The sequence below is a fragment of the Leptosomus discolor genome, chromosome 9, assembly GCF_034619465.1.
Source record: "Leptosomus discolor isolate bLepDis1 chromosome 9, bLepDis1.hap2, whole genome shotgun sequence".
Lineage (NCBI taxonomy): Eukaryota > Metazoa > Chordata > Aves > Leptosomiformes > Leptosomidae > Leptosomus > Leptosomus discolor.
Genome location: NC_141399.1, coordinates 4,388,418 through 4,661,425, shown reverse-complemented (window position 1 = coordinate 4,661,425; position 273,008 = coordinate 4,388,418). Strand labels below are relative to the sequence as shown.

Genomic DNA, 273,008 nt, shown 5'->3' with positions numbered 1-273,008 from the left:
AAACTGCAGAGCTGTGTTCCTGTGTTCTGATTGAACAACAGCTGAACTATGTGAAAGCTCATCATACCTTATTTTGGATCCTGAGATCTGTGTGTACCGTGGGAAAGGCTGTGTCAGTGAAGGGCGACTCTTACTGGCATTCAGGTAGACTTTCTTGGTATTTCCAATTTTGTGGCAACTGTCGTGTTTTTGATTATTAAATTTTCCAGCTTTGGCCATGTCTACCTCTGCTGGAGGGAAGAGGCACTGCGATGTGTTGTGTTCAAGCTAACGTTCCTGTACCTGCCCCACCTCCAGTCTGCACAAGAAGCAGAGTTGGGTGGGGCCAAGGAGGGTCCCCCAAGTCTTTGCTGGAGTTTGGACTCTCACGGGCCTTATCTAAGGGACAAAACAAGGAGTTTGATCTGGGTCTCTCATGCCCTGTAACAATGTCATCCTGACTGAGTTCCATATTTCTTGTATGTTTTTGCTTGACCAAAAGTTCACGTAAGAATCTAAGCAGGAATAGACTGTCTTCCTGTGATCCAGAAAGGGTTTTTTTTCAGCCAGCTGTGCACGCAGGTCTTGCTGGTTTTCATTTGGCCTGGGGGAAACACTGTTAGAAAGATGAAATTTGATACTATGGAGCTCATGAAATAGATTTTTTTTTTTGCTATTGCTGCTCCTGTTGCTCACTTAATTATAAAAACTGGATAAATATACCTTTTGGTATAAATATTACTAATGTTGGCAGTAATTGAAGGTGAAACTGGCAAATGTATCTATCAAGCTATTTCACAAAGTAATCATTTATGAACATAGCTCTATTAATTTGTTTAGTCAGATGCAGAGAAGCAATAAAAGTGATTGACTAAAAACAATTAAAACAGTAAAAGTAAATTGTTGTGTGCATTAAAACCTGCTGAGCCTGTCAGATGAAAATTGTAGGTTTAAATGTGAAAATTAAAGCTATTGATTTTAGCTAGTGTGTATGTGGCTACCAGAGTCCTAATTTGTTCTAGTTTTCTTAGCTAAAAGTTGCTGAGACAAGAATAAAGATAATCCTAAAACTCATTCCCAAAAAGCCTTCAGAAAGACATAGGTGATAAATATTTGTGTTGCCTTGAAAATGGGAACATTTTTTGGAAGACTTGTATTAACTGTCAATATCTTGACACTGAAGAACTGAATATAAATATTTACCAATAATGGTAACTTATTGTACTTCAAAGGTGGTGAGGAATGAGACATTGACATGAGAGAAAATACAGCATTGGTGCAGACTAGATTACAGGGCTTCTGGTGTAATTTACGTGTATGACTTTATTGTCATTTTATTTTTATGTGTTATAGTAAATCTTGTATTCAGTGAACTATTATTTTTTAGTATTCAATTAAAATGATAGTGCACAAAGAGTGCTATATCTGGACAGGTATTAAGGGATAGTGGTGGGGAATGAGACTCCAGTAGGTGTGTGAGAGCTTCAGCCACTCAATAAGGGCTACTGTCATGAAGTGAATGAGCCAGGGTTTTAAACAAGTATTATGTGTGACTTGCCAATGTTAAGCAATAGGTCATGGTATTATTTCCTCTTATAGTTTCTTTAGAGCTCTTTATAAATCACCCCTTTAGACTGTAAAATGTATCATTTGATGGTTAACTACTTGATCAATAGATAGAGGTTTTTTAAATCTTGCTTTGGGGAGTGTAAGGCACATCTTCCAATAGCCTTAGTTTTTTCTCTTTACGAAGAAGACTCTTAAGTTTCGTGACTTACAAATACTGGTTCATTCTAGACTAAAAACTTGACCCCAGCATCGTGACTGCAAGTGAGGGGTGCTGGGGAGCCCAGCTGCTGTGGCCTTAGTGGGACTGTGGTGGGGAGCATCAGCTGGCTTGCATGGAAGGGTCCGGAGCAGCAGTGATCTGGTGATAGGCTCTGACTGAGCCTGTCAGGGAGGGAAGCTCGTACAGAGGCGTGATGAACTCCTGGCGGAAAGGCAGAGTGGCTGATTTGGGGCATGTTGCTTGACATGCCTTCAGGACAACTGCAAATGCAGAGTTCTGGGGCCCTTGTGGAGCTGGGTGCCGAGGGGCAAAGCAGCCGGCAGCAGCTGTGCATACATTACTGACACACACATCGACTACGAAATTGACCCCTTCTGCCTTCCAGTCTGCTGGGCTGAGAGAGGGAGGGTGGCACACAGCTTGGAGCAAAGAACCACATCCTGCACACACAACGTGGCGTTGCGGGTGAGTTTGTCACACCAAACCGTTTCCCTTTGTGGAAGTAACCTGCTGGGAGGGAACTGACTGTTGAGATGACAGAAGTGAGACGGGAGAGATGGGGAAAAGATTGAATCTTTCTATATGTGTGAGCAGCGTGGGGTTCACGGGTGACGTTTGTCTCAATAGGGGATTTTGGAAATGGAAAGTTCAGATACGAGGGCTGATTTGTTTGAACACTGGCACAATCCCCAAACTCTTGGGAGTCTGTTCCACCAGATGAACTCTTTCAGCATATACTTGCAGTAGATAACACAATGGAGAATACAAATAACTTGCAGGCAATACACAGCTAGCTGAAGTTTCTCTTTATGCTTGTCAAAATAACCAGTTCTGTCAGCATGCGGTGGGGTAGGCACGTCAATAATGGTGTTGCTGAAATGCCATCAAGAAAGAATTAGACAGCTCTTGCTTCTCAGGCAGTTGTTTAGTGATTTGAAACAGTAGCTGCATAATCCTTGTTTTATCAGTAAGAGTCGTATTAGTTTTCAGCTGTTTGTGCTGGATCAGAAGGTGCTGTTTGAAATACAGGGGAAGAGCCGTCTGCATCTGCTGCCGTTTGCCACTTGCAAATAGATGCTGTCCTCCAGTAAGATGCAGGTCCCACAGCACTGCAGGGGTACGTCCTGCCATATGCCTGCGTGAGTGGCTGAGGGAGGGGAGAGGTCCCTGCGAGAGGGTTAACTCCTAACAGTTACAGGGAAGCTGTCAAAAGGGGCGTCACTTCTGGGCTCTGATTCAGCAAAGCTCACGAGCATATGCTGAAGTGCTTTGCTGAATCAAGTTCTAGCAGAGAAACTTGTCAAAAGCATTTTACCTCTATCCGTGCGACTGTCATGCTAACCTTAAGCCTTCCAGAAACTTCTGTGTGAAGTGTGTTTTTATAATAGCAGCTCACATCATAAAAACCTTCCTTCAAATTGAATTTCAGTTGTAGGCTGCAAGTTAAGCCATACTAATTTTTTCCACTTCTGCGTTTTGAATTGATGCTCTTTTCCTAGAAAATAACAAGAAACTAGAATCTTTATTAAAAATAACGTTAAGACCTTGTGTCACGTTGATGTGACAGCCTGTGTCATTAGCATGCTTATAAAAGCATTACCTTGTGTCTCCAAAGTAGATTGCCTCATAACATCTGTATCATCTCTAGCATGACCATGACCTCTGAGGAACTTTCAGTTGAAGCAGAGATTGTGAGGAAGAGGAGGGGTAACGACTTGCATTGGAGGCCACTCAGTGAAAACTAAGCTAAAGATGTGTTCAGAGCACCTCTCCTTTATTCTAAATTCTTGGTAACCGTGTGAGTGATGACTGGGGAATGTCGTCTTCAAACGCAAAGGGGAAACAAACAGCATTCCAGTGAGCTGAGCGGGTCTTCTGACTGCATGTACTACAAGTGACAGCTTCCTCCTGAGGTGCTGTAGGTCGTTTTCCATTAAATGATGACATACACTGCTCAGGCAGTCATCCTTGTAGGTGGTTAGGACAAATATGTGTGACCAGAAATGGACAATGGCTTTCACAAGTATGCTATAGCGATGAAATGGGATAGTTAAATTTTATGGTCTTGCATATGTAGTAGATGTCCTGACTGCGCATTTTTATATAAATAATCATTATTCACACAAATTTTATTTTCATCAGTCCTAAAACTCAATGTGGTTTATGTTTATTATTATCACAGGAGGAAATTCTTCCCTTGAGAGCAGAAACGTAGTGACTTTTCACCGAAGCACCACACTAGCATTTCCTTCCTTGTGGAGACTGTAGCATTCAGCAATTCCAATTCTGCTGGGAACTATAGTGTGGCACCATTATAGCAAATAATTTGAGCAGTTATGTTCCGAGGTGCTGTTACTGGCAATACCATGCTGAGCATTTGAGGCAAAGCAGGTGTGACTTTTATCTCTGGTTTAAGAATAAGTGTTTATTTTTCCTATTTATGAAGATGTGACTTGATCAGGACCTAGTACATAGATATAACTGAGTGGAAGGTTTGTTTCAAGAAATAAATAAAAATCACCTGCCTGTTTGTGAAAGGAAGAAAGGATGTGACATATGAAGCTCCCATCTCTTTTCCTGTGAGAAGCAGATCTGTGCATGCTCCCCAGGGTGTCAGTGAAGTAGGTGGTATGGCTAGTGACTACGAGGTAGTATACTGTTAATGTGTGTGAACTTTTAAGGCTTTTGGAAAAAAAAAAAGGGAATGTTCATGCTGAGAAATGTGAGCAGGTAAAAACAAGACTGATTTTTTTCCCTAAATGGCTTGCTGGAGATTAGAAAAGATGTTCATTGTGCTACAACTGGGATATCAGAACAACTGTATTGACTCCTCTACGTGAAGCTTGGACTGTTCCTTAGGAAGCTTGCAACAATTAAGATTAAATACTCATTTTTATACTTGATGTAGCTCAACATCTTCCATAACAAATTGATTCTGACATGTTTTCTCTTTTGTACTGTAAGCTTTGCTCACCTGCAGAGAGTTTTTTTGACGGATCAAATTTTATGGTTTTAAGCGCTGCAGAAATTCTTGTCTGGAACTGCAACCCCTTCTAGTATTGAAGCTGAGATGCAATCCAAGGCGCTCTTGGTCCTGAGCCACCTTCCTACCCAGAAAATGGCTTGGCTGGATGCTTAGTTCCAAGTGGTACCCCGCAGGTTTAGCCCTTATATTAGAGAAGAACACAGAAGCTTTTTGTAGAGGCTGATCTCGTAGCAGTTCTGTGCTGTGTGCTGTCTCCTGCGCGTGTGCCCCTCTCGCCAGCACCAAATGGACTCTGAGGATGTAACTGCATTGTTGTCTGTCCGTTTGGTGCTGAGGCGACTTCCCCAGCTTCTTGTGCTGAGTAATTGGTATCGTTGATCTGTGCTTGGGGGAGATAGGTGCCTTCTTGGTACGGTGCCCTGAGGTGTTTGGTAGTTATGTGTCTTGGGTCTGGTTATCCCTAATGGGAGTTAGTGCAGAGTACTCCTTGATGTACTGTCCATCTCACTCTGGAGTGACAGTGTGCTGTGGACAAACCTTACTTAAACTAATTCATTCCCAGTTACTGCAAAGACTCTTAATGCAATATAGTGCTTTAAAATGTGAAGCTGAAATATAGTAATAATGTCTTGTAACTGTATTTTATCTGCATTCAATATGTGTTTTCAGGCTTTGGTCAGGATGGAAGAACCCGTTTTAGGTATTGCAGAAACTCAGTTTTGGTTCTTTCCCCTAGGTATTGAAAATACAGAATCCAGCTTTGTTACAGGACATTCATACATAACTTCCTGCAGTTTTAAGAGCAAACTGTATTTAATATATATATGCAACTAATCTTTTTTTATAGAAGCAAAATTTCATATAAAGTAAATAGATAATTAGAAATTCAACTTCTCTATAACATGCGTTATGACATTAAAATGCTAAACAGATTTTGCTTTTTAAAAAACCCTACATGGACTATGACTTTTGGCAGTGTATTGTGGAGCAGTGCGATGAAGAAACAGTAAGTCTTAAACGTACAGTCCCATTCATACTGAAGAATTTTTTTATGAAGATTGGTGTAGGTTCTAAAAACTGAGTTAGTTATACTATACCCCTAAAGTTTGCTAGCTGGTCTTGGGATGTGTGCTAGAAGGCTTTTACAGGTGATTAGCTGTAGCTTGCATGCTAAAATCAAATGTGAAAGCAGGCTGACACTTCTGTTTCTGTCAATGTACGATGTGATATCTGGATTCATTAGGCTGAAGGTGGGGATAACAGATAAGGTGTTACAAAGCTGCTAAAGTAAAAGCTGCACAGGGGATGGTGATGCCTACCCTGTCTCTTTCAGCCTGGAGGGTCCCAGACTCTTTTCACTCCTCAGATGGTAACTACAATGTTCCCTTTCCTTAAGGTTTGATTTTTTTTTTTTACTGTGACACTGAGGGCTTGGGAGTTAAGATGCAAGACCACCTCTGTAGTTGGGATAAACCCCTGTGCAACAGCTGTCTACTGGTTTTGGTTAGTGTTTACTTCAGTGCTGTATTGACTTGTTCCATCTGAGCACCTGGTTTTCCGTGCGTTTCACCCTCAGTTATCAAAGCGGGGGGGATAGGAATGCTGCTGTGAAACTGCCTTCCCCATACCAGACCCCTCTCTCCCACTGTGCTTTGCTTAAATCTGAAGGATGGAGTGTCAGCTGCTCTTAAATTGGAATATTAACCAGGAGAAATGTACGCAAAGCTGTTTTATTGTGTCATTTCTTGACGCTTGGTCTGAATGCTGTGTTATACTTCATTGTCTTTGGATCCTCTTTTTTTGGTCATCTCAATATACTATGGAGCTCTCCTCATGCCTGCCTCCTTTTGTAGAGTGAATGTGTTGGGACTCATCTTGCTGGAAAAGTGAGACCACTCTATTGAGTTGAAGTGAGGGTTTTGGTGAAAGCCTTACTTAATCATAGTTTTGGGCATAATTTCAAACAAAATATAAATCAATCCAAAACTGTTTGAACTAAAGCCCAAATCTGCCTGGAAGATTTGCAAACTTCAGAAAACACAGTCCAAGTTTTGCCTATTACACTGAAATCCAAGCTTGCTAGGATTTGGTCACCATTACAAAAGCTTTGTACAGCTCCAGCGAGACACCTCTTTCAAACATTTCATTTAAACCCTATGCCATGAGAAGACTCAAACTCCCCCTTTCTTCAGCTCTGCAGGAAAAAAAAAACCCTGTGCATTTGGAATTGTGTGTGCACTTACAGGAGGGATTTGCGGAGGAACAAAGTTTGTTTTGCCACATGGCTGGGGGAAGAAAATACTTGTATTCCAGTCCTAATTTTACATGTGTTTCAGTGGGTAACTGTAGCTCTGCCAAGAGAGACAATATAATGGAAATTGGTGTAGAGCAAGATAGCGTTTCAAGAAATGAAGAACTTCACCAGGAGGAATGCTGGTGGTCTGGAGGTCTTCCACAGGAGTAAGAAGTAGTGAAACCCATTGTAGGTTTGCATGAAGTTCTGTGTTTGTGCAGTGCTTCTACAGAGAATCAAGATGATGTGGAGTGAGCCTGAAGTTTAATGCAAGTGTTCCCATGGACTTTACTGGCTTTGGGATTTCACCTAGCCTCTCTGAGGATCTTGTGGTGATAATGTGCTAAGAGTCCTGTTAGTCCTTTGAGGTCCTGACAGATGTCTTGTGGCAGAGGTGTGTGTCCTGTTTGTGGGGGTTTAAGGTCCTGACTTGATAGTTAACTTAGACATGTCTACATTTGCTTTCAGTTGGTCTTGCTGGCTGCAGTGGATTTAGTTATCCTTTAATGCAGGTACTTGACTCCCATCCTGGTTCTCCACCTTACTCTGCTAACTTGCTCAGTGCTGTAATTAGGCAGGATGACAACTGAGGCTCTGTTGCGGTAGGCTGAATTGGTGAGAGATTATGCTGATGAGGCTCCTAGAGGTTGTGTGTCCCAAAATAAAGCAACACACGGTATTGTAAGAGCACAGCAGAACTGTTCAAGAATGGTCACGTAAGAGGTGTTCTGCTCTGTGACTAATGGAGTTTTGTCTTTTGGGGGTAAAGAGACAGTAATGAAACGTGGCCCACATGTGTTTCACAGCAGGTTTTTGTTTGGTTTAGTGTTCCTTTACTTTGCTGTGTAAAGAAATTGCTTGACTTGGCTGAGTCATTGGGTTGCTAACCTTACATTCATTCAAGAGAATTACTGTTTAGCAAGTCCCTGGTAAAAGCAGTAGCATTTGGCAGCAGCTCCTGGTCGTTTGTCCAGTATTGTATTAATCTATCGGGAACAAATGATATGAAGAGTCTGAAAGGGTATGGAAGATTCTCCTCCTCTGGTAATATGTGGCCTTGAATTTGTAAAAAAGCAGCTTGCTTAACCATTTTACAGGAAGAGCACAAGTACAGAGACAGACGTTGTCAAACACTCTCTGAATCAGTTTTCAGCTAGCAAATTATTTTTCTTCTTCCTAGCTAATGTTGGAAAAAATAATTATTTTACAGGCTGTGGGTTTATTTTTTTCAAAATTCTAATAATGCTTTAGATCTGCCCAGTACTGGTTTGTTCTTCCAACTGTGCTACGTATTGTAACCGGGCTTTTGTTTTTAAATATATTTGCAGTTGTAAGTTTGGAGGAAAAAAGCCTTTGTTTGCTTAATGAAGTTAGCTTTATGGATCCATAGAACATCAGTGCCTTAATTACTACAAATGGATAATAAACGCTTCCCTATGTATGAGAATGGGAGACACACAGTGTGACTGTCATTAGGAACAATTGGATTTTCTCTTGATAAGTTGGTAAAAAATGTAAATACTACAAATAACTGCCTGAGGGCATGTTGGATAACTATGCCAGGAACGATGAAGCAAAACTCATTTTTACAGAAATTGCTTCCTCTGTTGGAGTTGAGTACAGAAGAAACTAAATGCATATTCATGCATAAGTTGCAATATTTTTTCATGTTCTTTGTAAACATTTTGCATTAAGGTGTCTGGTATATGGTTTCCTTGTATTACTGCAAAGAGCTGAATGTTGGCAAAGGAGTGGTTAGGATCCAGTTCTTCCTAGTAGGACACAATTCCTTGGCTTTAGGGCAATTAAACCAACCCTGTGTTCCATGGGATGTAGTCAAAAAGAAGTCATCTTGTTCTTCCTGTGTGAAGCAGCTCATAAGAAGTTTGTTGTGATCAACAGAGAAAAGGAAGGTTGGCCTTTGCCTGTCAGAAGCGCCGTAAGAGACAAACCGTACCCCTTGCTGGCTGGGCGGGTATGTCACCAGCCAAGATGCCAGCTCTTCAAACGAGTTGGCAAAAGCTGAAGGTCCCACTGCTGCTGATTTCAAGAAGTGCCAACAATTCTGTTTGGGGAACATCACTACAAGTTTCATTTAGCAACTATGACCCTTTAATTAGGCATTTACTTTTTTAAATGAATCAAGAGGAGGACTCCCTATTGGATCTAACAGAGTTCCTGTCATTCTAGACCTGTATGGGTGCTGTGAAGGTCTACTCTTGATCTCACATTGCTCTTTTTATACCTTCCAAAGGTGTAACTTCTCCAGCATGGCACGGAGAGGGCCCACACAGACCTTGGAGAACTTTGAAGCTGTAGAACAAGTGGACCAAACCAGCACAGGGCTGTCAAAATCACTGTACTACTTGTGGATTCTCCATCAATATATAGGAAAGTTCGACCTTGCTGGAGTCTCTGTTCACTGAAAGCAGGGTACTGTCAGAAATGCACAGGAGAAAAGGAGCGAGACAGCAGAGTGCTTGTGATTAGAGCTCGTGGCTCATGGTATAGTATGTCTTTTTTCATTTGTCAAGATGATGAGCAGATCCTCTGAGGACTATGGAAAATGCAAAAGCTGCTCTGGGAATGGTTGCACTTTGTTCTTGCATTGCATTGTGAATCTTCATTTTGTGGAAAGCTGCCATGCCATAAATTGAGGAGGCAGCAACACAAGATAAATTAGCTGTACCATTCTTTATATGGAAGATTTCATGATGTATTCTTCCCTGTACAAGATTCCCATCATACCTACCTCTTAAAATGAAAGCTGATGAATAATGGCTTAGGCGAGCAATAAATACATAATGCAATGCCACCTTTGAACCTTACAGCTTGTGTGTAGGTCAAAGATTATATGGGTTGTAATCATGATTTATGCTTTCAGTCTCTTGATATTTTTTAGACCATCTTTGCTTGTCTGTGGTATGACTTTAATTATTTAATGATTCTGTTTATTTTAGGAGGCCACTATGATCCTTCTAATATTACTACAAAGTACACTTCTTGTTTTTCTGGATGTGAAATAACTCGAACTTTGTGTTCAATATACAAACTCATTGTACTCAGCAAGGCAAGCATATTCAGAAAAATGCAAATAAACATGTCCATGTGAGTGTCTATATTCAGGATTAACAATTTGTTAAAGAGAGAACTTAATTTATTATTGTTAACAGGCTTAGCAATTGTCTGTCTCTTCGCAAATAATGTAAACTTAGTTCCTAATTGCTGTAGAACAATAATTACACAAAGACATCTTGACAGCTTCCATATTAATTAATCTCACACTGGTTGATTTGAAAATTTAAGTTTAACTGATGAATGATGACTGTATCTCAGGGCTTCCAAGCTTGATGTTAAAGGTGCATCAATCAACCCTTAAGCATAACTTGACAAAATAATTTGATAGCAGCAGATGCTTGTTTTCATGTCTCTGGCTTATGCTGATTCTTTGCTGTACCTGAGGTGTAAGCTTACCTAGCTTGTAGCGAAGAGCTTTCTGACTTGAAGGAAGCAAATATTGTCATTTAGTTCTGCTCTTTCCTGTTCTTGTTGTTTGGCTTGCAGGAACTTTGCTGCAGATAAAGAAGCTTGTACACAGTACTTCAGAGTAGTGGTTTTCATACAAAGCTCTATTCTTGTTCTGACGCTTTCAGACAAACTGCCAGACTTATTGATGAGTGAATGCGTTCTCTCTGCTGCTGCAAAGCAGCTCCACCACCTCCATCCAAATGTTGTGGATGGGCTGACTTCCCTTCTTGGTTGGTTGCTTTACTCTGCAATCTGAAGTTAACTGTTCTGTGGAGCAGGGGGTGCTCTTGCCTTGTTCCTTGTAGGACCACTCAGTGCGTAGCTTTCATGCTGGGGCTTGTGGTATTTGATGGACTAGTTTTGTGCTCCTTGTTCTTGAGTCCCCAGGACACCTCAAGCAAGTTTTCTCTTGGAAGAAGTTGGCTTTGTGGTATATATGCTCAAACAGTGGTACAAGAGCCAAGAAAGTCAAGGTATTCTTTCTTCACTGGTATGCTGTCACAGGTTGGTCACTTCAGAGGTGAAGGACACACATGATCCCTTCCCCCCCTTTTCAGTTTGTGCTTGCCAAGCGTGTGTGTTTCCACAAACGTGCATTCGTTGCATGTGATGGTGATGTGTTACTGGAAGCCTCAGGCTTTCTCTCATTAGGCTTTTCTCTGGTACTTGGTAACTTGGAGGATGAAGCATGGTGCTGACTGCGGGAGGGATAGTGTAGCACGTGCAGTGTGGATGCCCTGAGGGGCTGGATGGCACAGAGGGCAGCTAGCCTGCTAGCCTGGCACTGCCCTACTGGGCTGGGATTGGCACACCCTATCTTTGGTACCAATTCAAGACTTTAACCTGCTGCCTCTAAAACATGACCGGAAGATTTCAAAGCCATACTGCTGTCTGTTATCGCTGATATTTTAATCCATTATTAGCTGTATTAATGTAACTTTCACTTTGTGTTTCAGTTCTAATGATCTGTATAATCCCATTAACTGTCTGGGAGCTCAAGCATGGCCCATCAGAAGAAAACCTCAGAACAGCAACCGTCAAACGTAAGTGGTATTGAACATATACAGTTAACAATCGAGTGTAATTGCAAGGAGTAGTGCTTGGAATAGATGACTATACTCCAGCCCCAGGGCACTGTGGCAGATGCAACATAAGGTTTAATAAACTGGGTCCCTGTTGCCAGTATTACTATATAAGTGTAATAATAACACTGAGAGTGAAAACATCCATCAAAAGCTGACGAATCTGACACAGATTATACATATGCACATGCGTATACTGAAGATGCTACTTAAATCTGATGGAACTGCTAATAAAAATACTTTAGTGGTCTTAATGAAACATCATTTTGTGCTTATTACTCCTTTCATGTGAGGTTATTTTTGAGAAACAATCATTTGTTGCAAAAGGTGCTTGTAATTACAAAAGTAGATAGCAATATGTTGCCTGATAAATCATAGGTAAAATAGCTCTATTTAAAGAGGAGCTTATAGTTAAAGCTTGAAGTTAAAACTTTAAACGGGGAATATACACAGTTATTTTTAACACAGAGGCTGTGTCTGTCTTGTTGCATATTCCACCGAGAAACTCTGCTAGACAAATGACTTGTTTCAATTTGTGGGTGGCCCAGTTGCAGATGTGTGCGCTTTTTTTAAGAACCAGAAAAAAAAAACCCAAATGTGTGATTATAAAGAGCTTGTATGTGGGTAGTTTTAGGTTTTTTTTTTCCAAAAAAAGTCCCAAAGCAAATACCAGGGAGGGCATTAATTCGAACTGACCTGGCTATTTCTTCTGTTAGTCCTGTAAGTACCCTATCCAGGGGGCTGACCTCTATCAGAGCTGGCAATGATGCCTACAAGGTACAGCCCTGACTTACGATTTAGGCAGGTGTGGCAGCTTTGTGGTAGCCTGATGGCCCGTGTCGTCCTTCTTCTGCCTCTAGAATACCTGTTCAAATAAGGTGTTTTAAGATATATTGTGAAAACAAGTATGGGCATGAGTGGGTGGGGGGGAAGCTGTATGCACACCTTAATTTTTATGACAAGACCCAGTAAGTGCCAGTGTCCCAGTTAAGACCAGCAGCAAGCTGCATGTTGCATAGGAATTCAAAATGTTAGTGTCAACTACAAAGGAAGCCTGTGGTTCACCTGTGTATACGTAGCCATTTTCTGACTGTTTGTTCTTCACTCTCAGTGAATGCACAGCTTCAGAGTTCAGCTTCCAAATCAATGTTTTTGACTTGAATTTTGAAAACGAAGGTGGATGTAAACAGTGCGAACTGCTTGTGTGTGTGTGCGTACCCTCACCAAGGCTAGAAGCAGATTGCACGTAGTTGTAGATCCCAGCCTCCCAGGTGTCTGCTGTGCTGCCAACTTTTGATATGGGTATTTCCCCCCCCCCCCCCCGGTTGGGACCTGTGTGTCAGACATAGCTACTGGCCCAGTGAGCAGTGATACCTGGGATGCTCTGGGACTGCAGGAAGCGAGGGTCTGTATCCTGCCAGGCAGAAAGCATCAGACCCCACTGCAAATCATGTTATTCCTGTTTTGTGGTTTGGGTTAAGTAATTTCTTTCGTGTCATCGAACATGCTGGCCGTAGTCTGCATGCTCAAGGACTTCTCATGTGATCCATCAGTTCAGAGCAAAGCAAGCCCAGGCTTTTCCAGAGCAATTCTGAACACCTAACTTCCTGCTAATAGTAGAGGGAGTTCCAAGGAGATTGGGTACCAACATGCCTAGGCCTTATCAAAGCCACTGGAAGTCAAGAGATTGCCATGAGCTTACTATTACTGTAGAGACTGGGTTGATTCCTTTGCAAATGTATGCTAATGAGTAAGCTATGAATAAACTTCCACTTTTCTTCCGCAAAAGATGTGTGGGTATTGGAGCATTTAGTCTTTGACCTTCTAAACTAATACCTTGCAGATTATGAATGTTGTACTTCCCTTTGGGGAGATTTAGACAGGGAGAGAGACCCTCTGAAATTAGTCTCTGGATACAACTGTTCAGACTTCCAAGGCTCCTGCTCTGGGAGTGTTCAGAAGTCTGGGTCTGTCTCTGAGCCTTTCGCTGTGCTTACTGAGCGTTAGGAACTATGTGGAAACGCTTATTAATTGTTCGTACTGTCATAAAACTTACGACAGCACCTGAACTGTACAAAGGTACTTCCCAATTCAGGAAGGTGATATATAGGCCACAGTAGAGTTCATGTCTGTTGAAGTTAATATTCTTTAAGTGCGTTCTTTGTGTATCTTATTAGATGTATTTGTAGCCAATGATCAATAAAAACAGTGTCGGATTTTGCCTTTTTCCCAAAAGTGTGATATATTCCATTTCCAAAGGGGAAGGGTGTGTTTATATTGTGTTTCTCTGCTGCAAGAGCTAATATATTAAACATTTTCCCAAAGGATATCTGTGGTCTTCAATTAACTTTTTTCCCATAGGCCTATAATATAGGACTGTATACAATATCTGGTCAGTACCCTGCTCTTCTACTCTTGTGTAAGACTTATTGGCTCTCATTTCCTGGGGGAGCATTACAAGTGCAGACAGGAAGAATGCATCAAATGAGAAGTTAATTGTGTTTAAGCTGTGAGTGAGAGGGAAACAGTATTGAGACTTCCATTCTGTTGTGCCTCTATAATAAGGAAAGCTAAACATACAGTTACCTAGGCCACTAGTCCAGGAAAGCAGTGGACAAAATTACCTCAGTCACAGAAAGGACAAAATAAAACAGGTGAGCAGCCACAGGAAACTTCATACTTTAGTTTAAAAGCTGGTTATAGGACAATGGAAGAAAGAACATGGCAGTATTCATAGTGATTACTTCCTGAGGAAGGATAAAATCCTGTCTACTTTCCAAAGGCAGCTATGACTTGTCCTGTTATCCAAATTTCATTGTGCACAAAAGCAATTGTGAGGGTTGGAAGAGGAACTTAGTCCTTTACAGGTCCATCGTAAATCATTACGGTGTATCTGATGTCAGGCTGTGGGCAGCGTCATGCCAAAGCCTTGGCTGGCACAGGTTCTTTTAGGGGGGAAGCCAAATGGGGCACATATGAGCCTAGATTGTGAGCCACTATCAGCAGTTCTGAGAGCTCCAGACCCGGTTATGTGGCTTGCTCATGCAAAATCTGTTTTGTGCAAGGACATGAGTTCCCAAGGGGGTGATAACATGAGAAATAGCAGCTGTTTCAGAGCAGGATTTCCAATATCTTCTCATTTGAGATGTCCCCATTGCTTATAAGACATTTTCATTGGAAAAGCTCCAACTGTCAGCAGCAATTTACCCAGCAAGGGTCTGTTATTTTCTGCCCTAATATGGTTAATGGGGCTTTGTGGAAGCAGGTCTTCCGACATCTGCTTGATCTGTGGAAAGGTGTTTGCCCCTGGTTTCACCGAGATAGTTCAAGACTTTCATTTTTGGGGTTTAAGGTTTTACATGAACTAAAATTTGGTGAAAATTGCACAAAGTGCATGGCTTCTGATTTAGTTCTGTGCCTGTTACCCAAAACACTTGAAATCTTACCTAGCACTGGAGTTTCAGGACAGCTTTAATCCAGGTTTCTTTGATACTTGACCATAGTTTACTCAAAAATTCATAAACCAGAGAGATAATATCTTCAGTGTGGGGTTTGTAACTTTAGTGAAAATCCATTATGTTTGTCTAGAATTTCACGAACTTCTCTAGTCGTAGTTCAGGCTTGAATGGTAGAGGCCAGCTCCAGAGATAATGCTTTGTTAACTTCTAGTAAATGGGGAATGAAGTGTGGGAGAAGATGGGGTGTGGAAGATGAACCAAAGTGCTGCTTGGGCACTGTGGCAATTCACTTGAAATTTGATTTGAATTTTGCCACAGTCTACAGAGTACGCAGACTAGCATTCATTGAGGAAGTGCACCTCAAGACCCTTCCCAGTGGTGAGCATGTGTGTTCTTGTAAATCAAAATTATTAACTGGTGTGCTGGGATCTAATGTGCCAACTGCACATGGCAAGCTACATCACCATTATGGCTTTATTACTTGGATGGTTGCAACCTCTAGAGATCTTAATTGAGGTTTCACTGCGCTGTTCATACACTTAATTAAAAAAAATTAGCCCTTGTCCTGTGAGTTTAGTCTACTGTCCAGGTTTGGTAAATATCTGCATGTTCTTACCTTCATTAATGAGAACAATTTTGCTGGAAACTAGTAAGACTGTCATAAAACTTCAGGGTAGTCATGAACCAAGCAGTTTCCTTCTGTATGCCACAGTGATGTTGCTGTAAGGCCGATGCTGCTGCTGTTTACGCAAGGCAGATTATTAGTAAACGAGTTCAGTTGTTAGTGTGTGATGTACCTTGTCACAGCAGACTCTGAGAAGTTTTGCCCTGTATTCCCTTCGTATCTAGGCATGCTGATCACTTGGAATTTTACTGTCAATGTGATACGACAGGACGTGGCTGATGCTTGGTAACAGAGTGAAACAATCATTGCCCAGGAATGTTGATTGGCAATCAGCGAAATAAAAATAGTTTTTCTGAAAGCTTAGCCTGCTGGAAGGGGTCTTACAAACAAACAAAGCCCCCCAAATAACAATGGGGGGAGTATTTAGCTTTTTAATATACAGGAATGACCACATGCATCAGCCTGCTTTTTAAGAATGCGTAGGTGAAGTACTAAGATGTGTTAAAGCTGCTCTGTCCTCCAAGACAATGGTTTTATTAAGAATGCAGGCACACAGATGCTGCTGTGCCTGTCTAACTGCTGTGTCCATAATGCCAAAACAAGGCATCCAGGCTGTTTGTATGGAGCACATTTAAATTAATTTAAAAATGGGATTTTTCATTGAGATTGTAACTTTGAGATTACGAAGTTAGTAATTTCCCTGGATATTTGTTATGTGATAGGCTTCTCTCTGAAGTTGGGCACTATGCGAACTGCCACTTTTAACATTTTCTTTGCATGTTGTTTTTCCCTATAGCCTAAACAAGAATATAAAATTGCTGCTACACTTCTGGTCTTGGTGGCAGCACATTACAGAAAAAAAATCTCCTGATATCAGACATTAACTGTGATTAAAAAAAATCAATGGCAATGGTTTGATGAGGAGCTATAAAGGGGCGTCTTCAGCTACCTTCTCAACCTTTAGTTCTTTTTAACAGGACACTGTTAGACAAAACTCGTTATCTGTGTAACTTAAGTACGCAGTTTCAGATAGAATTAAATGAAGATGATCACGGCTTCTATTCATTCGTGGAGAGATCTTGGAAGACGTCCCAGTAATCTTTATTTAAACTTTGAGCAGGATTATCTTCTTGTGCAGATAAAGGAGGTGTGCACTTGAGATCAGTACACTTCTGCATGGATGATGAGGGAAGAATAATCCTACACATTGATTTGTGATGATCTGCAACTTATGACACGGATGATTCAATGTCTGATTTTACTCAGTCCTTATAGGGAAACTCAGGCTATCAGCGTAAGTACGTGGTGTGAATACTGGATATACAAGTTCAGCAGTAACTAAACTTGTACCTCTCTACCAGCTGGATGTCGTGTGCCATAGAAACGATCCCTGAAGGAGCTTGAGTTAGAATGTTGTGTTGCTTTGCACCAGCCTGTGTAGAAAACATTCAGCAGAATTGGAGACCAGAGCTACGTCATCATTTGGTTTAGCTGCATGTGATAGATGTATCTCTGAAGTGATGATTACAAGTGAGAAGGAAGGAAAAGCTGTGTATATGTGCTTAAAAGGGAGTGAAACAGTTTTTCATTGGTAGTGGTGGGGAGATAAAGGCACAACTGCATTATTTTTACCACTGCAGAACTCATCCAAGCCTGAAGCAAGTTTCTCTGAAGAATCTTATGCCAAGTTACCCAGGAATCTTTGCTTGAGCTATCACTAGGGCAAATCCACCTGTCAACAAAGCAGTGTGGTTGATCAATTTTTAACACTTTGCAGAGTTTGCTAGCGGCCAACGTTAGAATCCTGGTGGGGATTAATTATTAAATATGTTCCTTTCCTTACTGGAGATTTATAGTGCTTTGTGTGAGAGAACACCTAGGTCTTCGGAGAACGGTACGGTGCCAAGTGTCAGTTCAGTTAAGATCCATTACAAGATGAAGATTCATGCTCCGGTGCAAATGGTACTTGAAGTCTTCTGCTACATATGTGCCTGTCTGTAGCTAAATATCCCTCTGGAGACTGGCAGTTCAGTTGCTACTCTCTTGATGCAGCTCATTCCATCTGTCACTGATGCTTCAGCCCTTAAGTGATGCATCTGAAATAAGGGCCTGGATCTATTCTGACCAGTTTAGAACCAGTCAGAATTCTTCTGGCTTCTAAAGTTAGGACCTACCTGAAAACAATTGTAGTTGGGGAGAAAGGGTCTGTCCCCTCCTAGGAGCCTATTAAACTTGGTAAGACAGTGCTCTGGAGGTGGCAGCAGGGCTGTTATCGGTATGTAGAAGAGTTTATATGTGGGTCTATATATGGATTTCCCAAGATTTTGAATCTCAAGGAGAATTTAAAGTGTCTGAATCTTTCATTATCTCAGCTCTGGTAAAATATGAAGGCTTTTATGCTGTGACGCAGTGCTATTTTATTATAATTTGTTTTTCAGTAGACCTCAGGAAGCAGAGGAATTACTTTCAAACAGTCTAATTTATAGTCTAGTATTTATATAGGACTGATTCACAAGTAATTAGGTATCTGTGCTTGTATTGAATTTCCTTTTAAAGAGCAATAACTTAAGTCTAAAGAAAATGCTTTGGAATTTCACCCATTCCAAAGTCTAAAAGTGTGTGTTTTTCAAAGTAAACAATGGATGACACTTATTTCCCTGCATGTAAAATAATGAGCAGACCTATGTCTTTCTGGATACAGAAGAACATAGGTTCACTTTTTAATGTCCAGCAGCCACCGTGTCCCACTGCAATGCTGATGTTCTTAACACTAAGTTTAGCGCCTCTATGAGAAGCTGAACTCTCTAGAAGACCTGAATTTGGAGTGCCTTAAATCTTGCCCTGGGAATTTTTTTCCCCTCAGCATTACAAAATCCACACACCTTTCTTGTGATTGCTTTGTACTTGGCACACTTACCTTAAAAATAGTAAAATGAGAGCAACTAGGGCTTCTAAAGAAGCTGAAGAAGAACAAGAGAAATGAGATGAGTGGGGAATGAGGAGAGGGAAAATTTGTGCTGAAGAGAGATGTAGAAAATATTTTGGATGAGGCCTCGTACATCCAGAAATAATGGTTTTTGCCACTGTACACACTACATAGTAAAGAAGCAGAAAACCAGTAATGGGTCTGTCTTCCTTTGTCCTTCATGATTCCTTTGCCTTGGCTCCCCCGTCACTCTTTGTGTCAGAGGAATGGAATATAGCCAAATGAGGGCATTTTTCTGGATTTAGTATATTGTGCTATCGGTCAATACCACTTTCCTGTGTTATTGCTGTATGCCTTGAATAGATGAAAAGCAGCTAGATTATTCTGTTCTACTGTGTGCAAAAAAAGTACTTGGTAATGTTGTGTTTAATGAATGCAAGGAAAAAACTTCGTTTTTCTGAAAATGAAGGCAAAACCTCTTGTCTTAGTAGCCTGTTCTTAAGTGCTTCTTTTTGATCTTCTCTAATATTGTTGGGTTTTGTCTTTTAAAAGCTTTTTGGTTCACCTTTTGGCTACTTCTTTGCTGAAAGGTAGTCCCCAGGTACACAACTCTTTATTCAAAGTCTGGAGAACCTTCTGTAACTGTGTCAACTGCTCACACGTAACAGGAGGATTCAGGGCTTGTATAGAAATTCTAGAGCTCAAGTTGTATTCTTTATTTCAGCTTTGTTACCCAAAAGACAGAATATATTACTGCTATGTTCATTAGTGTTCATCTTGCTAGTTTCTGTTTGTGCTCTATAAGCTATCCCATTGGAAACTTTTAAGGTTTTTTTACAGTTAGAACATACATATTTGGTTTTTACTTCAGCTATAGGTTCATCCATAGGTTTTATCTTTCATTTTGTCTTTCCTATGAAAGCAAAGTGGCTCTTGCTTGGAATTTCTTATTGCTACTTCAAGTTGACAGGTTTTAAGTCCTTTTGGAAAGAGGATCTCCAGTCACTCATGTGATGGATGCTTCTCCAATGCCACCTGCAAACACTGAGGTTCCTCTTAACGGCTCTTCGAACACTTGATATGGGAAGTTGCAAGTGAACTGTAGCAGATCCAGCGGGGACGCATTTCACCCATTGCCCAGACCTTCCCTTCCCTTCCCCCATATTGCTGTGATGGAAACCAGTTCTGCCCCATAGCAACTGCTTTGGCAGTACACGAGCCTTTCTCTAGGCAGATGGGCAGGTGGCATCATGGTGTTCCCAACTGCACTGCTGCCAGGAGAAAATAAAGTCTGGATGCATCAGGATGGTCTGCCTGGGCTCCCCAGAGACCAAGAATGCCAATCTCGTGATGTCATGTCTGCAGGAAGATGCTACTCCAAAAGCATTTGTAGTGCTTGAGACCTGACTCTTTTCAGTTCATGCTATCAAAATTGATGATTAAATGCCACTTTTCCTTTTTTTTTTCTGAAGGATTCTTCTGTTTGGTATGAGATCATGCTCAGTTATGTTATAGTCTGCAGGGTGGATGAATTGCCCAAATGGCTTTTTTGTTAAAAGTAGGGTGACTTTCTTGGTTACAGTGTTAGGCAAGCACTATATTCTTTTATCAGCCTTAGCTGACGTTGAATTGCTGACTAAATGCAGTGTTTTGGAAGGGAGAAATGGGGACTTTCAGAAGGACAGGGATTTGAAGCCAAAATTGCAGTGGTCCTTTTCTCATGAAGTTCAAACTGTTTCTTTTCAAAGGCTTATAAATACTGTGTTTTGTGTTCTTGTATAGGGAGACTGTGCTGGGTTCATCTTCTCCTTGGTTATAAAAAGTATTCAATGAATGGAATTACTTGGCATTTGGGCAGGATTGTGTACCATATGGTATATGGGATCCCTTCATGGTGGTATGGTAGAGTAGGGATGACTTAGAAAATTAATTTGGACTTTGAAAAATTTAGCAGAATTGGGGCTGTTGTGAACGAGATTCCAGAATGTTAAGTATGTGTTGAGATAATTTGGATGAAGAGCAACATGAAGGTCTGCTGAATGTTTAAATATTTTGCCAAACAGGAATGAGTTGAAGCTTGTGTACAAGCGTGAACTTGCAAAAAAGCATCAGAATTTCAAAACTGAGGACAGCTCTTTCTGTTAAGATCTGCCTAACTGCGGGGAACTATTTGGGGACATTGAATAATTGCTGGTGTTATTTGACTAGTGTTAATATTTGTCTTTATGTGTATTTGGATACTTTCATATTGTTAACTTGTTGTAGGGCCCTTCTTTAAAGCGTGGGAGGTGGTGTGGGGAGGAGAAATTATTATAGTTTGTATGGCACTCTGTAATACAAGTCAGGCATAGATTCTATCCTAAAAATTTCAGCTCCACCTTGAGCGCTGATACTGTTTGAGTATAGTTAGATAAATAAACTAATAATCTATTTGCTTTTAAGAACTGTCTGAAGAAGTTGCAGATTTATGGAGACCTCCTGCCTATTAAAAACAAAAGAAAAAAACCCAACACCCTCCTTGCTGCAAGCTAGAGTGAACTGGTGAGCGAATAGTTGATTCTTCCTGTGCTGTTAATTTACACTTGGGTTGTGAATTACCAGAGCAAATAATATTCTGCATCCTTTTGGAGCTATAATAAAATAAAGTGTACCACAGAATACCCATTAGAAATAATCTAATGGTTTAGAAACCTGTGGGGAATTTCACGTGCCATTCTGGGCAATCATGTACCTGGCAAAACTGAGGATGGCAGTGCCTGAGGTTCTGGAGCGTCTGCTGCCGTTTGGCTGTGTCTGTGCCTTACGAGGCGCTGATGAGCCCAGCGTTTGGTCTTGTTATGAGGAAGCTGGAATGTGAAATTCCCAGCTCTCTGTGGAGCTGTCTGGATCTGAGCTGTCTCTAAGCGAAGAGAACTTAGTGCTTTCACTTCTCCTTTAAAGAGTGCAAGGAACAGTAAAATATTATTTTGCATATGTAAACTTTGAGATTTGAAAACCCAAATTGCTCTGGCATGATTTTGGGCTTCTAGCATTGGAATGGAATGCAAGAGCAATATCTAGAAGACAGGTCTTAAGTTACTTGCCTAGCCATTATAGGACTTGCATACTAAGTGAAAGACTCTGATTAAGTCCCCGTTCCAATTAATATTTAATAGAGTTTTTAGAAAACAGGGCTGAGGAGGGAGAAACCCTGAAGCGAAGTGTTTGAGTGGGACGTAAGAGAATAGTCATCTGGCTGGTGGTTAACAGCTGAAGTATTCTACATCTCAAGTTAGTCTCCCTGGACTAATGAAAATACTTCTCACATGTTTGTGTGCCTCTTGCATCAGAAGTTTTGTCTCCTTTCTGAGGAGACTTGTGCGATTAAAATCTCAGCCGCAGATAACTTCATGCAGGGAGAAGTCAGGCTGGGGAGGATGCTGGGGTGGTGGGTCACCATGCCTGTAAGTACTTCAATTTAAACAACATCATCCCCCTCCCCCCAAAAAAGGGGGTGGGTGGGTGTGTGTGTAGAAAAATGAAACAAAAAATGAAGCTCAACAAAATAGTGGGTTCTCCTGCCGGGCAGCACTCAGGCAGCTGGCATCCCCTCCGTGCCTGGAGCAGCTCCCCCTGCTGCTTCACCCCATCTCCCCTGCTGCTCTCCTCCTCCCTCTACCATAATCCATGCTGCAGGGATGAGCTTGCAGGTGTCCCCCCTTCGCCTCCTGTGAGACACCCCTTGCTGCCCGGCATCGGCGCTCCCTGCAGCGCTGTGCAGAGCCCCTGCCGATGTTCAAGGGCTTTGTGGAGCTCGCCGTGCGGTGGGGAGGAATCTGCTGACCTGTGGAGAGTTGTCCCTGTGGAGTGTCGGCTGCAGAGAGTTGTCCTCGACCCCCTTAATCAAACACTGAGATGGTTGAATTTGGTGTTGGGAATGTGGTTTAGAAATAGGGTTTGTTAAGGGTCTGTCAGGCATGATTGGGAGCCATAACACTAGTGGTGGGTAAAACCAACCAACCAAAAGAACAACAACAAAAAAGGAAATATGTGGAGTATAGGGGAAGACAGACAGTCATATGTGGCAGGTTTATGAAGACTGGTAATGTTTCATCTATACTTTGTGTGACACTTGCAGGCTTTGAGGGTCTGCTTTGTTACCTGTGGTGCTGATGAATGCGTAATTACACATAAAGGCGTCCTGTCGGCATCTGCGATAACAGTTCTTGCTGTTATTATTTAAAGCTGGGGAGAGCTTTGCTCTGCAAGAGACTTTTTATTAGCATGTTTTACTTGTTCTTTGTTACCAATTTACTGTCCTGCAATTACTCCTGCAAATTGGAATTTGCTGAAAGCATCTATTGCTATAAGCAATCTCTATACTCAGAGCTAGGATGACTAGCACAGAAGGAATACACGAGCTCATGTGAACACTGAAATTTTGTTTCAGGATGGTTAGTGTCTGTTGCCTTGTGCAATTTCCCTTCTGATCCCATTATCTAAATCCACGCCTCTTATTACTGAAATTAACAAAAATACACTGTATTGAATGAAGACCTATTCACTAAATATCTTCAGTCTTCAAGCATGAAGTCGAAGTTCATCGTATACCAAATCCAACCTTGGATGTTTCAGTCTACAGATGAAATATTCAATAGTGCTTAATTGTAGTGATTTATAGATTTAGGATTTTAACAGCCAAATAAATTCTGAAAAATGTTTTAAACTCCCAAGCCCAAGCCACTGAAATAACTTTGAAGACTTTTTTTTTAAGAATGTCAACTTGAACTCTTCTTTAAATGCTGTAGAACACTTGGAATCTGGACAGCCTCGCCAGTGGATACCTCTTCCTTTTTATGATCATATTAAGAATACAGGCATAATGAAGACTGATATTCTCAGAAGTGCTTGAGACAATCAAATCCCCAACTCCTATTGAATTTTAGGGGCACTCTAAGTATTGGAAAACCCATGATCTATAGCTAATGACTGTGCTGCTATTGATAACTCAGTTGCTATTTAACAAATCCAGACATGTTAGAATACACACCAGTGTTGAAGAGACTTTGTCTCGGTAGAGTCACACTGTACCTGTCTGTAGGAATGTTATTGACAATGAGGCAGAAAAAGGTCTGGGTTTCAGTCAGGGAGTGGTGGTTCTTTGTCTTAATAGTGGTTTTGTACCTTTTGGGTAGTTTACACCCCTTTTGGCAGAGTGGGCTGTAGGAATGAAGCCAAGGTAATGAAGTATTTCCAATGTTATCTTTCTTACATAATCATCTGACTGTGTAGTCACTTCAGAGCTCTTACAACCTACAAGCTTTATTTCATCATTGTGTCGTCTTTTGGAAATAAAGAACACTGCTGTGCTCTCTGCAAAAAGCTAATCAGTAAAGCTTGGGAAGTCTCACAACTGCATCAACTCTTTGCTTGCTATTTTGGGTGTGATTGCTGTAGCGGGATTGCCATGGATGGCTTTCTTGTTGGCAGTCCCTTAAAAGGTACAGAGGTCCAAGAAGCATGAATATCTCTGTACCTTCACATCGAGCTCACCAGAGCTCTGCTTGTGCACAGAAAGAAATGAATTGTGGAAGATGTTTGGGTGTCTTCATTGGGAATGATAGCATGAACTACATTATCCAGCCCTCCTCCAGGGCAGGGCATTCATTCAGACAGATTACTTGACAAGCCAGTTTTTCATCATTTGCCCCATTAGTCACACTGTACAACTGCAATGACGTTTGAAGCCATTTCTTCCATCAAAAAAGGCTTTTGGAAGTGTGAAATTCAAAGTGGAGGGGGAGATGCTGAGAGCTTCATGTACAGAATATTGTAGGTGTCTTCCTGAGAGGTGCCAAAATGAAGCATCATAAAAATTCACATTCTAGTTCTACTGATGGCCTTACCTTCATGAGCAAGCGATATCTAAAACCTGATCTGGCTGTAGGTGCAACATGGTCATAATTTCAGCCTTACTGGCTCATCCCTAGCAGATGCTCATTGCAAGGCTGTGATGAGGCCTTGTGTGTTACAGCACCAGGGAGATGACCATGTAGGTTGTGGTGCTAGGGGAGGATTCTTGCCTGATGGAGCACTTCAGGATCAAGACACCAGAACTGAAATAAAAAAAAAAATCCAAACCCAACCAAAAAACCCAACCCCAACCTGTGAACCTTTCTTGGGTGTTGGCAAGGAATAGTTTGTGTGGGGAAACAGATAATTTCATGGTAAGTTTTGTGTGCAGATGATCACATTTATGTAGGTTTGATATGTAAAAGCTATTAATTTTCTAACTGCAGTGTTTGCTCAGCTTCCCAGACTGTCAATATAATCTTGAGCAGGGTTCGTTCTCTGTGGTGGTAAAATGGTATGTTCTATCACTCATTTCATAGCGCTATATTTTGTAACTTACAGGATTTTAAAACTCTTCCAGGCCAACACAAACAGTAGATTAGTTTAGAAAGGCCATAATGGGGCAAAGCAGACTAAGAGCTGTGTAAGAGAATAGATTTGAATTTTCTCTTTATGAAAAATCATGATATTAAAGAGATTAACAAAAGAAATATGAATAATGAGTAAGAGAATGACCCACACTGTCTCAATAAAAGGAAACAATGTGATCTATCTATGGGAACTTTAATTAAAGGGAAGAGGAGAAAAACAGAAGAGCAAGCAAAGATTTTTTGCTTGCTTAAATTGGCCCTGGCAGACGTGCATCCTCTTCTGCTTCCAAGGACTGTGCGTTGACTGAAGAGTGCTGAAGAATGCTCCACATAATTTGGATTGAGTTACAGTGAGAACCCTTCCAGTTGTGTGTATTTGGCTTAGTGGGCTAAACTAAAGATGTTATTTATCAGGAGTTGGGTTGTTGCGGTACATGAGAGTCTGGAAAAGCTGGCCTCTCTCAACAGCTCCAGAACTGGGGTTTCATACTGGGTACCCGCGTACTGTTCCGTTTCTGGCACTGCTGAAAGCGCAAGGTGAACTGCTGGTCTGTGATCTCAACAGGAGGATGGAAGGTTTGTGTTCCTTGCAGAAGCATTTTGTCCTGTGAATCAAATTCTGTGGCATCATGGGTTGCACAATAAAACTACTTAATTTTGTGGCATCCAAAGATGTTCCGGAAAGGTGGAATTGTGTAAGAGTTCATATGGAGTCCTAGAGAAGGAGAGCAACTAGAAAAAAAAAAGGACGTTAGTTCCAAAATAAACAGAAACTACACCAGATACTTGGGCTCCTTGCAAAAGAACAGCTTTTCTCTGTCAGGGTTTTCCAGTAGGGAAATGGAAACATTTGTGTAAGCATGCAGAAAGTCACCATTGCAGTTGGGAGAATGAGTTGAATGGTTTTATAGCTCTTTCTTTCTGTTACGTTAACGCTTTTCCCCAGTTCTTTCCCACTTTTTGCTGGGCTGCTTGCCAGAGGTGCTGCCAACAGAGTTATTAAGACGAGATCGCCAGTACAGCATTTTGTAAAGAGAATGTGCAGAGTGAGATGTGTCTACCTGCCCATCAGCAGGTACTTAGCTGTAGTGTGCGTGTTACTGCTTACACAGCTCTGCTCAGGGTCTTGGATAGGAGTCAGATTTCTTGGAACACTCAGTGTCCTTTGAGACATAACATCACAGTACTTATCCTCCATTAGCTGTGGATTTCTCTTGTACTAAGGTACTTGGCTGACCTCTGATTTAATTTCCTTGATAGTTCAATTGAGTTTCTTTTTTTAAAGAACTGGTATAGACCCCTTTTTGTGTCTGTTCAGAGGTCTGTGAGTATTCACCTGTTTACATCTTTGCCACTGTCTTTGAATGTCTTGTTTCTTACCCTTTTGCTCTTTGGCAGCACTTACAGGACCTTCATTTTGTCAGACACAACCAATAGGTGTGACTTCTGCTGTTAATTTTTCTTCACTGACTGATACGGGAAAGCGTTGTTTTTTTTTTTTTTTTTTTAATCAGCTTTTAACTGCAGTATTCTTGGTACAGATTGCATGTGCTATCCACAGCCTCTCTGCTGCGTGGGGCATAACGATGGGATCTTAATGGTATACCTCAATCAGAGTTCTTATGAAGAACAACTGTTAATCACTTAATCTGACTTTCTGTGCAACTCAGCCCATGGACCCTTGCCCATCGATCTCTGCATTAAGCCAGTAACTTCTGTTTGGACTCTGATACACCATTGTAGGAAAATATCCAGCCTTAAATTCAAGACTGCCAGGGAATAGAGATTACTCCATTCTTAGGTACATTTTTTTTCACTATTATAATCCTCAGATTCGTACAGCTCAGCTAGATGGATGTAGTACAATGCCGTCTCTGAAGACAGAGATCAAAGGGACTTGGGTAGGCCCTGAAGTAAGAAGAGTAATGTCAGGACATTTGTAGAATTGGAATGTGTCCTTGTCCAAGGAGGAATGGTAAAGGTGAATGGCACAGCGCATTGGCTGAGCTAAAGCAAAGTATGAGTCATATTCTTCTTTTTTGTGCGTATGATCTAGTCGGTACTAGTTCTTACAACAGAAATACAAAGGTAGTTCACCTCATGTTGAAGTGTGAGCTGTTAAGATTCATGGTGGCACCTGATTTTGCAAATATCTGTTCCACAGAAAACTGCAGAGCAAATTACATCACGGTTGCTGGTCTGAGAAGGGCAGTCTCTTGGTGATGCCAAGTACAGAGCTGCAAACATGTATGCCAAGATTTACAGCCTTCTAAAAACATGAAAATATATTTGCATCTTATCCAAAGGAGTTTGGGAAAAAATGTGACTTCTCCAGTCTGTACTGGTATGCTTCTAAAATGGTCAGTCAGGTGGGGAAACACAGTTATAGTAGTGTAGATAATGAAACGCTGAAACAATGAGATGATGTAGTCATTTGAAGGTTTTAGATCAAGACTGAAGTTTTTCCAAAAAATATGCTGTAGGTTGGCTGGAAGTTCCTTGGGATGGACTAACATGTGACAACAGCAGTCCTGTCGGATTTTGGCTGCATGAATGTAATACCTCAGTATAGCTATAGAGGCATAAAAAGGCTATGTATAGTATCTTGTGTTTTAAATAAAAGCAATTCACAGTTGATTCCAGCACAGATATACCATATAAGCAGTGAAATATCTTTCATGCCTGGTACATTATCTTTGTGATTCTGCCATATGAGATGTACATGAATAATTTATCTAAAGACTACAGAAGATATAGCACTTCTTGATGGAGAATTACATAAGAATTTTCCTTTGTTTGTCTTGGATAATATATAACTTAACCATTCGGTTGATGGATGAACTTAGGGTGAGCAGGGGTTGTCGAGTAGGTTAAAAATCAAAGAGCAATGACTTCTACACACAGACACCCCCTCAGCTTCCAGACAACGATCCATGAGTATTAAATCTTTCAGTTTAATTACACTATGAGTTGCAGGGGGAAAATGCACACAAAGAAGTCAAATGAGTTCTGTGAGACGACATCTACCCTGTAGTAGTTGGTGAAGGAGGCTCTATGCTGTGTGTCAAAGATGCACAGAAGTATGTGTGCTTGCAGGTGAATGTCGGTGTTTTGCGGTTTGCCTGAAAGACAACTTCATGTTTCGTATGATGTGTGGAAAGCACAGAACAAAAATCCATGTGGGCTGTGAGGTACAGAGGGGTTGAGTCTGGTGTACCTGGGCTGTGGATAGCGGTAGACAGAAATATCACTACACACACATTGTACAGTTTTCATTTTTTTTTTCACATCTATTAATGGCAGCTGGTGGAGAGGGTATTGGTCTCAATGAATTCTTGCCTGACCCGCTGCAGTCATTCTTATGTAAAACTGACAATCTTCTGTTCTTTTGAACTCAAACTTCTGGAATGTCTTCAGTCCATCACAAGATTTGACCTTAAACAACATTAGGGGAAGGCTTAGATCCGGAGGTGGCTTCAGAACTTGGGTTACGTGAAGCTACGTGTTGCAGCAGACCTCTGATGAGCAGCCAACGGAGAATGTGACTGTGATGCTTACGAGCCATACCTCTATCAGGGTCTAAGCCAAAATCACTCCAGCTAGTAGCCAAGTGCCAGTTACACGGAAGACCACAAAAGCTGAGTGACTGTGATTTGGCTGACACTAGGTGGGACGGCTTTGATTTAAGCAATGAGCCTCTTGTGAAGAATTAGTATGACCGGACAGCGCACTCTGCGTGAATTTGGCTGAAGGACGCTGATTTTTGGCTGGGTATTTGGCAAAGATGGAAGTGCTATGAGCCAGGTATGCATAGCTGTCCATCTGCAGAACTTTGATGTGTGCCAGTTCCATGATTTAGACTGGCTTGTTGGAGGAGTGCTCATCGTAGCTAAGCCTGCATTTACTTCTCTTTCACCTGTTCCAAAGTGGGTTCTCTGTATGGCTTCAGAGCTTCTGGCTGCAAGATTTTGTTGGTGCTGCTTCAAATGTCGGTGACTGTTTGTTCACCAAATAATCACGTTTTTTGTGCTGAAAGGATTTGTAAAGTTAGAGTAATGAAGGTGTCTTATTTGCAAGTCCCTCCAGCAGATGAACTTCACACTTTAGCTATAACCAAATGTTGCAAAGCATGCCGAGGGTGAAAATGGAATGCACAAAACCCGGTGTTTTAAAAGTTCTGAATTAAATACAAGTTGAAAACTAAAGTACACCAGCAATACATGATGCAGAAGCAAGAACAGCCAAATTAAATGCTTTTTTATTTCTGCCCTTAGTGAAGTCTGTGGAACTGCTCCTCACACGTACGCAAGTTACATACACAACATGCAGGTCTGTGTGACCAGAGCTTTATGCAATGGGATGAGACTGCTTTGTGAGATAATGATGTATTCTTTGACTTTTCCACAGGAAAAAAAACCAACCAACCTGTGAAGGAATGGTACAACACAAGCTGGTAGAGCTTGTACCTTTATGCCCTTTGAAACTGATGAAAGTGAATGCTGTACAGGGCAATGTTTAATTCAACAAAAATTTTTGTATCAGTCTTTGTGAAATGCTTGAAAACATTTCTGTCAGGATTAGGTCTTGGAGTTTGTGACTTGTTTACTTTTCCAGCCCTTTATGTCAAGTCATAATCATACTTTCATCTAGTATTTTTATGTGGTTTTGTTCTCCTGACTAAAAAATGTTCTCCTGAATAAAAATCTAAAAAGTTATTCTTATAACTTAAAATATTTATTGTGGCTAACCAGACTAGTTAGTTTTCTTTTTTGTGGGAGCAGGGGAGGAATGATGATTTTTTTTTTTTTAAAAAGGCTTGCTAATTTTGAATAAATAATTTAAGTTTGAAAAATTATGATTCTAGAGAGATGCCTCTTGCTAAATGTACAGCAGCCAGTAGCGAATCAGCAAAATTCAGCAGCGCTGTTTAATGAGGGGTGAAGACAATACGAACGCAAATCTAGTGAACAGTTGCTTTTTCACAGTTGGTAGGCTGTGTTGCAGGTGCATTTTCTTAATGAGGGTTAATTTGTCTCGTATTTTAACCTGACAATACTTGGCATTGTTAGTACATAGGCTTATTAAAGAGGTAAAATGGAGGTTTTTATGTAAGATTGGGTATTTGATTTCAAGTAATCTGTTAGTGCTGAATATTAACTGAAGTTATTCAGCATGCTCCTACTAGATTTTTGTGAGAGAAAAGCTATTTTGATTGTTTTGACAAATCTGAGCAAGGCCAAATTCTGCTCTCTTCCTTGGATGTAAATCCTGAGAGACTGAGATAAAACTGAAAAGTTTGCCATTGACCAAATTTTACTGAAGCAGGCCCGAGTACCATATAAAGTAATAAAATCATCGTGTAACCATGTTCCTCTTTAGCTTGTGTTCTTTAACATTAAAACATGTTGTTCAGTTCAAGAAAACGTCAGTTTGGTGCAGAGGGACCCAACAACACTTCCCGTTGAGCAGCAAGTTGTCTGTTCTTTACATGGCCGTGTTTCAGATGAAGGATGTACCGCCTCTCCCAGAGGAAGAAGCTGTCAGACTAGCCCACGCTGTGTGCACGGGCAAAAGCGAGCTTTACACATTGTCACTGGGGTACTCCTTCGTTGGCTCTGATACCGGCTAATGAGATGCACTTGTAAGGAGAAATACACTGTCCTGCTGGGGAGCCTACTGTCACATTAAAACCAGAAGGGTTTGCTTAAGTGTGAGCTACTGGCCTGGCTTAGGTTTAGCAAGATCACCCTATAAAGTTTATTTTGTAACTGTAAAGCAAGAGAAAAATTACACTGGGTGTAGGCAAAAGAAAAAGCTAGCTTTTCTGCAGTTGCTTATTAAGCATCATGTGTAAATTATCCATTGTTATCCTACTGTACTTCATAGCCTTTTAAATCTCACATGCCTCTTGTATCGACTTGTTTTCATCCAATATGAGCTCTTGTGAATGCAGGATGCTGAAGTACTGGGTCAGAAATCAATTCCATCCTTCTGAAATATTACCTCTATGCCAGTGACTTCTGCTTCAGGGAATCTAGTTCAATATCCTATCTTACACTCATATAGATTACTTCTTTAGCTTTCTTATATCTGGAACATGCAAAGGGATATTCCTACTATTGTGAAGTAAATAACACCCAAAAATCAATGTGTGAAAAGGGTCTGTGATATCTCTGGCAGTCGGCAAAGGAATTTAGAGCTTTCTTCCTCACTTGAGATCTGATCCTGGTGAATAATAACCAAAATGCACCATTGCCATGTTATTTATACAATAAGCAATGACTTTATTTTGGTCCTTAATAGATACTCATGGAAGAAAAAGCTCCATAACCTCTGGCATCAGAGTTGAGAGTCTTGGTGAGGAGGCCACAGAAATCAATGAAGGTGTATTAAGCTGTTTCTCACGCTTTAGACGCGGCCCTTCTGGTCCAGCAAGTAGGTGGCACAGGATGGTGTGTGTCCACTGGCATTTTCCATGTTACTGCAATTTCACAGATACAGAATTGCTATAAGGATTTCCATTTTAAAAAGGTGCTTATCATTCCATCACTAAGTTCTCTCTAGAAGTAGGTTTTAATAAGAAAATGGCTATATAATAGGATAAAGCTAGATTAGAATAATGGGATACTATGAAGGGATAGTTTGCTACATGTTGCTTGTGGTGAGGTACGGTGTTATAGCAGGATAAAGTTGTTGAAAATAGCGGAATGGGGTGGATATTTGCCAAGGAGTGTACTTACATACTTACTATAGGGTTTTTTCCCCAACTTACTCAGAATTGTTATTGAAAATGATCTCTGTTATATCAAGAGACAGGTTTGAGCACTACATCTAGCATTTACGTCTGCATCTACGTGGGTGTTTCCCATCAGTCAGAATTACAGTTAGTCTTACTTGAGGAATTGTGCAGAGAAGATGGTGCTTGTGCTCCAGTCTAAATTAACAACCTAAGCCCTCAGTTACGCAGAAAGAACCAAGAAGGCTCCTTGGCAAAGTCAGAACTGGTATGAAAACTGAGGATAAAGGGAATTTTGATCAGTTGCAGCGATTAAGGCAGAGGAAGCAGTTTAATAAGGTGGGATTTTTAAAACATGTTTTTTTTCAGGGCCTCTGTTTTTCACAGAAAGACATGCTTCTAGAGTTAAAGCTCCTCTCCCTCCTCCCAGACTCAGTTCCCACAGTGCTCCTACAATCTGTAAGGCCACAGGTTGAAGATTTAAAATTACTTGAGGCAATGAGGTATGAAGATACTTACTTTTAAACAAGAATCATTGATCAATCCCAATTTAACTTAAAAACACAATAAAACAAAACAGCCACAGAGCAGCAATATTTATAAGGAGTTAAGAACAATGAATTCTTGTGGCTGTGACTGTAGCTTTGATGTGCAGGATACCAATGGAGAGAGGAATTTTGTCAGTGCCACGGGTTGGAGTGGGCTGCAAGGGCTGGCAGAGACAATCCAAGAAACTCAGAGCGGTGCAGGGTTGACAGCAACACGACTGCATTTTGTGTGCTCTCCTCTGGCTTCAGTGCCTTCTGATGCCATTGCGCTGCTTCTAGTTGCAGAGGTATTTCCATAACACACTCTCGTTGGGATAGACATACCCAATGTTTAATATGAGCAATCGGCAGTTTTACAGAAGCTAGTTTTGTCGACTCCCAAGTACTGCAATAGGTTAATTTATGTCTAGTCAGGGGAGTGATATACACAAGTCTCACTTCTGACTGAAACCAAATAAAAATCATTACTCCCCTACAGCATTTTGGATGCTGACAATAATTTCAAGAAGCATATCCCTCAAAACAGGGGTGTAACTCTAAAATCAGGTTATGATGATGTCCTGCTCAGAAGGGTACTGGACTTCCAAATAAAATACAAATGCTATGCTTCTGATTTTAAATAACTGGGTAATAAGTGGTACTCTCAGTTTTACCTGGGTTTATGAACAGAGGTTTGTTTCATAGCCTGTGAGATGGTTCTCTTACCTTTACTTTTGAGGTGTAAAATTTCACTTCAATGTATCATACCTGTGCTCTTGAAAGATGTGCTCTTAATGTATCCTATTTTATGTGCATATATAATAGTTGATGCTTCAGGTACTATACTTAACCTTACTGTTTCATGAAACACATTTTTAAGCTACATACTTGCTGTTTATTTTGATTAAATTTCTAATAACCTTGCTGGTGAATAGTGATTTATTTATTTTTTTTTTTAACAGCAAGTTCCCAGAGCTTAGCTGATGTATGATTAACAGCACATACTCCGCATTAGACTACCCTATTGCTCATAATCTATCTTATTTTGTTTAAATGTGGAGTCAAGATTTCTCATTAAGCAAAGTTCTGTCTTTCTGAATTACAACCTGCTTACCTGTTTTCTTTACCTCTTTGTAGGAAGCTCAGATGTGGCTCAGTAAACAAGGAGGATATTATCTGTAATCAGACACCTGCCCATCCCATTCCAACTGTCTGCTGTCACGTTTTTCATCCCTTATACAGAAAGTGTTGGCACTGCAATAAAAAAAAAAAAAAGCATGCTCTAATGCTTTCATTAACCCTTTTGGGGAAGGTGTGCTAGCTAGCTGATCAAAATACTGAGCTTTGGAAATTTTCATAAATAGAAGGCCACAGAGGAAATAATGCACTTGCACATGCAAGTTATCTTTGGAAATTAAGGTTAACGTGGTTTGTGCTTTAGTGTTTAATGAAGTTGTTATGGTCACTATATATGCAAATGGATCATCGTCTGTATTATCCTGTATTTTTACTTTTTTTAAAAAAGTATTTACTTAAGGAGATACAGTGTGTGATTTTTAACTCGACCATTTTTATTGTTGCTAATAGAGGTTTTTATATACGAATCTGAGGGGTTTGTTCCTGCAAGTAGAATGCTTCTGCAACATTTTATTTCCAGTGCTATCGTGGACCAAAACACATGAGGTACTTAGCAACTAATATGCCTGTTTGAGTTGAAGGGCTGAGTACTATGATTGGTTTCTATAAAAAAGATATTTAAATTCAAGATGACTGGTTTTTTTCTTACTGAAAGATGTTTTTTTTGAATTATGGCAGCTTGAAATACAAAGACCGTTTTTAATACAGTGGTTTGTTCCAAATGAGCACCATGACTAAAGCTGATATATCAAGGCTTCCTCAGATGCATCCTCTTTTCCTATCTAGGAGTTTTCTCTGGCTGGAATTAGAGAAGTGATAATTTTACATGGACTGGGATTTGTGAATATTTATAAGCCCTGTCAGTATTCCTGCAGATGTTCCCGGGTCCTGTGCAGTGGGTCTGAAACGCTCTGTGCGTGCTCTGTAGCTCACACGTCTGCATGTCTGGGTAGGTAAACCCAAACGGGAATGGGGGAGCTCTTTGGGATGATTCCGCAGTGGCCAAGCTGAGGGATCTGCACGGACAAAACCAGCTTCTGCAGGAGTGACTGCTAAAAAAGGGGTATGCCTCGGGGTTAAGGTGGCTGTCTGACCTAGGAGAGAGGTTCAAGTCTTTGTGTCAAACTATTAGCAATAGCTTTTGGTGTTGTGAGGTTTTTATTATTAAAAAAACCCAAACGAACAACAAAACCATCCCAAACAGAAAAACTAAGCCAAAACCCACCTCCCCCTTCATTCCTACCTAAGCTGCAGAAACTGTCCCATGGCAAGAAAACAATTTCTTTTTCTAGTTCTAGGCAATCCTACCTTGCAGTTTCCTTATCTCAGACCCACCTACATTTGTGCCGTCACTCAGACATAAGCGATAAGCTGTTGGGAAGCAGACTGTTCTCTGCTTGTCCAGCGTGGCACACAATGGGAGTTGATATTTTGGTGGGAAATTCCTGACCAGCCCTTCTTAGGATAGCAGTAGGGTCTGTCTGAGCCTTGCTGTTGTAATGTGCCTCTTGTTTGCCTTTCAAATTTATACCAACCTGAACCACGTTCTGGTTGGTGCTCTCCAGAAGTGTGATGCTCTACAGGTTCATGCACTGCGAGAGGACAACTATGACATAGCTCTGCCTCATTGAATGCAGTGGGTGCCGCTGGGGTTGTAAATCTCCTAGGCGACAAAACATAAAATCTACATGGAAGATCTAATCTATCCTGTTCTGGCTGATAAAAAGGAAGGGTCGCTTGTGGGTAGTAAATTAAGATGCAGTATAAAAGTTTTACCTGGAGGTGCTAAATCATATAACCGTATCAGGCTCCTAGGGCTGTCTTTGTTAATAACTACAGGGCGGATTATCTGCCGTTGGGCTGGGAAAGAACACAAGGGAAGGTCAGCATCTGCTGAGCCTTTCCTGTATAAATAATGGCTTTTGCAGATGCTCGTGGATTACTTGTGTCATTTTTGTGATTACACAGTTTTTCACCAGGATATTATCAAAGTGTTGGGTAGCACAGCAGTGTTGTGTGCCTTTACCAGTAAGGCAGTGTAGAGGATGAGCAGGCAGAGAAAGACTTGCTTCACTTTGAGGGAGGGGGTAGGGTGCTTTTTGTTTATATTCCGTAAATACACAAATCACTGAGCTGCATAAATGGATAGTTTACCCACATATCTGAGCCTTTGTGATAAAGGCTATTCTGAACTCTCTGCTGGGTGTCCTCTGATGAATACATGTATTTTTTTTAATCTTCCCTAACTTTGGTTGCAGAAATACATTGAAGTGTCGGTGTCTGGCAGGCTTGTTCCCCTCCATTATAACCAGTGTCACAAGGCAAGACCCTGAGCTCTTGCTATGTGTGCAAATGCACAGGTGTCTATACATGCAACACACTGTTAATGGTTGCAAGCATGAGACTCCGTAGATTTTTATTTATAATTCTCAATCTTCACTTCAAAATTGAGTTGTAGTGTTTGCCCTTGCAATTGTATTGAAATCCTCACTGCAACAGACTCTTTCCTGCTGAGCCCAGGCTGCATGTGTAAAAGTAAAGCAGGTGGTGAGCCTGCTGTGACTTGGAGGGTTTAGGCAGAGGATGGATTATGTATTTCACTGAAATTTTGAGCAATTCCTTCCTTCTCTTCTTTCAGAAGCTGGAAAGATCAGATGAATCCTAAAACCAAAATCTTAAAGTGTGGTTTTAAAAATCTCTACTTCCTCTCAGCAATATGCTTTTTTTTTTTATCCCCTCCCAAGCATCTTACAAAGGACTTGGTTAAAACCAAAACTTCAGCTTTAAGGTTGGTGATGAGGAAATCTGTTCTTTGTGAAACAAGGGCTGCTGTTACATAAAGATGTACTGTTTTGAGATGCAAATAGACTGTAACAATTGAGAAGGGGTAATCCAAGCATTTTCCAAAATCTGATGCAGAATGACCCGTGCAGAACAGAAGAGCTCTTCTGCGGGCTGTACCTTTGTGACTAAAAGCAGCTGTGCAGGTTATGGGAGTCAAGATCCCCCCGAGTTTGCCACTACTTGCTGAGTTAATTTAGGTCTCAATTATCAAAGTGGCTCAAAGCACTGACTTAACTCTGCTGCTGCTGAAATCGAAAGGGGTTGGGGTTAGGCCAAAGCTAAGTGCCTTTTGAAAACTGCCCTGCTGGACTCTTGGTGCCTCTATCCAACCTGTGAAAAGAGAAGCGTTGTGCTATATGAGAGGCAGGCTGCTGGGAAATGTAGGGCTGGACAGCGTGTTACAGAACAGCATTGCTGAGAAGAGATAGTAGGTTCTCTTCAGTCATCGGAGTGGACAAAATATTCCAATTTTGGTGTGCATTGAGCCTTTCAAGGTAATTTTTGCAAGTTTGATTGACTTTGGAAGCAGCAGAGCAAATATGTGATCAGGCCTTCTGACTAATTTACCTGCTGAAAGAAGGAAGGCCAGAAATTGTGGAAAAGCTGGGCCTCATCCCATGTTCTGACTCTTCCAAGCCACAAAATGACATGAATAAGCAATGCCATCTTGGGACTACAGACTGAAAACCCGGACCAGCAATATTGCAGCAGTGTACAGCCTCACAGTTTTCTGTGAAGAGTTGTTTGTGGTGAGGAGTCAGGCAGCCAAATGCTTTATGAGCTTTGTTGTTGCTGAAAACGGGGAGAAAAAGCGAGCGTCTTTCCCTGCTGATCAGTGAGGTGAGAGCTGTTGGAACTCTGCCTGGGAGGTGTCAAGGATGGAGCAGAAGGGTTATCCTCCTGGGCTTGCAGCTTGGGCCACATCCAGACAGGCTAAAGTGAGACATAGTTTGTCAAAAGTATGGCCAGTGTTCTTGTGCACAAATCTTAACTTAATTTGGGGTTGGCAACAGAGTGTACCAGCAGGAGGGTTTCACTTGGGATCAATATGAAGGGCTCAGATTGCTTTAGGGGCATTTTGCTGCAGAGGAAGCAAAAGCTGCGTCTGTAACTTCAACAAAGTTGTCTGCTTGAAATGTCTTGTGGGAAAAAAAAAAAATCACAGAAAGTAGATTGTTTTACATATATACAAAGCAGTGTGCTTGGAGTTTCAATTTTTTCAGGCATTTTTGCTATGCAATTTTAAAAAATGTTATAAAATTTTGAAATTAGAAAGAGTAAATATTTCCTTGCAAGTGTGCTTCTGTAGAAAGGGAAGGTGAGAGGTAGGAGAGTGAAATTGGTTCAGCATCCAATACCGTCTCACTCCATTCTTCTGTTTGTTTTGGGATGAGAAATGCCTTGTGTTAGCTGCTTTTGTGGAACGAAATCAAGGGGAAAGAAATGAACACCTACAAAATAATCAGTCAGTGCCAGGTCAGGATGATCATGTCACTTCATGTTGATATCTTTCCTGAAAAACACAAGAAGTCAAAGTGAGATTGTCCTTTGCAGGATTGATTCATTTGTGGCATCCAGCTGAATCCTGGCCTTCTACTGACCCTCCTTCCCCAGCAGCAGCAGCATTGGTGTTTCAGATCAGCACAGAGCAGCAATGCCGAGCCGTGGCAGGTATTTTTCAAGCACTGGCAGCTGGAGGGCTTTTTTGCCCTCCTTTGGCATTTGAGCTGATCCCCGTAGGGAGGTTTGCAGGGCTGTGAAGGGGATGGGCTGCTCTAGGCCTGGCTGGCTAATGTTAACGCCCGGAGCTGTATTTCGCTTTGCTTTCTGGTTTAAATAGACCGGTATTAGTGTTATAGCTGTGTTCTGTGCCTTGTAGCACTATTACAGTGAATGATCTGTCAGCGTTTTCAGGAAAAGGTGTTAATTTTAGGCAGTTACAACTCAGCAATAAAAACTTGCTTTAAGCAGGGATATGAAATACAACTGCTTAGTAGCGGCGTTAATATTTATACACAATCTTTCATAACAATGGCTTAGCAATTTAAAAGTGATTTCAGCTTAACTCTCTTCTCTGCCTGCGCTTCAGAAGGGTGCTTTTCTTACTGGCTCTATGAGCACCAGGTATGTTTTCCGCTAAGGATGACAATTTGTCTACAAGGGACAGTTGTTTCTGAGTCAGCGGAGAATCCAAAATTATGGAGACCATAGCCATAACTAACAATTTGGGGTTAAAACTTCTTACAGCTTTCACCACCACAGTATCTCCCCGTTGTGGCTGAATGAGGAGCCTTTGGGGGGAAAAAAAGGCAAAACCCACCAACACATGCTGCATGAAATAAATTCCTTGCTATTCCCTTTTTTACTCCAGTGAGAAGTTTGTTTGGCTGAGACTTCCAATACATTTGCTTTCTTTGGGAGTTTGCCAAAGGTTTCTGTACTTGTACTTTAGTTTGCATCACATTCTCCAAGTTGCAATGCTGATTTGGTGTCTTTTCATGTCAAAACTGTAGTATTTTTCCAGTATTTAAAAAAAAAAAAATTTTTTTTAATCTCTTGCCATTTTGAAGAAAATGGCAGCAGTCAATCTTTAAGAGAGTCTTACATTGTCAAGGACTATTAATTGCATAGAGATCTGTTGGGAAGAACCTCAGCTGTTCTCCAGTATGGTGCTCTCAGTTTATGCCAGCAAAGGAGCCCCACGGAAGATGATTTTTCCAGCCAACAGTGTCTTACGATCTTAAGGAATCTTTCCAACCATGACCATTGTTTCATATTATTAGTCATAGTACCTGAATTTTAAGTACAGGAAGATTTGGGTGAGATGATGGTTATTTCTTAAAGTAGCAATATGGTCAAAACTGAGACCTACAATGCAGGGAAAAATATATTTATAGAGAAAGAGCTTAGCTCGTAAGTAGTGTTACCCACCAATTGCAGTCAATGGATATTTTAAGATTTTCAAGCTGTGATGTGGCAGTGTATTTCCAGTCACTCAGAACCAAGGATGCTCTGGCTGGGTTTGAGCCATGGTCTCCCTTTGAGCTCTGTGGGCAGTAACACTGAGTAAGAACAGGCTGCTCATGATCTGCTTTGCCTGGACCATCTGGTAACGCTTCCAGTGGTGGCAACAGCACTGGACAAAACCTGTGGTTCATCTCCCAGAAATCTGGAGAATTTGCTGAGAAGTCAGGTGTCTCTTGGCAAAATTTCCCATCATAGCTTCCAATTTTGTAGATGACTATTTGGGATAACCTCAGAACTGCACAGGAATCTGGTTTTGTGCTCCCGTGTCTTCCATTAGAGAAGCAGCTTCTGGAGAACCGCACACCCCACAGGTAGCTGTTCTGGCGTTGATCACCTGTACAGATAAAGACCTGTGGGGTGTTTGGGGTTTTGGAGGCTACTCTACAGCTATGTGGCCTCTACCAAATTTGGGGTTGGCAAAATAGCTTGCAACCCTGTCTCTTTCAATTTTTTTTCTGAACTGCTTGGCACATTCCTTTCTCTCTACCCTTTCCAGGTAGTAAATCTTGCTCTTGCTGACAGCCTTGGTAATTGCCTTATGTAGAATGAGAATCTTCCGTTCTCTTTCTCTGTTTTTATAGTATGCAGCCTTCCACAGCTAAGTTTAAAAGGACAGAAAAATTCATGGTGTTTGCAGTAAGAGCATGTTTTATGCTTGCCTGCTGCTAAAGCAGAGAGAATACTGCCCTGCTACGGAAATGTCAGGGGCACACGGCTGTATCTGAGGCAGTAAATGTTTCTTTTATTTCTTACTTTATTTTATGCTGGTTGCTATTAATTTTAAAATTTTCTTGGCATTTGCAGCCATAAAGAGGGTAAAATCCTGAGGCTTTGTTCTTCTACTCGTGAAGCAAGCCTTCAAATTTCAAATGAGACTTAGGCACATCCTGCTTTCAGAGACGGCTGCGAACTCTTATAAATGTATGTCAGCATCGGGACACCGCTGCCTTCAGGCTGAAGGCGGTATCTGTTTCTGATGAACTCCATACAGAGCATGCCCAATGTGGATGAATAGAGGCAAATATCTAAAATCATTATATTAAAATAAATAAATAAATAAATAAATCTCTCTTCCAAACTCTTACGATACTGGCCAACTGTGGTCTTAATGCTGCTTTGCGGTTTTTAACTGTGATGCGCAGCAGCTAAAGAATGTGTCTTTGGCTACAGCCCCCAGTGCTTTTGTATAACCCAGTGCAGCCGATGTGCCTTCAGTGTGCAGCCTGAACTGGGAGAGGGCTGTGCTTTGTGCCTTGTGATGTACAGGGTCCCGATTTCCCCGCTGACACCGGAGCTGTAGGCTCTCCTTGTTGCCGGAGACGTGGCGGCGTAAGGTTCAGCTCCAGTCATTCTGTTTTGTGATGATTCATTTTAAACTTGGCCTGACTTTTACAGAGCAACCTCAGAGCACCCAGGGAAAACAATGACATGCTTACTTCTCTTGATCTTGTGGATTGATCTGTCTGTGTCAGGATTCCAAAGACTTTACAATTTGAGATCAAATTAAAGAGTACGTGGTGCTTGGCAGTGGTACATAGGGCTGGAAAGATAAATCCAATTGTGTTTAACTGCTAGACAAATTTCCACAGCCTTTGATTTAATCACTGGAGTATTGACAGGAAGGTTTGGCCCAGTGCTTCCCCATTTAGGTGTGCTGCTTGGTTACTAGACTGGAACAGCGAAGATCAGGTATTGTCATGTTAGTGAAAGGCATCCCACAGCAAGTTCTGCCCTGGCATGCAGTCTGAACAATGAAGAGAGAACAATTCCTTGCTTGACCAAAGGCTGTTCATGAAATTGGACTTGCTGGAATGGCTCTGTATTCATCTCTTGTGAATGTGATAGATTGTGTTCTTCTGACTGTGAGAATCCCCATATTGCCCAGGGCTCGGCACACGTGAGCCCACGCTAACCTGCAGTGTAGGCGCAGTTTTAAATGCTGACACTCTCTGGAGAATACTGCCTTCAGAAGCGATGAGTGAGACTCAGTTTTGAGTCGTTCATCCTGTACTATTGTATTAATTTCAACCCTGTAAATAAATATTTGCTATATGATTATGTAGCATTGATAAACATGATTTTACTGTCAAAGTTGTCAGAAGATCTTTGGCCAAGATGCTGCTGTATTATATCTTGTGGGGGGAAGAAGTCGAACATTCCTCTTTCTGAAGTGATATTTCCATTCCGTTCAGCCTAAATAAGCTAAAGAATATCTTTCTGATATTACAGCAAAGAGGGTTTATATGTGAAATAAATCTTCATAAATCTTTTCAAGATTTACTAAATTATTTATGGTTGGTTTAGTTTGGTTTGCGTGCCATATTGCTCTCTCTAGTTAAACAGTTTATACACCACACAGCTTTTCACGTTAATCCCTGCAGCATGTGCTCCGTTATCCCAGCTGAAGAGCCATCTATTACATTCCAGTAGCCACAGCCAAAAGATCTAATTTTTCTGTTTGTTGTTTTATCTACTGGTTCATAAACCCATGGCTGTTATTACACTAGCAAAGATAAGTTTCGTTATGTCACATCGATGCGTTTGTCATTTTCTTCTCTCCCTTCTTAGCAGAAATCATGATTAAAATGAGGGTTTGTTTGTGAATTTAAAATTTGTAAGTAACAGACTACAAAAGCTGGCTTGCTTTAAAGCAGATATGATGGCCCTTTGTTTTCAACCTCCATCACCCCTTCTAGTCTCCACTTTTTTCCCTGGCCTCCCACCCTCTTTTGTCCTCTACTTTTTCCCAGCCTCCCATTCCCTTTTGGCCTCCCTCCCCTGCTGGCAGAAACAGTTCTGTGAGCCTCCCGTGTCTCTGTCGCCCTCCACTCACCCCTGGGCCTCCCACCACTCTCGTCCTCAATTCTCTCCATGGCCTCCCAACCCACTTGTCGGCTTTAACTTGCCCCTGGGCCTCCCACCCCTCTCTCGACCTCACATCTTGGTCTGCCACCCCTCTCTTGACCTCAACTACCTCCTGGGCCTCCCACCCCCAAGTCAGCCTCAACCCTTCCCTTAGCTTTCCACCTCTATCTTAGTCTCCCACCCTTCTTTCAGTCTCAACTCTTTTCTTGGCCTCCCACCCCTTTCTCAGCCTCAGCTCTCTCCTATGCCTGCCATCCATCTTTCGGCCTCAAATCTCCCCTGAGCCTCCCATTCCTCTCTTGGCCTCCTACCTCTCTTTTGCCCTGAACTCTCCCCTAGGTCTCCCGCCTTATTTTTCAGCCTCAACTTCCCTCCTTGTTGTCTACTACCCTGTTTTGGTCTGAGCTCCTGCCCTCCTTCTGCCTCCTCATATTTTTGGCCTCACCTCAACCCTTTTCAGCTTCCTGCCCCACTTCAGTCTCCTACCCTTTCTCTGCCTTGCCTCACCCCTGGGCCTCCAACCCCTTTTTGGCCTCCCTTTACTGTGGATCTTGCACCCTTTCTTGGTCTCCCAGCCTATTTTGGCCTCAACTGCCCCCCGGGATTTGCAGCCTGTTTCAGTGTCAGCTCCCCACTTTGCCTCCCACCCCTTTTTTACCCTCAACTCTCTCTTTTTTAGTCTTCAATGAGCCCTTTTCAATCTCTTTCTCCTTTTTTGTCTGTGACCTTGTTCTGGCCTCAGCTTCTCCCTGGACCTCCTGCTTTTGGCCTCAACTGCCTCCTACGCTTCTCACACTTTTTTGGTCTCCTATCCCTTTTTGGCCTCAAGTCCCCCCATTTTGCCCTCCCAACACTTTCAGACCCGTTTTGACCTGAACTCTCCCATTTGTCTCACCAGTTTCCAGCCTCCCACCATCTTTTTGGCCTTGAACACTTTTTTTTGGTCTCCCACCCTTTTCCAGCCTTCTACCTATTTTAAGTCTCAACTCCCCACTTTAACTTCTGCCCCACTTTTTTGTGATCTCCTGCCCTCTTTTTGGCCTCCCAGCCCTTTTCATCGTCAGCTCCTTTCTTTACCTCCCACCCCTCTTCAGCCAATTGCCCATTTTTGGTCTCCCTCCTGCTTTTTTGGGTTTGTGTGCATTTTCAGCCTTTGGTCTGTCTTGGGTTCTCCTCCTGTGTTTCAGTCTTCTCGTCTTTTTGTTCTCTTACCCTTTTTCAGTCTCCTCTCTGTGCCTCCCACTCCTTTAGGTCCCTACTCATGTGTAGAATGATCCAAAATGAGCATTTGTGACACGAAAGCCTCTATCTGGCGTACGGACTGAAGTGAATTCATCCCTCAGCCTGCTTCACTCAGTGGATGTGGGCCTTGTCCTGAATTTATTTGTCTCTTCACGTGTAAATAGGTCCCTAGTATTGCAGTTTAGGCTGTTTTCCAAACCAGGTGATGACTGTTTTTTTGGGAGAGTGTCCAAAATCTTACCGACGTTGCAACCTTTTCTCATTTTGTTTGGAAAAAATATAACCTTGAAAGAGTCACGTCTTTTATGGTGTTGTTGGCACTCAAGTGTGGAGACTGGCAGAGGTGACCTCAGGTGGCTGGGATGAGCTGCACGGGGGTTTGTCGGTGTACCCAGCTCCACCACAGCTCAGCACTTTGTGTGGGACCTCCCGAGGAGATCAGTGCAGCTCCAGCAGAGCAGCTGACCGGCAGCCCTTTGCCGTGGGATGCCTTTTCTCATGGCTCTCTCTGGAAGTGGCGTGGCTTCCTCGCATCCAGGTGAAACTCCCTGTGTATGTGTTGGGAACACAGGCCCTAAGAGAAAGGATTTAATTTCTTTATTTCGATATTAGCTGTGGTCTTGCTGCTCGTCCCCACTGGATGTCAGCACTGCTGCCTCTGAATCTCCTGTTAGAATTGGCCCCAGTCCTTAAATCCGACCCTGTCTTACCCAGACCTCTTCACCATGGCATTGAAAACATACAGTAGCCTTGCAGCTCTGTCTCTGAGCCTGTTTTAATATCTTTAAATACTGTGTTGTACCTTTTCTAATATTTCGTTAAGTCATTCTGTGGGTCTCTAATGATATCTAGCCTTGCTTTATTATGGATGATAAATGGTGCACTAATCTGTATACACACACAAGATACACAAGGCATTATTGTGTGTGTATATGTATGTGAACTCCTAGAGATGATTAAATAGAGTAAAGGTACAATAGTCTCTTGGGAATTTGAGTTACTTGCCTCTGTGAAACCCAACTGTGGGACCTTAAGGACAGTGCAGCTGTGAGGGGCTCGTCCCTCTTCCCGCAGAAGACAGTCCTGGTGCTTCTCATCTGTGACATGCAGTTCAGTCCTGATGTAGTCAAGCTCCTGTCATGTTAGCTGCCCTCTCGGCAGTGAAAGGGTTGTCTGATAACGAGGTAATCTGGAAATACCAAATCAAATACAACTTTTGTGTGAATGAATAGCCAAAATGATTCATTAAAAATACATGAACACAGATGGCTGTAGAGTAAGAAAGTCACAGCTGTTTGTTCTCTTACTATTCTTAGGAACCCATTTTTAGCTAAGGTGGGTGAACCATCTTCTAAAAATACGGGAGGGGGAGGACAGGAAACCTCCTGCCTTTAAGAGAAAAGCACAACAGGAGACGTGGTTGTGCTGTGATTCACGTGGGGTGTTGCTCTAATCCCTAAAGCACAGACATGTGTTCACATCCCAAAAGGGCATAATTATTTCATGATAACAGCTCTCTGTAGAGTAGCCTTACTGGTATTTTAAAAAGCATTTATTGTGGAGAAAACTTGTATTTTTGGTGCTAGAAGTTTTAAGAATATTGAGCAGTAGTTGCAGCTGAGCTAGTGATTCACAGAGATTAATGCAGCTCTTCAGACTTCACTCTTTCTAAGTCAGAGGGGGAAAAAAAAAAAAAGAGAAGAAATTATTTACATAAATGCTAATAGAAGTATAGAACTTCTAGCAACTTTGTGGAAACACTTGTGATTGTCAGGTCCAAAGAGAAATTATTCATATTTTTCTTTTAGGAGGCCAAATTGTGGCAATTTCTTTGATCAAAATAGGCGCATCGGTGCTCTGAGAAGCCTGGGAGGGCAGTGAGCAGACAGTCAGTTGAGTGACATTTGCTTCTTGAGGGAGGGGTTGTGTCGAAAACTCGTCTGTTGTGGGTGGTGAGCTTGCCACTTTCGACATAGCGCACAGGTAATTGCAACATTGGATTTTGGGTTTGTACGCCATCTTCTGCTGATACGTATCCTCAGATGACTGCAGTAAGTTATACAAAACTAGTTCAGCTGTTGTTGTGATGCTGCAGGAGAGTTTTATTTTGACAGGCTTTTGAAAGCACATTTCAAAGCTCAGATTTCATTATTCTGTAACTATTCCAGTGAAAGAATTTATATGCACGTTTCCTGAAGTTGTTTTGTGTTCATTCTTCAGCAATCCAGTGATAGGCCATTCTCCAGTGTGAACAGTGTACATACAGACCTGCATAAGCGAGTGGGATTCTCTTTGCTGGGCAAGCTCCACGTTTCTTATAGCCCAAAGAGGTTGGGATATACAGGCGCATGGTGATCTTGGCTGGCCTGAGTCGCTGTAAAGGAGACTTGAATCCTGTGTGTCTTTCACCACTAGATTAAATTGCCTTTCCATTCTGAGAGAGGTGGAATACGGTATGGTGCAGCAATTGTTTTTGTTTGTTTTTAATAACAAGCTTTAAGGCAGTCACAGGCAGGCAGTGTCAGCCTGATGTATTCTAGTTTGATTTCAGGCATTACACAAGGGAACAGACTATTTCCACATCTCCCCCTAGAGCTCTTTAGCAACAACAGCAGCAATAATAATAACAATCCAGGTTATTAAAAAAAAAAAAGAAAAGAAAGAAGGAAACATCATGCCAGTCCCCTTAAGGAGTAGCACAAAGCCGAGGCGAAGGTCCGTAGGACTGAGCATCTTTGCTCCCGGTGTAGGAATAGCGCACATTTAACAGCACACAACAGTGTCGCACAACGAGCGTCCCTGATGTTCAGGAGAAATAGGTTTTCTTTCAGTGGAGGAAAAATATTAGGCTTTTCACCAAAAAAAGGTTGTCTTCTCAACCCTTGCCTATGTAGGAAAACTCATTTTTACCTGAGCTCGTTAGAACAAGCGTTGAGAAGAACTTGTGGACTTGCACTGAGTCGGGCTAATGCCCAGGGTGGCTACTTGGAAAAAACCAGTGGCTTAACGCCGTGGGGGCTTAGTCTGACCTGAAGGGATGGGCTCAGAGGCTTGAGAAAGAGGAATGGCAAATGTCAATAGAGGGAGGAGCTGATGCCTTTTTAACGGGAGAGAAGGGTCAGTGGGTTGGCAGGAGAATTGATGAACTGCCGGTGTCATATGCTGCGTGTAACACCTAGGCAATGCCACGTACTGTATTTTAAGAGCACAGTGTCTGTCCCCAGGAGATGGCACAGACTTGCCATTCTGCTGAGTGAGTCTCAGGCTTGCCTTCTGATATAGCTTTAGTTAGAGCTTTCCTTTCCTTTCTGTATTTCTTTTTTTTTAATCTAAAATGATTAAAAAGAGAACCTCTAGGCTCTTTTGCGCTGGAAATCTCAAGAGGACACAGTTTTGGATTTCCAGGGTGGTTATCAGATGTTGTGTCTGTATGGTGCCAAAGAGAGGAGGTTAAAAGAGGAATTCAGGAGAGGGGGAGCAGTGCTGGAGGGAAGAATTGTGCAAATCTCCTGTGGTCTCTCAGCATATGCTTGTATGAACATTTCATCAGAGCAGAAACAGCAGAAATGAAACTTCTCTCTTAGCAGGTTGGAAAAGGGTGGTAGCATTACAGAAATGTTAAGAGTGCGTGACCTTATTTTTTCCATTTGGAACCAGGTGTGGGGGTTAGGCTTGGACTGGAAAAACATAATCCTCTAAATATACAGCTAGGTCAGAAGAGAGGGAAAACATCTATTACAGTGGATAGAGCCATTATCTTCTAGGTTGTGCCAGACATGGAAGGTTCTTCTGACTAAGTTTTAAGCCATCACCTGCATCCTGGATGTCATCACAGGCCGAAAATATTTTTGCATCCGTCATTATCATGATGAATTGCATTAATTGCAAAGTTTTTGCGTTGATTTGACTTTCTCTCCTCAAAGTCTTTGAGGCAATAGGTACCGGAGAGTTAAAAGAAACCTTATTTGCAGTGAGTACGTGGTGGGTATGGCTGCACTGTCATCTGAGAATTATGCTAATGGAAAGGACAAGAACAAATGTGAAGTGTACACATTAGTGAGTGTGGTCGTTGGTTAATTAGTGTTTTAACGTGTGTGTTGTGGTATGGTTCAAAGGCCCTAAAACATCTCTCTGCCTGCATTGCCACTGCTAGGCTTTTCGCCTTATAGGAAAATGTTCCAGAAATGCAGGTTCCACCCAAAATAGCCCATGTAATTTTTCAGATTGAGAGAAGCAAAAAAAAAAATCTCTTTGTTTCTTTCTTGTTTTAACCTTCTCCTTGTTCTTCAAAACAAGGCATTAATCAATGACAATAGAAACTGCTACTGTTAGGGCTGTCAATGTTTATAGCTTTGGGTTTAATAGCAAGGACATAAATATATACTTTTCATTACATTTTTGCTGTTATTTGCTCATCATCCACAGTATCTGATATTATCATAACTCTTTGGTTGAAGCTATTAAAGTTATGGTTTGTAGCTCACGCTGGCATGAAGCAGAGAGAGCCATAAAAGCAAAAAAAGCCTCATAGATTGAGATTCAACTATTAGTCAGTATTGGTCGTTTTCTCACTGTTCAGCTAACAGCAGCTCTAATCTTGGTAGATAGTATTTTTAACCTTCCTTCCACATCCTGCCCCCTCCTCCGCAGTAAAATGTCTCCTTCTCACCTTAAGCTAAAGTCATATTTGCCATGGCAAGTGCAGGATGATGTTTGGCTTGTTATGGACAAACGCTACTAAGAAAGTCTGTTTATCTGTGGAACAGAAGGAGCCACTTGATCAGGGCTTAAAGAAGAGATGACTTGAAGCTATGCTCACAATTGGCCGTTGTGGTGCCCACCCCCGTTCTGGGCTGTGATAGTAAAGCTCCCCTGGGTCACTTATTTAGGAGGACATTCTCCAGTGGAAAATCTTTGCGGAGAAGCTTTCCATCTCTCTATATTCAGTTCTGCCTGGGAAATTCCTCCAGTGGGGCCCTACCCATGAGCTTTTTTATCTTCATTGGGAGGACTCCTTGCTGTCAATACTTTGGCCTGTTTACAGGTGAGTGGGTAGAAAGACAATGAACTAATAGAACTACTTTATCAATTAAAGATGGCCAATGAGAAAATAAAGCCTCGGTTGAGACTTGTCAGGATGGGAATGATGTGAGATGGTGACTTCATGGGTATAAATCATTCATCTTCTGGCAGAAGATGCCTGGCTTCCTTCAGCTGTGGCTTGAAATTACTAGCAAGAAATTCTAGATCAAATTCTGATCTGATTTTGACTACGCCGATTCTTGTGGTGTTGCTAGGCTCTGATGGGCTACGTCCTGATCTTTCTGCCATAGTGGGAAGAATCATTCGTATGGGCCTGATCAAAAATCCACTCCCTTTAGTGAGTTTTCAACTAAATTCTAAGGACTCCTAGCCATTTCATATTCTGTGTCAGTTTAAATTTCTGGTTACCCACTGTATTTCAGAATATAAATTTACAAAGAGTACTAATGCTCTTTCATCTATCCCCCTTGGAACTAGTCAGTCAGTTGTTGGCAGAGACTTCTTTTTGCTGGGTTTTCCCAGCTTCCTGCAAATAATCCAGGCTTATCCTTAAATAGCCTAATTCTGTGTCAGAGCATTTTAGGATTTATTTTAGTCTCTAATATTTCATGTGACTATCAAACAAAATAAAACATCCTTAAAAAAAAGTCTTTATGCAAATCTAATTATATTCCTCTCCGAAGAAGTAGCACATTTAGCAGCTTCAGAACAAGTTTGATTTGTATTTCGAGTAAGGTGTTACGCTCTGTAAGCTCGCAGTAATTCTGCCTCACGCAGAGGAACCAGCAGTGAGTGCATTTCCCATCTCCCTTTCTAGCAGTGCACTGGCTGCTTCGTCATCTGACCTGGTACCTTAAGACTCTCTGACTCTGGGTGCTTTTGGTGTGTGTCCTGTTTGCGTAGGTCGTCATGGTGCGATGACTCGATCCTGGGTCAGCCCCGAAGTCCATATAACCCAGTCTTTTCCCTCTAATCGTGCCCTTTAGCAGATGCTTCTGAAAAGCGTCTCCAAAGCGGTGCTGCTGCCCGGGTTAGCCCTCCCGGTTCTGGCAATTAGTAGTTTGGGAACTTCCCGAGCTGGCGGGTCTGTCTCCTTCTCACAGTCTGCTGCTCATTCAGACTTGCATTGCAAATCCTAAGTAATGGTTATCATCTGGGTGCGTCGACGCTTCTGCGTTATTTTTTTCTTTGTCAAAACTTTTCTCCTTATTTATTTATTTATTTATTTATTTTTTAAAAAGGACAATTTTCATCTCGCTGTCTTGGTAGCCCAACAACCCTCGTGCTGGTTTTTTATCATCTTGTTACTGAACTCTCGTGCTGCTGCTGCCTTTCCCTGGACTTTGCCAAGTGTTGTACTGTCAGCAAACAAAAATTGTTGTGGTATAGTAAATAATGGCTGTGACCTCAGGAAGACGGGAGGGTAGAGGCTGAACGCTTCACCTTCTTTTCTAATAACTGCCCTCAAACTTGTTAGGTTCCTGTGTCAGTGGTGAGCGAGGACGGACACTCTTAGGTCATACAGATCTGTGGAACTGTATATATGTGTATCTGTATTATATGTACTGAAATGAACAGCATTTTTCAGCAAAATACTCTTCTGTTGCAAAACGCTTGTTTTTCAAAACTTTAGGCAGGGGGTGGGGAGGTACAGCTGTCCTTAGCTTTCGCTCTGAATGTTTTAAGATTTGGGAAGGACTTCCTAGCTGAAGGGAGATGGTGAGAACTACCCGAATAGCCTGGGAAGGCTGGGGTTTGAAACCTGGGTTCTGAATGAAGCACCCCAGGCACATGCTACCCAGTCCTCTGTGCAACTGGGCTCCTTTTGAACAAGAAGTTAAATGTTACTTGGGCAGAGAGAGAGCGTACAGTAGTCCCGTGGGGAGTGGGCTTGCCTGGGATACAGACCTGGCTTAACTCATTGCTCAGCCAAGTTCTGTCCCCTGTGGTGTCGGGGCTTTGACATTGTCAAGAAAAGCGAGTTCTGCTCATCAGGGGTTTTGTGTATGAAACAGCAACTGTTCCTAGATTGCCCGAACGGCTGCAGCCACCCCCTGAGGCAGGAGAGGCGTTGTCTGTGGCTGCTGTCCTGCACGTGTGCGCGCTTGCCCTGAGGCACCCTTCCCACCTTCAGCGACAGTGGCTGCGTTGATCTTCCATCCCTCACCTTAACCTCAGCCTGTTTTTCATCCCATTTGAGATGAGAGCTTTACAGGGAGCAAGGCCCGAGCTGTAACGATTCACCCATTCTGAAGGGTCCTCAGGCCAGTGGTGTGAAGCACAGCGGCTGCACATAGGCTTTTCCTGCTGCTGCACTTTGCTGTCCCGTTCTCTTCCTGCTCTCACCAACGGTGCTGCTGCAGAATTTGTGTTTCAGTACCACACAGAGGGCATTTGCTTTGAAAGAGACTAGCAAGGTCTCAGAGGAGAGATGAAACACCTCATTGTGTGTCCTGGCACATGTGGTGATACGCGTGGGGGTCTGATGTGTCAGCAGGTCCCTTCTCCTTGCTCCTCTCAATTCCTAAGAAGTCAGTGAGAGGGTGGAACCTGTTGTGTTTCCATGTGCCTGGTGGTCTCTATGAGTAGGGACCTTTGTGTCAACATTTAAACAAGTGTACTTTTGTGGCCATGGGTGTGAAGAAGTTTGGTTGTGCAGGGAAGAGCAAACAGACAGCGACCAGAGCACTGCGATCGTTGGCTGAATGAGAAGACTACAGATGCTTTATTCAATGCCAGTGTTTTTTTAGCTGGTCACCTTCTGTCCTGGCTGAATTCCTCTTGACATCTGACCACTAGTTGACGGTCCTGAAGATTTGACCTTCTGCAGTGAGACCTCCCACTTCTGAGAGAGGACAAACTTCAGATTGGCCCAACACAAGGAAGAATCACAAGCTAAAATACAGAGAAAAGCTGGCCTTTGCTGCCTTTTTACTGTTGTCTTTTCACTGTGGGTGCTCGTTTCTAATCCCTTTTAGCCCTACTGCATGGTGTAGCTTCATCAGGCATAAATTGCTTTGGAGCAGTTCTGCCTCTGCAGAGGAGAAGAATAGAGTACCCCTGCCTGGGAACAGATCGTCCCCTTTTTCTTGCCACCATGTTTATGTACCTGAGGACCACAAACACATAAGGTCTATCAGTCTATCAAGAGTATTGACTTACCTCACATATGAAAGTGCTGGCTGCATTTCTGAGCATTGCTGGACTGAAGATTAATTCAGTCCAAATGGATTTAGAAACAATTTAGTATTTTTTCAGACGAGTGATATGCTTGGTCACTGACCTTGTCAATGTAAGTTGTGTTCTGGTGTGTTTTTAACACAAGATTGTTGTTACCTGATCAACCAGGAAAGTGAGAGAGGGGTGAGAGATGATGGAGAGGTTGCTGGCACAGTTGAAGTAAAAAGGAGAATATGATGAGGGACTTTGGAGTCCATCGCTACTGTTTGTGGGTTGGCACATGGGTAACCTGAGTCAGAAGCAGGTCTCCTCCTCCTCCAGTGGAGAGGATGAAAATCTGAACTGCATTTTTAAGGCAACTTTGTCGCCTCAGATGTTGGTGATGACTTGAGGTTTAAAGCTGTGCTGGGAATACAGGAGCCCTTTGGCAGGCACATGTTATTTAGCAGAATTACTGCATTTTGGGCTCGTGTGCCCCTGCTGACGGCTCTAATCTCCATGTTAGGAGACAGTACCAGCTGTGCCTGGTCTTATTTGTACTACTTTAGCCACATGGATGTTCATCCATTTAATTTGGAAATATTTCTCTGCACTCATCAACAGCCACAGGCAGGCAACTGAAATTGCCGCATTTATTCTGACTTAGTTTTGAAAACGACAGATGCTGCATTACTGTAAAACATGGTGAAAGGGTTTTCTAGCTTTGGTTTTGATTCTCATTTGTGTGTCACTGTTTGATATATAAGCTATTAATGCTGATGGGTGAAGCTACTGTTCTTCAGCAAGGTCTGCTGCTTCTCCCGTAAAGTCAAGCAAAGCTTCCACTGGGAGACTGGTGCCATTTATGCCCAGGCAAAGGACTTAGGAAGGAGCAGAGTTGGCACATGTGTGGCTCACAAATGCACGCAGATGTGTTATGTGGTGGTTATTACTTTTTCTTAATAATGTGACTTTTTCCGCGGCCTGAATAATTCAAAGGAACAGCGCTGTTGTGCGCACGCCTGACGGGCGTAACCTTCCCTGTCCTCTGGGCGTGTGGGGTGAGCGCTGCTTCCAGTGCAGATGTTTTAAGGGGATAAATACAAAACCATCCACCGAGCCTCTTGTGTCAGGTGCGAGCCTTGCAGAACTGCCTCTCTTCTCGTCACGCCTGCCCGCATTCAGGGCTGTGGTACAACAGTTTTGCAGCGCGATGCTAGAGCCTTGTTCCCCCTCCTTGACCTCATGAACCAGCTGGGTTTGGTGCTTGGGGTCACCGGTGGGGGACAGGGGCTGTGCCGCTGTGCTGCTTACCAGGGCCTCAGGACCCAAAGCACGTTGTTAATACGGGCACTGCCCTGTCCCACGCCCCAAGGGCCACTTGTGTCACCTTTCTAAAACCTGAGACCCTGCCTTTGTTTGCGTTAGGAAAGCTGGGTGCTTAATGAAAAGCCTCGCAGGACCAGGACACGAAGGACATGCTGTAGTGTCTGTCAGAAAAGGCTTGTGGAGAAGAAGGGCAGAGCTTGTGTGGAAACTATTAACCCCCCTTTTAGCATCTGCTTTATTGTGCCTTTGGGCTTTGCCCGAAATCTGCATTCTGTGGCACCTTGTTTGTTTGTTTGTATTGTGTTTAGCAATCCTTGATAATGTGTTTGAGCGGTGGATGGGGCTAGATGATCTCCAGAGGTTCCTTCCAGCTTCAGTTATTCTGTAGTACAGATGCACAGAGAGATGCCTACAAAGACTTCTGGAAAGAATAAATGAAGCAAAACCTTTTAGCCTCATTGAAAAACGCTGACACAGGAGAAAGCTGCGTGGTTGCACATATAGGAAGGGTCAGTCTTTCCTTACTAGGGAGAGGTTTTGATGACTTTGGAATGGAAATACTGAAAAAGGCTCATCAGTTCATTACCAAACAATCATGTAGTGCTTGCCTCTGCCTTGAGTTCAGTTTGTGGAGAGAAGTCTGTGGAGTTCCTCTGAATGCGAGGTCAAATGCCGTAGAGCAGAGAAGCGTTTTCTGGAATAGCTTTGTAAAAATTGGCTTTGTTTTTGTTACATTTGGCATGTGTGCTTGCTGGACCTTATGGCATAACTGAGTCATGTTTCTCGTGGAAATTATTTGGATGTGACCTTACTGCTTTTATTTGGGCTGCTACCTCGAGCTCTAAGGACTCGTAAATGTTGGATGCTTACATTTAACTGGAGCTAAGCAGAAATTTGACAAACCTTGGGTGCCTTCAATTTGCAGCCTTTTGATTTACTTTTATTAAACAATTATAGCTGGATTTGCCTTTTGGGGAGTCTTTGTTTATGGCATTCTAAGCTAACAAAGCCCAGCTAAGCCAAAGGATGGATTATCGAAAATCAAAGCTAGCTCTCCTAATAGGGACAATGGAATCTCGCCTGGTCCGAGCCTTGCCGTGACACCTGGGAGGCCCACGCTCCAATATGATAAAGTATTTTCTTTGAGAGAAGGTCACCAGAAGTTCACTTTTACAGAGAAGTTCTTATTTGCGGTTAATGGGGCTCCCTGTTGCATGGTCCTGCAGTTGCTTAACATAAAAAGGATGGATTGTCAAAGAAATTACCTTTAAAGTTCCTCCCTGGCAAACTTATCTGAAAGGACAGACCAAGTGTTCTCTCCTGGCCAGCCTGAGCGGTCCCTGACCCAGCCACCCAAGCTATCATGCCTGTTTGCACCTTTGCAGTTTAGGATTTGTCAGCATTTTGATTTCAAACCCTTTGTTTCTGGGCAAGTGCCGTTCTTGAGGGTTGTGTTTTATAATAGAAACTCCTACCTGGGTTTCAGAGCAAGCCATTTAATCTTTTTATGCGGTGGAAATGAAGACATTTTCAGTCCTTTGGGGATTTTTCTAGTCCCAACACAGCAGATTTATAATTTCACATGAAATATTATGTGCTTATCGTATCGTATGTGAGATGGACTAGGTCCTTTTTTGGTCCGTAAGAACTAAACACAAAATCAAAACTTACAAGCAGAGCCAGACTTGGCTTTTATTTTGTGTGCGCTACATAGGTAATTTCCTGCAGATGTAAGTGATCCCTAGTCATAGCTGGGCCCAGACCCAACTGAAAAACCATGGGGATTTATTGTTCCCGGTCCCTTTCTGACTTAGCTGACTCATTTTTCCCAGAAAGGGGAGAGATGGGGATAGGGTGGGAGAAGCGCGTGACCTCAGGCCAATGTCATCTGCTGCGAGAAATAGGTATGGGCTGTTTGGGCTTGCTCGAACTTGATTTTTCATAGAGGAGCTCGAAGAACATTTTGGAGAAATTTAGTTATTGTTTAAAAATTACTTTGATTTTGCACAGAAGGAAAAAAGTAAGAGTATCGGCCCAGATTTTTATTTGGGCTTTGACTCCAGTGAAGCTACACTGATTTTTATAATGTGAGCGTTATATTTTTGTAAATTAAAACACCAATTGGAGCATTGTTACCAAGTAATCATTTTCATTATTAATTCATTTGATTAAATCTCCTCTCTAAGAAACATTCCGTGTCTCAGAAGATGACACAGTTTTCCACAGGAAACTGGTAGAACTTTGTTCCCGTTTTGGACTTGGTCAGTAAAGAGCGTTGCAGTTATGCTCTTTACGAGGTACTAATCTAGGAGCCAGACCTCGGATGAAGCTTTAGTTCCCAATATTCAAAACTGGTAGGTTGAATCCAGTAAAGTGGACGTGTAGCTTTTAAATTAATTTTCGTTTTGTTTTCTACCTAGTTTTCAGAGAAGACAATTGCATCTTTCTGTGCTTCAGAAATGAGGATGTTTCTAGTGTTTTGGCCATTTTAGGACCCGACTGAGAAAAGGAGTTGGTACCAGAACAGAACACTTCTGAGCAGCGCATGCTAACTTGTGAACCTAGTTTGTGACCAGTCCCGCAACAGAAATAATTGCACAATTTCTTTTGCAATATCTGACAGATCTCCTGGAGCTTCTGGAGGGGCACGGCTCGGGGTGGCAGTCCATTAGTAGGGCTGCGGGATGATTAGTACTTCTTATTTTAAGCAGTGACCATTAGGAGGTGTGTGTGAGGTGGAGTTAGCAGCAGAAAATCAAGTTGTGCTCTGATACACAAAGCTGTGATGGCCCTACTTTTCATATCCTTCACTAGTACAGTTTAGGATAATTAACTCTGTAAGTTAATAGTCTGTTTTCAAATCCTCTGAGATTGCTTGGAGTCTTTCAGGTCGCTTAAGTGGGCTTTGTATTAGGCCTGTATATTAAAGCCCTCATGCTTGAGCGTGCAATCAGCCCAGCTAACCTTTATATGCGACCCCCCCCTTATTTTTTTCAATGTATACTATGTGCCACTGTCTCGACTGCCATCCGTCTCTCCAGTGGCCAGTCTTGTGTTTCCGATGACACGAACTGGGAGTGGGAAGATTTCCCCACAGAAGCCCCCGAGTCTAGTACTGCTTTGTGCCGTGACAGACACTGAGAGAAAAGGGACATTAATTCTGCGTGTTTGCATTTGAACAGGGAACACATCTTCATAAACCCTGTAGAGCTGAGGAGCTGTACTGCTCTTCCAGACTAACTCGGGCTGGAAGCCTACAGAAGCTGTTCTGATCAGGAAATGCAGCTGCCGGGATGAAACCCCAAGCAGAATTTTGGCTAATTTGTTACATTAAAGAATTTACATTTGTTAAAACCAGGGGCCTCTGGACGGAGGTACAGCATCTGCTGTGACAGTTTCTGTCTTACTTTTGTTTTTTGAGTTTTCTCTCTAATTAGTTTATGTTCCAATAAATCCTTAATACAACAACTGCTTTAAAAACAACTGAAAATAAAACAAAGCGAGGAGCTTATATTGCTTATGGCTTGCTTTGTGTGGCTTCCAGGCATTTGAGCAATTTTGCTAACAAGTATCCTGTAACCTATTTCCAAAGGCCACTAGCAGATAATTATATTTGGTTAATTTACATACTTTCAGTTTATAATCCTAATTAGTTCTCCAACCAGTAGTCCCTAGGCGATATGTAGTCTTACCTCATTTTATTTGCCATCCTTAATGTGCAAGTTCTCTTCTTTTAATTTACAAAAAAATGCTGTTAGGTTTGGTTCAGGGCTTTCCCATTTCAGTGCACATCTAAACTGGGTGATTCCACGCTGATTTAAACTCTATTTGCAAAGAAGTATTTTACATTTTTATCCATCTTACGTTTGGGAGGCGTTCTGCAATTTAGGGAAACTGCCCCCAGTTTGACACAGAGCCTATTTTCACTGTAAAAAATCAGGGCAAATCCTGCCCCAACCTGCGTCCAGGCCGTCCCGTTGACATCTCTGGGGTGCTGAAGGGGCATGTGTTGGCACAGGGCGGGGACCGAGGGGTTGGTCTGTAACCGTGTCGTACTGCTCCCGTGGCAAAAGCGGAGACGGGGCGTGGGGCAGCAGGAATGAGCATCAGCCGCGTGAGAGCCTCCGAGGAGCGCTGTAAGGGGCTCTGGTAAAACCTCTGGGGCTGCTTGGCAATTGCTCGTTCCCCCTTTGTGTATTTAATATCCCTCCCTACGTACGTACTGTTCGGGGATCGGTTCTCAGCCAGGCTTGAGGCTACACTCAGTCAAGTGGCTGAGGAGGAAGGGAAATGGAGGCGCATGGAAACGAAGATTTATGCTTTCAGGTGAGCAACACCCCCTGTAGCTCCTTCCAGGTTTAAAGGGAATTGGAATGAACGTCCCCCAGCAGAAGGAGCGCATCTCCCAGTGCTGCTCCCTGCAGGAATCGAAGTAACTGGGCTTGAAGTCAAGGGTCCAGCCAGGGCCAACCCCCGGCATCGCGCCGGCATCCCGCTGCGGGACAGGGCCTGGGCGGCTCTGCCGGGGCGCGCAGCAGTCGGTGCGGCCCGCGCCCGCGGGAAGGCTGGCGGGACGATCGCCGCTGTGGCACGGAGGTTTCTTGCGCAAGGTGTCCTGCAGGCAACTCGAACAGCGATTCCAGTCGTGATCTTTTAAGCACTGGGGTATGGGCCGTAATGCAGTTTTTATAGCCGCTGTTGGATGAAGTGTTTCCTCTCAGGCATCAAAGGCTGCTTTCTCCTCTGATTCAGCTCGCTGTAATGAGGTCAGGTTTGGACTGACATTATGGTAATTTCCAATGCTTCCTTGCAAGCAATAAAAAGACCCAAAAATCTCCCTTTTCAACACCGCGTTAAGTGCTTCAATACGACAATGAAAAAGGGTGTGTGACAAGATAACCGAGAAAGGAAAAGGAAAATCTGCCCTTTGCAAAGCTTTTGCCCGGCTTTCCAGGATAACTGATGGCTTCTGTGAACTGATGCTAGGGAATAGATCATAATACTAAAGGAGAGAGGTGATTTTTAACTGACCAAAATAATAACAAACGTTTAGTGAGGAAAAACTCAAAGGTGTGAGAATAATTCTTGGCCAATAATTTTATTTCAACATCTTAAAGAATGTAAACTTTATACTGTTGATGCTTTGGTGTGATTCCTACACATCACACTTGAATTCCCAAATACGTCTCTGCTGTTACACACATGCAAACAATGCTCAGCATTTATATAACTGACGCCTAAAGGAACTATTACCTGTGAACTTATTCCATTTTTATGTTATGAGGAACACCTTGATGATAACTCTTGCTCATTAGAGCATTTCAAATCTTACTCCAATATTTCCAGGTAGTCTAAGGACGGCCTCACTGTCTTTTCATGCCTGGTTTGAGGATTGTGATTCCACACTAACCGTAGCTCTGCCTGTGCATCGAGCTGCTGAACTTTAGGAGAGGCAGTATTTTGCTATGGCTCTAACACCTGCAGTTGGGATGAGCAGAACATGAACTGAGTAAAGCAGATCTGAGACAGATATCGTGCATCTTACGCTGAAGGCAGGGTGTTGTGAAAATCATGTATTTTTCCTGCTGTACCACTCGTGGTGATAACGGCTGGCAGTGTATTGGGTGAAACCCCGGCTCTAACAAAGTCAACAGAAAATCCTCCCTAGCCTTCAGTAGGGCTAGTACTTTATCCCGAAGGAAAACACTGTTCGAAGATAAATTTACAGAGGCTTATTGACGTGAGTGCCTTTGTTATTTCAAGGGGCAGCGACAGTTTCCATGGGCTGAAGATGGACTTTGTGGAATATGGTAGGCATACATTCAAGATTAATTCAGTGCTAGTCCACAAAGGGAGTGGAAAACCCCTCAAACAAAACTGTTGTTTGCTGCTTGATAACAGACAGAATAGACACTGAGAAGCTGTTAACCTCCCCCCTTCCAACGTTTCACTTCTATCATTAAGATCATAATTTTGCTCTGTATAGTTATGAAGGAGAGTCCAGAACACAAACTTAGAAGGGTTTGGCAGCAAGTTTTCTGTGGGGGCAAGGGAAAAGGGAGAGGGGACAGATAACCTGGGAGCTATTCATAGTGAGTCTATGCTACTTAATCCAGCAGAATATTCCAATTTATATCTGAATTCTTAATTAGAAATAGAAAACAAGAAACGGAGTGTAATACCTCTTTGACATTTAGTTTTTGTCTTTTTCACCATCTCTTTTACTTTATAAATTTATTTGCTTTAATTTAGATATGCTTTAATTTATGCACTGTCTGTTTTTCATGCAAACTCCCACTGAAGTTTGTAGGTGGGTTTTATATACCGCTAGGAAACCACAAAACCAGAGCAGAACAGGAGGGCACAAGTCCCATTTCTTTCTTACTTGCGGGTCATCTCACATGTCTCGTGAGCTGAAGATCTGCATTGCTTGGTTGTATTCTTGATACTCCTTGTAATTCTCTCTTGCCTTTTCCCTCCATCTCTCCTTCCCTCAAGAAAACCTCAATCTGCATTCCCCCCACAAAGTCAGGATACAGATTATTCTGGTAGGTTTGACTCCGTTAGGCTCTCCAGGCATTTCTGCAGCACGGGAGCGAGGCTGGAGGAAAGAATGCTCTACGTGGTGAAACCAGAAGGGAGTCAAAAGAATTTAAAGTAGTTTGAAATATAAAACAATAATTTATTTTACCTCATTTTACTTGTTAAAGTTTGTAGCTAATGATGATTTCATGAAACTGCTTTTATAATTCAATACATTCAAATCTATATAGCAAACAGTGACTACCATGGGCTTTTCAAATTCCACAAACTGTCTTATATAAACAAATTAGCTGTACATGCACATTTTTCAATAGGTTGCAACACTTGCAAACATGCTTTAAAATCCTTTAAAGCTGCAGTATAGTGTACTTTGCCTCAGGCTTTTCAGATGAAACCTATATACTTCCTTCAGAAACCTTAAAAATGTTTAAATGTTGAGCGTAACTAAAAACTGCTGTTTGATAAATGTTAAATATTACAAGAGAATGTCTCTAATTCTGAGTTTAAACCTTGAGCTAAATATGGATAAACAGCACTCTGTGTAGAAGTGAACAACAGCAAAATAATATCACAAAATATGGTTTCACAAAAAATACGTATGTGCGGCTGCTCTTGTGGGCTTTTTTGCATTTTTCTTAGGTTAGAAAAGCACGGGTACCTTTTAATATGAATATAGTTTAAGCAAATTACCTGTGTAAGTATGGTTAATACGTTTCTGATATTTAAACACTTCATGTAAAAGGTAGCAAGTAAAAAAGTACAATCAGTATTCCAAAAAAGCACTGCTAGTATTGCCTTAGAAGGAGATGGGCAAGCTTCCTCTCCACTTTATAATGGAGATCCTGGCACCCACACTTGTAGAGTTCAGTATTTGAACTATAAACTCGATGACTGCATCTTATATACAAAAATCTTGCCACATTGAACGAGGCATTGATTCCTACCCCAACGGTAGTGCTTTATGTACATAATTTAGCAATGGCAGTTATACAGTAGTCACTGACAGGAAGGAATTGTACACCCGCGTGCCGTCCGGCGACTTTGTTCCGTGGGTCAGCAGTTCTTGGATTGTCATCCAATTGTCAAATATTTTTTTATTTCTCTTCTTCATCATTTTTTTGTGGCTCAGTTCAATGATATTCATCTCTTTCTTTTCTTCTGCACCTTGCTGTTCCTTTAAGCAATCTAACCTGCTCTGCATCATAAATTCACGCCGCCTCCTCTGCTCCTTCGCTTTCACTAAATGCTGCTTCCTCTCCTCCTTGCTCCAGTAACGGCCCATCTTCATTTCACTGATGGCATCGTCATCGGTAGTCATCCCACTGCGCTCCTCCTTAATCTTTATGGCACGTTCTCTCAGCAGCCTGTCCCTGACGGGCCTCTTGGTGATGTAGCGGGTCCCGTCGCTCCTGACCTTGACTTTCCACTCCATCCTCGGCTCGCTCTGGCTTGAATTCAAGTCTTTGCACATGCTCACCAGGCTCATTTGGCTCTGGGCGTACTCCACCGCGGATTTCTGTTGGATCAGCTGCATGTAGCTCTGGTAGTGCTGTGCGTGAGCGGGAATATGAGCGTGCTTATACGGAGAGTGATGGTACGGGGCGACGTAGGAGCCAGAAGGTTTTTGACCATGAGTAGGGCTTTTGCTTCCATCGCTGCTTTTCCTCTCCTTGCTCTCCAGCTGCTTGCCAAGGTCGGGATCTTTAGCAGAGGCATGGCATTTACCAGCGCTGGATTCATGACTTTCCGAGCTAGCAAATAAATTCTTTTGGGAGACGTTATGTGCCACTGCCCCCTCGTTACCTTGACAGTTAACGCCTTCTGCAGTTCTGCGCAGCGAGTTGTCAGGGGAGATCTCCAGCGTGAGCGGTGTGCTCCGGCAGCTTTCGCCCGTGTTGTAGGCGCTCGAGCTGTCCTTGTCAGACTTCTCGGGGAGCTCCGTGATGTCCGACAGCTCGTGCCTGCGGACGTCGATGCTCGTGTTGTAGTTGCGGAACCCGCTGTTGTGGAGCATCCAGGGCTCCCGGTACTGATCCTTCAGCTGCTGCATCTTATGAGCTCTCACAATGTTCAGGCACTCTAGCTCGATGTTGCGCAGCTCCTCGTTCAGCATCTCCAGCTCCCTGTCGACGCTTTCTTGGTCGCTTTTGCTCATCTCCAGAGTGCTGTTATGATAATACAGGCTGTACGGGTTGGCAGACTTCACCTGGCACTTCAGTTCCAGCAGTTCCCGGAACCGCTCGCATTCGTCTACGGGGATGCCAAGGAAGTCGACATCTGTGCAGTCGGCCGAGATGAACGACTCGTTGCTGAACTGCATATCGCCGCTTCCTAGGGTGTCGTGGCTGTACGTCAGCTTCTTCTGGCTCCCCAAGGTGTTGGAGGAGGTGGTGTGATCATCCGCGTTGTTCTCCTGCTCGGAGCTCTCGTCGTTGCGGGTGCTGTCGTCGGTGCGCCCCACGCCGCTGTCCTTCTCGTGCTGGTTAGATAAAATAGTGGCCGTATCTGTGGTACCTCCGTCCTCCTCATGCTTCTTCTAACAGCAAGAACGAAAAGACAGAAAGAGAAATTATTGCAAGGACATAAAATATTTCAGGATGCTTATTTTTTAACAGTTTTCTTAGTCACTTGTTACACTTTTCTGCATCTTTGCCTTTTACATGTACGGAAAGAATATTATTAAGAGCTCATAGAAATGGTGACCAAAACCACAGCCTGCTGTGGATGTCCTTTTCAGAAGAACCCAAGGTCTGCTTTTCAGTTGTGTAGCAACAGCGGTAGAAATCACACTTTCAAGACGTTTCTTCTCCCACTTAGGCGCACAACAGTATCCAGTTCTACTGCGATGCCAAAGTAAGAACGTGTCTCTGCAAAAAACGTGGTTGCTGCAGAGGATGTAGGGTTTTGGAAAACTCTAGCCAAAATTTGAAGAACTATCAATGACCTTATATGATTGCACTAATCGTGGCAGAGCAATGGGGAATACAGGCCCAGATCTGTGGCCCTGCATAAACTTTGCTGCGTAAAAACTTTTTTCTTTGCCTTTCTCCTCGTATATAGGTGTTATTTCGGTCATTTGCCCGCGCTCTCCATTTGGATTTCGAGGCTTTGGGAGGCGGGCTGTTTTCAGTATGTGCATGCGTAGGGAATTTGGTAAGTTAGCTCCCTGCCTGCTGTATCTACCTACTCCTAGCTTGTACTTCTCTCAGTGCCCACAGCCAGAATGGGTGGATGTCTAAGAACTGTCATCATGTTGTCAGAAGGGGCAAAGTCAAAAAAGGCACCATTTTAGAACATTTTGGTCCCTGAGACGAAGTTTGTGGATAGTCATGTAATATCTTGATTTTACAGAAAGTCCTTTTGCCTTGATCGTCATTCCAGACACTAAGTGTATTCAGTCAAGCTCAATATTGGAATATTGAGTGCAGTGTGAAGTTCTGACACCATTGCACAACGGAATGGCAGTACCTGCTGAAGCATGCTGGCAGTAAATTGCATTGCCTGGTGGTGCTGTTCCTCTAACATGTCCATGTGCAAGTCATCCAGAAAATCATTTCTGTCATCATCCATCCATCCTTCATCCAGCTACATGAAAAGGGAGGGAAAAGCCAAACAAAATGTTGTCAAAAGAATGAAGATTGACGTAAATTATGTTCCTCCTTTGTGGAAAGTGATGGGAAATCTTGGGAGGTTCCTTCCTGCGACGGTGCTGCTGCGTCCTGGGAAGGAGCACACCTCTCCTTGTGCTAAGTCTGGGTATTGACTGTCCTACCTCCCCCCACAGCCACCTCCATCTCCAGCAGCATGGCTTTACCTTCAACAGCCCTGTCTATGTGAAACAAACCCAGCCTCTTCATCAAATTCTGAGAGTTTGGGCTGGTTTGGCTTGTGTGCAACTTGATTAGGGTGTATAAAAACGCTCCAGAGCCCAAAGCTTGAACACACCACTGGCAAGGCAGCACCAAGGGCCAGAGGGAAAACCACTGGCTAGGGGTCTGGAAGAGTTCTTTACTCCCAGCCCCAGTTACCCCCCAAGGGAAAGCTCAGAAGCATCCAGGCTAACAGGACGGTCATGAGCCTGACCCCGTGTCTGCGGGTGCACTGGTGAGGGGGGCTCTGGCAGCAGGAGGAGCAGAGGCAGATCAAACAATAGTGCTCCTGGCTGTTTGCTCAACATCTTTGTTGTGCTAATCCCAGCTCTACAAAGGGACCTGGTTCAACCTTTTATTACAGCTGAGGATGCTTCTTGACAGTATTTAACTACATTAAGAGATGGTGTATAAAGGGCTAAATAATAGGGGGTTTAATGAATGAATAATCAATAACTATAGGAATTCGAGTTCAGTATGTTCCTCAAAGCTATCACTTGAAACCATCCATAATACCTTGCACTGATGTTTGTAATAGCATTGCAGCATATATAAATCCCTGAACGTCTTATAAATTGAATTTCAATATAAAATATATATATATATAAGTACTGTGACTGCTGAATTCCATTATTTTAGACCACATATATGTCCAGTCAAACTGTATAATATAGTTTTAGGTAGATTTAGGTAGGTTAAAATTCTTCAAAAGATGCTAACTGCTTTCTACAAAAGAGCAATTCTTTTAATTAAGGCTCAAGAGAGGGTTGTCTTTGTTGCTACAGTACCTGAATTTCTGGTCTTGCAACAAGTAAGGAGATATTCTTGCTCTCTTCACTGGTGAGCAGTGCCACGGCTTCTTCTCGGTTCTGTACCTCTATGCCATTGATCTTTAAAGAAAAGAGCAACACAATGAAACCTTTTCATAGGGACATCAAATGCGGCTGAGATGAGCTCTGCAGAACTGCATGTCTGGATAGATCCACGGCTGGAGAAGCCAGCGCAGCACCGGCCAGGCACAGCCCATGTTCACGTCTGCAGCCGCGTTGCTCAGATAAGTGCCGGTCTGGACACGGGGAGCTGTGCCCCTCCTCCGCACGTGCTGTGCAGAGCTCGTCACGAGGCCAGAAGCTGGAGGAGGAGAGTGAGGCGGGAGCAGACTCGTAAGATCAGGGCTGGTGGGTGGCAAGGAACAGGAACACCCTGGTGGGGGACAGGCGAGGCTGTGGGTGCTGCTCCCGGAGACTGAAGGGGATGTGGACCTCTACTCCTGCTAGTGTCTGTGCGGGAGACAGACCACTTCTGACCAAGCCCCCGCGGCGCAGGGCTGTGGCGCGCGGAAGACGACTCATTCTGGCACACAGCAGTGGGTGGTCAGCGGGCTGAACCAGTACTAACAGCCCTGCGAAGAGAGAGAGCTGCCTGGAGAGATTCTGCAGGGAGGAATAACTCCTTGGGTCAAAACAGAGGGTTTCTGTGGTAGGAGGAAGACTGGAAAGTGGAATTGCCTCGGAATGTGTGTTGGAAAGAGGTGGCATCTGTGACAAAACGCTGAGCCTGCAGAGTAGGGCCAATACAGGGCTGTACCTGGCCAGGACTATCAAAATCTGACTGAGATATGGCAGAGGAAAGGGAAATATCCTCAGAAAGTGAAAAGGGTGCGTACGAATACCAGTGTGAAGGGAATGATCTGTAAAAATTATACGGAAATAAAGATGTTGCAGCAGAGGATGGTGTGTTCGCAGACCTTCAGCCATTTACACGCATACCTGAATAATGCGATCCCCTTCTCGGAGTCGACCGTCTTTTGCAGCGATACTGTTGGGATCGATCTATGAAATGAGAGAGCTGTGAGTGCTTCGGAGGTTTGAGAGCTCAGTATTTACTTCCCGCTGTAAACCCGGTGTCGGTAATACGGCTGAGACTGTAAGCCAGTGCGTCTGCATTGCTGCTGTATCCGTGGTCGTTACGTCTCGCCTGGTGATTACAGGACTTCTCCTTGCTTACGTCAGACACAGTGAAATGCGAATTAAAATGATCAAGTCAAAACCCAAACCATTTTTTCCTGAGATGAGTCTGAAGAGAGTGTGGGTTCATCATGTTTGCATGACAGCAAGTTACTTCATAATTTAACACTTTGCTTTACAACACAGTGCTCTAGAACCAGGTTTTGCATACAGCACAGGAAGGATTATGTCCCAAGTGATGCACTTGAATGCAAGATTTTAGATTTAGTTACAGTTTCTTTCCCCAAACTGAGGGGGGTTTGTTTTTTTTTGTTTTTTTTTTTTTCATTTATATTGTTTCTGCAATAACTGAGAACAAAAATTAAAGGGGGAATCTATTAAAAATACTTTGAAAACATCATCTGAAATTAAACGCTGAGACTGTGTTAGGGGAAGAATGAACAATAAATTTTAATACATTGAAGTTTGACTTCAATGGAGGCAGGATTTCACTCAGTTTGGAGAAAAGGAAAAATAATTAGATTTCTTCCAATTACTGCACTCCGGCTTTTTTTGGAACACGGTACGAACAGAAGACAAATGTCTTCAATGCCCAACACTGCAGTTTGAAAGACAAACTGTATCTTACGGAAATCGTCTCAATCTTACCTCGCTCACATAAATACCCATGTCATCTTCATCATCCGTCCTGTAACACACAGTAAGGCCAAGCTTGTCCTGGCTGTTCACTCTATGTAAATCTACTTCCTGAGGTTTAAAAAGAAAAAGGGGGGGTAAAGAAAATATATTGTCAGTGAGCCACTGGTGACTGATGGAAGCAATTTTTCAAATGCAATGAAAATATTTTGCTTAAGTGATATAGTGGATCTCTTTTCATTTCACTTGTAGACGAGGTTAACTTACTGAGCAAAACGTGATTATATGCAGACAATCAATACCTGGGGCATTTCTGACCCGTCAGTCAATATGAAGTCATTTTGAAAACAGACCTTTCATTGATCTTAAAGAAGAAAAATTACCTATATTTCATGTAGTGGTAAGACTTCAAATGCTAAAATACTTATGAAGTATGATTTCAATATTTGCCACAGCTGATATATATTTCCTTATAAGCAGGGGAATTTTCTGGCTTTTCAGAGCAAAATATAATACTCTATTACCTTAACTTGTGTGATTTTCATGAAATGATGTAATAAATTTCTCAAAAGTGTGACTGACGATCAATATATTGTCAGCAAAGCATTTGGTATTGGTAATAGAAATATAATAAGCACTTCCATATCTTGCAAGGGTTTGGTTTCAGCAGGTCATGTTTATCATTCCAGTGCTCTTTGGTGGCCTTGTTAGTCTTGGAGGCATTTAAGCCATCTTAAAAATCTGTTCTTCCTCGATGCTTTTTTGCCGCGAGGATTTCACGTGGGTTATTTTTTTCCCTACATTTGCTGCTGCTCTGTGCCAGTGCTTGGTATAACGGGTTGTAAAATCCACGGAGGTAGCCACAAGCCGTGGGATGCTCCTGGCTGGCGCGCAGTCAGCGTGACCGTCCGTGCGGCACCTTCAGCTCTGCCGCCGAGGGACGACCCCGGGAGCCGAAGGGCCCCGCGGAGCCTGACGGGCTTCACCACCTTATAGCGGCTGCAGGACGCTGCCACAGGGAGGGAGGGTGTTTCTTCACAGGCCCCTGCAGTCGTGGTTTGGGCTCGGCAGTAAGCGAGGCTTTGGGAGGTCCCGCTCCTCCCAGCCAACGCCGGGCAGGACGGAGGAGGCAGCTCGAGCCCCGCTGCTGCGAAGGGACAGAGTGGGCCCAGGCAGAGCGGGCAAGGGGCTGAGAAAGATGGGCCGGCCTGTGAGGGATCCGAGGGCCGGCCCAGCCCCAGGACAGACCCTGATCCATGCGCTTGTGCCTGTACTCATCCATTCCAGGGGAAAAGTCCTGATAACGTGACTCATTATTTCTGAACATCTCCCTGTTTTGACCTGCGCGGTGCCATTTGTAAGGGGCAAGACAATAAAACAAGCTGATATGAATAATTTATTGGCACGTCTCGATGACAGCTGCCAAGATCAGCAATCTCATGTTATTTACTTGTCAACATGTGTAATTTCTTTTTTTTTTTTTAAAAAAGGAACGTAGCTGTAAATGTCAGTGACATTTCAGATGGTATTCAAGTGGTTTCAATCAATAGTATCCATGGTGAACTGCTGCTCTTTTTCTCCCTCTTTTGTTACTTAAAGGATTGAACACGATGCTTTAATAGTGTTGTTTTTTCAGCTTTCTAAAGCTTTTAGGGCTTTCTAGAGAGGAGATGGAAATTCTTCAGAAGAAAAGATGAGGCAAAGCGGATTCAATTCTGATCTCAGTTGATCCTTGGGAACGCCGCTGCAGTCAATGCGTTTACTCTGCATTTAACCACGCTGCGAACTGGGGATGAGGTGGGAATTTGTGACTTGGGCCTAATTCAGGCCTAGAATGATTCCCCTATTTCCTGCATACTTTAACAAAAAGATTTCGTGTCTTCAGGGAAGTTTTTACGTAGTTTACTGATCTCAAAACACGGCAATGAAATAGTGGCAAGAAACTAGTGCTGTAGCTCATTCCCCTTTTTGTCATCCTGGGAGTGAAAATAGATATAATGTTAAAAAAAAAACAACACCAAACTGAACCAAAAAGCATGGTGACTTTGGCCATTATTTAAATCGATCTTGTGTAACCCTAAACACTTGCCAGCACCTTTTGGAGCGGAAGGAGAGAAGGGAGCAAGCGGTTCGTTTCATTCGTACCTGCCGTGTGTTTTGAATAACAATAGGTGTTTTTCCAGCAGTGTACGACTATAAAGGGTATCATAATTAAAAAATAAGTATGGGTTTGTATTTAAAATGCAGCATCCAAGACCTCCTGTGATATATTGGAAGGCAATAGATCATCTGGTAAATTAAATAATGTATATTTTGTAAAGGAAAACAGATAGATATTGTTTAAAACATACTCACAAATAAAGCAGCTAGAAGCTAAAGCAAACAAAGAATTTTTAGAGCAGGTGGTTAGAACCTGAATTTTTATGAGTAATTAGTTGATAGACTTACCCTTGGGTACAATCCCTCTAGTCCTTGGTAGGAATACAATAAGTGGGTTTGATGCTACCCAAATATGATAATTTTGTGAACTTAAAGATAGGAACAGCTGCGTCCTATGGGTCTTCGCGTCAGGGAAGTTTTAATATAACGATAAAGGTTTGAAATATTTGAGAGATAAAAGTGTGCAATTCCAGTTGGAGTTGAGGAATCAACACTGGAGTCTTCAAAGCAAAGGTTATTTTCCATATTTAGAGTTGAGTCGGTACGATGCACAGATACACGAAAGGGGAAACCAGAAAACTGGTACCGGCAAGTACAGGTATTGTGGTAGCTTCTGTAACTGTACCAGGGATTAAACAAACACTAGGAATTAATATGGGTCTGAGGGACTTTGAAGGTGTAAATTCATGTGTTTGCAGTGCCACGGGACTTGCCATTTCTTACTCCTCTGTCTTCAGCATCGCACTTCTGGACAGCCCAAGGGCCTGATCCGGCGAGGCTGCGGAGTTCTGCACTGCTGCTGCAGAGACCCAGCTAGGCCCCTGCTCTTTCAGATTCGTCTGGGGTACTGTACAGTCTCGAGATGAGAGTACATTTAGTGCTCAACTACCGTAATGAACTCTCTAAAATAACGTGAAACGCATCAGCCACCTACATTGCAGAAGGGAGACACTGGAGCTATTCAGCACCTGGTCTAGACCCGCAGAAATCAGCAGATTACCACTGGTGTGGTAATGTCGGGGCTGCATTCACGTGATAGAAGTACAAGTTTCATATCTGATACAACTTTTACATGCACAGATAATTAAAATCTGCTTTAGATCAGGTAGAAGTGACATTTTTGAGAGATGTTCACGAGAAGTTTTTGTATGCTATTTCAAAATGCAGTCTGCACGAGAGAACCGTCTGAAAGATTATTGGCTCCACATCAACCGCAGAGCCAAGGAGGGCTCACAGAGCTAGCTGCTGAAATCCATATGGCATTTGTAGCAAGACAAGAAGCGAACATGCACTATGACATTATACTTGCAACCGCTCCTAATAATGAATTAGGAGTAAGTGATAATAGTAAATTAACCTCTATCAGCTCAGAAGATCCTTCATTTGCAAGAGATTATTGAATCATTGTACTGCTGATTTAAAATTATGGCCTGCCTGCAAATTTATAAAAATCAAAGTCCTTTCTCTAACAAGACAGAAATGAGCAGTAGAAATCTGAAATAAGAGGACGATGATGGGTAAAAGAAGTTCAAACGTTCACAAAGCGTTATCCAAAGCTTGCATGAGAAGTACTCTGCCCTTTTGTCACTCACTGTAAAAAGCCGTGGGGTTGCTTTCTCTGCTGACTTCTGACAGACCTGGCCAGCAGGGCCCGTGTTTTTGCTATTCCATTAATAGGTTTCACCCAGAAGAGGATGTCAGGGAAATAAATATAAAGAACTCTTTCCTTTTATGCTGCGTGAGGCCTTCTCACTACCTTTTGGCAGCTGACCCTGGTACAGCAGGAGGGAAAATCTTGTTCTTGCTGTCTTGAAGCTAAAGAAAGCGATCTTTACACTCGTCTCTTTGCATAAATGTGGTCTCCAACACAGATAAAAAGCCAAAACCCCACCCCTCCACTTTTCAGAGAGGAAAATCTTATAAAACAGGTTTTCTTTGCAAAATTCTTTGCCCCGGAGAAGTAGTAAAAATCTACCTGGAGGTTTCTGTGCCGGCCCAGCTCCATGATGGTAATTCTCTGATGGACCATAGAGACTGGACTAGCTTAAGACACCAGTGGTGCTCGGGAAGGCTGAACAAAAGTGCTTCTTGCCCTGATGAAAAGAGGTTTTGGGTGCCTAAGTAAGGTAACTTGAAGGATGCCCAGGCTCTTTGCCAAGCAGATGGCCGATGCTCCACGATTAACACCTTCCTCATGCAGTAAGAGGCATGAAGGCCAGGTTGAAGATCTCCAGAGAGCTAAGGGAGGACAGCCTTCCAGTATGAGCTTGTCAGCAAGTTGGAAGGTTTTACCACTTTCGGATTTGTTCCAAGCAAAGAACATACAAATATTTGTCTTAGAAAGCGCAGTTGTGAAGCTGAGGAAGGTACTGCTTATTAAACCTTGCCGTATCAACTGCTGCCTGGGCAGGGCTGCCGGGGCTGAAGTCCTTTGTATTGAGAGACGGAGTAACGCCTGGCGGAGCTCCTGATCAGTGCAGCACTCTGCAGAGCAGGAGTTTTCATTGAGAAGAAATATATTCACATGAAAGATGCTTTCAACTGCTCCACAGCCAAGGTGGAATAAAAATTGCAGAGAGCCTGCGACTGGAGCCTACCGATTCCCACCTTCAGATGGTTACCTCTCGCCTCCTCCCTCCCTTGCAAACAGATTATTGGAGAAGTAAAAGAAAACTTCAGCCAAAGCAGCACAGCACAGTAAAGGGGAGAGCTTGAAAGCCTCGTACTCAGCTTTCATTTACGGTTTCCTGAAAGCAGCGAAGGATTAATTTCAAATTCTGAAGCGTGGATTTTGGTGCTCAGTGTGTTCAATCTTTTGCCGCTCAGATGTCGCGGTTTCATGCTGGGAGCACTGTGTGCTGGGAGGGCAAAAATCTGGCTGAACGAATCTGCTGGCCTCCTTCAGTCTTTCGACGAGAAGTCTTCGCTTCAGTCCAAGATGGAGTGAGAGTATCAGGGGGGGAGATTTCCTAGCAGTTAGCAAACACGTCATGTAGTTTTTCACCTCCAAGGGGTACTTAGTCTCGACTAGCCATGCGGCTGAGTTCGGGGCAGGTCTCTGCTCGGAAAGAAAACAAGAACCTGCCCACAAGCTGCATACAGGAGAGGGTAAAGACAGAAAGTCAAATGGGAGAGAACAAGCCCCCTTTTTGATGTAGAATGTTCTCCTTTGTACTGTGAGAAAATTAACACACTGAGAAAGCCCTCACTTGGGCTGTGTGTCTGACAGCTGGACAGACTTGTTTGAATAAACATAATAACGCAGAACGCTGCTGGGGAATCCTGGAGTGACATTATTCTTCCTTTATGAGCCCGAAATGACTTCTGGCTGGGCCTCTGTGAAGAATGAATGTACTTTTAATTTATAATAAAATAGTAGTTCAGGATTTAGTCCCTCTTTCCTTGCGGCATGTAAGCTTCAAAAGAAAAGAAATGGTATTTATTTATTTTTGTAGTAGGGAATATATGGTAGTTGAGCGATAAAACTGAGAACACAATTTTGGCATCTTGGCAATACTGCCAGCATAAATTCCTTCCTAGGGATATTTACATTAGAAGCTTGTTGTGAACTTGGGTATTTCACTGTTTTTGTCTTGTTTACTTGTTACAAATCACTGACCAGTCAGTTATAGACCATAAAAGTTTAGATGAGGAGCTTCTGATTTAAATTCAAAGCACATTTTATGGACGCAGAAACCCAGAAGGCTGACTTGATGGCTTTCTTACTTTAGAGATTCCTGCTGCAGTCAATGAAACGGTGCCTTTGTGGTCTTTTAAAACGTATCTATCAAAAGGCAAACAAAAAAGCAACTACCCAGTTCAGTCCCTGTTAGCACTTTGACCTTACCATTGATCACCGTCCCTACAATTTGAACAAGAATCTTTAGTGGTTTTTAAGAAATACTATTAGGCTACAGAGACTTTTCTAATGTTCATCTCCCTGTGTTACTGAGCTGATCACCTTCTGCCATCAAGTACTCCATCAATGACAAAATTATTAATGTTGTAGTTTAAGGCATATTAACATCTGGCTACTGAAGTGCATGTGGCTCAAACTGCTTTTGGCTCAACTGGTTGATTTTTCCAATGGAAGCAATAGAATTTATCCACAATATTAGATTTCCTAAAAGATAGATTTTTGAAAGACACTGGCAGAAAATACTAATTTGTTCAATATTTGCCCTTAAGACTAAAATCTATATCGTATTTGTTTTTATTTCTGAAAAAAAAAAAAAAAAAGGTGGTGTTTGAAAAGTAAGGCCTTGAAGTCTGCTAAACAGCATTTGTTTTACTGGCACTTTGCTTTTATCCTGCCTTTGATTTGCGTTTGTATACAGAGATGAATTGCTACCAGATCCGCGGAAGCTGAGGACAGCTTGCAAACTTTTTATGGGGTTTTAGTCCTTGATCCTGCAAAGGCTTTTATAGAAGGGAACAACCTTGTGCTCGTACAACGACTGAACTCTGCTCCCGTTGAAGCTGTTGATAAATCTACCACTGATTTAAAGAGAGCTACAGAGAGGTCAGCAGCGCTGGCTTTGACAAATAAGCGTTAGCAGCACCAGGACCTGAGGAACCAGAAGTGCAAGCTGAGGGTGAACTCCTCACTTACTGGTGATCTTGAATGGATTAGCTGGGTCAGACGTTGCTGGCAGCAGTGAGAAGCATTGAGATACTTTACTGCTCTTTATTATAAACAATTAAAAACACTCCAGTGGGTGAGTACTGCTTTGAGTATCCTGCAGAACTAAGGCCCCCCATTTACGTGCTGTCCTCTGAACGGCTGGGAGCAGGTTATTAAAACTGAGCAAATGGACGATAAGCTTGTGATGGGATATACCAGTACTGAAACTGCAAGTGGTTTTTAAAGACTTGGCAGGAAAATGGACTCGCATACCTTCATGGCTGCTTCAACTTTTATTATCTGTAATTTTAGAGATATACATGTGTAACTCTTCAGTAATGAAAAAGGGAGGAACTGCTTAGTATAGTGGCAAAGCTGTTCTGGTCTTGTCTTGTAAACTTAAAATACTGCTAAATTCTATGATCAAGAACATCTGTTTCTCAGCTGGGGAATATTTAAGGGAAACTCACACATTTTTACTGTGACGCTTGAACAGGTCCTGCCACTCGGCAAACCGGCAAAGCCTTTCTGATTTTCAGAAAGCCTAAATCAGCATAGTTACACAGAATTTGACTGACGGAATCAATGACTTAATTATTTATGCTAATTTGTTAGCTGAAGCTCTGGCTCATCAGTCCGTGGCACACAGTTAAATACACTGCTAAAGGTATGGGTAAGGTTTGCAACCTGCAAAGTAACTCATGAGCAATAAATGCGTTTTGAAATGTCTTTTCACTTTCCATCCGATGTAAAGCCCGTGATAGGCACGTGTGAAACCGTCAGCAAATGAAATGGTTACTAAAGACTAAGTACCTCTAATTCCAGCTCATCCCGGTCCATTTCTTGATGAATTCCTCCCATGTAGTCATTTGGGTCATAGTATTCGTGCACTGATGGATGGCTGGAAACAAAAGGGATGTTTTAGGACAGCACTCAGTACTCCAGGTAGCACATGAATCCATTCCAAGCTTACAGCAAGTCGTCAAGAACACGATGGGCTACCGACCACACCAAGAAGTTGCACGTGGTTAATTATATACACGGCAACATTTGCACCAATAACTGCATTAAACAAAAATTACATGTATTGTAAGAGGAGGCTAAAACATTTGGCACCTGACGATGCACGAGAGACTTGTGAAGAATCTGAGCATTTGTTAAGGATTTTTCCCCAAATGTAAAGCTGACTTGGGGAAAAATATACAGAGAACAGCGGCAAAGTAGGGTAAGGGGTACCGGGTGACAGCTAAGTGGGGAGATTTTTGCCAGGGTTCAAGGGGACAGGGAATGCTAGGTTATTTACTTGTGAGCTCAGGTTATTTCCAGACATGAAAATACAATCATTCTTGCCTAGCTGTCTGGCATTTTTACTTTGCCTTAAAACCGCAAATTTTTATCAAATTGCTAAGTAGTATAAAAAGCATCGATCCAACAGTTTGGATCAACAGCATTCTGTTGGTAGATTTGAACGCAACAGGCTGTGCATAATGATTTAAATACTATTTAAATACGCCCCGCTCTTCATATTGCCATTCGCCGTTGGCATGCTGCTTTTTACCGCTCGAGCCCGCCGACAGTGTCACTGTCTGCGCTTTGGAAGCGGTGTAACGCTCTTGCGATCATTTTGTTCTGTGCTGGAATTCTTTTTCTGCAATTAAATAAACTCCTTGTAATTCTCCGTTAACGAAATACATATTTCTTTGTACGGGTGAGGCTATTTACATAACAGCATCTGCTAATTGGCCGAGATACATGAGTTGTTCTAGGCAGGCTAGATGAATTTGAATGGGATTTGGAGAAGTGACAGGGAGCGTCAGGAAAAAAAAGGACTCTGCTTGCCCAGGCTGGGTGACGGCCCACTGGAATGGGTGCCTGCCCGCCCTCGGACCCCGGGAGAGCCGCGAGGCAGGCTGGGTGGTTCAGACCAACGTTACAGCTCCAAGGAAGCGCGCCGATGGTGCCAGCAGTTGGAATCTGTGTCTAACGACGAAGGGGCGATATGAAGTCACTCGACAGGACCGAGCTGGTGTTACACAGGCAGGTCGCGGCCTGAATGATTCGTCGTTGAGTCGATCTTTGCCGTTTTCCGAACATGTTTGGTAGTTGGGAATCTGCAGGTGTCGAAAGCCCCTCTTGCAAGTGCGTTTCGGGGGGAATATGCGGCGTGGGAAGCGCGTCCTCTCCGCAGTGGTCTCAGCCCCGCTGCTCGTTCACTGCAAACCAGCTCAGAGCTGCAGCCTTTTGTCCAACGTTGCCACCGAAACGCGCAGCTCCGCTGGAATTGGCGATGGGCTGGGAATAGGTGGCCAGGCAGTGATACCCGATGGAACCGTCTGTCAAGCCATGAGCACTCAGAGCCCTGACGGGAGCAGGCGCTGCACACAGAAGCCCGGTTCTGGCTGAGCGTGGGGATGTTAACGTGCCGTGGAAGTCCCTGAGGAGCAGCCCGGGATCAGGGCCTGTTTGTGGTCAAACCCTGTTTGGAGGGAGGGCTGACAGGGGGGCGTGTGTGTGCTGATCGATGCTCGCAGCTCAGGCTGCCCGTGGGTCCCCCCTCCGGCCAGCCAGGACACGAGCGGACTGGCACTGCCTCTCACGGTGTCCGGGGTCATCTCAAAACCAGGCATTGCCGGGGACTGACCAGATCACGGGCTCTCACAGGCAGCAGCTGAGATGTTCAGAATCCTTTCTGTTACCTTCTCCCTTGTGGAGGAGCGTGGCAAGATGACGGGCAATTTGCATGGGCTCCTTGGGGAGCTGTTTTCCTCTTGAACGGCGTGTGAGGGTGTGGGGGGTGTGTGCCAGGAGATAATTGTCATTTTTATTTGTAAGTACAAAAGCATCAAACTACCATTAACAATAATTAAAATTTGGTTCTAAAACATCCATGACAGCACTGGTAAGTAATTTTAGTCCTAGAAAATAATTTATTTGAGTAACATGGCTGCAGGGTTATAATAAAGTAATTAATACACTGGAACAGAATGTAGCAGCTCTTAGCATTACACAATTTATGGCAGCCATAAAAAATGAAGTTAAAGCATAAGCAACCCAAAGAGGCAGTGAGAGGAATTACAAGAAGCAATAACTTTATCCATCAAATGCCAGCAAAAAATGAGCTTTATGAGGCCACGTTGTGACTCGGTGGCATTACTCATGTAAGTAATGGCTTGCTGATGGGTAGGAAAAATCAAAATGTTTTGAGTTGTGGCTCGGTGGCCTATGAATCCTGGCTGCCTCCGGCAGTACGTGTTCACCAGCAGGTACAGGTGAGTTTGTGAACTACTCTGACACGCGCATCAAGGAACACAAGGATTTTCGAGGGCTTCACAAACCGTTACTTACTCTTCAGGTAGGAGGTACGGGTCTAGCACGGAGACGGGTGGAGTCGGGGAGCCCATCTTGCTGAGCGCCATGATGTGTTCAAAGGTGATGTCTGTCTGCGTGCCCACATCGACCAGCTGCGAGTCGTGAGGGGGAGTGAAGACCTTGGTGCGTGGAGTTCTTCTCAGGACCTGCACCACAATGGGCTCCTTGGCCGTTTTGAACGCTTCCACTGCCTGCTCGTGCGTTGCTTTAGATAAATCCTTCCCATTAACCTGCAGGAAGAAAGGAAGCAAAGCAGTGAGAGGAGGAGCCAGTGGAAGATGCCTTTGTTGGATTTGGCTGTTAGTTTAAAAGCCTCAGCTTCCATCTAAAGGTATACACAGCAAGTACTAGGAACTATTTATGCGATGTTACGCAGCTCTCGTTTTCCCCCTTCACCACAATAACTTTACAAATCCTGTGCTCTGCTTTTTATTTTGATAGATTTACTGGGCTCGCGCTCTTTGAGCTAAAGTACAAACCAGCATCCCATTTGTTTCTTGCAGATTAGAAATCCCTCAGCCCTTGTTGAAACAGAACAACTTATCGATTCTCCTATATTTTTTCTAGTTTTTGTTTGTTTGTTTTTCAATCTTTTAACCTTTTTGCTGAGCAGAACTACTGGGACGAGATCTGAAATTACCGAACTGTGTATTTGTGTCTGATAAAACAGTTTTTCACATGAAACATGATGGTGGTACTCAGTCACTGAAAAAAACCCCTGCATTTTAGGGATAGCCATGGACATCATACTGGGATAGCAAATAGAACTAATAACGAGAAAACAACCGTGGGCTTTTTTTGAAATAACTTTTTCTCTGTGTAGCTTGGTCATTTCCCATCCCCAGATCCCACCACTATTATCTCCCGGTTAAGTGCATATTTACACAGAACAACTTTACTAAACGTGACTGAGAGACCCTGCCAGGAACTGCCAATACTAGAGATGCCAGGCCATGGACGGTGGGGGCCTGCAAAGAGAATTTGAACACAGACCCCTCCTGTCTCAAAGGGGCAGTGAAGCTTCTGTCCACAGCAGCAAAACCGAAACGAGGCATTTGATTCTATACAGGGTTTCAAATCTTTGGCAAGCAGAGGTGTCCTTCCTGATCCCGAGAGAGGTCTTGAGCACTTCCAACCCACTGTGGCTTTGCATTTCACTCGTGCTTAGCTTCCTGCCTCACATGGTTTCTCTTGAATTCTTCCATAAGTATCTAAGTCTGCCCAGGGGCTGTGCAAGAGATGAGGTCACATTTGTCAGAATTTTTACAAAGCTGGAAAACCATAATTCTCCTTTCAAGTTTTGGCTCCCGAGAAATTTTGATGTTTCTGTGTGTTTCCAACTGCATGGATTGTAATTTTGAGGGAGCTAAAGACAATGAACAGCTTGGAACAAACCAAAAAAAGGCAAATACGGTGAAAAGGCTGAAGGCGTGCCCACTTCCTGCTGTTTCCAGCCTAACGTGGAGATTTCTCTTCAAGGTTGGCCTGTTTGTTGAGACATCTGCAAATCTGAAAGCTCTATGGGCCCCTATGCCAAAAACTGTTACGGACGTGGTGGGAACCACTGGCAACTCCGTTGTTTATCCTCTTTTAACCTGCAAATTGCTGGCATTTTAATACAGATGAAAAGAGATTTTAAAAAGAGGCTATCCAGAGCAATTGTTTGTGAAAGCTGCACAGTGAAGTTAGGACCCCAAAGCATCATGCTGTCATGTAAGTGTTACGCTGTTCTTTGGGCTGGGGCAAGTGTTGGCCGACACGTAGAGATAAACTGCGATTTGAGACTTGGAGATGGTCACAGCGCTGCCAGTGAGGGCCCCTGTCGCAGCAGTCCTCCTCATCAGGGACCACACGCTGTTTGGGGATTTTCTTTACGAATGATTCTTCCCCTGTACTCTTTCCAGTCCGAGAGCCGTTCACCTGACGAACCGCGTTCCTCTGCACTCTGAGGTACGCGCTGCACAGTGGAAACTCTTGCCTTCCGCATGGAAGCGCAGGGAAGAGTGGCAGATTTTTCCAAGGTATAAAACCAATGAATTGCCTTGATTGGACATGGTGTCTAAGCCTTAGGTGTCAGTGGTGGCTACTAATAATGTCATTCAGTCATTTTTGTACGTGTCTGAAATGTACACTAACGCGGTGACTCCGCCACATTAGCTTCTTAAATATGATTGACAGCTCTCAAATACATTTCTGGATTCTGCTACCGTTGCTTGCCTCAGATCACCCTTACTTCACGCTGTGCTGTGCCGTGTTTAGTCCCATTAAAGCAAGTGGAGCAACCGAATGAGTAACTGCTCAGCACAGTAACTGAATGTAGCCCATACTGAACGTATGGCCCACAGCAAAAGCTGGGTGATGACAAAGAGGGTTAACCTCGAGTGCAGAATAGATTGAAAAGGCAAAATTCCTGCTGAATTACCTTGTGCACATAACACTTTCTACGCTGTCATCTTTGGTTTATCTTAGAGAGGCGATGACACCAGGTTTTTTGTTAAGCCAGGTGAGAATGGAAGGTGTTAGACTTACGTTTACACTACACAGACACTTGTATGGACACAATTGCTCACAGTAATGCATAGCATGTAAAGTTTGGCCTGGTCGAATTAAAGATCATTAACTCGCCCAATTGAGCAGATTACTTTAAAACAATTTGTATAGTTGTAAAATTAAGTTCAGTGTAATGTTTTCTCTGGAAAAAGGAAATGCTGATTATGGTTCGAGTTTTATTATTTCCTGCAAATTAAATGTTGCACGTTTTACTGTGCGCATCCTAATTTTTTTTTTTCATACAAGCAATCAAAATAAAAGAATCTAAATTGCAGCAAGTGTAGTGTTTTTCAGAGATGTGCTCAGAATAACTCTTGAGCAGGAAACTTTTCATGTCAGCTGCTTTCTACATCTTTATGCTAGAAGCTGGTAAAATTATGCAAAGGCTAGCTTTCCCGTTTATTCCCCAATAGTGTAATGAGTGTGGACTACAGACGGTTTACTACAGGCCTGCAGTTTAGTTTAGGTTCCTTAGGACACTAATTCTGCAAATCTGCGGACTGGCATCCTCTTTGTACTGTCATATGTAATTGTTACATAAATAATCGTAACTTCAAAGTCAGGCTGATATCGTGCAGGGAGCAGGCAGTAGTTGGACTGTATCATAAATTGTTACTACAGGAATTATTTCCACGGAGCATCCTGGCTACGCCTTCCACAAGCTGATAGTGCAGTGAAAGAGAGAAGTGCTGCATGGCCAGGCAGAAGGACAGGTGACCAGATTTTAGACTTGGGAAGAAAAGCCAGCTAAATTTTAAACTAAAACCTCCCCTCCTGCCAAGGGGACCTTGTGGAGAAGAGGTTTGTGGCTTTTGGTCAAGACTTGGCGTTTTGTTGACCGGGCTGCTGCTGAGTTCCTGCTCTGGCAGCAGACGTGACACACGGGGGTTGTCACAGAGGCCCGTTCATCGGTGGCTCCGCTGCCGGTACTGGACGGTGAACCAGGCCGTTGAGGAGCACGTGCTCCTCTTGTTCGTCTCCACGGGCTGCAAGGCCAGCCTCAGCGGAGGGGCTGGAGAAAACCTGGGGGCAGGGCTGTCCCGAGGGCTGTAAGAAACGGCATCAGGGCGGCTCTGCTGGAACCTCCCAGCTCGTCCTGCTGGACTGCACTGTTACTGTTATGGGGTTTTTTAACCCACTGCTAAAATGTGGTTGGGGATTTTGTCGTTAGAAGTTAATAATCCCATAAAACACGTCAGCACCCACATCATATTAGGCAAACAATTCTCTGGACAATAGCTGTTCACACGATGAAGAGTTTCAGGGTCCATCTGTGGACCTCTTACAGGAGACTGATTCCTAAACTCACACTGAGCGGAACCCCTCTGGCTCTGCAGGTTTCGGTTCGGATCAGCAGTCTTGGCCAACGCGGGGCACTGCTGACCTGCTAGATGTGTTCAGGACTGCGCTAACAAAACAAGAGGTAATGGGTTGCACAGAGCTGCCACTACTAACCATTTAGAGTCTGAATGTGGAACGATGGCAAAATGTGCTTTAAAGTGATTTACAGCAGGGAAATGACACTGTCTGAACCTGGCCCCTTAAAAACCTGCAGTAACTGCCACATTAGGTGGTAAATCCCGAGCAGTGAATAGTTTGTATTTGCCTTTTTTTAGTATTTCCCCTCCCAGCACATCAGTATCATAATTTTCCATTGAAGGGACGTGAGGATGGGAATGCTAAAATATTTGGATAACGAAAACTAGTAATTCTCGAGTCTGCTTATGTATAACAGCTGAATTGCTTATTTGTCTGGGAAAGCAGCAGGTATTGGTATTTCATTTTAGTAGCACAAAAATGATGCAGAAAAAACCCAGACTGGGATGATCTCAATGGCCTGCTTTCTGGTGTCCGTGTAGAATTCGTACTTGTGGCTAATCTTGAGTCCTTCTGAAACTTCAGCAAATAGATGATATTAAGATGTTTAATTTCTATCTGGAAAATTTTCCTAGTTGACAAACAATTATTCCCGGTGCTTAAAAGCCAATAAATATATTTGTACAGCTAAAAAAAGAAGTGGGTCTATAATCAGACTTTACTCCTAATGCTGCTGAATTGTGTTCAGCAAAATTCTTCCTCATAAATAGTTACATCTGAAATAACACAGAAGGAAAAAAAAAAAAACCCATGCATATGAATGCTTCAGAAGACTGCCAAAAACTACAAATATGCATAATTTCTTAAGAACCTTACATGCCATGTGACAGAGACAATGGGATCTTTCATGGCACAAAAGATGGATAAATTAACTTGTCTGAAATGTTGAAATGCTTAGCTTTTGGGCCTTCTTTGCATTGGAAATGTATTGAATATGGAGAAAGCTGCCGTTAAACTGAAGTGTGTGTGGTTAAACTGAACTGAATGGACCTTGATGAAATTTGTGGTGGAGCCAGACAGCAGGCTTAGCAACTGCATGAGACTCAGAGATAAATACTCTGAATTAAGTCCACACAGTATAAATAAGGAAGGGATGCTTGATTTTTTTAAAATAGAAATTATGTAACGACTGTCAAATAGAATCGCTTTTATAGTATTTTAATTTATAGTACTTTATAGTCTATACTGTATGTTACGTTCTTTTGCCCAAAAGCAGGCCGCAGAGAGCACGCTACCTAAAATCTACATTGCAAAGGCAGCAAGAAATCTATAGATAAACATGGCGTAATCCTGCCTGGGAGGTCAGTTTTGTTTTAATACTTGGAATGAAAATGAAAGAGTCACTTGAGGTTGATCTGCTGCTCACTGAAGTCACTGGGAGTTTTGCCTTTGCAATGCCTTAGTCCAGGCTGTGAAGCAGAGACGAGGCCAGTAGCAAAGCAAGATGTTAGGAAGCCGAGCGTGCCATCAGCGTTCGGCTGGCGTGGCCAAACTGCGGTCAGGGCAAGGAAAACGCTGTCATGGTCAAGTAAGGTAAAGCGTAAAGGTAAAAAGTATTTGTAACTGAGAAAAAGAGAGATGGTGCAGCAAGGTGTAACGGGGAGGTCACGGCACAAATCCAAATGGAGGGTCCCACCAAACAAATAAATGGAAAGGATGTCTTAAACTCTCATTTCAATCATGGGGCTTTCATGAATTCCTATTTCCAAGAAGTAAATGGTGAGAAAAATCAACAGGAATTAATAACAAGAGGAAAAAACTAAAAAGACGACAATATGCTGTATCTAGCCAAAAAACGGAAGCAGCAGATGAACCTCACTGCTGAACCCTAAACATCAGGTGAAACTGCTGAAGAACAGCCCGGGACTGTTAGGAGATGTGAAAGCAACAAATACAACGTGACTCTACTTTAAGATCAAACTTCCGAGAGCCACGAAAAAGGCTGGAAAGGTTGGAGTGCTACCCTGGAGATCAAACAGCAAAAACGTGCAGTAGGATCTTGCTGGGGTAGTGTTGGTGAGACCCAAGAGCAGCCTTGAGTCTGTTTGCAAACCTTTCTTGTGTTGGTGGCTACTCATTAAGTAGCTTCCTGCATGGTATGAACCTGCATCATCTAATGTTGGACGCATCTATATTACAGAGTAGAGGATGCTACAGCACACGCGCTCACTAGAGAGGGAGAAAGAACAAATCAGGGATGGGTGAATCAACAAGGAGAAAAGGAAGAAAATCAGGAAAAACCCTCTTGTCTTTTTAGGCTTGTGAAGAATTGGCGCTGCTTAGCTAGGACATGGCCTTCCACGTAGCTTTACAGTGCTGCAAGTGTGTGAGGTATTGGATACAGAACGGCTTTTCTCTCTCTGTCAGAGCTGTGCAAGGCGTCTGGCATCCCCCCTGTGGAAATCTCCTCCTTCCTCTATTAATTCTGGATCTATGTCACAGGGAAACACCTTCTGTGAGGACAGAGTTTCTCATGTGGTTTTATACCACACCTACGTGCTTTTACTTTAACAATTGTTCTAGTGAGAGGTTTGGTATCCCCCAGCAATTCCTGAGCCAACTGCCACGGTTTGGATGCTAGTTTCAGGCCAAATCTTCCTGAGGTCAGAACTGGCCCGTGTCCGGAGGCGGGGAGCCCTCCAGCCTTCACCCTGCGAGGACGAGGCTGGACCTCCTGTGCAAGTCAGTGGGAGTTTGCAGCCACGACTGAGGTGACAGAATCGCGCTCTGTTACTACAAAACACGGTCTTATTTTTGTTTGATGTACGAGGAAGATATTTTGACAACATAGTTCACAGTTGTGCTATTACATAAATGTCATTTTAGCGATAGCTGCTGTTTATTTAGCAAGGGAAGCGATTGTCATGTTTTCTTTACCTGGGTGGGTAGAGAAGACTGACTAATTGCCACTTTGGTGATGGCAGACATAAATTGGGGGCTTTCAGGTATATCAAAATGTGCCACTTGTTTACAGAGACAAAATTTCCACCAATTCTTAATTTCTTCCCCTTCTGATACAGCGCTTATGGAAAACCCAGTATTTGTTCTGTCTCCTTTCCTGTGACAGCAGAATTTAGACCCCTGGCTTATTCACACAAGGAAGATGTTCCTGGGACTGATTCCCAGTTTGCCACTTGCAGGCAAACGGGGGGGCACGCACCGAGGACCCTGCAGCCCCGGCGAGGGGGTCAAGGGCAGCAGGAGGGGGCCGTGCTGGGAAGGGGTTTGCAGAAGAGAGCGAGGCAGGATGCTCAGCAGGTGTAGGTGAGGAGTTCTGCACTCAGGCACGGGCAAACACAGACTCACAGAGCGGTTTGGGGTGGAAGGGACCTCAAAGATCATCCAGCTCCAGCCCCCTGCCACGGGGGTTACTTCATCTAGACGTGCACTAGTACAGATGAAGCAACTTTGGACACTGGCGGGAGCAGTTAACTGAAAGGCTGAGAAAGCCACAAAATCCCCGTGTGTAAGAGGTTGCTGTGTGTAGTCATAATTATTTTGTACTTTATTTTTGCTTAAAAAGCGGGTAACGTTGTTTGCTGGACATCGGTAGAGCACAACAGGAACTAGAGAGGTTTCAGTAAAGAAAATTATTTTTCCATCCATCAAGTTAGACTGATTTATATGGGTTTAATGTCATGAATGGTAAACATTTGTATGCATTGTACGGCTTGTTGGTTCTTCTGTGCTTCACAAATGTCACAGAGAAAAAACTTTTTTGCTTAAGAATGAGTAAGCAGCTTTTCTTTGTAGAAATTCATGCAAATCCTTGGGAAGTGCACTATAAAAATGCTGGTTCTGTTAGGCTACAGACATCTGTGCTCCATTTAAAATGCTCTTTATGGTCTGATTCACTTCTTTAGCAAGTTCTTAAGAAGTCTGCATATTAAGAAAAAGCAGCAGAACTTTAAAGATTTTTATAGAAACTAGAGCAGCAAAAAGCCTATTTTCTAAACCCCCTTTTCCTCAGGAATTGGAGAAAGACGGTTCAAAATATAGGGTAATTCTTCTTGCAGCTCCATCTAATCCCTCTTTTATTTCCCTCATATGGACAGTCTCTCTCTTTTTCAAAAAACCAGAATTATATTGTTTAGTAATAGACTGTTTCCATGTGTGTGCATTTCCCTTCTGCCTTGTGAGCCATCCATGACAAAATAGTTAAGACCAAAGAAAAATTCTTTACTTAAGAGTACAGAATACATTTGTTCTCTAAACCATTAACTTCCAAATGGAAAATCTTGGGAGAAAGACCCTTGAAATAAAGGAATTTTTATTCTGCTAGTAATTAGCACATTCACGTATGAACAAGGCGGCGCTCGCACTGTACGCAGCATACTAAAACGTGCCGGCTTTTGGTTGGATTCTCGGGCTCCGCTCCTATGTGTCACAACTCAAAATACAACCACAGGGAATTTTATCATTTGCTTCAGCGAAAACAAATTCAGACAAATGCTGGGGCTTCTGAGACTCCTGCACTTCCTCTATAAGCAAAGTTTTCTTGGAGCCCTTTTCTCTTAAAGGTGCATCCATCACGTTAAGCGACGTTCTATCAGGGCAGAAATACTTTTCCATATTTTGTCAGCATCAAAAAAGCGATCTTTTGTGTTTCTTTTCATGGCTTAATCACCCATGTCCATATGAAACACAGAAAGAAGTTTACAGGCCCTCCCTTTTTAATGACTCTTTCTGCCATTTCAGCAGCATGACCCAGAGGGAGCTGATCAATTATGTTCCTGAATGAGGTACAAATGACAGCCATAAATAATCATGAATTAGTAACGAGCAGAATTCAGCAAGTGCAATTACCCACTTTCTCTCATTCTTTAGACTTGCCAGTGTATGGCACTGCGCCGCCAGGGTGGCACCTTGGGCTGCTTCTGCTGTGACGTTACATCAAAACGCTCTTGTCCTTCTCAGACGTGCTCTTCCCAAGAGGCAAAACCTCTACGTGTTGGTCTGGCACAGCGAATTACAGCTTTTTTTATGAATGAGGACTTTTTAAAAAGCTGTGTATTTCTATATTTAGGTTTAAAATAATACACAATGATAGTCAATAGCAGAAAAAGATCAATCCGTCTAGTTGAGGGTGTAATGTTACCTGGATTTAAGCTAAATTGGAGTAACATGAGAAAGCAATTCTTGTACTGAATCAGGCCAAAAGTCCCTGTAGACCAGTCACCTTTCTCCAACAGGGGCACGCAGAGGGTGCTTTGAGAACGGTGTGAGACGTATCTGGAGGGAGCTTTCCCCTGCTATGCCCTGCCAGCACCTACAGCTCAAATAGTTGTCAGTCTGGCCATATTCAACACCACACCACCATTAGAGTAGTTGGTGTACAGACCAGGCCTCCAAATAACACTAATATTACTTTAGTGGCGTATCAGACTATACAAGCACAGAACAAAAGACACGACCTCCTCTGGAGAGCCTGCCTCCAGCAAAAAGACCAACGGAGTATGGTACAGGAACACGGAACAAGTTAGCGATCGGCCCGAAGTCACAAGAGAGCACACCACCTCTGAAACCTGAACGCTGACCCCCAAGACACCGTGTTCAAGAGCCATTCTAATTCACGACGTTCCCATTTCTGCGTTGTTGCTCGTGGTTTGTCGTTCTTGAGTCCATCCTCCCGCTCCCTCCCTTCTTCCACAACTGTCTCAGCGATGTCAGACAGGGAAAGAGCAATTGCGGACCACTCTGGAGATAATCTGTGTGGAAGAGGGATATTGCCAAGAAAAGATGGAAAAAACACCTGGTGTTTCTCTCTGGGAACCCAGCAGCAGTGACAGATCCCAGCGGGCTCGTTAGTAAGAAGGCCTGCTGCTTCGGTAGCTACCTGGTATCGCAGAGTTGGCTTTGTCACCTTGGGCCATTTGCTTCCAGAAGTTGAGCGGTGTTTTTGGCTGGAGAAAACTGACCTCCAAAGGCGTCGTGTAGGTTGGAGTCCCACCAGCGCCTCACTCTACCCTTCCAGTCCGTGCTGCTTGGCCATGGCCTAGAATTCCTACAGCGTCCTACTGATAAACCACCTTTGGTTTCTTTTTTTGGCTAAAACCGATGGCAGTTACACAGGTAACTTGTCAGGTCAGGTACAAGATTGTTCCGTTGCACCCTGCAAGCAACTCTGCCGAATTTCAAAAGGCTTTCTCATCAGCTGTGGTCTTGCAACATCGAGCGATCGCTGTCTCTAAAATGATGCTGTAGGAGCTAATTCACTCAGTCTAAATGCACGTGATCCACCAAAACGCATAAACCAAATACGGTTTTAGTCCGATTGTACAATTACCCTTTCTGTGAAGCTCTTTATTTCTGACGAGTTCCCAAGGAGGCTGAGTGCCGGTAGCGTTTGAGAAATGGAGTGCTACTGAACGCAGCTACGGTGCTGTCTCACTGCAAAGCCAGAAGTTGTTTCAGCAATTAGAAACGCAATGAGTAAGTGCCCAGTTCCTGAGCCAGTGGACAACGTGTCCAATCACCTACAACACGTCCACAGCCAGAATTATCACTGGATTGACTCAAGTAAGGAAACTCTGCTGTGGTGCTTACCATTCTTCTTCTAGATGGTGGCCTCTGGCTTTTGGCCTAAAGACACACTGTTAATAGGAAGGCTTCCTTCAACAGTCACTGTTTCAAGTAGGGAATATTGTAGTCTTGTTTAAAGTTGATGCGTATTTTATGTTATTTATTCTGCCACCCTCCTGTCAAATCCCTAACTTGCCACTGAGTTCAGGAGGGCGAGCTGGATCTGCTTAGGTTCACCCACCGAGTCTCTGAAAGGAACCTCCCGACGTACCTATAAACGTAGAGTTGTCCTGTCCCGGTGAAAATGAAGCCTGACCTTTTGTTTCATGATTAACGAACACACCAAAACACATTTATTAAATCTGCACTTTTTCATTACTCCATATGTTTCCTTTTTCCCAGCCCATGTCTGACATGTGACAGTAAAGCGCAGAGTGATTGTCCCTAGTGCCTTCTCCCTTGGGACTTCTTGCCACCTGCTTCATAGCACTAAACAGATGTATAAGTGTAAAGCATTACAAAACTCATCTTTTCAATCATTTATCACTTAAAAAAATTCCAAATAAATCTGTGCTATGGTTAAGCATTTTATCTGCTCGCTGTAAAGAAGAAGGACACCGTAGATTTTAGGCCGGTTATGAAGCTGTAAGATCTTTCACGTGCACAGAAGGTCAAATCATCCATTTATATCACAGCTGACCAGTAGGCATTTTGTTTATTTTGTATCACATCTTGTTTATGTTCCTTTAATGACCAAAATATTCCTCTAACACGCAATAAGGAGTATCTTCCAGAGAAATCCTAACCGAGGCATTGCATTATTCATCGTCAAGTGAAGAGGAAAATTTCAATTGCCAGTTTCTGGTAAATGTCTAATTAAGAAAGGGGACTTCTGAGCCACAGACAGGCGCCACAATCATTAAAGGGCAGTTTTCTGAAGATTATGAGTCTCCAGTCTGTCAAGCAGAGTTTTCCTACAGCTGAACTAATTCAGCACTAGAAAACTCTCTCTAGAACAAAGCCCTTGGAATTAACATTTTGTTTAAGCAAACACATGCCTACTTTGAAGTAAGTGTGATAGGTTCACAACTGTTATTGAGGTCAAGTTTAATGGTAGTGAAGTGTCAGAATATAACTTCCACGCTATTCTTGATTTCGGCTGCAGCACAGACTGTACATACACAGTATCTGAAGCCATACAGTGCATTTCAAGTAGACCAGTATGCTGTGATTGGCACAACCAGTTTGGTCTTAACATGGAAAACTACTGAAATGTAGACGAACTAATTCTCTGGCTGCCCAATTAAATTTGAGGGTGTGAAAAGCGTATGTACAGAGGCAATTATTTCTGTTTCCCAAATCTTGCAGCTTTGATTAGAAATTTTTTTTTTGAGCTGAATGTTTCCTTTGGCAAGCTTCATTTTGGCCCTGATTTAGGCTAGCATCAGTTGTGCAGTAGGTTTAAGTCTAGTTCCACCATTTCCTTGAATCAGACTTTCTTAATGACTGATTACTTTAGTCTAATTTTTGCGAGTCTAAGCATGTGAACGGAATTCTAATGGCAAAGGGAACCGTACCGGTGATCAGCAACCGGTTTGCGTGCGAGTTCTGCTGAAGGGACGGTCTCTTCGCGAGCGATGCTGCTGGAAGGTGCCAACGAAATACAGTGTCAGTGAGCTCCTCGTCACCACCGCCTTCTCATTAGCACAGCAATTTGTGTGCTGACCTTGGTGCTCACATAACCTTGGCTGCCTCGTATCTCAGTCTAGTTTCAAAGACAAATCCAGCTCGCTGCCATTGTTTTTACCAACACTGTCATTTTCCCTTGTCTCGGAGATGTGCCAGGCTGAGAGCATGGGAACGGGGCTACCAAGTCACTAAAACACTACAAGGTCATCACCTCAACTCTCTATTTATATGTGAACTTTAGTATTTGCGAAAGGTTCCAGCTCCACAGTCACGGAGGCAGAAATCTTCTGACCTCGGATCATCTGAAGCAAGGGCAGTGGCAACGGGAGCTTGTTTCCTGCCAGCATGTCTACCCTTATTCTGGAGGGACAGCCTGGAGGAAGGGGATAGTCTCCATAGTCACTCATCCCTCCATTTCTCAGCTGGAAGTGCCAGTTTTGATGGGTTGTTCCCATGATACCTTCTCACCGTGAGAACTGGATGAGCTCCCTCACGTCGAATCCCAGGGAGCAGCTCTGAGCATTGCCCATGTAGTTGAGTCATCCATGATTTAAAATTCTGTGTCCATCTAGGAAATGATTTCACTGTGTGTGCTTCCCTCCCAAACTGTGTGTAAACACGTGCTTTGTGTGGAACAGACACTGAGAAAGTTTCTTAAATTTGAGGTCTTAATCTTATTTTAGTTTATTTTACAAACTCAAAAGCGTGCTCTTAGAGGACTCGGTCTTCTGTAAGTTTCCTTCAATGGAGATTACTTTTTGGTCCCCCAGGAATTTTCCTACAAGGGGAAAAGCCCTTATTTTCGTTACTGTTTGTATAGGAGTTGATGACATTGAGAAAAGCAAACTGGAAAACCGGTCTAAAACACCCTCCCAATTTTCTTGTTTTCTTTCTTCCCCCTTCTCCCTCCATTTTCACAACCTTTAAAACCTCCTGAAGAAAACTTCCCTTGAACTAGAAACCCCAAATCTCGTAGCATACAAATACTTCATTCCATACGCTGCGTGCCACTGGGAAGCAAACCTCAGGATACCTCCAAGATACGACGTGCATCACGTTGCGGCCTCAAGCGCGCTGATCGCCAGTGCCACTGGTCTGCCTCGAGATTTCAAGCTGCCACCGTCCCCTTTGTATTCGCAATACAAAGCACTGACGTGCACAGCTACAATAGCCTTTAATGACGAGGTGTCTTAATTTGGTTTTTATTATGTGATTAAAGGTACAATAAGGTATGTGTTCAACAAGAGGGACGACCATTGTTCTGCATCATTAAGCTCACAGCGGCCCAAAAAGAAATTGTAGGCGATGTGCCAAAGCCCTTAATGAAGAGGATCTCTTTGAATTATCTATGGATGAGGAAGGGATAAAGCCTGAGCCCTGGTATATTTGATCCTCTTTGTGCTCTCTGTTATAAGGACTTACGGAGCCAGGCGTACCGGACCTTCTGGAATTGTAATTTATTGAAGCATTAATTTCCCAGCCACACTAAAGCTCTTGGCCTAACAGAGAAAGTGCAGTTATGTACTGTTATTAATTCTTGCAAGTGTTTTCTGAATTCCTACATCTCAGAGTCACAAACTTTTAAACAATAAGGCTAAGGGGATTTATTTGTAACAATGCTCAGTATTTCCTAAAACCAAGTTATGCAAATTTTGCCTAACTCAGACTTTTTTTTAAAAAAAAGCTTCTTTTAGTTTTCTCAGAAATGGCAATGTCATCTTATCACATGACATTAGGGTTACATGGATGATACAAAATAGAATCCCTCTAAGAGGCATTTGTTACTGCAAACTTTTGTCTTTTATATCCTGTTATTTTAAGTGACAATGATTCTTCATCTCCCCCACCGTTAAATTTTAAATGATTGCTCTTATGTGTAGGTTACACGAGGATGCATTTTTATAGTTACAGTGACGTTTAATTATCTGGACGTACTCCATAATCCATAGAATTCCCTCCCTCCTGTCTTGTGAAACAGAGAAATCAAAGTAGTACCCTGTTAAAATAATTTTGCACAGTGATTTATATTCTGGAATAATCAGGGATTATAGTCTTAAATAATTCAGGTTTTACTATGTTAGAAATCCTAGTTTTATAGGATTACGTGCACCTCTCACTTTTGTGGAAGCTGAGGGTATTCCAGCCTCGCTTCCCAAAGGAATTCCATGCTTCAAGTGACTCACGAGTGCTGTGCACTGTGCCCCTCGCATTGCTGAGACAAGGCTGCAGCACTTTGCAGGTTGACTTCTAAATCCAAACGACTGCCAGGGATCTGCCCCTGCAGCCAGCGCCGGGTAGTTCAGTCATCTCAGATATCAGTGGGACTGTTCCTGTGACTGGTTTTAAGGACATGCATTTAAAGAATGGTGTCCTGCATCTGTTAGGGGATGTCAGTGACTTGCAAAGGTTCTCCGTCACCTTCATTTCACCACAAAACCCAAAATATTCATAATCTGTTGCTGTCTCAGTTTGTCCTGGTTGTTGCACTTCAGAACGTGACTCACTGCCAGTCCTCAAACCCAGACTGCGTGAAAACTTGGCGACCTTGGGGGACAAGTAACTGTCACCGCAGCCGCTGCTTGCTCTGAGCGGAGGATTCGCACGGACAATACCTGGCACCAGGTCTGCTGTCGCAGGCAGCGTCTGCGACTGGTTCTCACTACGGAATAACGCCCGAGAAATCGGAGTGCCTTTCTCTCAAATTCTTCCCACCGTCACACGCCTAGCAGCTTAGCAAGCGGAAGGGAGTTAGTATAAATAGAAGTGACAGTAAACGTGCCTTCCGATTTGCTCTCACGAGTTTTTTTTCTTCCACAAAGCGTCGGTATCCTTTGGGTGAGCGAGCAAGAATTAGATCAAAACTACGTGTTCAAAATTTAATCACTGTCCTACTACCGTATCCCACAAACCACCGATTTTATTCACTTTGTTGTCAGTGACATCAGCGTCTGGGACCAGATGCAGGTGGGAAGGCAGCGAGGACCACAGGGTCTCTCTCACTCCCCTCTGCTGGCGAGCGCGGACACGGCACCGCTGGGAAATGTCCCGACGCTCCTGTCACCGCGGGTAATTGTCACTTGCTCTGAACCGCCTCGGGGACGGCAAGGTGGTACAGTACAGCTCGAAAGGTCCGGGGAGTTTCTGTGTATCTGGAGTGTTTGTACAGACAACCCACTTCGCGTTCTCGGAGGTTAACCATAAGCTCTCTGCCCATGATGATTTCAAAAGAGATCTGCAGGAGCACATCCCTAAGCGCCTGGCCGTGGTTCCAGCGCGCTGTTTCAGTCCACATTGTACTTCAGATGTGACAGAGTAAGACATTTCAGAGACAGACAGAAGGAAAAGCAGGAACATTTTTGTAATAGAGGTTAATGTGTTACCACATTTTTAGAAAACTTATCAGATGCTGAATTTGAGTAATTTGATGTATGAGGATCTGTAGAGCGGTAGTTTCAATCTGCTGTCAAATCCAACTGTCTGCTCACGGATATTTCTGTACACCGAGGCGCAAAAACTGCAACAACTGCCCATAAACTTACATTGCCAGAACAGGCACTTCAAAGAGCGGACTGAGCACGGACTGAAGGCGCTGCACAGAAAGTGCCTGCGTGTACCCGTACAGACACAAAGCCTCCCTCGCACGTCTTCCCTAACTTGTTGAGAGAGTGACCAAGCCGTGATCCTCTTCAAGGAATTTTACCTGATACATACCGGAGACACTAACAACAGAGCCCTGGTTTGTGATGTAAAGTTCTGTAACAGCTCTGATGTGTAACAGCAGGCATTTAAACAGCTGACACTGCAAGCACGAACGGGAAGGTACGCTGCGAAATCACGGTCATTCTCACACACCTCTCAAATCGGCAACCCCCCTGGCACAAGCAGTTTCCAGTATTCCGTTTCCCCTGTCACCAACAGCGGTCGCAAGCCTAACAGAGAGCATTTGCGGCGAGAAAGGAAACCCGGCTCTTTACCTGGCAAACTTCGTACAGCAACTTGTACTGCTCCTCCGGCTTCTGCAGCGTGCACAGGCTGCAGCCCATGGTGCAGCCAGCGGCAGCCAGCACCTCCCCGACTCGCCGGAGCAGCCGCCGCCGCCGAGGTCTGCCCGGCAGCTGGGGCACGCTGGTCCCGGTGGTGCCGCGGATTCTGCCGCGCAGGACCCGCGGATTTGCCGCGGATTTGCCGCGCAGGACCCGCGCTCTCCCGGCCGCGCCGCCGCCCCGCCCCGGCTGCCGCCCCGCACGGCGCTGCCCGCGCTATATACTGCTGCTCATGCATATTAATCAGCTCTCATTGACTATTCATAGCAGACAGCGATACAGAAGCTGTAATTGCCAGCTATGACAGCTGAAATTTCTCTAATTAACAGGCAAGCGCTCCAGTCGCAGGCGTAATAAAAGACACTAACAATTTTGTAAAGCGTTTTGTAGCAATTACAAATAAACACGACTGCGTTTTACTGTGGTCCCTCAGGATAATTCCTAACATATTTAAGCAGGCTGGAAGTACAGTTTAAATGTAAGTCGCAGTGAAATGAATGTGACGGTACCAAACTCAGCAGTGGCTGTGGCCAAGCTGAATATGTTTAGGAGCGTTTATTTCCCTCTCGTACCGTGGTGGCATCAGTTTTGCAGCAGGAGGTGACTGAACTAGGCATTTAACAAGCACGACAGAGAAAGGCCATCTCTATCCCTGGAAGGCTGCATGCAGCCTTAGGACCTGGCTACAAAGCAAAAGAGATATATGGGAATGTGGATTTAGAGGGGAAAAAAAAAAAAAAAGAGTGCCTTGGATTAATATTCATAATTAGCTTAGAGTAATATTTATACCTAGTCAAAAATGGCCACTTACGCTACTGACTCTCATTGTATTTGAAGGGTGTAAATGACAGGTTCACATATTAGTTGTTATATTAAAAATATGAACTTAAAAAAATGTACAGTAAAATAAGTATGGCATTTATGACTGCTCTGTGTTTGAGTGCCTGGATCCACGCTGAACCTGTGCCACTGATGTACAGGATAAAACATCAGTGAGCTGCCCAGTGAACTAGAAAAGTACTCGTAAGTCATAAGCTTTATGGGTATTTTCCAGTCTGTAGGAAACGCTACCTTCGGCTACGAGTTTGGGCTGACCGTGCTTTTCCCAATAGTTCAAGCATTCCGGAGGTGTGTGTTTTTATAACCCTCACTTCAGCTCGTTCTGCTATAAAGAAGACAGCAGGCTAGGTAGGAACGCGACCAAGGGTATAATTCTGATCCTGGCGTCGCACGGCAGAGGGCCTGGATCCCGCGCCGTGGTTATCGAACTGGTTTCTGGTTGCTTAGCGAGTTTCTGTGGGTGACAATGGCAATGGTGTGCAAGGATCGTCTGCAGCTTTTATGTCCAAACCCTGTACGTGGGAATCCTGCTGTAGGTACCTCGTGGGACACCCAGCTGTCGCTCCAGTTGCACCGACTCACGATTCGCATTGACACGATCAGCCACTGAAATGCCGTTCAAGCTGCCCACGTGTTTTCGTACTAGACTTTAGTAAAGAGAGACTGTGACGAGAAGGCGTCCCTTGACTCCGAGACTGTGTTTTGGTAGCAAAATATCTTTACCCGCAGGAAAAGAAAGGAGGAGACCTCTTCAAATCCCTGCCAAACATCTGAAAGCAGGAGGGGCCTCCATCCCTGTGCTGGGACTGTGATGTTTCCGCTGCAATGGTGGCAGAACTTGCAAGGTTCAAGCAAGGCAGTGGTAGCCTGGATCTTAGTGCTGGCCCTCTCAGCTGGAGAACGATTCAGGCGACCCCTGGTGAGACACGCCAACCACCTACTACAGGCCCTTCCAGAGCTGGTTGGCAGCCAGTGGCTGTGGATCTCTAAAAACTGGAAAGTTCTTGCAGGAGGGAACTAACGTTCCCTAGAAGCAGAAAAGATGACGATGATAACTGCATGAAGTAAACAAAAAAGACTCCAGTGAAATTGTAAAAAAAATTTGTGGCTTTGATTAGATAGGTTTTGGTTATGTAATTTGATTAAGCGACTTAAGGTAAAACTTTCAAAAATGTTGCCTGTGATTTTTGGGTTTTTTTGTTTTGTTTTGTTTTATGTTTTTTTCATGCAATTAAGTTTTTTCTTAAATACTAGTTGCTATTTAAGTGCTATTGTTCAGTTCAGGTGGCTGAGGTCAGTCAGGAATTTTTGTAGCAATAGCATGCAGCTGGATCAGATTAGAAAGAAAACAAATGTGCGGGATATTTAATTTCTAGTTTCAACGGAAATGCCCCTATTTATTGTTTTCCTATAGTAACATGACAGACTACATGAGATAGTGCTTCATCTGCCACAAAAAGCTAAATCAGGGCAGGAGAGTAAGTCCAGCAGAGGACTGACGTTTGGATGTAAGAGTGGAGGGATCCCGTAGATGCGATGTTGCGGATCCCTCAGCGGACAAAGCCCAAGCACGCTGCTCGGCAGCAAGCGGCGGGGCTCGGCGGTGCAGCTGGCTTTGTTGCACTGTTGCTCTGGTAAATAAACTAGTCTGACAGTCAGGCCAGCGCTTATCCCAACGGAGATGCTTTCCATTACTGAAATCTATTCTGTACTTCTCTGTTCATCTCACAGGCAGAAAGGGTAGCAATGCCTCAGGTTAATACAGGCTCATTTTTACGGTACTTTGCCAAACTTTAAACATTTGGGCTGTAAACTTGTGTTCTGGGCGTTGTCCAACGCTGAGTTTTGCTCTTAATGGTACACTGGAGCCGAAGTGTTTCAGTCATTTCCAAGAGTGAGATTACAGAAAAAAATACATTGTTTGCCCCTGTTAGACTCTGGATATGTTTTCTTGGAGAAGGTTTTAATATCAATGTAATTTGAAACAAGAATTTGAAGTTTGGCACAGAGACTGTTGGTGGTGTCCCTGTGAAACCTGCTAAATTTGGTCAGGCTTTAAGCTGTTACAGTTTGCATGTTCTCAGACCAAAATTGCTGAGTTTCAGTTTAATGCTTCTGAGGCTTCTTCCACTGTAAATGATTTGGAGGGTGATGCCAGAAAGGTCTGAGGAGGCCAGTTGCGTTTCCTGATTTTGTTCTTTGTGAGGTTCGAGGACTGACGCCAAGCACAAAGAGATCTTCTCGGCGCTCCTCACTGCTGGACCCAGACAGCCAGAAGGAGCCACCTGAGCTGTTGCAGGGTGGGGTGGATGTTAAGCGTGTCTTTACACTTGCTATACAACACACGCACGCGGGCAAGCCCAGCGTGTTAAGGAGCCCTCGCCAACGCCTGCCGTACGTGGCGGAGGCAGACTGGCTTCCCTTGGTTTCGTCCAGATCAGGCGGCTCGTTACGGGATCCATCATCTGCGTTAACAACGTGTCATGTGTGGTCTCGCCAGCGTGCCACAGATAATGAGCTTAACAAAATGGACCCGTAGTGGATGGCTTATATCACGTGTAATGTGAATATTATAGTGGTCCCAGCTGAATCTGAGCAATCCAGACTGAATGGGAAGTTAGCGAGCCAGCTGACTAGGAACAATAGTAAATAGCCTTTGAATTCACAAGGTGCCAGCAAGAGCTTTCATTAGCATTTTTCTAGATTACTTGCTCCCTGACTGATTACACGTGACCGAGTCTGCAAAACCCCTTTCACCAGGATACCTGGCTCCGACTATCAGACATTTGCCTTTGTGTCCAAGAGCTAATTCCCAAGGAACAGAAGGTGGAACGCAGCCAGACTGCACCGACCACCCCGAAGGGCAGGGTGCTGCTCTCGTCTCCAGGATGCTGGATGTCCCGGGCAGGCGGTGGGTGACGGCGAGGAGGGCATCCTGCCACAGACCGCAGGCGGGGTTTGCTTTTTGTATTTGTCCCAGTTGCAACCTACGAACTCTCAGCTTGTCACTACGAGCCTAGCGTGAATTCTGCTATTTAAATGTTTGATTTATTTTATGATTAAGCGTCTTAGGTGTTGGCAGGTGAGGGGAATCCACAGGAGAGCAGTGCCTTTGAGGCGTCCTGCCTGTCTGCACGGGATGGTGAATCGGAATAAAGAGGGAAATAAAGCGCTCGCAAGGGACCTGCACCCTGGAGGGGAACATTATTGGGGAACTCAAAGGCTAAAAAGCGCTCTCTGCCAGCTTTTCAAGGGTAAGGACTTACCCTGCCAAGTGTTGGCTCTTAGACAGCAGTTCCCACCAGCAAGAATAAACTCATGTCCTTTGTGCGAGGAGCAGATGGCACATAGCTACTTCACAGAGCTGGGCAAACACCAAACGGTTGCACTCGGTTCTGGGAGTTCCTAATGTTTGAGTGGCTGCCTGCAATATTAGTAACGGTTTGGCATTGTTTATTTTGTTTCCTTAAATGCAAGTTGGCTTTCCTAGTGTGCAGTAACTATTTAACGTTATATTTTGGTACATATACTTAGCAAGTTCTGTTTAAATAAATGACTCCTATTTAAGCAGCGTGATTAGGGAAGTGTTTGCTTAATGTATCAATACTTTAATTACTTTTCTTGTTTTTGCAAATATTTAAGACTTGCGAGGAACAAAGGCTAGGAAAGAGAGCAGCTGTGGTTTTTATTATAAATAATTCTCATATTCGTGTGTTCTATAAACAGAAGTCAGGAAACTGTACAGATTATGATTACAGAGCGTGGTGTGAAAGAAAACTGTTTGTGCTACACAACTGTACTTTAAAGTATCTGGGATTTTTGGAAGTGCGTTAGGGTGCTTTTTAATGCTAGCCATTGGGTTACCTCTGTTAAAGCCTCAGTGCCTCGTTGTGCCTCAGAAAGTGTTCAGATTGAGTCCTGTTTCCCGGAGTTTAGTTGCAAATTTTCAACGCTACAATCCACTGATAGCTGTGAAGCGTTGGATTCTTAATAATCCATTTAATTCGTGTGGATCAACTTCAAAAATACCCTTCTAAAAAGTCCTTTGTTGGATACGTGAAAGCGCACCAGGATTTTCTGTGGCACTGTGCAGGCACAACAATTAAATGCATACTCTAAATATAACGGCAAAAAGATCTCAGTTCTGTGTATTTTTTTTTTTTGCATGTGGGCATAGCAATCTGCCCGTGCGTTGGAAGCTTCAAGACTGGAGCCAAAATATTTAAACTAAAACATACCACAAGAGGGGATGTGAAAGCAAATGTAAAACTTTGGCGTTATTCCCATCAGTTAATGTTGAAGTCTTGAGATCCTTATTTGCTCCGCTTAGCATCTCTGAAAGAGTTCCAATTCTCAGAAGTAACTTAAATGAAACGATACGTACTGTTAAACCACCGGAGGAACCGTTCTGTTCTCTAAGCTCTTTGAGGAGTCTGATATCTCTTTAATTTATGCCGCTTGAGAAAGACAGTAATTTTACAGGAACGTTGCAGCAACATCCCTGCAAGCACTGCAGGGCCAGGAGACAGGAGAACGCTATTGTGCTAATTCAGTCTTTCATGAAGCAGAAACGATGAGGTCAGAACAGGGTAAATAACTGTTTAATATGCCACTGAGACCTGCTGATGGGGAGAATGAGATGCTAAGAGCTGACCTGCGGACTACAGAACTCCTCCCCCCGTGGGCTGCCTCTTTGGGTGTCTGTGACAGCAGTGCCAAGAGGTCTTGGTCACAGATTAAGGCAAAAGGTGGTCCCTGAACCAGAGGATGCACACGCTGGACTTACAGTGATGACACCATGATGGACGCGGGTCAAACAGGGTTTTAGCTACCGGGGACACAGAAGGACCTAATCAAAAAAGGGAGTGCTCCTTCACCTACTCATGAACCAGCTCCGAAATCTCCATCTGCGATACTACAAGCCCAGCAATGCCCAAGCGAGGGGCCTGGAGGCAGATCACGCCTCCAACAGTCGCTCTTTGGCTCGAAGCCCCGGCGCGCTCTCCTCATCCAGCCTCCCATTTGTGAGCCAGGGTAGTCAGCCACTACGAACCACAAACCCAAAAGTACGGAAGAGTGGCAAGGAAATGAGAAAATCTGATTATAGGCTGGGTTTGTGCTCTAAAAGCTTCTTCCACGCTAGCTGAAACCTCAGCTTCCTCGCAAAAAAGCATCTTTGATTTCCTGGTTTTGATACTGCAACAGCCAAGCTCATCTCTGTAATTTTTTACGGGCTATTTAACTAGATAGTTTCTCTTTAAGAATGACAAATTTAAGCTTGCACAAATTGTCAGTTTTTATATGGTAAAAGAGCTGTGGTTATTGTTAGTAGTTACAAGAATAAAATAGAAAATTAAGAATATTTAAAGGCAGCAAGTGGATAATGAAAGCGTAGGAGTGTGGAGTCAAATGTTAGTTATACGCTCGTGTTTATAAGGTTCATGTTCTCTCAAATCTAAAATTTCTTACAAAGCATCTATCCCCGTTTGGATTTTGCTGTGAAATGGCACTTTAGAGGGATAGCACAGGCAAGCACGGACTGCTATGAGTGATGGTTCATTTTAAAATAAAAATGTTTTCTGTAAAAGTCATAATACACTTTTAACAATCTCAGAGCAAGCCAAATGGTTCAGTGTACTTGAATGCTGCATAAAAACTATTGACATAATACTTCATCTTTAAAACTGATAGACACGCGCCCAAAAGCTAATAAAGTTCATTCTAATACAAATGAGCAAGTAAAATAGTATATCATAGCCTGTGATAGCTTTGGATCCTGATCACATAACTGTAGCCCAGGGACAAAGAAAATTGAAGTGATTTAGAAAGGTACCCAGTAGGATCTATGTGATATTAGGCAGTTTGCTGAAGCAAAACAGTAATGTCAGAAAGATACAAAGGTGTAAAATCCATTTGACTGTGTCCAAATGCTTCTACTCTTTGACCTTAACGTCTCCAGATGAACTCCCCTTAGGGTCAGCTGAATAATGCTTAATAATATATGGCGAGAAACTGTCAAGACCCGCTAAGGATCACAGCCTTCACTTACTTTTGTATTTTAGCTACTGTATTCATATTATGAATTTTAAGCCATTTCGATTTGAAAAGATTTTAACTTCCATTTCTCAGTTTTTACTGCTCCACGCTTAATTTGAAACACAGCAAAACAGGAATGCCATCTATGGTTCATTAGGTTTTTTATTAACCATCTGATGAAAAGGATATGTGGGAATATTAAGTATTAATGGTAAATGGCCATCAAAATGAAAAGAAGTAGCTTATATGTTTGCCTTTGTGTGCATTTCTAGGGCCAGGTGGACAATTTGGAATCTGATTGTTAATTCTCGGCTAGAGCTCCTACGCAGGGAAGACCCAGAAGATGAGCAGACCGTGAACGAAACAGGGTTTAAGTCTTTTAGGAACAAAGGAACCGTAAGTGTTCATTTCTGTCTTTGAGGTTGGGAGGGATGCGTTTCCACTGCAGGAGGCTGGCGTGGGCTCCAGAGCTGGTCTGTGTGACCAGTTCCACTGTGGGCGCGCCGAGGGGCCAGCAGGCACCGCAGGACACTGCCGGGTGTGTGAAGCAGCAGCTGTCTCCGCTTCAGCAAAGGACAGTCGAACAGGTTAGGTGTACGGGGCGAGAGGAAAGAGTCACAGAGCCCAGCGGGGCTTCGGACCGGCCTGCAAGCCCGGACAGGCTGGGCCTGAGCTTCCCCTGCGCCAACCACGGGGTAGGCGTGGAAGCGCGGCAGAACACAGGATGGGTAAGGTCCTGCTGAGCGCTCTAGCGCACGGGTTTCTGTTGTTCAGTGCACGAAGCACCAACAGCACAGGGTCGTGTTTGGTCACCGTTTATCCTCTTTGCAATATAATCTCACCGGCCTACGAAATGGCAGCAGTGCTGGCTCAGTTCTTGTTTCGTTATGAGATCAATGCTATGGCAGTAACATTGATTTGATAAAAGACACTCTAAGACGTTAATCCCTTCCCTGATACAAGGACACTTCTCACGCCTAACTTGGCTCGTCTTAAGCAAGGAATTCCAGTTCAATGAGTACAGTCTGCTGTCGGAGGGCACACGACTCCCAACTTTGTTCCTTCTACAGGTAACGTTACCTAGCTTTATCTTCAATGGCAACGGAAGCGATTTCCACCCGTTATTAGCACTGTATTTCTGTGGAGCCCTGTGAATCAATGGGAGGTTACACGCTTGCCTTAATGAAACAAATAAATTACCTGCATAGGTTATTGTATTGGCTAACTGCACAGAGTTATTATGTAATTATACTTCCTCTGCAATTTCTTCTGTCAAAAAACATATTCTGATAACCAGTATTGATTAAGTAGTATTGAAATGAATACACAAATATAAACATTTGACAAAAGAAATGTGAAAGTACTCAGGCAATCAGACACAGTGACGAATACCAATAATAACCCAGAAATGATCGTTCCTATCGGAAGCCACATTCACCCACTAATCTTGTCATTTCCAGTGGAGCCCCAGAGCGGCAGGCGTTCCACAATGCATGGACTGCATTCCCATTTTCCTGCAGGCTGCACTCCCATTTTCCTGCAGACTGCATTCCCATTTTCCTGCAGACTCCTCTGCGCGCAGACTGGCAAGCCTGCTGCGAAAGTAAGACGCGTACTCGGTTCTCTGCATTTCTCTGCAGAGAGACCCATGTCCTTGCTAAGAATTTTACAGACAGAATGTATGTTAGAAGACAAATATTAATTAATGGGATTATCTACTAATACACAAAATAAGTGGTTGTGGTTCTTCCAAAGTCTTACTACGTGTCCAGAATGCTGTCCTGATGGCTAACTGCAGCGTGACACTGGGATGCAAAACCTGAAAAGTTTTTATGCTTTATGGTATGACTGTAGCTTTGCAGGTTAATTTTTACATTTTTTTTTTTTACGTTTTGAGTTGGGGCTTGTCTATTTTGGGTAACAGGAGTAGCTGAGAAGTAAGGCATCATTTCACTGAACTTACTATCCACTGCCCATCTTTGCTATCCTTTGTTGTTCCCCCTACTGAGAGGGCTGCTGCAGAGCACCGCGCTTTCTGTTCACGTTATTTTTGTCTGCTCTGACTATGACGATGACAGAAAACTCGCGCTTTTCCTAGGATAGTACGATGCAATGAGTGCGCTGGGTTGCATGTACGTGTCTAGAGGCATCATCAGTTCATGGCTGGGGGGAAGAGACTCTAGATTTCCGAGAAATGCACCTGGGAAAGCATGAAATAACTCCCAAATAAAGCACAGGCGATGGGGGCACCTACTTAAAATACTAGATTGGTTGCCAGTATGATGATCAACACAATTTTCTGTGCTACTTAAATCCTTATTCTGTTTATTTGCTGTAGTTAGAACATTATAAACTACCAAGCATGTATGCCTAAGTCTTTGACATTAGGGTTTCTGTATGCTTTCTTTCACGTTCTTAGCAGAGGAGAGAAATCACAATAATTACAGCTTAAAATATTCTCATTTCATGGTGTGGCTAACAAGTGAAACTACAAGTAATGATGTAATCTAACATGTCAAAAAAGAAAATGAAAAGAGAAGACAGAAGGCAGGATAGAGCCAAGGGATGCGATGTGCCATGTCATCTTCTAATTAACTAACTGATCCTTTAAACTGTCAAAATCAGCAAGGAACTCCATGGCCCAGGGTCTTATTAATATTCATCCTAGGCCACCAGAAGCTATGATTCCAGTCCCAGTGGTTGTAGTTAAACATTAAAAAAAAAGCAGCCAGGCTAGCCAGGGCTGCAACAGCTTCACATTCATAAGGAAATGAAGGCAGGCCACCCTGCTTCCTCCAAACCTCTGCTGGGGGAAATTCTCTGAGGATGCATATTGATTTCTGAATTATTATGGGGGTTGTATATTGAAAAAACAATTATTTTTCTTCTTGCTATGAGCTGCCACCTTGTTAATCACGTTGAGCTCCATGTTGTCAAATGAAAAGATGCATGTAACTTTTTGTAATAGGAGCCCATTTTTAATTTTGCACACACCGAATGAATACGCAGTTAATAAAACCCTGGCGTTTAGAGGAATGGGTGAATTAATTTTGCCTTGTAGGATGCAGTTCAGGATTGTTTTTGCAGAAATCTGGGGCCCGCAAGAAAAATAATCTCCCGTAATCTTCTTATAATACAATTATTCTCTTACATTTCAGCCTGCCAGTCTCTTCCCACTCCCACTAAGCAGAGTTTCCTGAACCTTGAAGTCTAAGAGAGCAGCTGACATTTGGCTTCCCCATTCATTTTCTGTTTAATTCTTCATGGCAGGACAATGCTTTTAAAAAAATAGATCCTCTCTCCTCTGTATTACATGTGCTATTTTGGGGCCCGGCACAGGCCTGCCACGGACAGGGATGTGCCTGTGTGCCGCAGGAGATGGGGATGAGGAGAGAATTCAGCACCTTCTGAAGTCCAAGGGAGCTTTGACACCGGCCTTGTATAAGTAATTTCAAGCCCAGACTATTTTGAGGACAGTTAATCCCATCTCACACTTGCCGTTTCTATCCGTGCACGGCGTTGAAAGCGATACATTATGCAGCACTTTACAGCCGCGCGCTCAGTAAAGGAGTAGCCGAGCCATAAATCCTGTGCTATACCTCTCAATGAAAAAACACTTAAATAGTCTGAACCTCATGAATTGGTATCTTTTATTTAATTGATATACTAAAGGACAAATATCTTGGGTTACCACCCTGCTCCTTTGGTTCTTCACCCCGCCCTTTACCAGTTTCCTGGGATCTAACGTTTAACCATTTCACACCGCACCGAGAGGAAAGAAAACTCTGTATCCGCCACCGGCTTTCCCAGCCCCGCGTAGCTCCTTGGGCCCTGGGAACAGGCAGGGCGAGGAGCGGCTGCTCCCTGGCAAAGAGGGAGCCCAGCTCCTCCTGATGCCGGGGGCTACCCCAGCTCTCCTCCACCCCCCGCCAGCCGCCAGGACCACCCCAGCAGACAAAGCCCTCTCCAGCCTAAGTCGCAGCAGGCCAGTTTTTGGGGACTTAACTAACTGCCCCTGGGGCTTTTCCATCGGCCGTAGGGCCTGGCTGTGCCCCTGGAGCAGCGTCAGTGTAGCAGGGTCCTGGACAGGCCCCCAGGAGTGGTGGTGGGGAGCTCAGGTCCTCTGTCCCGAGGACAGGCTTCCCTGAGCATCAAAACGCAAACCCTGCGCCGAAGATGGGGATACAGTTGTCCACGCTGTGCCCGCGGAGATCGGGTATTTGTCTCGATGGCCTCTCAGCGCTTTCTCACCCAGGAAAAAAATTAATCTCCAAGCAAAGATACCAACCCCAATATTTAACATCACATATTTTATTCTGTTGTTTAAGCTCTATTATGGACGAAAGACCGGCTCAAACAAACAAAAATAAAAGAAATTAAATACTTTAAACTGTCTATCAGCTAGGTTAACATCAGGCACTGAACTGCCAGACCACAAATCTTGAATATGTTGACGCTAAGTGTCTACTAGGAGCATATGTTATGGATCAAAGAACACACTGATTAATCCAGCAGAGACAAAAGTCTGTCACTTTGGTCATGGTGGCATGATACCACAGAAGACAGTACTAAGGAAGCAAATGAACAGAAAACAAATGCCAATGAAAAAAAATAGCTATAAAAGAGGGTTACAATCTAAACCACAGTATTATTAGCTCAAATACTTCCACCCACAGCTGCAGTTTTTAAAATGCGTTTCCCATTTAAAAAAAAATCATAAAATTCTCACGATTTCTTGGGGGTATTAATGTGTACCTGGTTCCCTGCTATCATTTCCATTCAATCTATTCAAGCAGTTCATCATTTTTCTTGTGAAAGCTGTCTACGTGAAGCTATCTATGTACCTTGGTACGTCACTGGGAAACAAGAATCTGGAATCACAGCAGTGCTGTGGTCAGAGCTGGATTGTTTTTCTCCAGCAGCTTGTTGGCTTATTTTGCATCTCTGTCAAGCATTTTCGTAGAGTAGTACCTTGTTCCCGTGCAGTCTTACAGCAATTCTTCATCTCAGAGCGCTAACACCCTCTACTTGAAATCTACTTCAAAGAAGAGGAAGACAACTTCACCTTTTTTAGTGTTTTCCAGTGTTTTTCCATGCCGTACCACAGGTACAGTCATGAACACTTCCCTGTATCTCGTGTGTCTTCCTTAATTAACACACGCTTCATAAAACCTTTCCCGTAACTTACACAGGAACAGTTAAGTTTCAAACATTTAGTTTCAGTGTTTATTTGAAAGCGTTTCAAACATTTTCTATCTCTGCACTCCTATTTTCTTCCTTTCTGCAACATTAATTTAATTTTGTTTTGAATTAGAAAGGAGAAAAAAACCCAAACAAATTGGGATAGTAAGACTTTCCTAAATTCAAGCTTTAAAACGAAAAATATTTCTTGTGCAGGAGGTAGCAGGGCCAATAGTCTGTGGGGATCCTAGCTTGTAAACTAGGGGATTTGTACACAGATTATGTTCAGAGGCACCTGAATCTTTGGAGAGAACGGGATTCCCAGCACTCCTCTTTTTAGCTTCCAGAAGAGTCTCTGGTTACGCTCTGCTGAAAGGCTTCCGAGTCTGCTTAGCATTCCGTGGTGTTTTAACGTGTCCCCTGCATCTCGAAAAGATAGCCACCTTTGTCCTAACAATATCCTGTCCATGCCTGCAGGTACAGTCGCTAACTTGATGTATAATTTATGAATTAGATTTTTCAAAAGTAGTCGGTGAGCGGGTATATTAACTATACACGTTTTGTAAATTTTCTGTCTCATCTTGGCAAACGATAAATTATCAGTAATCTCAGAAGAGTTACGTGTGTGTGTGAGTGTGCGGGCACCTTTTGTGTTGGCAATATGTATTTATATCACGCTATCTAGCAAGCGCGTCAGAAAATGCACGCACCTACAATTTTACCTGATTTTATTGCAAAATGATGCTATGGGTTTTCTGAAGGAATAAACATTACTGTATTTGGTAGATTCCTTTAACAAGCTGCTGCTCGGTTGTATTTGTCCTCAGCTTGTTCTTCTGCATAATTTAAAAGACAGCTGTCATAGCTACATGCTATCCTGTCTAAAACCTGACATTTGTACAGTGTTAAATAAACCCCACGCTGTGCTCAGTGCTCTCACCGTGAGCCCTCCCGTTCCCCTTCGCAGCAGCCGTGGCTGGGGACACCCGTGCGGGGCAGTGGGGCGCAGAGCCGTGTCGGCTGGGCTTCGGGCTTCAACCCACCCCGGTTGTCCTTTGGGAGAGGGTCAGAAACGGCAGGCGAGGCGAGCTGAGGCTGTACAGCGGCGTCTGCCGGGGACGGCGGGGTCAGCCTGCCGGGGAGCGCCGCCGCGCAGGGGGGCTGGGTGGCGATGGCCACACTCAGGGAGCACCCCATTACCTGAAGCTCACCCTGAAAGGGGTAGGGTGCGGGGCTGACCCACGGTTTAGAGGAACAGCACTGGGGCAAGGGCTTGAAAGAACAAAATGATGGAAAACCAACAGCGACAACTCATCGAATCATGTCACACTGCCAGAACGACCGGGAGTTTCTTCAGAAAAAGAGTTAAAGTTAATTGCGTGGTAAAGACCATGAGATCAGGATCCTGGGACTCAGGACCTGATTTATGCACTGTAAATGTGTATATCCTTTGGAGAAGAGGCCATTTCCTGTTTAAAAATTAAAAAATACTTGATTAAACTCTGTGGTTACCAAGCCAAACACATTACACGATTTAGTCCATTACGACTCTGAAAGCCCGTGACTTATCGTGCAGCGACGGACGGATTGTATTTAATCTTTCCTCCTTCCGAAGTTGTTTTCATTTCCTGCAGCAGCGTGCGCTCCCAGCGACACCACACTGGCGGGGAGCGTTCACTGGCCACCGCTGGAGCCCATTATAAAAAATCTATTGTCACTTGGACAGTATTTCTATGGAAGTAGCTACGTTTTATGAATCCTTATTGTTGTAACAAACTCCTATGAAAGCTGGAGCAGGACGGTAATAAGGATACCTGAGTGAGCACCACTGAGAAATTCTTATCTTTTACTGATAAATTAAGTCAGTGTCATAAGCTCTGATATATTCAAACGTTTGCTGCGCTACATGCTTTATGAAAAGCACTTTTTAACTGAAGCTAAACACAGAGTAAGCGTGTTTATTAAAGGAAAAAAAAAAAAAAAAGGCAAGCCAATCTTGACCTTTACTATAATTGTCCAATAATAGTTTGTTATTTACCAAGCAACAAAGGTAAATACTATTATTAGACTAACTTGCCCTGCTGTGGTTATAAATACACAGAGGCAATGATGCAGTCAGAGCCTTTCTTTCTCACACCTACTCACAGGCATTTGGTACAGCTGAGGCTCTCGCCGAAGCGGCAGTCAGACTAGCGAAAGGAATTTATGAAATGGAAACTCTCACGAAGCTGGGGCACAGCGCAAAGCCCTGGTCCACAACGTTAGTGTTGTAGATGGATTTCCATAAAGATCAGGTTCAGAAATGTTTTCTGTGGAGTTTCTCAGTCAGCACTGATTTCCTGTTTTAGGTCTCTGTTTGTCCTTAGATTGGTGAACACATACAGGCTGCTTAAGGCTGTTTTCCAGGTCTGTGCCTCTAAGTGATATTCCCTTCCCTCTGCCCCCCACATTTAAAAATACAAAGCTGTAACAGCAAAAGGAAGCTAAACTGCAGTATTCCTGAGTTTACCTAATTTCAAAATAATGGAGTAATTCTGTAAAAACAATACGTGTTCTCAAAAAGGAGTAATACATACAGTAGCGATCGCTGCAGATTGTTTCACACTGAGAAGTGAAACTGTTTGCTTGGGTTTGGTTTCCATTTAAAGAGTTCTTATTAAGAGGTGCCCGCTCTTAATTTTCCTCATAGCACCTTGTGTATAAATCCTGTTGGGAGCTTTAACAAATCTATGAGAAATGGTGATGGGGAGTTACTGACTTCATGGGACAGTAAGTTTGGTGCTTTTTCCTTTCTCTTAAGCACAGAGATCTATCTAAAAGGCAGGATTTGCATTAGTGCTTTTTTAATTTCATGTGGTGGTTCAGCAGGCAGAATTAAAGCGACGGCATCCGAGTTCTTCTGCAGAAGCGGAATTTGTCGGGTTTTAGTTCCGACATCCAGAACAGCAGTAAAGAAGAAAGGGAAGACTTGCCGTTCTTCCAACAAACACGTCACCTCTGAATGGTGGGGGGCAAGAATTGCTGTTATGAAATATAACGTAGCCAGAAACTTCCGAAGGGTATCACGTTGGGATTTTTAAATGCCCAACATCGATTTAATTCAAAATAATGCCCCCATGGAAATGGGGTTATTAACTCTCTTAACGTGTCTCCAGGAATCCAAAAAGCTTTGACTCATCAGTCAGGTATAGTTAACGTTCCATCTTTAAGTTCTGCAGTAAGTCATTTTTAAGATAAGTCTGTCTGATTGTGCGGCTTTTAAAAATGACCATTTGTTGGGGAAAGTGTATCAGCAGGAAGAAATTGTGTGAATTTTTTTCCTGTTACTGCGGATATAGCTTTTTGGTGGCTCTGGTAATTACTTGGATCAGACTACAGGACTTGTATGATTAACCTGCAAACTCTGCTCCTACCTGGAAGAGAAAGGATTAATCTCTTCAACTGTCACAGCACCCAGCCGGCATTGTGCTCTTGGTCAGGGTGGTAATTTCTTAAGTCGCATGCTTAGGGTTAAAATCTTGCTCTTGAGTTGCAATATGTGACTAGGATTTAAGTATCTGTTTTGTGTGATTAAGAGTAATTCTGAGCAATTAAAGAAAAGAGTTCATTTGTGGCAGGTGGCAGAAAGCTAAAGAAGATAATTACTCTTTCTAGCCATCTGTGTTAACTGCCATTAGCAGAATTAAACTGAGATTCACCACTTTGAAATTTGAGGCAAAGTTCCTTTCCCTTAACTACATAATACAACATTGTCTGAAGTCTAATTACAAAAAAAGTAATTTCACCCTGCTTGCCATGAGGTGCCTATTTGTTAATTTTATTAAAAATGCTGGCACTCCAAGATGATAAATGGAACTACTGCTTGTGCTAAATGTCTTTGAATTACATGTTGGCTCTGAAAAACTGTTCAGCTTCGAGTTAGAAGTTTATCCTGGAAAATCCTGACCTATACCATCAGCATCTGCAGAAACAAACTTCTGTTTGAACAGAAGAAACCCCTTCCATCAAGTGTCACAACTCTGAAACAACCCAGTACCCCTCTGCCGGTTTGAGTGCTCACACTGCCGCTCGTAACCTCGTTAAATGATCAGGAATCATGTCACTGCTGAGGCACCTACGCTGCAGAAGGGCTGTGAGCAGTTGCAGAAGTATTTGTTGAGACATGGCAAATACGCAACATCAAAGCAAAAAAGCGAGCATGGGAAATCTCGGCTCATGTAAGCAGCAGCCGGAGGAATGAACATTCCTGCCTCTCGAAACCACTGGAGCCTGCGAGGCAGCACAGACCGATACTTTCTCTCTCCAGCTGTATGACGAGCGTATGGCAGCAAGCAGTTACAGACCGGTGCAAATGAAAACCACGATTCTGGCAAAGTCTGAAATTCTAGCATTTTTCTGATTTCTCTGCTTTCTGGAAACTGGGTTTCATCAGTATCGTACCTGTTTTACCTTCTGGTATTTATCAATTGCGTCTACTCCGTACTTTCACTGTGGGTATTAGGATTCTGGTAAAACTAAAGTCTCATGCTGTCAAAGATCCAGACCCAGCCACTCTATTAGCTGGACAAAAGGTTACTCTGGAACTATTGCAAAATTTTCCAAGTACTGATGATACTTTCGAGTACTGAAGGGCTCGGGGTTGGGATCCTTTACGGTAAACATTATGTTCAATCACCAGTAGGAATTTTCATGTTCACAGGATGATCCCAGCTAATTTCTGAATCTTTCTTACTGATTAATACCAACTACACTTCATTTAAAAATGGGTGGATTATGTTAAGGGAATTACATTGGATTTAATGACAGTAATGGCCAATTATAAATTTGAGAATATATTATGATTCCTCTCTTGTGTGAAATAGTTTACAGTTGTATTTTTCAAAACCTGAATCTGTACTTAATGGTGGTACTTGGGTAATTCTGTGCTGCAATTGTTCTTTAGCAAGGAGAGAAATAGGACACCTAGAACAATACTGTACGACAGGTCTGCAGGTTTCAGGCGGTGCCGTTCTGTGAAGGAAGGACAGAACGGTGATGAGATGGTCTTTAAATGAGGCCGATGTTCACATCTGATCTTCAGCTGATTTAAGACATATAAGAAACAAAAGACTGAGGATGGGATGCCCAACATCTTAGTTCTTGCAAGTTATTTATCTCTTAACAGCATTATATGTGTGATAGGCCTGATGACAGCACAGGCTACTGCTCCTGGAGCAGCAGCTCCGACTTTGCCAGAGGTTTCATTCTTTTCCTGTTTCAGCAGACTCCGTACGAAGAGACAGTTCTGGATGATGTGTGGATACGTAGTCTGTGTTGGCAAACCGGGATTAACAAAAGCTGCTTTCTGTTGCCAAGAAATAGGAAGTTTCTCTTAGCACAGTATTCAGAACGGGTGGTAATTCGGGAGGAAAATGTACCTGTTTAGTGCAAGTGCAGGACCTCTCACTCTGTACTGGGACTTTGGGCATCTCTTAGATGCATCTTCTGCAGAGAACAGCGTGACTCAGCGGGTTTTTTTCAGACTTCAGACTTATGGAGTCTGAGGTGGAGACGCTGTGGCCTTTCTAATGGAAACTGGCTGTGCAGATAGTATTTCTTTTCGTTTTTGTGGTCAGCAACTTCACTGATAGTCTGCAAGGGCAGGGTTCATTTGCAGAAATGCAACTAGAGATCACCCGTGTCATCGAAGGGCCTCAAGGCATCCACACACTTGGCAGACGGGATGCAGGACTTAGGAGGACCCGCAGCCCTCTGCAGCAGTATCTGGAGGCCAGCCCTGATACTCCACAGTGCCTGAAATACCAGTAAACTTGCATATTGAGGCAGCAAAATTCCAGTTCAGGCGTTGTATGAATGCCATTGCCAAGCTGATCAGGCAGCTGGAACAAGCTGAGCTGTAGCTACATCTAGATGAATTAAATACACATTTACAGAGATGAGATGTGATTCTGTATAAAGTGTCTCACTATGTTTATTGTGCTTTGGTCCATAAGTCATTGCAATGTTCCTTCAGCTAGTGAGTTGTCTTTATTTGAAATAAGGAAAATATTCGCTATGGAGGCAATATAAACGAGTTGAATTCTAATGAGTAATGATTTCTAATTCTAATAATGAAGGTTTATGTTAAATATACAGGACAGTTATTCAAATCTCCTCTCTGAACCCGAAATACTGGAAGAGTGATGTTGCGAAGCTTTCTTTGCTGGGTAGCTGCATGTCCTTCCTAGATACTTCAAACTTCATTATTCCCTTCCTGAGCTGTGTTCTGGGACTTGGGTACAAAAGAAAGAAGGGAGTGGGAGGCAGAAATGGTGCAGGAGAACAAAAGCCCTTCAAATAACTCCTTTAGACACATTTCACACTTTAATTGAATAAATTGTACAGAAAATCCTATGTCTGTAGTATACAACTCCCCAGGTGCTCTCAGCTACTATATCCGCAGCTGTTTATATTCAAACTAGGTAATTTAATACACTTACATCTGTATATATTGTACAGTGGCTTTTAAAATCAAATAGCTGTGAATTTTGACTTGGAACAAAGCAAACACCCTATGAAGAGACGCTGCCTCCCTCCTTGGACCTTAATCTCGAATATCTGAGCAACATTAAAACCAGCGCATTATGCTGAGATAGAAGCTCTGTTTGCAACGAGCGCGTAATGTCACTAACATGACATACATGAACAAAAAAATTCATGTATCATGTCAGCTGGCAAATCAGCTACTGCCTGGTGTTCCCCAAGGGGAGGGATTCATGCATGAGGCTGCCAAAAGAAGGGTCATGATTCAGTTTGGCAGGGGCATAGCCTGGACACATTTTCCTTTAATTGCTCCTTGTCCTGTGAGATGTGGTCCTGGGTGACACTGTGGCTAGAACAGTACAGAAAATAAATACACACAATCTCATATATGCCAGAATCTCTAAATGCTCTGTTTATTTTGCCAGTAATCATTAAAGATAAAAATAATTAGTGTTTCATTATCTCCCACTTTTTTCCCATCATTTCTGCCTGAGTGATGCAGGAGTCAACATAAAGGAACCATTATAACAGGATCATTTTTCCTGGCCGATTTCTAATTTTATAGTCAAACTGCTCGTGCCTCACTTTGTAACTTCATCAACACAGGGAAGAAAGGCTAAAGATACTTCTTAAGTCTCCCTGTAAAGCCTGATGGCTGGGGATGTCCTACAGTTTATTCACAGCGGGAAGCAGTGTAATTGTCAGCTCCATGTTTCTCCCCTAAAGAGCTGTTCTCTGGTGAAGGGAGGGAAAAAAAAACGTGAACAAGATTTTACAAATTTGGCATATGGCTGAGCAACTGCAGAGGCTGAAAACGAGTTGGCAGCTACAAACCACAGGACAGAGACCGTTCTGCGTGTAGTGACACCTCTCCTGGTGCAACCGTCCAGTCTACACACCGGGTTTGATTTACTGGAGGTGCAGTTTCTGGAACAGGGCAGACTGGGGAGGAAGGCGCTGCATGCGGCACCACTTTGGGGTGGCTTTGCTGGATGTGAGGAATTACAGGGAGGGCTGGAAGGAATGCACAGTGGAGGGCTGGGTTTTTTGTACTAATGCACGACTGAGATACATTCACAGGTAATGCATAATGCTCCCAGGAGGCAATCCTGTGGTCTTTATAGCATTACAGTGATCATATAGTCCCTTTACTGGGCTCAGATCGCGTCAAAGGATGTAAACTGACCGTGAATCACTGCGGAGACTCCACTGTCATTACGGTACCACTGGGTACAGATGGGTCCTGGCCCGTTTTATGTGTCCCCCTGAGACAGAGGTGCTGCTTTGCCACGGGAACTCGCCTGGCCATGGGAAAGCTGGAGACTGTGTGGCCCAGGGCAGAGGCTACAGCAGCAGCACACGTGGTGGGGTGGCCGAGGACGGCCGGGGGGCAGCACCCTTGGCAGAGGGGATACTGCAGGGGTAACAGGAGCGGCGACCCGAAACGTTGCCAGGGACCTGGGCACGGTGTCCTGAGGCCCCCAGGGAACCAGCACGCAGAGCCTGGCCACCCTGGCTTTCCAGCAGATCATTTACAGGCACCACGAGAAAGGTCTTTGTTTCACTCGTCCCCAGTAAGCTCTCCGACTCCTTGTGCAATTATCATTAAGAGCATGTCCAGCGTTTGAAGGAGTCGGCCGTTTAATTGCATAAAAGCAAAGGTTTAACCACAAAAGCTGCCAGGCACTCCCACAATTATCATTTATCAGCCAAACAGAATGTCCTAGGGTTATGTATTCATCAAATGTTTATTGATTTAAGCTTTGGGCATTTTACAGGATTAGAAATTATTACTTCTGATTTAAATAGTGTTTAGAGGACAGAAATCAAATACAAAATGGTGTATTTATGAAACAACAGGTTTTTAAAGAATTGCGCGACAGAAATATTAGAGAACGTGATCCCCTCTCCAGTGCTTTGGGACTAAAAAATGGTCTGTAAATACAGCAACTAGCCAGGTATTAAAAAGAAAGTGGGCTCGTTTTTCACCTCGAGAGAGACTTTGCTCTTCCCTGTGACTCAGTTCAGAGTAGCTGAGGATATCAGGTCCCCTGAAAATCTTTGTGAGAACACAGAAACATGGAGGGCTGCTTCTCCTGCTTCCAATCCTCACCTGGTTCTAGCAGTCTAATTATTCATAAACACTTGAAAAATGACAAAACTCCTTTGTTTTTAATTGGAAGTGCAGACGGCAATCACGGGTTGGGTATTTGAACTGTACTGGAACTACCTGGTCACTCAGGAGAGCTGCTGTCTAATCACGGGGGGAATCTTCCCACCCCTTCCAGGGGAAGCGGATCACCACAGAGATGTGGTCATCACATGGTCTTCAATAGAAATGACGCACTCCTTGGGAGAACAAAGCACTTGCAAGCTCTGTGTCCAGGATGTAGATATAAATATATTATCTATTGAACTGTGTCTCTGACAGCTTAATCATATCAGACTAACAGTCCCCTGAATATGGAGCTGATCTTCATGCGGGGCTCAGCGGTGACAAGCCACACGCGCTACGGATGAGCCACCGAACCAGCCCAGGGTGTCCCCTGCCACCAGACAGGGATCTGCAGAATCTGCTCTGCCCTGGGTACATCTTCTGTGTCTCACCTGCAGCCCTGGTCTTCCCTTACAGAAGTTCATTTCAGGGTGTGTTTATATATGCAACAGTATTGTTGTTTAGTGTTTTATCTTGGCCTTTTTAGGCTTTTCCTATACGTAGCCACAGAAGTGTGAAATTTGCTTATAGCTGAAACCTGTTTTAAGTGAAGGGCATCTTCCACTGCAATTTGTCAGTGACTAAAGAGCCCCGGGCTAGGAGCAGACATTTACTTACAGAATCTTTAGACTATTTTAAACAGGCCTTTGGGACCTCCCTACTGACCAGCCTATAACATGCCCTTCTGTAGCATCTCTCTCTGCTATTTCTTTTAATTGACTAACCTCAACACTGGCTGTTCAAAATCACTTTAACCCAAACATGCCCCCGGTCTGAAGCTCCTAATGACCTTCCCCTGGCCCTAAACACATATGGCTGAGACAATGCAAACATCATTTGGAAGATGAGTAAATTCAATAACTCAATTACCACTGCACCAAAATAACATTTATCAAACACTGGCCACAGTGGTTTGTATCTTTAGCTCTCTCTGTTTCAATGGCACGGCATTTGGGTGAAAGTAACTAATCGATTTAGGAATGATTAAATAGAAATTTGTAACACTTGGCATTATTAAACCTTCAATCTTCATTACAACTGCTTAACGATTACATCATGGGCTGTGTAAAATAAATTAGCAGTAGCTGGAAACAATCTCATCATAAATAAAGAAAGTAAAGGTATTAGACTAGTGTTCAATAGAAAGTCTAATAAAAATACATATATTGTAGCATTATTAGTAGGTTGTAAATACTGAGGTTTGGAGGAGGTTCAAGACTGAAAAATTTAAAAGCCCAACACCCCCCCCCCCCAGCTAGTACCTAACATTGAACACATTTATTGTAAAAGGTCTAATTTAGTGGTAGAGCCAGCAGCCCGGGGGCTAGAGATGAATAACGGGTCACCCCCTGCATCCTCCTCTGAACTAGAAGTGCTTCTCCTACAGCCAGCCTAAATCCCAGGTTCTGATCATGGGCTCCATGCTCTTGGCCTTTGCCTGAAGTTCATTGAGTTTCTAGTTCCACCCACCCCTTCAGCCATCCAGGACATCCTCTCCATTTCCTCTTGCAGGACCAAAACATTCAACATTTTAAGAAAGCTAATTGTAAAAATGATTTTGAAAGCGCCGTAAGATTTTTTTAACTGTTTTCCTACCATCTTTGTTCAAAGCCTGACCTTCCCCCAGTCACCCAGATTGTCTGTGTGTAGGACACCTGTTTTGAGAGCATCACCACTGCTGCTGCTAAACGAAATCACTGCATTCCTTTAAGATTTACACTGGCTAGGCACACTTGGTCTGTGGATCACTACAGCTATGTACTTATTTATAAAGTGATAAAATGGAAAATTATTGTGAGCACAGCTAGACAGAAAGGTGAGGCCGAGGGCACACTCAGGAGGTGTGAAAGCAGCTCGTGGGTACTGCCCTGTTTTGCGCTGTCAGCAAGGTCACTCCGAGATCCGAGAGGACTTTCCAGCTAGCTGTACCCCTTACCTGCTCTTCCTTCTTTGAACTTACCCCAAGCTCAGCTTGGCTGGTTTTGGAGAATGTGGGCCAGAAAGTTCCAACCCCCAAACATCGATCTCCAGTGGTAAAGTGTAAATAACCTCTACCTCTACATGCAGGTCCCAAAAATAAAGCAGCCTTTTCTTTCATTTCCTGCTACCACCTCATCTAGGCACTGAATGAGAAGCAAGTAATGAACCTGATCCTGAACCACTAATGAAGTAAAAGCAAAAATAGAAATAAAAAGATTTAACAAATGTTTATCAAATAGTATTCAGCTATTTAGAAAGTGTAACACAACACAGGGAGGCTTCCAACACATCGACCATTATTATTACACTGAAAAATAATTTATATCATAACTCTCTTCCTGTTACAGCTGGAATGTAAATTTAAGTCACCACATGCCATGACATACAATAAATAATAAATCAAATGTTATTGACAGCGGTAAATACAGTCCCTTGCTTCTTTCTCAGAAATGAATCACAAGAAAAGATGGCTATGTTAAAAAGGCTCAGGCCTATAATTTTCTTCTGGTCCCAAGCATATAGCAAATGCTGTTATTATGTTGTGGTTTTTTAAAGCTCAGAAAGCAGGCCATTAAGCAAAAGCAATCAGCGTGGGGTATAACCATTCAAGGCCCTTTTTTTTTGTTTTTCCATTTAAAGACATTTTTCTTAAGTGAATGGAAAGGGCAAAAAAACCCCAAAGATGAATCTTCAGGCATAAAGGCAGCAAGCTGTGACACGAGCTATAAGATAAACAAGGTGGTTCCTAACCCTCTGAAGTTACAGCACACGTGCCTATTGCTCCAGGAGGGTAAATGAAAACGTACCCGTGAGGCTTGAATTCAAAGTTTCGCATTATTAAACCAAAGACCATAAGGTTAAAATCACAGTTATGAACTGATTAATTGATTTATACTCGTGCACCACTTGATTATAGTTCTTGCTTGCTTACTTCCATCAAGCCTTGCACACGTACTAGCTCAACTCCATGCAAATATATGCAATTAGAGTCCTCGCCATCAGGAGGGGGCCGCTTTATGAGGGCTGCTATCGCTCTGCCACAAAGGAAACGAGTAATTCCTTTGTAAAGCGAGAGCATCCACTTCAAACTTTACTGCTGCTGGTCACTACGAGGTTATTTTCTGTCCTACTGATCCCATCCCATAAAAAAACATGGTTAGTATGCAGATGAATAGCATGAAGAATGGGTAGAACAGAAAGCTGAAGAAAGTAGAAATACTCTTCTGAATTCCCAAGCGAGTACCCGGTGTTCCCTGGCAGGGCTGTCCCACCGACAGCCTTGTCCTTACACACAGAGGCAAGCTGCAGCACCCCAACAGCAAGCTGGTTCCACGTCAAACCAGATCTGGAACAACGGCACCGTTACACAAAACACCAATCATGCAAATGAAGGCACTGTAATTAGTAAAGTGTAATGTGGCAGTTACCTCTAGCTCCCTAGAATTAGAATTTTAATACTTAACAAAATATTTTAATGTAAATGTTTTAAATAGATTTAATCTGAAAGTATGTTTTATGTCCTAAAACTTGGACACTAATACAGCAGACCGCAAAGTGAAATATTTGTCTAATTGAAATCAATTTAAGTGTTTACATTCACTTTTGTGTGTACTGAAACAGCCCTAAATCAGCTCGTTTCATTAACTGACAGCTAATTTATTACAATAAAATGTTTGGACCCTAGAATATTTCCAAAGTATGTTTTTTAAAAAAATAGCATATTTAGAACATTTAAAGTGAAATTTGGTATAAATTGCTGCTAACTGTGTTGCAGCCATTAACATGCAATACATAAAACACTCTTCCCATACAGAGGAACGTGTGTACCACATCTCATTTAGTGCACAAGCGGGCTGTTATTAAACATCCACAAATATGATTTTGGGAAGTTCTGCTCCTCTTACAAGCCAGTTCTGCTAATCAGCTGTGAAGTCTCACATGTTAAATATAACAGTATTAAAACCATGGATGGATTGTGGGCTGGGAGCTGGAAAAGGTGTTTAATCTCAAGGCTACTGGTTTGATTTATCCCAGGTCAGTGTTTGCTGAAATTTGTTCCAGCTGACTGAGCATCACTGTCCTGTGGGAAGGGGCTGGGTGGGCCTGGACCAGGATCTAGGGAACGTCATTAATATCCTACAGAAATCAGCATCCTTAAAACACAGCCAAGATGCTAAACCCCAAAGTATCAGCCTATTGCTCCAAAGCAACAAGTTTCCAAGTTGTACCGAAGTAATGGGGGAGGGAGTTTGTTCTGTTTCTGGCTGTTTCATATCGCACCATGTTTCTCTAAAAACAGAGCTTGTCCTTAAAAGGGAAGGAAAGCTGGTGCCATTGATCCAGAGAGATGAAGCACACTTCTACACACACGGCCTTAGAAGCCAAGTCCAAAGCTGTATGAAGACAACAGAAGGATTTCTGTAGACTTCAAACGCCTTCGCATCAGGCTCTGGGGAGCACACGTGTCCCACGAGAACCTGAAGAAAGTATCAAAGAGTCTAGAAATTCAGATGCTTCCACTTAGTTTATTGTATGAGCACAGCGCTCTCCATCAGCGATTACCGCTATGACTGATACCAATGCAGTTTGTGTAGGGCAGGGCTAACACCATCAGCGCCACGGCCGAAGCAGACTGCTTCCAGAGCTGGCATCTTACTTCATCAAACCCTGGGGAGACAGATTCTGTTTTCATTGTTTTTCAAAATAATATTATCTTGACCAGAAAATGTGAAATACACCTTAATCTTCGATAGCCTAGTGAGGTGTACTTGCATTAACTCCCCAGGCTAGAATATAAACTTAGCATTCGGTTGGTGGTCCAAACTAACTCCCTCTTCACTGCCTGTGGTCCTCAGCTTTTGAACACTGGCGATGCAAAGAAGTACTTCTAGGTCCGTTACCTATGGCTGAGCCTGTATCTCATTTATACATAAACCAGTTATGCTGTACACCCGTGCTGCAGGAAGAACGGACTTTGTATCTGAATTTCTGAATCTTCATTTTGGCCAAAATATTTGCAAGATGTTCTAAACCCCACAATTACCATGGCATCTACTCAGTAATTCAGGCATTGAAAACAATCAGTGAGAAGCAGACAGACACTTTTAAACGAAGCCTGCAAAGGTGCTACATCCAAGAGTAAACAATTAATAGCTGAGCCTAGTCCCAAAGCCTGCAAGCATGTGTGTGATTTAATCTCTCCGACGGAAGGTGCTGTAACACTGAGTTGTCTCTACTCAGACTTTTAGTTCAGTCCCAAGACGCCTGAAGCTTGGACAGGCAGCTGAGCTTGGTTATCGGTGACAATGACTGGGCTTCTTTTCAAATGTTTAACTTTGTTAAGCTTTGTTTAGCTTTTGCAGACAGTTTTAAGACTTGCTACTGACGTACATCCCACTCAGCTAACTGCAGAGTAAGAGACAGCAGATGTGGGGCAGCACTGCAAGCAGCGTGACTGTCGTGTTATCAGTTCACACGACAGCAGATGATCCCCCCTGTCTTCTTGGAAGAAAGGCAATTTGAGATGATTACTGAAACAGCAACACATCCCTCGTGGTACGGCTATAACCATCAGCTGCCACAGGGTGAAGCACACAGTCTTTGGGTGCAGTTAGGACTGAAAACATAGTAAAGATGTTTGAGTTCAGCTCTCTATGCTTCCCCGTGGTAGTCCTTCTATTTTTGTTTATTTATGGAGAAATAAAGAGTATAATGTGCAACAGTAAAGCTCATCTAAAACATTTCAGCTCGATGTGTTTTAGTTGGCAGGATCACAATAACTTAGTAATAGCCTCACCCCAGCACTGGGTGTATCAGAGAACGAACACAGCCTGCGCTCATAAACGTCCAAGCGTTTATGGAGGAGGGTAAATTTATTCCTAGAGTTCACCAGCTGCTACTGAGCAAGTTGTCACCATTCTGTTTCGGACTTTCTATAGGTGTTGCTGGGGAGCTGTCAGGCACTTGTATCATCTGGGCGTATCGGAGTGCGGAGAGTGAGACGCCGTGTGCTGGCTGCAAAGACCCATCAAACTGTCAGCCATCTACTGCCTGACGCTACTTTTATTTTGTATAAAACATACACCCGCGCTCGCGTCAGGCCGGTGCTCGGAAGACGTTAGCACGGATACTCTGCTTCTGTTTGAATTCCAAAGGCCATACAGCTGGGGGATCCCCGGGAACGCGGGGCTGCGGGGTGCCTGCTCTGCGCTGTTGTTACTCTCTGACTCATATTGGGAGGAATGTTTGAGGATATAGCAGGTGGTAGGTTAAGCAGCACCAGGGGGACACGTTGCCCTGCGATATCCCCATCAGTCCAACAATAAAATGAACAAACTGATAAAAAACTGGGGAGAACTAACGGCTTTTCCCTGAGTTTCCACCTCTCACGTTTCTCCTTGCTGAACTCTGAAGGTTGGGTCTCAAAAGAGACGAAGGAGGGAAAGACATCAACCCAGATGCCCATTTAAGTTGGCACACCCAGCTCACTGATTTCCTAGAGCCTATATATGGTCGTTCTTGAAGAACGTACAGCTCAAATGCACCTGCAGCCTCAGTCTTTCTTTTTCATGCATGTTTAAAGTTCTGAGGACTTCATCTAAAGTTGTGATTAAATGAGGAAAAGCCTAGTGTAACCAGGTGAACTTTCTTTTTACGAGTAATTTTAGTTTCAAATGTAGTTTTTGTATTGGTACCATTGTTTGGCATTCTCAAATTTCTAAAGCTGAATTACAAACCTATGAAGAATGCAGTTACCGTTTAGGTACCAAACCAGCCATACTTGTATTGGTGCAAATGATACCATTCTGACACAATAATCAAATGAGTTTCTCATAAACTCTTCTGTAATCCAATAAAGTAACAGCCTTTTTCTTTTAAACCTTTATCAATCTCAATCTGTAATATTTACATACATATCACAGATAGGGGATGAAAGGGAACTGGAGTAACTGACAGGCAAACTGAGATAAATGAGAAATCACCCATCATTATGGCAAAAAAAGCAAAAGGCAGCATTATGTAGAAACTTTATCGAGTAATTAATGATCTATCTGGGAATAATTACATGTGACTCACTGCTCCAATTTTCTTAAATGAATTTAAAAGCTATTAAATATCCCCTTAACAATAAACAGCATGTGAGATACTGCTTTGCCGCTTTTGTCCACAAAATTTTATCTTAATCAGTGAATATGGATAGGGCTGAGGAAGGGCGGATGAGCGGATACAGCTGCCAGGTAGTGAAGGACGGGCGTGCTTGTAAGCGAAAGGCTGCGGAGATGGGTCGGAAGACCCAGGGCCTTGCGTCTGAACAGCGTTGCCACCCGCTGCGCTGCCGGGATGGAGCGAGGAGACTGTGTCACCGTGGGGGAGACGGCCCCAGTGAACCGGAGTCGCCAACAGCCCGTGACGGGGTGAACAGGGGATGGTGTGGGAGGAGGGTGTTCCACCACGTGCGTGGGGCCGAGGGAGCAGCGCGGTCTGAGGGGGACGCGACGGAAGGAGATGCTCCCCACGCCAGCAGTGCTGGCTCCCCTGAGAGTAACGCGTGGCATTACGCTGCCTTTTTTGTTAAAAAAATATGTACAAATGATGATGAGTTTAATTATGAGAGATCCCCAAGAAGACCCAGACTAGGAAGGATCTGACCCAGTGCGAGCCACAGGTTCAGCAGGACAGACAGAAAACACATCTCCGTTCCCTCTTCCCGTGCAAAAGGAGAAGGCATTAATGTGGTTTGTGGAGAGCGCGGATTTGAGGAGGGTGCTGCACGTAGGTTTCTTACTGAGGACCCTAAAGACTAAATTGTTAGGAAAGTACTAGCTGCATTATTTTAAAAATAAATTAATTCCATCACTTTTTTTAAAGCACCCAGCGCTGTCAGTAGGGACAGGGATCTGCCTAAGAGGCTGACCTGCTCTGGTTGGGTGGCTCAAGCGAGGAACTTTTCCTTTTGCAACCTGGCTTTGGTGGAAGGAAATTGCTGAACTGCCTGGAGCAGTGATGGCTCTGTGCAAAAGGAGGATTTAAAGCTCCTGGGGATTTTTTTTTTTTTTTTTAAATTTGACTAAAATAACCGTTTCTATTTGACCAAACTAACGCTTTTGTACCAAGTCCTGCGTCACTTCTACTTCTTCATCATGATTTAGGATGAGATTATTCCGCCTTTATTTTAAGATTTCATCCTGTTTATCTACCTAGACTGTAATCTTTCTGGGCAAAGTCTGGTTCTTATTCTGCGTTTGTAAAGGTATGCATGACAAAGCCTGCCTTTCAGCTGCATGCTCTAATCATCCATCGAGAATGTAGCAGTCTAAAAGCAAAGAACGTGAACACAAACACACACAAGTCATCCTCGTGGAGCAAAACTAACTCTTACAGTCCACAGTGGTTTCACTTTACAGCTACAGCTGTTTTTTCCCCAAGCTAAAATCTGTTTAAAATTGTACAGAAATTTCACTGACATGAGTCTATTTTTATGCAACTCACATACAAACTAAACATCCCACAAAAAGTAATTCCATCAAAACATCAGCAGCCTTTAAATACTCTATTTCAGAAGACACAGCCTTTGCCATTACGTTATTTTTTCACCAAAACCACTATATTATGCAAACATGGTAAGTATATGAGATGGTTTAGTGTCATTATTGGTGTTCTGTATGAGCGCTAATGACCTTGCATGAAGCAGACATAAATTCTTTTCACATATCATCCCTCGAGTAGCTTTATGAAAATGCATGTAGTGATTGTGTACTTAGCTCTTCAATTAAATGCCAAGGAAAAAGTGACTTTGGTAAGGTTTTGCCACTTGATTTCATGGGTTGATCCCATTCCCAAAAGTGATAGTAACCTACTTTTATGCTAAAGGGCAGTGATTTGAAGGAGCATATTAAAAATCTATAGCTGTTGTATTTAGCATTTAATTTCAACTCAATTAAATTGCAATTTGATTGGGAAGTCGTTTATTTTAAATATCCAAATGAGAGCATTCAAAGATGATGCTTCTATCAGAAAGGAAGAAAAATGAATACTTTTCCTGCAAAGTTCTACATTGCCCTGTATCAAGCCACAGGCCACCTCCAGGTTCGACTTTTCATAGCACACATGATGTATATGAGGTGTGCAGAAAATGGATGCTTAAAGACATGAGTTAGTTTGATCCTGACAAACTAAAAGACATGTAGTACACAGAGACCTGCTCAGTTGTGTGACTGTTCCCAAACCAATGTATCTAATGAGGAAGACAGTTTTACCTAGGTAGGTACTTGGTGTTCTACACAGTAAACCAGATTTATCTGTAACCGTATCTGTTGTGAACTGTAACTTTTGGATCCAGATGTGATTTTCTGAAGCTGGGGTGTCCCCAGCTGCAGCGCTGGTTTTCACCATTTGCTAACCTTTCACTTGAGTTGCTTGCTGTAGAACGTGGCTTAAGCGGCACGGCTGGGCTTCCTCAGGTAAGCTTGCTGGAGCTCACATGCTGCATTTAAAGTATTCACAATCACAGAATCACAGAACGTCAGGGGTGGGAAGGGACCTCGACAGATCACCTGGTCCAACCCCCCTGCCAGAGCAGGACCTCCTAGAGTAGGTCACACAGGAACGCGTCCAGGCGGGTTTTGAATGCAACACAATGGAGGAGCATGTGTGCAGTCCTGTTTGTGAAACTTCAGATCCCCCAGATGCTAGTGGATTAAATTCTCCCACCTTCAGTGTTTTTTCTCAAAAAAAACCCCAACAGATATTCTACATTGGGCAATAACTTGCTATATGTTACTTTAACTGTTTCATGTCCCAGGATCAACAGGAGCATGAGAAGCATAAGCAAATAGTTGCACTAAACTTTTTTGCACAATATGCAATATACTCTGGCATGTCCCCACAGGAGAGTTAGTTTTTGAAGAACTCCTCTCGTTTTCGCTTAGTTTGAAGGAGAGCAGCCCTCCTATGGAAATACCAGCTGAGCTGAAGAAAAGGATTGTGCAAGCAGCTTGTGAGCTTCACGAGCCCAACTCGCTGCTCCTGACAACATACAGTTAAACACAGTGCTGCACTTGGGCTGGGAATTAGTGTGAGGACCAACCTGAGACAGGGCAGCACTTCGTTTAAGCTTCAGGTCAGACGGAGCAGCCAAGCTCCAAAAGACCCAGCTCACCTTGGCCAAGTCTTCCAGCTTCAACCTGAACGCACTCACCCCGTCCGCAGCTGACACAATAGATCACTCTGTTTCCAGTGCCAGTTTTGGCTGGCCAAGAAATGCATATTGAATTGCATCATAAGTAAAAGAAAACAGGGATTGTTTGATTTTAGTTCTACTTCTCCTGAATTCATAGCTTAGCAATTGTACAGTGCAATGCACGAGCACCTCCTAAAAGCGTGTGCTTTTCTGTACCTAAGAAATAAAATGAAAAGCTTGGAACAGCGTCACCTTTTCTGCTTTCCCAGCATATAGGGAAAATACGGCTAATTGTTATCTTTGGCCTCCGTATGACTATATGAAGGCGATGCATATAAAAGACGTGTTGACAGAAAGCTGAAGTGCCCTGCTCTTTTCTTTTTGATCATCTCAACTTTAAATAGCTTTGACTCTATGTAATTCTTCCATTCCATTTAATTTGCGGGTTGAAGAAGTGAAAACAACTGTTTCCAGAGATAAAACCAAGGAATTAAAATTATATTGTCCTTTAGTTCCTTGCTCCTATGCTGGTAAATTAATTCATAAATGGGAATATTAATACTTATGATGAAAATACATCCTATAATTGCCCTGCTTAATAGATAAAGGCCCAAGAGAAAGACAAAGCAAAAAGAAACGAATTAAAGAAAATGAGTGGTTTTATTTTGGGCATGAAGTTTTGAGTTGCAAATGAAGATAAGAAAATGAACCGTATTTCCTGTTTGTTACCAAGATTCTCATTAAGGTGTCTCCTCTTTGACCTATGTTGTTATGAGAAAGAAACTAAGGCGAGTAAGCTTATACTAATGAGAGGCAAGAATATCCCTGCTTTTTCCCAATTAGAATAAATGTATTGGGGAGCCAGATGGGACCTTTAAAATTTTCCGCAATTATATGCCTGCCACAGTTAACGGCAAAGAGCCCGCAATGGCTATTTTAAAGCAACACTTAAATGAACAGATTAGCAGACTGGGGTTGTTTTTTAGATTCATTTTTCCCCCTTTGGTTGTGTTTTGATGTTTGGTGAGTTCTGGAGAAGAGAGAAGGGTTGGGAAGAGGTGATTTACTTAATGTTTTCATTTAAAATGATGAATTTCATACAGCCTAACTAGAGCTAGCTTTTTCCTCGATAAAAGAGCTGAATGAATTTTTAAAAAAAGCTTATAGTGGTTTTCATAAGCAGCAACTAATTCTGTCATTTTTATCTAACTAAAACACCAGTGTCCTTGCTTCTACCACAACCTACGGTGTTGCTTCTCTGCTTATAATCCCCCCGCTTTCCTCCTGCGCCTTTCACATCTCCTAAGGCTCCGCCATGCCAGCTACTCCGAACCGTATCATTCTTCGGGTTTAGGTCTTTCTCTGTATTGAGTGCCTTTTGCATGTCTGAATGTGATTTTGTATGCCTGCTTCTTGCTGATCAAAGAATACCCTTTTTTCTTCAGAATACACATTTCCTGAATTGGTTTATTCATGATGTTTCCAAAAAGCCTGGGAAGGAGTGACAAAAGGAGTCAAGAGTGCTTGTGCTCAAATACGCCATTTCAGCTCAGTGACTTCAGAGGGACTTTTCATGTACATTAGATATGAGCAATCTCCAAAAATGAGACCCCCTTCAAAATATCTGAAACTGGACATTACCACGTGAAGTGAAAAGAGAGGCCAATCCCTACAGAGACTGACCGGGCATCCGTTAATTGCGCAGTCTAGTGCAGGTCAAACACGTATTTCCAAACCCCACGCTGCCTTCCCCAAAGACCTCGCTTGCGCTTCTAGTCGAGTGCCAAGAATAGGTGGGTATTTGAGTGGGTTTGGATGACCACGAGCAGCAGAAAACTCTATACAAGGAGTCTACCTCAACGTAAGTGCAACAGAGAGTAGAGAAAAAGCTGTTGCAAAATCTGAAAACCCGTTGTGCTTTCCTTGATTTAAATGTAAAGATAGAATGTAGGAAGCAAATAACCCATACCAGCCTTCAGTCTCTCTGTGGTATGGGGACCACGGGTTTACTTAACTACACGGGCTGCTGGAAACAGTCATTCAGGAACACGAATTTTGGCATTATAAACAAAGTCCAATTATTTCATTTTACTGTGGCATTCAACAAAATTACCAATAAATAAAACAATTGGCAAGGCTTCGAGATCCATGAGAGTATCCAGCAGTGTAACAGGCAAAACAACCTAGTTATGGCTGTTATGAAGTGGGTAATAGACACAGTGGGCCCAATTTTCCAAACTTTACAATAATTTGAAAAGCCCTGCAGAGTACTTGCTTTCACTTGCTCATCTTGCTTCCTTCACTGGGGCTCATAATTAATTTAAACTGTGTAACTCAAGAACAGTTGTTTCACCGCCTAGCCAACTTTGTAGAGTTTTTAAATTATGGGAGCACTTATTGGAAATAACGATGGAAAAGTTAAAATCGCAATTGTATCTACCTTGGTCGCTTGCAGTGAGTTTAGCATTGCTGAAGGCACGTCTGTTGGGCACTGGTGGGAGCGAGCCATTGCTCGGCGAGCCCTCCGCCCGCTCCCTTGCACCCGGGGCAGCAGCCTGCTGACTGCAGCACAGAGCCCTGCCCGAGCTCGTTCACCGGGACGCTCAGCAGGGCAAATCGGCCTGCAGTAAGTACCGCGTTGGCAGAGCTCCCTTGCTACCTACATGGTGCACCTCTCCACCAACTACTTTGGGACACTCTATACTGTCCAAAAACGGCACGAGAGCACGCTGGCTTGCCATGGAGCAGTACTGCTAGGAAAGGGAACGCCAACTGGCCCTCTTCCCTGCCTCCTGCACCCCCCTGTCCTGCTCACTGCAGGGGCGTTGGACCAGATGACCTCTGAAGATCCCTTCCAACCCAAACTAGTCTATGACTCTGTGATTCTATGACATAGCTGGTGTAGGCTTCACCCATAAGTTGGCATAGGAATAGGGTTCTTTTCCTTCTCTCCTAAGGGATGCTGCCTGCCTGAAACGTAGCAGTTCTTGGTGGCGTCCTCGGCGCGAGCGAGGGCTGTTTGCACAGAAGTCCACGCTAAGCACTCCACAAATTTAGGGCTTGTCTAAACTTCAGAAGGATGGGGCATGATTTCAAGGCAATCGAGATGAGAAGATTACTGCCTGTCAGCTTAGCTGCTTGCCCTGACCACGTGTAGGCTGTCAGAACCCTCACAATTACAAGGCAAACTCTGCAACTGTGGTGGAATGGGAGCTTATAGACAAGAAGTTATTGACAGTCAGCTGATGAATGGTAACTCATTAAGCCGTGGTAATATTATTGCTTGCAATGCTCTGTCCATACAGTTAATCAATTTTCTAAGTGAATGAAACTGAATTAAGGCCGCTTTAATTCCAAATGAGAATGTCGACACAAGCATTTAGTGAAGTTTGACTAATCCATTTAAAACAAACTTAGATTTGTTTCTCTCAGTAGCCGTACGTAGGTAACTCTGGGACAGGTTCAACACAGCTACTTCGGGTTTAGTCCCTCTAACAGCCCAACTTAATCCAGTCCTCACCCTACACAAAGGAAATCCCACACCACAAGGCAAGGAAGGCTGTAAAGCTGAGTCTCTGAGCTCAGCATCTACTCAGCTGTGATTTGATACGTGTGACATATGTTACCTATATATTTAGCTACTTTTTATCAAGAGGATGATGAACAGGGCAAGATAAAACACTGAATGCAGAAGAAGAATGTAAGTAATCGTTAATTAAATCAGCTTATATATTGACTCTTCATGTGTCGTCAGCATCTCACCTCAAGCATGCAGGGACAAAGAAAACCAAGTTGGAAGAACAAAGCAGATTTGGTTAAGAAATAGAGCTGATAAAAATATAGGAAACAACATATAGAAAAAACTGCAAATAAAAGTTTTTTCTATCAGTACTTCAGAAGGTACCTCAGCCATTCAGTCTTTATTCACGACCATTCACAGAAATTTGTGTAGCTTGTCTCATTTTTAACTGCACAGCAGTGAAGGAATAGTGACGATACTGAGCGTTAACGGCCTTTGAACTACCACTATGCTTCAGAGTTAACATGTCACTGCAAGGAATTCTGCCATTTCTCATTTCTCTGAAAGCTTATTTCATCTTGGCATCTTTTAGATACAGCTTCAAGCACCTGCCCTTCAATTTATATGCTGAAGATTTACTTCAAATCCAAAGGGACTACAGACTTACTTTGTCTTCACGGTAAATGTTTTCTTTTTTTTAGTAAAATAATCCACATGGGAAAAGCAAAGCATTGGCATAGCGTGCCACACAGAAGAAGTACCACCCTGGGCTCAGAGACTTGAGAAGACACCCTCGTCTCCTTGAAGCTGATGGGAATTTTGCCACTGACTTAGTGGAGACGGGTTTACACCCACACTATCTTAAAAGTGAATGCCTAGCTGCTGAAGCACATGATGGCAGCCACCCCAGAAAAACACCAGCTTGCTGAACCACGACATACGCTGACTCAATCCAAAACATGTTCTCAGCTCAAGGACTGAGTTTTTGGCATGACTTTGTACCTGCTCTTGTTTTATTTGCCTCGGCCTTATGCAGGGATGGCACAAAGCTGAGAGAGAGAAAACTCTTCTAACGAACACGAAATGGAGATCACAGGATCATAGAATAGCCAGGACACTCGGCAGTGGCGGCACAAGAGGTGACTGGAAGCAACTGCTAACGGAAATAAAGATTTATTTCCTGCCCTGAAATACTCGGAACAAAGTCAATTGATTAAATTTTATTTCATCCCATGAAAAGATACATTTTTGAATGCATCACCTGTGTTCCAAATATTTTATTTGCAGACTCAGTTATTTTTCCCCATCTAGTTTCTTTCTACAGATGTGTCACTCCCCTGTAGGTTCTGGTAGGCAGAAAAATCTGGTTAGGGATAAATACAGTTTTATTGTACTGACTGTGAAGAGCTCCTCAAAACATGATGTGACTCTGTGCCACTGTCCTGTGTCTCACTAATCCAGAAGTTATCCCCTCAAGTTACGTAGGCGTTCTGTTGAGTTAATACGGATTTGTGTAACAAAACCATCAGATTATTTTAAATACTAACCCGCCTCCAAGTAGTAAATGACAGTAACAAAAGAAGCAAGCACCTGAACACAACTGGGTATCTCTTATCTCTTACTTGGCACCCCTATGGCCCAAAACAAACGACCAGCAAAGTCCCTAATTAGTTCTAAGCACTCTGCTGGTTCAACTCACCATAAATATTTTAACCGGCTCACAACAGACTTGGTGCACCACAGTGAAGACTCCTTCATGCTTGCCTACCCAGGAATGGTTCAGTACAAAACGCCCAGAGTTTTGAAAGCATTCCGCAGCCAAGTAAAGAGACTTTTTGCAATCAAAGAAAGAATTTTCCTGTGTGGACTGCGACGACTCCAGCCGTGGGCAAAGGGAAGGTTTTCCTGAGAGGAATCCCTTAGCAAATGAGATGTAGCACGAAAATCTAGCAAGTGCCCTTCACTTTGTCTTCTCTAAAGCAGTCTCCGAAGAATACATTGCAGGCAACCTTGCCATTGCTCAGCGCGGGATGGGCCAAAAGGCGAAAGACTGGTACTTCTTCCCTCCTCGTGGGATTGCCAACCACTTACAAAGACTATTCAAATGATCTCATTAACTAACAACCCTACTTCCAGAGATCCTTTCAGGGGCCCTTAGAAAGGCCATTTCTGTTAGGCTGGCATAATTTCCATCTGATATTTTTTTTCCTTAAAAAGGATTTTACACAGTTGGCTGAAAGCTTTTCATGCTTACCTGGGGATAAGAATCCTGAGACCATAAATGTGGGGCTCAGCAATGCTTTTGCTACCTATTGATGTTTATTATGCTATTACTGACAGGAGAAAAGATACCTAATTCTAGAAAGTGCCTGCAATCTATTCGATACCGTGCATGAAATAAGCTTACACCTAACCCAACACAGGCATGAGAGGGAGCCAGATACTACGGAAGAAAAAAATTTGCTTTAAGGTAAAGCATGACTTTTTGGGCTAGGTATGCCAGCTCCATTCCCTTCTTGCTGTTCTGGACGCTGAACAGCCATCCATCTCTGCACCTCTACAGCCTGAGCACATCCCTCTCCCAGGGAAGCCAATGCCATCGATTAAGAAGAGAAGTGCCTAGTTAGCCACCCATCCATTCTTTGGCAGGGAGAGACTTGACCATGTGTTATACCCTCCTCTCTAGCATTACACACGGGTCCTGGTTTTCCTAGAATTAATGGTTACAGACGTATCGATCTAGATGTGAGAAAGGTCACACTCCCCAAAGCCAGACACATAAAAGAGAAAAATGGAAATGAAATGACTTTACTCTTCCAGCTGAGTGTTACGGCTGCTGAGCTGCAAAGCACCTTTCCAAAACCGTTCGTCTGCGTACAGGACTGAGAGGGGGAGTTAGAATTTGCCTTCGCTACAGGATTTGAGTTTCCTGTATCCCAGTTTGCGACGTCCCAACTTTCACAAGCCTCACCAGCGTTACAACAGTACCATGTTCCAATCACAGGGAATGTCACCTTCATATTAAAACGATCCAGATAGTTTTCAGTGTATGTGATTCAGCAGAGTCCTCTGAGGCTGGAGTATGCCCATGGTATTATTCATTGTTTTATACTGAATGAAGAGAGAAACTAATTCACTGTCCTTTTGTACTGGGAATAGAATAATGCATGTGATTTTCCACTTTGAAAAGATATTTAATAATCCCTTTTAATGTTGAGTTAAACATTTCATTGTTTGCCATGACTAATCCACAGATTTGAAGGGAAAATTCCACTTTAAAGTGTAATGGAGCTTCTCTGTTCCTTCGCTTTTGAATTAGTACGAACACAAATTTGAAAATAAGTACCAATTTGTGGAGATATTTTGCAGCATGTGTTCTAACACACTACCGTAAGGACAGGGAAATGGAGGGTGCTTTGGATAACAAATGCAAATTTGGGCAGACTAGTAAAACCAGTGCAATCTTCACTTGGAGAAACCTTCTAATTAAATGAATAAACTTATTCTGAAAGACATTCAATGAAGGATGCAGAATAGGATTATTCTACTCCATCAAGCACCCTTTTGATGTTTAATGAAACTACACCACCAGGTAAATTATGGGTTTGTGTTCACTGCACACTTTTTAACAAGATTATAAAGAAAAATCCAATATATTACAAGTGGGTCAAATATATTTTCACATCTCTGTCTGGAGAGACAACCTCCAGAATGATCATTTAGAAGTATGTAGCTGACTACTGAGAGAACATTTAAATAAACACACTGTTATCAAAACACAGAAACCACATAACTGTTGCTATTTACTGACACTTTCAAGCATCAGACTGCTTTTTGAAACTGTCATGGGCAATAAATATGCTTGTAAAAATATGTAAATATTTATGGGTGCAGAGTAATAAACTTTAATAACAAATTCTATTTCAGTATTTTTAAAGAAACACAACTGCCCCAGCCATTTTTGATATTTCCACGTATTTTTTTTTTTTTAAATAACACTGTACATATCAGTATGAAGGGGAAACAGGCACTCGAGCTTCACGTGCCACGAAGCATGTGCCACACGGCACGGGGTTACAGCCCTGTTAACATTTCCAAGTAAATGAGGCTTATTATTCAAATACCTCAATTATACGAGCTCTTTGTCAATTTAAAGTAATTGTATATGTCATAGCTATATGCATGAAGGTGATACTGGTACCTAAGTGCTTTCTGATTAACTAACCCTGCTCCTGGTGACAGCGACGATCAAGCTCCGTTTGACTTCCAGAGGAACCCAATTAGGCTGACTGGAAAGCGCTGTGGAAGCTCCCACCTGGAATAAACGACGGCACCGAGCCACTGATGCGTTTCCTTGTGTCACTTGTTCGCTAAACCAGCTCCCAGGGCTGCCCAAACCGCTCAGCTTTTTCAGTCACGTTTGCAATGATCGCCTCCTTCTCCAGCAAAAGCTACCCTGGCCTTTGGTCCAAAACGGGTCAGCACCCGCCTTGGGCTTGAAACAAACATAAAAATGTCATCGCCTCCGATTTTGCTGTAACGAGGAACCTGCAGCGCCAGAACTGCCAGCCCAGTCAATGTGTGTGGGAGCAGGACCCATTTATCTGGCCCTTCTGCAAGCCAGGCATTCTGTTTGCAAAACAAAGTCTTTAAATCCTGGCCAAATGGCTAAATCACTCTTCCTCCACTTGTCAATGCTTCTGGTTGTAAAAAGACAAGTTGTCTGGGGAAGGCTGGATGCATGTCTCAGCAGTCTGAATTGGACATGAACTAATTGGAAACTTCACTGGAGATGAACTGATATCACACGCGCTCTCTGCCAGCCGGGCGGCGGCTTTCAATCGCTCTGCACCCGAAAGTCAGCGGAGGGCCAGGTTAAAAAGAATGATTTGAACACGACAGAATTCACACTGCGCTTTCTCCTGAGATGACGGTGTCTGATGGCTCCCGTGTGTCCCACGTTTCAGGACCTGCTGGGAGTTGTGTCTGGAGACAGACACGCTGATATTCTCAGGCTCAGATTTGTGGAAATTTGGGAAAAATTTTAGTTTCACTTGCCTCTAAATCCTCCAGAGCCAAAATCAAGATTTGTGTGACAGCCATGTGACGTAAATCGAGCACTTGTATTCACCAGTTCAATTTTGATAAAAGTGGGGTTTTTTTACATAGAGACTTACAGCCGTCCATAATACCAATTCCAATGCTACAAGCATGTATCATACAACGAAAACTTGCATCTCAGGGAAAAGATTAACACTCTTTTTCACTGAATCAACAGGAAAAACACGATTATCAGGCTTGGAAATACTGTGTAAGTAATGTTTTCCTAAAAAGAACAAGGTTATGCTTCAGACCCATCTACAGCCCACCCTACTGACTGTCTGCTGTCACTGCAGAAGGACAGCCTTCACCAGAAGGTCTTTACACTCAGCTAATGCAGAGTAGTGTTACTGCACTAAGGAAGGGGACATACTGCAAAAATGTGAGAGGCCACGAAATTGCAAATAATTTTAATCATGAAACGGAATACGCTTATTGTAACTCCCTGTTCAGCACTGATTAAAAGTTAGCCGTCGAGCTTTCACGGCCTTCGGTGTAGGCATTAAGACCTGCAAAGTCAATGAGACTGAGAAGGTGCTCGAGCGTTTTGCTAACAGGGATGGATCGAAGCACGCGCTTTTGCAGGTCTGCTGATGGCTTTGGCTCTCGTTATCAAACTCTGACAGATTTAGCCGTGGCTGTCGCTCCCACCCCCAGCTCTCTGCTTTGTCTTGATGCCGAACGCAGCCGTTGTAGCAGGGGGTATGTGTCTGTACATCAGTCCAGCTCACTCTTGGATTTCACATTCCCCTCATCAGCGCTTGAGGCTGAAATGCCAGGCTGTGAACTGGGGCACTTCAAGTGCTGACACACGTCCTGTTCTGTCACCCCGTCTGGAGGACACTGATGCTGGAAGGCAGCGAGGTATTAGGTGAACAGCTGGAGGCGGTCATGTCTTAAGCCACCGCAACTAGACCTGCCAAAGCTCATCTGTCAGAGCACACGGTTTATACATTCAGCTTCACACGGCTGGAACCTCAGGATTGCCAAATGACTACTTTAAATACAATGCTTTAGTCTGGATGAGAGCGATTAAAGAAAAAACGCAGGTAACAACTGGAACATCTGAGTGCTTCAATACAAAACACATTGTTAGCACAATTTAGAGAAAACACAGGACGCCTAAACTGTGCACATAATTTAATAATATTCTTTGGGAGAAAAAGAAAAAAAAGATGTTATCTGCTTGCTTGATAAATGCTTCAAACTTGCAGAGGTCTGATCTTCATCTGTTTTAAGTCAGAGTGACTTCACTTAAGTCAGAGGAGCCATAAAGCCAACAGCAGATGAAGAGCTGGCCCTAGTTTGCTATTCACTAATCTTCAGGGAAATCGTAAGATTATGGGCAGAATACTTTCTTTCTCCAAGATAAGGAAATATAATATCCCTAGAGTACCTCTTATCTACCCCCAAATTCAGTCTGGAAAGTCTTTCCTCTTTTCTAAGCTTTTTTTTTTTTTAGAATGTCTGTTCTAGAAATGTAGCCTTTCCAAGTTTATGGGCATTTTTAATGTGTTAAAGCTGTTGTTCCATTTTTGGCCACAGCTCCCTCTTTTCCTGATTCCTTTCAAAAATTTGAAACCTGTTCCTTTCCTGCTCCTTTCACTCTTCCAAAAAGTTTCTTCCCTCTTTTCTTTCGTGAAAGGAAATACTCTCCCCAGTTACAATCGCCGCTGAGTCTCTCCATTGTGTTCCAGCTTTTGACCTTTGCAGTGCAATGTGCACGTGTCTGTGTCCATGGGTGGGACAGAGCAAACCAAAGTGTGTACGAGTTGAGATCTCAACATTGTTCGCTTCACGGCAATGCTCGTGACCATCACACCTAATATGGATTATAAAGTGAATTGGATTATAGATAAATTCAGACTCAGAACTGAACTGGATGTTCTTCCAGTATTTATAGTACTGCAGTGCCATCTAGCGAAACACCTACAGTAAAGATTCTACTGTGTGAGTAAAAGTCTGTTTCTGCATTACTAAATTTATTTTTAAATATAATACTGACTATATATACCGCTGTTCTCTACGAGTGTGCAAAATTCCATACAAATAGTGTTCAGATAAAATACATTTTTTAACTAATGTAGTTTCTTAAGTGCCCCGAAGCGTTGTGTTTCCAAGGCACTCGGGTTGCATGGGATTGAACATTCCATTGCACGTATAAAACTTGACTTTTAAATCTTTGATAAAGCCATTCCAAGTAGAAACAAAGGAGCTTTAGTTAACGGTACCCAGTTTGTAGACTAAACATGTAACTTGTATAATCGGTCTCAAAAAGCTGTTTACACTATTTGCCACATTTGCAAAGGAATGTGTAAGGGCCTGTTATTTACCCAGAGTATTTTCTTGAAATCTGAAATCCCTCACAGCTTCTCATTTGTAGCAGAAACTCAGAACTGCCTAGGAAAGCAGCTCGGGAGCCCATGGCTTCCAAAAACGGGAAATGTCACCGTTAACCCTTCCCCACCCCTCCAGGTAGACCCAGTATTCCTTCCTCTAGGGCTTCACCGCTCTCAGTGAACGGCGCTTCGAGTCAGGGCTCGGCCCAGCACGGGCAGCCGCCTCGGCGGCGCCCAGGACCGCGTCCAGCCCACCCCACCGGGGGAGCCCTGGGCCAGGGCTGGGCACGAGGGCGAAGAGCTTTTGGCGCCGCCCTGCAGCAGGGCTGCTCCGCGCCCCGCTCCCGGCTCTCCCGGCCTTTTCCCCATTTCCCGCGGGCATGACGGTCCGTAGGCCACAGGCTTGGCACAGGAGCTGCCACCGGAGCGAGGCGAGGCAGAACGCGGGGGGCGGGCCCCCCGGTGGGGGTGTTGTGTGAGTCTCGGGAATAATCTGCCCGTCTGGATGACCTGGCGTGTAAGTGACATCGCCAGCCGTGAATCGGGTCAAGAGGGAAACGCAAAACCATTGTCCACCCGGTCCCGTTTGGCTGCGGAGATCATTAGTCTCCAGTACCAATGGTTTATAAGGTCTCAGCGAAATCACACAGGCATTGTTTTTAAAGCTCCATCATCGTGTTGTCTTGGTCTGTCTTAAAACTCCTGTAGAAAATACCCCACCATCAAAAGTGCTTTCTTTTGTCTTATCTTACCTGCTGCCATCTCACCTCTCCTACTACCGCTTTTTATGATACAGTAAGAAAGTCAACCTGGGCTTACCAACCAGCTAGACTGGGTGATGGGCTGTCGCAGGCCAGAGACGGCCTCTGCCCAAAGGATTGCAAATTGAGGACTGGATCCAAAACCAGTTAATGAACGTCTTTCCACTGATCTCAGTGAGGTCTGGAGCAGGCCTAACAGCAAAGATGTTGTCTATTAAGTTGAATTTTCTATTGGATGACATTTTGGAACTGTTAGCATAGCTGCCTTTTCAGTTTCCATTGTCTGCAACCATACGAACTTAATATTTTACAACAGTTTTACTCAGAGGTTGGAAATCTGATTTCAGTTACTCCTACTGCTGCTTTATTTCATTTAAGGAAATTGGTATTAAACTGTTGGATATATTTACGTGTCCACATTTGTTACTACTTTAGCCTGTCTGAAGTACCATGCAACCTACAATACTTCATTCTCACCATTAATTAAAACTCTCGCAAGATTAACACACCCAGGAAGGACGATTGGGGAGCAAGCGTTGTGTAACAGATGAACTCATATAAAATCTAAATGTGATTTAATTAGTTGATAATGGATCATTAATTACAAAGCTAGTGAAATGAAACACATTGTTGTGGGAACACATAATGGAACTATTGAGAAAGAATAGATTTGTTTTTACTAAGTACTTGTCTGCTAAGAAAACCACCTGTGCAAATAACTGGCTCACATCAGATGACAAGCAGATTTTTTTATCGCACAAGAAAAGATTTTGGTTTCCATGACAATGCACCTAGGTCAAAACAGCAAACTGTATATTTTTCTGCAATAAACATTTCATTTACTCTAACAGGTTTAACATCCAGGTTTATAATGTGTCTAAAATATATTTATTAGCTAGCAATTATTTAACAGAGCAGCTTCTGCCCAGGAATTGCTGTCCAGTGACTAGGGATTCAGCTAGAAGTGTATGGGATCTATCCTAAGCCTTCTGGCATTTTAAACAAATGCTGTAATGCTGTTTGGCTCACAGTAACCTACTGTGAGCTCTGGGGAGAACTAAGCAAACAGTTTAAATGTTATACAAAAGTTTTTATTTAATTGAATTCAAGCATTTATAAAATTACATGAAATTAGGTCATATTCATAGGTTATCCAGTATTTAACATTTTCACCAGTAATTGCCTGTACATCTAATTTAGAATTTAATGGCATTATGTAAGAAAAAGGTTTTCTTGATCTGAGGGCAAATATGCTTTATTTATAGGCCCTTTCTCAGACCCAGAATGGAAAGTACAAATGTGTTACTCATTAAGCCCCACGTTCTTACGTGGCTGGATGACTAAATCACTGCTTCCCCAGGGTGCCTACACCAAAAAACGCTGGAGTCAGCGAAAATAGAAAAATAGGTGTTCTCATTTCCAGAATTCCGACTCAAAAAAACAATTAGTAAATCTCTGAAATAATGAGGGGTTTTATTCATCAGAGCTGCCTGGAAGCGGCTCTGAACTCGAGCTCTGACCACCTTGCCCGAGACCTGACGGAATCAGGTCTCAGCCGGGGAAAGGACGGCACGGTCGCACCGCAGCCCTGCCGCGTGGCACCCCCGTGATGGCCAGCTTGGTGTTGACTTGCCAAGACCTTGACAGATGGGCCACTGTCTCCCAGCCTTCCGGGCTGGTTTCTTTTGATTCCGGCCAACTCTGTGCAAGTGACGACTTTGTAAGGGCTCGCAGCCACGGCTGCTTCTTGGAGGACTCGCCTGGCACCTCCTTGCTGCTCCCCAACAGGCACGGCAGCCCTGCCTCTGAGCAGAGCACGGGAAAGCACTCGGCGCAAAAGCCAAGGGACGCCCCCTTACATTCACGTTAGGTGGGACATTTTGCCTTATAAGGACTAGTACATCACATACTCCCCTTCTCCTGGAAATGCTCCGATTCCCACAGGGAGGAGGAGGAGACGACTCCTCAGCGCCCAACAAATGTTTCCAGGTTCCTTTTAGCCTGACTCTGCAGCTTGTCCAAATGTGCTCTCCCTAGTCTTCTCCCAGTAACTTTTGAACTTCTTGGCTAATTTCTGCCAACCTCGACAGATGGTGGGAAGCCTAGAGGACACCCCAGCTGCCGTGGAAGCTGGCAGGGGACAGGGGAGGGCAAGGGCCAGGTGGCTGAGGAGCACATGCACTACTCTGGGCAAGCCACAGCGCGTTTCAGTATTGCTCGGTGGGTGGGTCACAGGGACACAAGGGAAGGCTGAGGCTCGTGTAGGAGAGGGAAACAAAGGATTTGGGAAAATCCTTTAGGAAAAAGGGCTTTAATTTATAGAAAAATGGTTTGATTGGCTTTTCTGGCCATAGAACAACTTTTCCTTTAATGTCATCAGCCCAGGACACGTGGTAGAACACACCTAGTTCTACCTAGTGTGCTCGCAGTGACAGTATCCATCACCAGAGGCCACGTTTTGAAAATGGTATTTCTTTCACAACGGTTTTCTTCTCTTGTTTCAGTCTGAGCCATGTTCAACAAAGGGCTAAGACAGGGAGAGGTGCTGCAGTTCCAGCCTTGGTCGGGAGCTCTGAAGAGCATCTCTAGTGCACACACGCCAGGGCCAGCTGATTTCTAGTTGCAGTTCTTTGTGTAAAATGACAGACCAGACCTTTTCCTACATTACACAAGCTGGATCTCAGCATGAGTTAGCACAAAGGAGAATTCATCCAGCAGCAGCGGGTGGGACAGCAGAGACTGGACTATCGCCACAGTTCTGGAGTGGCTGGGCTGGAACACTGTGAGGGTGGTTAACAGTATTTCATGGTTATTTTGGAAAATAAAGTGTAATAATCACCTTCAAGTCTGTAATTGAAAGGTAGATTGTTGTGTTGTGAGTGAAAATAGGCAGCTGCATCAAAGGCCTTTTAATGCATAGATTTTTTTGAAAAGAATCCCTGAAGATAACCTGTGTAAGTGCCGTTCCTTTTTCCTTAACTTCCAGCTAAAAGACAGCTAGAAAGTCTTTTTCTGGTTTCAGTAACAGTAGATAAATACAAGTCACACCCTACTGAGGCTTCTTTTGGACAAAAACTGGATATAAAGTTCTCGACAAAAGGAGGAGTATGCTTTACGTAAGCCGGCTCCCCATATCCACTATTGCCAAGTGAAGAAAGAGTAACAAATTAGAGCTTGTAAGGTGAGACTGACAAAGAAGTAGTGAGAGGTGAAGGCGGGTGGAAGTCAGGAAAACTCCAGCATGTTCACACTTCAGACATGTTGCTTCCCATCCTCAGAGCACACCTTTCAATTTGAACATCCCTGGCACACAACGAGTGGTACTAAGTGTGGAAGGAGTTCATAGGATTAGCTGTGCCTACGCCCTAGCCCTGCCTCTGGTCCATCCTGTTTAAACACCGCACAGACCAATGCAGAAAGCATTGTCTGTTTCTTCACCCTCTTGTCTTTGTTTAATATCATCTATAGCCAATGTGTAACTACCATTCGAAATAAAGGTCAAATTCTGTGAGCACTGACATGCAAGTAATCAGAAGACCCAAAACATTTATATGCATATAGGCTTCCAGGGCTGGACACCAACTCTTGTGACAGCTGAGCTGACATGTTACGCGCCCCTTTATTTAGTTTTGGGTTTAGTTGTTTAGTTTTCATCTAGGTCTGAGCTGAAGCAGTGACACCAAGGCCAAGCACTCTTCCGTGCAGAGACCAGGCAGGCACTAGATGGCTCCCGAGCAACGGGACTGGGTTTTTTTAGAAATTGAGCTTTCTAATAATATCTTCACTTCCTGGCTTAGAACTTGGTCCAAAATTTCTGTTCCCTCCTACTCATACAGTGTTTTTTTACAATTCAGCTTTACCTTCACAGTCACCATGTAGTTTGTTGTTTCTCAAAGCAGACAGGAGAAAACAGGGCTCTGCAGGGCTCTTGGCATGGGGTTTAAGAGGAACTGGCTGAAGAGCCAGAGCTGCCGTCACAAGACATAGCTGTGGAAGAAGGAAGCATTTCCTGGCTTCAACCAAAGCGTTCACGAAGACTTGCAGAACTGAGCTAGCTTAGCTGGGAGCCAGCTTAACTGGCACTAATTGGTTTCTCTTGGCTGGTCGTGTCTCTTTGGAAGTGATTTTCATGTTACTTTTCATGGAGAAGCACTCATATCTGGTCTTTCTGAGAAAGTGACAACAATCTTACCGTTCCAGAAGGCAAACAGCTACCATCAAGTTCCTCAGAAAATCTGCAGATTGGGAGATTTAGTAGCCTATCTCCAGTAAACAGAAATAAACAGAAACCTAATTTCCTCTCTGTGAAAACAGCCAGAGGAACATACTTCCTAAACATGGCATGCACTTACAATCCTAAGGTAAAGCTTTCCATCTGGAGAACCTGTCACGGACAAGTAGGTCAGTTTGCCCATCAGTGGATATGTATTCAGTGGCTCGGACACACGCACTAGTAAAGTGGAAATGCTGGGGCAATATCCACTAGAGCTCAAGCTCTATCGTGACGGGTTTCAGATATAAGCACAATTGTGTGAAGGTCTCAGTCACTGAGAACACTGAAGCTTCTGGCCCATTTAGGGATGGCTGTAAGGTAACGCTGGACTTGGGAGCTTTTCTGCTCCTGGAGGATGGCTGCTCCTGCTGCTGAACCTCAGGACAGCACGCAAGTTACCGAGTGCCTGTTCCTCTGGTCCTGCTCCTGGGTTTCTCCTGGAAGGAACACTGCACATGTGGGCAGAGGGGGCCCAGGGATGGGCCGGTAGCAGGACCGCAGTGTATTGGCGTGACCTTTTCTGTTCATCTCTGCTATCAGGAATCGATCTTTCGCAATTTCACAGTTCCCTGGGTAAGGAGCATGTGTCACCGCAATCTCCTACAAGTACAATCACAACTCAAATTCGTTCTGGGTATATGAGAAGAGCCTACTTCACAGCTCGGGCAGGCTGCCTTAATAGTCTTGAACCCCTTTGCTGGGATGCAACCTACTGAACAGTCCAACGCGCCCAGCTGGACTCTTCAAAAAAGAGCAAAGCACCAAACTGAGAACATTACCAGCAATCATCTGTGGAATTACCATCAACAGAAACGTCATGCGGAGGCACAATGTAGAAAATGTCAATTTCTATCGAGTTCTTCCTTTTCCCGTTCCGCGTTAGTGAAACACTTTAGAGAACTACAGCAGAGATGCTGGAATAAAGGACGGCATTTCCTTGTCCATATGAAACAGATTTTCTCAAGTCCATCCTCCACATTAGATTAGGCAATACCAGCATCTAAAAATTTTAACCATTTGCATTTTGAGGGATGAGACAGAGTGAAATGTTATTTTGCTGCACATTAAACTTACAAAGGCATTGCTCAGTAAACCCTTTCCAAACTTAGACAGGAAACACCTGGACTTCTGTGGTAAAACATCCCTGTGAGTGCACTGTACATTTTGGAACAGATCATTTTGAATTGTTAATAAATATTCATCTTATTGCAGTAAAACACTGTGTGTCCAGTGCTATAAACACTGGTGGAGCTAAATTAAATATGTGCAATGTTAGTCATCTTTTTTTCCCTGAAATGAATACTTGACTTCCCCTCCAAGAACATCTGAAGTTTTAAAACCTTAAAACCCCAGAAGATAATTCTACCGGATATACAATTTAAATATCTCCGTTTCTGTTATAGTCATTCTTTGTTAACACATTCTCTCATCCTTTCTAAATGGCTCATTATAATGCTAACTAAAATGAAGTCTTTGTTTCCTGTCCTGGGAAAAGCCTTGCACCTTGGCAAACATAGAGCCCTGTAGGCTCATACAGCAATTCACTGTCCCTGCCCTAATGGTCTCAATTTGAAAAACAAATCTAGAGATGTCCCTAATTATGTGAAAGCCAAAGGGCAAAATGCAAATTGTATACAAATCCTTAGGCTTTTCCTGAAGAAACTGCACAAAACGTGAGTATCTGGTTTTGCTGCGTTGGTGTAACTTACGTTTGTGATAAAGGGCTCCAGAATCACGCCCTGAACTGAGAAGAATTTCCTAATCGTAGGAATAATCATTTAACTGAACGGAATGAAGATCTGAACTTTCTGCTGTGGTGTGCTACCTCCTGAAAGTGCCAGTGATGTGGCTGCAGGAGCCGCAGCTGGCAGAGGATCCAGTTTGGACTCGGCTCCAAATCATAACGTAGGTTCGTAAAAGGTCACGATAAACAAATCTTGCTTGCATCCTGCTGCATACACTTACACGTAAGGTTAATCTTTTACAGACAACTTACTCAGGTCTGGGGGCTGCTTCCAGGTTTCTCTTGCCTATCTTGTTTAAAGCGTGCTTGCTAATGCTGTTTCCATGCCCTAACAGCTTGCATTGTTTAGGTTTAACATAGGCATTCACCAATTTTCTACTAAAATATATTGCCCATGGAAAATTAATATATTTTTCTGTCTTTTCTCAAAGGATTTTAATACTCAGGAAAACAAGATATCATAAATCTAAGGAAAGAAAAGCTGCTTTCAATTGAGCAGAAAAAAAATAAAAGGCAAAGTCTGTTGTGCATGTGTGTCAACAGCTTTCAAAGCTGCGATCTGAGCACAAAAAGCAATCACAAAAATTGTACTGCTCATACAAAAAAAATTTCCCTTGGTGAGAACTCCACAAACACTGAAGCAGCCTGAAAACTTGGCTTATTGTGCCTGTCTGTAGCTCTACAAAGAAGACTACTTGTTTCTATTTTCTGAATGTGTTGAAAACTAGAACATGGCAGCTGTAATTCTGCTGCAAAGCTCCCCCAAACAAACACCAAAACAACCCTGACCACCTGTTTTGAGCAGACTTCAGCTGTGGAAAATGCCTCTCCAAAGGGAAAGTGTGGGAGAATATTTATGAGAACCTAAAAGCAAGCGGGTTCAGGCTGAGGGTTTTCTATACACATAGCACTGCATTATTTATTAAATATCTATTGCTTCGTCCCTTCTGCCCCAGGCAGGTTCTGTACTTTGGGCTATCCTCACTGTGGTAAAGAGGAGTCTTTCTTTACGGTGATGGAGGCAGAACAGAAATTTCAGCCTCCGTCGCTACTGCTGTCCTGCAGGGCCGACGGCACTGGGCAGGGGACCTGGTCAGCTGAAGGATGAGCTCTGCGCCAAACCCACTGTTGGGTGGGCAGAGCAGTCTGGTGGGCAGAGAGTTTGGTGGGCACAGCAGTTCGGTGGGCACAGCAGTTCGGTGGGCACAGCAGTTTGGTGGGCACAGCAGTTCGGTGGGCAGAGCAGTTTGGTGGGCACAGCAGTCTGGTGGGCACAGCAGTTCGGTGGGCACAGCAGTTCGGTGGGCAGAGCAGGCTGCAGAGGGGCAGGAGCCCACTGCTACAAAGCAGCTCTTCCTGGAGCCGGCCCTTTGGCTGGACACCTCGGGTTCCTTTGCCTGGCCCAGGGAACCAAGGTAGCTTCCTTCATGTGTATTTGCCTCTAGAGGGGATGAATGACATCTGGAATATAGAGCACTTTGGGAGACTCAGGCACTGCTCACAGACTCCTACGCCTTTTAAATACTAGTCAGGCACCCTATGGAGCATAACCTGTATGCTATGGCAGTCACAATGTCCAATAACATGATAAATAAGTGGAACTGTAGCTAGTACAACCTCTGTTGTCTCTGAACCATCTTCTTTTTTCATGACATACACAGTAGTGATTTTTTTTAACTATACCTTTACAGTGCTATGGTTAAATAACGCCATAACCCCCTCCTGCCCGGCTCCATCAGCCGGCATTGCCCGAGGAAAGCCCTTGAGCTGCCCTCACACAGCTCCTCACCGCTGCTGCTCCGTGCACCCTCTCAGCCACTGCCACATCCAATTTCCTGGCTTCTGTTGACACAAATAATCTTGCAGAATTGCAGACATTTGGGAAGGCCATTGCGTTCAACAGGTATTAGTATTTCCATCAGTAATCGGGCAGCCTGGCATTTAAATGACACAGAATACAAACACTGTGCGAGACACCCAAAGTGTTGAAATAAATTCTTACAATGAATGGTTCAAGGGCTAGAAAAGGTACTTGTGAAACATCCTCTGGAAGTTTGTGAAATTCTGTTTAGCAGCGTTGCCTATAAAATAGTAGGGCAGAGAAGCAAAACCAGATACCAGATACTCAGCTTAAAGATGGACAGAGAAAGGTGGAAGGGCTTCTTAAGTGGAGGAGGCGCTATTCCCCAAGCCATCTAAACTGAGGCAATTTTCATGTAATAAATAGATCATAGATCATCTGACATGAAAATTGCTTCTGCTAAGTGGTAGCTAAGCAAAGCATTCAGTAGCTTGCTCTTTTTTTTTTTGGTTTTGGCTGATCATGGCCAGTGTGATGGAAATGAAATGGATGGAATGGAAGAAGATTAGCTCATCCACCTTGAACGGCTTTAATAATCCTCATTATCCTTTTTTTGTCAGCTCCCTCCTCTAACTAGCAAATAAGGAGCAGCTCCTGTTCATAACAGACCACCTAACGCCCCGGTCCAGCCGTGCTGACTATCCCCACTGCTGGGTATTCTCATGGTTTTCATCTGCTGTCTAGGGGGGCTGCCAGGGCACTGAGGTGACTTCACTGCACCGCAGACATTCCTGCAGAGACTGATCTTTTTCCCTGCAACGTTCAAAACACTAATGGTCTCAGTATCTAGAGACCTCTCATTTTAGAATTTATTCCAGCTGGACGACAGAGCTGGTTTGAGATTTCCTTGATAGCCTTGCCCTACACTGCAACACTGAGAAAAAGCTCAGACTACTCCAGCCTCTCCTGCTCTCATGAATGGCTTGTTTGTATGGGTGGTTCTGCCACCAGGCTTGGTACTATGAACACTCTCACTGTTACTGTTTAACTACAGTAAATCAGTTAAAGACTAACTGTGGTGTTCCAGAGAAATATTTTATTTCATGCAATGAGACCGGCCTACAGTCATGTATCTGACTTCCAGACTGGAAAGACTATAAAGAACAATGATTCTGAACTTCACTGCATTTTTTCAGTGACTTATATACACACAGAGTAAGGAAGAGGAGGACTTTGTGCTTTAGCAAGCTCCGATGTGAATACACCTTCCTTTTCAAATACTGTACTAGTAGAGAAAATACTCTATTTGGTCTAAAAAAATGAGCACATAGGTATAACTGTGAATGTATTTTTAATGAAAGATTTCACTGTGCACTTCTCCAGCTAACTAAACAGGCACCAAAGAGCTAAAAGCAGACATTATTATGATAACTCCTAAGTGACCAGTTCAAACAGGCAAAACACGCCCCTGCCTGGCAGATGTTAGGGTAAAACCCTTCCCAATAAACTCTCCAGATTCTAAACTACAGCATTTCATTTTTCCAGAAGCCTCTCAAGTACAACCATGTGGATTTTCAATGGCAGAAACATCCTGCTCACAGCTGATGTTTCGTCAAGCTGTTTTCTACCCCAAGCCAAGTCAGAAGAAAACACATAAATATTCTTACAAGCAGGTCACTTATTTGCCAGCTGACATGCATTCTGCATTCCGCTATTTTCACTCTCTTCCCTACACACAGAGTCCACATTGTTATAGGGAAAGCAGTTTATATGAGAAAATTGACCTGGCACAACTTAAATTCTTCTAGCAAAACTTGAATAAAAACCCGTGTGGACACTCTTTCTTGGTTTAAAAAACCCCAACAGATTCGAATTGTATCATGTTGACTTTTCCATGCAGAGAAACCCTTAAATTCTCTATCATTTTGAGGTCCTATGCTTTCTGCAACCCAACTGACTGGCTTTAGGATACAGAGAGGATGGTAAGTCTGTTTTGCATTATTCACCATCTGAATAGGGACTAATCCCACTAAAACACTTAGACCTAAATCAGTGAGACAAGAAAATCAACTCAAACTGATAGGCAGTATGTAAGAGGAAAAGGAAAATCCTTGATGCAAAATATTAGAGAAAATGAGTTTTAAATCCCTGCATGAACAGAACAAACTTCTGACATCTGAAGCATGATTTAGTACTATACCAGATGTCGATGTAGTTTGTGTTTTTAGAAAAGCATATGACAATTTGCTAGAGAATTTTTGCTTTAATTATTAGTGTGTGAAAACAGCATTAAGGAGGTGATCACAGTAAGTCTGAAGCTTTGCTCTGATTAACAAATTAGCCAGTTCTAAACAGATCAAGTAACAGTCAGAAAAGCTGATGACCCTTGAAAGCAGGCTTAAACTTTCATTGGGCCACTTATTACAGACCACTTGCTTTAGATGCAAACAATATCAGGTGTGCCCCCTTGGACCAGAAAATCTCTTTATTAAAAAATGAAAGAGCACTCGGTTTTCACTAGTTGCTTTGAAGTAACAGCAGTTATTCCTAGCGAGAGGGATTTTCAGGACCCAGAGAGTCTGTATTTAAAGAGAGATTGCTTTCACCGGTATACTCCAATTTAATTAACTCAGATTTATAAGCAGAAGATCTATGTTAGTTGCGTTTGTAATAAAGAAATACAAAATTAAAAAAAGAGGTTGTAACCAAATTAAATTTATAGAAATGGGACAGTATTTTAAAAGTCAACACATCAGAAAATACGATATTGTTGAATGCTGAATAATTCATTTTTCATATTGGGGGAGACCCCTTTTGAAAGCTGTTCCCAACTGCTGTGTGGCTCTAAAGTGATACTTACCGGAGCCTTTCCCTGCACTCCAATGGGTGCTGAGTTGGGCAAAGGCACCTTGACTAACTGAGATTTTTCCTTTTAACTCTGTGGTTTCTTCAGGATGTTTTCTGAAATTTTAAAATACTAAATACTTCAGCTTCTATTTGTTCTGTTGAGGTGCTATTTGACAGAAAGAGAAATGAGTTCTCTGCTGGTGTCAATCAGTATAGTTGAGGACCTGTCTACTGTACTGACTTGCTCAAAGACAGTGTTCTCCTACCCCCCTTTAAACGCGTGTGAGTTAGGTGAGATCTCACAAACTGGGTCAGTGCATCACCTCGCGGTTCAGCATTAATAAATAAAGTATCCAACAAACCATTTCCATGACTCCATTTATGAAAAGTTCATTTTTGGCACAGAGTGAGACTAGGACAGTACAGCAAATGATACCATACACCGAATTTACAGCTGTTGCAGTGATTTCTGCTCACTATATATATATCTCATTAATTCTAGACCCCCCGTTGAAATGGCATTCCTCTTCTGAAGCGATACAATCACACGCGATACCATTAAGTCATGAAAGTGGTTTCAGCATTAACGTGCAGCTCGTATTTGCTGCTTTGAGAAAATGCAGGTCCTGACCTTGCAGGTACTTTTGCACGAGTAACTTTATATATAAAACCAAATACACTGCATATGTATAGCTCTGGAAATCCAGAATGCCTTTCTCCAAGAAGAGGAGTGATTTATCAGTAAATGTCTCAACTAGGGAAAGGTGACATCTGACTTAAAGCTGAAAACACATCCAGAGTTCATTTCTGTGCCCACACGTTACAGGATGCACCCCATGATGGGCAACCAGCTCAATGAAATCTGTGAGTTTATTCGGAGGTAATGCTTAGAGACGAGAGTACAGAACGTATTTTCTCAGTCTCCAGGTTTCAAGCTGCTACAGAATTTCAGTTCCAAAGTATGATCTAGTCTAGCTTGGGGATTTTCACATGAAGGCTGTTAGTGCATCTGGTTTGATTTGTTTCTAATCAACCAATGTGGATTTTTAAAATGTATTCCCTTGGAAAGTTTAGCTGGTATTTTCAAGGAAAACAATAAAGAAAATTCAGCTTTGACGTGCACATTTTTTTTGCTTATACAACAAAAACTTTTGCTTTTAAGTCTGTGGTGTTCCAGAGACGCTGGGGAACAGAACTATTTTTTCATGCCAAAGTATGCATTTCTGTCATAAGTAGGTTATTTAAAGAAACCTGTCCTGTTAAATAAAAATCCTCAGTGCATCAGGTCATAAACGAAAATTGTCAGTATCGAATAATAAAAAAAAAATCATCAGAATCAAACAACAAAGAAATTATTGCAGATCTGTGTATTTTTACCAGCTACCGAAATTAGCTGTGGGAATCTTAATTTTCTGTGAGTCAGATTTCTGCCCCAGCAGGGCAGGAGACCTAAGCAGGCACCTAGGGAGCAGGTTTCCAAACCTAGCTGCAGCAGATGGCTGCTTACCCTTCATCTGAAGTCCGTGGCCCCTGTGGTGGGGCCTGATTCTCTGCCTACTCCTGCCCATGTTTTCACTTGGCTTCAGCATCAGAGTCTTGGTTTCCTGTTCTGTGTCATGTCCCAACTCCCATTTTTGCCTGGATATTTATCTTTCTACTGGTTGCCCTCCAGCCTCAGTTGACTGCTGTAATTAATGGGTTTGATATCCATCTTACCCCATCCCTACCACCTTCCGGATCACTGACATACAGCCCTTCAAACACTGATCAACTTCCCTCTGCTTTGGTTGATGCCCGGCTGCAGAACACGCACTGCTGAGTAGAACTTCCATCCTTTCTACATGTAACATGGAATAACTAGGGAGGCTTCCAAAACAATAGTATTTCACGGAATCTTTTTTCTACATCATATATTTTAGCTGAGATTGGAGAAAGTACTTGTAATTAGTCATCCTTGGCACTTTTTTAGCCCATTTTTCAGTTATTTACACTTTACCAGTTTTATCCAGGAGGCTGAAATTACACATTGTGGGTATCTGCCTCGCATTTAGTTTTGGGGAAAGATTTTCAAGAAAAAAAAACCTTGTTTCTGAGAATTAATATAGAGGAAACCACACTGTTTTGCACACCCTAAGTATTAGGACTTTAAACCTCTCACTTCACATGCGGGCTGTGGTGGCACGTGGCTTTGGCAGGCGAGGTGACCAGAGCCTGTCCTGGGCATGCCTTGCCCCAGCACTGCTGCAGCCAGGAGCTCCCGGCTTCCCCCTCCTGCCCTACAGACAGGGACAAGTGACTTGTTTTCTTTTTAGAAAGAACGAGCCTGGCTGAAACCACAGGGCAAGAGATCTGAACTACCGGGTCCAGCACCAGGGGAAAGGAGCCGGAGGCACTTCGGCATGAGAAACCAGAAAGACAGGGGATGAAGATGGGAGAGTTTGGGGGGGGAAATACGGTCTGTTTTTTTTAAAACAGTCGAGCATTGCTGTGCTGGTGTGTTGCAGATCACTCAAAATGAGCTTTTTTGCAGGTGGCCACAAGCTGAACATTCCCCAGTGTGTGAATGCCCAGCGTGAGGCACCTCATCTGGCTGATCCGCTGGCGTGCTGCCACCCACCACCTCACACCACAGTCGTGTCCCTGCTCTAAACACTCAAAGTGATGATGTAAATCTAAATACTCTGAGTGATCAGGTCCAAGGCTTACGACCTGTCAAATCTGGCCTGTCACCCACCATGGGATGACTTTTTCTCCTGTACTTCAGGTTCCCAGCCCTTAATATCATCTCACTTCGCAGCTGGGAAGACTAATTAACGTGGTGAAGAAGACACAGAAAGGGACAACTGTGGCAAAAATTAGCAACTCTGTGGCTGAGGCGAAGCTCAGCCCGTGTCAGTACATCAGCCACGTGAAACACCCGCTGAACAATAAGGGTAACACCAAAGTACCGAAAAGCTGCTCGTCCCAGCCAGCGCCATCAGTTGCGTGCGCTGAAAGGAGGTTTGGGGGTTTTTGGTATGTGAGCGTAGGAATGAAGGAAAGAATATACATCTGCCCTGGCTGTTGAGCCTTTCAACGTACAACTTAACAACCTTTTGATGCCATTTGCGTGTGTAACGTGCAATATCTGAATTCAAATGTGAAAGCCCTCTGTACGCAGCACATTATGTAGCTTCTCGCTGTTTGCTTTAGAAATTCCTAACTGCCCAACTGATGCAGGCCCGCACACACAATAACCCTGAACAAATCGCTCTCGCCGATAATCAAGGCAGCAAGGGCCAAGGTCAGAGTTCAGCTCCTTCTGATGTCAAGGGCCTTCCACTAAAGCCCGAAGCAGCATGTGATGCAGGAGCGCTCTTTAATGCCAGCTGCCGTTAAAGGCTGCGCTCGTTCATGCTTCGCTGGAAGCTGGCTGGGACACTTGCTTACATGAGTGGGTCGTTTAAAGCCCCTGTTGGTTAATCCCTCAAACGGCCCAGTGACTGCTTTCATGAAGTATACTGGGAAGATTAAAACTGCCTGATTTTTTTTCCCCCCTGAAGTTCACGAGAAACTGCCAGCATAATTTTAAAAGCCTGCGAGAGCACCCAAAATGCATTTGAAATAGAAACAAGATATATGAGGGATATGGACATTAGTTTCATGGTTTCCAGACAAGCTTCAAGGGATTATTTAACACAAATTATACAAAGCATTAAGACAATATAGATTATATCTCTATTATAGTTGGGGTAATGCTACAAAGCTGGGGGAAAAATGCTAGCCTGATATTCAAAGCTTTTCTTCTCCTCAGTCAAGCTTTTATGTTCCCTAAGGAAAGCTGGCATGCCTAAACAGATTATAGGGGAATATCTGACACTTTTATTATTGCCTTTTCAGGAAGAAGCTAATATTCAACACGAAGCAACGCTCTCCCCTTCAAACTTTGAAAAACTGAGCGTTAACTGCGACATTTATAATTCTAACCTCAGCAGCAAAAGTCACGCTCTCATGTATGAAAGGGCGAGATCACAAGGAGCTGGAAGGCAGCGTGTCAATCAGCGTTCAGCTCTTCTAAATGTTTAGGTGCTTATCTCTTCTTACTGCATCGAAAAGGTAGCTGGCTGCCTAACTTGGGGATCTGGATTTCATTAGGCAGCAAGGATCTCTATTAGGGGCTACAGAGCTCAGGTTTGCATCATTTCAGGTCTATTATTTGGTCTAAAATGGAATTTGGCCATGGCTGTGATGATATTCCTTCTCACCTCAACAGCACCCCAAGGTTTTCTGTGCTGTGTCTCCTCCTCTGTGGCTGCATTCCACATGAATTGGGCTTTTTCTGCTTTAAACATACGTAATTTGGGATAATCTTTTTTTTTTTTCCATGCAGGTAAGCAAGTTCTTTGTGTCACTTTCTTATGATGACCAAGACCCAACATACCTTATTCTTATATTTCAACTCTGTAGATAATCCAAACACTTTTTGCTACTAAACTTGAAGTTAAAAGTAACTACAGGAAAAACAGGTTGTTGAACTTTCCGTTCTTTGAAATCCTCTCTCTGCTTCCTTACCACTTCAGTCAGCATACAGAGCAAGTTAAGTAGTACAAATCAAGATGCATGATTATCTGCTAAATAAACGTCAAAATAATGGTCTCTACCCTTTCCATCTGTGGTTTCTTAGCCCTTACACAGTCTGTCTTCTACTGTGGGGGTCTTCAGTCAAATCCGATGCAGAACATCAGAAAAACATGCATTTTGAAGTGATACACCCTGCAATTACCCTCCTCACAGACCGCTTCCTATGATTTTTTTTTTTCTGGTAGTTTATGCTTTCATCTTACTGCTTTGCAAGAGCATTTTAAGATTTAGTGGTAAAGCACTACCACAGATCTAAACTGCAGATAACTGACTGCTCAGGGTTGCTCTTCTGGGTTCCTGCATTTTTTTGGGTTTTGGCTGTACGCTTCCCTTAGGGTTTTAACAGAACACTCATGTGTGCTGGTGTTGTAATCCAACGCCCGCTCTAAGATGTGAGAGTGCACCTTCTGAACGCCGCTGTGCTTTTCTGCATTGCAATGAATGGTTGGCTCCGTGACACGGGGCACTGGAAACTCCCTTGGAATCTGCGCCCTGCGCTGTTACCGGCGGTTTGATGTGAGCTTGGACATTTTACAACTTGCTTATTCATAATTACTTGTAAACGGTCCAGAGAAATAAGCCAACTTCTTACCAACACATTGGCCATTCTTCTGAAAGTGTGAAAAGATGACGGCATTTTTTTCCATCTTAGTAGAAAATGTCTTTCACAATGTAAATATTTGTTGATGAAACGCACTCCTCCTTTTCTACACTAGCAGCTTTTTTCTTCTTTGAAGTGCAGCCTGAAGTATTTATAACTTGCGCTGTTCACAAATAAGAGTATTTTTTAGTTCTAAGGAAATTTTCTCACTACCAGTCAACTGCTTTTACCAGTTTGTACTCCGCTAATATATTTACTAATGGTATAAATAACTAGTATTGAAGAATTCTGAAGGCACGCAGAACATATTCATGCAATTAGAAAGTAAAATAATGCTACTTTTTGTACTTAAACCTCTAACTAGTTCTTCTAACAAAATCATATGGGAAGGCAATCTGATCCACATCTTGCCTGTTCAGAATTGTTTATGGTATATGATTAGTCTTCAGTAAGTCAAAGATGTGAATTTATATTTCTTTTGCATCCAGGCAAGGCTACAAGTAAATATTACATGACTGCAGAGGAATTTAGTCTATAATAATAAAGAAGATCAAAAATCTAGCCAATTGACTAGCCAAATAAACAGTACCCCCACTCCACAGATTTTTAATTGGAATAAGAAAGTAAATAGTTGTGATGGGTTGACCCTGGCTGGACACCAGGTGCCCACCAAAGCTGCCTGATCACTCCCCTCCTCAGCTGGACAAGGGAGAGAAAATATAATGATGGGCTCGTGGGTCGGACAAGGGCAGGGAGATCACTCAGCATTTACTGTCACGGGCAAAACAGACTTGACTTGGGGAAAAAAAAAAATTAATTTATTACCAAGCAAATGAGAGTAGGATAATGGGAAATAAATCTCAAAACACCTTCCCCTCACCCCACCCTTCTCGGGTGCAAGGGGACAGGGAACGGGGGTTGTGGTCAGTTCATCACATGTTGTCTCTGCTGCTCCTTCCTCCTCAGGGGGAGGACTCCTCACACTTCCCCTGCTCCGGCGTGGGGTTCCTTCTCACGGGAGACAGTCCTCCATGAACTTCTCCAGCGTGAGTCCTTCCCACGGGCTGCAGTTCTTGACAAACCGCTCCAGCGCAGGTCCCTTCCACAGGGTGGGGTCCTTCAGGAGCAGACTGCTCCAGAGTGGGTCCCCCATGGGGTCACAAGTCCTGCCAGAAACCTGCTCCAGTGTGGGCTTCTCTCTCCACAGGGTCCCAGGTACCGCCAGGAGCCTGCTCCAGCACTGGCTTCCCATGGGGTCACAGCCTCCTTTGAGCATCCACCTACCCTGGTGTGGGGTCCTCCATGGGCTGCAGGTGGACATCTGCTCCATCACGGACCTCCATGGGCTGCAGGTGGACATCTGCTCCACCATTAACCTCCATGGACTGCAGGGGGATATCTGCTCCATCACGGAACTTCATGGGTCTGCCCAACCAGGGGCTGCAGGGGGATATCTCCTCCGCTGTTAACCTCCATGTGCTGCAGGGGGATAGCCTGCCTCACCACGGGCTGCAGGGGAATCTCTGCTCCGGCTCCTGGAGCACCTCCTCCCCCTCCTTTTTCACTGACCTCGGTGTCTGCAGAGCTGTTTCTCTCACGTATTCTCACTCCTCTCTCTGGCAGCAGTTGCACAGGGTTTTTTTCCCCTTCTTAAATGCATTGTCCCAGAGGTGTGACCACCGTTGCTGATGGGCTCAGCCTTGGCCAGCAGCAGGTCCATCTTGGAGCCGGCTGGCATTGGCTCTATTGGACAGAGGGGAAGCTTCCAGCAGCTCCTCACAGGAGCCACCCTGTAGCCCCCCCCACTACCAAAACCTTGCCACGCAAACCCATTACAATAGTCAAGAAGTTTTCAAACAAATTCAACTACATAATGTGAGAAATGAGAAATCTCCTTTGATTTAGTTATAATAAAAAGGAAAAGATGAAATGAAAGTGAAAGGGCAGATCTTTTGGTGTTAGTGTTCTTTTTCTGTTGAACACAAAAAGGAATGACTTACAGTAACTACAAAGCTAACCCATCATTTTTTTAACTGACATTAACATTTTTAAACTGATGAGATGCTGACAGCTTCTCCAAGCGTCCCCATAAATGACATTCTTCAGCATTTTACTAACACAGTGCTGAACGGCTACAGTATTTCATCTGTATGAATTAATCCCCATGTATTAAATCCTATGGCTGGGCTTTACTCATTTACCATTACTTACATGGACATATATTCCATGACTACTTGTAAAGGAATAAGGTTCACATTTTCTACATAAATACATACTCTTTACGTCTCTCCTGACTTACTCTCATTAGCTATATACTAAGTGATGTTAGACAGGAGACTAAGTTAGTATGTTGACTCTGGAATGCCGCAGTTACACGTGGCTGACTGGCCTCTTTGCTAAGGTTTATAGTGTAGTTTTGTAGTTCATAATATAGGCAATTTTTACAATATAACACCCCTGCCAATAAAAATAAAATTGTTACGTAAGGCCACTATTAAATAATGAAACCACTACTATGTTTAATTTACCTATTAAATTCTGTGTAGCAGTAAATGTTGTTATAGAGTTTGTTATTACTGTGAGTAACCTCAAGACTGCTGCCAACACTTCAAACGTAAAATTTCTGTAAAGATGTTGGAATCAAATGATATCATGCTTCGCAACTTAATCCTTATTGCAATATCAGGGTAAGATTCCCAATGATTATATGAAATTCTCAGTAACGTTACAGACTGCTCTGTAACACAGCAAAGGACAGCAAGTCTAGCCCACCTGCTAGATCATCTCAGGTGTCTCTTCTGTAGGATTTCAGCATGCAGAGAAATATGTTATATTGCCATTTGCTGCTGTATTAATTCCGTTAAGTGATTTACGTTTACCTTTTGAGGACGCATGAAATGCAAGGAAATATCATGATTGTGAAGATTTACTTTCAAACTTATTTCCATTAAGGACAGTATAGGAGCTGCAGAAAAGATGCTGGAGGGGCTGTCAGTCCTCCTGAACATGACAATGCTGTGACACGCTGGGGACAGCCCACGCACAGAACATAACCCTTTCTAGCCCCAAAGTGAATAGATGACGGATGATAATAGCGTTTTGTTATAACTAGAAAATATGTAACTGTAAAAATATAATTATTAGGTACCATCATAATTAAGGAACTCTGAAATAAAAGCGTTTTGGAATAATAAAGTCCATAAATAACTGCTTTTGTTTTTCTAAAAGGAAACACAGCAGCTTTAACAAAGTTCTGCCTTAACAAATCTTCACTGTGACCTCGGGATTCAATTTTAACAAGTTGGTTTTAATCCCGTTAGTTTAAGATCAAAGGAAAAGATTCATTGGCAGGGTTAAATGGAGCAACATTGAAGGATTTATAAAAGTAAGGCCAATACCCACACCAGTCCTTCTGTCCTAATTAAGTTTATATTTTTTCTAAGTATTGCTGGCAGGAATTAATGCTCAGAGACCTAAGCCAAAGTAGCTCACTTTAACCCGAGGACATTTTTTCACTTACTTTGACTGTATTTTAAGTTTTCCATTTTGAAGTATTTAGCTTAATTTCCTACTTGAGAAGGTGAGGCTCTTCTCAGCAATGGGTAAGTAACTACTATTTTCCTTTTATATGCCTAAAGTCCAGGAGCCCACGTTGTTAGGCTTGACAATAATGTATTCTGGTCTTTCTGAATAGTTCACTCTGGTAAAGGCACCTACCAAACCACGGTGCAACATTCTCCTCAGAAAATGTTTGTTTCTGTTCCTATGCCTGCCTTGTTGGTGTTGAAAAAATGGTTTGAAAAATAATCCTAAACGTCAATGATCATTGCTACGTAGCTAGAGGCAAGAAAATCCTGACGTGCCGCAATCCACATTTACTGTTCACTACTTCTCCCCCCCCCAAATGAGCCCGTGATGGTCCATTGCTCAGTGGAACTTGTGCCCACTCAGAACATCTGGCACCTGGAGGCACCTGCTCTGATTCTGCAGCTGCTGTTCAGGATTATCTCCATCTGAAAACATTTGTGCTACTGGGGCTGGTTAAGCCTCGTTAAGCTTTGCACGCAGAAATGAGTTCCTCAACAGCAACCGCTCCCCAAGCACGGATCACCTATGGACTTCTTCCTTGCTCCTCAGACACTCTAAGGAGGAGGGAGGTCTTAGAGGACAACCAGCCTGCACTCGGCCACACGGAGAAAGGAAACAGGCAAGGCACGGCACATTGGGGAATATCTGAAAGATCTATGAACATATAAAACTATGACTGGAGCCTCTAATAATTTTATTCATCTTCCTAGTCCTTGCAACTTCACGCTGCCTGTCCCTGAAAAAAAATAGCTAACTTTTGGATTCGCAAGATATACACTTACTTCAGTGCAAGTTAAGCACTTGTTACTTCTCCATCCTGATTCTCCTTTTGACTGTCTAAAATCTTTCATTAACTTCCACTGATCTCATTCTATACAGAGGTCTGAATAAATGCTGTAGGACTTGCGATTTTGATTGTCTCGCTGATCACCCTAAGATGAAGGATAGCTTCTGTTCTTAAATAACTTTCCTTGGCTCTTATACAGTGTAGTACATGATGTAAGATTGTCCTCAGACAAAACAGAGAGGCCAAAACGTGGTTATCGGAGTTTTGGTGGTAAAATATGCAGTGTTGTAATGTCAGTTCTTTGTGGCCTTCCTGGAAGCCAGGCGACAAACAGTTAACTTTGGCCATCCATTTCTGCATCCGTACACATACATGTGATGTACAAACTTAATTAAAAACAACTGTAACTGCTGAAGTGTAACATTACTGAGCATAACATGTATTTTGTCGTGACTTCAAAATGCAAATGTGCTTTGTGACTTGTTATGGAAGTCTTGCTTGCCAGACATTTCTAAATAAAGCCCAGGAGACTGGATTTACATCTTCCCCCTCTTAACCCTTCTCTTAATCACTTCCCTCTAATTTGACTTTTTTCAATGTGTGTGGCTTGAGTAAAGCCTCCTCTCTGTAATTGTCTTCTAAATTGGCAAGAGGACAGTGCAGGGTGTGACCCTCCTCCAGTTTTTCGTGCACAATTGTATTCTCCTGTGCCCCAGCTCTCCCACGTCTCTGTTAAGTAGCCAAGATTATACAAAGCAAGCAGATTCCTGTTTCACATCTGTGTCTTCCTCCAGCAACTGGATCCATAAAATGAGTTGTCATCATGGTATTCGACAGTATTCTGAGCCAGAGGTGCTGCATCTTCAGATCTGGGAGGGAGTGGGTTCCCTCCCTCCAGCCAGGGAGGATGGTGTGTCTCACTGCTCTACACTAGCAAGAGTGGGAAGAGATGCCACCAAGATTTCAGAGGAGCAGAAAAAAGTCCATGCGAAAGAAGACAGCACAGTCACGTGCGTCTCTTCGTTAGGGATTCATTTTGAGCTAAAACCTCCACCGGGTATTTTGCAGCCACTGGTAGGATTTCACTGGGTGAAGGTATCTCTCAGTTTCTGTAGGCAGTGAAAATGCTTTCTAGCAGGGCAGAGCAGGCTAGGGAATGGATGGGCACACAGCAGACACTGCACGCTACCCGTGTTTACGAGATGAACTGCACAGTACTACGTACGAGAGTGCTGCTCCTAGCTGGTACACTCCGTAAAGGCTCTGGAGGAAATGTGTGCTTCAACAACAGTCAATACCGTGACCCTGAAGACCAATTTTATAGAAAAAACATACATTGTATGTTAGTCTAACATTATTGCTTTTGCCTTAATTCTCTTCTGTTTGTTAAAGACAAATGGTTTTGCCACCCATTATTCAACAGTAAGCTTGTCTGACAGCTTTTGGTGTACAGCGATTTTTAATAACTACCATCCATTGGCATACACTGACTTCTTTAATAAGTACCATCCACTAAGCACACAAACCAGAGATGTAAACCAGTGTTATTAAATTAAGCAGAGGCACAAACCATTAAAATTATTTTCTTACTAATAAATGGCAAATGTTTATGTTTATTAACACTATATTGAGTTCAAACTGTAGAAATTGTAGAGAGGCTATTTTGCCGTACCTCCCGCACCAGTTTTTATGGGATTTTACAATAGGAGTCGAAACGACAGCATTTTCTTACCAAACATAGCATTCTCCAATATTTCGATTGTTCCTAACCGCATGGTCCTACCGGGACACAGCACCAGCTGCCCATTTTACACCCCCTGCTCCAGCACCACTCCTGCGAGATGTCGCTGCGTCACCTCCGCCCCCCACCGGTCCCCTGCTGCTGCCCGTGCTCTGCTGCGGAGCAGGGGCTGGGTTCACCGCGCTACAAACTCAGCGGCACTACGTGCTCAAGCTGCTCTGTCACCTGGACTACTCCCGGCTCTGTCTCTGGATAATCCAATTTATCACCTCAATGACTGAAATTAACTGTCAACAGAAGCGAGCCAGAGCGAGCTGTGCCCTGCAGCCGATCCTAACCACGTGGGACCGGTTCTCTGACCCACCAAAGAAGAAACACCCATTAGTTTTCCCCAAACTGATGCAGTTTCTGTGGACAATCTTTTTTGTTCCTCTTCTGCGACCATCACCCGAGAGGCCAGTTGCTGGGTTTAACTGCTTTTTAACTGGGTTAGTTTTAGTAGAGTAGTTTAGCGTACTAGACTAACTGAGAGCTATATTAGTCACCTGGGGTGTGTAAATCTGGGCTGGTGACCCAAAAATGAATCTAAATGATGATGAAAAGATCTATCTAGGCCCTTGACTATTAAATTTTCTTCATGGCATCACAACTGCAACAAGAAAAGCTCACAGTCTTCAAGACGCATAATGCAACTTAGCTTTATTTCTGTTCTTTAACACAAGCTTACAGAAAAATGGGAAAATAGAATATTATTATTATTCACCCTTCACTGCCCACTGGAATAACAACTGTACCTGCTTTGCATGGAGATTACTATCCCCGGCTACTGCATACTTTTCCAGCAGAAGAATCTCTTCAAAAGAACTACCCAGGAAAATATTCTTGCTACCTAAATACTTAATGTATTATGCTAAACAACAATAATGTTATGTGAAGTGCAACATGTCATATTTAGAAATCACTGTTGTCAAAGACAGAGCATTCCCCAAAATTTCAAACTCTGACTGTTGTACTTTGGTATTTAAGAGCAGGCATACTGAACAGGGACTGTCAGAAGTACTGAACCCTGCTAGTAGGGCACTTTTGAACAGCCTCAAGCAAAAGAAATCTCAGTATCTGCAAATATCAGTATTTTGGAATTGATCTCTCATCAACAATCCTGCCAACAATCATATTTAATCCCTCCCTTCTTCTTCCTCCTTTTCTTCCTCCTTGTAAGAATTCAGAACAACCAGGCAAAACCGGGGAAAGCACGCGAGCCAGCAGATCTCCCAGCACCACTGACAAAAAAATTTCCACGCTCGAGTATCACTGTAGTAAGAATGTTATAAAATATACCGTGAGTTCTCACCGGCACATCCCAATACCCTCACGCTGTGAAACAGCCCTGGGCGCTGAGCCACGATATACGTGGTCATTCAAGACACATCCAACGTGTAGCACCCAGTCACGCTGCGGGTGCTGCTGCAGTATGGGATTTGGTACGCAAAAATACGAAGCATTTTAGTATCTCCTACTGCATTTTTCCGATAGTGGTGTTTGTTGCTTTTGGGTAACATGATACCAGGTTAGTATCTCTATCATATTACACCCTTACTGAAGTAATCAAAACATAAGATCTATCTGTAGGCACTCGTACAACTGCACTATTGTATCAACGTTTTATACAGCGTGTCTGGAAATCCTTCTGATTTTTCAGATGTCTTTAATTTTCTGCAGTAAATGTAGGTGAGTTAAACACAAACCTTGGCAAACAAACCTCCTGCATTGCAGTAACGCAGAGAGATAGGGATTTTTTATTTATTATTCTGCTAGAGGAACTTACAAAACGTAGATTTATTTTCTCCTTAAACTCTTACACGATACTAAGTTTCAGAACTACGCTCACCTTTGTGCAAGATATTTATGTACTAGAAATGACAGTTCTATGGCAAGAGTCGCCTGGTTCTTTCAAAGGATGTGGCATTCTCAGGGCTGCACACACACGCCTCCAGGTATGCAGGAGCAGAGCTCCCAGGCTGCGGTTCCCAGGGAGAAACAGCCTCAAACATCCTGTCCTACGCCTCTGCAAAGGCACCCCGAGACGGGACCTCTTGCAGTTGGTTTCCTTTTGCCACGGAGGGAACGGTGAAAGAAGCAGCAATGGGTGACCGTCTTTACACGGCTAGTGTGAGCTTAGGGAAACGCTGGGGTGAATTCCCAGCTGGTGTCAGTCCCACAGCCCTCGATGTCAGCAGATCTGTGCTGAAGAAATGCAAACTTGAGCATATTTGGATCACATGCTGTTTCTTGATGGTTCTATAGATGTGACAGATTTTCTGCTGAGTCCCAGCTGCTCTCACTTTCCTATTTCACGGACCAGATCCTCAGCTAGGGTGAAATCACGGAACACTGGGCCAAACCATGACTATGCCAGCTTACAGGGTCTAACAGCTTAACTCCCTGGAAGTTATGTGAGTGGAAACGGTGCGGTGCTGCCGCGTAAAAAACATGCAGCAGATATTTTGGTCTCGAAAATGTCAGGAATGAGCTGTAACGTGTAGATGGCTGGCTGGAGGAGGCTGTGGAGTCTGCAAAGTGCTTGGGCTGACTGTGATTTATGCTTGCTTCCAGGTGCATCTAAATTTTCCATCCCCCATATAGACTCAAGCACTGTGCTACAGAGTCACGAGAGATTAAAATTCCTGCAGATTTTCTAGAAATATCAGCCGTGCTGAGAAAGAAGCACGGGAAGTATTGTTTGTTTTATGCTTACAAGAACCCTTTACAGATACATGTATTTTCATAGCATTTCATATTAGCATGAATTAAAATACTCCATTTGGGCACAATGTTATTTTAGTGAATTTCCTACAGACTGTTTTCAGCCCATGTCTGAGTGAATGGTGAATAAGTCTTTAGTTGAACACTGCGCTTTCAGATCCTGCTGCTTAGAATAGCTCCCCACTTCTCAAGTATTAATTGTATCTGGTTATGTTTAAATGTCATTAAAATATGCAGCAAGTGATCTACGGGGATTCATATTTCTACCAAGAATCGAGCCTGCACCTTAACTTCCCGCTGCAGGAATCTGGGATGGGTTTTTCCCGCTGTGCCTGTTGCAAACATCTGCCACTTCTGAACACTGAAAAGAGTCCTCGCAATCCAATTTTTAACATTGTAGAGAGAGAATATTGCTATTTTATTCATAAACTGTTTCAAGAAAGAAAAGGGGGGGAGAGAAGAGGCGAGGAAGTAAGCCAAAAGTGCTTTGACTTGCTTTCTGTTTTAAAGTGTCTCAGTCAGCGGTGTGCCAAGAAAAACAAAGTCCAGAGCAGGGAGCAGCGGGGAGATCCTGTTACAGCAGCCCAGCACCTCGGGAGAGGGGGCTGCCTCCTGCAGCGGGAAGGGAAAGAAGGGGAGAAATGGGGACCCGGCTGCCCGTGCGCCCCAGCAGTCAACTTCTTGGGTGGGTTCATGACAGGGACCCCATTCTGCAGCCTGCCCTCGCATGATGGGAGATCCGTGGGCCATTCATGTGAGCAGGACATGCAAAATCTGGCCCTGGTTGGAGAAGAGCTTTAAGAAATGGATACCTGGGGAGAGGGGCTTATTATTATCAGAATAATAAGCAAAAATAGGAAAAGTCTGAGGGAACATATGTATGTGGCTACAAACTGCTGCACAGCCAGTGTGGCCAGCGCTGGTTTTTACAGCTTTACCAGTGAGCTTACAGTAAGAGAAAGAAAAACAAAACCACCATCTCCCCAGCATATATGTGTATTTTCTCTTCTGGGTATATTTATTAGTCTTATTTGAGAAAGAGAGTATTTTTGTCTAGTTAGGGTATTGATGGTAGCAAATTACTCTGCTAAGGACAAGTCAGCAACTTACTTGTCCTGTACATTTGCACTGGGAACTGGGACAAGCCTACAAAGCTCCTATTTACCACCCTTTAAGAAGAAAGCAGGGCTGGTAGTCCTTCCAGACAGGCAAAGGGGGAATGGGAAAAATGCACGGAGCACATACGAATCAGCATAAAAACAGAGTCTCTGACTGCCATGGGTCAATGCCAGACTGTTCCCCACCCTACTCAAGCTACACATGAAGCCTCTGTCTTTCAGAGGGAAGCTACAACAGCACAAGGAATCGACTCAAAAAGGAAAACTTGTGAAACTGTTATAACCAGTCACACCAGACCTGCTGTTGCCACGTACTGCCACCGAAACGGGGCAGCGCTGCCTGCCGGCGAGCCCAAGTAGCCGTGCTAGACCTCCCATGGTTTTGAAGTAACATGTCTTTTATTATGGGTGACCTGTCAGGGCGACAGCAGGTGGTATGTGAACTTTCACAGTGGTGCAGTGACCTGCGGCAACCCTGCTATTCCTGTCCTTCGCTTCTCGAAGGGGGAACTGCCAGTCTCCTGGTGACACGGACTGCACAGGTTGTGAATACCACGGGTGGCACGACCACTTGCAGAAAGACTGGCACCTTCAAGGACTGAGTAAAAAAGAGGGAGAACACGGGAAGTAAAGCTGTGCTGTTTCTTGACAGTGAGAAGAGATGTGGCACTTTAAGGGTCTTACAACCACAACAAATTCACTCTGGATTTAGACGGTGGTACACCTGAGAGCAGAATATGGCTCTGGGACCCTAAAGTCGTCCTGTCTAACCAACAAGAGATCTTTGTCCTGCCCTGGGAGAAACAGGGACTGCCTAAGGCACTCAGAGATGCTGATGGCCCTGACCAGCCTCAGCTGGGCTCTCTGCCTACCCCACCCACAGGCCCAGAAGTCCACTTAAGCTCAGCCCTGGGGCTTCAGTCTCTTCTTGAGCTGTGTTGGAGGTGCAATGCTCTCCAGCCCTGTTCCTGAGTTGTTTGAACTTCCTGGCCTGACCATGGACCTGGCTTGCTGCCTTGGCTCTGCCTGGTGATCCCTGAACTATCGGTAGGACATGTTGCTGTCACCATCCTGCTTTATCAGTACTGTTTTTATTTTTAATGGGGTGTTTTACATTGCTATCAAAATGGCATTTTAGTCATATTAGGTCAAGAATTGCTGTCTGTTAAGTGGGTCAAGAATTGCTGTCTGTTAAGTGGTTCAATCTTTCTGGGTTTTGGCACTTTGCCTGTTATGTTGGTTGCCTCCTAGTGAGCCCCTTTGCTAAGGAAGACAAGCAACAGGCATAAAAGTGAACTGGGAAAGGCTGTATTTCATTGTGGATGAAAAGGCTTGTTTCTTTGATCCAGTTTAAGGCCTACAGTTGAGTCCTTATCTAAGTCTTTCTGGTAGATGTTGTTTCTTAGATCTGTTAAGAAGGATGGTCTGAAGATCTCTCCTGGAGGTGGAGGCTAAACCAGCCCTTTCACATTCGTTGTTTGAGAAGACTGAGCTCCTGATGAAAACCTGGAGCAATTCAGGTTTGCTCTAATTTGTGCCCAGCTGCCCACAGTCCCAAGGGGCTGTTTGAGTTGCCAGAGATTACCACGGAAGAATGAGTGACAATTTGCTTAAGGCATTTCCATGAGGTTTCAGTCTACCAGCTGTCCCTCTGAAACTGCTAAAATCATCCTCTTCCTCTCTTCTGCTTGAACATTATACGTCCCTTGCCACTGGTTTACAGATAGAACCACTTTGTGGATGACAAAATTACTGACAGCAGTGCCAAATACTCCGCAGAGCATCTAACCAGCACAACCCAGTTCAAATGCACGAGGACCTTTATTGTGGTTTCCCTGCCATTACACTGTTAGATGTTGCTACTTTAGCAAAAATAGCCATTGCGACTTGAATGCATTTTGTAAAACTTAGTTCACAACTAATCCTTTAAATCTACATAGAGACAGTAGAATCCAGTGGCTGGAGTGCAGAAATAAGATCCGATAAACTAGTTTCTAGTGCTGCCTTCTGCCCCTTGCATCATCCCTCTGCACCTACAGATCTCCACTTCACCTTTATAAATGGCTGAGATGTTCTGATGAAAAAGGTTCTTAACATATGAAAGACATTAAAGCAATTGCATAGAGAGTAAAAGACATCAGCTGAATATCCAGCTTATGCCATGATCCAGCCAGAAATGTGGTAAACTAATTGCTCACTGCTGGCCACCTCGCATCGTACTTTCCAAGACAAGGTACAAAACACTGCAAGAAAAACAGTCCAGAAACCTTAATCTGAACTCTGGTTATCAAGGGAGAATCAATTATTTGTAATTGCAGAAGTTAATAGACTTCAGGATCAAATAAGCAAAAGATTGTTCTGACAAAAATCTCTAATCCAAAATACAAGTTTTTTAAAGGAGCTTTTCTTATTCTAAAAACCTTGTACAGTAGTGTGAGGAAGGCTTATTGGGTGTGTATATACTATCCAAATTCTGCTACCAATTACACAGATACAAATCTGGAACAACTCCAGTGCTATTTACATGTCTCTAAATTGGAACAGACTGTGGTTTGTTAATGAGGTATATACTTTCTAGTGCTGTATGCTGTTCTGTGAAAGCAAAGACTTGTTGAAACCAGCTTTTCATTTTTACTAGTGATATTAGTGCCTAAGGGATATCTTCTGCTCTACAGCAATGGGTACAGTTGTAGTAAATCCCTACTTCCCAATATTTAAAACCATCACCTATGAAAACTCTTTTGTTGTTTGAATATAATATGATGACAAAAAAAGTGGGTGTATAAACATAACTTGGGTGGTCAATTTCAGTATTTTTCTTAATTTTGTACTGATGTCCCTACCTGTATGGAATTATTCATCTGCTTCTTAAATTTAAGGTGTTGATTACTTTCCATGGTAAAACATTGCCTCACTGGGTTTGCCTCTAAATCACTGTGGTAGATGTTAGCCTGTACATTTTTCAGTAAGGTAATTTTGAAATTTGAATGATATACAACTGGAAATGACATCACCTGTATTTCAGAATCCTCAATGAGTTACTAAACTAAGTAGAAGTAAGTGTTGATAGATGTTTGCACAAGGAGAAAACCAAGGCTTGCTACACCTATTAAGTGTCTGAAAATGAATTTCTTTAAAAATAATACCAGTTCTGCTTCTATTTTCATTCCTTATGTTCAACCAATGCCAGCTGTGCTTTACTACATTCTGATGGCACTTTTCATACCACTAAAATAACATAGAATAACATCTTATAACTAACTACAACAGCTCTTAGAGATGAGGAGAAAGGCAGTAATAAAGGCTTTAAGAATTATGCATTTTTATTTTATTTTTGCTATAAAGTAATATCAATTCTTCAATTATTTCCTCAAAAAGGTGGAAAGACAGGATGGGTTAAGCTGTTGGACTGGTATGAAAAAGGAGCCACATTTCAATCATGTAATGGTGAAACAAATTTCTCCAGTTCTTAAAACCCTAGTTTTGAACAACCTTGACTTGGTGTGTATTCTTTAACACTGAATTCTGCTCTAATATCATTCTAACAAATAATCTGGTAAATGCCAGATTGTTTTAAGCTATTTGTTTACTCAAACCCAGAGTATAATTTTTTGGGCTCATTCACACTCCTCACGTCCTCTGCACGAGGGTAGTCAATGGACCTTCATACTGACCAAGCCAACTGTTTATGACAACAGTTATGAGAGCCAACAGCTCTCATACATCCCAGGAATGCACAAAATAGAAATGAAAACTCAATTTCCAGAATAGGCTACTTTGCAAATACTCTGTGTTCATAAGCTTGCCATGCTGGGATAGGATTTGAGAGATCTGGCCTTACTTTCCAAGTGTACCACAGATTGCTTGTATCGCCCTGAACAAGCCTATATCTCTTGGATCTAAATCTTTTGAAAGAAGGTTAGAATAACTCCCTTCCTCCTACCATGGACCAACACAAACACAGAAAGAGGTTTGGCTAGAGTACATGTATGGTGTCTAGCGTAAGGGAAATGCAAGGAACTAGGGCATATGTACAAATCTAACCAGAATGGTGCACAAAAATTGCCAACTTGACTATTTGATAGTCAAATGAGATACAGATTTCTGATTACAAACAGTATCTTGCATCAGAAAATGTCACCCAGTGCCAGCAGTAGAAAAGCCAAGAGTTGAAAGGCAAGCTGCATGGAGCTCTACTTGTGCAGAGCAACAGTGGTTCAAAACTTCTCCGCTACTGGTATTCTAAGGATGGACTAGAAAGTATCTTTAGGGCTGTGAAGCTGGTCACATAAGTAAAAAATTTGGAAGACAAACTGATGCAGGAGATAGGGGACACAATCACAGCGGAAAATGTGCACTTCCACATTATGCATTTATGCAATCTGTACCCCAGAAATGAGAAGAGGAAGCTGACAATACACATTATTCTTAATAATCATGGTTAAATCTTCTAACAGGCCTATCTTGTATGGTTTAGATACTGAAAGAAAAATAATTGACATGCCAAGGAAGTCTGAGTCATTTTTGCTAGAACATACACAACTACACATGCACTGTTCAGGACAGTACCCTTTAATGGAGCTTTGAAAGTGTAATTTCAAAAGACTTTAAATTAAGCCTTAAGCTGCAATGATTTTTAAATAACAAGTTCACTACAGATAAATGACAGTTGTTTCAAAACTAACAATGCAAATTCATTTTTCAGTATGCTCAGCTTTCTGGCCCATTTCTGAAAGAAAACATGCTGATTTAAAGAAAGCAGCTGGTTTGCGTTTATGAAATTTGCATTATCTTTTCTTGGAAGTGGATCATCAGCCTTGCGTTAGAAAATCTGGAAGTATTTCACTGGGTCTTTCTGAGCTGATTTCTGTCAGTATGTTTCCTCACTCTGACTTCAGGAGTAAGATTGACCATGTGGTCACAATTTATCCTTGATTTCCACTAGCAGAGGTGAATACTGAAAGCAGGACTTCATCTAAAAAGGTTCAGGACATAGTTCTCAAATATTAACTATGGTAGAAGTGTGCAGATCACCTTAAGTGCCTTGTATCCCTACTTGGAAAACACCTAATTGCCACAGGACAAAAGGATCAGCATTTTTTTATTCACTTGTGGTTTTGCTGTAGATATTTTCCTTGTTGTTTACAATTTTAACTTTATAAAAATTGGCTAATAGGGTCCCTTTCCCCTCTTAATTCCTATCATGAAGCCATGAATCAAATCCTAGCTGCACCATTAATTCTTCCACTGATACAGATTATTCATTAGGAACATCAGTTGTTACCAAAGAAAATACACTGATCTCAGCAGGCTGGAACTGTAGGCCAGATCTTCACCCAGTGTAAATCAGCCATGGACTTCCACTGAAATCAAAGCAACTCTGTTTATCAGAAGATAACTGGTCCCACGAGGTATACAGCCAGCACACTTTGCAGAAAGCTCTAACAATTGCAATGGGTAAATGTCCTTTTTTTGTACATCTTTTTCTTAGTTTGCCATTCAGCAAAAAAAGAAACGAGGAAACCAAAAAACCCTTTGTAAAATGAAATAACCAAAAATCAGGAGATTAATAGTTAAAGGCTGAAAATGTACACTTGTACATCATTGCTATATCACTGTGAGTGTGGTCTACTCTTTTGGGTCATGGGCTGAGAGGGCTTTTGTATAAAAACAGGACTCCATTCTTGCTGCTGACCTGGTGCGAGTCACAGCCTTCTATAGGCTTCTGAATGTTGGAAGCAAAAACATTTACAGGGAGACATCAGAAACACAAATTGGGGTCTGTTCTTCAGATTAGTTTTATGCGAACATGAAGCATGCCAGTCAACAGCAACACCTAATAGTGACTTCACCCAGGCCAAAATATGGTTTGTGACAGTCGAAGGTCAAACTGATGCCCGTGCTTAACTTAACGTCAATGGTCCCATTAAAATCAGGGGCTGCATAAACTAAGCAGTAGAGTTGGGTTCTTCTAAAAGCTCTCTGGAGCTACTTAAACATGTGAAATTATGCCTTGGTAGAAAAGGTGTGAAGTATCAGGACTTTAATAGGCTACCATGATCAATAAATATCGGCAGTAGTGTAAATACCATCTCACATGCTGAAACTGGGGTGTCTACCTGTGAGATTTAGCAAACCCACACCTCAAACTTCAGTTTTGGAGGCTGTTCTGACAGAGCAAGTATGCTGCAACTAAGTCTTAAGGCATATATGTACTGCAGAAGCCAGACCCCTGCCCCCTGGATGATCCTCTAGTGGCATAAGTAACTAAGTACACTTCTAAAAAGCATCTCAAAGGTTTCTATGCCCAAAGTCCCAAGAGAGACACTTCCAGTGATTACTGTCAATGATGTTCAAAAACTTCACAGCTCTTTTCTCAGATTTAGGCCATATATTTGCTATGCAACTTAAAACGAGAGGAAGTCCTGGTTTGCATTACACAACTGAGAGCTTCATATAGTAGAAAAGTTGAAGTAATCTGAATTTCTCCAAATCTCAAAATTTTGAAAACCTGGAATGACTTGCATAAAATTATACAAATTGCATTTACATGTTTCAATGTTTCAAAATTAGTAATAGATAACAACCCACATAGGGGAGTATGTTTAGCCAACAGGAGGATGGAATACTCTATGGGTGGTAAGAGCTAGGCTGAAAGCACAGTATGTTGGGCAGTTAATGGAAGGCAAGCCCGAACATACGGCATTCCTTGCTGCTCTCTGGTCTCTACTTGGCAGAGTAAAACAACTTACTATTGTACCTAGCCATATACCTTGTGTAAATTGCTATTACAATTGGTAACTCCTTTTATTTAACACTGACAAACATGAACCAGGTAGTTCATGCAGAGTCCGACCCAAGCCCAACTTAAACAGATGATAGCCTGGCCCTTTACTTTCACAGAAGCTGGATAAAAGCCATAAATTTTATTTCTGAAAACTTTCTGGCTGTGTGTCTTGATTGAGTCAAATGGAATGTTGTTACAGCAACAAACTCCCTTAAATATTTCAGCACAATTGGATTACAATTATTTCGGTGCGCTTAGCCCTGGAGACACTGATGTATCCATAACAAAGTTGAGTGCAATAAGATCCCTGCCTAGGAAGGACTTTTTTTCTCAAAAATGTGGCATGATTATATGTATTCTTTAAAACTCCTAAGGGTAAGATATTTCAAGTCTGCAGATGTATGCATCTATTTCGGGAAAGTACTAAATAATAAAAACATTGTTCTGAAAATTCTGTTCAAGATCTATATACATACATGTATTTTGTGTGTGTGTATACATATTTAAAAGTTACTGTATCTGGTGATCAATAGCTGGCTTATCTAGGGACAGTCATTCAAGCATTTAAGGGACTCTGCTGCTTGACAGTAACCAGACTAATCTTTAATAATACAGACCTAAATTTGTCTTGTTATGGTCTTCTGTGAGAAGCGGGGACTCTAAACGTTAGAAAGCTTGTTGTTGTGCGGGTGATATTTCCATGGAGCATTTTGGGTGCACAGTATTTTTGTCCAGGGGACATTTCTCCAACTGGCCACCTGTAGAGTGAAACATCTAGTGGCTTTGCTTAAAGGGAATGTAAATTAACTTCATTTGACGTTTGTTAGCAAGGGAGGGTATGAATAACTTTGCCATACACCTCTCTGGATTCATTTAGTTTTCTCACATTTTCTTTATTGGCTTAATCATGCAGTATGTCCTCATTTTGATACTCATAAAATAGTACCATAATTTGCAGCATGTAACCATAATAACAGACAAACTTGGGGGGTTTGGTGTGTTATATTCCTCCTGCGCCCAAATACTTATTGTTAGGTCTCCCTATCAGAGGTGCAGCTTTAAAAAAAGCATGTATTTTTTCATCAGTACAGGTCTAAAGACCCCTGTACACCTGAAGATGAATAAAAAACTGTTCCACGTAAAACACCACTTCCCTGAAATGCTCTCTAATCCTTCTGTGTGCAAGGTTGGACAGCTTGGTACCACCTGCCCGGTGACTCCCAAGGTGTAGGAACCTTAGCCAAATACGGACTTCAGGTACAAGTGTGATTTTCATGGATCAGTACACTGCTGTGAACCACATTTTTTTTGGATGGTATTGCTAAGAGCAAAGAGCTGCTTAGAGAAGACTGCTGCTGTTGTTTAGAATCTTTTGTAATATTATAAAGTTTTTTCGTGCTTCGATTTTGTCCCTATTTGGTAGCTTCTGCTTATTTTAATAATAATTCAGATGCAAAAAAAGGAGAAGAAACAATTAAAACAGACTATGAATGTTCTGGATCATTAACAAAAGTATTCATGGCATTAGTCTAGCATAGTTGTAAGAAAATATCATGATGTTATTCATTCACTATAACATAATGCACTCAGCAAATGGACAGACTGACTGCAGATTGAGTTGAATATCAGATTGTGTAGGCACAAAGTTTCACTGACTTCAGCTGAAAATTATTTCAGGCCCTGCTTGTTGAGGGGATTTTTTCCAGTTCAGTGCACTTACTGTAAATCAGAACTATTACTGTTCACACAGGACTCAATAGAATTCCCTACACTTGAGGGCAGGCCTTGCTCCACAGATTTGCTCATGGACCTTCCTACCTCTTCCCTTTATTCTCCTGTACCACAGTCTATATATTTTTCATGGTCTCTGTGAATACAAAATTGTGCAGATATTTGAGTCAAATCTAAATGTCTCAGGGTAAAGATACACAGCACCATTTCCTACTCTGATATGTTCTTTTTTGGTGCCTATATGAAAATCCCGAGCTTTATTACAGCCTGCATCCCGTGGTAGATGGCAGCCCAAGAGGATGGACACAACAATTGCCTGCTGTCACTGTCACAGTGGCAGGTCTCCCTGTAATAATCCATATCAGAGCTGTGCATGGGGTGTATTGCACCTTGCTCACAGACCTCTGACCTGCAGGATTAGCAGGTGACACTGGCAGAGACAATGGTGCAATTCTGCTATCAGAACTACAGAGTTGCTGTAATATTATTGGAGGAGAATTAAGGAATAACTGATTAGCTTTGCCAGAGAAAGTGTGATGTGGTTTTTTTTTACCCTATGGTTCACTACTTTGCTGGATGAGGCCCATCAGTTATTTCTGCAGTATTTCAAGGAAAAGATCAATTTCTGTGTCTAGTAAGAATCTTTGTATGCTTTGTGGGTGATTAGGACTTTTCACAGGCTAGGCTATGGCCTAGGATGGTCAACAAATCTCTACCATTGGCTTCAACAGATACATTTATTTCCAACCTAATAAAAGTCAGAGGGGATAATCAGAGTCAGAAAGTGCTTGATATCAGTAAGAGCAGCAGAAAACGTGGCCTAGGCAGTCATGAAACACTGTGCTGTCTTTTTTACTGAGTCATGCCTTGTATGTGGATGTAAAAACAATATCTATTTTCTATGTTCATTATGAATACTTCTATCTATTCTATAAGGGCACACTGTGTTTGTACACATATATTTAAGTATAGCCATGCATCTTCTGGGCTGGGATTGTTTCTATTCTACTGCAGAATTCTCAAAGACCCTTCTTTCCATAAAGCACAAATAGAATATTTAATTATACAGGCTCCAATGAGACACATGCTAATAACAAAACATAATTCTTCTCCTTTTGCATTAGTTTTATATTGTTGTAGATCTCTTGAAGCTTGGAGTTATACTAGCATAAACTTTTGCAATTAATAGAAAATCATCACCAAATACTTGCAATTAAATAATATTGAGCATTGTGAACTATTGTACCCATCAAAATCATGTTCTGTAAAACTTCATGCAGTGTTTTATGCTAACTTTGCCTAGAAAGGGCTGTGTAGACGCCTCAGTGCCTTTTGAGGATAGCAAAGAACAATAAATCAGGCTACTTTGGATTTGATTTTACAACTGGAAAGGATTACACTGATCTTTACAAAAAGGGGAGGCTAGCATTCTGATGCACAGCATTTGATGGTTACCACTCATTTTTGTCATGAAGAAGAAAGCGGCAAACTGTCCATATGCTTTTAAATAGTACTGTCAACATACTGTATTTCTAAATCAGCTTAATCCATTTTGCTATAAATGGAAACCATGCTTTCAGTATTTCTGGTGGGAATTAGTTAACTAAGTGCTAAAACTTGCCAAACTGCATTTTATATGAAAAAAAGGAGCTTCATGAATCAAAAGCAGTGTTCGGCTGCATATAAATAGGCTTCCAGAAAAACGTATGCCTTGTAATCACATCTCGATAGTCTAATACCTTGTATAAAATCCAGAAACTATTTTCTGCATCTGACAGTGTTTACAACATGGAGCCTGAAGTCTGCCCTCCTATAGTTACTGCTTGATACAACTTTATTTATGGCCCAAAACTCAACTGGCTTCCTATTTACAGCTTGGAGGGTACTTATCTGTCAGGTAAGCACCTCATATCTAATGCTAGTCGCTCTTTCCGTGTGAAACAGGATGTGAGGAAAAAATGTAATCCAAAGTAGAATGTAAATTGTCAAATACTTGTGAACTTGCATCAGGCTTAGCAGGCAGTGAGGGCTGTCCCACAGAATTTAGACCTTCTAGGCAAGGACAAAGCTATGTTTATTCCAGCGTTGCCTTCTCTTATGGCTGTGGAAGCAGAGGCTGTCTGAGACCAGAGCAGAGATCTCAGCTGCACGTAGAGCAGATGCTGAGTAAGTGTTTTACTGCATTACCTGAAGCAAGAAGGCAAAGTAAACGTTGGGGAGGGGAGGAATTAAGCTTTAAGAGACTGGATAAACTGTTTCCATTTGAGGAGAACTTGAGATATGCAAGAAGGGATGCTCATGTGAACTGGACTTGGCTGGACAGAGCACCCTGGTGTTCCAACCTTTAGATTCCCTCTGGTTATTTTGACCTGATATACTGCGGGTATATTTATATCCCGCAGGGTTTCCAGTGGATTATCAGGTGCTTGTTTTCTCTCAGCTGGAGAGGCCCTTTAGGGGGGAGATACATTTTACTATCTGCTTGACAGCAGTAGATTTGATGGATGTGATTTACAAAGGGGGGGGGTGTGGGGTGTGGGGAAATGGAGTAAGTGCTTGGAGATGATTGACAGACACAGTAAATCTAACCCAGTCTTTGAAGATAAATAACGAATGGTGGTGCAGATGCAGCATTATCCTTTCCCTCTCTGTTAAGGCATTTCGGCTTGCGAGCAGTGCCCTTACTTCTTCATGTGTTGTTGAAAACCGAACATATGGTTATGCTCAATGAAAACAAGTCAGAATCACTGTCAGATGAACACAGATTAAAACCATAAGAGAAATCTGACCCACTCAGATGCTGTGGCGTTAGTGCCCTCCCAACTCAGCTGCAAGCACCACCATCACTAAATGCCTAGTTCCTTCTTGCAGGCTTTGCTGGAAGCACCCTGGCAGCAGGATAGCAGGAAATATTTATGTTAATGATGATGTATGATTTCCACTTTCCACATGAAAGAATTTGGTATTAATGTGACTATTTGCTGTGAAGACTGTTATCACTGCGTGGCTAGATGCCTAGCCTGTGTAAGGAAGACGTGGTTCTGGTGCACAGACTTTATATTCTTCTTGAGAAATCAGCAGCTTAAGTTCTCCAGCACTCCTGATAAACAAGTAAACCTTATGTAATGCAGTTTGTCTCCTCTTTCACTGCTTGCTTTCTGAAGACTATAAACTGTCCTTCCCTGGGGGTTTATCCAGCCTTCCTCATAGTTCAGAGCTCCTCCTGCCAAATACATTAGGTGGGAAAGCTGACTCTTCTGCAATATTCATATCCAAATTCCTCGGCCAAAAATGGATTTCAGGTGTTTTACAGGACAAAGTAAAGGCTGCCAGCAACAGTGAGCCTCTGGAAACCTAAAAAGTGTGTACTAGGAAAAGATTATTTGAAACAGTAGAACATGGGGATCCTATGTATGATATCAGGTGTTGTCCAATTCAATGACTTCAGCCTTTGTCTAGGTGCTAAGTTTTCTAGACACATCTTTAATTTGCTGGAATAGCCACAGCTCTCAAATCCCCCAGGAAGGCTGCTTTGGGGTTCAGGATAGGTTGAGGACCAGCCTCCAACAGGCTGCTGACCCTGCTTTCCTGTGAGACCAACTCCTTCACAGAACGAAACTTATTTGTAATAATAAACATGTAAGGAGACGACCGCATTACGATCAGACTGACTTATGGCTGCAGTGCTTTTGAATTACTACTTTGAAATACTTAGAAAAAAGTCTTGCTTTGTACATGTGCAGCGTATTATGGATCCTAAAATAATTTATAACTCTGCATTCTGCTGTGGGATGTTAGTAAGGCAGGTAGTGGCCAAGATTTAGCATACCAGTTCAGTGCCAGTATGGGGGTCGATGTTACCATTTGATACATCTTCCTAGCTCAGATTTCGATGACTCTGTGATATGTAATATGCATCATGCTTTACTGTGTTAGATCATATGTAGAGGTCTGTTGCAACATTTGTCAGCATCTTTACAGAGGAAAAGAAACCCAAGGAAATGTACTGACTTCCTACTAATGTTTAGACAAACACGCAAAGCTGATAATATTTAGCAAGCACTGTTCCAAAACCCAAATGTGGTTGGTAGCCAATCTGAGCCGATAGCTTACTTTTACACAGGAATTGCAATCCCCATTTACAAGACCCAAATCTTGAAGTTTTCTTCCATTTGTCCAGAGATTTAGTATTTATTTGTTGTAAGGGTAATGGTATTATCTAAAAAGATCAATTAACATGATTTAACAGCCAAGAGAAGGAACACCACTGTTTAAAGAGAAGACTCCCAGGAAGAGTTGAAAAGCATGACTTTTTCTATACAACTTTACCCAGAAGGAGTTATTGAGCGAAGCAGCTGAAATCCTTTGAGTAAAAGTATGTAGTGCTGCTCTGTGCCACACTCTTAAAGGTTAGGTTAAGTTGTTAGCTGTCAGTGTTCAGTTATACTTCACATTGCTGCTGGGGGAAGGGAGCACTAACTACTCTATTTTTCCAGCTCTGCAGCCAGACTCTCTCTAAACAATTTCCTGCACTGGGTTCGCATAAGAGACTAAATTGTTTCTAATACAAGGAACGTAGTTAACCACAACTGATAGACAAATACCTTTTCTTATCACTAATGGATTACAACACTTGACTGCAAAAGCCATTTAAACTTTACAAATGGCATATTCAAACCCATAACAGCAGTTACGCATGGAGAATTGTTGTTACAGCAGCTTTTCATTACATCTTTGAATGTTTGCACTGAAAATTGATTATTTTTTTTAAAAATCAGCAATATAGCTTTGTTCATCCATTGCATCCCTGAAAATGATAGTTTCATGAGAATATTCTGTAGCTCTTCAAGCTGTGGACAATATTTCTTGTTTAGCAGTTCGTATTGTCAGCAGCAAATCAGTGACGGCTCAAGAACAGTTTATATGTTTAGAGCAGAAAAAAGTTCACCATATCTATTAAAACATCTGAGAGACTTCACCAAGATTCAGGTCCCAACATGACAAATGTCATGGGTAAAACCTGCAAATGTGGATGTATGTAATAGTAATCCCCAAACACATCCAAGTCTCACAGGCAAACTGTGATTTGCCTGACACTGCATAGCTCAGGCAACTGGGGAACAGACACATGAAGGGCAGATTCAGACCCCAAAACTCTCCTCTTGCATGGACTATGCACCTAGTAGCTAGGCAGCAGAATTACTCCTTCCTCTTCTTCTTTTCGACTTGTCATTTGTATTCCTGCAAAAAGCCCCTTGTTTCCAAGGGAAGGAGCTACCACTCTGTAGTCAGCAGGAGCTTCACCTGAGCCATCATACAGATGGGTGACCCTCTCCTATCTTCCGCTGCCTGGATAAAGAAACTTCTTAAGCTTCTTCACCATATTTTTGGTAAATCTATGCTATTGATGACAATGAAACCATTGATGGCAAAATACCAGTTTCTGCCTATTGAACTCCCCAGCACCTGAGCCCATCAGGCAGGTTTCTTGTAGAAAGACAAGACCCACCTGGGCACTGATGCAGGCCCTGATCTGCCTAATGCACAAACTCGAGCACATCCAGGATTCTCTAACACTACACACTTCTTCTGTGGAGGCCCCAGCGGGAGCTGATGCTCAAGTGGTCCCTCAGAGTAAACCTTCTGAACTGGTGTGGAAGCCTTGGGTGCAGGAACTCTCCATCTCCCACTCACCAAAGCAGACTCTGAATCTTACCCCATGAGACTTGCTCAGGCTTATGCACTCACCAGCCCCCTTCTAGTTCATGCTTCTCTTTTAAAACCTCACATCTAGGAATCATGGTCTTGGGTGGGAACATCAGCTTTCATTGCAAACTTTTTAGCCCTTGAAGAAAGGCTTGAAATGTGAAACATAAGGAAGAAAAACTCTCATGTTGTTTTTAGAACATTTCTGATCTTGAGTCAACCTCATGACTTTTTGCCATGCTTCAACAACAGGGACGACTCAGTTTGTGATATCAACTTTTTTAGAAAAAATGAAAATACATATTCAAGGAATACAAATCTTCATCAGATTTAATATGAAACAGTACTTAATTCAGGCACAGTAACTCTTAATTCATATTAATTTATACTTGAGTGAAACTAAATGTTTAACTAACAGGCATTTCTAACACTGTCCTAGAAAACAGAAATCTTCGGTTACACTTGTAAGACACATCTATGCTGTGAGATTTTTAGCTTCCCGGTGACTTTGGGAAGTGTGTGTGAAGGGAATGAAGGAACCATCCTGTGATGAGCCAACATGATAGTCTGTATCTGTCCCTTGCAGTGGCAGTACCTACAGGCAGTTTCCTTCAGACACTGTGGATTCCAGCATGAATCACTGGATATAAGGACATGTGGTATGCTCAGGGAATTTTCTGGTATTAATCAAGTCCCATTTTTGTGTCGTTCTATACTTATTCTACTCAAAATCCTAATTACTAGCAGGTTATTTCAGCCACATAATTGCATCCGTTTTACAGTAAATCCCCTGCAATTGTATATATACAAGTCAATACTTCCGAACCTAAAGCATGAACATATCTTCTTTTCATGTACCTTAACCTGGTATTAGTAATTCATATATTCTCTAGAAAGTGATACCTGGCATAAGTCAACTTTGGAAGTTGAAACACGTGATTTCAAGCTTGTGAACAGTTGCCCCGTTTTCCCTTTTTGTGCACCAGGAGACCAAGTGGCACAGTGTTTGCTAAGCCCATGCTTGAAGGACTGAAGGTGGGGCTAGTACCACCAGACTGTAAAACTCCTTGTTGCAAGTGAGGATCTGGAGATACAATTAAAATGATTTAGGTTGCCCTAAGTTACTCAACACATAGTCCTGCCTCGGGAAAGCCATGGTAACTTCCTGCAGCTGCACTCTCGGCATTCACCAAGTACCATGTGAAAGTATATTGAGCCAAAATCATCGTGGAAGTGACTGTTTCAGCGCACTGGGGAAATAACCCCCCAAACTCTAATCTGAATTTACCTCAACTGCCTATTCAATGACCACTTAATGGTTCTGAGTGAAATGAATTGGGAAGTTCTGAATATAATGATAATTCCGTAGTCTCTATTTTAAGTAATTTAATTACTATCTTTTTTTTTTTAATCAGAAAGGAAACTATCTGGGGATTCCAGAACTCTAGTTTAGTTTCCATCCCCATTTCCCCATTTCTGATTGTCTTTGTGGCCTGGAGAAATCCACCCTCAGCTGCCCAGACCCTGACCCCTGTTTGGTAACACTGCTGCTGGGAACGCTCCTACCCGCCAGTTACTTCCGTGACCCTGCAGCAGCCATCCCTTCTCCCCCTGAAACCAGCCTGAACTCAGCCTCCAAAGTCTGCTTGTGGCAAGCACCCTCGGATGGTGACGGGTTTTCTCACCCTGTAAGGAAGAATCCTGGGTGAGCCTCTCTGCATGACAAAGGCAGATGGCATAGCTGCAGGACAGGCGTGAGGACCTGTACGGATCGAGCGTGTGTAGGGATCTCCCCTGGGGATTTTGGAAGGAAGGCTGCTGCAAAGCTGGCCCCAGGGCTCTGCCAGCAGCAGGCCAGGCAACAGGTAAACCTACCTAGAGGTGGCTCTGAGGTTGTTGCCTGTAACCAGCACAGGAGAGAGCAAAAGTGGCAGAGGTATCATTTTTAAAAAGTCAAAAGAAGTGAAATGAAAGAGGTGGCTATCTGCCCTGATGAGGATGGCACTTCTGCTCTCATGCAGGAAGGGTTACGGTATGTCCTCATAGTTTAAACTTGTTGTATACACAGATCTGTAAAGATGGGATGTCTAGCTCCCAGCAGGGCTAGTAGGAGCAGGCAGACCGGAGTGCGGAGTCAGCTCGCAGGTTTTCTAGTTAGTGACACACGTCTAAACACTGTTTAACAATGTTTTTCCTGGGTTGCAAAACAGCATGAGTGGAAATCATGGGGGTTTAGTGGGGAGACAGGAATGTGATGCGAGCAGGGTATGCAGGGGCAGAAGGTAGGAAATCTTTTCTCTCCACAAAGTTTCCAGCTACACTGGGTCTCTTTTTCCCTCCTACCCTGTACATAATTTAAATTGCAGTGAGTGTGAAACACTGAGTGAGAACAACAATAGTGTTTTACCTGCTTTCTACATTAAATAAAATGACCACACAAGGGACAAGGCAATGGAGAACATGGCCCATGGGAAAATTTATCTGAAATAATGGTTTCTTCTGAGTTTGAAAATCACTATTATGTGTACAGCACTGAGGAGGTCTGAGTTACACTTCGATTTAATAACTCCCAGACTTGTTAGGAGGGTCTGGTCTGCATCTCAATTTCTCAGCTGGTTTCTGCCTTCTAGAGCCAGAATGCACGGGCTAGTTATGAGCTTCAGGTCCCAGAGTCATCTGCATTTCAGCTATCATCTTATCCCTCTTCTGCGAGCCATCTTCTCCAGTATAAATAATACATACTCAGTAACTGTAGGATCTTTGGTTAAAACCAGCAGTAACGTCAGTGCTATAGATGACATATGTCAATAGATCCTTACTGGGTAATGGTTTAGTGTTTATTATACATCCCCAAATACATTTTCTGAAAACATTTTAATGCTGTTTCATTTCACGCTGTAAAAACTCAGGTTTCAACAGAAATGTCAGGCATAACAACACGGAAATCCTTAAATAAACAGTCTTTTGGGGGCAGTTCTGTTAGAAGTACATTTTTCAGAAGCTGGTGCCATTTGTTGAAGCTTGCCCTAACTGTCAGCATACCTCTTCAATCAAAGCAACAGCTGCCAGACTGATATAGTCCTGCACCAGAATGAGAACCCTTCAGAGCTTACATGCCCTTGTCTTATCTCAGAAGAGTCTGTAGCTGCTGATACCAAATCACTAAAAATGGCAGCAGAAACAGTAATTTGGGGCTAATCCAGTATCATGGGCTGAAGGGAAGCCACATTCTACTCCACCCTACATTCCTCGAACACCCAGCTCTCCCTCTGGGAGTCTTAGAGAAAGCATTTATTCTTTGTATACCTATCTGTAAACTGATTCACATTTTGCTCTTTTTTTTTTTTAAAGGAGTGTTATTAATTGCTGTTAGAAATAGCCAAATATAGCAAGCTGCAGTTAAATACGGAATTCATGGATAACACAATTTTTATTAAAATTGGAATCTGAAGCAGCTGTTACCATATGGATGCTTCCTGTTCACCATGGAAGTGTAGGTATCGATTGTTTATAGGGTATATAACTGTAGCTATAGCTTAAGAAGCATTTTAACAATTTACGCAGCTGTTTTCAGGACTTTTCAGAAAAGTTTCTATTTTGTCTCAGAGTTCTCACAATTTTCTTATTCTCAAGGTAACTGATTTATGTTTTAAGGATTTGTAAAATCCCATGGAATATTTTGTTATTCATGAATGAAGTAATACTTCGCTTAATTTTCTATCTGATTGTTTGTCCATCACTTTATGCTGCTGCCGTAACGTGACTGACTTCAGCTCTGTTAGAACTGGTTAGCTAGTCTGTTCTAGCATAACCAAAAAAATCTAGTGTAGGTGTGGTATATACTTTAATACAGGCTCAGCTGGTCACATGAAAAGTGATGCTTCCCTAATCTTTCCCTTGACTAGTTCAGCATACATTAGCACATGCAATGCCTTGTCAATGCCTCTTTAAAATTTGTCACATATTAAGTTTTTAGTATTATCCACCTAAATCTTAGTCAAGACAAAGGCACTGTGAATCTACCACAGATTTCCATCTGTACAAAGAGTGAGGAGCAGCACCAAAGCATCCTGGAGCAGAGGATTACAGTTGTCTGGGTTTATTCTGCCCTCCAGGCTGCCTTTGTGGCTAAGTAACTCAATGGACTAAAAGGCTGAGATTCCACACCTGGCTGAGCCATGAAGTTGGGTAAATTAAGCTTCTGTGCCTCGGTTCCCTGATGACAATGATGACACAACCCCTCCTGACTTTGTCCTTCTGTACATTTTTGAATATTTATACTGCACATTTTTTGATAGGCACTATTATCAACAGGGACTCAATTTCCGTGAGGGTCCCCAGGCACTAGTAGAGTAATAATAATAAAAAGACCCACAGCCTTGGCGCTCATGTAACTTTTATGCTGTGGGGCAGAGGTTAAGTGGGGCAGAAGGTGCCTACCCTCTCCAGGGCGAGCACAAAAAATATTAGTCCTGGCTGATCATGATGTGTGAATAAGCCCACTGAAGCCAGTATGAGCCTCTGCCTTAATGGGCAGCCTCATTTTGTTTCTGGTGAGCTGCTTAAATAAACCTTTGGATTCTACTGTGATAGCTGAATAAGTAAATAACCCTTCAGATGCCCAAGTGGCATTAATACAAAGCCACAGTTTCTTAGCACATCCTCCACGCATGAGCTGTTCTGAGGATGTGAGAAAGCCAGAAATGGAAAGAGCAAATGCTCTTTGTATCCTAATGCAACAGTTGTTGGAAGTAACAAGCCAGTTGTAAAACTGTCAAATATTTGATGCTTATGTAAAACACTGTGTTATTTACCTTCTGCTGCTAAAGTCTGTTCTGTTCCGTTCATGCCACTCAGCTAATTTCTCCATTTAGTACTGGTAGTAGTAACACAAAATTTAGCAGTTTCTTGTTATTACCAGTATTTGATCATTTTCCTTAGGCCTTCCACCTCCTACCACTGGAAAAAATAGTGTCGGTATGACTCCATGCTGGCTGCAGCTGGGAAGATTTGTACAAGCTGAAAATATTCCGTGAAGGCATTGCTATGTGAACTATTACTTATTTATATAAGTACAACTCTTCTGATAAGGATTTCAGACCTGGGATCTGTGGGTTTCAGAACTGACAGTGGACACTGCAAAAGAGCCAGGAAACCTTCCCATGTGACAATTTCTGATGCCTATTTGTAATCCTGAAGAAATAGGAATGGTTTGGACCATTCTGATACTGCAGAGCTGAGAGGCATCCTTAGTTCATTTTTTAGGCAATAGTTGTGGTCTTATCGGGTCTTGGGGCCCAAATCTGGTCCCATCCAGAGGAACAATAAAGACAACAGACATGGGAGCAGAGCTTAGAAAATCATACAGTGTCACATGAGGTCATGAAAGAAATTGATGCTGAGTCAATGCAAGTATAAGAAAGCTCATGTAAGACCTTGATAATAAGAGTCATGGCTCACCCAGTTCTACCATTAGGAATCCCTTAACTGTGTAAAGTGCAAGCCAAACATCTTCAACGTGGAAAGAACTTTTGTCTATGGGCTTGAATAAAAATACTTTAAAGCATAAACAGGACATCTGGTTATTGTGCTGCTACTGCATATTAGATTAGATGTTTGTTTGCTCACATGCCTTTTGAAGCAGAAAGAATAGAAATAACACTTACCCTGACTGCTTATTATAAAATGCATATAAAAATTATGAGCACAACTCACTGAAACTCCTGTCTAGCTAAATAAGAAATAATTCATGCAGCTAAAGTGAAAAATTTGGAAAGACTACAACTTCTATGACTGCAGTTTGACTCTAACCACCTGTTAAATTCAAAGGATTCAAACCAGTTTCCAGTGTCTTCCCACATCCCAGGGCTCTGTGAAAGAGGTCTCTAAAAGGGCCATTCGAAACAATAACAGTCCCCACCTGGAAAGGAAAGTTAGTGTCAGCCTCTGCAGCAGCCTGGCAGCTGCTAATGTGAAATTCTTCCTTCACTGATAGGGGGGATATGGCCAGTTTGATTTATTACTGAAATCTTACTTTGGTTTAAGTGTGTGAAGTGAGAAAGCTTGCCCTGGCTCCTGTTAAAATGGAACAGGCATCACTTTGCTTCATTGAACTTATTGGCCTTCACAGGCGAGTAACTGATTGTATCAGTAGAAAACAGCCACTACAGGAACAGAAAACTTCCATCTTGAAGAATCAGCTTTTCCTTTCTCCTTCAAACTTCCCTTGTGTCCCCTGCAGCTGTTCTCCCATGAAACAATAGATTGATTCAGACTTACCCAAAAAGAAGAGATCACAACCAAAAATTACATCCCTCTCAGGGTCACCAAAGCAAGAAGGCTCCTTCACTTCTTGCTGACTTGCAGCACATAGGAACTGGCTTTTACACAAACGAGGATGTATCTACTTGGCCTCACGCACTTGTGCTGTTGGATTCCCAAGTGATTGAGACGAAGACAAATGTGTTTGGGAATAAAAGGCTTTAGCCCCCTTTATGTAAATTCCTACACAATGTTATCATGGAAGCTGAACAGCCAGACAAATGGCAGTGATGTGTAGCCGTGGTCTCTGGAAAATATTCTGAGTAAACTTCAACATCAGTTGACAGCTTTTTAATTTATCACTTAAAGTTTTTCACTTAAACTAAACTAAATGCCCTAAACTAATTGTGGTAGTGCTCTGCATTGAGTTCAGTAGTGCGCAATAATCTGTAGTTTTGCAATCAGATTCTCCTGTTTTGAGAAAATTCCTGGTACTGTTCAAAATCCCCACGGACAACAAAGGTAACTCAAAGGATGATCATACAGAGGAATTAAATAGGTACGTCTGTAATGTACTGCACAATGCCCCAACGGAAACAGATGTATTTAAGGGTGGTTGTAAATGAAGTTAGGTAAATATTTCAGCCAAAAACGAGTTTTAAATTCAACTTCATTCCTTTCAACAACAGCTGCCTTTCACTAATTTGTTGGTAACAACAGTACCTGTGAAAATGTTCACTTATGTCAGGTACTTGACCATTGACTTATTTGCAGTATTTGTCTTTACATGTATTAGCATATCTCCTTACATGTATTAGCATATCTCCTTACATGTTTGCATTGATGCCTTGAAAATCCCAATTCTTACCCCTTTGCATTAATTTGTTCAATTTCTGGTTAATCTCTCCATACTTGTTTAATACTATTATAGAACTACCTATAAATATTATTATTTAGTGCCTACCTGACTTCCAGACTCAAGCTGAAGATGAGTTTTCAAGTTTCACAGGGAGGACTAGACATACTTTTTTTTTTAAAAAAAAAACCTGTATGCAATGCAGCGAGATACATATCTATTGTTTGTCGCCAACTTCCAGGTTTTTATCCAAAATACGTACTTTCTAGATAAATTGCTCATTGAGGTCCCAAAAGAACGAAACAACTCTTGACCTGTGCTTTTCGTTCTCAAAAAAGCTCTTCTGGAGATAGGCATGTCTTATTTTCTTTGCCTTTCCTTATACGTCTACTTTATAGTTTTCTCCTCTTTCAACTGTACAATAAAGGAATTATATAAAATGACATCTGAAATACACAGCTTTTATAACTACATGTATAAAATTGTATTCGGTCTGTCTAGGAAGTCTTTAAATGTCTGTCTAATGTCTTTTCCCTTAAGTGGCCCCTTTTGCTTTTTATTTTCTTACATGTAAAGCTATTCCATGTACCAAACTGCTAACAAAAAGGAATAATATTTTATTGTTCCTCTAATTTTCCGCTAAGCTTTACCTATTTGTTTGTTGCTGGTCTATAGCTTTTTTCCTTCTTTAGAATTTCAATTTGACTCCAACTCTCAGCCTTTTCAGAGTAGGTGGTCTGTAACATTAAACCATCAAGCAATCACTTTTATGCTTTCCTTCCAAACTCCAGCCCCAGCTCTCTTTTCACAAACAAGGGTAGGAAATCCTCTGTCTGACAGTAAAGGATAAAGCAAAACAAAAATCAGGCCCATTTGTGATTCAGAGATACGCTTAGTGCTCTTAATGCCTGAAATGCTACGTGTTTTGATAGAATAGTGTACTTTAATCCAAAGGCTATTTAAATAATGGACAAAGCAATGGCTGGGAGAGAATAACAATGATGATAAACTGTGGCTTTAGAATTGACCTTGATCTAGAATGTGTTGTTTGTACACCCAACCAAAAGGAAATTTTTAACTGTGGAGCTGAACTATAAACTTTTATAGAATAAATTTAGTCAGATCATGACACACACAGACAAATACGTTCAGAGAAGAAAAGTAACTTGGACGCTTGACAATGATGCAAAGTATGAGGTCTCTCTAAATCACAAGGAGCTGTGGAAGCCAATGTGCTTCAGTTGCAAAGTCGTCATTCCAGGTTCCAAGCCTGTATCTAATCTGCATTTACTGGCAGAAACTGGAATTTAAAATAAGGAATAGAAAATGAGTGCACTGTAATATGGGAAAAATAACATGAATATTCTGAAAAGAAGAAAAACCCAACTTTTTTCCATTTTCAAACAGAAACCTAATGTTGCATTTTGTTTTCTTGAAAAGAAAAAACGTAGTAATCTGTAACAATAACATAACATATGGTGGTTCACTACCTCATGTCAAAAGTGTAGCTTGTGAGGAGAATAAAAGCAGCTAGTAACCTGGATGTTACAAACTGAAGAAAGTAAAAAGTCAAGCAGTTTACAACAACTGGGTTGTTATGCAGTGGGAGACTGAACTAAAAATCTGTCACTGTTCTCCATAAAATTCTTCTCAGGTGTCAAATACCACAATTTGGGCTCTTCAATGACTAAGATTTTACATACTCAAAGGAAATGTAAAATGAGCTTGTGTCTTTCATACATCACTGGCTATGCTTTAACCAGACGAGTAGGTCCTTTGGCTTTGGCAGAACGAATTCTACACTTAAGCATCACCACACATGTTTGTGTGTTCAGGCTTTCTCTCCCCTGCAATAGACAGCTGACGGTAACACAGCTTTCATCAGGGGCAGCTTTACCCCTAGGGATTCCTGCTCACATACAGATTGTCCTATAGGCTTGCATGGAACTTACAGTGAGAGTTACAATAAAGAATTCTAAATTTACTTTTTATCACTAGATTAGAAAAGATTTTACAAACATGGTCATCGGTTCTCAAACTTACTTAGTGAAATCTTCACTGCTGACTTCAGTGAGACAAGATTTCTGCCCTAGCGGGTATCAAATTCATTGGACACTACGCTCATGACTTCAGGTCAGGATTTGTCTTTCCATTTTTAGCAACTTTTAAAATACTGTGTCCTACTATCCTTGGCTACTTGCTTACTCAAAGACAATTTCCTTTGAGAAAGGGCTTGCATGGTTTGAAATGTTGTGGTTTGCAGTTAACAACTCAGTGATTTACACATCAAGGGTAGATACAAACCTTAGTCTTTTAGCATGTTTGACTTATATACTTATTTCCATAGTCCTTTTTTCAGCTACAAAAGATGATATACATAATCTGAGCTTCAGAATATGAATGACTTAGTGTCATTATTAGTCTGGTGGCAAAAAGCGGTCAAGACCTTTCCCAAGACCTCCATTTATAGCCTTAATTTGCATTCTTCTACAAGGATAAGTAAATTCTACCATGGTTTATCGCTTCATTGACAACTCACTTTAATTAAGCAGCCATGATAATTGCATTTCTTCCTGAAACTGCAGGAAAACATTTTCTAAGCAGTTAAAAGCTTTTGGGCTTAGGTTTTTTTTCCAAAGGTATTCTAAAGGAGGGGAATTAAATGGCTGCAATCAGACACAAACAAGAATGAAGGGCCAGGCTCTCCAACCCTTGTTCATACTGAACAGAACCTCAGGCTATGGAATAATTTGCTTTCCATTGGTTTATGTTTAGGGTGAGTTGTTATTCAGCATAAAAGGGACAGAGTTAGTGACAAGTGTATCATCTTAGTTCTGACTGGGGGGGTTTGGTTCCTTTGTTCTTGAAATCTATTCAAATTATAACACGGTACTCAAAAGCAAGCATGAAGTCTAAGCAAGAGACTAACAGTGAATCACTGAAATCCGGAGGACTGGCAGGCACACTACTCTTCCCTTACCTTATGCATGAAATTCATTTCAACTGGAAAGAAACTTCACAGCATCTCCTCAACCCCCTAACTCCTCCCTATTTCTGCCTGGGATATACAACTAAAATGTTTCTCATTAATCTAATGAGTTTGGGTGTCTGACAAACTACAGCAGAGCATCTGGGGAAGGCAAGCTGGGAAAAGTAACTGAAATGCACAGTGTCAGCTGAGTGAAAGTAGCCTTTAAGAGTCTATAAAGCTTGGAGATTTGCTAGACCAGGCAAGAGGCTAATATATTATCTGTTGCTCTCTTTGACACCCTTGTTCGTTCCTGTGTTTATTACTTGCTTCCAAGGCCAGCTGCTCTGAAAGTCTGCGAATGCCTTCTGCGATGAGAAATCCGCAAAGTGGGCAAACTAACTTGCTTTTTGGTAAACTCAGGAGAAGGAGAGGAAGAAAGAGAATATTTTAATTAGCAGCAGGAGATAACATTGGCTAAGACTGAAGGAAAAGGCTCTAGTTCCTAGAGAAAGGTTTGCAATAGAAACAGTCAGCAATTCCACTGTTGCAGAGGAAACTTTGCCTACAAAGCTTTTAAGAGGAAAGAGGGAGGCCAAAATGAAGGGAAAACAATGAAAGGTTATATTAAAAAAAAAAAAAAAAGAAAAACAACCCATCGGTATGTACTGGCTCCCATCGGCATGTCCTGGCTCCTTCAAATACGGGAAGGACTCGGGGAGCTGACTGTGTGAACTTTTAAATTAAAACAAGAGTTGCTAGCAGGACACTTATGAACTGCAACTGCCTCTGAAGACAGATCATTGCTTTATGTTCCAAACTGTTGGACGCTTACCACTGCTAAAGGCAGGCTGTGAGAGGACAGCTTTTCCTCAAACTACAGGATAAAAGGTGTCAAAACTTCTCCAAAAGGAGAGCCAGGGTTTCTTGACAAACTAGCAGGAAAAGGAAAGTATTACTAGTGGAGAAAATGGGGAAAATGCAAAAGTGAAAATTGCATAAATTTAAATTTTATTGCAAACCTATGGTTAAGAGAACTGCCTCAAGTCAAGTAAGTAAGAGAATCTAACTTGCTGCAAGCTGGTGACGGTGCCTCTGAGAAGCACTGCTCCCGGGGCTTTCTTGTGTGCCAAGGGGCTTGTTGTTTTAGCAACATTTCATACGCTATGATGCTATCATTACCTGGCTTTCCTTTGTTTGGACTGGGGACGAAATGAGCTCTAAAGACTTTGATACACAGTTTTTTTTCAAAGATCATTGAATGATTTAAGAATTCTTCCCAACCATAGACATGAGATTTCTTTAAGACTTACAATATATGAAGATTAGCCTTGATTCTGAATTAACTACATGTGAGACAAATATGCAGTCAGTGGGGTCTCCTTGCTAAAAAAAGATTATTTTTTCTTTGCAAGAAATTTGCATCAGAAAAAAGCACTGCACAGAAAAGGGGTTATTTGTTCTTGGGTTTTGGCAAATGATTATGAACTTCCACATATAGTACAGATTTACACACCTACGTAAGTTCATCAAACATTTCTTTAAAAAAAAAAAAAGTGCTTAAGTTTGTGTGAGAACTGTGGTAAAAGGCAGTAATGGTAAAAATGGAACATAACCGCACTGTTGTGTCTGCCCAGCAGCCGCTCTGGTCAGCGGCCAGGCTGCTTTGGGCAGGTTCCTGGTGGCTCTGGTCAAAGCCATGCCTGTAGCCGTATTGAATTCAACAGGTTCGACTGCATCTTCGTGTCGAACAACATGCCATCTGCTTACAGATCAATCCCACCTTTGTCTTTTACACAAAGTAGTACTTACTCTGCATCAGCAGTATTACGGAAGAAAAAAATTCCTTTTCTGCTAGAGGGGAAAAACAATTAGCCAGAAAACAATGGTGCACCTCCACATGCCACACAGGAAGAATAATTTAAACTTCCAACCGCTCTGTGTGTGCTGATCAGGCTAGTTACTCTGGGATTTCCAGTGAATTAAATGGGACCTGGTCTGAGCCAACAGCCTGCGTTCAGTTTACATGTGGTACGGCCATAGGAATCTTTTCATTCTCACCATGACCTTCTCCTTGTCAAACCACAATGTATCTCCATCCAAAAGCGTACTCTCAGAAATATTATAAGCCCTAAAACCCCCACAATTTCAGAAACAATCTATTTATTTGATTATCTTATCTTTTGTCCATGACATGGCTTCTTATTGATAAACAGTAAACAAGTTTGAAGCAGCAAAAATAAAAATAATCACCCTATTCACTTAACTCATGAAAGCTCTACCCACAGTCTGTTACCATTTACAGTCAGATTTTGGTCTTAAAAAGAGAGGACAGTTAAAAGAATAAAGATTATTTTTGTTGTTTGGAAATCAAGTTGGTGAAATACACTTCAGAGAACATTGCAAGGGTGGAGATCAGATGATCTCTGTGTGTGTTTCTTTCAGAGGAAAAAGTTGTTATGCAATTCCAAGCAGTCATGTGGTATGGCAGCTGCTAAAGTTACTGCTAATTTTTATTAGAGCTGGCCAGAGCCAGAAAAAGGTCTGCTCTATAAGCAAGACCTTTTAAGAAATAAACTAAATCTTCCTGAGATGGGAAGCCTGCAGAACTGAGAGAAGAAGAAAAAACAGCAGTAAAGAGTTTTCTTTTTTCTTCTTTCTTTCTTCCCCCCTCAAATGATTCAGGAAACACTTTCACTCTCCCTTCCTGTTGCTGGTTTCTTTCTCATATGCATCCAATCAATCAAACATATACATATAACATTTACTACTTTTCAGCTCAAATTCCCGCTCAGCCCCATGGTCCAAAAGGATTATTCACATGCACAACGTGTATGTGTTTATCCACCCAAGGAAGAACCGTGGCCCTGGGCTGCAGGCTGTGAGCAAGGTGGCTGGACTACACGATCTTCAGAGGTCCTCTCCGACCTCGGCCATTTGGTGGTTGTGTGAAACACTTAATGATTTTACTCTATTTGTTAAACTTGAAAATGGATTTCAAAATTACCAATATTCTTGCGATATTTTACAGGCCTGAGTCCCTGTGGCTCATGTCTTTGAAAATTTGTGCCCAAATTAAATCAAATCCTGAGCCAAGCTTGATCACCCAAGCTGTTCTTTGCTTTCAGTGTTGCACGCTTTTGTGCGCTTCAAAGTTATGTGGATGATGGCAAAAAATAAAGGATAAAGGCAAGTACTCTCAGATAAAATTCACTACACTAAAAAGATCAGTCATGACTCTTCATATGTCGTCTAATCTCAGTTTAAACAGGATTAATTCTGTACTGCTGTTAAATAGAGCATATAATTGAGCTATAGATACTGTACTGGGGTTATGGATGACAACTGTCAGTGTAAAGGGTATATAAGAAGAGCTTGCTGTAGGGTATACTATTCCTGCAATCTATAGGTCAAGTCCTACAATAGAGGCTACATAGATTATTATTTTTTTAAAGATTATTTTAACACCAGGCTTCAGCAGACTACTAAAAAGGGGCTTGCACCAACAAGAGATAGTGTCTTGCATCTGCTTCACACAACTGAGGTGTATTTAATGCATAACAAAGTTGCGGATGAAGATGCTTGCCCCATTTGCACTATTTGGGGACTGCGGCCCAGAGCACAGTAAATACCTAGTCCTTCACAAAAGGCACATCTCCTGTCACGTACACAGGGATGGGATGCGTTATCTACAGCCTAGCGATCTACCCGCATAGCCTGCTTGTACCGCTCCTCCTTCCACCTGTAAGGAATTCTCAGCTTTCCTAGTTTGATGTATTATTCCCCCACTCAGTCTTTAAAAGCCAAGTTCCACTTTCAGGGGTTAATTCCCTTTACAGATACAAGACTTTACAGATAGAAGCTTCTTTAAAAAATGTTACAGTGTTCTATGGAGGTTAACATAATACAAACTTACTTTGGGCACTAAAATGCATCATAAAGTCTTGAAAGCAACAACTTGAAAATACTCTTCCCATTTAAAAGCGTCAGCGCTGAAGCAAAAGATTCTCAAGTACTATTCCTGTCAGCCCAGTACCATTTGTTTTCACGAGTCTAAAAGCTTTACAAGTCCTGTAGCTGCACTCTGTAGTGGAACATAACACAGTGAAGGTACTCTGTTTTAAAATTTGTCAAAATATCATGCACGAAGTACAGAAACAGTCAACAACGTTGGAATTAATTTCACAACGCTGCTAAGTTGTCACCTCTTAGTGTTTTAAGCACAGATCTGCAGTTAATTGTGAATAGATCCAATTCTTCATGGTATAAAGAATGAATTGGGCCAAGGAAAAAGCCTTATGTATGACAGAATATGAATCTAATGCCATTACTGCTATACAATTTGATATAATAAATTTGATCAACTTCTAACTGAGCGCTATCACTGTCCATGTTTTCCTGTTTGTAATGTTTCGTGCCTGATCATAAACAAACATCTGGCAATTTTGAAAAAAAAAAAAATCAACCAAACAAAAAAACCCCATACCCAAAATTGGAATATATTTTGTTTACTATCCACCACTAAGACCTTATTTGTCTTAAAAACTACGAACACCGTTAATCAGAAGTGATTTTGTATTATACTTCTTAGTAGAACAAATTCCAGGATTTCATTTCAGCTTCTGTATTTCACGTGTGGAAAACAAGGACACAAATTCTGTTGTGAAGAAGGCAGAAGTGAGGCACTCACGGCAAGCAGGTCTGCACGCCACGCTTTTGTTCTGGAGAGAAAACCCCACCACCGGAACACACCAGGTTTGAGCTGCAGGGTCAGGATTCAGGGTACTCGGGATGATTTGATCACTCGCACATTCAGTATTTTTCACATGTGCAGAACAAATTCCATTTTTAACTCCAAATAAAAGTTAGGCAAATTTTACTGAAGTGCATTTTGAATATGGTCTGAGCTGGCTTTCTTTGTCAGTTAATTTGCACTTACTCTATGCATATCTCTTAGTACAATTGACATGGTAATGTACTGAGTATGCACTAAATTAAGGATGATTGTGCCTGATTGCCCAATTATTATGATACAAACAAAATGTGTGAAAATAGTCGATAGGACATTCTATGTGTTTTCTCTAAAAAGACTCAGAGCGTTCAAAAATCTAAAAATAAAATCTAACCGTTAATCATAAGGGTTTGGCTTCAAATGTGGAAAACTGAACAGGAGATGATTTAAAATGCAAGGAATTGTACCACATATGAAAAGAAGATTAAATTGTCCCATTGTTATATGCTCTATATGCATCCTTTAAAAAATGTATTAGTTTGTTGGAGTCTGACACGTTACACTCTGATTAGCTCCAGAGAATACAAAACAGCTATTTTTCACTTCTTTGAAATAATTCATAAACCCAAAATCTATAGATTTCTCAGGTGGTTTGTATTTTCTTTTCATCACAAGTGTCACAGCCATGGGCAGGGTCGTGCCTGCTCCAGCACCCCACGAGGTGACCCACCAGGCTTGGCCTGGAGCGCAAGACAACCTTCCCACCACGCCGTTGGAAGGAGGGGACGGCCTTTGGTTTGCCTCAGCACGGAACGGCCTGGCAAAAGGCAGGCTAGAAACTGACCCACAGCCGTTTTATTAAGATAATTAGCACAGATTGAGGGAGAATGGATGAGATATTTCACAAGCTATGTGACCAAATACAGGAGTCAACTGAGTGAGTCCCTTGCTTAGGGTGAGATCTGACAGGCCTGGAAATTACCAAAGCAGTTTCCATTTCCTTTCCCAGTCCTGTTCCTTGTGGTACCAAACAAGTTAATAACCACACCAAAGAGAGAAAACTTTTTGAAGGCTGGGCATATGCTATATGATCTGTGACTTACACTGGTGTTTTAAAACATTTTTCTCCCACTTTTTCCACCCCTATAGTCATGAAAAGTTTGATGCTGTAGAATCCAACCTGGAAATTATATTCCTCACAATCACTTCTTTTTCTCAAGAGCAATTTCCCGTGTAACCATGCAATTCCAACACAAACACAAACACCATTACTTAACTTCTCTGCACGGACTGTGGCGGCTACATCCAGCTCACCCCAACTGCAGAGCAGCCTGGGCTTTCACCCTCCACAGCCATTTCCCCATAGCAGGGACATCAAAGGGCTTCCATGGGGTACAGCTGTCTGTAGAGAGCAGCGTGGGAGAGGAATAGGGACTGTGGGTTATTCCCAAAGCAACAAGGAGAAAGGCACTGTCAGGAGAAAACGCTGAGGAAGTGCCAAAGCGCAGCAGCGAAGTTGCAGATGAAAGAAATGTTGTGGAAAGCTGAGCAGCTCTGGGAGCTGCCGACAGGTAGGTAGGTGCAGGTGTGGTCTCCTGGGGATCGGAGAAGACCCACCTCTGGAAGGGCCTCCAAGTGAACCCATTCCAACAACAGGCTCTAGGTTTACCCCTCGCCTCGTGTCCAATCAACTTGTAAGTAGTCTGCATAAAACTGGAGTGGCTGCAGCCACACACCCTCCAGTATGTGAGGGACAAGGGCAAAATCCTACAATTAAACTGTTTCCCCCCCTGCATTTTCAGTATGAGCAGGGCAGAGCTTCCCGAGGGGTCCCCAAGTGTCCCCTGGTCTGTCTTGGACACCCTGGCAGCACTTGTCTTTTGGGTTGAGCAAAAGATTTGCACTGGTAAGAAGTAGCCTCCTCACAAATGTAATTGCAGCACCTTTCAAGAAACATGGTATTCCTCCTAATTCCAGTAGCGGCAATCGTTTTCTCTGATTTGTGCACAGCCGTCATGGCCCCCCTCTCAAAGCACTAATGGTTTTACAGGACAGATTTTACATTAGCTAAAGAGCGATACCGAGTTGTTTTCAAGCAGACTGTGTTAGCACGGAAAGGAAAAGCAGAGGGAAGTGCAGGGCAGAGGGCTGTGGGCAGGGTGAGAAGGGACTCGGAGACCATAATCTCATTAATTTAAGAAGTGTTACACATATTCCTGAGTTCAGAGAGCTTTTTTGGATAATTTAATTACCTCTTTTTCATGCAGCATGCCCATGAGAGCAATATTCTAAGCTTCCACAGATTCAAAACGTCCACATTATGCTTAGGGTCAACATGCTGTGCACTTCTATTAAAGAGAAGAAAGAGTAAGATGGTGTGGAAATTTGAGGGGAACTCACACAGGACCTTTTCAAAAGTTGCAGCATGAAATGTGCTTATAACTTGAGCTCTGCAGCCTACTTATCAGTGAAGAGGCAGGGACTGTAGGTCCGTAATACAAGAAACAACATTGCTTGCTTTGTTTGCAACACATGTTTTCACCCCATCCAACTTATTTTTCTCTTTTGTCGTGGGAAGGACAATAGTATTTAGTGTAAAAATCCTGTTGCACCTCTTTGGTTTGTTCTCTTTTTGCTGTCTGGCTCATCCCCCTGCTTCCCCACCTCCTGCTTAGACTGTAGCGCTGGTATGAAATCAGGCAAATAAATTTATGAGAGGAAAAAATGCAGTGATAACCAAGGCTGCCTGTTTTCATTTACATTTTCCTCTTAAGGTTATTACCGTTCCCTTTTGACCAAGCTGCAGGATCCACGTTTTAGCACAGGCATGATGCTGCTTTGTAAGATACCGTTAACAGATATGGACAAAGGGCTTGGAAAGTTTTCTGGGAGTACAAACTCTAAAAAGAGCTGACTCTGCTATAGCTGCACTCACTGCCCCGTTGTGTTCGCTCTCCACAAACGCTCTAATGTGCTTGCGTGTCCTGGCAGGAACTTGAACAGCCAATTTGAAGTCACTGTCTGAAAATGTTTTCTGCTAGAAAATTAATTCCTAAGTGTATGTAGCTGCACAGTAAATCTTGTTTGCAGAGCTGAACTCTGCCATTCACAACAATGAAAAAGTTCTGTTTAACCTATACCCTTGTTCGAGTTCAGCTATCTTGCAGTAAGTTTCCTGCAAGTAGCTATAGGCTTAGGTTTATCCTGCTAGAACTGGCATAATTTTAAAAAGTGCTTCCCAGCAAATGAGAAATGGGAGGCCGTGTTCAGTTAATAATTTTATTTACCCATTATTTGTAGAAGTCTCCTGTGAGCTGTCTGCGAGTGGTGATAAGTGGAACAGGGCGCACGGGGCAGGGACAACCGCATTCTGACAAGAAAGCCAGACTGGCAGTACACTGAACCCTTTCAGCCCAGAGGCTCGGTCTGGTGGAAAAACTAGACCCCACCACGCACGAGCAGACCACATGAAATGTTTCTTCATTTAGCCCTTCACTCAGTTTTAAAGCCACCCTTGCCTCAGCAGCGGATCTTTCTCAGCACGCACGCGTCACTGACAGGGAAAGGTATGCCATGTGCCTGCCAGAGCATCCTTTCTTGCCATTCCTGCGTGGCTGGTGTACTTTCTCTGGGCTGATTTGACTTTTCAGAGGCTACGTTGTTAAGACAGCTACCAAATTAATTTTGCTGAAAGCCACCTAGCCACCTCATGCGAGCAGAAAGGGGCTCTGCCAAAACAGCACACTTACTACAGGGTGAACTGCAAATTCTGTTTGTACATATGCAGTAGAAGATTTACTAAACAGTTTCATTGTTCTTGTGTGTAATCTGTGAAGAAATCCACCTAACAGAAAAGCAGCCTGTAATTTGTAGCAAATGAGTGTGCTTTGGGGAAAATCAATCAAATGCACTAAGACGTGTTCTCAAGTCTTAAACTAATGATCCTTCCTGTGAGCAGCATGAAACACTGGGCAAGTCCCAGGTGGCATAAATCCTCAAGGTTTCAGTGGAGCTGTGACAGTTTATAGTGCCTCAACAGTACCCTAATTGTGCTTAAAACTTTTTAAGGTGGCAAGCAGTCAGCGTTTCAAAAGCCTCCTTCTTTCTGAGCAGGCCCGAAGCTAAACAAACAAGTTTACTACTTAGTGAGAAGAGAATGCCATATTTAATTTATAATCTTTCAGAGCTGATGTGCTTAAAAATAAAACTCTGAAAATCTAATTTTGTCTTAAGAAATGCCAAGCAGCTGCGTAGAGGAGGCATTCATGGCTGGGACTTGAACCAAGTTCTGTTAAGAAAGGAAATTAGGACCATTTTGTTACCCTGACAAAAATGAAATGTATGAGAACAGTAATTCCTTTGCACAGAAATCAATAGTTTCAGCCTGTTTCTAACATGGCCATTTGCTATGGAACTTCTTAACAATCATTCAGTAAATGACCAGTACTGCATTAAATCAGCTACTTCTTTGAATGAGTACAAAACTGCATGAAAAACATGTAGTCAAACCAGAGAAAATCTCACAGTATCGTTACCTCCCCACTTCTAAAGTAACTGTGAAAGGTCTGAAAATAGATATAGGCAAGAAGCATTGGTTTACACAGAACAGTTACAAACAGACCAAGATCCAAGTCTTTAAACCTAATCTGATAGGAACTTCTAGAAGTTATTTCCCTGTATAACTCAGATTACCCATTTGCAAAGTAAGGATAATATTATTAAAGAGTGAGGGGAAATTATTAAGCAGTTAATAGCCATAACACAATCTTCATAGTCCTATGTAAGCTCTAAATATCGTTATTATTTAACAAGGTTCTGTGAAACAAAATACAAGGGAAAAAGGCTATTTCTCTGTATTTCTGTTACATGCTGCTTTGAGGACCGAGTAGCACAGACCATGCAACATTCATCTTGATGTATGTCATTTAGCAGCACAAACATGTACTTCACACTGGCATTACTTATGTCAACGATACACAAAGGGCCAAAAAATTGCTTTTACAGAAAATTCAAGACCATTCTTAAACCTGACTAACTTCTTTACGTTTAACCTTCTGAAGGGTGTTGAACAGGAAATCCAAATTATACAAGGAAAACATGTTTAAAAATGATCTCTGATATAATTCAAAGTTTATCTCCATATCAGTTTGTCCGGGGATAGAATTTGGAAGCAAATATCAATATAACAATGCATTTGCTATCAGCTATAAATACGTACCTGTATTTTACACTGCCTAGTCCTGCTCAGTAATTAGAAATGTTGTGACAGTTCTGAAAATGAGAAATGACCCTCTTATTTTATATGGGCTCCAGAAGGCATCCACAAGACCCACAGCAAAGGAACATTTTCCAAAAGGAAATCAAGTCATTTATGTTTTACTTCATTGTCAATTCTCTGTGATGGATACTGGAATTAATTTTGGAGATGTTATGCTCAGCAGCTTATATTAGAGTTAAGAGTTCTTTGTGAAAGAGTCTGTGGTGATACATAAAACCTTAATATTTAATGAACAAGTCAAAGAAGTTCTAGATGGTTAAATTCAGTTCTAGGTAGTTGTTACCATCTTTCTTTACCATCTTTCATACTTTTGAAAGCAAATGTGACCCGCTAGGATGCTCTGTTCTCCGTGCCAAGTTCCAGCTGAGTCCTCCAGCTGTGTCCTGCCTGTTACAGCTACATTTGTAAATGATTTTTCAGCCAAACTGCCAAATCAAAACTTTGGCGGTGTGCAGCTTATAAAAAAATTAGCCTCTAGAAGGACACCATCCCTAGACCTTACCTAATTTTCATCTAGATTATACACAGGATATTTCAATTATCTTAGATGATTGGATATTGGTATGAGAAAGCTCACTTAGATGCCTTGATACAGGAGATATCCCCTTTTTCCTTAACCCAGACCAGGGTGAGATACAGCGTGCTAAATCTAAATCGCACAGAATACAGAAAGTTGCTTTCAGGAGCTGATGTCCACAATACAGGTATTTTGAGGGCTCTGTATTAGAGCACTCGAGTCTAGTTCTGTGAACTGATGCCTGTAGTGGCTGGGGTGCATCAGATGTAATAATTTTATCTTAAAAAAAATCCAGTTAGCACACATGGACACTACCCCACAATGGGAATCAAACGGCGTTAGCTGGGCACCATTCAGGGACTTGCTGGAACAGGACACTCCTCATCCAGGTGCTGATGCAGGGGCACCCAACGTCAATTATTGGGAAACAACATGCTACATTTTCACGTTGTATTTCGAGGTGAGAAGAGTGACTATGAAAATGAGTTTGTGGTCAGCACAACAAGAGTTGTCAACCCATGGGATCCTCCTACCCTTGGTGTGTTACGAATACAACAAACCGCTCTAGTGTCTTTATGCTGGGGGTGTCTCATGTGAAAATGTAACTCGAACTGTGGAAAAGACCTCGCACAGACACTGCTCACACAGGACGACTCCACCCAGGGAGGACACACGGCCAAGAAGGACAGCAGGGAAGCTCACCCAGCTTCTGTGCTCTTCTCAGGTTCTTGGTGTGCCTCAGCGTAACGGCGCTGAGTTGCTTAGCCTGGCCTGCGCTAGCGTGGCCAAACGCTAAACTGGTGGAGAAACGGAGCAGTAAGGAGGGAGTTAAAAAAAAAAAAAGGCAGTAAGGAGGGAGGTCCCTTGCAACTGAGAGCAGATGCTGCTGTGGAGGTTAGCTGCCCTTGTCCCCTGGGCTGTGAGCGAGGGCGACTTCTCTAGACAAAGGTTGCATGACTGCAAATACAGTCCTTGCGCTCAAGGAGACTGAACCGAGCTTGCATAGAGAGACTAGGGCATTTCCTAACTTCGGGGCGTTTGGTTTTTCCAAAGTTTTGGTTTTCATACGGTTGTTTGGTTTATGTGACTACGTGTTACTTCAGAAACCGATGTCAGCTTTTCAAATGTGCTTTGGGGAAACACACGCTTATGGGAAAATTTGCAGTTCAAACAAAATTGCATAGTTCTCACAAAATTGTCCAGACCTTTTCGCAATTATGTTACATCATATATATAGTTTAAGCAACTCTGGATCATTTCACAGCTCAGCTTCTTATCTTTTTATAGTTCTGCTACTGTGGCTCCATTCTTTCCCATATGAAGGAACTTAATTAATATTTTATATCCTTACCAAATTGTGAATACAGTTTACCATAACAGTACAGAAAATAGCAAATACACATTGTCCCCTGCCAACAGAAAATCCTTAACAGCTGTTTATTGCTCATTTGCAAAACATAAGAGCAATGGAATTCCATTACTTAGAGAAACTGGCTGTTCCATGATATCCTTGGCAACAAACACCGCACTTATCTTTTTGAACAATAGACTCTGAAAGTTTCTCCAGCCTACAAAAATAAGACAGTGAAGAATACTTTTTCTTAACCGTAAAATGCTAAACAATGGGAACTGACTCACCATCAGCTGCATTTTGTCTCACAAAAACTAACCTTTTCCTCTCTCTCTCTCTTCCCCCCCCAAAGAAATATGCTCACTGCAAATTGCAAGAAACTTTTCAAGCAACCATCTCTTTCACAGGACACATTTTTTATTGAGGTCAAGACTTTGGCAAAATGAGAAGAAAATCAGACTGCAATCTGAGTAATATAAGAACTCACAAACAACATCAAGGGAGTTACTTAGACAGGTTTATAATAAACCATAGAAAAATTGCAGAGCGGAAATTTTTTCTAACCGTTCAAAACTTGGTCTTAAATACCAAGAAAAATAAAATTGTGGTTTACACCACAGACATTTCACATATGTTTTAGCTAAATAACTTACAAGTTTCCAATAGCTTTAAAAAGAAATATTTACGGCATACCAGATAGATGCTAGCTCCTCAGAAAGCCAGGACATGCACATACCATCCATAATCTGGTTTCTATATTTAGGTAAGAACTATACCTAAAGCCATGAAGGTCAGCCCTGAATCAAGTCAAGCATATTTTAGCAGACATGTCTTCTAGACAGTGTTTACCACGGTACATTTCTCCCAAACCCACACTGAACATCGTGCCATTTGAAGACCTGAGATGGAACTCGCCCTATTAAAAGAGACTGGATAGTGCACTCACATACCTCAATAATCCTGTCATGAATCTGTAGCCCTCCTTCCTTAGCAGCAGGCCCTGTGTCAACTATTTTCGATACAAAAATTCCTTCGCTGGATGAACCATCTTGATTGTCCTTTAAGGATGAAACGAAAAATAAAATACATTATTGTAGCCTGAACTAACCCCAATTTGCCCTCAGCTAAAATTTGTCCCTGTCACAACAGTGCACGTAATTTGAAAGAAATATTCTTATTGATGTCTTAATATGGAATTACTTTGTGCTAATGAGAACACCCGATACTCCCATTTTGAAAGATTAAACAACCAGGAACGGATTTCCATTAGGTGCATTAGTTGCACGATAATAATTTTCCTCTGACTTAGGCCAGCTCAGTAGTAATTGTCATTACAATTACTCCTAATGTAAAATCCAGGGAGATGGCAGCCTGCTTGCAGATCAAACATAAGACAACAGTGCATTTTTATTTTTAGTTGCACAGCTCTTCCTCTGGAGGTTTAAAAATAAAACCACGAAAAACCACTTACACCTAACAAGGCATTTTCATATTCCTCTGTATTGTGTCACCAGTTTCCACCAGTGCAGAAAAAAGTCTCAGAAAACTGAAAAACTATAAAGAAAGAATAACTTTCAAGTGAATTTACTAGGAATAAATCGTGATTAATGTCAGATTTCCGAGAGGCCAATAAGTAGTTCTGAATACTTTATAAATTACTAGGACAAGGTATAATCCACTCCTCGATCTAATTAAAGTCATATGCAGCAGCTCCAGCCAACAAGTATCCAGAAAAAATATATTAGTGAGTGTACGGTGCAGGAAACATCTGCTGAAATCACAGGATTCAAAAGTAGGTTAAGTTACATCCCCTCACCTGCACAGAGAGCTGCTTATTCTCTGGTGGAAAGGAGAGTAAATAACATTTTCTTAATGAACTGTAAAGGGCCTAAAGCTGTAGGCCCTGAACTCATGCAACATCTTCAAAGCAGTATGGTCCGAGAAAGAGATACCACGGGTTTCACCATTTTGGGAGTGACACTGCAGCAATATTAGTGTTGCTAGCTGTGACGATGTGCAAGAATAAATACGTTGTGAGAGAAAGGACAGGGGAGTTAATAGACATCCGATAGAAATCTGAATGCAAGATTTGCTCTGAAAGAATCCCAAGAGAACCAAACGCTTGTCAGCAGCATTCTTCCTCTAAGTGTTGACCTACATGCTTTTCCCAACTGGAAAGGGCAAACATATTTTAACAATTAACATACCACGCATGGTCGGCCACCAATAATATTAAATCCAAGAGAGCCAGAGTCACGATGAAGGATGAGAGTCAGCGCTTTAGTTTCTTCACCCTGCAAAGAACAGATAAACATATTCAAAACATTTGTGTGCATTGGTAAGTGCCACAGAAATACTTCTATCCAGGCTGATTTCTTCTTTTTTTTTTTCCCCCCATGTAGTTTAGAGAAAAACATTTAGAAAAACTTTGCAGGAGCAAAGTCAGCAGCTTCCAGCCTCTGCACTCCAGCCACCCCACCGTTCCCCAGCAGCGCTTCGCTGAGAAACCCACCCTGTAAGATTTATGTGTATTTTTTATTGAGATCTACAGTGAGACACTTAACAGCAACAGAAGATATTTATATGTAATACTGGTTCCTGCAACTACTTGACCTAGTCATATGTGATGTGTTATGTAAAATACTCCGTGTTTCCAGTAGTCAAATTCTTGACTTTTCCAGTGCTCGAGGGTGACCGAATCTTAGGACTGCATTTTTATGTTGCTTCTCTCTAGCACTAGCTACGTGACATTGTTTTAAACAGTATCGAACACGATGCCTTGTACAACAGAAATTCTCTGGTGAGTTTTAGAAAACAGCGCTGAACAAAACTGCTACAAATACTGCAGAAGGCCTAGGATGCTGGCTGCTATTCACAGCGCCTGCCGTGAACGATTTTTCTCTTTGAGGTTTTAACACTAGCAAAACAGAACTCTTTCATCATTGATACTCATTATGTTAATTCTCTAAAGTGAGAAATTCTGCAGTGAACGGTTCTCTGATCAGGCAACAAAGATAGACCGGATGGACCTGTAGTATTTGGGGGACTGTGTAAACATGATCTGTTATCCTGCCCTCTTCTCACCCCAGCTTGCTCCTAACTACAGATACAAACTCACACAAAATGTCTTTATGACACAGCGATGCTACTTAGGTCTATTGACTTTCATTAAGGCAAAAGTGCATATACTGTTCAAGACAACTAAATCCTCACAATGTACTACGATCTCAATCAAGTCACTGTTATTTACAGCATAACACCACACAACTATACAACAGGCAACAGCAGAACACCACAAAAAGCCATCTGAATAATTTACTTTATTTTTTTTTTAGAAATCAGAATAGGTATGTTGCATGTCTACAGACACACAGGAACCTTGCTACCTCCAAGATCTTTTCCTTTGTTTTATCCAAGGGGTGAAAAAGTTATGAACACAAAAAAGTTTGAGGAAGTTATCTTACAAGTCTGGTTTTCATAACCAATTAATGACAAAAATTACAACAGTTACATTGTAATTTGACGCAGATGTTTTTAGTTCGTGCATTTTTCTGCTAACATGTCAATCTGAACGTGTCAATCAAATATTAATGTCTGTTAAACTCATAAAAAAATGTCAAAGTAATCCTGGATTACCGAATTACTCCTACAGATTCGGGGATGATAACAAAGCCCAATTCCCTGCCAGTGTAAACTGGCAGAGCTCCACTGACCGCACGCTCGGAGCTCCGCCGCAGGGGCGCTGCACCAACGTACTCCACCTGAAAACGTGGTTTGCAGTTTTCGCGTCAGTTTGCGATCATTATCCTTCCTGCACGTCAAAAAATAAACAGACTTGGACCTGATACAGAGAAACATGACTAAACTCCGACTGATTTTATTTAAATTTGCCTACACTCGGCGTCAGTGAGAATCAGGTACCCAGAAGAGGCCTGAAAAATGAAGTAAGGGCTATTTCCCTCAAGTCTTCAGACCCAGACCTCAGATAGGATTTCAAGGAACAAACTTCCAGTCCTGTAAGGCCACTTTCAGGGTCTTACGATTCAGGATTCGAAAGACAAGGACATGCCAGCACCATTTACCTCCCCTATTATGCCTTTTTAAGAAGGCAAATCAATTAGAACAATCAAGAAACAATTAGGACATTGCTCTCAAGACACAGTAGAGTGTTTTCATTAAAGTCTCCTTACGGGGCCATGATCAGATGCTGTTACACCTAGCTGAACAAGTGTAAAAGCAGGTGGGTTTGAAGGAGTCAGAAGTTGTGTGTGTGTGTGTGTGGAAACTAATGCAGTTTTTTGTAAGTAAAACATCCTGAAAAACGTCCACCAGGGTTTTAAAGAAACTTTTCCAGCCAGTTCTGATGGTTTTGTGCATCGCCTCCATCTTCTCCGCGGCAGCAGAGTCGTGTCGCAGAGCACAACCCCCACGCCCCTGCGGAGCCCTCATCCCACCATCTGTGCGGAACTGCCCCGGCACCAGGGAGGCAGCAGCGCCTTCGCTTTAACGCTCGGTTACTTTCGCAGATTCACGTCTCGATTCTTAACAATTTCTTTAACAAGCTGCTTCGCTGCCTAAAGAAGCCATGATGCAAATGACTTTTCCAGGGCTCTGCCTTTCTTTCCCTCTCTAACGTGTCTCGCGTTCCAGCGAAACAATCATTAAACGGTGAGGTAACTGTGGAAAAGCAGTGGCCAGCATCCAGCCCTGCCCCGTCATCTGGTTCGGCAGCAGACCCAATGGTTACTAGCATGTCGTGTTCCCATCGCTGAACACAACTCATAAAACGTAATTCTTGACATTACTGTACTTCCCAGCTGAGTAATGCGGAGCTAACAGAGTGCCTTTCCCTTTAGATACTGAAAGGCTCTAATTTCTTTGGTAGTGCTGTGGCTGAGAACGTCTGCCTTCGTTACAGGAGGCTCTTCAGCTCCCTGTTTACTGGTGAAAGGGCTGCCAGGACCAGCCCAGGGGATCCTGCTTGGGGACAGTCTGAGGAAAAAAAATATCACCTTGTTTTAAAGGACCTCATCTGGCTTTTACAGAATCAAAACCTGTGTTACCACCTCCGCAGAGGTATTAAGCCAGAGGTCCTAAATACCAGTTCATAAACTGGTTCCTGTATGTCTGATACATTTACTGGAAGTCCATCCCTGCCTCTGGTCATGAGGAGAGCAGAAGGGCTTCCACCGCGGGCTGCAGCCAGCACCATGAGCTGCTTCTGATTCTCCCTTGCTCGTTTCTTCCCAAAGGACTTTGAGGTCTGTGTACACAAAGGAACGACCAGACCAGCGCGGCTTATCAATAGGTGTGAACAGTGGTATGTTTCAGCAAGGATTAAGCATTGTTTGAATAGTACGAGGTTTTTCTTGATTATTTAGACTTTGATGTTTCAGGATTGACATGTCTGATCAAAGGAGACTCATTTTGAGTAAGACACCACCTTCCCTACCACTCCCTCCTCAAGCTCATCACAATAAGCCTCGCCTCTTTCCACCAAGAAGTAAATAGTTGCTCTCTGAATAAACCTTCAAATTTGCCTTTTGAATAAGCACAGATGAGACATTCAGTAAATACACAGTAGAATTAAAACGCTCCCTCAGTGGCAAAGAACACACGTGGAAAACCCAACTGGAGTCACTTAAGGTACACCTGTCTGTTTACGGGACTTACAAAATTGTGAGATATCTACGGATGAGTGTGTGTATAACATAGATATTTTATGTATCTCTTCTCTCAATATACTTACGGCAGTGTTACAAAACTCACTTCAGAAACAGATCAAAGCACAGGGAAGTTATGTGATTCACCCAATATCGCAAAGGAAGTTTATGCTAAGGGAAGCACAAACCTGGGTCTCCAAAGCTGCTGAAAAAGTTTGCCCCAGCCAAAAGACCATGAATTTGGGTCTTTAATGAAAATGGCCTCATATCCCCCAACATCACACTTCCCTTTATCTAAGCATTTAAAAAGAACTGTACGTGGGCCTTTCTTCTGGTTTGACTAGAGGATGGGTCATCTGATTGATTCTAGATTGGTTCTGCATCTGTAGCAACAAGCAACCATCAGGCAGGGAAGTCCGAAGACCCTTTTTCTTCACCTACTGAGGAGCCAGAACATCCTACGGTAAGTTCTGCAATCACCACATCTAACCCACGAACCCTGTTTGTCAGCCCTACTTGTGTTTTAACACAGACTGTAACAAAATACATGAAATACAAATCATGATCCAATTTAAATAACGGTAGCAGAGGTGCTGCACGCTTCAAAGATGCAATTGCTGCAGAAATTGAAATCAGTTATTTCACTTTTTTATCCATGTGTGTTCAGGGACTTAATCCTTCAGCAAGCACGCATGCCCTGCCGAGTGTTCTGCTCTGCGCTGCACGGTCTATGCCAGCGTCTCCGAGAAAATAACCCCGGAGTCTAAACTTGGAAGCACGCCACAGCCCAAAATTGGTAAAGCATCCCCTGCACTAGGTGATTACCATGAGTCTTTTCAAAAACTCTCTAGTGCACAGAGATGCAAGTTTCCTGATTGTACTTCTTTGGGAGCTGGGCGGACTAAAGCTGTTGGTATTGGAAAGCTGCCCAAAATTCTGTGAAAGACATGTAATTGATTGACCGCTAGACCACAAGTCTGTGGTGACGTGACACCTTCCAGCTTTCTTCAGATGAGGCGCTGCTTCAGAAAAACGGTATAACAGCCTTTTGTAATACGGCTGGAAACGAGCACAGGCATCTCATCCAGCTGTATCCAAAAATTTGATAGAAAGTATTGCTGGAAACTATGTACCGTGCACATTTACAACTGTCTGAAGTAGCACCTTTCGCGCTAACAGCAGCTCACTGCATTTTAGAGCTAAATTATTTAGAGCTAAATAATGCAAAACCAATATTATCACCACCGGCCACAAAAAAAAAGAAGGAGGGACAGCGTGAGAATGTGTGCTGTTAGGATCAGCTTAGAGACGAGGAGACGGAGATTCAGCGAGATGATTTCCGACAGCAGGACTGCACGGGGGGCTGCCCTGGCACCAGCAACGCGGGAGGGAGCAGAGGCAGCTGCGTGCTCAGCTGGGGGAGCAGAAAGCTCTGCGGCATGCCATGGCGAAGCGTGGGGGGCTGCAGGAAAAGGAGGAGAACTGTCCCGAATCTTGACATGAATGTGAACCCCCCTGATTTATTTTAACAGTTTTACTATGATTTTAACCAGCACCACACCCAGTATGGCCAGAAGTTAAAGCGGTACATTTAGGATTAAATTATTCTTTCTGTTTTGAGTTAGTGAAACACGGTGGGTTGTTTTTCCCTGGATTTCTAAAAAGAAAAAAGGGGGGGAAAAAAAAAAGAAAAGAAACCAAGAGGCTCTAACACAAAGTTCTGTTTCCTTTACACAGCTTTTAGAGCCTCAACATTACCAAAGGTGTGAATACAGATGTCTGACAGTTTTGAACAGTTTAATACCGCTCTGTCTGTGGTAGCACATTCCAGGTCACGGGTAGGACTTTGAATGTCTTCATTTAAAAGATAATTGGCTTCTAGGGCTTCCCTCGCCGGGGAGCCTCATTCCAATTAAAACTTAGGGATTGTTGTAGCTCTGGCTTTTGATTCTGGTCATTTTATAAATGGTCTTATTCTGAGGGGTTAAGTCAAGTTAATTTTTCTCCTCCTAAATTGAGCTTTTAAAGAACCCTGTGAGACTCTGGGAAAAAAATGCAAGCGCACAGCAGACACCTTGTATCTGGACACGGATGTTACAAAGATGATGGCTTCAGATCATGAAGTAGCTGGCAAGGTGTCCGAGTGGCGTAACAGTTAATCCTAAAGACTGCATTTTGTAGGAAGCCATATTCTGGGGCGCTAGGTGAGCTAAGGGTCTGGAAAGCATTGGGTCACCACAGCCTCTTCCAATCCGTGTTGCTCCTGGGAGTCGATTTCTGGTGGTTTAATACCATTCCCAGCCCTGGAAATTCCAGTTTTGCTGTGTAGATGTTTCTTCAGTGAGAGAAGCGAGAAAAAAATAATGATAATACTGTGACCCTGGTATTTTCATGGGTGAGTTGCCATATGCGGTCCAGACACCAACGATGGGCACGTTAGGAAAAAAATACACCTATGGAAACCGGTACGTTACGGCCATTAAAAGCCAAAGCTCAGGTACCTCCAAGGCCGTGGGACTGGACGGGCTCCTGAGGAGAACTCCCGCTCGCAGGCCGCGGCCACCCCCGGCGCCCCGCGGGGCGGGAAGACCCCGCTGAGGGCTGAGGGCGCCGCGGGGACGCGCCTCTCGCCTCCCGAGGGGCTCGGCCGCCCCTGCGGGCCTTTCCCGCTGCTGAGGGGCGCCTGCGGAGGGCGGGGGCGGGACCACCCCGGCTCTCCTCTCCCTCTCTCCCCGTGAACGAGGTAAACTTCTCCCGAGCGGGCTCGCCGCCGCCGCGGCCGCCCCCCCCCCACCGCCGCCTCGCACCTTACCTTGCCGGGCGAGGCGGCGCGGGCGCGGGCCAGGGCGTCGAGGCGGGCGCTGTACTGAGTGAAGCGCTTCTGGTATCGCAGCGCCGTCACCTGCAGCTCCAGCTGCGCCGCCGCCAGTCGCGACAGCAGCGACTGCTCCCGCTTGCCGGCGCGCAGCGCCTCCTTCTTCAGCGCCTTCTCCAGCGCCGCCGCCCGCGCTTGCAGAGCGGCTCCGTGGGCGCGGAGGGCGCGGAGGCAGCCGTGTCCGCCGGCCCGGCGTTCGCCGTGGGTGAGCATCAAGCCGCAGCCCTGCTCGCAGAGGCCGGCGGGCCTCGCCTCGCAGCGCTCCCGCATGTGCGCTTCCACGTCGCGGAGGTTGAGCACCTGGCGGCAGCCGCGGTTGCGGCACTTGGCCGGGGAGAAGTCGCAGGTCTCGGCGTGCTCGCCCAGGTGTTGCAGCGGTACCACCGCTTCGCAGCCCCGAGCGTGGTTGTCGCACTTGATGTCCAGCTTGAGGATGAGGCTCTTGAGGGGCAGGACGTGGTTGAGCTCCTTGGTGGAGATGCGCTGGCAGTTCACGGGGCAGCTGCCCTGCTGCACCACCCAGGGCAGCACGCAGCCGGCGCAGAAGACGTGGCCGCAGGGGGTGGTCAGCGGGTCCTCCAAAACTTTGTTGCACAGGTTGCATTTGAAGTCGGGATCCACGTCCCCGTTGAAGCGATCCAGCTCGAACCCCATCCTCCCTCCGCTTTGACGAAAAAAAAAGGGGGGAAAAAAAAAAAAAGAAAAACACACAACAACAAAAAAACCCCACAAACCAGCCCAAACGAAGTAACCAAAGCGCGGAGCCGGGACGAGGCAAGAACTAATAATAAATAAATCCCACTCAGCTGCCCCCGCCGCCCGGGAAGGAGCAGCAGCTCCGCGCCCAGCCCGCGGCGGTGACCAGGGACCCGCCGCGGCCGCTCCGTCCCGGCCCCGCCGGCCCCAGCCCTCCTCGCGCGCCGCCGCCGCGGGCTGCTCTCCCCGCCGCCGCCTGCGCAGAGCGCCGCCGCGCGCTGCCTGCCCGCCCCGCCCCGCCCCGGCCCCGCCCACCCGGGGCGCCCCCGGAGGGGGGCTCCCTCAGCGGGGCAGCGGGGGACAAGGGTGGCTTTGTTGTGGGGAGAGGAGGTCGGGGGGCGGAGGGGGCCCCGGCCTCTGTGTGTGTGTGTGTGTGTGTGTGTGTGTGTGTGTGTGTGTGCGCGTCCCCCCTCCCCGGTTCCCCGTGCAGGTAACCGGGAGCCCAGGGATGGGGCGAGTGGCGGGAGGGGCGAGGAGGCGGGCAGGGGGCGAGGTGTGCCTGAGGGGATGGCTGCGGAGGGGAGAGCTCCCCGGCCGGGGGAGGGAGAGGGAGAGGGAGGGGAGAGGGTACGGCGGTGGGGAAGCAGTGGGAGAGGAGGGGAGCGAGGAGATGAGGGGCCGGGGGAGGGCGGGAGGTGGGTCGGGGCAGGGGGGAGAGGAGGAGGAGGAGAAGGAGGATGAGGAGGAGGAGGGCAGGGACGAGGCGAGGCGGGAGGGGTGTGGGCTACCGTCGGGTTTAACGCACAGCCGGTAGCGAACGGGACGGCTCGCTGGAAGGAGGGTGTTGGGGCGCGGTGGCTGGGGACAGGCAGGCGTCGGGGATTTTGGGATGGGGCGCTGCAGGGAGCTGCCCTGCGGGGTCAGGTCCTCGGCGAGCTGCCTGCGAAGGGGGGCGGCTGTTCCGTTCTCCGGTGAGGCGTCCTGACCCCGCCGTCTGCCCACAGAGCGGTCTGCCAGGGCTGCTCGCATCCCGGTGGGGACGGGATACGTTTTTTCTGTGCTTTCGTAGGCTATTAACGTCCCGTTAATGCCACTTGGATGTAAGTGGGGGGGATCAGGAAAGGTTATGGCTTTTGATACCTGTTTCTGCCTGGAGATGATTTAAAAGCACTCCAGAATATGCTATAAAAAGCTGGCCAGACCACACCTGAAGTACCAGACGTAGCATTAGGCAAAAACAATTTCTCTTACAAGGCAGATATTCAAGTACTGAAAAAAGCAATAAAAGAGAACGGCTTTGTTCATTGTGGATGGTGGAGCAGAACTCTCACACGCACTGACGCCACACACCAGCTCAACTGTTCTTATAACGTGTTTTGCTTTATGGCAAAGTAGAAGCCCAACTAGAAACTTCAGTTTTGAATATACCTTTGGTATATACCTGTTATATCGTGGTAAAATGATTTTCTGGAAGGCTGGGATGATTATTTGTCTGTTAGCGACCTTTAGAAGGTAACAGACTAGTGATTACGCAGCTATGTTCCCAATTCAGTCCCAGGCAAGTAGTTTTTGGTATTAAGGGTTTTCACTGTTCAAATAGGAATTCCATCTGTAGCGCTCATTTCATTCTAATTATTAGTGTTCCATAAAGCTTAAGGTTGCTTTTGGCTGTATGCATCGCCCTGCTGAAGAAAGTGTGCATCACAGAGTTAGGATTATATACCTAGCTAAGGAATTTTTTACAGATTTGTTCCTTTAAAAAAGAAAATAAATTATGTTATGCAGGACTGTGCATGTAGGTTTTCTGTTAACTCCGTCTGAAGGTCATGCGCAGTCCATGGCCGTGGTGATAAAGTTTAATTAATAGATGTATATTACTGACTTTCTGATTATTCTGTTTGATCTATAGTAGTGATTCACATACTTTCTTCTTGTGCTTCACTGCATTTTTCCTCTTCCTCCTCTCTCTCACCCCTGCCTCCTCAGGATTCCTCTCCTCGCCAGTCTCTGTTACCATTTCTTTTCCTGCAACGCTGCATCTCTTCCCTCCCTCCAACCACCTGGACCACCCGCCGGGCGCTCTGCTGGTTCTCCACGCTGCGTCTGTACTGTCGGTGCCCTTCGCTGGTAGGACACCGTTGTTTTGCAGTTTGTCACAAAAGCTCGGGTAGCTGTTACTAATCACGGCATCTGTTCTTTTCCATGGGCATTTTATCCGAAATAAAACTTCAGCTTCCGTGGTCTGGGGATGCACATAGTACAAATGAGCGACTTGAGCGTCGGTGTTCATTTCGGTAGCTGCTATGTCAGACCTGCTCTGACGGGGAAATCCATCAATCCAAATGTTTCTGAATAGGCTTTAAATTAGTGCCCCGAGTGACCACCGTCTTCTGACCTTCTTTACATGAGTTCATGAAGCGCCTCATGCGTTCGGGATGGTTGTAAATAGAAATACATTACTTCCTTCAACCATAGCTGTAGCAGTTTTGGTTTAGTATTTCAAAGTTGTCGCTACAGGATGCTTGAGGCCATTCCTGTCGAAGCCAGAGGCAGAGCTTTTATTGATTTCAACAAGAATGACGTCAGTACCAGGTTCCTTAGGCTATTTGAAACTGTGCAAATATTTGGATGGAAAATATGGGCAAGAACATGAATAACATTTTAATTTGGAGTCATGGCTGGGCAGATGGTGCGCTGAATTCTGTGATATGCTTTAACATTACATTTATGTAGGAATAGATACTTTATTTATTAATTAAAACTTTTGAAGGCCACTGCAGTTTTGCATTGAGACTGCAGTCTGGAGCGCTGACAGGGAATTGAAGTTCCTTCTCCATGGGAGAAGGCACAAATGGAGCTTTCCCTACTGGAGATGCTTACATTTCAGTTCTCCCTTGGAAAAAAAAAAAAAAAAAAAAAGTTTAAAAAGCAGCCTCTCAACATGAGCCTTTAATGTTATTTTCAAAGGCTGAGGTTTGAAACTGAAAAGAGGTTTGGTTTCCAGTATATTGCCACCGGGGCTGAAATTACGTTGCCACAGCCAAGGAAGGTTATTTTTGTCTAGTCCGTCCTCTCATCATCAGAGGTAGTGTACTGGGGTGGGACCATTACTGAACCGTTAGGTCTCTGTCATTTAACTTGCTATCCTGTCATAAGAGGGGTGAGGGCATGGCGGTTTGTACTTTGGGATGTAGCACAGGAACAATGCCAGCTCTCAAAGGTCTGAAAAATTAAGGGTTTTGCAGCAGGTTTCATTCAGTCTGGTTTTTTTTTTTTTTTTCTGCTGCTGTGAAGTTTCTAGTCTCACAGAAAATCAAACACCATTTGGTTGGAAGTATTTACTCATCTTCATTTGCCTTTTGTTCATAAAGGTTAGCATCATTTTACACTTGATTATGAGGTCTTTGCAAGAAACCTGATATTTTTTACATCAGTTTGCCCTGAAACCATTAGGTAACGTAGAGGAAGAGTCAAATCCCTCTCCATGGCAGTCATCTGTGTCATTCTTCTGCCTTATTTGATTCTGACAAAACTCGTAAGGTTCATAGGACGTGTCCAATGTCCTCCTGACGCACTTAGTTCATGGGTTGGAGCCTTTTGGAAACTGAAGCTCACAGTGGTCCTGGGCGTATTTGAAATATGTTTAGTGTATTTAGAATATGTGCAGTGTATTTAAAAGGGATCTAAAATACCGAGATCTTCTCAACATTCTGTTCTTTGCCAAACACTGAAGCACTGTACAGAGTTACGAATTTGACAGATTCTGTATTCTATGACATTTTATGACCTTTCTTTTACTATGTATGTTCTACATGGTTTTCTTTATCTATCTGTTTAGCTCCTATCATTAAAGTTCAAGTAAACTTGCCTCGATCCTTTATTTTTACTGCTGGTAGAAATGCAGGTTTGCATTAGTAGAAATTACGCAGAAGAGCTGGTGAATGGAGACCAAATACAATGTCAGTCTGGTAATGGTAGAGCATAGTCCTTATCAACCACAGTAGAGACAGTTCGTAATGATAATGGTTTATATGACATTTATATTGAGTATTTTGCAAAAGGTTGGGCTGTGGCTTGGCAGTTGAGCTAGGATTTCGGGGCTTTGCATGTACGAGCAGAGGGTCGATACAATATTAAAATGGGTGCTTAGAAGTAAATTGCACATTAGCAACAGAAGGAGCTGCATCAAAAATCCAGATCAAATCCCTCTGTTTCAGAAGAAACATTTCAGCGAGAAGCAGAGGGTAGCCCATGAGCATCCTTTCCTGATGTTCCATACGCATTTTTGTGTAGTTGCTTAAGAGCTACCTCGCTGCCTCAGAAATCTAGCAGTTTTCAGACACATGCTTGAAGGACTGGCATCATTTGGGCTTATTTCATAACTGGCTTCCTTCTCCTTATCTCTTCACACAACTAATGTTGTCGTAAAGCTTATATTTTATTTATGAATGATTAAGAGGCAAGGTCCACAAGAATTTTGGCTATAAATACACATTCCTGTATGAATGTGAATAAATATAAAATAATGCTCTTATTTCTGGGGCTTTTTAGGAAATTTGATCAGTCAGCCGTGTTGAGTGCTCTTTGTCTGAATAGTTACATTAATTCACAACTACAATATCTGAGAGTCTTGAAGTTATTTATTATACATTTTATTATGAACAATCCTCTTTGTGGTAAGGGAGAATTAGCCATGTTTTAAGGCTGGGCTTAATGAAATGTGGGATATAGAAGGGCCCGTTGTAATTCAGTAAGTCTTTAGCTGAGTGCTAGAAGTTGAATTCAACTTTTCCTGAGCCATTCTTTGCTTAATATTGGAGCCAGTTTTGGGGAACAGTTGCTTTTTATGAGTAAGTCTGTGATTTGAGTACAAGACTGAGGCCCAGACCTGACCACTGCTGAAACTACACAAGGATTCCAAATTTCAGCGGAGGCTACATCCCAGAAAGCATTCAGCACCGAGGCCTAAGGCCACAAATGCTGCATCTTTGAATTTCCTCAGCAATGCAAAAATGTGCTGTAGGTATCAAATTATGATGTAGACACCACATTCTGTACTATATAATTTCTTTGTCTTTTCCTCCCTTATTTAAACAATTTAGAGAGAGAGAACTGACATTACATATACCTAATTCCCTTTTACACATCTTACACGTTGTAAGTAATGATAATGTTTAAATCCAGACTGTAATTAACTCAATGGTAATGAGTGGGAGATAAAATGCAAGCCATAATTTAGAGTCATATTCTGTAGGAGTTTGTATGATGAATTCAGTAATAGTGGAGGTCACTTCACATCTCAGGGAATAGAGAGTGTTCAGTGAATACAAATTGCTGAGCGTCTTTTCCCCATTTTCCACGCACGTGGATGTTGCAGACCTGTCAGATGGTACTCACACACACACGGCATTTTGCATGGGTAGGTGTGTTTGGGATTGTGTTTAGCTGACAAATCTGAGAGCCTTCGGATTGCCCTCAATTGGCAGTCTGGCCCCATGAAAAAAAAAGGTGAAGCTGTATTATCCATGACTGTGTGTTCACAGCCAAGCACTTCTGAAAGTCTTTAAGTCCAACCCTTTTCTCTTAAAATGTGAAAAATATTCCTGTTTTCAAGAACAGGAGTGGAAATTAATTCACTTTTCATACTGGCAGAATGATTGTGAATAATATGTGGAATGTTCCATTTTTTAACATGTCAGCACCACTGCTTTATCTCAGGATGCTTTTGTACCATTTCCAAAATAAACAGTTCTTAATACTTGCACAAGGTGTATTTGACAAGCAGGCTTTCGTGATCATCCACTATTTCTTAGGTAAGCAGTTGCCCTGCTTATGTATTTACAGCACTGTTTACATTTTTATAAACTAAGGAAAAAAAATCCCTTTTAAAAACATATGTCTTAGTTCAAATCCAGAAGCCTTATGCAAAGCCCAGTCTGTTAAGTAAAAACAAAAATTAAATTCTGGGTCAGGTGAGCCCCAAGATAGGAAAGAAAACAAAAGTTTGGAGAATGCTGGTTTGGCTGATTGAGTGCTACAGCAGGGTGTTGTAGAGACCCCAGCTATGTACGGGTTCAGGGAGGGCACAGAGCATCTCTGGATGGTAAGTCCAGCTGTTGCTACTGATCTCTGTCTCTAGAAGTTTCTAAATTACTGATTGCCAGAAGCTAGGAGAGACTGGCTGCAAACAGACCATGCCATTATCTGTGCAAGATGAGTATCTCCAGCTGATTGCTCTTAGAGACAGGATTCTGGGCTTGATGACCTTTAATTTGATCCTAATTGAGCTTTTGGCTTTTTCTTTTTTGGTAGCCAAGGTATTTTGGAAAATGGTGGCAGCTTGAGGAAGCCTTTGTATTTCAGTGCTTTTGAATTTGCTATGGAATTCCTATTGTTTTAAAACACAAGTTTTTAAAAAATGAGGTTCCAGTACTTGGAAATAGCAAGCATGGATTTCAAAGAGTTATTTCTTTATTTTTTGTTGGGATAAAATGAAGCCATGGGCAGAGAGGTGCAACAGGCCTTTGCAAAGTTAAAGCAAAGACATGACAAAATTTGCCTGGTGGAAAGAAGCAAATGTGGTGAGTGTGTAGAATGTGCCACTTGAAAAAAGTTGTGTGTGGTTTTAGAAAACTACTAATAATTAATGTATGCGATTTTAAATATTGTAATAAAATAAGTTTAATCCTTTTCAAAATAAACTTTGATCAGGCTAGGATAAACATCAAAGTGAGTATGCAGGTCAAAAATGTCTTGCTGTGGTCTGGACTTCAATGGGAAAGGTTGAGAACTGGTCTATAGTGTGTGGTCTTTATTCAACTCTGGGAGCTGAATGAGAGCTCAAAAAAGTGGTATACTTTAAGTGTTAAAAGCTTTCATATGAGAGAATTTTTACATCATTGTTCTGCTTGGTGTGTTGGAACTGTTTATCCCAGCCTATACAGAGCTGTGCAGTAACATCACAGTGACGTTTTGGAGGAATAGTGAGCTTGAGAGATCACACGTTCTACATGTGATAGAAACTAAAGATGTCTATAGGAAACTTCCCACATGAGGAAACCTAAAGTGCGCATATAGCTAGAGGTGCCATCCCAAAAACCTAATGTTTGTATTTCAGGGATCTTAAATCAGTGACATTCTTGCAAGGTAAGTGCTAGAATTGGGGAGCTGTTAAGCCAGTGTGGAGACCTCTTGGTGCAAGTTAAACTTTTGATTAATATTAATGATCAATGATCTTCAGAATTTAGTCCCCATTGAATTAGACAGTCAGTGGATTAATAAGTCATATGCTAAGGTTACACTAGGTCAAGCCGCTGTTTTTCTCATTAATATGCATCAGTGTTTACTCTTAATTCAAAAGTGTGAGTGATGGGAGTTGTGTGTATTCTGGAGATCAGTCACTGGGTTTGGAAAAAAGAAAGGATGTACACCTTAGCTATTAAACAAACCCAGATTTGCTGTTGAGAGACAAAAGGTACACTTTTTTAAGTGTGAGGAGGTTTTGGGGTTTTTTTCTCTTTAAAAAAAAAAAAGAACACACTTGAAGGTATGAAGACTCTTCCTCTTTGTATGAGCAGTGTCCTTTGGGAGCTCTAAATTTCTTTAGGAGTCACGGCTGAGTAGGTACAGAGACCCCCAAGGCCCCTCCACTATGGCTGTTTTATGTAACTTTCTAATTGTGCAGTGATGCCGAGTGTCAGGAGCTTTAAAAATCTGTATTTGTGCTCCCCAGAACACGAGGGTAGTCCTACTGCGCAAGATGCTGTGCCAGATCTGTTCAAATTACAGTGTCAAATATTAATATTCATAGCTATCTTGCTCTAATGAAAACCATTTTGTGCAGCTCTCATAACTGTTTCGGTTTTACCCTTCTTTTTTGTTTTTCAAATGTCTTGATCTAGGCAGCCTCTTTTTTTTTTTTTTTCTTTGTGGTTTTGCAATATTAAGTATGCCCTGAAATTTTGTTTTCATTTTAGACATTTAGTTTAGAAGTGTAGTTGGTGTTTCCAAGATCTTTTCTGAACTTTGACGAGGGTTCCAAAATGAAGAAAAGTAGTGTCTTTGTATTTTGGCACTGTGCTACGTTTGTCAGTGACAGAATGGGAGTCTCTCGGCAGAGCAGTTTTTAATATAAATACCAGATCTGACTGAAAAAATAAAAGCAGAATTTTCTGAAAACTCCTTGAAATGTCAAATTTGTTGTCACTGTCAAAAGTTAGGAACAGATCATTATGAGGAAATGTTGTCCGCATTATTTTTACAATTTCTAAATGCAAAATGTATGTTTTCTGTACATTTGTTTTTTCTCAAAATTGTATTGAAATAGATAGTTACATTTTTTATCTCTGAAATAACTAGTTTTGAAAAAGAAAACATTTTGTCAACCAGGATGCCACACAAAAATGCAAGGAAAATGTGTTGTCTGAAAAATTAACAAAGTAATGACAATAATACAGCTAACGCTATGTTTTGATTAAAAAAAAAACCAAACCAAGGACAGTTTTCAAAGACATGAATATAAAAATGGTCTTAACTTTTTCAGTCAGGTCTAATAATACAGAGAACAAGTCACCAAGAGCATGGAGGAGACTGTTTCTTCTTTGTTTGGGTTTTGAGGAGGACTTACTAATGAGGCTGAAATGTCAGGTTTCAGAGAAGAGGAGATGGTTTGGGGCAGAGGACCAGCGTGGGTACCCGAGTGAGTCAAGTTTGAAAGGAGGACTGTGCTCCGCATTCAGCATATGGCTCCTTTTCCCTCTCCAGGGCATAGGTCTGGGAGTAGGATTGGCAGCTTTGATAATGAGGGGGGTGGAGGTGGGGATGGCGATTTCTGTCCTCGGAAATGCTGTGGGTGTCATATGGAAAAGAGAAGGAAACAAATGGAGGCTCCAGAGGGAGCGGTTGACATCCTCCAGGAGGTGAGGAGACTCCTGTGGAGAGCAAAGGACGCCAATGTCCAACGGAGTTTGTTCCCAAACCTAGTGTATACATGAAGGAGTAGAGAGACGCTTGCAGGGCCTGAAGTAAGGTAACTAACAGCGATCAACAGCCCAGCCGGGCGCGTGTCAGAAACAGAGCTGAGCTCCGTGAAGTAAACGTGCCAGTCTCCCAGGTCCGCTGTGTGGCTCCTTCTTACCGAGCCTTCCTCCAGGAAAAGAGTTGGGAGGGGGAAAGGAATCCTTTTAATGTCGTATCCCTATTTTTTCCAAAAAACGTGTTGATGGGGCTAGCTCCAGAATTAATCAGAATTGCTCCGGTTTTATACCTCTCTGTGCAAATTTCCATTGACGTTGCAATGCGAATAGGATTTTGGAAATGCTCTGAATAGCCATTCCACAGGTGTTGCTTCTCTTCTCCCTTTTCTTTCACTGCAGCTCGTGTTTTTCACTCTGTAGCTGAACTAGGAGGCTGAAAGCTTAGGAATTTATTTAGGATCAAGGCTTTCTCCCAAACTGCAAAGCAGAGAATCCTGCTAAACATCAGGAGAATATCTGACTAGTAGCTAGTACAGAGTGTCATGTGATCGGTAACAAATCCCTTTCTGTAGCTGTTTGCTGCTGCAGGCTATTTTAGGAAGCTGATTGTTTTCAGTATAATGGCTTACACTGTATGTTTATAACAACGAGGACGTTATGAGATTGCTCCCATACCTACTCTTCGTGTTCTGCTAATTAATTTTCCATTAGACAGCGTTTATAAAGACTGCAACAAGATTTTTCCATACTCCAGTTAAAATAACTGCTCTTCGTAACAGAACCTTGTGCCTTAAAGTCAGGGAGACTTCACCTGTGGTACTTAAGGCCAATGCAGAACCTTCATACCATTTGCGAGCCAGAGCTGTGGCTGCACCCAGCATCCTGCGTATTCCAAAGTTTGCTGCAAGGGCTTTCTTGACATTTGCTACTGAAACAGCTGTATATTGGTGCTGGGAGGGGCTTTTCCTACCCAATCTGTTGTTTGATCACCAGAACCGTAGCTAAGAGACGTTGTGGGAAGAGGACACTGGTTGTGTCTCCCTGAGACATGTTTGTATAAGACACTGGTTGCTCTGCACTGTGTTTCTGGCTATATGCTACAACCCCAAGTCACTCAGGCTCCAAAGCCTGTCCCTTTAGCCCAGTCTCTGAAGACTGGTTCGTTTCCTTCTGAAGGCAGGTATTACCTGGGGTTTATTCTGCAATAGCTTTATGCCTTCCAATGCTTTTTTCATTAGCCACTGTGGCTATTGACATCCCCCCCCCCGCCCCACCCCACCCCACCCCACCCCACCCCCCACACCCCCAATGTAAAGAGAAATTCAGAAATGTTTGTAAAGAAAACTGGGCTGACTGGTGAAAAAATCATGAAAAAAATCATGGTATAAATAGTTGTTTTATAGATTATTGAAGCTTGATGAAGTAAGCTGTGGTGACTGATTTAAGTCATTGAATAACAAGATAGAAAATAATGGAAAAAGCCAAAGGTGACAGCCTTGATGGTAGAGTTAAATGATTTATCTGACTATAGCCATTCTAAAGGCAAAGGTTAGTGTACTGACCTGCTGTTAGGAATTATTTCAGGAGGCATGCAAAGCTCTTTCAAGTTGCTGAAATTTAAGTTGTACATTTGCCATTCCCTTAGTATTAGCTTCAGTTATCATATAAAAGTACTGCATTGACCTCTACTGTGTGAAGCTGGCACATATGCAATCATCAGGAATTTATTGAAGACAAGCAGATTGAAATAGGATGGCACCATTCAGGGCAATGACAAAAGTAAGGGTAAAACTGAGGGTAATAATGGTAAGGTTGTAGGTTTGGGGTGGGTTTTTTTTTTGTAGGGTTTTTGTTTTGTTTTGTTTTGTTTTAATATAGTCAAATACTGTGATTCCTGCTTGCATATTTTTCCAAACATTTGAAGATGGTTTGTTCTTGTCTCCAGATCCCCACTGGTAAATTAGCTGTGATGTAGGCAACAGTATCACAACTAGCAGTAATTTGGGCATATATGTCTAAACCCCATTTTTCTCCTTTTTATGCTGACGCCTGCCTTCCTTTCCTATACAGCCTCTTGTCATATGCTTTTTCATACGGTAGCCTGTCAGTTCTCTCCCTGTTGCTCTTCTTTTGTTTCATCTTTCATTTCTCCACACATTTCCTTGTCCTCTCATTTTCTCATCTCGCACTGCCTGCCAGTGTGACTACCATTCTGTATCTTTCCAACCCACGGCATCTGGTTTTACTTGGCTGTCCTTGGCAGGCGTTTTATATTGCTCAAGGGGTTGGCTTCTTACTGGAATCTACACCCTTCTGGGACCTTGGCTGGTAAATGTTAATGCTCAAACTGTGTCTGCACGCCGTTGGTGGCATTTTTCAGAAGTTCGTGGTCTCTGGAGTCAAGTCTGTCACGAGGACAAAGACTATGTCTGTTCTGAAACACTGAGGTTTCTGCACAGGAGGGCAACATCAAAGTGACCTGGAAAAAAGTAGAGCAGAGGCGACTGCACAACATGGTCTACATAGCTTTAAAAGTCATGAACCTATGGAGAAAACTTTAAGAGACTGAAGTGGAGAGGGTGGAGGCAGGTGCTGTGTTGAGAAGCTGCTTCTCCTCTTTGGTTGGAAAGACTGCCCCACACTAGGCAGGACAAGGAGTGGGGTATATAGTCCTACTTAAAATAAGTATGAAGAAGAAATACATCCCAAGTGATATGATCTGAGGAGAAAACTGCAGCTAGTGACTGTAGATTGCTCAGTTCTGCACAACAGGATGCAAGCTGGTGTTGTTAAAATAGTGCCTGTGTTCTTGAAAATTCACAAAAGCTGAATTAAGGTAATGAGAAGCCAAGAGGGAAGAAGGTAGGAGACTAGCAAATTTCTTGAAATGTATGGACACGTTACTGCCTCTCTCTCTGCTGCTGGAAGCTAGCAACTTGGTGGGAATAGTCACGAAGGGAACTGGTTACAGAGGCAACGCACAACTTAGCCTTGTGCTTTCCTAGCCAGAAATACACACAGTGTACTTCTGCTTTAGCATTGATTTATCTGGGAGATAAATTAGCTTCTTTCATTATTATTTATTGTTGATTTTTTTCATATGGCTCTACTACTTGACTGTTATTTTCCCATAACATTTTCCCAGCATGTCTTCAGAAATATCAGAAAATACTTTCAAACACTCCAGAAAAGTGCCAACCAACTATTCTGCAAAGTGCTTGCAGATCTTGTGCAATGTTTCCTCTGGTCTTTCACAGCTGTTTTTTAGCATTGATCTAATATTTCCCCCATGAGCAGTTAGCATTTTTGTGACATTAAACATAGCGGGGAGGTTGTGTTTCCACATATGAATAAAGTGACTGCTCTGGTTTTTCGGAAGAAAGTAAGTGCTCAGTGTTCCTCTTCACCAAAAATTGCTGCTCTGGAGTGCTTCTTAATGATTTGGTTTCTTGTGGTGTTTTGGGGTTGTCTGTGGCTTCTCCAAAGGAAATAAAGTACTTTTAGTATTACAGTTCAGACTACTCAAAATACATAGTGTATGACACTTTGGTTTTCTGCTGGGATCGATAGGCTTTGAATCAGGCTGTTAATATTCTACATAACATTTAAACAGGTTACCTGAACTGTTTTTCAGTATACCTGTGTGCTGAAGGAGGAATATCTATGCCAGCTGCCTACAACATGAGGAATTTAGTTTATATGGATGTACAGTCATGCCAATCTTACCTGTCTCATGAAACAGTTTTCATTCACTCCACCAACAGTTCTTTTTTCTCCCCTCTAAGTTGTTTCTAAACCACATAACCCAAAGACAGACTGACAAGACCTAATAAGCACAAGTTTTGTGCTGTTTATTTAATGCTAATTTTTTCATTATGGGTCTGTCCTGAATTGTAGCCTTGCAGTCGTAAAGCTCATCACCTGTTTATTTTAAAACCTGTGACTTTGGGAAGCACAAGAATCATTATGCAGAATCAAGCCTCTAATTAGACTGATAAAATCTTGGTAATGCATAGTTGTTTTAGCAGGGCAGGCAAAACCCATGGTGCAATTTGCAGAGCTTGTTGTCTTTTGAGGACAAACATTTCTGGAAAGTATTGCAGGCTCTTCAAATCCGTGTCGCTGTGAATATAATTGGTAGAAATCAACTTACAACATTTTTATAGAGCTAGTGGATGTCATAAAATTGTCCAAGGTGGATCTCAGTGTGGTCTTAATGCAGCATTGAAAGGAACTGTCTCTCATCAGATATAATGAGCTCTTCCTGCTAGAATGCTTCTACTTCACTCAAAAACGTCACTTACGTTTGGACTACACAGACGTGAAACTAGATAAAGTCATCCACGGACAGAGCATTCAGCACCCTGGTATGTGCTGAATGGCCGCTTTTCACAAAACATTTGAACTATGAGAGTAAAAGTCATCACAATATTTCATGTAATCGGTTTATTGCCTATTAGGAACTTTTTATGCCAGCACTAAATTCTACATTAGAGTTACGTTATTAAAGTCTGTCTTGGATTTTTAGGCAGAAGTTACTCTATGCATACCTGATTGAAATTAATTCGTGATTTCCAAAGGCCTGGATACATCAGGTCCATGTCAGACCACTGTGCTCAAGCAATCATCTACCACCGAAATTAGCAGGTTTCCCTTCAGATAACTAGTGAACTATTTTCTAGCTCGTTTTCAACAATTCTCAGGTGGGTGGGAAAGGAAAATCTGATGCATTGACGCTCACTGCAGGTTTTTGATGGAAATGCATCTAAATACAGTAGTATGTTCTTGCTCTTGCTATATAGAAGTCACATTTTAGGACTGATGATTTTTTTAAATGATAAAGACATAAACAAAGGAAGTTTTATTGACTCTGACCAAGTTTTACCAAATGAAAACTCTTGCTATTGTTACTGGTGTTAGCGGAAAGCTGCTTTTGACCCTCTTTCACTGTACTTCCTTCGTTGTTGCTTTTGGCTGTTGCCACGTTTATGGATATTCTAAGGAGTATTTTGTGAACTTCAGCTTCCATTAGGGCTGAGTCATATAGGTGTAAATACACGGATGTTATTGCGTATCTAAATGTCTGCTAGCTGTTTCTGAGGAGAAACTCCTACTACTCTTGGTCAGGCAAAACATGGGACATTTTGTAAATCCAACATATGTTTTAGTAAGGCTCTTGTCATACACGTATTGTAGAAGTGCTTTCATGAATATTTAGAGTGTTTCTTTTACCTGGTAACCCACTGATAAAATCAAGCTCCTTGGCAGACTTTATTGTTGCCTCTGGGTTTGTCGTGTCACTGGTTCAGGTAGGGTGCTCGTTTTGCCATGTTGTTTAACTTCGCTTCCAGCCACCAATATGTCCATTTTATCTGTCCCCAAAATAAGACCCTCTTCACTAGCAGAGTTACCCAGTTTGTGAAAACTTTTCCCTTGCAAAAAGCAAACAAACAGGTACTTGATTCATTCAGCAACATAGATGTCTGCTTAGAAGATGAGTCAGCTTCAGCCTGTGTAGCATATATGGCATTGCACTTGTGCAAAAAGCACAGCAAGTAAGTCAGCCTTTTTTTTGATAACCTTGAATTGTGAAATTTTTCTTAGGTCATTTCTAAGACGAAAAAATATTGTATTGGAAAAGACATCAATGGCCCAGAACACATCAAAAGACAAGTCATCACAGTCATTTATTTTCAGCTACTGCAGGTCCTTCTACAACTCACAGGCCTATTCAAAATTATAACAGAGGGATACCTGAAATTTTAAGATATGATGATTAGTTTTGTATTTCCCGTGAAACTATTACGTATTTCCTTCTAAGAAGTTAAAAATAATGCAAATATAGAGAAGCCTAATTATTATTAGCTATTTTTTAAATGAGCAGCAGATCTTGGGTGTCAGCCCTCACAGATTTCAATTTCAATGCCCAGCTTTTAACTAGAAAGTATATTTTTGCGCCAGGTGATTGAAATGACTTTTCTACGATCATATGGCAGTTGGGTGGAACAGCTCAGTTAAGCTCAAAATTGCTCAAGTCTAGTCTTGTACTTCAGTCAATGGTCAACGTTATCCCTAACCTTATTGAAAAAATATAGACCTAGTAGACAAAAACCACTAAAGGCAGAAATGGTAGTGTAGACAGCACTTTTCTTGGTATCTTCAACTTACACTCAGAAACACGCTGTTTCAGGAGCTAGCACTAAAAACTGCCATTACTATTTTCAGCAACAGTAGCACATGAGTGAACATGGAGGTTGATTTAGTCTCTTATAGTTTAGGTGCATCCTGTACCTCTAGAACAGGATTTGGGTGGACATTCTGGATAACAGTAATACATAGAAATGTTTCTGTATTAGTAAGTATATATCTATAGAAGATAGAGAAGTTCATACTACAAGTATGTGCTTGTAAAACAAGAACACGTAAGAGAAAGGCAGAAGAAAACAGTTAATAAACAGAGACTGAAAAATTACAAACTATTGTAACTGTAATGTGGTAGTTAAACAAAATGAGAGGTCGGGGTGGAATCCCTGGCTGTAAGAAAGATCTGCAGGCTCATACAAAATCTCTGTGAAGAAGAATTACTGTTGACTTTAAAAATGACTGGTACTAGTTTCTGCTTTGTTTTTGCAGTCTTTTTTTTTTTTTTTTAATTTGCTTATTTTTTTTCAGTACTGATTAATTAGAGAGGAACCATAATATGTCAGGCTTCAAGGCTCAACTTTTGAGTTCCTTAAATCAATCCAGAGAGACCATTGCTCCAAATAAAACTAGCTGTATAAATATACCATTGTATAAATGTTTGAGAGATACTGTTGGACTGGAACAATATCCCAGACATTACTTCTAAGATTTATTGTCTGGGAATCTGAATAATATTCTGTAGAATCTCTATTATCAGTATCAGGCCATGATCTGCTTTAATTGCCTGGCAACATACACTGCAGCATGTTATTCTTGCTATCTACTTAATCCTAGCAAGAATAAACTAGTCTCTGGAAACAGCAGTCTTATGAAAGAAAACACCAGATTTTATATAAACCAGACTTTGGGTTCATAGAGAGGGATGCCCTTGTCCTCGGTAGACTAAGTAGTTGTTGCATGAATAACCTGTGCCGGCATATGGAGCACCTTTGTTGTCTTTGTTCTGCGATGAACTGAAATGAGACGTCAAAGTTCATTTGTCTCCTGCTGTGCAGAAGCCAAGGAAAGCAGCACCTTTTTGTGCTGCTGACAATATTTGAATGTCCCTGAGCTTTAAGAAGCACAATGTATTCTGCAGCAGTCACCGGGCATTTCTTGTTCAAGGTTGATTTAGTCCAGTTCAGTTTGCTGTTTGCATGTTTTGCCTTTTTAATTTAGTCACTGTGAACATGCAGCTGAGAAAAAGATCCAGGTTGCAGATGACATTGGGATGCCTGAGTAAGAAGACAAACGGTTCTGTGCTGCCACAGGGCGATGGCAACTATGTGAGTTCACAGTTTGCACATTTCACGTAAATGAATTTAGATCCTTCCTTAGGGAGCTGTTTGGCGTCCTTGTGTCAACAGCAAGGCCTTCCTTGCCCAGAACAGGCTTCCCTCCCAACCTCAGCAGGCATCTTACAGGACCCGCAGAAGTCCCAACTATCCATGTGAAGGACCTGCACCCCCATATAGCTCTGCTACCTCGCCTACAGCAGCTCAGACTTACTGTGCTGCTGCCACAACACCTGAAAGGTTTCAGTGCCAGGACTTCTCCAAAAGTGGTGGAGGAGACCCTGCTCCTCCCAGGCAGACTCCCATCTGTAAATACCTTCAGGGTGGTGGAGAGCAGGCTGCAGAACAATGCAGATCCTGCTGTCTTCTTAGCAGCAGGCGGTAGGACCAGGACGAGGCGTGCTGCAGCACAGCCCCGTCCTCTGACATCGCTTTGGAAAGGAGCTGTGCAGGGCTACTTGCCCTTGCAGGTAGCAGGTGGCCGTATCTTCTCGCTGCTTGTTAACCATGAGTACATTGGGAACCAGATGATGACTGGTGATGGGTCAGAGTTCCTCTGACCAGTTGAACAATTTAGTTCCTTAATAATTAACTGGCTAGACTTGCCCTAAGGAAAAAACCTGTATGACTGAGATTTTTTAATGGAAAGAAATACGGTTGCCAGGAAACAATAGCATTAGTTTGATAGGGGTTGCCCCTAGCTGATGTGTTTTAGGTGGATTGAAAAGTGGGATGCAGGTAGAAGGATAAAGAAAAGTTAGTTAGAACAGTTCACAGCAGACAAATTATGTTATTTCAGAATCAGCGCAGAAGTCTGCAAGTGGTTAGTCCTGTGTAATGCCACCAAAGACTGAAGGAACAGTTCCACTCATGTGAAATGCTAGGGCTTTTGGCATGAGGCCTGAGCAGGGCAGGACTTGACACAATATGTCTTGTTCTTAATGCTACTCAAATAAGAATTTTATATAACAAATGCAGAGTATTTTGATTTGGACTCAGAAACCATTTTGTTTGTAGAACTGGATAGCAAGCCACAATAGATACCTCTTAAGTAATTCAGTAGAAACTTCTCATTAAAACTTTTCCAAGAAATAATTTTCACCCGGACCTGCTTGTGGTTGCCCATGAATGCACCAACCGTGCTCAGGTGTTTGTAAGGCAGTTCAGGTCCTTCTTTCGCCAAAGGAATCGAACGCGTTGGCGATTATCAAAGGGGACGGTCCACCGAATTGCTACTTCTGACTGCACTTGTGGAGATGCCCTGTGATTTGCAAAACACTTAGAAACCACGTGTATTCGGGTTATCTTGTCCAGTGGTCATACACAAGCTTTGTGTAAATACACATGTACTCCTTCCTTGCGCTATGGTAGGGAGTTATTTATAATCGGGTTGAATGTTGTACCATTGTCCAAAGAAGAGATTTGTTTGGAGTGGCAAAATCTTTTTTAAGGCAAAGCAATTTTCCATCTGTTATTAGACCAACTAATTTAGTTAGGAATAACAGAAAGTTTTCTCGTGCTTTGGCCATTTTTTAGAAGATTTTGTGGGATTCTTGAGGGGTTCTTCAACGACATGAAGAATGAATTATGTGCTCCAAGTTTGTGTATTTTTTTGCTGTATCATTTAGTCTACTAAACATTATTACATCCTACAGACATTGCCTTCCTTCTGTTCTTGGAAACTTTGGGATTTGAACTTATAAACCTTCGCTTGGGAATTACAAAACCTCACATTACGTATCTCATTCATTGCAGAATTTTAAAGGAATCCCTGGAGTCCTACTTGCCACGTTTTCACAGTGTTTAAATCTGTTTTGTCATAAAGATCTCCAGAGCTTAATTGAAAGAGTTTTAAATTGGGTGGAGAGAAGATCCGGGGATTTATCTTTAAATATATCGTGGCAGTTGCTTTATTTACTCATAAGAAAGACAGAAAATTGTGGTTGGATGCAAGCCTGACCTTTCACACAACAGTGCCTTCAGCTGAGTCTGGTAACAAGTTTCTGAGCTGGTGTTTAGTGACCACAATGATTATAGATAGTGTAAAAGATCAATTGGATTTTCCAGTCATTTTTTGAATTCCCTATCTGATGCTTAAAAATCTGTCTTGGAGTACCATTTTTTTTCTTATCCTTTCAAGTCATCTGAATGCGTAAAATGGTTCCTTCAAGTCTTTGGTGGCAAGCATTGCGCAGGACTAATATCTGAAACCAAAATGTATTTTCATGTTGTTTTTTTTTTTTCTCTGAAAACACTGACGTTTTGTTATTTAACTTCATTTGTAAGTAGAAAAAAACCCTCAGAAATTGTCAAACAGGAAAAGTCAGTGTCCTGCCCATCTCAGGGTTCCCTGGAGGAATTCTGTTCCTCATCTGCTGGTGGAAGTCTCTGGCTACTTCACTGAAATCATGTCACTAGGCAGCAGTGGCATGAAAAGACCGGTCACATTCTGGCTTCCCTTCAGGGTATCCGAGAAAACAGTTTATACCCACTGCTGTGTCAGAAGGGGAACAGCCATGGGTCAAATTCACTTTCAAGGACTCGGTAATGATGAGGACTGCATTTGATTGTATTCTGGATGTTTAGGAACAATTAATTGTATTCCTTTCTTTAGTCTCATAATCTGCCTTTAGATAAAGTCATAGCAAGGCTATTTCCAGTGAGGGAATATACACAAGTGTTGTGCTTTTAAGGCATATTGCTTGCTAGAAGCACTAATACCAAGATCAAGACTGCCCGTGATATGGCACAGATCCATCTCACCATGCAGTTTATCTTAAAATGAGTCAGTTAAATGGTTGAGCAAAACCCAATTCTCTGTTAAGTGGAACCTGGTTATATTGAAGTGGACAAAGTCATTATGCTCAGAATTTTTCCCTTTCAAAAACCCATGCAATAGGTAAATATTGAGATAGATCCTACAGTTGCAAAGAATGTCAAATGATGTGTGGAAGTTCATTACATTTTATGTTGGCTGTGTGACACTTTGCTGCATTAAGATATTCTTGTAGCTTTTTCTTTCTTTTTTAATCCGAGACAAATACGGATGCCGTACTGCTGTGACCACTCAAGTCACAGAAAGCTGTCACCCATTTCCCAAGCTGCTAATGCCAGAGAAAAGCTAGAATTCCAGGGATATTTAAGGACATTCCTTTTAAAACTCCTAAGACACTGAATGGAATTGATCTGCAGAAGTAACTTACTAAATTCTTAAAGAACGTTCCTCACACCAGAAAATCGAATGTATGTGGACACAGAGGTGTGCTAAACTATATAGTCAGGAGTGTTTGCATCTTGGTATTTAATATGCTAGTGAGATGATGATTATATATGTTCTGCTCGTTTCCTCTTGAACTATGTCTAATACCATAAGCCTAACTGAGAACTGAAAAATGTATCAGTAATTTTAAAAAGCTTCCAATTTTGTCCTTCTTTGTTGCTTGGTAACAATAGTTTTAGCCTAAATAAAACCTGAAAATTAAATTTTATTTTTTAAAATCAGAAAATAAAAAAGTTCAGACTAGAAATAACCCACACTTCTTTGCGTAACTTCATCAGTTTTCCCCAAATGCTGCGGGGGAAAAACTCCGCTGGCTTATTCCAGTGGAAAATGTTTGTGGAGCTTGCATGGGACGTAAATTAAAGCGGGAGAAAGTCGTAGGAAAGCTGACAGCAACTCGGTCTGTTTTAAAGAAAACAAAGTGAAAGTCAGTGGGAGCCTGGCTGCCCTGGAATGCCTGCCCCAGTTGTGAACTGCGAAATCCAGATGGTTTTCCTCCCTGAACGGGGAGCGCTGCTGCAGCCCAGCCAGGCCCCGGCTGCCAGCACTGGTACCTGCGCCCCCACGCCGGGTCCTTGGCCCAGGGTGGGTTTGGCCCACGGCCGTGCTGCCGAAGCCCCGGCCGCGCGTGGAGCCGCCGAGGGTTCCAGCGGCACGCGGGAGGAGCCCGGGCACCCCAGCTCTCCTGGCAGGGCGGCGGAGGAGGAGTGTGATGGCACGGCCGTGCTTCAGCACGCGGGGACAGGGCGTTGCAGCGTGTGCCCCAGACACGGTATTTTAAATGTAAAAGTAGCTGCGCTGAAATATCCCGTATATTTAATAGATGAAAATGCCCCGTGCTCTGCAGAAGACTATTTCTCCACGGTAGCAATATAAACTTTCCTATACCGCCAGTATGACTAAGCTTCCTTGGACATAACATCTAAAAGGAGAGGATTCAGACTTCTCCAGTATCAGTAGCTGGATTATAATCCCCTTGTTTGCTTTTGGCCATGCCAAGCCAGCGCCACTCCAAGCGCAGGATCTCCTTGTTAGAATCACTGAATTCAAAGGATGGATGGGCAGGTGCTGCCCAGGGTGTGGGCAGGGCAGACGGAGCGTGCTGCAAGACGGATCTCTTGATCCAGGGTGGCAAACTGCGCTTACAGTTGGGGTGTAAATATATCATTGTTTTCAGACGTGTTAAATCCAAGTGTATGTTCTTTTTCCTGACAGGGAGTGGGAGAGAAGAAACTACTTTCCTAATTTTGGAGCCCTCTAAAATGTTAATGGTGCTCATATAATAACCAAAGATTAAGGAACATGCTTAGAGGACTCCCTGCCTTCTGCAGTTGCCATGGGCCGCAGTACTGCAAGGTCACATCTGATGCTGGAGATTTTCCAGTATTTTTTCTGAGGTGTTGATGTTAATCAGCTTTCAAGGGCAGGGTGGTATGTTTAATGATAAGGGAAATATCTAATACTATAATGCTTTTGCTGGCTATCTCGTGCATGCTTTCCTTCCAACCCATCCATCAAGATTAACTAGAATTTATTATGTTCAGCTTCCTTTCAAGAGGTGTCATTAGAGGCATATAACCATTTGTAAGATTTATTCATTCACCTCAAGGATCCTGGAAAGGTGTGCAAGCTCAAGGAATGCACACATAACTTGATCTGGGATGGGGTGAAGGCTTCAGCTTATCAGAAACATCGCTTAATGAAGAATAAATATCAGTCCCGGGTACCGTTCTCCCCAACATCAGTCTCCCTCTAAGGCAGATGCTATCTGGTCCTGATGTAGCTGTGTTTATACAACGGCTTTTAAAGCAAGTTTGGTTGCCACCAGGATGCTCAGATTACCCTCAGTGCTGCCAGCAACATGTCTTTAACTTCTCTGTGATGTATCTCTTCACAAATCTTGATCCACCATCTCCCTGACCTCACTAACTTGCACCCCAGGGGCAGATGCAGAATCCCAGAAACATCTCTGGCTCATTTTGGTAGTGAACATATACCAGAACTGATGCTTCTGTAAATGTTAGACTTATGATATACAGTGTGCTACAGAGACGATTTGCACATGCTCGATAAATCCATCAGTATACGTTTACCCATGCGTATATCACAGCCCGGCAGTCCCAGAGGCACTGCGCTCATTACAGGTGCATGGTAGAGCTGATCCATATGTGGTCGGACAAGGCTGCTTGACATCTGGAAGTGCCAGACAAATTTAGAAAATCCTCTGCTTTTTTCCCCAGCGACATTTGTGGGTGGGAAGGTGAGATGCTGCCTCGTTCATTCATACAAACCTAAGCTCGTAAGTACGCCTAAGGAGGCAAATGCGTTAGAATAAGACAGATTTTAGCTATAATTTCCAAAGTGTTTCAGAAAGGGAAACTCCTTTGAAGGGAATTAAGGAAATGGAGAATTAGTAGCTGCTTCCTTTGTTTCCAAAACTTTATAGCGGACTGAATTTAATACAAGAGGCTTGAGTAACGTAACAACTTCTTAGCTCTGTTAAGGAACTCTGGAAAATGTGGGGAAGTCACGGAGTGCTTAATGTCTGCATGACTGGTCGGAACGTTCTCCTGTAACATTCAGGTTGTTCAGACCAGATCATGGCATTGGGAACCGTAGGTCAGGCCCCTAGTGCTGCTGTTGATATTCTCGAGTTTGAAAATCCACGTACCTGAGTAAAATTTTGGAAAACTTAAACAAAGTCTGCATCAAGATCACAAGGAGGTTGCTTGGAGCCCATATGTAAATTATTAAATACTACATGTAATGGAACCCAATATTCTTGGAACATGAAGCGGCAGCTAAATGGAAACTTTGGCTATTACCGTATTCATGTTTCATGCTACAATATTTTCAAGATCAAAGTTCTGTTATTAAAACAATGGGCATAAAAATAACAAAATTACTTTTTGTAAATCAAACAGATTCTTTGTATCTGACAGGCTTTTCACAGAAATCTTTATTTTGAAATGGTAATACGTTACAGATTTCTTTGCTGTACTACTTTGATTCATTCATTAAAATACTTTTTAATTTTGGCATGTTGCAAGGGTCTAAATAAAAGCATTTTAGTTACATAAATACAGACTCTGTGGACTCAACAGTAATATAGTACGTTTGGAAAACTGTCATTTATTCTGAAAATATACAAAGACCAAACCACAGACAGAATTTTCTTTACATTGTAAACATTCTCACAGTATGGGTATAAATATCCCTTCTTTGATTCATTGCATGCCAGGTCTTCAAGTAAAGAGATAGGAAAAGAAGCTAAAGAAAAGGGATTATAAATTTACCAAGATGCTTAAAGGCAGTGAAAGCCAAACCAGAAGAGAGCTTACAAAGTTTTAAGACACTGTATACAGACAGGACCATAAAATTATAATAACAATAGTAGATAATAGAATCTCATACTTACATCAGTTTCATCTGCCAAGATCCCCATAAGCTGTGGTGTGTTTAAGAACTTGTGGTGGTTGTTGTAGGCAGAGATCACCGGTGTCTGGTGGGTCCTGGGCAGATCTGGGCAGTTGTTTGATCTCAGGGGGAAGTTTAAGAACAATTAAACAGGGTCAGTGAAGAGCCTTCTCCAAGACGGTGTGTGGAGTGTGTGCGTTTGCAGTATGAAGTGGTTTAAGACCTTCCTTCCTTTCGAACTTCTTGCTGCACCAGTTTCTTTCTTTGCTATATGGACCGTGTTGCCCAATATCCTTCCTCTGACAGTGCAAAGTGTCACTTGCTTTCCAGGAGAGGAAACCCACCGGTTGGCAATGACACAGTGTATTTCCGAGGCAGAAGATTTTCCTAACTTTGGATGTGCAGCTGTATCAGAAAGCAGGAGCATTTACAACACGATTACATTAAGCCTGTCTAATGTAGTGTCAGATGGTCTCATTGTCTAGACCCGTATCCAGTTGCTGATTTGCAATGCCGTGAGTATCTCTAATTCTGCTGTATCTTGCAGCAAACAGCTTGGTGTTTGGTGTCCAGAGGTACTTCGTTTTGTTGGTCAGGGGTTAACAAGTGTATGTAGATTCCTCCTCCTGTGGACCAAACCCTTTTTAAGGAGAGGGTGGAGATTTGGGCCGTTGTCCTTTCCCCCTGACCACACCACCTAGAAGAAGCAGGGGCTGTCTGGGCCAGCCTGCTGGCTTCCCCACCCCACCTGGGGGAAAGAGAGGGAGGAAGGTCCCTCAGGAGGGGGTGGCTGTGGGTCTGGGGGGGAGCTGAATAATGCTCCATTTTACATGTAAATGTATGTAAATTTTGGTGGGTCTGAAGTAAATTTAGACTTCAGAAACTAGTATTTTGGTGCCTTTTCTTTTTTCCTTTTAAAAACAGGTCTTCATTGTCTTTTAAACACGCATTTAAAAATGCACCATTTACGCCCAGTAGAGTAAATCCTGAAGCCTTTCTCAAGCTGAACTCCTCTTAGGAGACTTGTTTGCTCTTTTCCTGGCAGAGCTCCTAATGCCTTGATAGCAGTTTTATCTGAATAAAACCCTGCGTATTTGCATGACACTGAAGAGCTAAAATTATCTCTAAATGGAGCAAAAAAATTGCCAGTATGTATTGTTCTAAGAAAGATTGCTCTTTAGTTGGCCCAGAGGGGACACATTGTAAATATGATTTAAACTTGTCTCTGCTACTACTGTCTGATCTTATCATCAGATGTTGCTGTGGAATTTGTCTATGCAGACCCTAGAAAGGAAAAACAGATTGAGAGCGTTAGTTTATGCTGTGAGAAAGTATCTCCAACTTGCTTCGTCTGGCATAAAAAAAAACGCAGCCCAACCAACCCCGCATTAGAAATATGCTATAAAAAGGGAAACAAACATTAAAATGCTGTCTATCTACTTTTATCATTCTGAACTTAAAACATAAGTGCTGCTTATTGATTCTTTGATGTCAGGAAAGTGACATTTTTCTCCAGTCCTGTCTGACTGTTGTGATGAACTTCAGGTTTCCATCCGTCTTCCTGACACTAACAGTACAACATGCCTCTGAGCAGAATCACTGCCTGGAATCCGATTACAATAGAGAAGAAGCAAGCACTTTTCAGGGTTCTTTATGTTAAAAATCTTGTATTTGTCCAATAAATCATTAGTTGTCTCACAGATTGGTCTAGAGAGAGGCTGACTTTTTTTGTCAGCAGATTTTTTTTTCCAGCAGAAGCCAGCAGCACATCACACTATATATGTTCTATTGTTTGGGTTTTTTTGAGGAGCAGCTCAGTAATACAGCACTGGGAAATGGGGATGACAAAGCCTATAAACGTCTGAAATTAAATGCAGTTTAAGAACTGGAACATGTTATCAGGCAGAGGGCACAATTAGTTTTGCAGAGCCAAAGCTTTTCACATTCTGTCATTTTTTAAGCACTGAAACATGAAGTAGTCCCAGAAAGTGCTGTGTATTGAGAACAATATTTGCATTTTAAAGTTTTTTTAAATGAATCTGGAAAGATAAGAAGATGATTAGGTGTGAAGGAATATTTACAGTAACCCGACAAGATTACTAGCAGGTCTTCTATTTAATTCATATTAAGGTATCTCTTTAGAGATACCAAAGATAAAATTTCATAGGTAAAGTACCAGTTAATATAATTTCTATGGGTTGCAGCAGTGTCAAGGGCAGGATGGTGAGAATTTCAGTACAGACTGTGGATCTGTGGGTAGGCTGAGAGAGCTGATATGTCTGAAAGTCCACTCTCTCATGTCTTCATATTGCATGGCCTAGCTGTGTATCAACGCTAACGTAAGTTTGCCTATACTGTGTTGGAGCCATCCGACCAGGGAAGCAAACTGAGATCCCTGCTGAAGGCCAGTTATAATTAAACATGTAATGAAGATAAATGGAGAAAAAATATGTCCGTTTTTCTGATTCTTTATGCATTGAAAGATACTGGGTGCATGGCCATGTCCATCCACAGCCTGCATGTTGCACAGCGATCCATAGTGAAAAGAATCTCTTGATGAATCTCAAAACGTGCTGACCAGGCAAATACTCTGCTTAGAGTAGGGACTAGTGACCCTAAAAAAGTAAGTCTGGGACCCAGGACTTGGATATATTCCCACCTTTGCCACTTGCCCGCTAGGTGACCACTGGGATTAACTAGGTTGGGTCTGCGTATTCTTTAGGCTCATTTCCTCGTTCTAGCATAGACATAACTGAGGCAGAAGAAATAGAAACAAATAACTTGGCCTTGTCTTCCTCGTTGGTCGTCTGTTCCGAAGATATCAGCTTACTGAACAGCGTTACCTCTCCATACCATCCCTCTCGTTACTTACACAGACAGCCCTTATAGTTGCGTAGTCTTACTCAAACCTAATTAGTCAAGTCATCAACCAACAATAACGTTGGATCATATTGTCTGCAGAGAAGAGACCGAACTGGAAGAGGCTGCCTGAGACCTACAGATAGGTGGTTGGTGCTTTGCAAGGCAGTCAAGTGGTGAGGTGGTGGGTGCAATGTGTGGGCTTGAGACAGACGTGGGAATGAACGAAAACACAGGCTGGAACATGTTTTAGATTTTAGACTTCAGACTGTGAGACCAGAGAGGATACAAGGAGCTTCTATGACTAGAATTGCAGAATTTAGGAAAATGCTTAGCAGAAGTTGGCGTGGTTAGGAAAAAAAAAAGAAATGTTACCTACAGGAGCTACGAATAAGAGTATAATCAAAAATAGATCTGAAGGTACATGACTATGTGAAGAACAATAAATGATTGAATGATAAGTCCTTACAGATTCTATGTAGTCCTTATATTTTTATAGAAAAATATTTATGGTTGAAGGAGTCTTGAACTTGTGTAAATAGAAGCTTCCATATGGTAAGAATACTTAAAAAGGAGTGAGGTTTGTCTATTTTGTATTATCTCAGCTGCTTCTTTGGATTCTGTAGCTGCTGCTGCTGCTGCATTCTGTACCTCATCTTTTCTTCTGACTTTCTTCAGAGACAAAGGTGGGATGCAGCCAGTACATTATAAGGAGGAAACTGGTTTTGGAGTGCTTCTCAAAAGTGCTATTATTTTAAGCAAAACTTGTGTGATCAAGTATTTGGGAAAAATCTGTCATCCTAAAACATTTCATGTTTTGGTAATGTATATAATCTGCTTCTTTTCTCATTTTCACTGTTTTATTTCAGGAAAATGGAAGAAATCAGTGAAGTTGTTATTATTTCCTCCCAGAGAATAATCAAACAGACTAAATGGCAATGGCAAGAAAATGTCATACGCAGCAACAGTTAGCATAAGGGCATTTAAAAATCTCTCTTCCCTAAATTCTGAATTGAAGTTGTTTTGTTTCCATAGAGGTAGTTTGATGAAGGATAAGGATAAACTTAAATAAGGTTATCCACAACGAGAGTAGTTTTGGAGTTGGTCATAGTCAGTAGCTGTATATAGATACATACACTCTTCTAGTCTGATTATTTTGTGTATTTTGGAATGCAGAGCTTACATACACTGTATCTCAATAAATACCATTAGAAATGTCCCTTCTTTTACCCTTGCGCCTGTTTTGGAGCAGACTGGAGAATATCAGTGATGGGGATGTATCATTTTGCCTTTTGTTTTCCTAACTATTTGAATTCCAGATAGAACATGACAAGGGCAAACTACACTTCTGAACTCTGACCTCTACTTTAAATTGAATGTGAAGTCTAAATATCTTCTTCTTTGACTGTATCCAAAGAGAGGTTTGTCAGAGACATCTTATAACCTTGTGGCTGCAAGGGTATCCTCTATTAATTAAAAAAAGTTTTCTGAAGAAGTTCTGACTCAGTAGAATAGACAGGGGGCAAATGTGGAGAAGAAAGGCACATTGTTCCAGTAGACAAAGACAGGGTATCAATTTTCATAAATCTGCATTCCCAAGACAACTGTTCAAATCTGGTAAAAGGTCCATTTCTTTGAACTTACATACCAGAAAGCTTTTATTCCTCTGCTCCGCAGCAGACAAGAGTACAGGTTAACTGTGTCTCATCAATGTTATGCTTTAGATGATTCAGTGAGAAATTCTTTAGTTTAATGATGGGAGGTATTACCTAGTTCAAGAAAAAAATAAAAAAGGGAAAGAATGAAAGGGTTACCTGTGGTGCCAGACAATGTTTTAGAAGGTTCAGTTTCTCTACGTTTTCAAAGCCCAGCGTTTAAGTTTCGTGGTTTTAAATTCCTAGATGTTATAATTAAGGATTTAACATGACTTAAAAAATGCTTATTTATTCCTGGAATAGCACATACCAAAATTCTAACCTTGAGTGTCTTGCCACGCCTAAAATCTTTTGGTTTGGAGTTCTTATTGCTATTTCTTCTCTCTTTGAGACTAAATGATGGTATAAAATGGACATTATTTAACCACAGTAGAAAATAGGCACAGAGTCTCTCAGCTTCTGTTATTCTGTACTGTGGTATGAAGTTATCTTCACTGCTAACACAAAATCCACATCAGTTTACAAGTTCTCAGCAGCATTGTGTCAGAATTATGTACTTGGGCACTCATGCAGAATAAGCACATTTCACCAATTGTTCCCAGTGCTTGTGAAGTATAAACATTTGCCACGGTATTTTCTCCAATAATTTTAATATGTTTTGCATGTTTTTGTTAGAAGAGCTTCTAGTCATCCTGAGTGAAAAGAAGCCTTGGGTACCTACAGTCATGTAAGAAAAGCAGTGCATAATCTAAAAAAAATTGCCAATCTTAAAAAAAGTAAACAAAGAGTGGAAGAAAAGAGTTAATTCCTAGACTGAATTTCTTTTTGTCTCATATAATGCTTGTTCTGTATTTGTGCAGCACCTTCTTTCTTCTTCTGGATCCTTGGGCATAGAGATGATAGGATATGGTTTTAGGTAGTGGCACAACTATAGTGTGTAGAGGACTATGAGGATAAAGATGTTACTACTGCTGCGGTAGTATACAATGAAGTCCTAAGGCCCTTATGCTTCTGTTTACTTTCTAGTTTTCAGTCTCTTTTAATGTTTTCAATTTTTTTTCCCAGCTCCAAGAGGGCTAGGAGTTTACTGTCCTACAAATGATAGAGTCCTGGCACAATCACAGCACTTCCATGACTGGGGCTAGAAGACAGAAAATCCATCAAGATCAGAGCTATAATCGAGATCTCTAGATACAAGTTTGTCAGTGTCAGGACAGAAAAGTGCCAGGAGCTATGCTCAGTTTCATAGGATGCAGAGGCAGGCAAAGCCTAACTAGTAGTTAGAACACAAGGAACTTAATCTGTAAATTTACTGTTCTGAGTTCACAGACTGTGGGAATAAGGGAATAAAGTAAATAAAGGGAATACAGCAAATCCATGCAGGGAATGCAGAAATTTGCAGGAATCCGTGCAAATTGAATGCAAAAAACCCCCAAACAACTGCTGAGATTTAAAAATACAAATTTCTTCCTTCTTTCCTTTCTTCTCCTCTTCTCTTCCCTAACTACTTGCCCCTATGAACTTTCTCCTCAGCTGTTCAGGTGATGGTTCTGCCAGACTGTAATGATGTCTGTCTTGGGAACCTGAAAGAAGCTGATACCACGTCGCCTTTGGATCTGGTAATAGGTGTGTGCATCTACAAGTGTCTTTTTCTTCTATGGCTACAGGCAGCTACACCAAGTAAACCGTTTTGTGTTTTTGAGACATGTTTGAAATGAAGACAAAATCATATCCAGCTTCTCTTGAAATGAATGTAAAGGCCTGCAGAGGAAAGAGCCAGCATGCGAACTCGTTTACAATCACAGTGTCTGTGTGTAGGAATATATATATATATATGTATATATATATATATGCACTCACTACTTAAAGACAAATTGATGAATAGAGCAGCTGATCAGAGTCTTTACTGCTTTAAATAGGAGAAGCTTCTTTAAATTAGTGACATTTTGACCAATTACAGAATCAGCTAATTAAACCCAGTGCCTATAAAATTAGTTGCTATCAGTTAATAGTTATACTCTGAATGTGTATTCCTGTCCCATAGTGTTGATAATTGCAGATGCTCTTTTTTTTCAAGGATAAAAGGGCACATTAGTGTAGTGTAGCTAAAATTACACTTCTCACTGCTGTAGCCGTTTGTCCTTTGATCCTTGTATCATCACAGACTTTTGCACAGCACTTTGGGGAATCATCTTAATTCTCAGAAATTATTCTTGGGCACTTATTCTTCTGCTTTTTCATATACATTTTAAAGTTTCTTTAATCACACCCTATCACTGTCTTACAGCCTCTGCTTCTCTGAAAAACCTAAAGAAACTTTGAAGGATAAATTCTGTTATTTGTGTTGCAGTCTGCACACTGGTGCCCTAATTCGTGCTGTTGCTCCCCTTGACTTTCATGAGAATGAAGCTATTTGAACTCTTGCACAGGATACTCAGCAATGATCAAAACCTAGATAGACTGTCAGTTCAAAAGGATCTTCATTTCCTTGGAAAAAATTTAAATTAAAAAAATCAAGACTATAACCCAGGTAATGTCTGGATGATAGAAAAGATTTGAAGTATTCCACAGGAAAGAAGAAATTCCAAAGCAGAAGATTTATATTGTCTGACTCAACTGTTTGTATGTGGAACTATTATAAATGTTTTTCATCAATAGGAAGAGTTGAAATATGGAATTAACTCTTAATGAATTGGAGAAGGGTATGCACTCCCAGCTGGAGAATATAACCCTGGCTACGGTGGCCCTTTAATCTTCAGGTTCATAAGATAAGTAATGTGTTCCTGACTTCACATACTAGGTCATCTGAAAGGCAACGATTATTATGTTTTTCATTAGGAAAGACTGAGGGAGATAAAGACTAAGTGAGATAAAGGAGATTCATAGGCCTTGTAGGCTTTAAACAAACACGTAACTGATTTGTTAAGGGAATATCTATTTCTTTCTGGACAGAGCAATAAAACACCAGTTAGGGGAAGGGAAGCATTGGCCTCAGGACCTGTAAGATGTGTGAAATGGAAAGGTTTCCAGTATAAGAAGGTGAAAGATAAGGGTGTGCATGGTTGCCAATTATTTTAATGTGCTATTGGATTTCATTATGTGTTATGCTATATATAATAGGTACTGATGGGTTATTACAGTAGCAGGAGGCTTGCTGGCAGATCTAGGCTATATTTATGGTGTGGTTTTCTTAGAGAAGGCACTAGATAAAGTGCAGTAAATAACAGATAAATTAGATAGTAAGGAAGAAAGGTCATTCGTGTAATTTGTTGCCCAAGGACTTGGTATAAATGTATGGCCAGGGCTGGCACTGCTCAAGGTGAGACCTGGGGAGAAGTCAGAGTGGGGCTCCAGGCTGCTCAAGGTGTATGGGAAACCCAGTGATCTGGAACAAAGGATCTGACGAGTATCACAGCAATTGTTTTTTTGTAGTTTGTGTATTTGGTGAGGATGGTCAGTTCAGGGCTGGCACAACTGGGTACAGATTGTATCCTTCACCCATACGCGAGGTCTGCTGGGCAGAAATCCCAGGCTTTTTGCAAAAACTGGGATTTTTAGCTTTTATCCATTTCTCAGTCTGAGCACACAGACTGCAGGCCTTGCAGAGCTTACAGGGAAACGCGCTGGTAGCTCTCTGAGTCCTCATGGGCCAGTGTGAGGTTGGCAGGGTCGGGTTTAGTGCGTATCTTCCCTTTCCTATTGCCACTCCCTGCTGCTCCATCTGACGTTGCGGTTTGGTCCTCAATATGGGAACCACCTGGCAAACAAAGCCTCTAACACCCACCGTTGTCTTCCTGAGGCCAATACATCATGAATATGTTGAGAGGGTTGGGGAGAGAGCTTGGCTTTGAGACAGACACAACTGAAATGTTGAAGACTTCTTAGAAATCCTCTTGGGTCTCTAGTACAGCCTTCTCTTCTGGGCCAGGAGGGATGTCTGTGTCTGACATCCAAGCTGGGTTAGAATGGCAGCTGTAAACAGGGGCATAAAATTTTATTTCAAGGAGAGCTCTGTTCCAGAGGCTCTGCTGGAATCCCACTGAACCCATGCTCAGCGTACACCCTAGGGAAGGGTGATTTCAATTTGAGATTCAGCTTCTCCCTAGTATAAGGGAGAAAAGAACTTGAGGGAGTCTGTCTTTTGTCTTTGAAAATGAAAGCCACAATTTTTGGTGTTGAATATTTGCTTCCAGTTGTTGTTAAGGAAGAGAAACTGAGGCACACTGTGAGTTGAAGCCACTGCAGATGCAGGTGGCTGGCATCTCTCAAGCTGAGCATCCAAATGAGAAGTCCATGGTGAAGGCATAGCTCTGATCCCTGAATGCTCAACAGCATAATTGATTGAGAAAGCAAAGAAATAACTATAGTAGTAAAGAGATTTGACAGAGAAGGGTTAGTGTATGGGCAAAAGAAGAGAGAAACTGGGGTGATGTAGAAGTGTCTATTTAAATATTGATACGAGGGCCAGTTCACAGTGTGGTCATGTGTATGAGTTCGAAGCTGATTGTCAACTCAGTGCGAGTATCTGTCAACAGTGGAGTCCTCTTTGTCCAGGAGATTGAACTACGGCTAAGACTGATGTGAACAACCTGTGCTGGCTGCTGGAAAGGGTCCATTCGCATTCCATGATCTTAACATGTTTCTTTATCATTTACATTTATGGAATTGAATTATGAGAAATATTTATCACAGAAGAGTCAGGTTGTCATAGCCTCATTAAAAGAAGGCTTGATTGACCTACCACAGTTGTCAGTATTTGCAGAGTGAGAGGGTTATGAAAATCCAAGTGTTTTCAAGCGAGGTTTCTTTTGCACGATTTTGGAGGTACGCTTTCCATGTTTACAGAAAACTTAAGTTTTGGAAAGTGATTGCATCATTCCCAAGGAGAACAACAACATCACGCTTCTGTCCGAGGGGAAATAGATCAAAGGGGTTTGTTTTGAGAGCAGTTACATTTCTTCACATCGCTTCCAGTTGTTGCAGGGCTGTTGTTGCCACATCATCACTCCTAGATGTGCACCAGGCTTGGAATGTCATTAAACTTTGTGTTGCGGCTTGCAAAAACGTATTCTGCTCTCTGCTCTGTGTGTGGGGAGGGGGAATTTTTCTGAATCCATTAAAAATGTGCTCAAAATGATAAGCAGAGGCTTTTGCAAAATGAAATGTTTATACAGAAGTGAAAAGCATAATCAGAGTGGCTTCTTTCTGCCTGTCTGTCTTAGGTGTTAGAAGCTTTATGTTTCCCTGAAATAGGGCAAATCTTACTGCCGTGTGAAATTTGTCCTACCTAACTGATGTACAAACACGATCTTTTGCAGAGGTGTTAGAGGAATTCTGAAGGAAATACTGGCTGTGTAGCCCTCCTCTTCTGCCCCTGCTCCAGACCGTTAGTCACAGGAGTGGTATGCAGCTTGCACAGGGAGTTGGACTGGCTGGATCTGCATAACCACAGAGTCTTTGGCCTGCCTGTGGCTTCTCTGTCCCAAGTACATGCTGGCAGTTTGTGCCAGCCTGTTCTGGAGCCAGCTTGGAGTCCCAGCTGTATGATGTGGGAGTCTTCTTCGATTGGTGTGAAGCTTTGCTGGACTCGAGGGGTAGGAAGGCTTTGGATCACATTTTGCCCTGTGCAATTTGTTCCGAAGATCAAGTCAGTTGAGTAAATTGCTGCCAAGGCTGCAGGACTGCGTAATGTGCTTGCTCCGTACGAATTTCACAGCAGCAGCATTGCTGGCTTCTGCTTCTTTCTTCACCAAAAAAAACCCCTCACCACTTTACAAGGCTGCATCTCCAGGTATGGAGGGATTCTGGCTTGTAGGTGAGCCAGAGAGTCGCCTGTAGGTAGAGGGGCTAAAGGCTGCTGGTGCTCTGCTGGATGCAGCTAAACAGCCAAAGCAAAAATAATATTTATCCTGTAAACTCTGTGAGTAGGTTTAATGAAGGTTGCTAGCAACATTCAGATTATGGGGAACAGGATAACCCTTGAGGTCGTGCATTGGCCTGAGTTTTGCTATGAGTGCAGTAAAAGCACGTTTTTTAAAACGAAATAGTGATGCTTTCTACTTTTATCATCAGTGGAAAAATCTTTTGAAAACTGGACAACAGTATATTTTGTTTGCTGCTTGTTTCACAAAACCTTAGGCTATTTTGGGAGGCCAATAAAGATTCACTGACGTCAAAATGGAATATTAAAGGCAGATGTTTCTGGTTAGCTTATTTATCCCTAACCACTTTTCCTGATTTTTTTTTTTTGAGAGATAAGTCTAGACTAGACAGAGCACATTTCTAAAGTGTGCATTTTAACTGATTAGTTGTTTATTCAACAGCTTCTAGAATATCAATTTTATTTCCCCTGCCTAATATCATTAGTAATTAAATTAGTATGTGGCATTTTGATAAGCCAATAATATTACTGTGCTTGATCCAGGAAAAAAAAAGTGTCTTTTATAACAACAATTATCAGTAACATTATCAGATACAGATGCAACGTGCCATCAGTATGGAAAATCGAACATCTGCAGAAGATGGATGTTCAGGTAAGTGACACAAAAGAGCTTTAAGATTTAGATAAAGCAACAAGTTTAATATATATGAAGAATTTTGTCTCTGTGAACTGGTTTTGGTTCATTCCCTGCCATAATCCCAAATATATTGTACACAGATTAGTTTCCCGGAGGAGGCAAACTCAGGGTTGGATGTAACAGCAGTGTTGCTTCGGACGAGGGCGAGGAAAGCTGTGTAGCAGCATGGCAGTGCTCTGCCACAGGACCCAGACTCTGCAGCAGCCAGTGCTGATAGGGGAAGAAATATTGCTCCATTAGCTCTTGTGGTAAATATGCTCTGGATCGGGAGAGCAGTACGTATAAATATAGACATTGGTTGCTGGAACCAGTCTGGTCCACTTGCAGAAGTGAAAGCGCTCAAGGCTGCTTCCAGTTATGCCACCTTTTTTTAGGCAACTGGTACGGTCCTGTCTACATTTCTTTTCCACCAGAAAATGGATGTTGCCTCCAACAGAGGTTACTAGAGATTAAGGCAGCAGATGGAGGGATGACAGACTGCATACTTTGCCTTTGCTTGAGGAGATGAGGATCAGCTGTTGCAGACTTCAATCTGTGTCGCTTCCTCTGCTGTCCTGCTGCACAGCCCTTCCCTCTGCCGGGAGGCTGTTGCAGGGCCCCAGGACAGCCGGGGTTCCTGGGCAGTGGGAAGAGCTGTTCCTACATCGGAGGGATGGTGGGGAGGGAGAGAAGTGGAGGATGGAAAGAAAGAGCAAACAGGATAGGCACATCCTCCCCATGTTCATGCTCCAGCCTTCCTGAAATGCCTCTGGCTCTTCATGGTCTTCTTCCCAGCCTTTAGCACCCATCCTTTCCTCCTCAGTGCCTTTCCTTATCTACATCCCCAGCCCCTCCATCTACTTGAGCTCTCGCTGGCCTCTCCCAATCTTTCTTACCCCTTTCGCCTTCCCCAGGAAAACCAGTGTCAGCCAGATTTTGTGATCCCTTCCCTCAAGCCCTCTGTACCCACCTCCCATCCCAGAATTGGTCTGAATTTTGCCTATATTGCAGAGCAGCCTCAGCACAGCTTCTCTCCTACACACAGCCTCTCTTTACTCACAGCCTCTTGACACTTCCCACTTCCCAGCTGCTCCTGCCCATCTTCACCTCCTTCAATTCCTGCTGGCTCTTTATGGTCTCTTCTTCTTGCTCCTGCTGTCCCCAGATGTGATCTGTGACCGGCACAAAATTAAACTTAGCCAATATTTCTGGGAAGCCTTTAATTAGCTCTGGGAATAGAAACAACAGTGTCAACCTCAGACTAGCCAAGGATCCTTCTGCAGCTGGCTGTAGGACGGCTCCTCTTGCCAGCGTGCTACAACAGCACCCTGGATTTGGCTGAGGATATGGCTTGGTCATGAGGTTTTTGACCTTTTTTCCTGCCTAACTTAATGCTATTTTTAAAACTTAGCCAGGATTTTTTTCCCTTGACAGCTGGATTTGGCTCAGTATTTCCTCATGATTCCATAACATCTTTTTACAGTATTATCATATTACTTATTTTCTTTTTTAGCCTAGGGCTTCATTTGAGGGCGCTGAAGGAGTTACTGTAATAACCAACATTCCACCAGATGTGTAGCACAATAGCCAATAGCTTCAGACAAATCTTTTTATGGTTTTTCTATAATAATAAAACAATAAACTTTCAGTTTATGTGAAGACACATTAATGTAACTTTCCACATGTAATTCAGCTTACAGGAATCTTAAACCTTCCAGAAAAAAAAGGCGTAAGTAGATTACCATGAGCCTTACTGGACATTTGAGGGAATACATTTATTAAAATGTACTTTGGTCATGAGAATATGCTTGACTTTAAACAGGTAATTGAAACCATACCGGATCGGACCCTGCCAGCCTTGTGCTGTTGGACTGTGCCTTATTCTAACTGAAATCAAGAGGTGACTTCTGGAGTCTGTGATTATTTTATTTGAATTTGGGTGCCAGAACTGGGTCCATTATTTCGACAACCGCCTATTAAGAATTATTTGATTATGTGGAATGTAAGCAGTTGTGTCTAGACACGGCCCACATAATTCAGGTGACGTTACATTCTCACAGGACTTACTCATTGCTTTGCTACGAGCTCATTGTATGGGGACTCAGCTACCCCGTGAGCAAACTGGGAATCGGGCTGTGGCTCTCAATCACAAGCGGTGTCCAGTTTTCCCTACTTCAAGGGTGTGTCCACTATTTTAGGAGTGCATAATACTCTTCACCTTCTCATCCATTGGTGCATTTTACTCCTTAAACACTAGGAAATATCCCCCTCAAAAGCTGGTACTTTGCAGCCCTAGACATCCTCCGCTCCTGAGAAAACAGGAGAAATTATCAGTTTAGTTCCTGCTAAACCACTCTGCAAATGCGAACACAGAAGCTGAGGGAAGAAATCCTGTTTATCACCCTCAATAACTTTTGGTCGTCTAAATCTTCATGAATTAAAGAGTTCTTCCTAACCCACTAGAGTGCATTTGCATGGAGCAAGGATAAGAGATGCAGACTTACCTTTAACTAGCAACAGGTCTGAGTACTGCACAGCCCGTTTCTTTTTATTTCATTATGCTGTTAGCTAGCTGTTGAGTTTTTAGCTTAATGATGTAGCAAACACAGACACTAAATATAAAGTCATATTAATTTGAGGTTTATCTTTAACTAGTATATTATCTGTAGATGAGAAAACATTGTTGACGTTATGATTTATATAAATGCTTTGATACTTTCTTGGCATACTTCATTTAACCTTTTCAATTTCTCAGAACAAAGGGACTAACTTTACTTATACAGAAAGCAGGATTGTGGTTCTGTATGCAGAAGCACCAAGACCAGACTTTCTCCGAGTAACTGAAAAGGCCATGAGGGCTCTCCCGTGTTTCCAAGAAGAAACCCTTTGTATTTAGCTGTGATCCCAAAGCCCTTTGTGGAACGGGGCTTCTTTTGGCCTGCTCCTCTTGTGTGACGGAAGATTTCTCAGCTCCCTGTGAAGGCAAATCAGCATGGGACACTGAACTGTTCGTGAGATATCCTCACCTTGCCACTCTCCCACAGTCTGAGCCAAATGCTGTGGTTCTCTGTGTCCAGCTTTCCCCAGCTGCCCCTTCGCTTATTTCGCCATTTTATGGGGGGATGTCACCAAATTTAGAGTGTTTTCTGGAAATTGTTATTTTATTTTTTTTAAATATTAGATGCCATTTTTCACCTTTTTCAGCTTTTATTATAATCTAGGGTGTCAGCACATACATGTCTGCATCAACAGTGAGCTGATGGCAATTCCTTTCTGTTGGGATCTTTTTGAGCAGACTGCAATATGGATATGTGCACCTGAGGAGTTGTAGCGGGGCTGTAAATGTTCCACTCTTGCACCTGTATCACTTTTCCTTCTCTTAATCCTCCAGTCAAAGAGACTGCATCTGCTCCAGCAGGACCTTCCTTTCCAGGACTACTCCAGTTTTGTAGCTCTTTATCTCCATGTTAAGAATGCCAGAATCTGGAAACAGTCTGCTGTTAACTGGAGCAACAAAGAAGCTTTGATTGCAGTAAAGCTGGGGCAGAATATATAGCATGAGATTATGGCAGGATCCAAATAAGTGGGAATTTTGCCATTGGCTCCAACAGAGCAAAGTTTTCATGCTTGTTCAAGTTTGAAATCTGAAAAGCTGAAAGAAGTGAAAATGCCATGAAAGCTACTGGGAGAAAAAAAAACCCAACCACTTAAAAAGGGCTAATTTTCTTTGAAGCTCATTTCTTGATCGTTAAACTGGGCCTTGGATGATCATCAGGATCTCCAAATAAGTAGAAGTTGGGTTTGATGGGGAAGATTCTTCCAACAAACGTTAAAGAGCTTGGATAGCAGAGCATGGACATTTCCATTCCTTCATTTGTTGAACATTTATGATTACAATTAATTCCCCCACCCCATTTCCTTAGCTTGAGCTCTTCTAGAAGGACCAAATGTCAAAGGTTGGTCCCTGTGAAAAAATCATGTAAATGCACAGTTGCTCCATTGAAATCCAATACATTCCTTCACATTTCTGGTGATTTCCTTGAGAGCAGAATTTAATTTTACTTCCTAATCCGTCATGTCAAATTCTTTGGCACTCGCACATAAATAATCACTCCCAGGCAGTTGTTAAAAGTGGACACTGCACGAAAAACTTGCTTATCCAATACTTCCACAGAGCCTTCTATTCAGCTGTAAATTATTAGGGAAGAAGAACGGATGTGATTAGCTATGATAGCCATTTTGGCTCAGTTGCTGCTGTTACTTCATATAGTCTTGCTCACCCTCCAAAATCTAAAGGCCCTTCAGCTTCTTGGCTGCGTCGTACAGCTTGCTCTCATGATTTTTCATCCATCTCTTTTACTACTGGTTGTTCAGATTAGGAAGCCACATGTTGTTTCTTAGTTATCTACAGAATGCCTCATCTGCCCTGAAACACCTTAGAAAACGTCTTCCAGTTTGTAGTCAGCTGTCTAACCCATAGTCTCCCAGGTTCTTGTTTAGCGTGGGAACTGAGGCTGAATCCAGGGAAGACGTGCTGTCTTGCTATTAGGAACTGGTTCATTAAAGCAATTCTGTTTGGATCATGTTCCCAGCCTGGGGCTTTGCTCAGGCTCCGTGTTTCAGGTAGAGCTGCTCAACAGGAGCTGCAGATTGGGTGATATTTCTTCATGAGGAGGTATCTCTCTTGTCTGTTTGACCATCTCGTTTCAGGAAGGGACTGTGTGTGGACAACCCCCTTTACATTCAGCAGCTACTCTGGTGTCTCTGATTCCTCCTCTGCAAACTGATTTTGATGTAGGCTGTTTGGTAAACCTGTGTCAGAATGTGACTAGGTTGAAACTGGAAGAGATTTTACACTTCCCATTTCCACCTTCAATTATGCAAATTTAAAGAGAAAGTTTGGGGGTCTGTTTTATGGATAACTAAAAAATATCTTCTTCCCCATGTTCCTTCCCTTTTCAGTGTAAGTCTGTCTCAGATTTATCAAGAAAAAATATTTGGTCTGTTTAGGTGGATACTTTTTATCCCCAAATTCGCCTATTTGATGACTCCTCCTTAAAATCAGTTGTGTTCTCTCTGCTTTCTCCATTCCCGTCGGTTCTGCATATTCCTGTTTCCACTGTAGACTTCATCATCATCCACCCTGTCCCTGTAGCATTGGCTCTGCTCGTTCTGGGATGGTCTTGGGCTACAGGAGCAGGAAGAACTGTCTCTCTCTCCCCAGGTCAGCAGAGGGATATACAGCTGCAGCCCAGTTCCCTTCTTATTCTTTCAAACCAGCCAGATGGAGAGAGGAGTTGGGAGTGGAGGAGGAGTCCAGAGGAGCTACTCCCTGTGCTTGAAATCTGATCCTGTTTATCTGCTGATCTTTCTCCATCTCCATTTCCCCTGCTTCCTTGTCAGACTTGTATTGGGTTACTGATGGGAGTGAAGAACGCTTTGCCTGCTTTTGGGAATGTTGCAATTGCTTCGATCCTGGGAAGCAGACACCAGGATAAACAGCTTGTCAGAAAGGTTGGCTGAAGTTTCCCTTATCTTGGCTAAAATTTCTGAGAAAGTTGGAGGGTCTCGTGAGATTGGGAGAGCAGTTCTCACCCCGGCCAAAATCTACCCCTGGCCAAAAATTCACGAGACTTGGCAACCTGGCTAATGGGACACAAGTGTTAAAAGAATGAAGGCTGGTACTGTTACACACATGTTGAGTCTACATGATCCCTTCTGGCTTTGAAATCTGGGAGTCACTGGGTAATTGCAAGGACACAGCCATTTGTTTGCAAGCACGGCTGGTGCTCGCCAGTGCCCCTGGGTCAGAGCCAACAGAACATCAGGAGCAGAACTGGGGCAGAAATGTCTCAAGATCCTTTCAGACCTCTAGGGTCTTAACACTGCTGTTAGCCACAGTTTTAGAGTATCTTCTATAATTAACCCTCTAGCGTTCTCATATAGATACCATATCCATAAATCTACAGTTTTACAAGTATTTCAGAGCAGCTGGCCTGTTCTCCCCCGTACATCTTGCTCCAGTTGTGAATTTAACCGAAAGCCACAAAGCCATGCTGGAACAGAGGGTTCCACTTCACGGGAGTTGACTGTGATTTCAAATCACTTTCTGTTCCAAAATGAGGACTTAACACAGTTTTGTGTTCTTGTGGCATGAGCTTTTGAGGGGGGGAGAATTATTTTAAGACAACAGAAACTTTTCAGTTTAATGTAATTTTGGTCTGAAATTGATTTTTCTGTTTTATATTGTGTAACATAAGGTTAAAAGGCTTGAAAAAAATGCATTTCAAAACAGGAAAGTTCCACTTGAAGGCAGTCTGAGTGTTCAATCTCAACCTAAGCCCTGCTCCAGCTTTTTTTTCAAAACACAGTGTCACTGAAACAGACACTTTTCTGCAAACATTTGGATTCAAGGAAACCAAATTTCCTCCTGGAAGATTGTCCTGCTGGAAAACTTCTCACCATCTCCATCTTGCATTACTTGGCAGATTTCACACTAGACATTGCTTGTTTCCCTGGCCTTATTTAATACTTTTCTTGGAAATATTGCCAATTTTTCAACCCAAATGTGGAGAACTGTAACTTGTGATGAAATTCACATCAATACTGCTCCATAAAAACCTCCTGAACGCAGTCAGTTTGTCTGTGGCAAGTCACAGCTGAAAGACCTGGGCCCTATATTCAGGTAGTTGAAGGCAGAAGGCTCTTTGCATCAAGCCCCACAACATACCTGAGGTGCATGTTTTATGGCACAACAGTATGTGCCCCACTGCATTTCAGATACTGCTCATGGTACGAGTAGTTCTTTCAAACCTGTCCTTGCAAGGAGGCTTGTAGAATATTTAGAGTAATGTTAAGCTCTGGAAAGCACTTAGAAAATGTTTCAGTCATATGAGTACCTCAACTCAGGGAGGTGGTAAACCGGTGACTACAATCTAGATGTATTCACCCTGTAATCGCAGCAGCCCTGGTGCTCTTGGGACATAATCTGTTGGTTGTTCTCTTCATTTTTTGCCCATCATTAATCTGTCTTCTGTCTTACATACCAATTCATCTTTTGCCTTCACGCTAAGCCGCCCATCATAAGCTAAAGTTGATCCCCATCATTGCAGTAAAGACTGCACTCTCTGCCAAGACGCCTGTGCTCAAGCGAGAAAGCCTTTCTCCTCCTTCCTGGCAAGTTGGAGGTGGGGAATGAGCAGAGGTAAACAGGAAAGTCTGCCTTTCCCTGGTCTAGGGTAAACCCAGCTTGTGTATGTGGACTTCAGTCTGCCGAAGAGACCATCCCGCTCGTGTGATGATCTCAGCATAGTGTCTTCCCCACGGTCACCTCTGCCCTGGCTCCTGCAGCTGCTCTCTCATCGCAAGGACAGGCCTTCTTTGACTTTGGTGGTCGCTGCATACCCCTTGCAGAATTCAAATCAGCTGGCACTCTTTAAGCATGCCGTTAACACACACGAGCTATGAAAGATTAAAGGGAACTCACGTTCCTCCTCTCCACATGAAAAGGGTTTGTAAACTCTTTCAGTGCCTATTTTTTTTTTTATACTCGTGGTAAGGAAATAAAGCTGAGTCAAACAGTTTTTCCAAGATCTAAGAAAGAGAGCTCGGGGTTCTTTTGCACCCTGCCCTGGGTAGCATAGCTAATAACTCTGATTTCACAATACGCAGCGTTATGAGAGAGCCAAGAGAGCTGTTATCAGGGAAGTGCAAAGAAATACAGGAGACTTCAAGAGACATCTTGGAGCAGAGCTGTGAGCTTCTCAGCTGCTTCTTAGCAGCGCTGGGAGTGAAATTCTGCTGTGAGTGTTAATGTCATCACCTCCACAGACTGCGCGTATCGTAAAGTGACACTTCCTGGGTGTAGTTGTCTGCCTCCATTTGGGCTTTCCGATGTTTGCTTTCTGTTTTTTCTTCAGCTTTGAAGTCATGTTTTTGATAGCAAAAACGTTTTGGAGGCCTTTGGGTGAGCAGGACCAAGCGGGAGGAACAGACCTTGTAAAGCCTCTCTAAACTGCTAGATATAAAATATAATTTCTGGTGTGTGGATGTGAGCGCAGGCTGGATCTGAGCCCTGATACCTCTCAGATGAGCACGTCTCTGGGGCGGACATGCAGCAGCGGCATCCTGGGTGCCCTTTGGCCCTGCCCACCCTAGCAAGTGCTCCCCTGCAAATTCGTGTGCTGAGCCATTAGCCTGCAAATGCAGCGTCGGGAGTCGTACAAACATCAAAAGCAGCTTTGGTGCGTGTCGGTAGCTTGTGTACATTTGTTGTGATTTTGCTTACGGGCCGTGGTGCGCACAGGGATTTGTGGCTAAAGGTCCGCTGCCGTAAATCCTCCTCTACGGGCAAAGCCGAGGTGCAAATGTGCTCCTCAGAGCTCTGTTTCGATTCAAACTGGAGCTAACATCTGAACTTCAAAGGTCAACGCGGTGTGTCTTGTTTAAAGGAAACTTTTCAAGTTGATTGTTAAACAGAATTAATCCCCCCACTGTGGCTTTTTGTGGGTTGAAACCAAAGGCTCTTGCAGCAAAATGGCTGATGTTTTTAATCCTTTTTTAGAAAAGTAACTTTTTTTGACAAGAAAAAGAAAGAAAAGAGGAAATGTAAGATGATTAAACGGGATTCTGCTGTTTTCCCCTAGTGTTCGACATTTGCTGTTTCTGTTAGGTCATCAGCCACCATGAAACCAACATTTAGCTTACAGACTGATTGCAGCAGCTGCCTGAAGCCCTGCTCATAACCTCAAAAACCAAACTAGAAAAAAAATATTCCAGATGAACTTAGTTTAATTTGCTCAATATATTTGTAATGGAACACAGTATTGCAGATGGGCATTGAAGTTCAAGATTTCATCTGCGTTAGATAAGGGAAGAAAGTGCTACTTTATACAACAGAAACTATTCTGGGTTTAATTCAATAAATTGTAATCATGTGCAGTATACTTGTGTTCACAACAAATGTCCCAGATATCCTGGGGAGAAAAGCATAAAAGGCTCCATGTCTTTTAGCTTTAGAGTTGTTAATCTTTCTGAATTCATTTGTTTGGCTTCACTTAGTGTAGCACTTAGTGTATTTAGAGCATGACAGTTGGTTCAGTGAGCATGACTCTGTTGGGTCATAGTAAACAGTGTTTTTCTAGCTTTAAGAAAAATCCCATCTGTCCCTGGAATATAGGTTCTGCCTGATGAAGAAGGAAAAAAGCCCTCTTCTTCTAGCCTGTGTTGTGGCAAGTCTCCTAGGCATTAGTACGTATGTCTGCAGTTGGGTCATGTTGTTATTGTAGTTTCTGTGTTTATTTTAATAAAAGCAAATTGAAGCACAACTGAAACACTGATTGAAGTAGGCAACGGTAGGGGGACTGAGGTGGGGAGGGATGTTGCAGGAGGTATGTGTGTGACCCCCTGAGGATTTAAATCCTGGCCTGAACTGCTGGCCGATAGGACTGCTGGACCCTTTTGTCTCTTCTTGTGGCTGGGCAAAATCAGCTGCTGATCTGTTGGTTTTCATCTCAGAAGGGGGAAAGGAGCTGGAGGAGACAGATGGGAACTTTTCTCTGTATTATTCCAGGAGAGTAAAAATATACAGGCTCTTTTCCTGTGTGCTGGCTGTTGGACAGGAGCCACCAAGAAGTTTTAGCAAGTCCCTAAAAATGTGTGCTGTCTTACTGATATTTTCCAGGAGACCCATCTAGTGAAATTATCCTTTGCCACTCACCCTTGCAAATCATGCAGTGGAGTGGCTGCAGGCAGAGGGTTATACCGGGAGCAGGACCGCTCTGGGTGCATCTACCTTGTGCCACCAGCGAAATGCTGAAGTTAGGTCTGCGTGTGGGCTTTGGTAGCTGCACTCGGCTTTCGAGGCAGCTTGCTAAAGCCAGGAGAGTCCCGACTGCGTGGTGGACGGCAGTCCGAACTCCTCAACCTGCACAGCCGCTTGCCTCGTCCCTGCTGAGGCGGGAAGGGAGCTGATGTGGGTGCAGTCTGCGTGGGGAGGGAGCGTGGGTCAGAATGCATGGGAAGAGATCACCCGAGCTCTGCTCCCGAGGCTCGGCGTCCAGCAGCTGCCGCTGAAAGACTTGCTGCATACTGAATACCCTTGAATATCTGACAAAGAGGTATAAGAGCTAAGCTGTCTTGGAAATCTCGTCCTAAGACTCTTCCTGCCCTGGCTCTGTTACAGACTGAGGTCAGTGCTAGGCTGCTGGACTCCCTGGCTCTTTCCATAAAGTGAAGATTTCTCTAATTAGGATGATTCCAAATATTTCTGTTTGCTTGATGTGCTTTTCATTATTTGTTGTTTATTTTCCTGCATGAAATTGTTAAGCTGCTCATGGCAGGAAACATTTGCATGAACAAATATTTTGCTAGTTGTGCTCCGATCCGGAAATCACCCAGCAGGGATATTGTTTTTAGTTGCTCTCACACTTTCTTTTTAAAAACTAATTCAGAGCTCCGTTACCCAGCGTGGGGCAGCAGTCATTGGCATTTCAGTGAGAAATTTCTAATGATAACTGAGTAGCAGTTGGCTTTCTATTGAAAGTCATTGAAACATCCCACCTGTCACAGCAAATTTACACATTCATATGCTAAAAAGCTCTGAATCAGCTGGTGTTATGTTTCCTTTCTGAGCCAGATTGTTCGCCTCTTACTCTCACTGAGTAGCAGATACTTCCTCCAGTATTTCCACTGGGGTAAATTCGAGTGGGTGAGCGAGCGCTTACAAGCTGGTCGTCAGTGATTTGGTCTTTCAGATGTGACATGAGGCAGAAGTTTGCCACCTGGATGTGGTGTCCTACAGTTGAAGGGAAAATGCCGGTGCTTCTGTGCAAATCCTGAATCCAGTGTTGATTTTGGGACTGAATGTGCCAGATGGTGAGGTCTCTGGGCTCATACTACAGCTCAGGCTTTCAAGGATACCTAAACGTGGCTCCATTTGCAGTTAAAAGGCTTAATTGACTTAGGAACTTGCATCTCATTTTCAAAAGGCATTCCTGAGTCTGATGGCCTAAGATATTGCCCCCTTCACCCCGTGCAAAGGCATCTGGCTAGGCAGATACCTACATCGGCTCTGTGCACATCCAGCAAGCAGTTGGCGTAGCTGGATAGTTGTGGCCAAAATAATTCATCCTCTCCCTCTGCAGGGCTAACTGCCTGCAGTGAGGCACCTTTCAGTGTCGTCACAGGCTTCCCAGGCTAGAGCTGGCCTCTGCCTGGCTAAACTGGGGTATGGGCAAGGGACGTAGGTGTCTGTCTACACCTTGCAGTGCAGTAAAGACTTTTTTTGAGCTGAGTCTGAGCCTCTAGGCCTTTGAGAGGCTGCAGTGCTTTTACTGTGACTAAACTTCTTCTTCATAATGTTTTGCTTGGTGCTCAGCACTTGCAGGATCAGCTGCTGTCTGACACCACAGGCAACTTCACTGCCTCTCACGTTCGTTGTGCTGTGACCACGGGCTGAATTGGTCCCATCAGGCACGGACTGGGGTTGCTGTCCTGTCATTAATTTGCTTTATTCTGAGAAACCTCAGCCCAGAGAAGCGGAAAGCCCCGTGTCAGTGACTGCCCAGGGCACGCGTATTGGCACAAACCTGTGGGTCCCCATCTCCCCAGTACTGTGTTAGTGATTTTTTTTTTTTTTTTTTTTTAACAAAAGGGCTAATTCAGTATTAAGGATTTTGACTGCAGCCACCTGAGGAGGGGCTCACACCGTGAATGATGACTAATTGAGCTGCGGATGTGTAATTTGTCATTATTAAGGCTGCATTTGTGCTGGCAGCTGCTGTTTGCGGAGGCTCGGCTGAGGCTGAAGGCGATGGTGGATCCAACACTGCCACCTTCTGATAACGCAGAGGAAAGGTACGGACAGGTTCAGGTTCCCTGGCCATGCCAGACCCTGCAGGTCGCCTGTGGGGACACACCAGCGCACCCTGCGAGGGCCACATGCTTTAGGGGACCTTCTCTGCCAGCTCTCATGGGACCTTCTCTGCCATCTCTCATGGGACCTTCGTGCTCCTGGGGTTCCCCAGAGCAGGCATTGTCTTTCTTAAGTCTTGTGTCCTGCAGCATGTCAGTATGCCCAGGAGCTTGGTGTCAACTTGTGAGGCAAACAAACGTCAGGTTTAAGCCTTTATGTGATAGGAACAGGCATATCTTTCAAATGTTTCTGTTGAAGAACTGTGTCAGGGGATATTGTTGATACACAAAACTTAATTCTACATATAAATCAGTTTGGCCTGCATCGAGAAGTCATCGAACGAAGCAAAACAATGATAATGAAAAGCTAAAATAGTTTAACGTGGGAAATTTTCATTAATTTGCATGCAGTGTTGAGCTAAACGGCTCTGTTGTTCTAGGAAAGCCGGGGCAGTGGCTGATATTTCTTAGGGCTAAATTTTAGCATCAGTTAAAAAGACCAGCTGGGAAATGTTTGGGCCTTAATAGATAATACAGCCTGGAAAGCATTCTGGTTGCATCCTAGGTGATGTACGTTGATAAACTGAAGAACTTTGTACTGTTCGTGCTGATGGATCTCGAAGGAGATGTCCTTTGAGGAGCGGTGATGGTGTGGAGCGAGGAGCTTCTGATCTGATGCTGGCCTGAGTAATGCTGACATGAGAAGCGTTAACTCTCATTGGAGTCCATATGTGCAAGGCCTCTAAAGAGGTGGTTGTACGTGTGTCCTTTTGCACACGGATCTGCTAATCTAAAGGCCTCTGTGCAAGCATTAGCACTTGGGAGTGTATGTAAATTTATGACATTCCCCAAAGGATTTGGGTTCTATAAATTTAACATAGTGTCAGGCTGAGACAAATGTAATCCAGCTTCCATATGTTTCCTGGTGTATAAAAAAGAAAATAAGCATGTTTTCTTTACACCCACACAATGAAAATGCAAGCCGCTAAACCATCTCTTCTCCATTCGAAGAACAGCAATTCATTTGGTATCTTCTGTTAACATCAGGCTTCTGGGATGAGCAGAGCTAGTGCAGCGTTAATTAGTCCTTAAGACAACAAGCAAGATCAGAACAGTGTGTGAAACAGGGAAGAGGGTGGAGTGGTTATCTTTGTGTGGCACAGCTAGCTTCCCAGCTGTCTCCTTGCTGTAACTCAAAGGGTGATGCTCCCTTTCTTCCTGAGAAGGGTCCTCTTCCATTCAGACCTCTCCTCAGTTCCTCCCCCTCACCTTCCTGCTCTGTGTCAGCTTCAGACCTGGTCTGATCACATGATGATTTGCTTCAGTCTTTTCCACTGTTTTAATAAGTAGCAGCAGTCTGTCCTGCAGGCTGGATGTAGGGAGGAAGAAAAAATACATGTGGCAGCAGGACACTAAATTTTCAGACAAAATCAGTTATTTATTAATTTAGGACTCTCACCCTCAGCAGGTTTTTTCATAATACTACATTTTGTTTACATTTTCCTGACCTTCTGGTACCTGCACCACTCAGTCTTGTCCTCCCATTGATGTCCAGTCGCTGACATCTCTTTCTCTGTCCCATCACCTACAAACACCTTGGCTTTGCTTACAAGGTGCTGCTGAGGCCTGTTGTAGCTCATCCATTGGTCATTTCACTGTCATTACTGCAAGGCTGACTCCCAAATGCGGGTGGCCCACGGTGCCTGTCTCTGTCCCATGCTGATTAGATTTTGCATTTTTCTTCATGCTTGTGGGAGAAGTTTCTCCTCTACGTTCACAAAGTGCGTGTGTTCCTTCAAAACTTCCATAAAGCTACCCATGGTTCTTTGATATGCATCAAAAATCTGAGGCACAGCTTGCTTGGGTGATGATGGTTACCCTGAATGCCCCGCTGGCTTGCCTGTGCCCCTAGTTTGTCTCCCGTCTTGTTTTCATTGCAAACTGCCTTAGGGTGAGTTGTGTCTTCGTGTCTTTGTACAGTGTTTCGAAGCACTTGCCCAGGGCTCACAGGTCCTGAGGTAGTAGGAATAATATGAACATTATGGGGGTCTGACAATATTTAAAAGTGTCTCTTTGGACACAAAACATCTCTAAAATTGTTTTCAGAACAGTAGGATTTTGCCTGTCGTGTTTGCTTTTATATAATTAGTTTTTTTTCTGAAATATTTACCGTGTTTTGGAGTGATTAAATGAGAGGATTGTGTTGAGTCTGTTTTTCCCTCCAGAGCTTTCTGTTATTAAAGCTGCTTGTGGAAGGCAAGACGTTGCCTTTGCAGAAGGCAGTGCAGAGCTCAATTAGCAAAGCGGAGCCATTACATATTGCACCTCCTCCCTGAAGTGCTCTATAGGTGAGCATGAAGCTGAATAGCTGGCTCCGGGGCATATGTTTTAAGAGACAACAGATGGTTTATCCTTACAGTTTAAAAAGGGCTCAGCTACATTTTTCACCCCTCTGGAAGGGAAGGCTGCAATGCCTTCCCATAACTGTAGCCTTCACAGTTTACATAACATGAAGCAATATTAGCAAAGCCAATGTGATGTCAACACTATAATCTTGTTGGGGTTTAAATTTTCGTATTTTCTGGTATTCTGATGCTTGAAAATAGGCACTTAATGACTTTGTGGGAGTGTTAGGACCACTGTGGGACTGAGAGGACTAAATGTTTATCCTAAGCTGACTGGTTGATGGTATCTCTGACATGAATTGCCCAAGCACAAGGGAGTGCTCTGATCTCTACCCACTAGGCAGTGATCTCAGAAAGATCGTCTGTTCGCAACTGGAGAGGTCTATTGAGATTCAGTCACTAACCAGGGAACTGGTTAGCGAGGGCATCGCTGGTGTAGTGTGTGTCTCTTTCTCGTGGCATCAGTGCTGTGAAAAGCTCCTAGGAAGTTGTACGTTTCTGAGCGTGTTTACGTGACTCAGCTACACACAATCCTTATAAACACTTATGACATATTTACACAATATTTACACACAGGTTTTTTTTGAGGCAAAACATTTGTTCTTTTCACACAGAAATTTTCAAGGACTGCACTGAAGGTGCAGTTTGTTGTAATCTGTTTTGCAAAATATACATAAATCTTGTTGGTCTGCCACTGAGTAAGATGCAGCTAGAAAGTGAAAACACCACAATATTTGCTGCACAGGCAGTTATGACCAACCATCCGCCAAGGGCTGCCCTCCAGCTCCTCCACGGGTTTGAAATTCAAATCACTTGGATGGCCCTTATTGCTGTTATTCATCCAAAAACCTCAAAACCCCCAGTCCTCACGTATCCATCTTTGAAATTACGAAGGGTGTATTGGTCTGGGAAAGGGAAAGAAATACCCTGAAATAGCACTGAAGGGAGTTGTTACGTGCAGCGGGTAGAACCAGGATATTTGCTGCTCGCTCTCTGTCCTCAGCTCACCTCCTGTGGAGGGCTCTGGAGCATCAGTGACAGGCCATGGCAGCATATTTTTTTAAATAATTGGCTTTTACTGCGTTGCCGTTCCTAGGCCAAGTTACTGCTGCTCATCAGATGATCTGCTAGGGTGAGGCATGGTTCTCCTACAGAAAATTAAGAAGTTTGTGTAATTACAGCTGAATGCACTTGCGGGCCTAGGCCAGATGCAAAAGGATATTTGAAGGCATGAGATTTCATCACTGAAACTGGGCCTAAATGTTGCTTTGGGACTTGGAAAATTTGACTTAAATTTCTAAGCCACTTGGGCATTGTTGAACACCTCCCCTTGGAGCTGTATGAATTCTGTCTCTGGCCAGCTTTGTATTCAATTTTCAGATGGTGGTTGGAACATGTGCTACTGTGACCTGCAAAAAGAGAATTGCATTAAGTAATGATGGGGGCACTGGGGCTATTTTTCTTGCTGCATGCCAGAATGTGTTTGAATAAATTGACAGCATATTTTCTCATTGTTCTTCATCTTGATTTATTTCCATTCTTGAACTTTCCCCCTTTGGAGAATCCAGTTATAGTTTTTCCTCCTGAGCTGTATGCAGAGAACCAGCCTTCTATGAGTGGTCTCTAAACATACGTCAACAGATTGAATCACTATTTTTTTCTGTTTGTATGGAACTGATAAGACAAATAGAGGTTACTGTGAAACACTAGATTTTGGAAAGAGGAGGGGAACAAATTTAGAACAAAGACCACCCAAAATATTTTCAAGTCCAAGATTCCAGTGAAAACAAACACAACAAGAATTATGTGCTTCTGATTAGTTAAATAAATTAGCCAGTATTGTTCCTTTTTCCAGGCCAAATGATTTATTGGTTTGCCCCACACAATGTTAAATGTAAATTGGAAATGTGTAAAATTACATTTGACTGCGGAGCACACAATGTGCGCTCAGTTGGTAAGCAAAGTTAGCCCCATATGTTCTATACATTACGGGTACATAGTTACAGTGTTATGGCATGAAATGCCAGCTGTTAGGCCATGATATGAATGATCTGCAGATTGAGAGCTATCGAATGTATGAATCTGTGACAACTGAATAATGAACATATTGAAAGGATTGGGACATTAGTAGGCCAGCTGTAGAGTGCACAACTGCTCAGTTTTCCTGCTTGCTGCATAATAAAACCAAGTTATATTCCAGACTTCAGAAAGAATAGGGCCAGATCTTCAAAGTAGAGAAAACTTCAGGGAGGGGGTTAGGTACCAAAATCCAGAGTGGGACTCTCAAGTCTCCACCCGCATACCTTTCTGTCTGTTTGAACGACCCAAGCTTTTGCAGGTTCTCCTCCCCTGGGTTCCTGGTCGAAAGGGCAATCGATGCCAGTTCCCTTCCCATGCTGTGTTGGGAGGGGGAGAGCGGGCAGCTCTGAGAACAGCTTGGCCAAGGTAAGCGTTCTGCTGCTTGGTTTGTGAATCCAGACTGTAGGGAACTTTGCCTCTAGGGGTTAGGATGTAGCCTGGTTCACGAGAGGCTTCAGCCAGTTCCCACTGGAGTGAAACTGGGGCTCTGGTGTGTGAAACAGACCTTCATGTGCGATTTGCAGCCCTTCAGAAAGGCAGCGGGCGTATAGGAAAGTGAAATTCATTGCTCGGCATGCAGCTGTCACACCATATGCTTTTAGTTTAACTTCATATTTCTTTTGTATTCTAACACAAAACACCATCATTATGATGGAGGCAGCCTTATTGTATCACCTATTATTCTTTTTGTTTAACATTGAACATCAGGAGTTCATGGTGAGTGTTATTGTGTATGTGTGTGCATGTATACATACACATACACGTGTAGGTGTGTGTGTACATTTGTCAGTGGTAGCTGAACAAGGCCTGCTATTACAACAGTACTGCACAACACCTGCATTTATGCAGAATGTTTACTGATTGATGACAGTTTTCAAAACATTTCTCTTTCCCACATATTGAATTTGTGCTGTATTTATTTATTTATTATATAATTTGTGCCTCTTCCAATTCGTTCTGTCTCACGTTTTCCTTATCGGTGTCAGTTGTAGTCAATTACTTGCGTAAAAAGATTGAGGACCTAATTTATGGCACGATGACATACAGTAGATACACTGCTCCCATTAGAACCTGATGAAACCTCTCTATTAATTTTCTCGGTGTGCCAAGTCAAGTCACCTTTAGTGAATAAAGCATATTTTCTTACTTAGCTCCATTCCTAACTAGCTCAACTTCTAGAAATAACATTGGTTGGCCAATGAAAACACTCCTTTGATAGTGGTAGGAATTTAAGATAAAAACCAGCTGGCTAAGTTTTTTTAGACAAAAGGAAACAACTTTGAACTCTGCAGACAATGTAGTTTAAACCCAAACAGATGTGGTTTAATCTTGTTTTTGATCCTCTTGTAGATTTTCCTTTAAAATGCATGCATGTGCAGAGAAATGATGACTTTCAGATGTCTTGACATAATTTGTTAGGAGTATCACCTTGGTGCATAAATCTTCTATGCCAAATACTTCACGTCTTTGAACATGGACTGAAAGGTACCAGAGAGAATTTACATTGTTCTTTTGGTGCTATGCTGCAACTGTGTGAAAGAAACAATATCATCATATGAATGTGAAGTCTGTAAAATGAGAAACTCAGATGTGTTTTTCTGGTTCCCAATAAATCTTTTTACAGTGAGAGCTTAAAGTAACTCTAAGACAGAAAAGACAATATCAGACTTATTCCAAATTAGCAGACCCCTTTGATCTGAGCCCAGCCCTATCTTACTTTGATAGCTATTAGGCACATCTGGCATTTTCATATGCTAATTTCCCTCTCCTTTCCTCGTATATTAACAGAAATGGAAATAAACATATAAACGGACTTCCTTTCAAGAGATAATCAACTTTTGATACAACTGTGGTAGTGACACTGTCTTTCAGCACATGTTCCAATCACCATTAAACTTCAAAGCTCTGTGCAATCAAGACCCGCTTCTTCCCTACAGCCAAATCGGAGGATTGAATACAGGAGGGCTGGCTACAGATGTGACTCTACGCAGACATGAGCATCTCTCTCCCTGTCTCCTTTCCTTACTAAAGTCGGGGAGGTGCGATGGAAAAGATTCAGAGCTGCAGGAGGAGAAGACCAGGAGGCAGCCAGCATGAAGAACAACATCTTTTCTGGTTGGCGGAAGAGCAGTCAGAAAAAAAATTATGATACATTGCTCCCTTAAACTGGGGTTTGAGAGCTGAAGCAAGTACCATTGGTAGCTGGGAAGGAAAGTAATTTACAGACGTTTTTGCAAAGGGGTACATATTTTTAGTGAGTCTCATATTTGGCCCCCAGGTCTCTCAAAATATTTAAGCCTTTCACACACATTGAAACCAAGGGGAATTAGTCATTCAAATACCTTTTCAGTATCTGAGCCTTGCTGTGTTTTCCTAAAGTTTCTGGGATGAAGATACTATATGAGAACCAGCAAGGGAAAAATCTGTTTTTCTGATCTTCAGGGTTGAAGGAAAAATATTGAAGGTATAATGCAAATGTGTAATGAAAAAAAAAAAAAAAAACACCAAACCCCAACCCAACCCAAATTCTTTATCTTAAACAAATTTTCAGATTTCTGGTCATTCTTTTGGGAAGGTTGATTTGTGATTTTTAGAACAGAATGGAAATGCTGTGCGTTTCCCATGTCTTCATCATGTTGCAGTAAGCACTTGTATAAATGATCTTTCCTGCTAAGCCCGGGAGAGCTCTAGGCTCACCCTGTGGTGTGATGGGTCGGTGCTATCTTGTCAGCAGAGCTCTGAAATTAGCCAGGCTTTTCCTGCTTCACCTCCTCTAATGGTCACTCCAAGCACAGGGACCTGGAGGTAGGTCTTTTTAAAGCTAGAGATAAAGCCATCACATGATTTCTTACAAGATTAAAAACATAGCTTGGAATAGAATAAATATAGCCAGATATCCTGGCTTTCTACCATGACCTAAGCAGTTGTTGTTTTAGCAGATAGCAGGAAACTATTAGTAACCTGTTCTCGGTGCCTGCTGGAAACATGGGTAAAGCCGCTCTAGATCTAACTCTTGAAGCTCATCTGGACTCATCTGTTACTATCTACTTGGCCAGGGAGGCACCTGCTACTGCTTCATTTCTTTCCAAATCTTCAGGGTGGCACTGTATTTTATCAACATTTTCTTCTTCTTTTTTTTTTTTTCTCTATCAGCAATAAAAGTGTTTGGTATAAAAACAGATTTATTTTACGTGACCTTTTAAAATGAATCTATTGAGACATTTCACTGGTCCTTTTCTATAAAAATCTTTGCCTTATTTGCTACACATGGTAGGGGTTTATAACAGAAAATAGTCACCGTAGAGCAGCCAAATGGCTCACATTGCCTTCTGTCACAGACGTGGAAGTACTTGTTGTGTGGGATCTTGTGAATAAAGCACTCCAGATTCACATAACAAGCTGATATTACAGCTGTACTTCATAAAGCATGGCCCTGCGTCGAATGTGTGAGGCTGCCAAAATACCCTCGAGTCAGCGAGAGTCAGGTCACAAAAAGAAGGCTGCGGCTCTCTGCCTAGTGTACGTGAAAAGCATCGTGTTTAGTAATCCCGTATCTCCGTAGATCCAACTATCCTTTTTACCTTATGTACCTGCAACTGTGAGAGCAGATGCGCAAAGTGCTTGAGATTTGTTCTAGTTTCTTGGCTACAGTCTCTGTCCTGCACAGGAGCAGCGTCTTTGTGCAATGCACTTTTCATAGTGTCTTCCAAAAGTGCCAAACCCCCAGGGAACATCACGCATCCCAAATGTCAGCGCCACACACCTGAGCGGCTCCCTGATAGCTGTTGTGTGGGCTCCTCCGCTTGTGCTTTCATTTGAGCTCCATCGCTCCACGAACAGCACAGGACTGAAATGTTATTTTGGCATCGCCAAGAAGAGCTGATTGACAGGCAGGTGGAAAAGGAGGCAGTAATGAATGGCAAGAGCAGTTATTTGCACAGATGACTACAGAAAACCTGTAATCAATTAATAATTTGCATGTTCAGAATAAAGATGAGTTGAGCAGTAAATTATTAACTGCAGTCTAACAGCTTCAGCTAGATGATAGCAGATAATTTGCTATGCTTACATTAGCAAATAACTGAGGGAGTCAGGATGCATCAAAATCTAAAACCGTTGCAGTGGAATCTAAATGTGCCTATTCAGCTTGAACAAAACTTCTCTATTGGCATGCCTTTTGAAGAAAAAGATTTTTTTTCCATTAAAGAAAGTTTTTACCAATTATTTATCCTTTACAAAAAGTTCTTGCTTTTCAGAGGAAGGAAAAGAAGCCACAAACCTTCAGACTTCCTCCCGCATCTCTACTCCCCCAGAAGGCAAAAAAAAAAAAAGTATTTGAATTTTGATAAACCCCCTGGGATTTTCTGAATGAGCTCTTTAAATTTGCTGTCACGTGTTTCATGGTAAAGTGCCACCGCACTCCGTAGTTGCATCTGTGAAGCATCCTGCCATATGCTCATCTTAAAGGAATAAATCTTGTGTGGACATCAGCAAGACTATGGCTAGACTTTTCATTTTCTTAGAGGTGGCCAAGCTCTGAATGATCTGCAACGAATGTTGTCTAGTAGCACACATACAACCTACGCTTTTTTTTTTTTTTTTTAAATGAAAAGCGGTGAAATTGCGGGAAATTTAATTTTATGGCAAGTATGAGAAGTTGTTAAAAATATTTTCCGTGAGTAAGGAACGGTATTTCAAGTTATGTATTTTCTTCTTTTTTTTGGTTTTGTTATAATTTTCAGGGTCATTTCACTTATTCTGCTGGTTTTTGGGTAGTTCAGTTTTGTGAGGCATACTATAAAAGCATAAAAATTGATATTTGTGAAATAATCTGAAGCATTTAACTGTTAAGCAGCCGCTGACTCTATATAGCAACATTAAGTACATGAAGGGAGCCACTCGGTCAGTGTTATGGTTAAAAGACATGCTTACGACTTGTGATTCATGTATCACATACACCTAAAATGGATGCTTTAGAGCTCGTCTCCTCATACCCAGGCAGCTCTTACCTTGTGCCTTGTGTTCTTAAGTTTTGTAATGGTGACACAGTGTTATGACAATGATATCCAGACATGCTGGAATAGTTTCAGCAGCCAAATGGTGAGGTCGGTGAATAAAATGCTGGGACTGGGATGCAATCACCTAGTGCTTTTCTGATAACAAGTGTTTATCCTGCGTTCTTTGCTGTTAATTCAGCTCTTCCCTGCCAGCTAATCAGAGCCAGCAGAACACGCTCTCTCTGATATAAAGGGCATCAGGAATTGCATTTCACGGGTGGAAGTTTCTCTAGCAGAACTTCCAGTCCCTGCCATGCCCTCAAGGAGCTTTACTGCTGCAACATGTGGTCCATACACCCTGTTGTGGTCACCTTAGGATAACTTTTGGCTTCAGTGATAGCTGAGCAGCTTTTATGCTTTATAAGTGCTTTTAAAGTATATCTCTCTGCATCCTCGCTCTCGCGTGATTGCGTTACAGAGCCAGAATTCCAGATTCATCCTTTTCCTACTTTCAGGCTTTTTGAAAGACAGGAACTCTAGCTCATCTCATTATCCGTCATTTACAGACTTCTTTCTCTTAGGGATGCTTTCTGGACAGCGTTGGCATGGGTAAACTTGCTGCAGCCGCAGCGGTGCAAGCCTTATCAAGCCTGCTTATTCTTAAATGTAGTTAGTTACCCTTTGTGTGTGGATGTTGAGGGGAAAGAAGTTCTGTCATGTTGTGGAATTGCTCTTGATTTCTAGCATGGTGATACATTGCTCGCTCTCTCACACGGCCTTGTCTTGCTGTTGTCATGGTTCACGTTGCCTTGGATTACGTATTTGGCCCGGGCATCGTTCCTGCTGCTGGCTGATAGCACAGAGCAGCTGGAGAACTGCCTCGTCGGGGTGTTTGCAAGCTCCGCCATCCCTGGGTGACACAATGCTGGCACTGCCGGCTGCGCTCTCCTGCTGGCCTTCCCCCAACGTGAGGAACACAATGAACGGACCCTGCAGGGGCTCGGCTGGGCTGGCGTCCCCGTTCCTGGAAATCTGGCCTGCTCCAGGATTTGCATGGATCGCTGCAGTGGTGTCTGGAGTGTTTGTGTACGGCCGGTACAGACGCAGTGTTCGCGAAACGGGAGACTATGAACAGCGTTACAGAAACAGTATGTCCTGCGTTCAGGAGTCAGATGGCAGGGCTTTTTAAACTTAAGAGGCCTTTTATGATACTGGTGTTGTATTAGGGACCAAGTCTGAGATACCTGCTTGGTAATGGTGATGCTTTTTGTGTGCTAAAATAGCACAAATTTATGCTATTTTAAATGTCGTTTCTCTCTCCTTCATTTCTTACTTGTTGGGGAAAGACAGTTTTTGACAGGAATTTGTGAAAGCGGTTTGGGACGTACAGTTTGGTTTTAGCTCGGAACTTTTTTATGATTAGACAAGTGTGGAACTGGGGTAAAATTTTAATAAGCTCCTAAGTGGCCTAGGAGACACTGTGGTGTCACCTCTAGAGATTCAGGTACAAACCCGCTTACCACCTGTGCGTTGGTGCAGTTGTTTCTGGAGCAACAACACGGATCAATTTTGCTGTTGGACACTTGGACAAAGTATGACATACTTTGGATGTCAAAGTGCCTAGTGACAAAGATCTGGATTCCCTTAGTCCACTAAGAGCAATTGTCTCCTAGGGACAATATTAACGTTCCAGTTTGCAGGGGCACAAGGAGCAAATGAAGCGATGCAGTCTCTCTCTGCGCTGGGAGGGCTGGAACAGCTCAGGATCCAGAGTTAGCACAAAACCAGTTAAGGGTAGGGTTAAATATCCTGCTTTTTCTTCAGCTATGAGATTTGAGATGCAGCCCTACAGCACTGGTCTCAGTTTCTGGTCTCCCAGTCTTGTGCCATAACCACTGGAAGCAGGCTGCCTAACTCTGGGTAAGTTAATTCAATTGGTTACAGTCAGCGTATTTTTTAAAAGTAGCAAAAGGTTGAATCAGAAAGTGCTGGGAGATCATCAAAGCTGATTCTAGGGGAAACAGAGGAGTCTAAAAGCAGCGGGTGAGGACTGTAAACTGGAACCAAGGCTTCTCGCAGGAGCCCTGCCTCGTGCCCAGCTGCTGATGTGGAAACTGTCACTGAGCCTGAAGGAGCATCAAATCATGTTCACTAGGCTGGAGCATGAACTCAAAGAGGCACTCCTCCAAAAAAGCTCTGACTACTCCTGTGATTAGTGAGCGTAATTAGAAAGTCTGTGTTCACTGGAAGGAAACTGCTTTGGTCTACACTCTGGTACGGATTAAACCGAAAACCAAAACGTCATCATGTTTTGGCTAATTGCTGTTGAAACTTTTCAGCAAAATGTCAAAACTTGAAGCCAGGCCACATCAGAAAATTAAAGTACAGTAACTACATGGCTGGTATTTAGAAAAAAAGTATCAGATGGATAGATCTGAGGGAAAATAAATTACCAAACACAGTTGCTTGGGTTCCATAAAATGAAATTGAAGTTCAGTATATTAAAAAACATGTGGACTGTATTTGAAAACATTTTATACAAAAGCCTGAGAGCCAAAATGGGAAAGATGTGGCTGCAGATAAGCTGTCATGTTCAGAACAGAGCATAGGTCATGGTTCAGGCATGAAAAAGGAAAACTAAAGGGAGGATCAAGTGTATGATAGACTTCAGTAGGTTTCAGAGAGCTCATAGGGTATTTGTTCCTGAACTCGGTGAAGGAGGGGCTCCTGTCAGCCTCAGTGGACTTTAATTCAGGACTACACTGAACACAATTTATGGGAGAAACGGTTATCGTTCTCAGATTCTGCTAATTCAGAGGGCATCGGAAATTCCAGAGCTGACTGTCAGCAAAAGGTACCTCAGCAACTTTTTGTGGTTGCAGTAGAGAGGCAGTCGGATAGAACTCTCGAGTTTTGATTGTCAGCTCGACTGGAGACACAATACTTTCTCTGTGTTACTGGTCTGAACAGATGGTATAACCTGGATCAGTGGTACATACCCTGAAACAAAGCTCTGATTTTGGTTGGTCTCTCTGCAGATCAAGCTTCCAAAAGCTAATCAGGAGCCTAAAAACGAAGGTAGAAACCTAGCATTTTCTAAAGTCTTTGTCCTACTTCGGTACCTGGTGGGTACCAAAGTTTATCCTGGACAGTTTTCTTGTAACTCATTAAAGACTAATGAAATACAGCTCTGAGTGTAGCTAACAGTTTAATGTGACACAATTGGAGGGAATTACCCTGAGATTGACTGTCTGCTGGGGACAGGGAAGGGCATTTCAGACAGTCTTTTCTGCTGAAGGCAGGTCTCCAGGGATCCTTTCTGCTAGCCCTTTGTTCACAGCCCTCTCCTCCAGTATCTGCCATGACGGCTGGTATTTTTTATTCCTTTGCTTTCCACCTGTTTTGCGTTAACAACCAGCAAAGCTGAAGCGTGACAAAGAGAATTTGTCATGTTGTTGTGGTTCTGACACCGCCGAGGCAGGACGCTGCTCAATCATGTACGGGTGGCTGGCTCGTCAGGTGGCACGGTCCACGCACACCTACCTTGTTGCTGAAAGCAAGTTAAAACTGTCATCGATTCGCAGGTGGATTAGGGAAGGTAGTAGCATTCCCTTGCTGAAAGCTGGAAGGTGGCCCATTAGCAAACGTGGTTGGGTGGTTTCAGTGGGTGCTTTCAACAGCTCCATTCCTTTTGTAGAACTCGAGGAAGGGAGGAGCATTTCAGGTACCACCCGGGACCATCACTTGGATTTAGGTCAGGAAGTGAGCACCAGTGTAAACCCAGTTTGCACTGGTCACAGTATTTCCAAAGGAGGAGATTCCCAGACAAACAGAAACAGTTCCTGCTGCTTAATTGTTTTGTCCTCAGAAAAAGCATGTCTTCTTAAAGACTTCATTCAGTACTACTTTTCAGATAAGAACTGACCCCACTCATGCTGATATTGTCTGCAAATTATGTGATTTTAATAATACTGTATACAGTACTTGTGTTTCTCACAAATGAGTTATTGTCTATAGGTGATGGAAAAACGGATCAGGAAATGTCAGGGAAGGACTCTGTGCCACTTTAGGCACAATTTCCATCCGATGTGAGTTACTTTGTACTCTTTATACGTTTTTGTTCTAAACTAGCAGCACTAGAAATTTTGATTCTAGCAGATTCTTATCTTGATTTTTCCACATGCATTATAGTCTCCCATTTACTGATGGAAACTTGGAAGTATTTAAAGAAAATTGTTTAAGAGGGAATAAATAATATTCATGAGATGCCTTCTGTCCTGTAGAGGAGACAGAGAATACCACAATTCTACACTAATTCTTAGCAACAACTGATCAGCATCACAGCCTGCCTTGCAAATGCTTTCTCCTGCAGCAATTGAAAATGGCAATACTGGGTGGGAGCAACAAGAATGGGAAACTGCTACAGCACGAGACAGAACAGGTATTTGGGGTTTCTTTGCCTCAGAAGTAGTGGCGTGCATTGAGCTGTGCGGCCGAATTTGAGTTACAACTGAGCGTTTTGCTGAGCTGTTTAAATTACATCAGCGGCACTTCCCAAGTTTTAGTGTGTTTACCAATCGAAGCGAACATTTGTACTTTGCAAATCTGTGCGAGCAATAGACTTCTTTTTGTTGTTGTGTATGTTCAAGAACTACATATTCTTCCTGGTGCAAAGAAAAAAAAGAGTGCTTCAAATCCTAAACACTTTAACGTGTTAAGAGTACATTTTGTCAGCAATTGATTCTGAGTCAGGAAAAAACTTGAAATGTCAGCACTTGTCACAGAATAGAAAGTTCTGAGCTGTCAGGATGCCTTGGAAGAGCTGAAACCCCGGCGTTGCGCGACCACCAGACCTGCGTGCCAAGCTCCTCGGGTGCACTGGGGTTTCTATGAGGTACTCCCCGAAGGGAGACGCGATGGGTTGATGCACCATCAGGTCTGTCCGGGGTGGGGGACGTGCCCTGGGAGCGTGCAGGCTGCAATGCAGCTCAGCCGCCCAGGTGGCCCAGATGAACTGGTGTCCCACAGCTGCAGGGGATGATGAGGAGCTGGCCTGGCCCCCACCCAGGGCCTCTTGGGGCTGAGCTGCTCCGAGGTCTCTGTGTCCTGGTGAAGAGTGAAGTTTGAATCTTATTTCTGTCCCCAATATGGCAGGATTATTATTATTTTTTTTTTTCCTGGATGCTGCTCTCATTCTTGTCCTCATGGCTGGGTAAGTACAAGGCTTTTTGTGTGCTCTGAGTAGCGTGTGAGCAGGCTGCCTGGGGATGGTATGTAGATGCTAGTGTGAGCAGCAGTGTCTTTGTTTTAAGAGGAAAAAGTCCTCAAAGGGCTTCAAGTATTAATTCTTCTGTAAGCCTAGCTTTGATTCTACTTGTGCAGAATATATTCTCGGAGATCTGGGAGCGAGAGCGAAGCTTAAGAATTAATATTTAAATACCCACCTCCACAAGTACTCTGAAATTGCTCTTTCAGCACAGAGTAACTGAATAATTCCAGGATTTGATATCTGAAGGTCTTTCAGCTCTAGGAGTAATACTAATAGGAGCTCTTTCCTTTCTTTCAGAGGTACTTAAAGGGGAAATTTCTGAGTGTAGAGTTGAGAATCTCTTACTGGTCCAGGCCTGAAATCTGGCTGTTCTTGGTCTTAAGCCATTGCAAATTTGCAGGGGTGAATACCTGTTCTATTCATTGGAAACTACTGTTTTTCTCTGGGGAAAACAGGAGTAATTTTCTTTCTGTGCTGAGCTGAACTGGAGTGTTTGAGCCCTAAATACAATCAGAAAACATTGAACATCTAATCTCTGTGAAAACATAATTATCAGCTTTACAGTAGTACTTCATGCTACCCAGGTGGATGGTGATGTAAATGGAAAGGACTGATCCGGAAGAAGGGAGGATTTAAGATAAGTTTTAGACTTATCACTGTTAAATGTGGCTCCTTTGTTCCACTGCAGTGCTCGGGGGTGCTCACAGCTGGCTCGCTTGGAGACCACGAGCGGTATAGCCAGGAAGGTCTTGTGTTTCCTCTTGAAAGATCTCCTGCCACAGATGTGGACCCCAGATAACTGGAGAGCAAAGAGAGGAGCTGTAACTTGCTGTGACTTTTCTGGAAAACCAAACTGTATGGCTATAGATCATGCAACAGGGAAGTACTGAATAGTTTGCTTTGGACCGGAGGCCTTTCTCACCCTGTCCCAGCCTGTTTTAGTTCCCTGAACCCTCTCATCCCCCCATGAGGCGTGCTGGGGTGTGCAATCCCCCAAACAGCCCTTCTGCCCCCCCAGCCACCACTGACTCCGTGCAACACAAATGCTTGTCATCAAATCTGCAGGGTTCTCTTTTCTCTTGCTGTGTCCCCTTCTCTCCCTGCCTCCCTCTGCCATGTGTTTTCCGCGCGGCTGTGGAAGACCCTGCCAAGGGGGGGAGCAGTAACCCACCAGGGTGGTGGGTCTGGAGACGAAGGGCCCCAGGGGCTCTCGCTCCTCGAGGAGAGATACTGGAATTGATTAAGGAAATGGGTCAGGTCTCGATTCACGGGTCTGGAGTGGTCTTTGCAAGGAGCAATATTTGAGTATATTGTCTGTTACAGTAACTGGTGTCGCTTGGTAAGGTGAACTTAGTGTGAGCTTGAAGTTTGGAGGGAGCAGAATTCAGCAAGAAATGGTGCACCTCTCGGAGGCAGTGTCTGGGTTTAGGACCAAAGGGGTTATGGAAGCGCAAGTGTTTAGCTGGAGTGTCTTCTGTAGAAGAGTGTGGGAGAATGACAGAGGTGTGGACCACAGCCTTAGTTTTTTTTTTCTAAAGCTTAAGAGGATATAGGTTATTATTATCACTTGTCAATCCTGAGCTGATTAAGCTTGGAGAAAATATTGCTAGGCTGATGCAAGCTCTCTATCCAACAGACTCAAATGGCTTTCTTGAAATGACATGCTGAGCTCTTGATCACACTGTGTACGTGTGTTTTGGGAGAAATCTGAAGAACTGTATCTGAAAATCTAGAGAGGGTGTATCCATCAGTGGAGGAAAGCTTGTTCTTTGGTTTGCTGGTATTTCTCGGGTTTCAGTTGCAGAGAACAAGCGGTGCAAAAACTGCTTCGTTGTCTCTACTGTCGGCAGAGAAGCAAGAGCTGTGGCATGCAAAGACTAGAGCATGCAAGTGTACTGAAATTGGAAGGATGCTTCAGATCTGAAGAAGTGTTTGGCTGCATTTAGCAATTTTTACATGCCTTAGCATGACCACACAAGCTATTCTGTCACTTAAAGATCAAGTGTGGAGCTGCTGCTGTAGCAGAAACAAAGGGTGTTATACACAGAAAAAGTCTGCTGCAATTTCTGGTGGCCAACATTGAGGTAAACAGGGGTGGTGTAAACAAGAAGGAAATAAGGTGCCATGAAACCTTTTCAAATGGAAATGCCACAAGACTTTTGCCTGTTAGCTATGCTCTGTGTACAGCTAATGAGAAGACAGCCATGCCTATTTCCAGCCTAATCAGTGAAACTAGGATTGTCGAGGTGATTAGAGCTCAGGTGGGCCACAGGCAGAAGCCAGCAGAGGAGGGCGGCTGGAGGGAGGCTTGCAGAAGGCAGTGCCCAGTGTTGATGGCATCCCAGCTGAGAGCAGCTGGGCCTGGGGGACACTTTGTGGGTGTCAAGGCTCTGGAGGAGCGTGAAGTTTGGGAGAGGATTTCTGGCTTGTGTTTACACGTTGCCGTGACATGCTGTTCCGGGTGCTCAGCTCTGTGAGAACAGAGCGGTGACAACTGTGTTATTCTGGCTCAAATATTGTTGATTTTAAGAGCTTCTCAGCATTGTTGCTGTTACTGCTGTTATTCTGTTGTTTCCTCCCTACGGCTCTGTGACAGCAAACTTTTGCCATGCAGCTCTTCAGTGTGGGAACCATCATCTTGTCTAGAGCAGTAGGGAGGGATGTGCACAGTGCTGCCCCAGCGGGGTTCTGCCATTTGGTTGCAGTCTTTCAAAAGCATGATATGTAATATAGTAAGAAGTTATAGAAAGCTTGGTAAGGGTGGAGAGGAGCTTTTCCCCTTCCTTTGTTGCTGATGTGTTATCAGGTAACTCACGAGCACTTGAGCTAGACTGGCTTCCTGGTAGCTCCTGTGCAAGCCATGGCTTTTCCTCCGGACTTCTCCTACCTGAAATGTGCTCTTTTCTAGGTCTGCTGTTTTCCTTACACTTCAAGGTGCTGACTCTTCCCAGTTTGTGTGCTACTTTTCTCTTGCCTTGCTTCCTTTTTAGTGCAAGAATCCTCCTGGTGTGGGAGGAGTTAATTGCAGCGTGTTGCAACTGCCAGGCAGTTTGGTTTCTTGTGTCCCTGTTAAAGAGGAGACATTGGCTTGTAAATACTTATGTCTGAGGTATGATTATGCCTTAGACCACAGTGGCTACAAGCATCTTCCTTTAATATATTTTGGCAGGGCAGGGTTGATTAATGATGCTAGAAGCATGAGAAGGAAAACTCTGGGAAATCCTATGCTGCACTTCAGTCTCTTATGTAAGTTAATATTTCTGAAACATGTTGTCTGCTTTAGATTTAGGCCCAGGGGAGAAAATGTGCTGATACATATGAGTAGTCTGATTTCCTTCCCAAGCTCAGCAAGACTCTGTGCCAGTGAAGGGCAGTGAGAAGCTTTGAACAGAGCAGCTAGAGGCTTAATGTTTCTACCTGTTGAATGAAAGAATTGGGCCATTATGGAAGTGATGGAAGAACAGAGTACCAGCATCTCGAAAGCCCTTCAGCATTGCCTTGTGCTGTCCCTTTAAGAACTGCTGTGTTGATGTAATGAGTCCTTGAGGTAATGACTTTTTAATGTATTTAAGGGAAACAAGACCACCCTGATTAGCTGTAGTTTTATTTTCAAAAGCAGTTATGATTACTGAAACGTTGTCACATGTCATGAATCACTTGGTTCTGTTGCCAAGGTATCGCAGGCTTGCTACAAAGCCATTAATTTTAGTGGTTAGGCCTCAGAATTTCTTTCCAATTCTGAGGCAGTTTGGCAGCTGAACCAAGTGTAAATATATCAATGCATATTTTCCTACTGGAATCAATGTCCTGGTAGCTTCAATGGAAAGACCATGAGATCTTTTATCTGATAGTGGCTATAGGGCTGGGACAGGAGATGCTGTGAGCACTGAGGAGTCCAAGGCACATCATTATGTGGGTGCTGGGACTGGGGTCTGTGGTCCAGCCTCCACACCGTCCCACTGTCCATCCCTGGTAGCTGTGCTGGCTGATGTGTCCCTGCAGCTGTACAGTCTGAAGACTTGACCTGAAAAAAGCATTTTCTTTTTCTTTTTTCCTGGTTGGATCACTTTGGAGATCCTGTCTGTCATGAGCCTGTAGGAATTCACGTGACAGAAATCTCCCCAGAAGCTGTATAGTGTGTTTGTGGAGGAACCTAGGGAGCAGCTTCTGTCTCAGAGAGAAGTCCACCGGGGTACGTTCTCTGAAAATTCCTTGAGCAAATCTGTGCGCTGTGCCACAAAATTATGTCACTGGATGTGGATATTCTGTGATTGTACCATGCCTTGAAAAAGCTGCTGGTGAGCTTAATAGCCAGTGGAAGTCCTTCATGGTTGAGCTGTAGCTTGTCAAGATTGTTACTGAGAAAAGTTCTCTTTTCCGTTTTGTTCTGTATTATGCACGTACAACACAGTCAGCCTAAAGACACAAAATGGGGGTCTGCTAAATGTCCTGTGAAAGTGTTTAAAGTTAAGGGCAAGTCGAATGGCTTAGTGTGAAGAAGTCTGTAATACTGTCAGCACGCTGGTTTGGAGACCTCACTGCACGTTGGACTGGATTTACTGAAGTCATCGGCGACGTGATACAAGTTCTGATTTCTTGAAGGTGGATACATCACTTAAAAAGATGTTTCAAGCTAAACACACAGAATTTAAGCCACCTGAAATACTAATTTTCAGTTTCTTCACCTGGAGGGCTGGCACAGGAGTGACTCTATGCCTGCACTGCTTGGCCATCTGGCAGTGGAGGTAAAATACCTTGTTGCCATTAGTCACTCGGCAACACCTTTGCAGTGAAATGCTATCTAGCTAAAATATGAGCTGAACTTTAATTCCAAAGATGAGCACTGCTTCTTTATTTGAAGATGTTTGCTACTTTTATCAGTTGTGATCAATATGAGTTGTGCTTTTCATGAGTCTTCATATTCTGCCGTTTGGAGCGCGGTGCTGGGTGTGTATTTCATTGTCAATCTCCTTTAACTCGTTTTGTGTTCTCCAGCATTAATCTTTTCCTGTCAACGTTTTCTAAATCTAATCCAGCACAGCCTCTGGAAAATAAAGCAATTGTTTAAATTGATGGTTTTGAACAAAATAAATCATAAATCAGTACATAATCTTTGATACCTCTTTTCATCTAGAAAGTGGTTTGGTTTTTTTTTCTTTTGCCCCCCCCCCAAATGTGATTATAGAGCATAGATTAGAAATACGCAAGAAGACCGTGCCACCTGCAGGTGCTGGAGAGGGGCTGCATTTCTCAACAGTGTCCAGTGCTGGCGAACCCGCTGAGCTGCCTCTTGCACTGGTCCGCAGGTGATCCAAATAAACACGCTTAGTTTTCCTGCGTGCTTCAGCGAGTGGAAGGCGTGAAATACAATAGAGTTTGTTCTTCCAGAGTCCCCGTGTTAATCAGTCTTGACTAAATCTAAGTGAGAGCTGCTCAGATGAGGCAGGATCGGTGTAGTTTTCCTTTTTGTTGCCTTCACAGAAAGCAGCATGTGCAGCTCTAGGGCTGAGGTCCCCCGTGGGCCAGTACCCTGATGCTTCGGTGTATTGGCTTGTGTGTTAACTGATGTTCCTCTCTTAATAAGAGGTTGATGTCTTACCGTCTGTCTGAGAGGTAAAGAGTTGGAGCTGTCCTTCTGCTAAGGGTGAACTGGTGCATAGCTCAGTGAAGCTACTCAAGTTTTGGACTGCTCGTTGTCAAATTTTTAGCTATTTGGGACTACGCTCAGCCTGAACCCCAAACATGTCAGGTTGCAAAAACAGCATAGTAGTGCAGCCAGAAGCCAAGCTGCTTTTCAAGTT

General features: G+C 42.8%; 1 protein-coding gene across 5 annotated transcripts; it reads right to left on the bottom strand.

The window, feature by feature from the left end:
• Nucleotides 1-60,525: 60,525 nt before the first annotated feature.
• PDZRN3 (PDZ domain containing ring finger 3) lies at nucleotides 60,526-206,281 on the bottom strand. Of its 5 annotated transcripts, XM_086469983.1 has the most exons (12): nucleotides 205,958-206,281; nucleotides 205,565-205,888; nucleotides 199,300-199,383; nucleotides 198,040-198,147; nucleotides 76,142-76,395; nucleotides 75,778-75,789; nucleotides 73,610-73,697; nucleotides 66,025-66,123; nucleotides 65,179-65,241; nucleotides 64,198-64,299; nucleotides 63,009-63,125; nucleotides 60,526-62,076 (listed from the first exon to the last, which is right to left on the bottom strand). In XM_086469983.1, the coding sequence occupies exons 1-12, from the start codon at nucleotides 206,279-206,281 to the stop codon at nucleotides 60,526-60,528; spliced, it is 3,126 nt and encodes a 1,041-aa protein (XP_086326109.1). The 5 variants fall into 5 exon arrangements, with proteins under 5 accessions (XP_086326109.1, XP_086326110.1, XP_086326108.1 ...); XM_086469984.1 differs by lacking the exon at nucleotides 75,778-75,789 and having other exon boundaries at nucleotides 199,297-199,383; nucleotides 205,565-205,879; nucleotides 206,030-206,281; XM_086469982.1 differs by lacking the exon at nucleotides 75,778-75,789 and having other exon boundaries at nucleotides 199,297-199,383; nucleotides 205,565-206,281.
• Between the last annotated feature and the right edge of the window lie 66,727 nt (nucleotides 206,282-273,008).

Excerpts from the sequence above, each read along its gene's own strand:
- PDZRN3 (XM_086469982.1), bottom strand. The coding sequence starts at position 206,281 with ATGGGGTTCGAGCTGGATCGCTTCAACGGGGACGTGGATCCCGACTTC. Across the intron at positions 66,124-73,609 it reads GGGATGAGCTGGAATTAGAG|GAAGTAGATTTACATAGAGT; the intron begins GTACTTAGTCTT and ends TTTAAACCTCAG. Across the intron at positions 62,077-63,008 it reads CTGCCAGCATGCTTCAGCAG|AAGAAGCATGAGGAGGACGG; the intron begins GTACTGCCATTC and ends TCTTGCTGTTAG.